Source organism: Daphnia pulex, chromosome 3, assembly GCF_021134715.1.
Source record: "Daphnia pulex isolate KAP4 chromosome 3, ASM2113471v1".
Taxonomy (NCBI): Eukaryota; Metazoa; Arthropoda; class Branchiopoda; order Diplostraca; family Daphniidae; genus Daphnia; species Daphnia pulex.
The window spans coordinates 12,182,511-12,426,303 of NC_060019.1; the positions used below are offsets into that span (position 1 = coordinate 12,182,511).

Genomic DNA, 243,793 nt, shown 5'->3' on the forward strand with positions numbered 1-243,793 from the left:
TTAAAATTAATGAATCTATTAAGACATTCATGATGGAAAAGAATGAATTTAATGAATTTAAAATGACGATTCTGATTGTTTTACAAATTTCAAGGGTTTCCCTGTTACAGGATATGTTAATCGATGTCCAATACACTATTTAAAGTCTTTAAAATCAATGAATTTATTAAGACATCCATGATGGAAAAGAAATAGAAATAAGAGTTGATAGAAAATCTTCCAGGAACTGAAAACACAACTTCAATGAATTTGAAATGACGATATAAATGGTTTTACAAGTTTAAACAAATTTCTTGTTAGATGATATGTTAATTCGATGTCCAATACACTATTTAAAGTCTTTAAAATTAATGAATCTATTAAGACATTCATGATGGAAAAGAATGAATTTAATGAATTTAAAATGACGATTCTGATTGTTTTACAAATTTCAAGGGTTTCCCTGTTACAGGATATGTTAATCGATGTCCAATACACTATTTAAAGTCTTTAAAATCAATGAATCTATTAAGACATCTATGATGGAAAAGAAATAGAAATAAGAGTTGATTGAAAATCTTCCAGGAACTGAAAACACAACTTCAATGAATTTGAAATGACGATATAAATGGTTTTACAAGTTTAAACAAATTTCTTGTTAGATGATATGTTAATTCGATGTCCAATACACTATTTAAAGTCTTTAAAATTAATGAATCTATTAAGACATTCATGATGGAAAAGAATGAATTTAATGAATTTAAAATGACGATTCTGATTGTTTTACAAATTTCAAGGGTTTCCCTGTTACAGGATATGTTAATCGATGTCCAATACACTATTTAAAGTCTTTAAAATCAATGAATCTATTAAGACATCTATGATGGAAAAGAAATAGAAATAAGAGTTGATAGAAAATCTTCCAGGAACTGAAAACACAACTTCAATTAATTTGAAATGACGATATAAATGGTTTTACAAGTTTAAACAAATTTCTTGTTAGATGATATGTTAATTCGATGTCCAATACACTATTTAAAGTCTTTAAAATTAATGAATCTATTAGGACATTCATGATGGAAAAGAATGAATTTAATGAATTTAAAATGACGATTCTGATTGTTTTACAAATTTCAAGGGTTTCCCTGTTACAGGATATGTTAATCGATGTCCAATACACTATTTAAAGTCTTTAAAATCAATGAATCTATTAAGACATGTATGATGGAAAAGAAATAGAAATAAGAGTTGATTGAAAATCTTCCAGGAACTGAAAACACAACTTCAATGAATTTGAAATGACGATATAAATGGTTTTACAAGTTTAAACAAATTTCTTGTTAGATGATATGTTAATTCGATGTCCAATACACTATTTAAAGTCTTTAAAATTAATGAATCTATTAGGACATTCATGATGGAAAAGAATGAATTTAATGAATTTAAAATGACGATTCTGATTGTTTTACAAATTTCAAGGGTTTCCCTGTTACAGGATATGTTAATCGATGTCCAATACACTATTTAAAATCTTTAAAATCAATGAATCTATTAAGACATCCATGATGGAAAAGAAATAGAAATAAGAGTTGATAGAAAATCTTCCAGGAACTGAAAACACAACTTCAATGAATTTGAAATGACGATATAAATGGTTTTACAAGTTTAAACAAATTTCTTGTTAGATGATATGTTAATTCGATGTCCAATACACTATTTAAAGTCTTTAAAATTAATGAATCTATTAAGACATTCATGATGGAAAAGAATGAATTTAATGAATTTAAAATGACGATTCTGATTGTTTTACAAATTTCAAGGGTTTCCCTGTTACAGGATATGTTAATCGATGTCCAATACACTATTTAAAGTCTTTAAAATCAATGAATCTATTAAGACATCTATGATGGAAAAGAAATAGAAATAAGAGTTGATTGAAAATCTTCCAGGAACTGAAAACACAACTTCAATGAATTTGAAATGACGATATAAATGGTTTTACAAGTTTAAACAAATTTCTTGTTAGATGATATGTTAATTCGATGTCCAATACACTATTTAAAGTCTTTAAAATTAATGAATCTATTAAGACATTCATGATGGAAAAGAATGAATTTAATGAATTTAAAATGACGATTCTGATTGTTTTACAAATTTCAAGGGTTTCCCTGTTACAGGATATGTTAATCGATGTCCAATACACTATTTAAAGTCTTTAAAATCAATGAATCTATTAAGACATCTATGATGGAAAAGAAATAGAAATAAGAGTTGATAGAAAATCTTCCAGGAACTGAAAACACAACTTCAATTAATTTGAAATGACGATATAAATGGTTTTACAAGTTTAAACAAATTTCTTGTTAGATGATATGTTAATTCGATGTCCAATACACTATTTAAAGTCTTTAAAATTAATGAATCTATTAGGACATTCATGATGGAAAAGAATGAATTTAATGAATTTAAAATGACGATTCTGATTGTTTTACAAATTTCAAGGGTTTCCCTGTTACAGGATATGTTAATCGATGTCCAATACACTATTTAAAGTCTTTAAAATCAATGAATCTATTAAGACATGTATGATGGAAAAGAAATAGAAATAAGAGTTGATTGAAAATCTTCCAGGAACTGAAAACACAACTTCAATGAATTTGAAATGACGATATAAATGGTTTTACAAGTTTAAACAAATTTCTTGTTAGATGATATGTTAATTCGATGTCCAATACACTATTTAAAGTCTTTAAAATTAATGAATCTATTAGGACATTCATGATGGAAAAGAATGAATTTAATGAATTTAAAATGACGATTCTGATTGTTTTACAAATTTCAAGGGTTTCCCTGTTACAGGATATGTTAATCGATGTCCGATACACTATTTAAAGTCTTTAAAATCAATGAAATGATGAAAATTTAAAATGACGATTCTGATTGTTTTACAAATTTCAAGGGTTTCCCTGTTACAGGATATGTTAATCGATGTCCGATACACTATTTAAAGTCTTTAAAATCAATGAATTTATTAAGACATCCATGATAAAAAAGAAATAGAAATAAGAGTTGATAGAAAATCTTCCAGGAAGTGAAAACACAACTTCAATGAATTTGAAATGACGATATAAATGGTTTTACAAGTTTAAACAAATTTCTTGTTAGATGATATGTTAATTCGATGTCCAATACACTATTTAAAGTCTTTAAAATTAATGAATCTATTAAGACATTCATGATGGAAAAGAATGAATTTAATGAATTTAAAATGACGATTCTGATTGTTTTACAAATTTCAAGGGTTTCCCTGTTACAGGATATGTTAATCGATGTCCAATACACTATTTAAAGTCTTTAAAATCAATGAATTTATTAAGACATCCATGATGGAAAAGAAATAGAAAGAAGAGTTGATAGAAAATCTTCCAGGAAGTGAAAACACAACTTCAATGAATTTGAAATGACGATATAAATGGTTTTACAAGTTTAAACAAATTTCTTGTTAGATGATATGTTAATTCGATGTCCAATACACTATTTAAAGTCTTTAAAATTAATGAATCTATTAAGACATTCATGATGGAAAAGAATGAATTTAATGAATTTAAAATGACGATTCTGATTGTTTTACAAATTTCAAGGGTTTCCCTGTTACAGGATATGTTAATCGATGTCCAATACACTATTTAAAGTCTTTAAAATCAATGAATCTATTAAGACATCTATGATGGAAAAGAAATAGAAATAAGAGTTGATTGAAAATCTTCCAGGAACTGAAAACACAACTTCAATGAATTTGAAATGACGATATAAATGGTTTTACAAGTTTAAACAAATTTCTTGTTAGATGATATGTTAATTCGATGTCCAATACACTATTTAAAGTCTTTAAAATTAATGAATCTTTTAAGATATTCATGATGGAAAAGAATGAATTTAATGAATTTAAAATGACGATTCTGATTGTTTTACAAATTTCAAGGGTTTCCCTGTTACAGGATATGTTAATCGATGTCCGATACACTATTTAAAGTCTTTAAAATCAATGAATTTATTAAGACATCCATGATAAAAAAGAAATAGAAATAAGAGTTGATAGAAAATCTTCCAGGAAGTGAAAACACAACTTCAATGAATTTGAAATGACGATATAAATGGTTTTACAAGTTTAAACAAATTTCTTGTTAGATGATATGTTAATTCGATGTCCAATACACTATTTAAAGTCTTTAAAATTAATGAATCTATTAAGACATTCATGATGGAAAAGAATGAATTTAATGAATTTAAAATGACGATTCTGATTGTTTTACAAATTTCAAGGGTTTCCCTGTTACAGGATATGTTAATCGATGTCCAATACACTATTTAAAGTCTTTAAAATCAATGAATCTATTAAGACATGTATGATGGAAAAGAAATAGAAATAAGAGTTGATTGAAAATCTTCCAGGAACTGAAAACACAACTTCAATGAATTTGAAATGACGATATAAATGGTTTTACAAGTTTAAACAAATTTCTTGTTAGATGATATGTTAATTCGATGTCCAATACACTATTTAAAGTCTTTAAAATTAATGAATCTATTAAGACATTCATGATGGAAAAGAATGAATTTAATGAATTTAAAATGACGATTCTGATTGTTTTACAAATTTCAAGGGTTTCCCTGTTACAGGATATGTTAATCGATGTCCAATACACTATTTAAAGTCTTTAAAATCAATGAATTTATTAAGACATCCATGATAAAAAAGAAATAGAAATAAGAGTTGATAGAAAATCTTCCAGGAAGTGAAAACACAACTTCAATGAATTTGAAATGACGATATAAATGGTTTTACAAGTTTAAACAAATTTCTTGTTAGATGATATGTTAATTCGATGTCCAATACACTATTTAAAGTCTTTAAAATTAATGAATCTATTAAGACATTCATGATGGAAAAGAATGAATTTAATGAATTTAAAATGACGATTCTGATTGTTTTACAAATTTCAAGGATTTCCCTGTTACAGGATATGTTAATCGATGTCCGATACACTATTTAAAGTCTTTAAAATCAATGAATTTATTAAGACATCCATGATAAAAAAGAAATAGAAATAAGAGTTGATAGAAAATCTTCCAGGAAGTGAAAACACAACTTCAATGAATTTGAAATGACGATATAAATGGTTTTACAAGTTTAAACAAATTTCTTGTTAGATGATATGTTAATTCGATGTCCAATACACTATTTAAAGTCTTTAAAATTAATGAATCTATTAAGACGTTCATGATGGAAAAGAATGAATTTAATGAATTTAAAATGACGATTCTGATTGTTTTACAAATTTCAAGGGTTTCCCTGTTACAGGATATGTTAATCGATGTCCAATACACTATTTAAAGTCTTTAAAATCAATGAATCTATTAAGACATCTATGATGGAAAAGAAATAGAAATAAGAGTTGATTGAAAATCTTCCAGGAACTGAAAACACAACTTCAATGAATTTGAAATGACGATATAAATGGTTTTACAAGTTTAAACAAATTTCTTGTTAGATGATATGTTAATTCGATGTCCAATACACTATTTAAAGTCTTTAAAATTAATGAATCTATTAAGACATTCATGATGGAAAAGAATGAATTTAATGAATTTAAAATGACGATTCTGATTGTTTTACAAATTTCAAAGGTTTCCCTGTTACAGGATATGTTAATCGATGTCCAATACACTATTTAAAATCTTTAAAATCAATGAATTTATTAAGACATCCATGATGGAAAAGAAATAGAAAGAAGAGTTGATAGAAAATCTTCCAGGAAGTGAAAACACAACTTCAATGAATTTGAAATGACGATATAAATGGTTTTACAAGTTTAAACAAATTTCTTGTTAGATGATATGTTAATTCGATGTCCAATACACTATTTAAAGCCTTTAAAATTAATGAATCTATTAAGACATTCATGATGGAAAAGAATGAATTTAATGAATTTAAAATGACGATTCTGATTGTTTTACAAATTTCAAGGGTTTCCCTGTTACAGGATATGTTAATCGATGTCCGATACACTATTTAAAGTCTTTAAAATCAATGAATTTATTAAGACATCCATGATAAAAAAGAAATAGAAATAAGAGTTGATAGAAAATCTTCCAGGAATCGAAAACACAACTTCAATGAATTTGAAATGACGATATAAATGGTTTTACAAGTTTAAACAAATTTCTTGTTAGATGATATGTTAATTCGATGTCCAATACACTATTTAAAGTCTTTAAAATTAATGAATCTATTAAGACGTTCATGATGGAAAAGAATGAATTTAATGAATTTAAAATGACGATTCTGATTGTTTTACAAATTTCAAGGGTTTCCCTGTTACAGGATATGTTAATCGATGTCCAATACACTATTTAAAGTCTTTAAAATCAATGAATCTATTAAGACATCTATGATGGAAAAGAAATAGAAATAAGAGTTGATTGAAAATCTTCCAGGAACTGAAAACACAACTTCAATGAATTTGAAATGACGATATAAATGGTTTTACAAGTTTAAACAAATTTCTTGTTAGATGATATGTTAATTCGATGTCCAATACACTATTTAAAGTCTTTAAAATTAATGAATCTATTAAGACATTCATGATGGAAAAGAATGAATTTAATGAATTTAAAATGACGATTCTGATTGTTTTACAAATTTCAAAGGTTTCCCTGTTACAGGATATGTTAATCGATGTCCAATACACTATTTAAAATCTTTAAAATCAATGAATTTATTAAGACATCCATGATGGAAAAGAAATAGAAAGAAGAGTTGATAGAAAATCTTCCAGGAAGTGAAAACACAACTTCAATGAATTTGAAATGACGATATAAATGGTTTTACAAGTTTAAACAAATTTCTTGTTAGATGATATGTTAATTCGATGTCCAATACACTATTTAAAGCCTTTAAAATTAATGAATCTATTAAGACATTCATGATGGAAAAGAATGAATTTAATGAATTTAAAATGACGATTCTGATTGTTTTACAAATTTCAAGGGTTTCCCTGTTACAGGATATGTTAATCGATGTCCGATACACTATTTAAAGTCTTTAAAATCAATGAATTTATTAAGACATCCATGATAAAAAAGAAATAGAAATAAGAGTTGATAGAAAATCTTCCAGGAAGTGAAAACACAACTTCAATGAATTTGAAATGACGATATAAATGGTTTTACAAGTTTAAACAAATTTCTTGTTAGATGATATGTTAATTCGATGTCCAATACACTATTTAAAGTCTTTAAAATTAATGAATCTATTAAGACGTTCATGATGGAAAAGAATGAATTTAATGAATTTAAAATGACGATTCTGATTGTTTTACAAATTTCAAGGGTTTCCCTGTTACAGGATATGTTAATCGATGTCCGATACACTATTTAAAGTCTTTAAAATCAATGAATTTATTAAGACATCCATGATAAAAAAGAAATAGAAATAAGAGTTGATAGAAAATCTTCCAGGAAGTGAAAACACAACTTCAATGAATTTGAAATGACGATATAAATGGTTTTACAAGTTTAAACAAATTTCTTGTTAGATGATATGTTAATTCGATGTCCAATACACTATTTAAAGTCTTTAAAATTAATGAATCTATTAAGACGTTCATGATGGAAAAGAATGAATTTAATGAATTTAAAATGACGATTCTGATTGTTTTACAAATTTCAAGGGTTTCCCTGTTACAGGATATGTTAATCGATGTCCAATACACTATTTAAAGTCTTTAAAATCAATGAATCTATTAAGACATCTATGATGGAAAAGAAATAGAAATAAGAGTTGATTGAAAATCTTCCAGGAACTGAAAACACAACTTCAATGAATTTGAAATGACGATATAAATGGTTTTACAAGTTTAAACAAATTTCTTGTTAGATGATATGTTAATTCGATGTCCAATACACTATTTAAAGTCTTTAAAATCAATGAATTTATTAAGACATCCATGATAAAAAAGAAATAGAAATAAGAGTTGATAGAAAATCTTCCAGGAAGTGAAAACACAACTTCAATGAATTTGAAATGACGATATAAATGGTTTTACAAGTTTAAACAAATTTCTTGTTAGATGATATGTTAATTCGATGTCCAATACACTATTTAAAGTCTTTAAAATTAATGAATCTATTAAGACATTCATGATGGAAAAGAATGAATTTAATGAATTTAAAATGACGATTCTGATTGTTTTACAAATTTCAAGGGTTTCCCTGTTACAGGATATGTTAATCGATGTCCAATACACTATTTAAAGTCTTTAAAATCAATGAATCTATTAAGACATGTATGATGGAAAAGAAATAGAAATAAGAGTTGATTGAAAATCTTCCAGGAACTGAAAACACAACTTCAATGAATTTGAAATGACGATATAAATGGTTTTACAAGTTTAAACAAATTTCTTGTTAGATGATATGTTAATTCGATGTCCAATACACTATTTAAAGTCTTTAAAATTAATGAATCTATTAAGACGTTCATGATGGAAAAGAATGAATTTAATGAATTTAAAATGACGATTCTGATTGTTTTACAAATTTCAAGGATTTCCCTGTTACAGGATATGTTAATCGATGTCCGATACACTATTTAAAGTCTTTAAAATCAATGAATTTATTAAGACATCCATGATAAAAAAGAAATAGAAATAAGAGTTGATAGAAAATCTTCCAGGAAGTGAAAACACAACTTCAATGAATTTGAAATGACGATATAAATGGTTTTACAAGTTTAAACAAATTTCTTGTTAGATGATATGTTAATTCGATGTCCAATACACTATTTAAAGTCTTTAAAATTAATGAATCTATTAAGACATTCATGATGGAAAAGAATGAATTTAATGAATTTAAAATGACGATTCTGATTGTTTTACAAATTTCAAAGGTTTCCCTGTTACAGGATATGTTAATCGATGTCCAATACACTATTTAAAATCTTTAAAATCAATGAATTTATTAAGACATCCATGATGGAAAAGAAATAGAAAGAAGAGTTGATAGAAAATCTTCCAGGAAGTGAAAACACAACTTCAATGAATTTGAAATGACGATATAAATGGTTTTACAAGTTTAAACAAATTTCTTGTTAGATGATATGTTAATTCGATGTCCAATACACTATTTAAAGCCTTTAAAATTAATGAATCTATTAAGACATTCATGATGGAAAAGAATGAATTTAATGAATTTAAAATGACGATTCTGATTGTTTTACAAATTTCAAGGGTTTCCCTGTTACAGGATATGTTAATCGATGTCCGATACACTATTTAAAGTCTTTAAAATCAATGAATTTATTAAGACATCCATGATAAAAAAGAAATAGAAATAAGAGTTGATAGAAAATCTTCCAGGAAGTGAAAACACAACTTCAATGAATTTGAAATGACGATATAAATGGTTTTACAAGTTTAAACAAATTTCTTGTTAGATGATATGTTAATTCGATGTCCAATACACTATTTAAAGTCTTTAAAATTAATGAATCTATTAAGACGTTCATGATGGAAAAGAATGAATTTAATGAATTTAAAATGACGATTCTGATTGTTTTACAAATTTCAAGGGTTTCCCTGTTACAGGATATGTTAATCGATGTCCAATACACTATTTAAAGTCTTTAAAATCAATGAATCTATTAAGACATCTATGATGGAAAAGAAATAGAAATAAGAGTTGATTGAAAATCTTCCAGGAACTGAAAACACAACTTCAATGAATTTGAAATGACGATATAAATGGTTTTACAAGTTTAAACAAATTTCTTGTTAGATGATATGTTAATTCGATGTCCAATACACTATTTAAAGTCTTTAAAATCAATGAATTTATTAAGACATCCATGATAAAAAAGAAATAGAAATAAGAGTTGATAGAAAATCTTCCAGGAAGTGAAAACACAACTTCAATGAATTTGAAATGACGATATAAATGGTTTTACAAGTTTAAACAAATTTCTTGTTAGATGATATGTTAATTCGATGTCCAATACACTATTTAAAGTCTTTAAAATTAATGAATCTATTAAGACATTCATGATGGAAAAGAATGAATTTAATGAATTTAAAATGACGATTCTGATTGTTTTACAAATTTCAAGGGTTTCCCTGTTACAGGATATGTTAATCGATGTCCAATACACTATTTAAAGTCTTTAAAATCAATGAATCTATTAAGACATGTATGATGGAAAAGAAATAGAAATAAGAGTTGATTGAAAATCTTCCAGGAACTGAAAACACAACTTCAATGAATTTGAAATGACGATATAAATGGTTTTACAAGTTTAAACAAATTTCTTGTTAGATGATATGTTAATTCGATGTCCAATACACTATTTAAAGTCTTTAAAATTAATGAATCTATTAAGACATTCATGATGGAAAAGAATGAATTTAATGAATTTAAAATGACGATTCTGATTGTTTTACAAATTTCAAGGGTTTCCCTGTTACAGGATATGTTAATCGATGTCCAATACACTATTTAAAGTCTTTAAAATCAATGAATTTATTAAGACATCCATGATAAAAAAGAAATAGAAATAAGAGTTGATAGAAAATCTTCCAGGAAGTGAAAACACAACTTCAATGAATTTGAAATGACGATATAAATGGTTTTACAAGTTTAAACAAATTTCTTGTTAGATGATATGTTAATTCGATGTCCAATACACTATTTAAAGTCTTTAAAATTAATGAATCTATTAAGACATTCATGATGGAAAAGAATGAATTTAATGAATTTAAAATGACGATTCTGATTGTTTTACAAATTTCAAGGATTTCCCTGTTACAGGATATGTTAATCGATGTCCGATACACTATTTAAAGTCTTTAAAATCAATGAATTTATTAAGACATCCATGATAAAAAAGAAATAGAAATAAGAGTTGATAGAAAATCTTCCAGGAAGTGAAAACACAACTTCAATGAATTTGAAATGACGATATAAATGGTTTTACAAGTTTAAACAAATTTCTTGTTAGATGATATGTTAATTCGATGTCCAATACACTATTTAAAGTCTTTAAAATTAATGAATCTATTAAGACGTTCATGATGGAAAAGAATGAATTTAATGAATTTAAAATGACGATTCTGATTGTTTTACAAATTTCAAGGGTTTCCCTGTTACAGGATATGTTAATCGATGTCCAATACACTATTTAAAGTCTTTAAAATCAATGAATCTATTAAGACATCTATGATGGAAAAGAAATAGAAATAAGAGTTGATTGAAAATCTTCCAGGAACTGAAAACACAACTTCAATGAATTTGAAATGACGATATAAATGGTTTTACAAGTTTAAACAAATTTCTTGTTAGATGATATGTTAATTCGATGTCCAATACACTATTTAAAGTCTTTAAAATTAATGAATCTATTAAGACATTCATGATGGAAAAGAATGAATTTAATGAATTTAAAATGACGATTCTGATTGTTTTACAAATTTCAAAGGTTTCCCTGTTACAGGATATGTTAATCGATGTCCAATACACTATTTAAAATCTTTAAAATCAATGAATTTATTAAGACATCCATGATGGAAAAGAAATAGAAAGAAGAGTTGATAGAAAATCTTCCAGGAAGTGAAAACACAACTTCAATGAATTTGAAATGACGATATAAATGGTTTTACAAGTTTAAACAAATTTCTTGTTAGATGATATGTTAATTCGATGTCCAATACACTATTTAAAGCCTTTAAAATTAATGAATCTATTAAGACATTCATGATGGAAAAGAATGAATTTAATGAATTTAAAATGACGATTCTGATTGTTTTACAAATTTCAAAGGTTTCCCTGTTACAGGATATGTTAATCGATGTCCAATACACTATTTAAAATCTTTAAAATCAATGAATTTATTAAGACATCCATGATGGAAAAGAAATAGAAATAAGAGTTGATAGAAAATCTTCCAGGAAGTGAAAACACAACTTCAATGAATTTGAAATGACGATATAAATGGTTTTACAAGTTTAAACAAATTTCTTGTTAGATGATATGTTAATTCGATGTCCAATACACTATTTAAAGCCTTTAAAATTAATGAATCTATTAAGACATTCATGATGGAAAAGAATGAATTTAATGAATTTAAAATGACGATTCTGATTGTTTTACAAATTTCAAGGGTTTCCCTGTTACAGGATATGTTAATCGATGTCCAATACACTATTTAAAGTCTTTAAAATCAATGAATCTATTAAGACATCTATGATGGAAAAGAAATAGAAATAAGAGTTGATTGAAAATCTTCCAGGAACTGAAAACACAACTTCAATGAATTTGAAATGACGATATAAATGGTTTTACAAGTTTAAACAAATTTCTTGTTAGATGATATGTTAATTCGATGTCCAATACACTATTTAAAGTCTTTAAAATTAATGAATCTATTAAGACATTCATGATGGAAAAGAATGAATTTAATGAATTTAAAATGACGATTCTGATTGTTTTACAAATTTCAAAGGTTTCCCTGTTACAGGATATGTTAATCGATGTCCAATACACTATTTAAAATCTTTAAAATCAATGAATTTATTAAGACATCCATGATGGAAAAGAAATAGAAAGAAGAGTTGATAGAAAATCTTCCAGGAAGTGAAAACACAACTTCAATGAATTTGAAATGACGATATAAATGGTTTTACAAGTTTAAACAAATTTCTTGTTAGATGATATGTTAATTCGATGTCCAATACACTATTTAAAGCCTTTAAAATTAATGAATCTATTAAGACATTCATGATGGAAAAGAATGAATTTAATGAATTTAAAATGACGATTCTGATTGTTTTACAAATTTCAAGGGTTTCCCTGTTACAGGATATGTTAATCGATGTCCGATACACTATTTAAAGTCTTTAAAATCAATGAATTTATTAAGACATCCATGATAAAAAAGAAATAGAAATAAGAGTTGATAGAAAATCTTCCAGGAAGTGAAAACACAACTTCAATGAATTTGAAATGACGATATAAATGGTTTTACAAGTTTAAACAAATTTCTTGTTAGATGATATGTTAATTCGATGTCCAATACACTATTTAAAGTCTTTAAAATTAATGAATCTATTAAGACATTCATGATGGAAAAGAATGAATTTAATGAATTTAAAATGACGATTCTGATTGTTTTACAAATTTCAAAGGTTTCCCTGTTACAGGATATGTTAATCGATGTCCAATACACTATTTAAAATCTTTAAAATCAATGAATTTATTAAGACATCCATGATGGAAAAGAAATAGAAAGAAGAGTTGATAGAAAATCTTCCAGGAAGTGAAAACACAACTTCAATGAATTTGAAATGACGATATAAATGGTTTTACAAGTTTAAACAAATTTCTTGTTAGATGATATGTTAATTCGATGTCCAATACACTATTTAAAGCCTTTAAAATTAATGAATCTATTAAGACATTCATGATGGAAAAGAATGAATTTAATGAATTTAAAATGACGATTCTGATTGTTTTACAAATTTCAAGGGTTTCCCTGTTACAGGATATGTTAATCGATGTCCGATACACTATTTAAAGTCTTTAAAATCAATGAATTTATTAAGACATCCATGATAAAAAAGAAATAGAAATAAGAGTTGATAGAAAATCTTCCAGGAAGTGAAAACACAACTTCAATGAATTTGAAATGACGATATAAATGGTTTTACAAGTTTAAACAAATTTCTTGTTAGATGATATGTTAATTCGATGTCCAATACACTATTTAAAGTCTTTAAAATTAATGAATCTATTTAGACATTCATGATGGAAAAGAATGAATTTAATGAATTTAAAATGACGATTCTGATTGTTTTACAAATTTCAAGGGTTTCCCTGTTACAGGATATGTTAATCGATGTCCAATACACTATTTAAAGTCTTTAAAATCAATGAATCTATTAAGACATCCATGATGGAAAAGAAATAGAAAGAAGAGTTGATAGAAAATCTTCCAGGAAGTGAAAACACAACTTCAATGAATTTGAAATGACGATATAAATGGTTTTACAAGTTTAAACAAATTTCTTGTTAGATGATATGTTAATTCGATGTCCAATACACTATTTAAAGTCTTTAAAATTAATGAATCTATTAAGACATTCATGATGGAAAAGAATGAATTTAATGAATTTAAAATGACGATTCTGATTGTTTTACAAATTTCAAGGGTTTCCCTGTTACAGGATATGTTAATCGATGTCCAATACACTATTTAAAGTCTTTAAAATCAATGAATCTATTAAGACATCTATGATGGAAAAGAAATAGAAATAAGAGTTGATTGAAAATCTTCCAGGAACTGAAAACACAACTTCAATGAATTTGAAATGACGATATAAATGGTTTTACAAGTTTAAACAAATTTCTTGTTAGATGATATGTTAATTCGATGTCCAATACACTATTTAAAGTCTTTAAAATTAATGAATCTTTTAAGACATTCATGATGGAAAAGAATGAATTTAATGAATTTAAAATGACGATTCTGATTGTTTTACAAATTTCAAGGGTTTCCCTGTTACAGGATATGTTAATCGATGTCCAATACACTATTTAAAGTCTTTAAAATCAATGAATCTATTAAGACATCCATGATGGAAAAGAAATAGAAAGAAGAGTTGATAGAAAATCTTCCAGGAAGTGAAAACACAACTTCAATGAATTTGAAATGACGATATAAATGGTTTTACAAGTTTAAACAAATTTCTTGTTAGATGATATGTTAATTCGATGTCCAATACACTATTTAAAGTCTTTAAAATTAATGAATCTATTAAGACATTCATGATGGAAAAGAATGAATTTAATGAATTTAAAATGACGATTCTGATTGTTTTACAAATTTCAAGGGTTTCCCTGTTACAGGATATGTTAATCGATGTCCAATACACTATTTAAAGTCTTTAAAATCAATGAATCTATTAAGACATCTATGATGGAAAAGAAATAGAAATAAGAGTTGATTGAAAATCTTCCAGGAACTGAAAACACAACTTCAATGAATTTGAAATGACGATATAAATGGTTTTACAAGTTTAAACAAATTTCTTGTTAGATGATATGTTAATTCGATGTCCAATACACTATTTAAAGTCTTTAAAATTAATGAATCTTTTAAGACATTCATGAAGGAAAAGAATGAATTTAATGAATTTAAAATGACGATTCTGATTGTTTTACAAATTTCAAGGGTTTCCCTGTTACAGGATATGTTAATCGATGTCCAATACACTATTTAAAGTCTTTAAAATCAATGAATTTATTAAGACATCCATGATAAAAAAGAAATAGAAATAAGAGTTGATAGAAAATCTTCCAGGAACTGAAAACACAACTTCAATGAATTTGAAATGACGATATAAATGGTTTTACAAGTTTAAACAAATTTCTTGTTAGATGATATGTTAATTCGATGTCCAATACACTATTTAAAGTCTTTAAAATTAATGAATCTTTTAAGACATTCATGATGGAAAAGAATGAATTTAATGAATTTAAAATGACGATTCTGATTGTTTTACAAATTTCAAGGGTTTCCCTGTTACAGGATATGTTAATCGATGTCCAATACACTATTTAAAGTCTTTAAAATCAATGAATTTATTAAGACATCCATGATAAAAAAGAAATAGAAATAAGAGTTGATAGAAAATCTTCCAGGAACTGAAAACACAACTTCAATGAATTTGAAATGACGATATAAATGGTTTTACAAGTTTAAACAAATTTCTTGTTAGATGATATGTTAATTCGATGTCCAATACACTATTTAAAGTCTTTAAAATCAATGAATTTATTAAGACATCCATGATAAAAAAGAAATAGAAATAAGAGTTGATAGAAAATCTTCCAGGAAGTGAAAACACAACTTCAATGAATTTGAAATGACGATATAAATGGTTTTACAAGTTTAAACAAATTTCTTGTTAGATGATATGTTAATTCGATGTCCAATACACTATTTAAAGCCTTTAAAATTAATGAATCTATTAAGACATTCATGATGGAAAAGAATGAATTTAATGAATTTAAAATGACGATTCTGATTGTTTTACAAATTTCAAGGGTTTCCCTGTTACAGGATATGTTAATCGATGTCCAATACACTATTTAAAGTCTTTAAAATCAATGAATCTATTAAGACATCTATGATGGAAAAGAAATAGAAATAAGAGTTGATTGAAAATCTTCCAGGAACTGAAAACACAACTTCAATGAATTTGAAATGACGATATAAATGGTTTTACAAGTTTAAACAAATTTCTTGTTAGATGATATGTTAATTCGATGTCCAATACACTATTTAAAGTCTTTAAAATTAATGAATCTATTAAGACATTCATGATGGAAAAGAATGAATTTAATGAATTTAAAATGACGATTCTGATTGTTTTACAAATTTCAAAGGTTTCCCTGTTACAGGATATGTTAATCGATGTCCAATACACTATTTAAAATCTTTAAAATCAATGAATTTATTAAGACATCCATGATGGAAAAGAAATAGAAAGAAGAGTTGATAGAAAATCTTCCAGGAAGTGAAAACACAACTTCAATGAATTTGAAATGACGATATAAATGGTTTTACAAGTTTAAACAAATTTCTTGTTAGATGATATGTTAATTCGATGTCCAATACACTATTTAAAGCCTTTAAAATTAATGAATCTATTAAGACATTCATGATGGAAAAGAATGAATTTAATGAATTTAAAATGACGATTCTGATTGTTTTACAAATTTCAAGGGTTTCCCTGTTACAGGATATGTTAATCGATGTCCGATACACTATTTAAAGTCTTTAAAATCAATGAATTTATTAAGACATCCATGATAAAAAAGAAATAGAAATAAGAGTTGATAGAAAATCTTCCAGGAAGTGAAAACACAACTTCAATGAATTTGAAATGACGATATAAATGGTTTTACAAGTTTAAACAAATTTCTTGTTAGATGATATGTTAATTCGATGTCCAATACACTATTTAAAGTCTTTAAAATTAATGAATCTATTAAGACGTTCATGATGGAAAAGAATGAATTTAATGAATTTAAAATGACGATTCTGATTGTTTTACAAATTTCAAGGGTTTCCCTGTTACAGGATATGTTAATCGATGTCCAATACACTATTTAAAGTCTTTAAAATCAATGAATCTATTAAGACATCCATGATGGAAAAGAAATAGAAAGAAGAGTTGATAGAAAATCTTCCAGGAACTGAAAACACAACTTCAATGAATTTGAAATGACGATATAAATGGTTTTACAAGTTTAAACAAATTTCTTGTTAGATGATATGTTAATTCGATGTCCAATACACTATTTAAAGTCTTTAAAATTAATGAATCTATTAAGACATTCATGATGGAAAAGAATGAATTTAATGAATTTAAAATGACGATTCTGATTGTTTTACAAATTTCAAGGGTTTCCCTGTTACAGGATATGTTAATCGATGTCCAATACACTATTTAAAGTCTTTAAAATCAATGAATCTATTAAGACATCTATGATGGAAAAGAAATAGAAATAAGAGTTGATTGAAAATCTTCCAGGAACTGAAAACACAACTTCAATGAATTTGAAATGACGATATAAATGGTTTTACAAGTTTAAACAAATTTCTTGTTAGATGATATGTTAATTCGATGTCCAATACACTATTTAAAGTCTTTAAAATTAATGAATCTTTTAAGACATTCATGATGGAAAAGAATGAATTTAATGAATTTAAAATGACGATTCTGATTGTTTTACAAATTTCAAGGGTTTCCCTGTTACAGGATATGTTAATCGATGTCCAATACACTATTTAAAGTCTTTAAAATCAATGAATCTATTAAGACATCCATGATGGAAAAGAAATAGAAAGAAGAGTTGATAGAAAATCTTCCAGGAAGTGAAAACACAACTTCAATGAATTTGAAATGACGATATAAATGGTTTTACAAGTTTAAACAAATTTCTTGTTAGATGATATGTTAATTCGATGTCCAATACACTATTTAAAGTCTTTAAAATTAATGAATCTATTAAGACATTCATGATGGAAAAGAATGAATTTAATGAATTTAAAATGACGATTCTGATTGTTTTACAAATTTCAAGGGTTTCCCTGTTACAGGATATGTTAATCGATGTCCAATACACTATTTAAAGTCTTTAAAATCAATGAATCTATTAAGACATCTATGATGGAAAAGAAATAGAAATAAGAGTTGATTGAAAATCTTCCAGGAACTGAAAACACAACTTCAATGAATTTGAAATGACGATATAAATGGTTTTACAAGTTTAAACAAATTTCTTGTTAGATGATATGTTAATTCGATGTCCAATACACTATTTAAAGTCTTTAAAATTAATGAATCTTTTAAGACATTCATGAAGGAAAAGAATGAATTTAATGAATTTAAAATGACGATTCTGATTGTTTTACAAATTTCAAGGGTTTCCCTGTTACAGGATATGTTAATCGATGTCCAATACACTATTTAAAGTCTTTAAAATCAATGAATTTATTAAGACATCCATGATAAAAAAGAAATAGAAATAAGAGTTGATAGAAAATCTTCCAGGAACTGAAAACACAACTTCAATGAATTTGAAATGACGATATAAATGGTTTTACAAGTTTAAACAAATTTCTTGTTAGATGATATGTTAATTCGATGTCCAATACACTATTTAAAGTCTTTAAAATTAATGAATCTTTTAAGACATTCATGATGGAAAAGAATGAATTTAATGAATTTAAAATGACGATTCTGATTGTTTTACAAATTTCAAGGGTTTCCCTGTTACAGGATATGTTAATCGATGTCCAATACACTATTTAAAGTCTTTAAAATCAATGAATTTATTAAGACATCCATGATAAAAAAGAAATAGAAATAAGAGTTGATAGAAAATCTTCCAGGAACTGAAAACACAACTTCAATGAATTTGAAATGACGATATAAATGGTTTTACAAGTTTAAACAAATTTCTTGTTAGATGATATGTTAATTCGATGTCCAATACACTATTTAAAGTCTTTAAAATCAATGAATTTATTAAGACATCCATGATAAAAAAGAAATAGAAATAAGAGTTGATAGAAAATCTTCCAGGAAGTGAAAACACAACTTCAATGAATTTGAAATGACGATATAAATGGTTTTACAAGTTTAAACAAATTTCTTGTTAGATGATATGTTAATTCGATGTCCAATACACTATTTAAAGTCTTTAAAATTAATGAATCTTTTAAGACATTCATGATGGAAAAGAATGAATTTAATGAATTTAAAATGACGATTCTGATTGTTTTACAAATTTCAAAGGTTTCCCTGTTACAGGATATGTTAATCGATGTCCGATACACTATTATAAGTCTTTAAAATCAATGAATTTATTAAGACATCTATGATAAAAAAGAAATAGAAATAAGAGTTGATAGAAAATCTTCCAGGAAGTGAAAACACAACTTCAATGAATTTGAAATGACGATATAAATGGTTTTACAAGTTTAAACAAATTTCTTGTTAGATGATATGTTAATTCGATGTCCAATACACTATTTAAAGTCTTTAAAATTAATGAATCTATTAAGACATTCATGATGGAAAAGAATGAATTTAATGAATTTAAAATGACGATTCTGATTGTTTTACAAATTTCAAGGGTTTCCCTGTTACAGGATATGTTAATCGATGTCCGATACACTATTTAAAGTCTTTAAAATCAATGAATTTATTAAGACATCCATGATAAAAAAGAAATAGAAATAAGAGTTGATAGAAAATCTTCCAGGAAGTGAAAACACAACTTCAATGAATTTGAAATGACGATATAAATGGTTTTACAAGTTTAAACAAATTTCTTGTTAGATGATATGTTAATTCGATGTCCAATACACTATTTAAAGTCTTTAAAATTAATGAATCTATTAAGACATTCATGATGGAAAAGAATGAATTTAATGAATTTAAAATGACGATTCTGATTGTTTTACAAATTTCAAGGGTTTCCCTGTTACAGGATATGTTAATCGATGTCCGATACACTATTTAAAGTCTTTAAAATCAATGAATTTATTAAGACATCCATGATAAAAAAGAAATAGAAATAAGAGTTGATAGAAAATCTTCCAGGAACTGAAAACACAACTTCAATGAATTTGAAATGACGATATAAATGGTTTTACAAGTTTAAACAAATTTCTTGTTAGATGATATGTTAATTCGATGTCCAATACACTATTTAAAGTCTTTAAAATTAATGAATCTTTTAAGACATTCATGATGGAAAAGAATGAATTTAATGAATTTAAAATGACGATTCTGATTGTTTTACAAATTTCAAGGGTTTCCCTGTTACAGGATATGTTAATCGATGTCCAATACACTATTTAAAGTCTTTAAAATCAATGAATTTATTAAGACATCCATGATAAAAAAGAAATAGAAATAAGAGTTGATAGAAAATCTTCCAGGAACTGAAAACACAACTTCAATGAATTTGAAATGACGATATAAATGGTTTTACAAGTTTAAACAAATTTCTTGTTAGATGATATGTTAATTCGATGTCCAATACACTATTTAAAGTCTTTAAAATCAATGAATTTATTAAGACATCCATGATAAAAAAGAAATAGAAATAAGAGTTGATAGAAAATCTTCCAGGAAGTGAAAACACAACTTCAATGAATTTGAAATGACGATATAAATGGTTTTACAAGTTTAAACAAATTTCTTGTTAGATGATATGTTAATTCGATGTCCAATACACTATTTAAAGTCTTTAAAATTAATGAATCTTTTAAGACATTCATGATGGAAAAGAATGAATTTAATGAATTTAAAATGACGATTCTGATTGTTTTACAAATTTCAAAGGTTTCCCTGTTACAGGATATGTTAATCGATGTCCGATACACTATTTAAAGTCTTTAAAATCAATGAATTTATTAAGACATCCATGATAAAAAAGAAATAGAAATAAGAGTTGATAGAAAATCTTCCAGGAAGTGAAAACACAACTTCAATGAATTTGAAATGACGATATAAATGGTTTTACAAGTTTAAACAAATTTCTTGTTAGATGATATGTTAATTCGATGTCCAATACACTATTTAAAGTCTTTAAAATTAATGAATCTATTAAGACATTCATGATGGAAAAGAATGAATTTAATGAATTTAAAATGACGATTCTGATTTTTTTACAAATTTCAAGGGTTTCCCTGTTACAGGATATGTTAATCGATGTCCGATACACTATTTAAAGTCTTTAAAATCAATGAATTTATTAAGACATCCATGATAAAAAAGAAATAGAAATAAGAGTTGATAGAAAATCTTCCAGGAAGTGAAAACACAACTTCAATGAATTTGAAATGACGATATAAATGGTTTTACAAGTTTAAACAAATTTCTTGTTAGATGATATGTTAATTCGATGTCCAATACACTATTTAAAGTCTTTAAAATTAATGAATCTATTAAGACATTCATGATGGAAAAGAATGAATTTAATGAATTTAAAATGACGATTCTGATTGTTTTACAAATTTCAAGGGTTTCCCTGTTACAGGATATGTTAATCGATGTCCAATACACTATTTAAAGTCTTTAAAATCAATGAATCTATTAAGACATCCATGATGGAAAAGAAATAGAAAGAAGAGTTGATAGAAAATCTTCCAGGAAGTGAAAACACAACTTCAATGAATTTGAAATGACGATATAAATGGTTTTACAAGTTTAAACAAATTTCTTGTTAGATGATATGTTAATTCGATGTCCAATACACTATTTAAAGTCTTTAAAATTAATGAATCTATTAAGACATTCATGATGGAAAAGAATGAATTTAATGAATTTAAAATGACGATTCTGATTGTTTTACAAATTTCAACGGTTTCCCTGTTACAGGATATGTTAATCGATGTCCAATACACTATTTAAAATCTTTAAAATCAATGAATTTATTAAGACATCCATGATAAAAAAGAAATAGAAATAAGAGTTGATAGAAAATCTTCCAGGAACTGAAAACACAACTTCAATGAATTTGAAATGACGATATAAATGGTTTTACAAGTTTAAACAAATTTCTTGTTAGATGATATGTTAATTCGATGTCCAATACACTATTTAAAGTCTTTAAAATCAATGAATTTATTAAGACATCCATGATAAAAAAGAAATAGAAATAAGAGTTGATAGAAAATCTTCCAGGAAGTGAAAACACAACTTCAATGAATTTGAAATGACGATATAAATGGTTTTACAAGTTTAAACAAATTTCTTGTTAGATGATATGTTAATTCGATGTCCAATACACTATTTAAAGTCTTTAAAATTAATGAATCTTTTAAGACATTCATGATGGAAAAGAATGAATTTAATGAATTTAAAATGACGATTCTGATTGTTTTACAAATTTCAAAGGTTTCCCTGTTACAGGATATGTTAATCGATGTCCGATACACTATTTAAAGTCTTTAAAATCAATGAATTTATTAAGACATCCATGATAAAAAAGAAATAGAAATAAGAGTTGATAGAAAATCTTCCAGGAAGTGAAAACACAACTTCAATGAATTTGAAATGACGATATAAATGGTTTTACAAGTTTAAACAAATTTCTTGTTAGATGATATGTTAATTCGATGTCCAATACACTATTTAAAGTCTTTAAAATTAATGAATCTATTAAGACATTCATGATGGAAAAGAATGAATTTAATGAATTTAAAATGACGATTCTGATTGTTTTACAAATTTCAAAGGTTTCCCTGTTACAGGATATGTTAATCGATGTCCGATACACTATTTAAAGTCTTTAAAATCAATGAATTTATTAAGACATCCATGATAAAAAAGAAATAGAAATAAGAGTTGATAGAAAATCTTCCAGGAAGTGAAAACACAACTTCAATGAATTTGAAATGACGATATAAATGGTTTTACAAGTTTAAACAAATTTCTTGTTAGATGATATGTTAATTCGATGTCCAATACACTATTTAAAGTCTTTAAAATTAATGAATCTATTAAGACATTCATGATGGAAAAGAATGAATTTAATGAATTTAAAATGACGATTCTGATTGTTTTACAAATTTCAAGGGTTTCCCTGTTACAGGATATGTTAATCGATGTCCAATACACTATTTAAAGTCTTTAAAATCAATGAATCTATTAAGACATCCATGATGGAAAAGAAATAGAAAGAAGAGTTGATAGAAAATCTTCCAGGAAGTGAAAACACAACTTCAATGAATTTGAAATGACGATATAAATGGTTTTACAAGTTTAAACAAATTTCTTGTTAGATGATATGTTAATTCGATGTCCAATACACTATTTAAAGTCTTTAAAATTAATGAATCTATTAAGACATTCATGATGGAAAAGAATGAATTTAATGAATTTAAAATGACGATTCTGATTGTTTTACAAATTTCAAGGGTTTCCCTGTTACAGGATATGTTAATCGATGTCCGATACACTATTTAAAGTCTTTAAAATCAATGAATTTATTAAGACATCCATGATAAAAAAGAAATAGAAATAAGAGTTGATAGAAAATCTTCCAGGAAGTGAAAACACAACTTCAATGAATTTGAAATGACGATATAAATGGTTTTACAAGTTTAAACAAATTTCTTGTTAGATGATATGTTAATTCGATGTCCAATACACTATTTAAAGTCTTTAAAATTAATGAATCTATTAAGACATTCATGATGGAAAAGAATGAATTTAATGAATTTAAAATGACGATTCTGATTGTTTTACAAATTTCAAGGGTTTCCCTGTTACAGGATATGTTAATCGATGTCCAATACACTATTTAAAGTCTTTAAAATCAATGAATCTATTAAGACATCCATGATGGAAAAGAAATAGAAAGAAGAGTTGATAGAAAATCTTCCAGGAAGTGAAAACACAACTTCAATGAATTTGAAATGACGATATAAATGGTTTTACAAGTTTAAACAAATTTCTTGTTAGATGATATGTTAATTCGATGTCCAATACACTATTTAAAGTCTTTAAAATTAATGAATCTATTAAGACATTCATGATGGAAAAGAATGAATTTAATGAATTTAAAATGACGATTCTGATTGTTTTACAAATTTCAAGGGTTTCCCTGTTACAGGATATGTTAATCGATGTCCAATACACTATTTAAAATCTTTAAAATCAATGAATCTATTAAGACATCCATGATGGAAAAGAAATAGAAAGAAGAGTTGATAGAAAATCTTCCAGGAAGTGAAAACACAACTTCAATGAATTTGAAATGACGATATAAATGGTTTTACAAGTTTAAACAAATTTCTTGTTAGATGATATGTTAATTCTATGTCCAATACACTATTTAAAGTCTTTAAAATTAATGAATCTATTAAGACATTCATGATGGAAAAGAAATAGAAAGAAGAGTTGATAGAAAATCTTCCAGGAAGTGAAAACACAACTTCAATGAATTTGAAATGACGATATAAATGGTTTTACAAGTTTAAACAAATTTCTTGTTAGATGATATGTTAATTCGATGTCCAATACACTATTTCAAGTCTTTAAAATCAATGAATCTATTAAGACATCCATGATGGAAAAGAAATAGAAATAAGAGTTGATAGAAAATCTTCCAGGAACTGAAAACACAACTTCAATGAATTTGAAGGAAAGGTAAGGTATATATCCAGCACGTTTTGAAAAAATTTTAGGTATATTAAAGGTTTATAGCCAGCACGTTTTGAAAAAATTTTAGGGTAAACTTTTGAGCAGTATTTTTGGTTTAACTTCAACCCCAATGCAACCTATGACTTATAAAGAGTTATCTTGTAGTTTTATATTAGAAGAGAGTATTTTACACCGATTCAGATTGATAATTTCCTTTATAAAAGATAGGAAAGGTATCCAGCACGATTCGATACATTTTTAGGGTAATTTTTTAGCAGTTTTTTTTTTGTTTTTGTTTTTTTTTGTTTTATTTTACGCCAATGCAATCTATGACTTATAAAGAGTTATCTTGTGGTTTTGTTGTAGAATAGAGTATTTTACACCAATTCAGAGTGATAATTACCTTTATAAAAGATAGGAAAGGTATCCAGCGGGATTCGATAAATTTTTAGTATTTTTGTTTTTGCTTCAACGCCAATGCAACCTATGACCATTTCAATGAATTTGAAATGACTTTATTGGTTGTTTTACAAGTTCAAATGGTTTCTTTCTTACAGGATATGTTAATCGATGTCCAATCTCCAATACACCCTTTCAAGTCTTTTGAATCAATGAATCTTTTGAGAAATTCATGAAGGAAAAGAAATAGAAAAAAGGATTGATGGAAACTCTTCAAGGAGTAAACTCTAAAAAACACCACTTCAATGAATTTAAAATTACTATATTGATTGTTTTACAAGTTCAAAACACTCGCATGTCTTCTCGATCATATAGAAACTGATCTTGCTAGAACTTGGATTCTCCCTAGAATCTTTCTAGAAATTTGGCAAAATAGACAAGAAGAACATAGAAATACAAATGAGCTTTGTTTCTATCTCTACCAGCTATCGTTTGAGCCAAAAAATAAGAATGAAGAACATACCGTTCATCTTTGGTATTGAGTATTATGGAATAATCAGAAATTGTTACAAAAAATGATGAAAGTAGATTTTCAAACATGAATTACTTTTGAAATACTATTGGGTAATTGAATATTCGCCTCTCTACGTATCATGGACACTCCCCTGAAGATTTTAACGTTGAATTTTTGCTTGGGTAACGCGGATTTCGACTTTGGCACACTCCGAAAGTATTGAAATCGTAATACGAAAATGTCAACAAAAATTGATGAAATTTGATCTTTCGACATGAATAACTTTTGAAATCCATTTTGGTAATTGAATATTTGCTACTCTACCTCTTCAGGTCAAGGTTCGAGTCCCATTCCATCACTTATTCCTTTTCATATTTTTTTCTATTAATTTTAAAATAATTAAAGCTGGAAAAATAATACTTAATTACTGTTATTGACTCTTTTTTACGATTTTATAGCTTTATAAGTACACAAGCAATGTGCAATCGGACTTAGAAAATTTTCAGACCGTTTATAGCTCATAGTTCACCCAATTGTCCACCAGGCAGCGCTGATCAGGTGCGACCACTGGCTTCAGCCGAGATAGCCGATTCCAACCCTAAGTTCCCCCACCAGACTAATACACCATGGTAATAGTAGGTCGCGATATTTGGATTCTGCTCTAGAAAGAATTTCTGAGAGGAGTTAACATGGAAGTAGTTCCACCAGTATTCTACAGCTTAATAATTTGCCAAGGGCAAATTTAAACCTTAACTTTGTTAGCAACCTAGAAAGGAATTACGCTTGAGTTCAAGGCTTATAACTGGCGTCAATATTTTCTAATATACTTTCCATAGAAAATAAAAGGTTATCAGTCACAAAATATGCGCAGAAGCAAAGAAGCAGCAGCACTAAACTGGGTCGAGTTCTTGTTATGCTTATAGGTCGAGGCACTAAGAAATCTTGCCCTATCAGAACGATATCCCAACGTTTCCGGTCATATGAATCTAATACACTTACTTATAGTCACTAATCGGGAAATTTTAGTCGATTATTTGCAGAATTTCTCTTTAAGATTATAAAAACACTGCATGTAATTACAGCAAAGTGCAAACTGCCAACCCCGTGAAAATCGTAGACTTATATTCAATCGTCTTTTCTCAGTTCTGTTCTAGGAAAATTTGCACATTTATCAGCATTTATTTTATTTGGTGCTGAAAATTTTATCAGAGTGTGTATTTCTATGTTATTTTATATGCGCGGGAAAACGGTATAATTGTTCAAACCTCGCTGCTTTAGCCACTGTTCATCATATAACTATAAAGGAAGACGTAATAAAGTAGGCTACTGTCTTAGATAAAATATGTTCCGTAGTCAGTCCGTAGTCCCCTGATGAATTTGTAGAAAAGACGATTTCAGTCTTAATATAAAAAATAAAAAAACAGAGCGCAGGAAACAGAAACGTAATAGAATAAGTCTAAGACATAACATGGGCATTGAGCAATGCGCAATCGGAACTCATTCTATGTCAGTGGAAAAGACGGCGGGTTTTTTTTTATCCTATGCAGTGATGAAAAAAATACTGGAACATCCTAATCAGCCCTAATAACTGATCCAGTTTCACAAATATAACAAACTCATAAAGTATTTTATAAGAATTTAGTAAAATTTTAAAAAATGCGTTCATGACCTTCATTTTTATGCATCGATTCTATTCAAGCCATCTTTGTAGAGGGACTAGTTGCTACTGTAGATTCCTACATGCCTAAAATTTATAAGATACAGAAGCTATTTTTCCGTTAAAATTTATTACGACTATGATTATGGGTCCATGTCCATCGAAAAATCCAATCTCGTGAGAACAGAACGTTTTGTTCTGTGTGAAAATCGTCATTCTCTATTTGATATTTGATCGACGCCCTCTTTCCGGATATAAAATCATACAATAAGCGCGTTCAAAAAAGAAAGCATATATATGATTATACAAGAGATTGTTATTTGTGAGGTCGTGTATTGTGTTCAGTGATTTTACTCCTGTATCAATAATTATATTAACTATGTTTCTATGGGGATGATATGCTACTTGTTGACGCGCTTCGTCAACCGCTGTCAGCGAAAAGTACGTTTTCTTTATTTGCTGATGCTATTAAGATATTCCATGTATTATTAAACTATGAACTTTAAAAGTCATTTTATAACCGACTTAAGTAGAAAACTTTATTGGTTAGCGACCAGAAAACAAATCATCACTGGACTTCTAACATACTACAATCGTAGTGAAAAAAGTAATGCTTAAAAATATTTAACTTTGATTATTTCGACTAGTCATAACATTTACTTGTCGATACGTCTACTATTACATAATATTGAGCTTATGCGGGTACTGGTCATGGTCATAGATGTGATGAATGATTTCTATGTGATTTGCAGTGCGGATGTCCCTAATATACTGAATGATAAACAGTTAAAACGGTTGAAACTCCTTAAAGCTGATTTGACCGCGCACTTTGATGGGGTTATTTATCTTGCAGTTAATAAAGTTGTACCTAGCTCTTCTATCATACAGTTTAACAGAAGATTTCTTGTTTAGAGTAGGTGGCTTCTAGCCTTCTACGCATGCTTGTATGGGACCAATGTTGGTAATATTCCGAGTGGCGTGATCCTTTTGCCCACTACGTGCAATACATTGATTCCGGCCAGGTAAAATTTCTTCTTTGCAACTCATTCCTGTCATTTCCATAAGATGACTCTGTATGCCAATCAGGAATCAGTAAAATTAATAGAACATCACTTTCTGGCAAACTGGCACACACAATCAAGAATTTCCATTTGAAACTGCGAACAGCCCAACAGCACCAGCATATGAGGAAGTATATATACGAATTTCCGAATAAACTACGCAGTAAAAATAAAAATTACTTTAAATTTGATAAAGTTAATGCGGTACAAACAACCGCAAACTACAGATTTTTTAATTATCAGGGAAAATCAAATAATGGTAACAAGCTTATAAAAACGCGAAGGTTACAGGATAAAATGTTAACAGCATGTCAGCAAGTTTTATTTTCTTCTTGCTTTGCAATGTACATGCAGGCGCACTGCACAGACACTGACCTTGTGATTGTGAGTTGTGACTAACGTAAAAACTAGCGTCATCTGACGAAGAATTTTTTTTTATCAGTGATACGTAGGATAACACCCAGTTTGGGCGGGCCTTAGATATATCTAGCTACCAGAATCTGTCAATTTAACATTGATTCTTCTGATGTTGGCGCGGGTCAGAAGGCCGATTTTCAACGCATTCCCATCGTTATACGTTTTTACTGCTTTTGAATAAAACTTCGAGAACGTTTTGACTTTGGGAATAGTCATCTTTTGTCTTTTGAGGATGACAAGGTAATCAGACTCATACCAGAGGTCTATCATTTTGTTTGTTTTGTGGTATTTTAATGATTCGTTTGGGGTTTTATGAGCTTGGGAATTCAAATTTTCATGTCTTTTTTTACATTTCTAATTTGTATAAAGAGTCAATTGGTTTCAGTCAAATTAAAATATGGGATGCATTTTTAGCAATAAAAAAGTGTTACATCATACAGGATATGTAACTGATGTAGTAATTTGGGCATACGGTAATTTGTTATTATTCAAAACTGTAATGTTTCCAAATATATTTTCAATTCGGATTTGTTTATTAGCCTTTCTCGTAAAACAATAACTTAATGAAATTTTTCTTACCAGCCTAAAGCCTATTGAAAAGGCAGTATTGTTCCTTATCCAGTGTATATTCCATTTATACACAATCATCACATGGCCAGTCTATTTTCTAGTCCAAAAGCCGTGGAAAGCTAAAGCTAATCACAACAAGTTAAAAGTAAATAAAATTTAAAAATGTCAAATTTTAATTAAACTACTATTCTAATATTTTGTCTACTTCAGTCAGTGGCGTTAATGCATGGAGATGATTTTGTTTTGCATAGAAGTGTGTCTGACATCAGTGATGTACATGTTAGATTTATACAAGATAAGATTGACACAATGGAAAAAGTCTTCAGGTTTGCTGTTCGTCAGCACGGTCAGAAAGCAGCAGTTGGTACAAGAGAAATTTTGGCTGAAGAAGATGAGATTCAACCCAATGGCAGAATTTTCAAAAAGGTATTTGTTGATTTATCGTATCAAATAAATTTCAGAATAATAATTCACATTATTTTTTTTTACACTTATAAGTTTGTGTTAGGAAGTTATCAGTGGAGAACTTTCACTCAAATGGATAATGAAGCAGAAAGCTTTGGCCGTGGTCTTAGAGAATTGGGTATCAATGCTAAAGAGAATGTTGTTTTATTCGCCGAAACTCGAGCCGAATGGCTTATAGCTTCAAACGGCTGTATGAAGCAAAATATGCCTCTTGTTACTTTGTATGCAACTCTTGGAGAAGATGCCTTGATCCATGGCATCAATGAAACTGAAGTTTCATGCGTCGTTACGTCTCAGGAATTATTGCCGAAATTCAGGAACATTCTACCCTGCACACCAAACGTCACCGTTCTGGTAATAAATATTTATTTTGCGTTAGTTATAGAATTGCACTGGAAGCTTAATATCATGATTTCTGGTAGGTTGTATTTGAGGACGCAATAAAACCGTTAGATTTATCTGGATACGGGGATGTCGTAAAAATCCTTCCCTATCGCGAAGTTATTAGGCTAGGAGAGATGTCAAGCAAAACAGGTTTATTGCCTAAACCTGAGGACACAGCTTTCGTCATGTACACCAGCGGCTCCACAGGTATAAATAACTTTGATTTTGGTAACTCTTATTTGCTTTTATTTAACATCAATATCTGATATCCAAGGTCCGCCGAAAGGAGTGCTAATGAGTCATGAAAATGTAATGAGCTCCATGTTAGCTTACACTAATGTTGCCGTTATTTTCGAAAGTGACGTTTACATGGCATATCTTCCACTGGCCCATGTTCTTGAACTAATTGGAGGTTAATTTCTTACTTATTTTGCATCGATATTTTTTTTCACGAAACTTTGATTTAGAGAGTATGTGTATGCTATATGGGATTCCAATTGGTTACTCCAACCCTTTAACAATGACCGATAACTCAAGTAAGATTAAACGAGGAAGCAAAGGTGATGCATCAGTGTTAAAACCGACTATAATTGCCTGCGTTCCACTCATCCTCGACCGTATTTACAAAAGCATTCAAGAAAAAGTAGAAAGTGGTTCTGCTGTGAAAAAATCCCTCTTCAATCTGGCTATGCAATACAAGCTTGATTGGTTTCAGCGTGGATACGACACACCTATTATCAATTCGTAAGTATTTTACTTAATTTACTCCTTACCGATTCCTACTTACCGTTCTACTTAAGCAGCTAAGCAAGTGTTTTCATCTACGCATTTGTTCTTAGCGTGTTGTTTCGGCCAGTTCGAGCCATTTTAGGAGGTCGAATACGATTTATTTTGGCTGGTGGTGCTCCACTTGCCCCTGAAACTCACAGATGCTTGCGAGCTGCTCTTTGCTGTCCTGTCCTGCAGGGATATGGACTGACGGAAACGTGCTCAGCAACTACTATGATGGATTTTTATGACCGATCGACTGGTATTTTTGTAATGAGTGCAAAGTGTTTACCAAAAAAATATTACTATTTTACTTGTAGGTATAACTGGAGGGCCGTTAAGTTGCTGTGATATAAAACTAGTGAACTGGGATGAAGGCAACTACAGAGTGACAGATCGCCCTTATCCTCGTGGTGAGATTCATGTTGGTGGACCCAATGTTGCGGTTGGATATTTCAAACAACCAGAAAAAACTAAAGAAGAGTTTTACGAAGAAAATGGAAGACGTTGGTTTCGTACTGGAGATATTGGTGAATTCAGACCAGAAGGAAACTTACAAGTACATTTTGAATATACCATTTGGCTATTCCTTTAATTTAAACTTTCTTTGCAAGATTGTTGATCGCAAAAAGGATTTGGTCAAACTGCAATATGGAGAGTATGTATCTTTGGGTAAGGTCGAGTCTGAACTGAAAACTTGTTCCTTAATAGACAATGTATGCGTCTATGCCGATCCTACTAAGCTGTTTGTTGTTGCATTAGGTAAAAATATTTTTGGTTATTTCAAATTCCTCAAATAATCCTGTTTTATTGTTTTGAAAAAGTTATGCCGAATCCAGACCACTTGAAGTCAATTTCCATGAAAAGTAAGTTCTATGTAGACTTAAAAAAAAGTGCATAAACAATGCGTTGTTTTTCGTTCTCTGCATTTTTTTTTTTTTTTTTTTTAATTTGACATGATTTGTATTTTTTTAATTTTAGGCGGCATTTCGTGGAACAATATTGAAGACATTTGCCTTAATAGTCAGATGGAAAAAGTGTATCTTACTGAAATTCAAAAGCATGGTTTGAAATGTCGACTAGAAAAGTTTGAAATACCACAAGCTATCAAACTAATCAGTGAAATTTGGACACCAGACATGGTTCATTTTTTGAATTTGTTCTTATAATAAGCAGGTCGGAAACTAACTATTTTTTTGTTTTGATTTTTGTTTTGTTTAGGGGCTTGTCACCGCCGCTTTTAAGTTAAAAAGAAAAAACATCCAAGACCGATATCAGTTGCTGATCGATCGAATGTATTCCTAAATATAGAGGCACCTTCTTCATTCCCAATCTCAAATTTTTTCGGAGTTTTGCGTCTCATGTAGTCAAAAGTTCTAATTCTTGTCTTGTTTGTGATTCTTGTTTTTTGCAGAAAGTTGCTATAGGAATGACACTTAAGTACGTAGACCACACCAGCAAGTGACGAGTCTAATTATACAAATGTAGTATTCATAGAGTTCTTTACAAGCTCTTCTACAGGTCATTGATGATAAATGCCAGGCATCATAAACTCTTCATTGATTTAGACCACACTTGTAATTGTGGATGTATACACCAAGTAGTTAGTTATGAGAGTTCATTTAAGTAATCTCACAGGATGAAATAGTTTGAATATGAATGGATGTCTGAATGCTGCAACACTTTTCTACTTATTAATTATTTAAGTAAATGAACTGTAGAAACAAACAGGAATGTTATTCAATTTCTTTAAATTAAACATGCAATCTCCTTCAAATCAATACATTTCTTGAAACACGCAAACAAAATTTTTGTCGATCAGTTAGATGTTGGACCTCTGCGAATGTGACTAGTTTTTGTTTCATTCAAGGCACTCTCCAGTACATTAGTAAAATGAAAGATGTTAGGAATGTCGGTAATAAAATGACGTTGTTCTTTATCGTCTCTGTTTTTCAACTGAATCTCCATTAAAAAATTTGTGTTTTCACAAGACTCCAGTGATTTTGATGCAATCTATAAACAAACAAATTTTACTGAATTATTTTAGCTCCAATAAATCAACTATGCTTACAGTGTTTTCAAGTCTCCAGTTCAAAGATGAGAAATGAGCATAATTAATTTCGGTTTTTGTCAGCATTTCTTTAAGCAAATTTCTCTTCAAACAAACTTGTTTCCATAACAAATGCACTTTATCAAACAGAATAGGTTGCAAATTGCTCACAAATTCTGCTTCAGTAATTGTAAGCTTAGCACTCTCCAATAGAAGCTCTGATAACTTTCCAATCAATTTTTCAATTGCAAAACATTCAACATTCAACTTCACTACAAAAAAACATGAACATTATACAGAACATGACTTTTCAGTTATCATGAAATAATTAGTTTATTACTTACATGCAGCATTTGAGTATGATTTATGTTTGTTTTTATTTACTAAATACTCGTAGGCAATTTCGATGAATTCACTCAGTACTGAAAAACCATTTACAAAGACTACAGTAATTTTGTAATGTATGATTGTGATAAACTTATTATGTTTTAATTTCCTGCGTTAATAGACTATTATACTTGTAGAAACAGTGTTAAAAGTTTCTTTCGTGCTTACCATTCTCATCGTAACGTTGAAAGAAAGTTAGTTCCTCATAATTGTTGGATAATTCCATCGTAATGTTTTACCAATGAAAGCAAATATGTTAAACTTTTGTAGAGTCCGCAAAGATGTAGAAGCTACGGTCGAACCGAAACTGAGTAGAAATTTTGAACTATTGTTGTAGGAAAAAAAAATAAAGAAAACTCAAAACTGCTCTGACGGTTTGACGAGTCGTCTGCTTGTTTTGAATTGAGTAATAATTTCAAGTTCAGAAACGCCTTCTCGATTGTCATTTTTTCGGCATGACAAATATTTTTACATTTTTACATTGTACTTGCATAAAACCAAGTTGGGCATATGAACTGAAGCCATTTATTATTGATATTTCAGCTTGTACATTTTATGTTGTATAATGAAGTGTAAACTTCACCCTAATTTTAATTCCCAATTTGTTTTAGAAGACCTAATAGGAGAATTGAAAGTCGCCGAAAATCCCAACAAAAATTTTTCCGAACACGAGTAAAGCTATACTGAAGGAAACCAATACACCATGCTTTTAGTTTTACATGCAAAATCTGTTAATTTATGAAACATAAAAATTTTTATTTTTTCTATTTTCATTTCAAAGCTGAAGGAACTGGCCTTTTTTATAATACAACTTGACGATATCGAAATAAATGAGTAAACACAGTTCAATATATCTTAATATCAATATATTTCCAGAAAAGTTTCTGACAAGCAATTCTTCAAGACAATCACTAGTAACTATCAGCATTTAAAAACATTTGAATATCACTAGGCAACTTTGAAACAATGTTAAAATAGAAATTCATGTAAATTGAAATATTACCATTGCATAGGGAAGAACACATCTAGTTGACAAAGAACTTGCCTGCAGACGTAAAAGCATTTTAGTAATAAATTCAAGAAAGGTTGCAAACAAGTTCATAAATTAAAATCTCAGGATTGTCAATGTTGTCTTCACAGTCACTCAGGTGAAGAAATTCAAAAATATTAGCATCATTGATAAGTAGTCACTAATTCAGCAGTTCGTATAACAACCTACCAGTAGTATTCATCCTAGATAACCAATGTCATTTGGTTGGATAACGGCCGTAGGTGCCACACATTTGATTTTGAAATGTGTAGGGAAGCGTGGCCATTCCGGATACGTATTAAGGTGCCGCCTATTAAGAACAATAGTTTAGATAGGAACTCTCAAATTTTAAGTAGTGCATCACACGTGCACGTTCAGTGGGTTTAAAATCAACAAGAAATCAATTTTCAGTATAGCGTATAATATAGCATCATTTCAACAAAACTTGAGATAGAGATCATTGAAAGAATACATACCATTTGTGAACACGTGGAACAGGAACCGTAGACTTACTTCACATTGCTCAACATGTGGATGACTAGAACAGGCAAAGCATTCTGAATTTCTGATGAAGGATGGATTTTTTGGCGACGATTTTAACTTTGTAACAGGGTGGCCAAACACTAAACAATCGTTAAATCCCTAAACACAAAAAAAGGGCTGAGTTGCCAAACTTCGAAATTCTGCCTGGAACAAGAAAGGAAACAAACAACACACAGTCACACACAGATAAAAAACACAGAATAAGAAGAGTGGTCTTTATCTGTGCAAACACGAATATAATTTCGATTAACTTAAAATAACTTCAAACTGAAATCTCTCGATCGTTTTACGTTTTTCCGTGAGTTACTCAAGGAGTTACTTGTCCTCAAGCATGATAATTTAGTTCAATGAGAATAATCTTCTTCTTTTCTTTTTACTGAAAAATTGCGAATGAATAAATAACAAAATTCAAACTGTATCAAAAATAACAAAATTCAAACTGTATCAAAAATAACAAAATTCAAACTTTATCAATTAAATTAAAACATTTTTTTACATTCTTTGCGTATACACTTTGCTTTTGAAATATAGATAAAATTTTCCAATGAAATGTCAGATTTGGTCGGGGTTGAGGCAAACAAAAGTTTTGAGAGTTTTATTTTAAGCCGCTATTAGCTATATTAGAAAAAATTAGCCTACACTGATACTGTCCTGATTTCATTTACTATACATGATATCTTGAAAATATTTCACTGCCCTCTCTTCCTCGACCCTTCCACCTCGACATAGGTGGAACTTTGAAGAGCAAGCCCAGAAAATGTGCAACGAATTGAAGTCACAATTCGCAAGAGGGAATCTCCCGCCGCACCTAATCATGAGTCTGGCCATACTTCAGTATTTTTTCAATATAATTATTCGAAATAGCAACATCTCTGCCGGCTCATAATCAGGGATCAACGATTTTCTACAGTCACAGTCCCTCAGTGGTAATTCAAATACCGCATACATTTTTCGAAATCTAGATAATTTTGATGACGATGAAATTATTTTTAAAATTGAATTACTTATTCTCAATGCCCTGCCAACATATTCAATGACTCTATAGCAAATGCCGGGCGGAAACCGGTGACTGCGCAAGTCAAGACTCGTTGGTTGCCTACTCGATGCCATCTTGACTTTCAATGAAATCAACAAAACAGAAGAGAAGGAGCAAAGCGACAGTCAGTTACCACTCACATAGTTCCCGCACTACCAACGTAACACGAAATTGCAACGGTTAAATTTCGAGAATCACGTTATTTGCCGTTTTTTGTCATTTGTCTTCAATAGAGCTGCCTTTAAAGGCATCATTCAAGCACCTGCTACAAAAATCAGGTAAGCCAATGTCAAAGTCGATTACAAATATTTTCACTTTTTTGCGCATCCAACAAATTACATATGGACATGGAGCTTTCTGGCCTTGGATGTTATAAGCATTATGTACATTCAACTTAATGGAATCCTTCGAATTTAGCAATTAACGTTTGTTCAGTCACCTGTTTGTTTGCTTTATATTTAAGTTTGCTATTTACGGAGTTCATGTGTCAGTCAATTTTGAAAACATATTTTGTGGAAAATGTGCGAATGTACCAAAAGTTCAATAATTACCAAAGTTTTTTGGCAACTTTTTTTTTTTCACAAACACATAACAGGAAAAACATCCTTGTAGTACTCCAGAACTTGCAATATGACAGGGTTTCTCACTTACGTGTGCATAATTCAGAAATCCCGTTAGTCTTTCTTATTGGATTTATCGTATTGTTTCTGTTTCACTCGTCTAATTGGATCAATGTGTGTATGATGTGCGTCAAAGACTTAACTTAGGTGCTCAATGATCGACTTTCTTGTCTCTCTATGTTATCATTGGTAATGTGCCAGAGGAAAGGTCAAGAAATGTATTTAGAAAACAACACTTACATAAGTCGACTTATATTTCTAAATGAAGCTTTACATTCATATGATTCGAGATTGAAATTGCGCAGTTGCTGGGAAATACTGTGTAGAGTGATTTCAGAAAAATATGATGGCGTCGATTGCGATGATTTCGTTTGAACAAAGCTTTTTCGAACCATAGCGACGACAGAAGATGAAAAAAACTCGGATGACAGAAGAAAACGTTGGCGTGAATCATGCGCCCCGAAAGCGATCGATATAGATCCATTGTTGCTGAAGCATTTCTAGTGGTTGTAAGAAATCTTTAGATTGCTGTATTGTTCATATAATCGCTTAGATGTATCTCGTGAATATTGTAGCAATGTGTCTAGTAAATTTCTAATGATTGCTGCAGCCGAAAATGGGTTAGTGTTTCAATGGCACAAAAGATTAACGTGAAACTTTTATTGCGAACTTTCCTATAGCAGTCTCTCTGCACGGATTTATGCGGCTATTTTCGTCCCGACAGGGAGCCAAGGCTACGATGCAGCATCGAGGAATGGTGATTTGCTCCATTTGGACAACAGTCTTCTTGCTGGCTTCGGTCGTTTCTGGCATTCCCGTCGAGGAAGGATTCCTGCAGATAAATAAAGGTGGAACTCCATTTTCGTATAATATTTAGTATAGAGTCTTAATGAAAACTTGGAGTCGGATTAAAGTCAGATTTACATGTGTTGAACATTTTGATTGGCGTCGGCTTTCTTCCGAACGTTAATTAGCCAGCTATTTACAATCTATACTGAAATGTGTGTTTATTAGTATTTATGGTTTGACACCATTGTCTATTCACAGTAGGATATGTAGATCCATGTTAAAGGCAGCTGATTAAAAATCTAATGTTTTATTTGCTTTGTGCGGTACAGAGGTACCAAATTCACCACAAGAATCTTCGCCCGAGGTAGATATTCTTGTTGAAATCAATAACGCACCATGTCTTGTCCATTGATAATTATTGAATTGTTATCTTGTTAATACAGAGGGACGTGGATGTTGAAGAGTTGCACAGCCTGGAGCACAGCCTGGACTCGAGCAACAAGAATTCCGAAATTATGAACCCGGCGACTGATTTCCCTGGCCAAGTGAATCGCCATGCGTCTCAGTTGAAAACGGCCGACGAAGAGAAGCGCTCGCCGGATAGCAAGAGTGATTTCGTTCTCAGTGATTTCACTTCCAGCAGTGATACCCCTCGTGATATGGCCGAGTACATTTTCTGGACGGGAGACGAAACCAGCGTGACTAACGCCATCAAAGATTTTATTAATCAAGGACTGGTGAGATATAGTCGCATTTAACTAATAGTTATTTTGGGGTGTAGAAACAATCAAATCATATTTACAATTACATTTTATTTAATGATGACGAGAAGATAAGTGTAGAAGACGGCCAGGAATTCATGGAACAAGTGCGATACGATTTGCAGCGAATCCAGTTTCGTTACGGCACCGACGACAATAAGGCCGCCAACTCCGAAGTTCTGTCTGAAACTACCAAATACATGACCAAGGAAGACGAGGAGGATACCGAGAGCCGCCAATTATCCGAGTTAGTGGCACCACCAGCAAATAAGGTTGCGGAAATCGAGAAGCCGCACGAAGGAGAGATCGTCGTGACCAGCTATCGTCTAAACCCTAAATCCGCAATCGAGCCGGTTCATCAAGCACCAACAACTGTAACCGTTCAAAAAGTAATGAAATGTGGCCAGCCGCCAAGCCTTATTTATTATAACATTGGTTGTTTTGGTAAAATGTCATTAGGATGAAGAGATTAATCAGCTAAAGGATGATATCAAAATGCGTGGAACATTAGCTACCGACGTCAAAGAAGAACATTTGAACGAAGCGAATATTGTTGATATCCTGAGTAACGAGTATTCCCTTGAAGAGATTCTTTATCAACTCGCTCGAATTCTTTTTTCGCAGAGCCTTAGTCAAGGTATTATAATTCATATTTGGTATTTACATATATTCAAATCATCAACTGTCATCTTTTCCATTGAAATGAACCAAGCTGGTCACCCAGAAGCGGAAGAAGCACTCAAGAAATTCGCTGATTTCCTTGAAAAAGAATCCAAGGAAGGAAAAATGTCACCACAGCTGCAGAAAAAGGTTCTGGACGTCTTACTGATGTCTCTCTTTGATTCAATGGCAGACCATCAACACATTGCCACTCAACCGCCGGCGAAACTTTCCACGATGGAACACGTCCTAATAGCTAATAAGGACAAACATTAGGCAACAATCATCTCGGATGACTACCATATACATGTTATCGATTGATTACTTTCTCTATATACTATTGTACACATTCCAAAATTTTAAGTATAGAAATGCCCACTGCTTAAAACACCGGGCAACTCAAAAATATTTATCCCTTCTATACCCTAGCTTCATGTTGTTCGATTCAAAATCTTTATAATCGGGACAAATCGAATACACAACGGCCATCTTTCCGCGAATTCCAATGTGCAACACTGACGTGCGCTTGAATTTTGAGCATTTATAAGACTTTTTAAAAAAATGTATTATCCTTTTGACACGAGGTCTTCGGACAAATTCGATGCAAGGACATGGAGAGACATTGACTCAGTAGTTATAGACTAAAGAACAAGGTTGTCGATATTTAGTTGACAACATTTTGTTACATTACGTTATACGCTCTTGACACTGTCCAGATTGAAAAACATGGAATATTTTCGTTAGTGATGTGGGTTCCAAGTAAACATGGCTACCTTTGAGCCAGTGACAGACTGCTTTGCATTTTCAAACTAAACCAGTAAACCTAGAACACCTTGAAAAATGAGCTATCACGTGGATTGATGAGAAATAACAGGAGAGCCTTTTCACTTATCGAGGACATTTTGATTAATTTAAATTTTACTTCAGCTCCACGTGATTTTAGGTCACTTTTTAGTACATAGTGAATTACATCTTTACAAGACATTTACAGCCCTTAGAAATTAAAATCAAAACTAAAATTTACTTGACAATCTTCCAATTTATTTCACGTTGTACAAGGTAATTCAGAAAGATAAAATCATTTCACATTGGGCTGACATGCACGTTGAAAGAACCCCACATAAGTTTGAGGAAGCCCCATTTCATGTTCACCGCAAGACACAAAAATCACAATTCCCTCGTTCACTGAACACACTTTGTAAAATTAACTACACCACTGGCTTCTGAATTAAGCAAAAACTTAAATAAATCGGAGCATTATGAGAGCAGAGAAGTAAGGGAATGTAAATTCTGCACACGTGAACTGAAACTATATGGGCTCTTTAGATAAAAAAACTCTTAAAATAAAATTTAACATCTAAATCAAAAGGGATAAAATTTTGCAATAGGCAAAGGGAACATTCTCAGTAATTCCTAAATTAAGGGAAGGGCCAGAACCGTGTTTTGTGCATTTACCAAGCTGATGAAGCTATGCAACACTGTAATATCGTTTTGCTAGATGTCATATTCGAAGTCTCATAGATAAAAACGACTCCCCCTTGCCCTGTGATTGCTTGATGTTTATGGCTGTATCCTTGATTTCCAATGAGCAATGAAGAATCCCCTACCACTTTTTCTTGTGCTCGTCCATAGAGACGCCGCCTGGTCCTAATGAAACGACCATCATCAATCCGCCGATGACTGAAAGAGTCTGTAGAAAAATAAAATCAGCAATACAATACTTTGAAATCGTAAAAAATGTTTGTTACCTGGAAGAAATCGTATTTTAAGAAGTCGCGCATGGCCTTGTAACCAGGGATAGTCCACCAGCAGTTCAAGTAGAAGTTTAGGGTGGTAAGCCACACAACCAAGATCAACGCAGACAACTTTGTCTTGTAACCCACAGTGACCAACAACATAAGAACAGAGCCAACAACATTTTGAAGGATCTGTAAAGATCGATAAGGATGATTTCAAAGACTAACAAAAGCATTTCAAACACTTTTACCTGCATGAATGAAAACTCCATTCGGAGAAGAGTGGCAAACATGAAGACCAACAAGATTCTGCCAGTGAGCTGGAGATAGCTCTTTGGTTTGTTATCACCCAGAGTGGGAACACCAGCAAAAAGTGACTTTCCCTCCTGCCTACTTTCAGCGAGGACAAGCAAGAGAGCTCCAATCAAAGCCAAATTTCGGAACAAAAATTGAAGATCCCATAGTATGCTGTATGCTACAGTCTACAGGAAAAAAGTTAGAATAATTTTCACAGTAATAAATTGAATTTAAAATACCTGCATGCAGACAATTCCAAAAAGTAGGGCGCAGGCAATGTCAACTTTCCAACGTAGCAGAACCATGAAACAACCACCAAGCTGTCCAAACAAGTTGATGATTACAAACATTGTGGCTAAAAACTTGCCACATCCCCAGGAGATGTCCATGTATTCCCTCTGTTCGTTCCATTGGAAGTACATACGAATTCCATCTTCGAGGAAAGTGGAAATCAGACACAACCTGGCCAAAGTGGGCAAAATTGTTTTGGTCCGTCTAAGCACCTGTTGTCGATTCCATCACATGTTCAAGATAAGAGGGGGGAAAAACAATAAACCATTTAGTTCGATATAACAAGGTTGTACACGTCACTGCTACGGGTTGAGAGATCGAGATCATGATATTTACCTCATCGGCGACTTCTTCAGCTCTGGAAACAAGCGGATGTTGGCTAAGACCTGCCATTTCTTCGATAAAATTGTAACACGTCGAAATGATTTAAAAGAAATAAATTAAAAATAGAACACAAATAGCAAAATTCTATGTGCTCTATGAAAATCGAACAGACGATTCTACATAAACTGAACTATGAAGACGTGGCTTATATACCAAACTTCCCGGAAGACTAGTAGACACGTTAAGCATCTATTAATAATGATTTTGAATTTTTCTGCAAGTAATTTCTAATAATTTCAAAGTATACTTCAAAAACTTTAATTTATGCTCAAATGAATTTTGAGAACTTTGGAATATTTTATAGAAAATAAAAATATATTATTTTTGGGTCAAATAAGCATCTTTTTGTTGCACTCGTAATAGGTAAAACACAGATTAGTCACCGGGTTATGGGGTTACGACTTTGGTTTTCGCCATCTATTGTCGAAGATTTATCGACATCATAGAGAAGAACCACAGAGATTAGTAAATTCAACCACTTTTTCTATAAATCGGTGTGTATTCATTTTAAGTTGAACATCGTTATTGAACTCTTATCCAATCATCCTAATATAAAATAATCACTAGCGATAAAATAAAACAAGGGATATTTTTTAAAATAGAAAAAAATCTATTTTTTTATCTATCTAAAAGTCTGACCTGGTCTGACTGTATGATTAGGGGAAGTAGCAGAGTCTCATAAATTAAAAATTAACTAAATTCAAATTCAATTCTAACAAAAAGTATAAGTACACAACATTATTTAAAAAAAATCAAATCAATTTCAGTATGATATGAAATAGCCTAGGTGAAATTCGCAGCTTTTTGTTCGCTCAGTCCGCCCACAGACATTAATGATGCAGAGGTGTCTTAAAATCATACATTTTCAATGTATGTAATGCGTGCGTTACGTACATCCCAAACATGAAAGAAATTCTTTGGAACTTACTCTGAAAGTTTGGATGCCACACGTGTAATCATGAAATAATCGACCCACAATATAACATGGTGACATTATGCAACATTCGCTGCAACGACTTTGTGATCACTTCACAGGACTCGGGGTGTAGAATGCCGGACGGCGGTGCGCAATAGCTAAATTTAATTCGTTTGATCTATTACCACTTCTCATGTGAATTATTCTCATGGACGTTTGATTATTTTTTTTTTACTTCACCATTTATTGCACGGGCCTTTAGAAAAAATTCGTTCACGCTTCCGCCTTTCAGGATTAGCAATCATGGAATTCGAGAGTTACTGAAACAAATGTAGTAAACAATTATTTAAAAAAATAATAATAATAAACAACTTGCGTGATTGTTTTCATTAATTTCTAAGCAAAACATTCGAGAAAAAGTTGTGTCTGGACTCTGGAGTGGTGACGACTGGTTACCCCCTTTGTTACGGCCAAAATTTGATTCGACTGATTATGACGTCATTTTTAAATTGTTCGATTCCGTTTCTCAAATTTACTTTTGAACATTTCATAAAAAATAATCGAACAAAAAAAGAACAAAAAAAAAATCTGCCAATCCTTTTGATTTATTAAAAAAGGTTGCATCTGAATGTGTGCGTCATCCAGTCCATAAGGGATCTCTGGATCTCATATAGTTTTCATTCCGCAAATCTGCAAATCTCAGTTTTTGTAGAACAGACAGGACATCAGACTAGAACTTTTTTTGTAGAACAGACTTGCTCGCGCAAGTTATTTAGGTAGTTATTATTTCTTCGAAAAAAGACAACCAACTTTTTTTAAAAAAGCAACCTTGACTAAAGAATCTAAATCATCCGCCTGAATTCAATTTGCTTTAAAAATAATGCTTATAACGCAATTTTTAAGAATCAAGCAACAACATCGTTGACCAAATATGTTCGTGCGTGCAACTAGCTAGAAGAATCTATTATTGTGCACAGCGCAATACATGTTTCAAAACTGAGTCGTTGACTTTGACTTTTCCATCGCATCGCTAGATGTCGTGAAAAATGGTTGGACAGATTATATAATCATAAAATGTGCAAGAGGACCGAGAGTTCGAGAGCAATGGGGTTGTTGTTTGGCATACATTTGGAGACTGAGGAAGACAAACACATTTATTAATGCTTAAACTATCTAGAAAAACAATCAATTTAATCCATCTAGTCTAGTCGTCGAAGATGTTATATGAAAATTACTTCCCCCCCGGCCCCCCCCCCCCATTGTAATGTGAACGAAAGATCCCGTACGAACTGGAAAGAAATGATTAGAAAAACGGTTTAGGAAACTGTCGAAAGGTCACATGCGGTTCATATGTATTTATCCACTGAAAATGAGTTATTACTATTGCACTGTTCTGCCGTTTTTCTTCGAAATTCTAACGTCAAACTCATTTTTTCACGTCTTCCAAATGTCAGACTAGTCAAAGGAAATGAAATGGGATTTGTAATGTGACAATGTCTTGAGGTTACTCTGACGAAACTACTGGAGCAATGCACCGGTTTTAAGAAGTTGACATTTACGACGTATATTTAATTTCATCTCCAAAATTTGTGACATTTGTGAGTTATTAGGCAGATAAACAAAAGCTGTCAATCTCAAAAAGTTCGAGATACACAGGAAACATTTGAGGCGCAGTAGATGGCAGAGCAAATTTACATGTAATGTTAACAACGATATTATTATTTGACTTTTTCAAAAGAATGACTTGCCTCGAACCAGATTTCCATGGTTTCGAAGCCTTTTTCATCCTTCGAGAAAGAGCCGTAAGTGTCCCTCAAGGCAGGTTCCATAACAGGTGCTGACTGCTACAACAGGTGGAATAGCTATCGATTATTTTCCCCAAACATTTTCCATCGATATCGAGTGGGCGATTCATAGGGATTTTGTTATTTTCTATTTCTTTTTCCGTACAATTCTTTTTTTTTTTTTTTACTTTCCAACTTTTGGCTGTGAAGGAGAGGATACCAAATAATCAAAGACCATTAGAGATAAAAGAATTAGACCGTGGCAAAGTATTAGGCGAGGCAGCTTTAAAACAATGTTGAACTTGTAGCGCCATCAAGTGTCCAAAACCCAAAATTCAGCTCAATTGTGTCATGTCAATTTGTCAAAGGCTCGAAATTTCGTCATCATCAGGGTACAACTGATGAATATAATAGTACACTCAATTCCATAAAAATGAGTCTTGATGCTATCTTTTCTTTCTTTCGTTTAGATCAAAAGATTTTGTTCAAATATTTAAAGTGGTGGCGCTGTTGAGAGAAGGGATTATTGTCGTGGGTCATCTCTAGTTTTCTCTGTTGGGACCACAACAGTGGCGGTACCTAGTGGCAGAGTCTAACGTCCTCAGTTGCAATAGACAGACTTGAGCGATCGGACGTGTGTGATATTTTTTCGCCCAGCCGAAGGGGGGGAAACGAAAAATTACATTCTTCTTGGGTTCTGGCGATAATTGTCGACGTTACGTCGGTGTTTTTGCTCAGTGTTGTGCAGTGTGTGCTTTTGTGCCGTGTGCACACACAACATACTCGATTGCCTGAATATTCTCATTCCGGCTGTTTTATCGGATAGTTTTTGCTCGTTGAAGAAACTGACGTTTCTTTCGTCTGTTTACTACACTGTACACGAACGGTGGGCCTATCAAGTGAGTGGTGCTGTGTCTTTCCTGAAGCCTGAAAAAAGCGGATTGGAATTCTAAACAAAATTTGTACCGACAACATTTGACATTACTTCACAGACAGGTGAGAGACATTTTGTCATTTTCTTTTGAGCGTTAATTTAAGAAAACTGGGGAAAAAAGCAAAAAGAGAATGGGGTGCCGATCTTTTTATTTTTTAAATACTTCAAAAGTCCCCAAATTGCTGAAATTTGGAATCAACAATAAAAAACAATAATAATAATAAAAACAAGAAGAAACAAAAATGTTTTTCTTTTTTAAAGAAGGCGAAGGGGGGTGGTGGGATGAATTTGAGACAGGCCACAGATGGCGCCCAAGAGCCGATAAGGGACTTGTTTTCTGTCTTTTCTTTATTCTTTTTATTATTATTATATTTCTGGAATAAAACAATATTTGTCGCATCCCCGTAGTTGAGTCGAAGTAAACACATTTTCTTAAGGTATTGTGGTGTAGAGCTAGGGATAGTAGTAGTAGCAGCAATATATAAAAAGTGTCTATATACACCACAGCAGTCGAGAGAGAATCCGCGGTTTGGAAAGTTGCTCTTGGACTTGAACAACTTTCGCTTCTTCACTCACACAGCCGACCGGGTGCGGCAATCGTGGCACCCCTCCCCCACCACCACCACCACCAAAAAAGAGCACCACCTCCCCTCCCGCTTGCGTGTTCACGGCCATTGCCAAATTGGTTCCCGATGTCTGACCGCAACGAATTTTCTACTTTTTATTTTTATTTTTCGATACGAGGGGGTGACTTGAACGAAGGTTTTTCTTCCCCCCGGTCTTTACTAAATGTTAAATTACGTACAAGATTGAATTTAAAAATGTTGATCTTGATTGGATCGTATTTGATTGGGTTGAAAAGAAAATTCTTGATTAAAAACAATTGGAATTTATGATGATAAATAATAATAGCGACTGGTGTACACAAGTTGGCACAAGTGCTGATCTGAGGCTTAAGGGCGATTGGTTTTACCGGCTGTGAAGGTTGTCGGTTGCGGTGGTGCGATGGCCGCTGGCTCGACCAGATCGGGTCCGGTGGTCATTGGAGCCGCACAGTTTTTTTATCTTTTATTATTTTCTTGTTGTTGTTGTTGTTGTGACTGGACCTTGTTGTTTGGATTTCGTCTGCAAATGAAATCACACGGGTCTCACTCGACTGTTATTACAACTCTGATACACACCTGCACAGTCTTTCGAGCGTTCAAGTCACTCTCGAATGTCGTGGAAAAAATCCATTAGGATCCAGTTGGATCCTAATTCCGTTTGGGTATACCGCGGGACCCGCAAAAGATCCCCGTCTAAGAAAAAAATAAAAGGGGCCGTCAACAACAAAGTCAGTTGGAGTTTGGTTGGAGTTTTGTGGGTGGAAGGAGAATGGTGGATGGGTGGAAGTTGGTTTGGTTGTGGCGCTAGCGGCGTGAACTGGCCTTGGCGGAGGCCGGCTGCTCTCAGCCGGAGAAAAAAGAGAAAAGGGAGAATATTGTCGAGTTCTTTTCTTATGTTTCGCCATTCTTCACGGAGCCCCAAAGAGTAAAGAAAGAAGAAGAAGGAGGAATAATAGTCATCATCATCATCATCATCATCATGGTAATAAAAGAAAAAGAAAAAAGACAGAGGGGCGCCGTGGGAGCCGGAGTATTACCAAGTTGGCTGCTGCTGCTGCTGCCACGGGGAAATGGATGGAAAGAACGGCAGGCCGGCAGATGGCACTGATATGCAACGAAATGGAAGCGAAAACAAATGTATTTAAAGTTCTTGGTAGTATACCTATTTGTGGAAATGTCCAGGAAAAGTCATCGAGTTTTTCGAGAGTGAAATAATCGAAACGACAAGTGACGCCACTCGCGTTTCTTTCCAATCAGTTGCTCGTTTCGTTTGCACGATGATGTGCATGGTCGACACCGATGTCGTTTTTTTACACAGTTTGATGCTTTCGATCAAAGGGAGAAATAAAAAGATGCCAGTCGCTTGGCCAAGTTTAGGCAAGCGTGAGACACCCTTGAATCTTGATTGGCTTTTAGATTTTACCGGTTGCGGATGACGAATTCTTTTTTTTTCAAATCCCCTTCCGACGAAAATTACAGCCGCAACCGGCCGACCAGAAAAGAAAACAAATTGCAGAGCCCCTCCAGGTTGATCGGGATCGGCTCACGGTGACAAGCCGATCCATTACGGTGAGAGACTTGGTCACGGTGACAAGCCGATCGTTGCGATGACGTCACCGTCAATGTATCGTCCACAGTCATCCGCACACATACAGTCGGCGGGATGAAATGACCAAAGTCCATTAGAGCCGAGCTGCGGCCCAGCAAACGACATCGTGGGACAACACTTATTGATCCCAGTTGATGTATGGCGTAATTTACTGGCCCTTTTTTCTTTAATTTTGGTTGCGGAGGGGCCTAACTTTTTACCTCCAGCCACTTTTTGAGCCAGGCCGTTATTTGTGTATACGTGCTTCCGACTCATCCACCCAAGTTAACGCCCACCACCGTCTCGTGTCACGCTTAATTTCGGTTCTTTTCTTTTTTCAAACCAAACAATTCGGTGGAGACAGCGATTAACACGATTTCATCATTTACTCGTGCGACTTTATGTTGATCAATATTTGGAAGGGGGGACCAAAAACCAACGTAATAGATGAAACTATGAGGCTTCCGGCTATGGAATTCCGGAGAGGGAGGGTGCATTAGCTCCGCCCTCCTCTCTCTCTCTTTCCTTTTTTTAAATAAAATAAAATAAAATAAAACTTGGGATATAACAAAAACCACAAACGGAAGTGATCATTTTGGCATTTTTATTTCCTTGAAACAAAAAATAAAGGGAGGAAAAAAGTTTATGACTTTTCCGATAGTTATTTCTTTCCCGTTTGCAGAAAGTTTAATTCTTTTTGACATTTTGGGTGGTCAATTAAACTTTTGTGTGTGATCGTGTAGTCTCTGTTGTTGGTCTATAACGACTGCGCGCTTCTTTCATTGTGTGTGTGTGTTTTATGTCCTGTTTCCGAACTATTTTTACACACGATAGTTTCGTGTTAATCGACTCTAATGAGATCGGCGATAAAAGTAGCGACACAATCGATCGGATTCAATCGGCAGAGTTGACGCACCTGGCTGTTTTTTTGTGGCTCTGCACACAGCATTTCACCTGTTTGCTTCCCCTATTTTTCGTTGGTGATTATAATGAGATTCACCAACAACGGGCTGCGCGTACGGGCTATAGTTACAGCTCCAGCTGGTGACGCAACGACGAATTGTAATATCGAACCGGTTGCGATGACGACACATTTGACGTAAATTTGAATTCAATGATTTTTCAAAGGAAAAAAAACGGAGGAAATTCGAAACGACGAACTTTGTCCGGGATGGGTCGTGACGAAAGGAAGGAACGAATCGATCTATGGTTTTTTTGGGTGGTGGTGGTGTTGATGGAGAGAGACTGCGGGATGTAATCAAGTGTGTCGTAAGACAATCTCTTTGGCTCTTGGCAGAGCGCCCAACTTATTGTGTGTCCGACTGCTACCACCACTCGATTGGATTCCGTGATGGAAGCCAAGGCATCCAATCAACTTTGAATATGAAACCACATCATTTGCCACCACCTATCATTTGAAAAATGGGCCAAAACAGAAAAAGATAAAGAAGGGGGGAATGAATGTTCGTCAAAATAAAAAAGAGGATCGATTGAACGATCATGTCACGTTGCCATGGAGATGGACATGAAATAAAAGCACGTGATGGATAGACGCATTTCCTTCAAGAATGTCGTCGTTGTTTTTTTCTTTTTCTCGGGGAGGAGGATGAAAGTGCTGCCGTTCATCTTGTCGCTCGTTTCCAGTCGCCTCACATCCCGGCCGAGACAATTTCGTCTTTTGCCCGGGCGAAGAATACGAGAGCGGAATGTCATCATCTGTGGGGGGGTAAAATGAGATGACAGACGAGCAGCGGCCGATTGGCTCAATCGAAACAGAACAAAATGGACTGACGTTGACGAATTCGATATCCAAGTTGCATCTCGGATGATTCGCCCCAGTTTTCTTCAGGTTCCGGTTATCCGGTCGAGTTCTCTCATCCTTTTTTTGATTCGATTATTAGTTTGACGATTATTTTTTTCTTTTTTTCTTTCTCGGTCGGCATTGGATTCTTTTTTTATTTTGTTTTTGTGGCTCCCGATGATTTCACAAAGCCACCAATGAAAAAACACTGCACGTCGTGAGAAATCCGACCGAAGCATCGGAAAGGCTTCGTCTCGTTCTCTGTTCCCGCCCGTCCGGCACAATCTCTCGTTTCCGTACGCTGGTGCTGCGGTGGCGCTGTCTGTCGTTCTCTCTCGCTCCGCACTCGGTTTGATTTTGTTCCAAATGTGGCAACGCTGCCACTCGCTCCTCCCACCGCCTTCTTCGTGTTGTCTCCAGGCAGCAGCAGCAGCCAGCCAGCTCGAGAGACGACTGGTGTGTGTGTGTGTGTAGGGATAGAGAAAGAAAAGAAAAGGAGAGATAGATAAATAAGATAGAAACGATAAATATAGTAAGGGAGAGACTAGGGAGAGAGAGGAAGGCTGGAAAAGGAGGTAAGAGAGAGAGGTGGAAGGAAAACGGGGAGAAAGAAAGAAAGATAGATAGAAAATGGAGGACGCGAGTTGCACAGGCGAGTCCCTTGCGTTATAGCCAAAAGTGCCACACACCAGAGCTAGTGGCTACGCTCCTTTTGCGATACATACACACGACGTGAAATCTTCCGACACGACAAGAAGAAGAAACAACACACTGTGAATGTTTTTGGATTTTTTGGTGCTCTGCAATTGATCGCCAAGTTTGTGACGACGACGAAAAAGTGCCTACCGACGTGTGTGTCGTTTTCCCAAAACATTGTCTCTCAGTTTGACCCATCGCCATTTTCCAAAGACGGTAAGGCCTTCTACACTTTGGTTGTTTCAAACAAAATGTCTTTTGTGTGTGTGTCTGGATACTCGTCAGTGCCAACTCATTTCCAATCGGATATAAACTCGAATCTTTTGTTGCCAAAGAAATCCGTTCAAAGTCAACTCGAAAACATCACACACAATTCCATGTGTTGTGTGGGCCTCGGGCTTTTGTGTGTTTGCATGTGTGTATTCTTTTCAATCAACTTTAAACTGCGATATGTTTTTGATGAATAGCTAGTAGACGAAAATGTTAATCATAATAAAGACGATTGTGTTTTATAAGTGGCGCCACCACTGTCCTCTGTCGAAACTAGAATTGTGTGCACCCGTTTGAACTGTTTGGGTCGCCATCATTCAATCCGATATTTGGGGTAGAAAAATATGTTGAGCCCATGTGACTTCTTCTTTGATGGATTGTCTAATTAAAAATTCGGGTCCGGCTAAACAGGAACACTGATATTTTTTCGTTTGCTTCCACAAGGCAAACGAGGGAAAGTGGTGGTCAAAGTCGGCCATGAAAAAATCCAAAAAATATTTTTTAAAAAATAACGCCAACTGGCCAAACAACAACACACGAGTCCCCCCTAAAATGGTCAAAAATGCAATACCGGCACTTACCTTTTTTTATCTTAAAAAATATACATCTGGTACGAAATAAATATTTCTTTCCGGTTGACGGTGTCTGATCCACTTTAGGATTGCAATGACGTCACATTTTTACAACAACAACCAAAAAAAGAAGTGTCCCTTGTGATGTGACACCAGGTGTTGATCTTTCAAACATTCCCGAAAATGTTATTTTCTTCTTCTTCGATCGTTTCCCACCAAAAAAAAAAATAACATCTGTTTCGTTCGTGAAAAAAAAAAGATGGCCGATTGTGTCCCATTCGAAGAAGAAATGCTAGAGGCTCTTTGCTGATTGTGTACTACCTGGAACAACTACCTGGACGGCCTAGGCCTCCCTTTTCCCTGTACCAGAGTTTTGTCTGTTACCTTCCCAATTGTTTCTTTTCTTTACCTGTGTGCTCTGGGCTACTTTATTTATTTTTGGTATTTTTGGTATTTTTACAGGAGAATGCTGCTGCTGTCCGGCTACCAACAGCTACCGGTATGACGACTTGATCCAGTCGGTTGTTGGAGGAACACACATAGTTTTTTCGAGTGTCTTTCGTTAGTGTGTGTGACAGTGAAGGAAAGTTTTGGTTTTCCAGTGGTGGACTAGGAGGAACGTCGTGTGTGTGTTATTATTTTACCCCTTCAAAAAGGCGTCGCTGTGATGTGCAGTGCTTGGTTATGCTGACGGATACCGCATTCCTGGATGATGCACAGTAAGTTGCTGTTTTGATTATTAAAATTTTGATTTTGCGTGCGGATGGAAGAGGTGGAAAGCGGATTGACGGAGATGATTCGAGTATGTCCTTGGGAAAAAATTGAGCAGGTGTCCAGTTCTTCTTCCGACGACCTACTTGGCTCCAGTCTCCCGTCTCCACATGTTGTTTATTATTTATATGTGTGGATTGGCTAGCCGAGAAGAGATTCATCCACAAAATGTGTTTTGGGAGAGATTTCACCGGAAGATGTTATCTATAAAACCCCGCTCAACTCGTTTTGATTATTAAAAGAACAAACGGCTGTCACGTGACTCACGAATTCGGCTTCATTACATCCGACATTTTAGTGAACGTTGAGGAGGCCATTTTTTCCCTCGGATAGCATTCTTAATGCCGTCATCACGAGAAGAAGAAGAAGAGCGTGAGTCTGATTATAATACAGAAAATCGATGAACTGTGGCGGCCATTTTGTCGCTCAAGGTATAGAGAGGGGGGAAGAAAAACAGGTGGCCGATGACTCTGAATTGCTGGTGATGTCGGGCCTCTCTCTGACGTCAGCCGGTACTTGAGAAGAAGAAGAAGAAGTTGGTACCGTTAAAACAGCAGCAACTTCTCTCTCTCTCTCTCTCTTGCCGGCAGTTTTTTTCCTTGCCAAGCTCTTCGTTCTTATTATTTGTCTAAAAATACCCGAGGAGATGAGAGAGACTTGGCAACGGTGAAACAAATGGAAAACCCCCCCTGCCGAGGCCACCATCGTTTCTTTTCTCCCGAATAAGTTACAAAGAACGTTTAGTTAAGTATATAGATGATCGATGAAAAGCCTATTTCTACTGGTAGGATTTTGGTCCCCCCCCTATTGGCATGATGCGGGTTGACTTTGTGTGTCTCACAACTTCCCTACAAAGTCAATAAAGACCCACCTGGCAACCGAGCAGACGTCATCTGGCCTGGGGAAAACAACAAAAAAAAGACAAAAATTCAATTTCAGGATTTCCGAAAAACTAAATTTTTTTTTCCAACCTTTTCGGTTCACATCCGCCGACCACACGCACACATGGAACTCTTTTACACCAGCCCATTCTCTCACATACATCGCACAGGCGGGGGGAAGAATATTACGTAAAGGAAGGAACGAAAAAAAGTATTAAAAAACCAAAAAAATATTTTTAGACGCAAGACTCTATAGAGATAGAGGCTTTTGAAACACAAGAGTTTTCTTGATTCTTTTTAACGATCCATTGTGAACGCGGCCATGTTTTGTGAGAGAGTAGTCGAAGAAAAAAGGAAGAAAATTTGTTCTCTTATGTTGCAGCTGGATGTATTTTTGATTGGATGTAGTATACTAGTATGATTGAATCGTCTTGGGTTGCTGGCAACCGGGGGTAGTAATCTGAAACGATGTTATATATCTCTATGTTTGTCTGGACCAATCAGCCCTTCATGTTGATATCCTGTGTGCGCCGTATCAGATACGCACAGACAAGATGGAGACGCGCTCCTTATTTTTTATTTTCTTCTTTTTGGATCGATTCCGGGCCCCGTCGAGATGGACAAATATCGACTTTTTTGTGCCAACCGTCCATTCATTTTCCCTGTTAACAGCCGCCCACATTTATTCTAGCGAGAAAGACGACCGGCCATATTTGATTACCTTTTATTGGTTTGGTGGTCAGAGTCTCCCGTTTCTACTCCTCCTCCTCCCTGCTCCTGCACTGCTGGATGAAGAGAAAATCTATTTCGAATAAGGCTTCCAATGTCCTCTTTCTGATTTTGTCGTTCGTGTGTCTGGGTTTTTCCCTATTCCTTACTGGCATGTGTGTATGGATATGTGGACGAGGGAGGTTCCCGGTGATACTTTATTGATCTGAGCAAGGGGGGGAGGGGAGGAATGACCACACCCCCTCGAGATTAGTCGAAACGTTTTGTTTTGTTTTGTTTGGGTTTGTTTTGTTAATAAATTTCTTTGTTATTTTGACAGGAGTTTGGGTGCAATTCCATGCGAGTCCCTATCGTCCGAGCCGTGCTGGGCCAACATGAACACGCTCAGCAGCGGCGGCGGAGGTGGTGGTGGTGGCAGCAGCAGCAACAGCAACAGCCCCGGTCTCGGCAACAACAACAACAACAATACGGCGTCGTCTTCACCAACGACGACCAACAACAACAACAGTACTAGCAGTGGTGGTGGTGGCGCTGGCGGCAGCAACGGCCTCCTCCACGGTCCCAGCGCCTCTGCGGGCGCCATCAAAAAGCGACGGAAATCCGACACGAAGCCGCTGTCGCAGATCAACAAGTGTCTCAACGAAAAAAGACGCCGGGAGCAGGTATATACCCAAAAATAAAATATATATCAATGAAGCTAGGAATTATATTAAAAAAAAAAAATGTCTGTCTGTGTGTTTGGTGTACACATCTGTCAAGGCCACTTTCTCTCTCTCAACCATTCCGGTTGTTGTGTTTTTTCTTCTTTGGAAAATATTAAAGAAATCCCACGTGCCCACCCCCGTGTCCTTTTAAAAAAACAACCATCTGGTTGCTACGCCTCGTCAAATATGGGATTTCCGACCATGTATATAAGCCACTCAAATCCGTCCCTCTCTCTTATATAAATGCACGGCTGGTGGTGGTAAGGGGTAGCACGAGTATTGATTCACGTATTGATTTTGTGTTTTCTCTCTGCCGGCGTCTGTCGACGTCGTCGTGAAAGATGTCGAGGCCAGGGAAATAAATGAAATTTTGTCGTAGAGTTTCCTTAGTAATAGACAATCTCGTTGGTGACTCAAGTCGATCACTTCCAATGTCTTTTCATTTAACACGGGCGCTGAAGTTTGACTGATGACATTGCGCGCGCGTCAAGCTGATGAAGTTGACGACAAAATATATGTTGCACGTACGCCAGAGCTGGATTAGCTTTTGCGTGCCAGCCGGCCACTTGATCCGGCAGCCGGATGAATTTATCACACGACAGCTCCCCCAAGAAAAATGACTTATCCGTTTTTATTATTATTATTTTTCCGTAGGAAAATGTTTACATTGAAGAGCTGGCGGAATTGATTTCCGTCAGTATAGCCGACGTCAACTCGCTGTCGGTGAAACCGGACAAGTGCGCCATTTTGCAGGAGACGGTCAACCAGATCCGGAAGATCCGCGAGCAGGAAGAAGATGGACGGAGTTCGAGCAGTAGCAGCAGCAGCAGTAGTAGTAGCAGTTCAAGTTCTAGCAGTTCCGGCACCAGTTCTGGGCACAACAACAACAACAACACGACATCGCCCAGCGCTGACGGAGGCGTTGGTGGCGGTCCGTTGCTCCAGCAAGGCGACGTCTCGTCGTCGAAACCGGCCCTGCTGGACACGCAACTCTTGGGGACGTTTCTGCTGGAAGCCCTCGACGGCTTCCTGTTTGTCGTCAACACGGAAGGCAAGACGGAATACGTTTCGGAAAATGTCGCCCATTTCCTACACTACCAGCCGCAAGATCTCGTGGGCAAATCCATCTACAATTTCATCCATCACGGAGATCACGCCCGATTTTCTTCGTCGCTTTTGCCCACGGCCATTGGTAAATTCTCGACATTCATTTAGTCTGATACTGAAATCAAATGAGACGATCATCATCAAATCATGTGACTTTGTCTATGAATGAATTATAACCGACTGGCTGGATGAATCCGCCATTAATGGGGTTCCGTTTTCTTATCATTATTATTTTTTCTTTTTTTTTAAAAAAATTCAATCAATAACTTAATTTGCTATTCATTTCTTTTGATCTTTTTCTTCACGCTCAGCTTGGCCGAGTGAAATGGCGCCGGCGTCGCAGAACCGATTGGGCCGCTGTTTCAACTGCCGACTGCTGATCCAGCCGCTGGGCGAGCAAGATGAGACGATGGAGGAAAAGCAGCAGCGAGTCGAGCATTACGAGAACATGCAGATTTCAGCCGTCCTCCAACCGTATCCAGGTGATCCAGGCGGTGGCGGCGGCCACCAGCCCAAGAGAAACAGCGGAGCAGCAGCTGCGGCGGCCGCTGTGGGTTTGGAGGCTTCCGACTTGGAAATGGCCCTGACCTCTGTGGCTAGCGGCTCCAGCGGAGCTGATCCACAACACTGCCTCGTCTGTGTCGCCAGGCGGATTCCGTCGACGGAGAAAATGGCGTCGTCGGCCATCGTCACGACCGGAGGACCCGTCGTCGAGCAGTTCACCACCAAACTGGACTCGACTGGCAAAATTGTGGCCGTCGACGTCACCGGAGTCTCTCCGCCCTACAGTTCCTACTTCAGCAAAGAATCCCTCCTCTCGTGTACCATCCAGGAATTGTGCCATCCGGACGACTTGTCGATTTTCCAGGCCCATTTCCAGGAAACGATCCAGTCCGGCTGCGGGCTCAGTTCCAGGTACCGTCTCCGATTGGCCGGCGTTGCAAGTTTCCTGGTCGTCCAGACAAAGTCGAAGCGCTTCGTCAACAGCGACACGCACGACACGGACTTTGTCATGGCTACCCATTCCATCATCGTGGACGACGAGGACGGCCAGGCTGACGGCGGTGGCGGTGGCCGGTTGATGTTGTCGAAAAGCGACACGCTCAAAGACGTCCATCAGCAGATAACGGACGCTGCCAACCAGATGAACCAGCAGCAGCAGCAGCAGCAGACGACTGTCAATCCGGTGCTGACGAGCGTCGTCCGCCACGATGTGATATCGGCGACCAGTTACGGCAACGGCCGCAGTGGCGCCACCACCACAACCACTTCCTCCTACTCCAGTACCTTCGCCGGATTAAGTTTGGGAACGAGCGGCGATCTTCTCAATGACTTTGTCGTGCCCGACCTCTTCATGGCTTCGCCTCCGTGGGGTGGCGATTTCAACACCAGCGAGTCCAGCCTGGACGGCAACGGACCGCCCGGCGCTTCGGCCGTCGCTTCTGCCGCCGCTTCTGCCGCTGCTCAAATGAACAACAGTCACCACCATCTGCCGGCCATCGCCACTTGCAATCAGCAACAACTCTCGGCTCCATCTCCTCACTCCCTCGTCCCGTCCGGCGGACCCCTCCTGGCCGGACACATTCCCCATTCCGTTGGCGGGGGAATGATCAACTGGGGAAGTCCTCCGCCTTCGGGCGGACAACAACAACAACGGCCCGGCTCGACTTGCTCGGCCCCTCCCGTCTCGTCGAGGCCCAGCTCGCGTCAGAGCGCTTCATCCACACCGCGACCGCCCAGCGTTTCGTCAGCCTTCAGTCCGGCTCCCAATTCCGTTTTGGGCGTCGTGCATCCCTCCCCCGTGCTCAGTCCAGTTGCCACTAGTTTGCATCCGGCCGGAATGATGAGCTCGGCCACGGCCACCACTTCGTCGTCGTCGTCGTCTTCGGCCGGCCAACAGCAACCCAGTCCGGCCAGCATGACGACGCCCTTTAGCAACAATTTCCCCTTCAGTCCGCTCCAAGATCCCATTCCTCAGCATCCGGCCACGGCTCCGCTTTCCCTCAACAATCCGGGCACGCCATTCCCGGATGACCCGGCACGAGATTCCAAGGAAGGAATTCTCTCGTCCGGCATGGCCACCGCCGCCGCCAATCACGGTCATTATCCGGCCAGCAGCGGTGGAGGATCTCACCACCACCACCACCCCAATCATCACGGGACGCCGGACAAGCAACTCAGCGCTCTCAGCAGTTTGTTGAACAGTAGCGACGCCTCAGCAGCAGCAGCAGCGTCGTCGTCTGTGACGGAATCGGGGAGGCTGCGCATTTTGCTCATGCAGAGACCGGGCAACGGGCCGCCAGCTCCACCGTCGGCTGGCCATCTTTCGACTAGCATCAACGGGAGCCATCTGTTGAGTAGTTTGGGCAGCGACAGCAGCGATGGCGTCAAACGTGAGAAGGAGGAGACTAGCAGCAGCAGCGTCGGTGGCGTCGCCTGTGGCTTACAGCTGGCCGGAAGCAAAGGCAACCACGACAACCGCATTCTCAAAGGCCTGCTGAATCAGGACGATGGCGACGAAACCGATCCGGCGGATGAGGGCGGCAGTCATCGCTTCTTGCTGGCGGGCAGAGGCAACTCGGGCGACAACAAGAGCAGCTCCGTCAACAACAATAACAACAACAACAACAACATGCTGCACAAGCTGCTGAACGTGCGGAGTGATGACGATGCCGAGCAGCGGATGGGTCTGCGCAAGCCCAACGAATTGCTGAAGAAACTCCTCAAGGATTCCGACGAGGATCATCAACAGGCCGGTGGTAGCGGCAGTGCTTGCGGTGGCGCCGGAAGCAGCAACAACGCGGCCAGCCAGCAACAACAACAACACCACCACCAACACCACCCCATCCAGCAGCAGCAACAACAACATCCCGATCAGGTGTCGTTCCAAGAAGAGCAATTACTCAAGTCGTTGGGCTTCCCATCGCCGACAACGTCATCAGGTTCGTCTACGACTCCAACGGTAACAACGGGATCGTTGGCCAACATGTTGAGTACCAGTCAGACCACTCACCTCAAGTCTCCACCGCCAGGTAATCATCACGACTAGACTAGACTAACCCGTTTTTTCTTTCTTTCTTTCTTTTGACTTGATAATTTTAATAACGGATGGATGTTGGGATGGATGTAGGCATGGCCAGCCATTGCGATGGATTGCTGGAATTTGGCGGAGTCGTTTGCAGCAGCACGACCAGCAGTGGGCTGCTCTTTGGCGGCGGGCCGGTGGGTGGTGGTGGCATGCGGGGCACCAAGAGACACAGCGAAGAAGCCCGTGACGAGGTGAAGGCCAGCAAGGAGCCCATGCTCAACGCCGACCACCTGATGATGTCCGCAGGCGGAGGTGGGGTCTTGCATCAACTGCTGGGTCCTCCAACGTCGTCATCCTCCTCTTCCTCATCTTCGACATCAACGAATCCGCACAGCAGCACAGTGGCAGCTCCTCTGTCCGTCGGCTCATTGCAACACCAACCGCTTTCATCGCCAGCAGCTGCCGTTGCGGCCGCCACGTCCGTCGTGGCTGCGGCGGCCGCCACGGCCAACATTGCTGCCGCTTCAGCCATCCAGTCAGCCGCTGCTGCTGCTGCTGCCGCTAATCTCCCGGCCAGCAGTAAATTGTGCGAGAAGAATAAGATGTTGGCTTCGTTGCTGGCCAAGACGCCCGTCATCCCGTCACACTCGCTGTCGACGAGTATCGCCTCGCCCAAACCCTCAGCGTTGCCTCAGGAGAAATTGCCCAAGGACTTGAAGGTGAGTCAATGGCGTCGCCACTTCTTTTTCTTACATTTTTCGTGCGACCGCTTTCGGCGCTCTTTTTCTGCCCTCCTCTTTCTCCTTCTTTTCCTTACCTCTCTTTTACGCACGGTCCGCCATCACACACACACACACTGTACATACACACACACACCATCGCCCGCCATTCACGCTGAAAAAAAAAAACCCGTTAACGTGACGACCTGGTTCTGGAATGTCCCTCCCTTTTTGCATTTTCCCCCCCACCGTCATCTAACCACCCACCAGCCATCCGCCCAGTACACACCGAGAGCCAACGGACTTTGCCGTTTCTTTTTCGACATTCGTCGTCTAGTACTTGACGTGTCTTGCCCGTTCACGGTGTTCAACGTTCTCTCTCTGTCTCTCTGTCTCTCTCTCTGGTGGCTTGTATCAGAATACTACCCACACACACACACACACACACACTACTCAGTACAAAATGGTGGCCTCTTTCCCGTCTCAATTCCTATTTCGTTGACGTCTAATCTCGATTGTGACTGAGCCTCGTTGGAACAACAGCAACAACAATCCAGTTTACTTATTTTGACTCAACGAGACGGGTCTGCTTGATATTTATTTTCTATATTTATTTTTTGTTATGCAACAACATTTTTGGGCTAATGAGAAATTTTTTTATTATTGGAAATTTTCTAGGAGAAAATCCTTCAGACGCCGCCAGTGAGTGGAACGTCGGCTCCGGGCGCCCATTGGGCCGGAGGCTCGGTGCAAACCCAGCCCTCGACGACTATGCAACTGCCCCCGCATCCGCCAATGCAACAACCCCAGCAACAGCAGCAGCAGCAACAACAACAACAACACCTTTTGAACCAACAGCAACAACAACGACATCCGGCCATGCAACAGTCACAGCAGCATCAGTTACACCCCCGATCTCAGCACCCACAACAGCAGCAGCAACAACAACAACATTTGAACCTCAGCCAGAAGCAGCAGCAACAACAACAACCAGCTCCTCAGACTGGAGGCTTTTTGAATTCTCTTTTGAATCGGCCCATTGATTCGGCTTCCGGTCCCAATCTGGGCGAATCGCAGCAGCAACAACAGTCTAATCAACAACAGCAACTTTATTTAGCAGCCCAACAACCCCCGCCCCAACTCCAACAACAACATCGACCCAATCAGAACCCCGTTCAGAAGTTGTCTCTCAACAATCAGCAACAACTTTCTGCCGCCATGAACTCCTCGGGTGGTTTCAACATTTCCCTTCATCCGCAACAGCACCAACCTCACCACCAGCAACAACAACCCCAACAACAACATCAACTGCAACATGCAATATCTGGCCCCATGGGCCCCGATCGAAGCCTGCAGCAAAGCGGAGGAGCAGGTCAGCGATCCGGAATGTCCATCCAGCCGCAACAACAACAACAACAACAGGCGTCGCATTCCAATCCCATGTTGGCGGCCACCAGTTTGGAGAGCAGCGACGGCACTTACAGCGTCCACGCCGATTTCATGACTCCGCTGGATGTGCAAATGGCGTCGGTGGCCGGATGGGGTGACACGCCTTCGATGGACCCCGAACTCTCTGACATCATCGAGCAAGTCATCGACATGGACGAGAGATACGAAAGCGATTCCATGATCTTTGGCGAGCTGACGTCCGCCACGCCACCGCCAGTGACTATCCAGCCGGTCATGTCCATCGTCCAGTCGTCGCAGAGCGTCACGTCGGTGACTCAGACGACTGCCGTTGTCGGCCCGTCGGGTCCCCTCCTGCAAATGGACATGTCGAAAGAGAAACTGGCCATCACAGCCATTCAAAAGTCGCTCATGTCCTACGAGAAAATCTCGCCAGTCGCTCAAAGTCCGCCGGCCTACAACCTGCCGGGCTACGCACAACAACAACAACAGGGTCAAGGAGCGCCGATGAGAATGTCCACTCCGTCGTACGGGATGAATTCGCCTTCAGCTTCGGCTGGGTCCATCAACATGGCCAATCAGCAGCAGCAGCAGCAGCAGCAGGCCAGTCTCACCATCCCCGGTGGCAGAAAGCAGAAATTGCCCGTCCAACAGCGACGACTCTTGAATCGACAACAACAACAACAGCAGCAACAATCACAAGATCAGCAGCAACAACAGCAGCAGCAGCACCCACCTCAACAGCAGCTCCTGGGCGTCTTGCTGAACGAATCGTCGGTACAACACACCCAAGGTCCCCAGCTCTCACCTGGAGCCCTGCAAATTATGGATGACCTACTTAACGCCATCCCACCCAACATGACTATATCCAGGTAATCAAAATGTTACACCATCGCGTCTGAGCTTCCGCCAAACGATCCACCCACACCTGATGTAGTCCCCCCCGCACCGACATCCGATACGCCGAAACATTTTACAGTTTTCTGTCGTTTTTTATTTCCCGTTTGGTTGTCGCCATGTCGTGCCGAATGGAACCCGTTTCAATTTTTTTGTTATATTTTTCGTGATTGCGTTTAGTGCGGAAGAGAAAACGAGAATTTGACTCTCTTTTTTATTAAACAAAAAATTTTTATTTTTATTTTGCATTTGAACGTCACAGGTCGGATTCACAAGTTTCACCCAACTACGGTTCGGTGATGTTGAGCAGTCCACTGGGTAGCGGTGGGCCGCTGGCGTCTCAAATCTCTCCCAGTCAGCGCCCGATGCAACCCCCTTTTTCGCCTCACGGCCCGATGAACACGGCCAACGGTGGCAACTACAATCAAAGCCCTCAGGCACAAATTGTCAATAACAACAGCGGCAACAACTTCGCCCCCGGCGGACCGTCTTCTCGGCTCTCGCCGTTCAATTCGGCTCAAGTGTCGCCCCGCATAGGGCCACCTCCGCAAAATTTTCAACAGCAACAACAACAGCAGCAGCAGCAGCAGCAACAACAACACGTATCCCAGCTTTCTCCGCAGCCAGGAGTGGGCGCCAGATCCAGTCCCGGAATCAGTTTGCAAGGGCAGCCAAGTCCTGGCGTTGGGGTAGGATCGTGGAACAACAACATGCCGAATCGTCCTAATCTGCAACCGCAACAACAGCGACAGCAGCAGCAGCAACAACCTCAACAACAACCTCAACAGCAGCATTTGCTCGGTTATGGACAAGGCATTCGCGGTGGCTACGCTCCTCGACCCGCTATGAGAGCATTGCCCAATTCCGGTCCGCCCAACTGCGTCGGCGGACCTGCTGGCCCGGGCAATAGTAGCAACAACAACAACAACATTCGACAAGGCTACGGTAACAACGGCATGACCGACAATCCAACCGGACCATCTTCCTCCAACGGGATGTTTGCTCGCCAGCAACAACAACAGCAGCAGCAGCAACAACAGCAGCAGCAACAACAGTTGAGATTACAGCGAACCGTGAGCGCACCTAGCGGGGTTATTCCAGGTGAGTGAAACTGTTGAAAAAACAGACGACGGCATGAATTTTTGGACAGGCATGTGGAAGAGAGAGACAGAGAGAGAGAGAGTAGAAGATTCCCAGTTGTTGTTGTTGTTGTTTTTCAACCTAACCACATTTCATGTAGACAATTTAGGATTTTGCAAGTGGCCATCTGCTGTTTGTTTCCCCCGTGTTATTTTTATTTTTTTCCCTTCTCTCTCTCGTCCATTTTGTTGTTGTTGTTGTTTTTTGTTACCTCCGAACCCCCAACATCAAAAATTGTTGTTATGATCCCCCCCCCTTACCTTCCTGGATTTTTGTTTCTGTTTGTCTCGTGCATCAATATGTCTCTTCTGATTGTGTTTTAGCCTTGTCTATTGGCGGTGGATTGAGTCACAATGCGAGCAGCTGCGGTGCCACCACGGGTTCTATCCGACAACAACCTTGCCGAGAGGACAACACAACCACCTCCTCCTTACACTCGACCGTTCCGTCTGCCCTCATCCACCACCATCCACCTCCTCCGTCGTCCAATCCTTCCACTCCGTCTTCATCCAATTCCTATCCTTCCTCGCACCCCAATTCTCCCGGCTACCATTTAGGAATGGGCAACGCTGGCCAACCATACCAACAACAACAGCAACAACAAGGTGGTGGGGCCGGTGGCAACCGTGGCAACGCTTCTTCGGCCGCAGCCGCTTCCGTCTACAGCGCCAAAGTATTAGCTTTCCAACAGGGTTCGAATCGACAAGCTCCGCCCGCCTCGATGGGCCTCTCGTCCGGCAACAGCAGTCAATCGAGTCGGCCGCCATCGGCCGATGATTCGGCCGATTCCTTCTTCCATTTCGATTCTATTTCTTCCCACCAACAACCATACCAGCATCCGCACCACCTCTCCTTTCCTCCGCCAGGCCCTTTGCATCCGTCTGAGCTGCAGCTGGCTGGTAAGCATATCTTGTCAGCCACCCAAAAAAAAATCCCCACCGTACATTTATATATTTTTTCTCAAACCCGTCCTGATTTATTTTATTTTAAAAAAAAATCCTTTTTTCCCGTCGTGTCGTCCGTTCCTTCCATTTTTCGTGTCTTCCCCTGTCGTGTCGTCGTCGTTTTTTTTTTCTCACTCCAATCCATCCCCTTTTGTGTATTGTCTTTTGTCCAGCATCGTGTCCGTACGTAGCTCGTGTTCGTCTTTTTTTTTTGAAATCCTCAAACATCCGCACATAACCTACACCACCCATTCAACGCTTGCACTGATTTTATTATTTTATTTTTTTTAGTTTAGTTATACGTCCGTCAGAGAATAATGTTAACGTTATTTATGTATCAAGTCATTAATTTGTTTCTGTTTGAATTTAATTCTCAGGTTCGGTCGGTGGTCCAGTTCAGGGTGGCGGAAGAAATGACGGCGGACCGCCTGGGATGGCCTCCGAGTACGTTCGCAAGGAGCTAAAAGCGGTGGTAGGAGCCCGAACAATCCAAAGAGGTTTGTCTGGTCCGGTTGTGAATGTGAACCACGGGTCGGGCCAGATGAACCACAGCTCACCTCCCATGATGGTACCGGGTGGTAAGCCACTCAATCAAGCCGATCTTGAAGCCCTCGGTCTCAGCTACGAATTGCCCCAGGGTATTTGTTTTGTTTTGAATTATTATTATTATTTATTCACATCATCTTCATTATTTCATTTTTGAATTGCAGGGAATGACGGATTACACGGAAGAGTTTGGGATAGTCCCAACATGGGCGAGTCGCCGTCGCAGACAATGCCGTCTACCAGGGTAACATCTACTATTTCCGTCCACACACACATTTTGTGCGTGCCAAATCTCTTATCGAGTGTTTGTTTTCTTTTGTGCTCTCAGAATACGATGGAAGAAGCTCCGCGGCCAGCTGATCCTCAAATGTCTCTTCTCAAGCAGCTACTCTCGGAGTGATTTGAGTGAATCCATCGAATCCAACCAAGACCTTGACTCTGGTGTCTTGGTTCCAGCCAGCTCGCACTCTTGCCCACACACAAAAAGTCCTCCTCCTGTTCTCTCAGACTCTCATCTCCCGCATTTCGTTGACGGACCGTGTGGCCTTACTTATTCAAATAACGGAGTCCTTTTGTCTCGGCATTTCCCCCACTCCCAGGGTATGGGACTCGGAAATTCTCCAGCAGAAACCATTGACGAAGAAGAAGAAGAAGGATAGTTTGTTGGTTACTTTGGAACAGAAAAGAAGATTACGTCAGGAACAGACGAGGGAATGAAACGGTACACGTGATATAGCCGATTTGTTTACATTTTGCGAACCACATAATTTATCCGTCCGCAGATTTTACGAAAAAAGAAACTTACAAAAAAACAAAAAAATAATTATCCAAACATGGGTCGAAACAAATGGGTGCCTAGTTCTTGGCTTCTTACCTTTTTTTAAAAAAAAATAAATTAATCTTTTTTTTTGTGTGTGTTCGTTTGGCCAGGAATAGCGTAGTTTCAACTCAATTGCTTCTGCTGCTCCAGTCAAATTTATATTTTTCTTTTCTTGGGTCGTCAGCCATTGTTATCATTTCTTCTTTAATTTTCCTACTTTAATTTTCCCTCCCGAGAACCAATACTCTTCCCCTTCATCAAGCAAAAAAAGGTAAAAAAAAAAACTGTGTGTAGTACAAACCGCCACCCGTTAACGACATGAGAACCGAATTCTGGGTTGATTGCAATAGCCTGTGTGTGTGGTTTTGGGGGGGTTCATTTCGTTCCTTATTATTATTTTTTTTTCATTATTATTTATCTATTATTTTTTTCCCGACCAGCCACAAGGATGTTTTTTTTAAATCTTTCCTGGTCTCCTTTGTCCGTGTCTCTTTTGTTTTTCAGGCAAAAAGATACAGAGGGAATGAGTTGAATGGTTGTGAAGCGAAATTTTGATGGAGGAAGATTCTATAAACTCCATGAGAAAAATTTAAAAAATAACAAAAAAAAAAAATTTATATCTATATAAATTGCTGCAGCAAAAATGTTGCGTGATTGTCGATATGTACATTGTCGACATTGGATGGCTGAACGAAGATTACGCCAGGTGTGTTTTTTTTTCCCCCTTTGATTGTGTTTGCTTGTTTGTTTGTTTTCTAGAGGTCCCCACCAGCCCATACTTTTTTTTTGTCCTTATTTAAGGGGGTTGTCACCTTTTTCATACCAAAGTTTATACATTATAATGTCGTTGTTTCAACCCACACACACATATAGTTATCGATGAGGAGTTTTTTCGTCACGTATAATTTTTTTTTTCACTGTATTTTCTCTCGCGTGTGTGTATCTCTTATGTTTGTAGCTATAGCCGCGCAGATGGTGGGGAACTAAGGGACTGGTTTATAGCACTGCTTTTTCGTTTGTATATTTTTCCTTGGTGGAGGAGGGAACGTGATAAAAAAAAATGGAAAGAAAGAAAAAAAAATATTGTGAGAATCCCACCCCTCTGATCCCGTGATCTGGAATGGGCCGCCCAGATTGTGTGTGACCTCCCCTCGACTGGAGACTCCTATACAACTCACGGCGAAAATTGTGTAACTTGTGTCCCTCAACTGTTTACCTGTTCTCTTTATCCTTCGAATCGAGTATCGAAATGTAAATATTTTCGGGTTACATGTTTCAATTATCTGTCAAAATACGATTGCCCGTTATTCAACAGTACCCAATCTTTACATAAACACACACACATATATATATATATGAATTAATATCGTTAGCTTCGTTTCTTAACATTGACAAGTGACTGAAATGAAACCGTGTAATTTTGTCGTGTACATTTCATTCGTCTGAAATGTAAGAGCATCTTGTTTCTTTTTCTTATTCAAGGACAAGACGATGTACATAGGGATGACCATAGGTAAACATTAGTCACTTGTATAACGACTATGTCCCTCGTTGATACACCAATACAGTTTATCATTCAGAAAAAAAAAATGTTATGGGAAAATTCATTCCATATTCTCATCGTCGGCAGATTCGTTTGCGTCATCTTCTTTCTCCAACATACGTCCGTTTCCGATATCTTCGAAAGCGCCATCTTCTTTTTCCCAAACGGCTTCAATGGTCACTCTGAATTCCGCCATGTGTTTGCAAAGCAGTTTCTTTAAAAGTAGAATTTAAAAAAAAAAGAAACATAAATGAGGTACTTCGCCGTAAAAAATCGAAATCTTAATTATATGACGCAATATGCCCTGCATGTAGCTGCTGTGCTTCTGTTAGAGCTTTGAAGCGCACGCGAGGTTGGTTATTAAATAAACGACCACTCTCCCTACTCCATTTATCCGAGTGGTCCTTAAAACAATTTCTTACTAAATTACATCAAATTTAATGAACTCACGCTCTTCGTCTTTAAGAACTATTAACGGACGGGTGCATTACTATACATAAAGCACTCTAGACATGACTTTTCACAAACAAAGGAGAAAATAAATATAATTTACCAAAAGTCTGGCTTCTTCAGGAGTAAGAATGCTTCCCTCTTTGCAAACTGTGTGTTCTTTCAGCAATGTCACAACACCTTGTCAACAAACAGAAGAGATATGCACATCATTAGATGATAATCTGGAATTTTTTTTAATTTTAAATTTGTGATGTGTAAATACCTCTTTGAAGAGATGTGGGGAGACCTAGTTGTCTCAGGTATGGCTCCATGTTGAAAGGGAACTGCTCTAAAGGACCGGGTTGGAGTGTGACAGTTTCGGTAGCAACATTACCAGACCTGGCATAATCTGATTCTACATGCTTTTGGAAGTATCTACATGAATATAACCACAATTTATTTCTAATTCCTTGTGTGTATGAAAACATTAAACTAAACTATCCAATGACAATATGGTTACCTGATGACTTCAGATTTTGGTTTATCTGTGAAGACAATTCCACACTGCCCTTTAAGTCTTTTAGAGACTTCATGAAGGTTCTCTCTGCTTTCAGACTCTTTAGTTCTACCTAATGCAATAGCAATCACTCTGTTTTTACCGAGGAAGAACCTGAATCCGACCAAGCAAATTATAATTGACATTTCATGATTCATCATAAAACCAAGTTTACCTGCTGTCTTTCCACTCATTACGAATAGATTTCAGTTTGTTACTCCTCATATTTTGAACTGAAAAGAGATACAAGTAAGAATATTTCTCAACACAAGATCTAATGTCCTCAACCAATTGCTGTTTTCCACCAAGACCCTTCTTCTTAGTTTGTGTCAATGAAACTGAAAAATAAAAACATTAAATTCAGTTTTTACAAAAGTTAAACAAACAGAGAAACTTACTTTTTTGGAATCGCTTAGTTTTAGGCATTTTAAATGTTGTTTAGGTTTAAATTAGCGGAAATAGCGTCTCGACTTCAAGTTTGGAAAAACCACGTGTTTCGTTTACTATCCTAAAGAAAGACTTTGAGACTGTGAGTCGTCTGCAAACAACTACAAAGTTGCCGATTATTTTTAAATGTATAAAAATTAACGATATTTTCTTATTTTCCCAGATTTTACATTATTCTGTAAATTGCATTTGAAACATTAAGTACGATAACAGTAGGATTATTTTAATATTATACATTCACATTCATGTCAACATTCAAATTACTCAAGTGACTCTCGCTCCAAGCATTTTACTTATCTGAAATCTATGATTCATTAATCATTATCTTTGCAGCTGTAGGCCTAAATTTATTGAATTTCAAAGAAACTGAGCTCGAAGCCCTATGTGTTTATTTCTTTTATTCAAAGGTAAAAGTAGTATTTGAGACCGGTATTCTTATGACTCGTTTGTTGTTCTTCAATGCGACGAGTGATGAGCGAGCAAGGACCTGGCAAAGACATAGCAACCAAAATAATTATCACTCAATCGCTGAGCGTTTGGGACTATTGGGTAGTTTTTCTAGATCTAAACTATAAAGTTTCATTGGAAACAAGTATCTTTCATCAATTGTCCATGTTTTTATTTCGAAAATGTTCATTTGGCCACAGGGACATACTGAAGCTCGAGAACATTCTATTTTTTTCCCTCCCATTTACTATTCTGGCACAGAGTAAGGTTCTTTTGGAGATAAAAAGACTGTTCAGAGACTCAACCGTCAGCGCCCCCTTTATTCCGATATTTAATCGAATAGAAAGTATAATTCGTATAAAGTGTACCGTACAAATATAAATATTTAAAAGTTATGAAACTTGTTTCACCGTAGCTGTGTGGTAAGATCTTGGGCAATTTGAGTCTAAAAATATCTTAAGAGAATTCTTTGCAAGTTTTCCTGTTGTCGCAGATGGCGCTAGCTCCGACAGCATTTCAGTGTCCAGTCTTTCATACTTGGCGACTTCATCCAAGAATTCGATCGTCGATTGTGTTGCCGACGCGCGTATATCGATTAATAAAGACTCGATTAACAAAGAATCGATTACATCGCATATCGATTTAAACTAGTGGGAAGGAAAGGACGACTTGCATTCGCCAAAGACAGTTCTCAGTTGGTAAAGCTCAGCCAGCGAGGCATTTTCCGCTACACTTCGGCACCCACTCACGTAAGTTTGAGAAACTTGAATATGGTAAATGTAAGCAAGGACGGCAAGGATTAAAGTGAGAAATCGTGAGATTGTTCTTTTTGCGAATAAATGTAATGGAAATTCGGTTGGGCAGCGTGAAGCTGTAGCCGGTGAGGAACAGGGCGTCTAGAGTAGAATGTTCTCTAGTGCAGCTAGTGAGAGGCGCCATCTTTGCTCCCTACGCGACAGCTCGCACCAACCCATCCCACATTCCTTTCCTTCAAAAGTCTGTACTGGTGTGTCTTTATGTGCAGCCATTTTCTCTTTTGTAAAGAAGTCGCGTGTGGCTAATTGTAAAGATTCCCATTGTTCGCCAATTCAACCGAGGTATTTTATTTCTAGTTTTTCAACATCTGTGTCCTGCCTGCTGACAGTAGGTAGGAAGTAAAAGTGTCGGTGTGGCTTCGTCTTTTCAAGGCCATAGTAAACTTGATTAATGCTAATATTTTAGCTTTTGGTGTGTGTGTGTCTCAGCACACGAGGCCTCTCTCAAACGGAGGGTGGGTTCTGACGCTCCCGCGTGATTCATGCTTAAGGTCAGGGAGGGTGTGGTGACTGGTCCAATGGTGGCCGCTGTTTTGCGTTTTTCAGTAGTTCCATCCGTCATTCATTTAGTTTTCAATTTAAATCGAAAGATTCGTACTACGTAGCAGTGGGTTCTGCACCTGCATATCTGGTGTCTGTAATTATATCTATGTGTATATTAATTTCATCTTTTTCTCTACGTGTTTCCAACAGATATATATTAACAGAAAATGAGCATGGACAAGGAAGAATTAGTACAGCGAGCCAAGTTGGCCGAACAGGCCGAGCGTTACGATGATATGGCGGCGGCCATGAAATCGGTAACAGAGACGGGCGTCGAGCTGTCCAACGAGGAACGGAACCTGTTGTCTGTGGCCTACAAGAATGTTGTGGGTGCCCGGCGGAGTTCTTGGCGTGTCATTTCGTCCATTGAACAAAAAACTGAGGGATCCGAGCGAAAGCAGCAAATGGCCAAAGAATACAGAGAAAAGGTCGAGAAGGAACTTCGCGAGATCTGCTACGATGTCTTGGTAAATAAAATTAATCCTTCAATCTCTTATTTGTATAACATGTTCAAATGGAACTTTGGTCTTCGTACATGATCAGTCGACTTTCGAAACTTTCCGATTACATGTATTCATCTTGGTCGCTGAAGGTTGCATAAGTCTAGACGGTTGGCATCATTGTCATAGCTTCAAGGTCTTGCTCAAAGATGGCCATGTGTTGATGTGTCTAGGGTTAAGCAAACCTGGTCGACGCATCATTTCCTATGTAGTCGTAATGGCAGAAACCTGCGCACATAGGAAGTAGTGCAGTCACCTCCCCCTTCTGTGTATGTATTGATCTTCCCAGTTTTGTACTTCTTGGGTCGATCTATCAACTCTCCCTTTTCCCACCATTTTCTTTTTTTCTCGGGCTTTATTTTTTGGCTCGACCTTATGCAGGGGTGTTACCTAGCAACCCATTTTCTTATTCCTAGTTGATGCTTTCTATTTTATTGTCCTTTAGCCCAGTACGTTTAATCAACTAGTCTTCGATCCAATTATCAACCGAGATATGACATAAGCTAATGAATTTTTTTTTTTACTCTTCTGTAGGGTCTGCTCGACAAATTCCTGATCCCTAAAGCCAGCAACCCTGAATCCAAAGTCTTCTATCTGAAGATGAAAGGAGATTATTACCGATATTTGGCCGAAGTCGCGACCGGAGATACCAGAAACGGTAAGGATTGTTGCGTGCCAATTTGGGATGGGCCATTCAGTGAGGACGCTGGCATACCGACGATTACCTAATGCGTGCATAGGCGATCGCAAATGAAATCGATACTTGGGTTAGCGTGGATGGTTTCACTTTTGTTTAATTATTTTCAATTGCAGTCGGAAATTGTGGTTACAACTCTGCCGTTCGGATTGCGCACACAGATTAGTTGAAACTTGCAACGTTGACTCATATTTGGAATAGTTCGATATCGGAAATACCGATTGGTTACTTGTCAATTAACAAATGTCAAGTTTGGCATTGGCTAGTTGCACGAACTTCCGTGATTGCTATACGCGGCTTGGCTTCTTGCCATCACGAATTGGGACGCCGGCTCCCGTAAGCGGTTTAAATTTGTCGTGCATCTTGGGAGATGTTAGCTAGCAAAGGCTTTATCGAACTGTGCAATCCGAACAGGCAGAGCCATCTGTGAAAGACGACGTGAAAGTTTGAAATGGGTGGAGGGGGACTACGCAGTGGGTTACGTTGATTCCTCGAGGGGTTGTAATCAAATTTTTTGAAAATTCAATTTGTTTATTGAATACTTGTAGCCGTTGTCGACGATTCTCAAAAGGCTTACCAAGATGCGTTCGAAATCAGCAAGGCCAAAATGCAGCCGACGCACCCAATCCGGCTGGGTTTGGCTCTCAACTTCTCGGTCTTCTATTATGAGATCCTGAATTCACCTGAGAAAGCCTGCCAACTCGCCAAACAGGTCCGTTTGTATAAGACTCGCTTACTAATTTTTTCTTTTTTGTTTTCTTTTTTTTTTCTCCCCGTTCTCCTTTGTTTTGTGTTCCCGATCCTTTGTTTTCTTTTCCACCTGAACCCGTGATTATTTGTCGCTTTCCTTTCCGTCATCAATGCGTTACCAAAATCCCTCCATCCCTCCTCAAAGGCGTAGTGGACGACTCGCAGCGTTCCTACCAAGAAGCTTTTGAAGTGGCGCGCTCCAAGATGCAACCAACCCATCCAATCCGGTTGGGTTTGGCCCTGAACTTTTCCGTGTTCTACTACGAGATCCTAAACTCGCCCGATCGGGCTTGTCATCTGGCCAAGCAGGTTTGCAAGTTGAAGCCAAAAACTCTTCCCTCCTTACCGTCAAGTTATGTGCATGGTCCTCGTCAGCAACTACAAAAAGATCATCTACTATCGAGTCGTTCGCCGCCTGTTCCCCCAATTATCCCAACCCACTTTTTGAAATCCCCGTTTGCCATTGGTTTTCAGTAGATCGTGTTTCTTTCTGATTCTTTTTTTACTGCACGTTTTGACAGCAATGCAGCAACATTAATTCGATTTCTCTCTCCCATTAGGCTTTCGATGACGCCATAGCTGAGCTGGATACTTTGAATGAAGACTCCTACAAAGACTCTACATTGATCATGCAGCTGCTTCGCGACAACTTAACCCTGTGGACATCCGATGCTCAGGGAGATGGTGATGAACAGCCCGAGGCTGAGAACAATTAAGAGACGAAAAATCCTTACCCCGCCTGTTTCTATAATCTTTATCTAGAAATCCTTTTCTTGGTCTACATTTTTTTCCCTCTCCCCCTCTTTCATCTACCCACATCAAATTCTTCTGCTTGCGCTACTACATTTTCCGCTACTTTTACAGTTAATTATTATTATTCGGTCATTTGAATCAAAAACACATACACAAGACGAGGAGTGTCTGCAAAGAGCATCCCAACCGAACAAGTCTGCGTCCCGTGGCGGACAAGTCCATGCAAACAAATTCTTTTGGGTTTTCAGTTTGGTTCCTCCCCAACTCTCATGCCCACTCTCCTCCGATTCGTCTGTAATTGCGAGAGTGTGTCGTAGTCAGAAGGACTTTGGAAGAGTTTCATCCTACATCAATACCAATTTTCCCTCCCTCTTATTCAACTTACTGCAGAGATCACATCTTGTGCCGCTGTGCGACTTGTGTGTTGTAATTTTGTTGATATGCACACTTTCTGTTGAACTTTCTTCCCATTTTTTTTTTATTTTTTCAGTGTTCCATTTTTTGTAAACGAAAAAAAAAGAAAGGTATTCCCAGTATCTCCCCACGCCCCTCAATCAAGTAACAGACTCACTCAACTTACCTTTATCTGTCTTCTTCCAATCCTTTTCCTTTTGCAAAGTGTATGTGTAATCACGTCTTTGAAAAAAAAATAATGAAAGGCGCGTATTAAATCGCTCCTTCCGATAATAGTCGAAGGCCAAATAATTGGAGGTATCGGTTGAGCTTTCATCACAACACTTGTGATTGCCGACATTTCAATGCACCACTTTCATCTGTTAGGGTTACGACATTTCGAAACACGCAAAAGAGTTAATGAGAAGAATTTTCCCCCTTTCACTATATTTGTTTTTCGCTTTTGTTTCATATTCAATTCATTTGTAATGATCTGAAAATTTTTAACGTCTGCAGAAAAACTATCGCCATAAAACGGGAAACACCTATGTTCACATGTCTCATCTATGATCAGTAAATTTCGTTGGGTTTAATTGGTGTTTGATGACGAAACCCTTTTTGGCTACATCCATCCAGTCAGCTAGTTTTCCGTAATTAAAATTTGATATGGGGTTTTCTTCTAATATTGTTACACATCTTGCTACATTGTAATGTAAAACAGAACATAGCAAAACTTAAAAGAAAAATACTCGAGGAATTTTATTCAAAAAATCAAAATCCCTTATAGAAACTTACAACGGAATTACTCATTACTACTCCACAAAGGAAAGACAGTTACATTATATGCCACTAACACCACGGGTGTAATTAATAATAAGTCATGAATTCGATCATGTATTTTAAGTTGAAAAATGTCTTTATTTAAGCAACAACTACGTCTGTCTTTGGAGTCCGGACCGCTAGAAATATGAAATCGTAATTCCCACAATTAATGATTTGAAGGTTTTCTATCCTGGGTAGTCATCACTTCTCATGTACTAACGGTTAGTGTTAGACCAGACCGTGTGACCAACATAGACGGCCGAAAATTTAATCTATTGTTATCAGCTAACAGCTATTGAAAATGTACGAATGAACACGTACACATGTCGAAATATCCGTTTGAGTGTGTCATGAGTTCAAAGATAACTAGATAAGTAACTCAATGCTTTTCGTTCCTACGTACTCAAATGTCTATGTCCTTATTCATAAACATTTTCGTAATTATCGTAAAAATAAAATACAAATTCTTTACGCTAAAGAACACATAATTACAAGACAGCCTGTCGTTAAGTGATACCTTCACACTAAGAAGTGCGAGTGAGAAGAAAATGGATTATGAGAATTCGTATTTGAACACAAGGTACTATTCAAATGAAGTTAAAAAGGATATCATTTGACGAAGATGCACGTAGGCTACTACCGGCAAAGAAAATAAATCCAACGAAGATCCGATTATGAGTAATTCAACCTAAGCAGAGCAAATGACGAATTAATATAGGTTAGCACTCGTTCTGCCAGTATCTAGAAGAATATTTTTATAAATGGAAGAGATATGCTTTTCGTCAAAGGCCCATTTGGAACGATTTCAAAGCCATCAACGCATCGTTGCTGCCTGCTGGATGCGTTTACTGTTGTGGTTTCCCTTCCTGTATCCGGTTTTTTTTATTGAAACATAACGTCAGAACGTCAGATCAGATATCGATATTATTTGCGACGGTTTCAATAAAACGTAGCGGCAAAAAAGGACAGGGCGGGGTATCGATAAATTTTGGGGGGATAAAGACGGAAAAGTGTTTTTGAAGCGATTTTGAAAGGGAAAATAGCGATCGGCAGCCAGCAGCCTAGTTGGAACTTGGAAGAGTAGGTCGATAACCAAAGAACTGAAAAAAGGAAAGAAGGTCTATAGGGTCCAAAGCTCGGCTGTATCTCTCATGTTTTATTTACATTTTTTCTTTGTTTCCCTATTTTCAATAAAATGGAAAATTCTATCAAGAAATATTTCTTATTTAGTTTTTACGGAATTACTACTCATTTAAAACAATTATTTCACTTTGACGTTAATCCCTATTTTGGCCTAGAGTGATTGTACTAACTATACAAGAATCGATTCCCCTCTTCGTGAGAAATTTCGTTGCTTACGTTTTTATAAGATTAGACGAATCTTGTTGCTCTAGGGATCTTGGTAAATTATTTAATAATTCACTTATGAAGAAACTGAACATTCAACAAAGTTTTCCACAAACTTCACATTTTTATTTCAAAGTACAATTGAGAAGAGAAAGTGGGATCAAACTGCTAAGGCAAATTTTCAAGAAACATGTCAATATCCAAAATTTCAGAGTTGTTTTCATTAGTTTCAGCTGTAGTTTCAGATATCACAGTATCCACTGTAGCATTTAACTCTGGCAATATTTTAGAGGTAAAGCTCTCATTTGAACAAGTATCATTTAAATTGGAAGTATTAAGCATCAATCTTGATTTCCGTTTTTCTTCAGCTTTTCTTTTGTTTTCAGCCATTCTACTCTGTTGATCTTCAGATATATGAGTCAGAGACTGCGAAGGTCGCGACATCACAGTACTAAACACATCTGTTCCTCTTTCAGTAATGTTGTCAAATTGTGCATCTGTGTTTTCCAAAGTTTCCTCGATTTCTTGTTCAGTATCTAACATTCCCATTCGAAATCGTTTCATATAGACCTATCATACATGTCATAACATCAATTAATGTAGGTTCAACCAAATACAGACAAATTAGATTAATAATACCTGCACAGATTTGTTATTCCCAAGTTTTGCAACACTTTCAATGCAATCATCAAATGGTAGTTTAGGAAACAATCGATGAGCCCAGTGTTCCATTTGAGAGAGAACCGTTTCAAGATCTGATTTCTCATGACCTTTCCCTTGCAATTTTACATTTTTAAAATTCTGTATGACAGCTGTGATTCCTCTTGGACCACATACTCTGTTATTCCAATAAAAATGTTGATTGTAATATAAAAAGTAATAAAATAAAGTGAATTAATAAAGGTGTAATACCTGTTTGGATCAAGCTTTAACTGCTGACTCCTTACTAATTTACGTGTTTTGGTTGTTTCTGACTTTTTGTCCCCTATAATGAAAATAATGTAGGCTTTAGATTGGAACTTATTTTTCATAAGACTAATTACACTTACGTTTTCCTTTATCAGCATCTACTTCCCCATTCTTTGAGTTTGAATCATTTTCTTCGGCACTGTATGAGGTTTTTTCGTATTCTCCAAATATATCATCAACTTCTTGATCACTCATGTTAAATTCAAATTGTTATTCGTTTGGGCCGGGAGTGGAGTGGAGTGGATAAAGTTTGGGGTTGAGAGAATGCGGGATGGATGTAGTAAACTGCGGGGTTGTGTGCGGTTTCTGATGAAATCGATTTATTATTAATCGATCCGATCGTGGCATGACGCAAACCCAAATTCTCGCGGGAAACGAAATAAACCATTTTGAAATTTCAATTCTTTTGAAACTTGATTCTTGAAAAAAAGACGCTTGATTTCTTAAAAATACAGCTATTTTGACAGCTATTCATTTAAAAATTCAAAATGCGTTTGAGTTTTAATTAAATGGACGAGATATGAAGCTTTTCGTCAAAGACCCATTTGTAACGAATTCAAAGCCATCTTCCTATCGTTGCTGGATGCGTTTACTGTTGTGGCCCCCCTTCCTATCCGCTTTGCTTTATTGAAACATAACGTCAGATCACTTATCGATATTATATTTGCGGCGGTTTCAATAAAACGTAGTGACAAAAAACTCTGTTCCAAAAAGATCCTCGCCGCCAACAGGGAGCTTCTCTGCTGCACGGGAAAGTAAGCCGATGTGGTTTGGGTGAGTCTGGGTGAGGATGTTGAGACGTCTGGAGTGGGTAATCTCACGGAAAAGATGGGCCCAGAGAAGTGACAGCGTCTTTAATGCTTTGGTGTCCTTGTCGCTTCTCTTACTTTTCCTCTCAAGGAGAAAAAGAAGAGGTTTGGCCATGTCCAGGACGACGTCCGTCTGTTTCCGGTACACTTTTTCCAGCTGATCAATGTTGGGCATCGATGCATTGGAATTCTTTGTAGATTTAAGGGCCGCGTAAAAAGTCTCGTCCAATTTTGGGTTCGTGAACAGCTCAGAGGCACTGATACTAGCCTTTTTGTCACGTTTGACGTCAGGCCTGTACGCCTCTCTAGCCGCCTTAAGGTTCTTCTCACCTATGCCCTTCACAATCCAATTGGCGAGGACCGACGACTTACGTTTGCTAACTTCAAACCTTTTCGACTTTAATTTAATAATGTCTGAAAAGGTGCTTGAAAAAGATTTAGATGATGATGCGGAACTCGAAGATGAGTCAGAGTCGGAACTTGAACTCGAACTCGACTTACGAGAACGCTTTGACTTACTATGCTTAGCCATGCTTGCTATGCTAGAGCAAAAAAAGATCTGAATAGTTTAAGCGCGTTTGGAACCTCATAGGCTTCACCCACACCCTCCTTTTTCTTTCTTTAGTATGGCACTGTTGCCATACTTCAAGTCAAGCTTGCTACAAATATGCTGAATATAAATGGTCACACACAGTTCTGTCGAACGAATTTTACTAAATAATCCTGTTCGTTACGCAAGTTTGGGTTTTGCCATTCCCTACAATTTGCTTATTAAATTTACATATGTGTATCGTGGGTTAGTTCAAATAACAAGCAAATGACAAGTAAATAATTCATTTGAATTCTGATGTGCCCATTGACAAAGAATGATTTTGGGAAGATAAATATTGTTTGCTGTTTTTAATATTCAAAACACATTTTGTTTGGATGTTGAGGTGTTAAGAATGGAAAGTGAGGACAGATGTGTGGTTACCGCGGACTAGGAGAAATGGTGGCATGCCGGCAGTCAGTGTTTCCAACCAGCACATGTAAAGCGGACCACTGACGATTCCTTTCTGTGATATTGGCAGTGTCCTAATAAGAAAATTTATTTGATTTTTATTGGTCTTCAAAAAAAATTAAGACATAGTATTATATACTTACATAACTACGAGGTTTGCATCGGAAGAATATTGCAACAGTAACTCTCTGAGTCTCATGAAGTTAAATGTTTTGTTCTTCTGGGCCAACAGTTCGGACTCCAAGATCAGTGGAACTAAATTATTACGTTGTTTAAAGAAATTGGCCATTCGATTGCAGCTTCAACAGTATAGCTTAACTCACCATGGGAATCCGAATTGCTTGGATCGTCATCTTTGCGTACAAATTCGTTCGTGAGGTTGTCGAACCAGGTTTTGGTTTGTTTGGAGGGTGAATGGGTTATATCATGAATCACGACCACATCCGAAACGGGGATGCGAAATTTCTCCAACAAAAGTCTCATACTGTATAGCGAAATATTAATCGTGATGATGTCAAAATTAATTGGATTTTAAGGATTGTACCTTTTCTGTTTGGTCAGTTGTTCTTCATTTTCGTCGGCCAGACAGAAAACGCGCAATTTGGAATTGGCCCAATTGGATCGCGTCGTCAATATGTACGGCAATAGCATGGAGAGTCCACCGTCATCGTATAGCCACCAAACGTCGATGGTGCCGCGCTTCTGTTTCATACGGAAGCGGCAAATGTTGTTCTGCACTTCCTGAGGCAATTTGTTGCCTTGTAGATCCCTTTGAATATTGAAGGTTCAGTGACGTTAATCGAAAAAGGAAAATATCATAATACTTAAAAACTATTCGCGATTTCTTCAGCCGTTTCTTCTTATCACCAGCGCTTTCCGTTGATGACGGGGATTTGGCTTCTCCTTTGATTTCCCCGCATCCAACGCTCTCGGCAGTAGCTAAAAAGGTCATGTTTTTTTTTTTTAATATTTTTAAATGACTGGTAATCAGAGAGAATAAGATGTAAAGGTAATAAGTAGTGCATACCAATCGTAGGGAAAGTTTCAATATCGGCACTTTCCCGTGAATTTGCGAATGTTGGGTTGTCAATTCCTTCATTGTTTTGTTTGTCCTTGAAGAGATCGTTTATGTCAAAATCTCTGATAATTCCAGTGTAATCAAGCCCTTCCTGGACGCGCAGAATCGTTACTGCGATATGCATCTCCAATGCGGTGCTACACTCATTGCAAATTTATCAATGAAAGAATTATTTTAAAATAGAAAATAACTCACTTAATTGCCGTAAAATATTCGTCAATTTCACTATTTCGGCTGGTTTTCCATTCGCTTTGGTAGCCAAGTAGAAGAATGTTGGGTTTCATTTTGCCAATTCCAGTGGCCTGCAACAGGGTTCCGACTCCATTGGAAAATGAGATATTATCCATTAGCGAATAAAAGGATTTTGTTTTGTGAGCTCGTAGCCAGTGCAAGGATTTTTGCGTCCGTTCGGTACGTTGTTTGTGACTCCGTCGCTCCTACAAGACCAGACAAAAATTTTAATTGATGTATAGGTTTCAACAGATAATAACGGTCCATATACCTTGACGATGTCACCACAAATCATTAACGAATTATTCTTACAGAAAAGGTAAGCAAAATCAACAAGAGATGGCCGCATGTATGGCAATCCGGTCATGACAAGAATTTGTGGCGTATATGTTTTAATGTGTTCGTCAATGGTACTGAACTGCTGGACACTGCTAAGTGCCGATTTGTAAACCTGCACCTGCGTCGATGAACCCCAGTTGACATCTGAAAAATATTACAATAATCACTAAATAATCAGCAATCAAAAGAGGTTAGTCAATATTACCTGGTTTGCGATACTTGACTATGAAAAAGAATGTAAAAACCAAGGCGGATGTCACAAGAGCCGTGGGCCAGCTGCACAAGAACATGGCAGCAACGGAAAGACCGAAACCTAAAAGGCTTAGCCATTTGTTGTAATAACGAAAGGTGGGACGCCATCCGACGGGTTTGAACAGGTCGACGTGAAAAGTAGATAAGTTAACCAAACTGTAAGACGCCAAGTAGCAGTTGGTAATCAAGGGAGCGATGGTGTTTAAATCAGCTGCACGATAAAACTAAAGGTGAGAAAGAGAAAACTTGTAGCCAAAATGTTTGACGATTACTTACCTATAAGAACACAGGCCAAGGCGATTGTGAAGGCTAGGGCGTAAGCTCGTAGAGGCTCTTGATTTTTGCCGTAACCTTTGCCGAAGAAATGTATGTAAGGAAAAATGTTATCGTTGCATAAAGCTTGAAAGATCTTGGGAGCAGAGACGAAGCAGGCAAGGGCCGAACTAAGAGTTGCGGCGAAGCATCCGGCGTAATTGAGTGGCCCGAAAGCTGAAACTAGCGTCATCACTTGGTAACTGTTTTGCAATCCCCATTCGCAGGTTTCATTTTCACAGATTTTCATGTAGTCGCTTACAGTTCCGTTGACTGTGTAATTAGCTGGGTCTCCGGTAGCATCACGGAGTACAGTCGCTCCCGCAATAACGGCGAACAAGATGTACGAGAATGATGTGGTAATGATAGCCAAAATGGTGCCTTTGGGAATAGCTTCTGAAGGATTCTATACTTGTTGTGTACTAGTGTTAAGTTTCTGAAAAAAAATTGTGATGCGAATAAAGAATGAATCACCTTTAAATCACCCGAGATGTTAGCGCCAGCCAAAATGCCAGTTGCGGCTGGGAAAAAGATGGCAAATACGGTAAAGAAGCTCTGCTGCAATCCGTTTGAGACGCGATAATCGGGTTGAAAGTTAGTGGATAAAATCTCAACTAGAAGAATACACATATGACAAATTCAGTTTGGTAAATAATAATGTTAAACATTATCGAGATTTTTATATAGAGATCTCTTACGATTGTAGCCGACGAAGCCTTTAGATAATTCGTCCACTGAAGTAGGTCCCAATCCACTTCCCACAATAAAATTGGCCAACGCAATGATCAAGATACCCATGAACAGTAATTGAGCCTTCAAGGAAAAACATTCAAATGTCGGTATAAAAGATTTTTAAAATTAGGCGTACATATTTAATTTGGACCACTTACCTTGGCTTCCCATTCCATTCCGATGGCAACTATTGCGCCTAATGCAACAAGTGTGATAGAACCAATGATTCGAATATCGTTGAGACCTCCATCAATGATCTGAACTTCGAAATATTCTTCGAGCATATCACTGAGCGCTTCACAAAAGCCAACAGTGTGAAGCGCGATTCCCATTGAATTAGCAAGCGCGAAGATGACTCCAATGGCCCCTCCAAATTCCGGACCAAGGGAGCGGGAAATCATATAATATGTTCCTCCTCCTTTAATCTGGCCGTTTGTGCTGATGGCTGACATTGATAATGCTGTAATAATGGTAACAGTTGTGGCTAGCAGGACAATCAAAATAGCTTGGAGAATTCCAGCTTGACCCACTACCCAAGACAGGCGAAGGAAAAGCATAACGCCCCAAATATTGAGTAAGCATCGGATTAAAACTCCTTGAATCCAACCAAATTTGAAACCAGCAGCAACGATTTCCACTTCAGAGTTTTCATCCTGTAACGATGGAGCCGCGATTTGATTGTATTAATTTTATTGCATGTCCAGATGGCGTTACAGACCGCTTTTATTGTTTTAGGCCGTTGGCCCTCTAATTGTTGCATAGAGGGCAGGCCTGTAGTCATTGAGTTTTAGGCCTGAAATTACGGCCGTTTAGTAATCGTCTGTAGCTGTCAGTTGACATATTGCGTCTTGACTTTTACTCTTCTTTGATGTGAATCTTTGTGCTTTTCCGTGGCTTTTAAAGGGTAACTTAATGTTTTAATTGTTTGTTGAATTCCCCTTTTATATTTTGTTAATTTTAAAGATAAGGATTGCCCGGAATTTCATGTTGCCTGTCTGTAGACTTGAATTGAGGTGCATGAGAAGCACATGTGGAATTGGTGAGACACGTTTTAGATTGTTGGTTACATTATGTTTTATCCCTGGCTTGACCTAATTGAATTTGTATGTTTAGACACTATTTGTCTTCCCCATTGAGTTGAAAAGGCCTGCGTTGCAGGATTGAGTATTGACTCACCCAAGCCTGGTCACTTCCAGGTATTCGTAAAGTGTTGTTCATGTGATTTGTGTCATTATCTTAATTGTATTTGTATCGTATAGGATTGGTGATAGCTTTTGAATTGTTGTTTTGACACAGTGTGCCTTACACACACACTTTGACGTGTTTTGAAGTGAAATACAGTCCACTTCCTACCACCGAGCTACCATCTGGTCCTTCGAACCGGAGCTTTGAATCAACATTGAATTGACCTTAGACTGACCTTGATTCGAAGCCTTGATTGAAAATGGCCAACCCTCCAGTATCAACATGGACATTGGATGTCTGCAAAGGACGACAAAAGGTTGTCCGTTCCCGCATCACTGGCTGTCACACTCGCATCAACCACATCGTGACAGCTGGATTATCTCGTCGTGATGCTGAGAAGCTTTTAGCTGACGGAAGAGTCCTTTTGGGCGAATTGGAAACGATTCACGATCGTATTATCGAGTTGGTAGACGAGAACGACGTCTTGACCCAACAAAATAATCAACATCTGCTGTATGCCCAAACCATCGACAGCTGCTCAGCTTTAGTGGAAAATTATCTGCTCCAACGTCAAGACGATGCTCCATCAGTCGTCATCGAGACCCCAGACCAGATTGCACGTCGACAGGAATTGGAGACCGCATATCAGCGTCTACGAGATCTCCGAGAGCAAGTCGCAGCTGCTGAACAGGCCATCATTGATCTAGGAGGAGATGTTTTGCCTACAGACGGATCGGAGTTGAACCCATCCGACTCCGCGTCGCAAGTCGGAGCCAAGCCGACCAAGAAGATTGAATTTTATCCAGCGGAAGCCCCTGATGCTTGGATTGATACGTATCTAGCCGGAAAGGAGAGACCGATTGTTCGTGAGAAGGGAGCCAAATCTTCGGTCAACGTTCAGCTGGAAGCTTATACGGGCCGTGCACTTGATTGGTTCTCTTGGATAAGTATGTGGTTCGCGCTGGTCCACATCACGAGCAAGACTCCGAGCGAGAAGCTGGCCATATTGAAAAATTATTTGAAGGGCGACCTAGCTGACATCGTACATGGCCATGGAGGAGGGGAAGCTGGATACAAGGAGGTTCTACAGCGATTGAAGAGCACGTGCGGGAGTCGGAAGGTGATTCGAGCGGCCCATCTGCGGGAATTGGATCGGATGGAGGCGCCGCGTAATGACCCGCAGTCTTTCAAACGCTTTTCTGAACGTGTGCGAACTCATCTCTTCAACCTGTCGGTGATTGGTGAGACGGGCCACGTTGACATCATCGAGAGACTGTCCCTCAAGCTGCAGCTTACCGATCGTTTGGCCTGGAACAATGGACGGGGAGGCGAAATCGATAATCGGAACATCAACGATTTTGGCCGCTGGTTGACGGCTAGAGCAACGGACTATCAGAATGCTTATGCAATTGCGGATGACCAGCAACGGCCGGCGAACGGAGGAAATAGGAACGACCGCCCACAATCATCCCAGGTGCCAAATAGATTCCAGCAACCACAGCAGCAGAGAAGAAGTGCACGCACTTATCATGGAGCATCAAGCTCCCAGAAGAATCATGGCTCGACTGAGCAGAAAGAGAAGAAACCGACTGAACCACACTGCTTTAAATGTGAAGGATCGCACCGCCTTGAAGACTGTACCTTTTTCAAGGACCTTCCCATCAGTGATAGACTGACCTTTACACAACGTCGAGGATTGTGTTATGGCTGCTTCGGCGTCCGGCATGGCTTCATGAATTGCACACTCAAGAAGGAGTGTGGCATCGACGGATGTAAGCTGTCACATCATAAACTTCTCCACAAGGAGAATGGTCCGGTAGAAAGAAATGCCCGGCCTCACACTCTACGTTCCGACCGACGACAAATTGCTTTCAAGATGCTCCGCCTGGACGCGCTCGACGCCGACGGGGAGATGGTGCCTGTGAACATTTTGATGGATGATGGAAGCGATTCAACTCTCATTCGCGAGGGGCTGACGCGTCGACTCCGGCTTACTGGCCAGCGGCAGACCTTATTTGTAGGTGGCGTCGGTGAAGAATCCTCCGTCCATGTAAATTCAGAGTACCTGGAGTTGCAGTTAAAGACGTCGGCGGGAGAGACAGTGTCGATCCAGGGATCTACTATCCCCTCCATCACCAAACCAGTACCGGTCATGGAGTGGGAGAAACTACGCGGACGATGGAGCCACATGGAAGACTTGCCGCCGCTTCGAGACTGTGGTGGACGTGTCGACATATTGATTGGCTTGGACCATGCCGCACTCATCACAGCGAGTGAATCTCGATTCGGAAAAGATGACGAGCCGACCGCTTCCAAGACTAGACTGGGATGGACACTGCAAGGAGCGGTAGCGACCAGTGGTGGACCCGATATTGTCCGGATTCATCATGTGCAGACCTCAGCTGATTCCACTCTTCAACTCGCCGAACAGGTCCGACGGTTTTGTGATACGGAGTCATTTGGCACCGAATTCCAATCGGAATGCATGACGGCTGAACATCGGAGGGCGGTGACCAAATTGGAAGCGGAGACTGAAAAGCTGGACGTAGGATATGCAGCCCCGGTGCTTTGGATTGACGACATTCCTCCTGAGATTCCCGATAGCCGCCGCACGGCGGAATCAAGAATGAAGAGTATGCGGAATAAATTTGCCCGCGAATCAGGAGACTACGAGACCTACTACCGTGCAGCCATGGAGAAAAACTTTAGCGAAGGCTACGCCAGACGGCTCACGCCGGAAGAAATCCAGCAGAGCCCGACGAAGTATTTTCTCCCGCACTTTGGAGTGCCAAAGAAGGCTGGGCAGCCTGAGTTACGTCTCGTATTCGATGCTGCTGCAAAGTCGAACGGCAAATGTTTAAATGACTTTGTCACCAGTGGTCCGGCGCTGCAGAACCCCCTGCCGGCCGTGTTGATCCGTTTCCGGGAAGGAGAGATTGGCTGGTCAGCCGATATTGGCGCAATGTTTAGCCGGATTCGTTTGAAAGATGCTGACCGTCCGTACCACCGATTCCTATGGCCCGAAGTGGATGGAACCATATCGACATGTGAGATGACCAGAGTGACTTTCGGTGTAACGTGCTCGCCCTACGTCGCCATACGAACCACTTGGCGCGCAGCAGACGATGCTGGACCGGAAATGAAGGAGGCGGCCGATGACGTGCGAGAAGACATCTACGTCGACGATTACCTGGCCTCGACTAGCAGACTCGAGGATGCCGTAAGGAGAGCCACCGGTGTAAATAAGGTCCTAGCAGACGGCGATTTCCACCTGGGGCACTGGGTGTCCAATAGCAGCCAGCTTTTATCAGCAGTCCAGCCGGATTCGGATAATGGGACCACTGTCAAGACCCAAGTGCGCAGCATTAGTGATGACCCAGAGTTGATCCTTGGAATTGTGTGGAATCCTTCTACTGATCATCTGGGATTCCGAGTGAAAGTGTCCCGTGTGAACTACACCAGAGTGGGGTTACTTGCCCAAGTGGCTGGTTTGTTCGACCCCTTGGGCACGGCCGCCCCGATGACTGTTAAAGCCAAGATTAAATTGCGAGAATTGGGCGTGAAAGGACTTCAGTGGGAGGATCCAGTGGTTGGTGACGAAAAGGAGTGGTGGGAAGAGTATTTCCAGAAGATCGGACGTTTGAAGGAGATCGAGCTGCCCCGCTGTCTCTTCCCAAAGGCGGAAGAAATAGTCCGGACCGAATTGCACACTTTCGCGGACGCGTCGGAAGAGGCGTGTGCCGCGTCCTGCTACACCCGTGTGGTTTATCAGGATGGCCGAGTGCTGGTCCGGCACATCAAGACAGCGACGAAGCTCGCTCCTTTAAAAACAGTTTCCGTTTGTAAACTAGAGCTCAACGCTGGGCTCATGGGTGCCCGTCTGGCTAAGTTTGTCCAAACGGCCCTGAAAAGAAAAATGGATTGCCGATACTTCTGGACCGACAGCAGCACGGTCCGGAATTGGGTCCGGGCCGTGTCCTCCCACTACCAAGTTTATGTCAGCCACCGGATCGGTGAAATTCAAACCCTCACTGAGCCTCACGAATGGCGCTTCGTTCCTGGACGTTTAAATCCGGCCGACGCTGCTACCCGATCGCAGATGGAAGAAGAAGAAATCCCAAGTTGGTGGTTAGATGGTCCGCCTTTCCTTTATGAAGAGGAGCCGGCCTGGCCAAAGGACTTGCCATGGATGGCCGCAAAGGAAGAACTCCGGTCTGTCCACGTCCATCTGAATTCCACAGCCGTGGAGCCGCCGACCGTGTTCAATTGGAAAGACGTCAAGATCTCAGCCCAAGATATTCCGGCCCTAATCCGGTTGGAAGGAGAATTTCTGAATCTCGTGAAACAGAGTCAACGAGAAGTGTATTCTGAAGAGCTGAAAAGATTGCAGCAGACGAAGCCGCTCCGCTCGACCTCGCCGTTGCTGCCGCTTACACCTTTTCTGGACGAATCTGGAGTATTGCGACTTGGAGGTCGGTTAAGCCGGGCCAAGTTGCCCTACGATGTCATGCACCCTCCATTACTGTCCGGAAAACATCCGCTTTCTCGTATGATCATCCGAGCGTTTCACGACAGCATGCATCACCTTGGCACGGATTTTGTATTATCTCACGTTCGACAACATTTTTGGGTGACGGGCGGACGAGAATTGGTTAAACGTGTCCGCAATGAATGTGTGCCGTGCCGTCGATTTCGTCCGAAAGCAGCTCTGCAAATGATGGCCGACGTCCATCGAGCTCGCTTGGGCGCCGGTCATCCTCCTTTCACCTACACGTCGGTGGACTATTTCGGACCAATAGACGTGACACACGGTCGTGGAACAGCAAAGAGATGGGGCGTACTTTTCACGTGCATGGTGACCAGAGCAGTTTATGTAGACATTGCAATTTCCCTCTCCGCCAGTGATTTTTTAATGGTGCTCCGACGTTTTATATCAGTGTATAGAAAGCCGGCGCATATGTTCTCGGACAATGGCACGAACTTGACTGGCGCTGAACGTTTATTACGTGTGGAGTTGGATCGGCTGAAAGATGACAGTGTGTTGACCACGGAGTTGAAAGCGCTCCGGATCGAATGGTTTTTCCAACCAGCGCAAACGCCACATTTTGGAGGCTCACATGAGTCATTAGTGCGATCAGTGAAAAACGCTTTCTACGCCGCGTTGGATCAAGAGAAGAGTGTATTGCGTACACCCAGTGACGAAGTTCTGCGCACTCTTCTTTTTGAAGTTTCCGGATTGTTAAACTCTCGGCCTTTGACTTATTGCAGCTCCGACCCAGACGACTTTCGTGCGTTAACCCCAAACGATTTCCTTAATCGAGCCCCTGTAGCTGATTTACCGGCCGGAGATTTTAACAAGGCCCTTCCGCGTGATCATTATGGATACGTCCAGAGAATAACTAATTTCTTCTGGGACGTGTGGCGCGGATCTTTCCTGCAGTCGATGACCAGCCGGAAGAAATGGAGAACACCCGCGCGGAACTTTGCCGTCGGTGATTTCATTTTGGATGATTGGAAGAATGCTCCACGCGGGCGTTGGAGAACCGGCAAAATCGTCAAGGTCTACCCCGGTGCCGACGGATTAGTCCGAGCAGCAGATGTGGAATTCTCCACCGGAATCCTGCGACGTGGGACAAATCAGCTGGCTCTGCTAGAAGCTTACTCGCCGGATCCAGCGACGGAGGCGACAGAATCCGGCTCGGGGGAGAATGGAGCCGCGATTTGATTGTATTAATTTTATTGCATGTCCAGATGGCGTTACAGACCGCTTTTATTGTTTTAGGCCGTTGGCCCTCTAATTGTTGCATAGAGGGCAGGCCTGTAGTCATTGAGTTTTAGGCCTGAAATTACGGCCGTTTAGTAATCGTCTGTAGCTGTCAGTTGACATATTGCGTCTTGACTTTTACTCTTCTTTGATGTGAATCTTTGTGCTTTTCCGTGGCTTTTAAAGGGTAACTTAATGTTTTAATTGTTTGTTGAATTCCCCTTTTATATTTTGTTAATTTTAAAGATAAGGATTGCCCGGAATTTCATGTTGCCTGTCTGTAGACTTGAATTGAGGTGCATGAGAAGCACATGTGGAATTGGTGAGACACGTTTTAGATTGTTGGTTACATTATGTTTTATCCCTGGCTTGACCTAATTGAATTTGTATGTTTAGACACTATTTGTCTTCCCCATTGAGTTGAAAAGGCCTGCGTTGCAGGATTGAGTATTGACTCACCCAAGCCTGGTCACTTCCAGGTATTCGTAAAGTGTTGTTCATGTGATTTGTGTCATTATCTTAATTGTATTTGTATCGTATAGGATTGGTGATAGCTTTTGAATTGTTGTTTTGACACAGTGTGCCTTACACACACACTTTGACGTGTTTTGAAGTGAAATACAGTCCACTTCCTACCACCGAGCTACCAAACGATAAGGAAGACTAGTAGAGAACTTTGTTTGCTTGAATATTTAGTAACGATGCACCCGGATGTACTCTAATATGTCCAGACAGTACACGAATATGCATACATAGACTCCGTGATAAAGATTGACACTAACTTCCCTACGCGCCTTTTGGATTTACCAATTTATTTGACAGTATTCTAATCTTAACTGTCATGCTAATAGCTTAACCGTAATGGATTCAGACGAAATAATTTTCATTTTATTACTCACTTTTTGGTCATCAACCTCGCCAAGATGTAGCTCGTCGAGGGTTGCTCGGGATCCAATGGTTAGAAGATGAGGATGGTAATTGTCTGGAGAAGGTAAAGTTTCTTTATTTAAATGGTCTTTCAAGCTCAGGGTCATCCGGAAGCTGTCACGCAAGTGAGCTTTCTCGCCAAGCTTGCTTGGATTAAGTTGCTCAGAGAATCGACTAAATAAGTGATGTACAAAATAGAATCATTCTCTTTTAAAATTTTTCCCGTTAGAAACAATACAGTTACCAAGATAACATACCCAGAAGAGTGATCCTGAAGGCCTCCCTCTTTTCCACCAGATGACAAAGATGATGAGTCCTGTTCATACATTGTGAAGGTGTAAATGAAATGACGAATTCAATCTAAGTATATTGTAGAGTATGTACTCTTCGATTAGTATTAGATATTAAGGACTGTTTACGAATTTTAAGACATTTCCGCCTTATATATGCGTAGTGGTCACATGCCATGCATAAAGCACATAACGCATTGTCACGAGGGCGGTGATAAAGTTGATTATCTTTTTTGACCATAACAGAAATATTCGATAAAAAATAAATAATGAAAAATGTATCCTGTTGGTCTGAAAAGTTTTCAGATCATTATAAATCCAACCATATTGCACAATTTTGAAAACGCCGACAAAATAAATAAAAACACCTTTATTTGTTGGGTAAAACCATTTCGATAATCTACCCCATTTTTTAAATATATCGATGAGTCTGACTTTGTATGTGTCAAAGGTCTACTTTTGTTTTTCTTTAGTAAACAATGCCAATTAGGAAACTTATGTACCAGTATGTTAGACTCTCAGTTAATTACTTTTTTTGTGATGTAGATAGATTTTCGCACTGTTTTAACCGTATATATACAGTTATTATAGGATCCAATTCATCCAAAGCACATTTTTTCTTTGCTTCCCTATTTTCAACCAGATGCTTAAATGAATAAATACTTTAGCGTCAAGGAATTTTGAAATTCGGTTCTTAAGATAAGAAATGACACTGTTCTCACGGTATTCCACAGCAGCGTTAGATGCATATGGAAGAATAAGGATATTTAATTGGGCAAGTACTACCTTCTGTGTAACTTAGGGAAAGTAAAAGAAAAAAAATCCTTGTCTGCTACCGACCCCACTCTTAACTTATGGGTGGAGCAATTTTGGTTAACTTTAATTGATTTTTCACATGAATCACGGTTTGATATTCTTGTTTATCATTTAATACGTTACTACTTTAAGCGCTGTAAGTTGGATCCCTTCTCAATTAAAATTGCAACAGAAACGGCTGGAATCTGAATTGTCAATGTATTATCATGTAATGTGAACAAAGTTATGAACAGTTGAAAATTTTCCTTGACATAATTGTAACTGAAAAGAAAATTGAGACAGAATTGTTCAGATAATAGACAGATTGACCCTACGGTTCATCAAGTACTCATTTTGAAGTGTACGTACAGCTAACTCAGCTTCGTCAGGTGTAAGAAAAGCGACACGAGCATCGCCAGTAGGTTCACCGTTGGGTCCAAATCGCCGAATAACACATTTTTCATTGACTTGAAAGCCACGGAAGAAATCCAATATGTCAGCAATAATGGCTTTGTGAGGTACATTGGAGAGCGCGATGACACAGCCAGGGGCTCCGAAACCAGGAGTTGGGGATCCATCGTCACTTCCGCCTCGACCACCACCTCCATTCTGAATTGGACCTCCGGGCATTCTTATTCGCATATTAATATTAGGACGAGTGCGAGGACCAGGCCCACCGCTGCCAGAAAAATTTCCTCGGTTGCTTCCACCAGGAGGGTAACGAGGACCGCCCCCGAATCGAGGACCACCGAAACGTGGGCCCATTTGCGGATTGTATCCATTTCCTCCGTCAGCGCCCATCGGCGGCCTGTTGTACGGATCACTAGGTCCCGGATGTCCATATCCTCTTGGTCCGTGATCTGACTGGTTCATATTTGTATCAAGATATGGACTGAAACGTCTTATCTTATTCTCTTCGGCGGCAGGATGTCTGCTAACAACAGGAGCGGCATCTGGATTCTCGACTAAAGTTACGCTGACAGTATGGCCTCCCATGAAACCGCCATTCTTATCCAAGGCTCTCTCTGCCTCCTGCATACTGGCAAATTGGCAATAAGCGTTTCCGACGGGCATACGTTCTTCATCGTAGACGATTTCAATGATCTGCGGAATGACGCCAACGTCTGAGAAGAAATCGCCAATATCGCGTTCCAGGGCAGATGGAGGCAAACCCGTAATGAAGACACGTTGTGGACCGACAAAAAGACGACCTCGCTGATTCGGTGGCGCATCGTAAGAACCATTGCCGCCGCTTTGGGAACGATCAACGAAAGGGGGACCTGGTCTGTTGCTTGCAGGAGGACGATGAGGAGCAGATTGACCAGGTGAAAGTGGACTGTCAGTTTGAGTTGGAGGGGTGGTCATCACAGCGCCGACAACGCCACGGAAGCGTTCAAGATTTTTGGAGCAGACATGTAATTCCTCCAAGGGAAGAAAGGCCACCTTGACTTGACGGCCGCAGATCATGACACCGTCTTTCAGGAGTTGGATGGCTTTGCGAGCATCGGCTTCACTCCGGAGTTCAACAAAGCAAAGTCCGGTGACGGTTCCGCTCTCGTTCCGCTCTGGCAGCACCTGACCAATCGAGATCGTACCAAAAGCTTCTTTGACATTTTGTGCTGTCGCAACCGGTGGGAAGTCTCTCAATGAAAGACAAGAATTCGATAAACTCTTGGCATCAAGACTAATTCCAGGTGAGAAAGAATCAATCGCCTGGTTAAATGTCGAATCCTTAACATTGAATATTTGAACAGGATAGCCACGAATCGTACCTAAAACAAAAAAAAAAAAAAAAAAATACACAACAAATTAATTCCATTTTAATTCACGAATAAAATTGACTTAAGTTTTCTTTACCATTGTGGCGGGTAAGCGCTTTTAATTTGTCTTCATTGGAAGTGAATCGAATATACGCCAGACCGAATCGATAGCCATCCAATGCGTTGATCATTTTGATGCATGTGTTTGGGACATTAATTCCACTAAGATAATCTCTAATGTCTCGGTAAGTCAAGTCTCCAGTCAGCAAACGTAACTGAACAGAAGTATCCGGCACATTTTCATTTTGTTGATTGGCTTCCAGTTCCTCGGCCGGAGTAGGAAGAAGTCCTGATTTGCTGAGTTTCCGATCACGGTCACGATCCCGTGAGTTTCTAGCCCTCTCGCGACTATCCGAGCGACTTCGACGGCGGCGATCTCGGCCACGACCGCGACTTCCGCTACGACTGCGACTCCTCCTTCCACGTCTACTCATGTCTGAACCTCTTTCTTTGTCGCGATCTTGTCTGTCTCTTCGACTGCGCTCTTTACTTCTGTAACCAGCACGACCCATATCGCGATTCCTATCCTGGACGTCTGGGGGAGTGTCACGAGAATTGCGGCGATTCTGGTCAAAACGTTGCGGCCCTCCGTGAGCATACACATCTTGCATGTCCCCACCGGTTCCATGCAACATTTGCTGGCCACCGCCATACGGTAATAAGGGAGGCTCCTCAATAACTTCTCTCATACGCGGACCGAAATGCTGTGGAATATGAGGTCCTCCTTGCGGCAAGTGGGGAGCGTAAGTCTGTGAAGGGTTCATGTGAGGCGGGAAACCACCGGCATGAACAGGATTTTGCCCACCACCTGCCAACATGTTTTGACTTGGGTTATATGGTTGATGACTTTGTGGTTGTGGATACATTTGATGATCATAGCCCCCTGGATGGCCCTGACTAGGATCCATGTGCATATGGAAATTGCTGCCACTGGTGCTGGATGTTGCTCGTAGTCCAGGTGGTCCGCTGATAGGGGGATTGCTATGGGCGGCAGGAGCGGCACTAGGAGCAAAGGGGCCTCCTGTAAAAGGGCGCTGAACTGCTGACGTAGGAGCCATGTTGCTTCCTCCGCTAGCAGCGCCTTGCATAGCCAAGTGCTGCTGTCGTGTCTCTTCAATGATCTTTTGCATTTCCGTTCGAGAACTCAAGTACAGCTTGACTCGCGAGTCCTTCAACATACCACCGTCCGATGCCATTCCTTGTCGCGCATCCTCGTCAGTACTAAATTTAAATTGAAAGATAGACATTAATGTTTCGTTTTCAGAAAAAACAACAACACTGGTAACGCATGTGCGATCAATATTTTGAAAGCGTCGTGTTGCTTCACCGTTATACTTTATCAATGTTGGTTATTAAGATATTGGGGTCGTTGAATTGTTACCTGAATGCGATAAACGCGTCGCCTAGTTGCCCCCCGACTATATGCACGCCCCCTTCTGGTATGGATAGACCATGGAAGAATTGTCGAATATCTGCAGCGTTGGCCGACCAAGGCAAGTTCTGTAGTCGAATAATGACACTCATCTTCACTCTTGATTTCTTCTTCTTTTTCTTCGACGGTCACTTCTGAATTTAACGCCGACTCAGTTGCATGCGGCCTATTTCGTAATCAGCTATAACTGGTGCGATGCCTCTGTGTTGCCCTTTATTCGAATGGAGTGGAAGGTAAAATGATCAGTAATCACCCAGTGATAACAACATATCTCAAGATTATAACATCAAAATAAATCAATCCACTTCTTTCGACGAAATCCATTTCCAACAAAAACAAACAATGTTAGTGCGTCACGTGTGTTGTTTGTATCGAGTGCCATGATGGATTATCGCATTGACTTTCTCACCGGGACAAACGTTTCTTAAAAAAACCCTCAAAACCTCAAAATTTTTCAAAATATGGACATGGCTTGATTCAGACGCCTCTTTCCAACCCAGTTAAGCCGTGACGTCAAATGTGTCGCACACCTTCAGACTTACATCAATCGCTAATCAAGTTACATTTTGATTTCGTTTTTTTTTCTTTACTCAGAAGAACCCGCCTCACAAACAGCCTATTTGTTTTCGACGCAACTGCGATTCTTTATTCCTTCCCGGCCAAGCAAACTTTAGAAACTTGCGACGTCTCCAATGGTAGAAAAAAAAAAGAAAATTAAGGCTTTGGCTTTTTTTCAGCCAGGCAAGAAACCTAGCACACACTCTGGATTTTAATGATGCAAAATAGGAAAAAAAAAAAAAAAATCCAACAGTTCATTGGAGGAAAAAGCTGTAGATTACTGAACTTTCTAGAGAATCTCTGGTACTTTGAAAACAGGTCGACCCCATGAGCAAATAAATAAAAGTTAACACTGAAATTATCTTTGCTATATAAAAGAAAACGCTACTGCTTTGTCGAAAGCTCCCACTTCGAAAATGGTTTGTACACTGCAGCTCGCATTTCTTTTCTTTAACCTCAACAAAATCCTCTGAAAATTGAAGGGTAACCCAACATACACAACATACAATATAGGAAAAACTGCATGAGGGGGTTCCAGAGTAGGTTCCTTTGAACAGGTTCAGATTTAAAAAATGAAGCATGATGTCATGTCATGGGATTTTAAGAACTGAGATTCCAGCACCACACATCATGTTTCAAAGAAACTATACAGCTTGTGGAAACTGAGATTGAATGGACAAAGGGCAGCTTCATGCATTGAATAATCAAGAATGAAGATGACGAAGTATTAACACTAACTTTAAAAATGCATTAATTCTAAGTTGGTACTGTGTTCCGTTGACACTTGCACAACATTTCACTTCTTGAATCACATCCTATTTGTCTGTTTATCGCAGACTACAAAAGCATCACCACAGCATTTTTCTCCTTCGATGTTTTGATTCTGCAGAATTCCAACCCATGCCTTTAGAAGAATTTCATGATTAAGTTCTTCTTCGACAATAGCCTCTTTCAAAATACACACATGGCTGCAGTGACATGTTTTGAGCATTGTCAAATGTTCCAATCAGTCTATGTTCCAATGAAGAACACATGTAGCCAATAACACCCCTGTTTGTAGCAACTAATCGAATAAAAAAAAAACCGTTTTCGAACTTAGTATGAGCCTCGTCGCAAAAGAAATGGAAGTGACCTGTTTTGTTTGTGGTAGTAATTTAACCTTACCAAAATTCAGTCTAATTTTCCTGAAATCCTTGCGAATTTAGAGTTTAAAATAACCCTTCTTGAACGCAAAAAATTAGAATTGTTGCTGTTGTAAACAGCCCTGACGATGGTTTTCTTGAAGACAGTAGAGCCCTAGTAGTTAATAAATTTTTTCAGTTGGAACGGCGGGAGATTTTGGAGGGCTGCGATGAAGGAAGCCAAGCTTTAATATGGCGCAGTTTAGTTTTCTTTTTTGTTCACAATAAGTCAGGCTTGGTGTTTGTACTCGTAAACTTTTTGGTGACCACACTGGAAAACCTTTCCGGACGCCATCTATACATTACATTAAAATTTTTAAAAAGCGCTAGCTATTAAAATGAAAAATCACTGTAAATATATTATGGAATGTATTAATGTTTTCATATTTTAAATTTTATTATTGAAATATAAAAATTTCAGAAAATAAGACGTCGGTCGCAAAGAATGAGTGTATAAAGTGTACTACTGCCAGCGCATGAGTTACATTGACATTGAGTCATCCCTTCATTTTGCATAGTAGATATAATTTCTGACGGAAAAATTTATGTAAAATATATTCAAAACAAATAATGAGCCTAACAAATTCTGTATTTTATACTTACTTTATTTTTGTCAACCTTTTTTGAGTTTTTCCGAAAGAAAGCTAAAAATTCTCTTCTCTACCGCTAGAGGCGTTGACGAAATAGGCTGAATTTGTTCGGCTTCATCTTCATTCCAAATTTCTTGTGGCCAGCTGATTTTTTTGTTCAGGTTCAGGTTGATCGTGCAGCCATATTGGTTTGAATTTGTTTGATTATTTCGTTTGAACATTTCAAGCTGAAATTTATAAATCATTTTAAGAAAAAAAGTAAAAATCACTGGTATGTTGTATTTTAATTAAATCCGAATTTCCCCATTTCAATCGGCCAATGTTAACTTGTCCAATCGCAATGACCTCTTGAACAATTTCTTTGTTTAGGCAAGAAGCCAAAGCTTGATCGTGCGGTAAACAATGGCCATTTACCAAATAATAGACAAAGTTTTTAGTTTAAGTTTTTAATGTTATTGTCAATTCCTGTTATTATTTTTATGATACTCTTGATGTCAAAATATTTCAACATGTATCTTTAGTCAATCAATGAGTTTCTTCCAACATTTTTTTCTTTTCAGGTTTCGACAGTTGCTGACCTAAAGTGTTTCGTGAGTGGTTGCTAATGTCAGTGTCGGCCACAGAGGGAAGCTTCAAAGGCCATTTTCCTGGGCTTTGAAGCTTTCACCTGCCAGCCCTCTGTCTTTCATGGAACTATGAGCCTAGACTCACTGTCACTGGCGCTGACACAGATCCAATACCTGGTCAACAGCCTCAACAAAAAGAACTATCTTCAATCTAGAAATAGGTTAGAAAATTCAATTTTATTGAAAAACATCATGTTAATTTTGATATTTATTAAAGCATTGAAGAATTAGTTACCATTTATGGTATTGAAGCTGAAAGACATCTTCTTTGTTGCTGTCTTGCTGGAGTTGACTTTGTGGGGTTAGGAAACGGTGAAAGTTCATCATCTGTCAAGTCAAATAACCCAGGCAAGGAGAAGGAAAGAGAGCAGCTTCTGGCTGATTTTTTTGGACATTGCATCACCCAGCCAGCATTCCCTAGTCTTCTGAATAGTGCCCTTGAACAGCCATTGAGAAGCAACTTTACTAGAAGTGTTCAACAACAATTCAAAAGCAATTCGGCAGTTATCAGCAATTTCTGTCGGTTTTTGCGACTGTCACGAAGCCAAGAGGTGGTTCTTAGGATTGCTCTTTTAGAAACATTCAACCCTGAAGCGCGTTCACAGTCTATACTAATTATTCGCCAGAAACTTAGTGAACTATTGAAAAATTTTGCTGATCAAGATAGGAATACTGCCCCGTTGGAAGGAGGACTACAGGTAAAGCGTAAGCAAGTTTAATGTGTTCGTGTATAATTTCTAATGTATTTGTATAGGAATCGTCTCCTGAAGTCATTCACTACATTCTTAGTCGATTGATCAACGAGCCGGATACATTTGGAATAAGCAAAGACCTTTTAGAGGACGTATTGAGCTGCTTGCGCCGTGACTATCCTCGTGAATTGGTCCCTGTGATTTTAGCCCCAATCCTTTACAAGGAGCAAGGGGTAGACTACACTTGTCATAAGATGGCACACGAAACTAACAGTTTGACCAAGAATATGGTCGAAACATCATTGGCCGATTTGATCCTTGAAACTGGATACCCATTCACATCAAGTCTCGAAGAATGCCGTGCAAATATCACGACCTTCGGTTTTCGCGAATTGTCTCCCACATCGGTAGCTCGTGCAATAATCTACATGGTTCGCACGCACAGCGGATTGGACGAACATTCATTAAGACACTTGAGAAATGGTACATCACAATCATGGCCTGAGCAAGAAAGCTCAGGAGATAAAAGCGACGAAGGCCTTCCTACCTCATGGAACATGGAAATATTTGTCCAGGTAGTGGAAATGTTTGTTACTTCTTTATTTTGTATGTTCTTATCCAAAATTGCTCATTTTCAGGTTGTTACGGAGCTGGTGCCAAGTTTAAACTGGAAAGAAATTGTTTCAGAATTGGACCACCCTAGTTTCCTCATAAGAGATAGAGCAGGATTGCGCCTTCTCCTGACGGCCCTACAATTGGGCCTGCAAACACAGGGCGCAACTTTCCCAGCCGAGTTGCTGTATCAATCATGGAACAACGCTGAAGCTCAGCTATCGCTGCTTTCGCAATTAATGAGGAATACGGATCTCTTTTGCATTGCCGACTATCCACACCACGCCATTAATGTCGAAATTCTGAAATCACCCCCTGAACCTGATAACAAGAAGCTTGCCAGTTGGAAATGCCTGGGATTGCTTGAAACTCTTCTCAACTTATTGGAAAACGGCGGGCTTTACAGCCAGGTGCAAGAATTGCTTAAGGAGCCTGTTCAACACTGTCCCGATGTTTTAGTCCTTGGGCTTCTTCAGCTGACACAACCAATGACTAAACTCAGACAAGAATTGCTCAGCAGTCTTATTCCTGTTTTTTTGGGCAATCATCCAAACTCTGCCATCATTCTACACCATGTCTGGCATGCACAGTCACCTCTGGTCAAACCTCTGGTTATGCACGCTATGGCTGAGTGGTACATGAGAGCTGAACACGATCAAGCGCGGTTATCAAGAATTCTCGATGTAGCCCAGGACCTAAAGGCTCTATCTATGCTACTAAATGTGCAGCGCTTCCCTTTTGTCATCGATCTCTCGTGTCTAGCATCGCGCCGTGAATATCTCAAACTCGACAAATGGCTGACAGACAAAATGCGTGAACATGGGGAAACCTTCGTTGCAGCATGCGTTAACTTTCTACACCAGAGATGTCCTCAAATCTCCGGGAAAGTTAAAGAAGAAGCTGGTCTAAAGCCCACTCAACTTCCCTCGGACACACTAGCAATCATGTTGTCCTGCCTGCAGGTATGTTTCTTTGTTGTAAATCAGATTTTTTAAATTGATCAAACTAAAATTCTATTTGCATCTTCATAAGGTTTGGACTGGAAATGTGTCTCAAGAACTATCTGATACTATAAATACAATGGTTGCGAATTGCAACGTCCTGAATCGTGCCCGAGCGCAACCCCCACCTGGCGTCTTGAAACCTATCCGTCCTGGCAGTGGAGTTGGAGTTGACGTTTCATTTCCACCAGGAACCTTAAGCAGCCAACTATTTCCGCCTCCTGGAGTTGACTCAACTGGTCTTTCGCCCAGCCTTAGTAGCATGGGCTTAGGTCCACCAACTTCATCTGGATTTGCTGTTAATATTGGGTCCAATACACTCGGAGGAAATACTCCAGCCCCCGGATCGCCTGGAAAATTGTTCTCTAGCATGTCTTTGCTAGAAACTGGTAATGAATTACACCATTCGAAATCGACTCATCCAATTCTTATAACTAATATTTATTTACTTGTTTTGCTTTTCAGGAGTCAATCAGCCAACGGTTGTGGGGATGCCAAACAATTCCAACTCGAGTCAGAACCAAAGTACTTTCTCCATTTTTTCTTCATTAACTGGAACTGGAGCAATGCCTGGATCATCCAGTACAAATCCACTGGGCATAGGTATTCCATCTTCTATGGCGAGTGGAAGCGGGAACGGTCAATCAAGTATGGGTACGAGCAATATTGGATCTGGTACGGCTGGTTCTCCTGGATCGATTGTCAATGGCCCTGTTCGAGTAGGAATGAATCCTCACCTAGGCCAAGAACGAAGAACCGGCGATGTATCTAGTGCTTTTGCTGACATGCCACAAGCTGTTTCAAAAGTAAGCTAATATTTTTTTTATTTTTATTTTCCCCACACCTAATGGACGCATTCGTGTTTGTGTAACAAAGGATATCGAAGACGAGACAAATAGTTATTTCCAGCGGATTTACAACCAATCGCCTTCAACGCCTACCTTGACAGTCGATGAAGTTCTTGAACTTTTGAAGAAGTTTCAACATTCGACTAACCGCCGTGAACGGGAGATATTTGACTGCATGTTGAGGAATCTATTCGAAGAGTATCGTTTCTTCCCTCAGTATCCAGATCGCGAGCTGCACATAACGGCTCAGTTGTTTGGTGGAATCATGGAGCATGGTCTCGTCACCTACATGGCTCTGGGAGTGGCACTACGTTACGTACTTGAAGCTGTCCGGAAACCACACGGGACGAAGATGTACTATTTTGGGATCACTGCCTTAGATCGGTTCAGACATAGATTGAAGGAATATCCGCAATATTGTCAACATTTGGCCAGCATTCCGCATTTTCGGGAGTTCCCGCCGCATCTAATCGAGTATATCGATAATGGCTCCCGTGGCGTCGAGCCACCCAATCGTCCTCATGGTCCAGTCTTACCTCAAGTGACGACAGCTGCCAAAACCACTACTCCGACTACGCCAACTACAACGGTTGCTGGTAAAACGACCTCTACTGCTGCACCTATGAGTGGTCGACCGTCAATAGCAAACGCGACCAACATCGACACATTGCTGGTTGCTTCGGAGAAAGACGTCTTAATTGTAGACCCACCAGAGAGCGTCCAAGACAAAGTCAGCTTCATATTTAATAATCTGAGTCAATTAAACCTGACGCAAAAGTGCGAAGAATTGCGTGACATTGTGGGTGAAGAACATTGGTCTTGGGTAGCCCAGTATCTGGTGATGAAAAGAGCTTCAATTGAACCAAATTTTCACACACTCTATTCAAACTTCCTTGACACACTGAAGCTATCCGAGCTCAGTCGACTTGTCATTGGTGAGACGTTCCGCAATATCAAGGTACTCCTTCGTAGTGACAAGGGAATAGCAAATTTCTCAGATCGCACACTGTTGAAAAATCTTGGTCATTGGCTTGGACTTTTGATGCTATCTAAAAACCGGCCGATTCTACAGGTAATTCATTATTTTATTTTTAAATTGTGTACCAATTTTGCTAAACTGCAACTTCATTTAATATTCAGGGAGATATTGATTTAAAATCAATTCTAGTCGAAGCGTATCACAAAGGGCAACAAGAACTTCTGTACGTCGTACCATTCGTGGCGAAAGTCTTAGAGTCATGTGCTAAGAGCAAAGTGTTCAAACCACCCAATCCATGGACCCTAGGAATCATGAATGTTTTGGCAGAACTACATCAGGAGCCTGACTTGAAACTTAATCTTAAATTTGAAGTCGAAGTTCTTTGCAAAACTCTAGCCATTGATATTCACGATCTTAAGCCGGGAGTAGTCTTCAAGGATCACAATCGTCTGTCACGTTTGGAACCGCAGTTGTCCCAGCCGCAATTACAGCAAATGTATCAACCAGCACCACAATTGCAAATCATTCAGCAGCAGCAGCAGCAACTTCAACAGCAGCAGCAGCAACAACAACAACAACAGCAGCAGCAGCAGCAACAACAACAACAACAGCAGCAACAACAACAACAACAGCAGCAGCAGCAGCCACCACCACCGCCACAACTTGCTGGCTCACCTGCACAACAAATGCAATCCCAGCCTGGCACAACTACTCCAACACCAGCCCACGCAATTCAAGGCCCTCCTGATCCGAGGTTTTCTTATTTGGACATCAATGTCACTTCGTTGGCCGGACTAGCTCAGCATCTAGTAGTTAATAATAACATACCGCTGTTGACGGCGCATCCGAATTTAAGGATCCTTATCCGACCAGCTGTTGAACGAGCTGTTCAAGAGTGTATTCATCCAGTTGTTGATTGGTCTATGAAAATAGCCTTGACCACTTGTGAGCAAATCATAAAGAAAGACTTTTCACTCGACGCGGATGACACCCGCATGCGCGCTGCTGCTCATCACATGGTTCGCAGTCTCAGTGCAGGTATGTCTCGTTTAAATTTGTTGATGTATATAGAATTTATATTAAAATTGTGTATATTTAGGCACGGCATTGATTCGCTGCCGAGATCATTTGCTATTGACGATTGCAAACAATCTCAAGACAGCATTTTCTGCTGCCTTGCAGAGGAGCACCAGCCCTCAACAGAAGGAGTTGGTTGAACAAGCAGCCACTTTGACCGCTCAAGATAACGTTGAACCAGCGTGTGCGTTTATCCAAAAGACAGCCGTAGAGAAATCCATTTCGGAAATCGATAAACGCCTTGCCACGGAGTTCGATTTACGCAAGCACGCTCGAAACGAAGGCAGGAGATACTACGACCCCGCTGTTTTCGCCTATCAGGTACACACGTCTCTTATTTTACGTCTGGCAAACTAAACGTTACAAAAATATATCTTTTATTATTCAGGCCGATCGAATGCCGGAACCCATTCGTTTGAAAATGAGTGGCGTTACACCCCAACAAGCTGCCGTATATGAGGAGTTTGCCCGATACATCCCTGGATTCTTACCTGTCACCGAACGAGATGCAGCCATGCTTGTGCCTAAGATGATCCCCACGTTTACCAACGATGAAATTGGGGTCATTTTGGAAAAAGTCGCCATGGAATTGGAGCGTTTCTTGCAATCACTGTTGCCATTGGGCAGCTCAACGCAAGCAGTTGCGATTGGCTCTCTATTGGAAGCTGTCATTTTGGCTCGTTCTTCACGTGAACACGGAGCACATATTACTTTACTTCAAAAAGCTTTCGAAGGACTGGTGGAGAGCTTAACCAGTTTCGCTACGACCGGAAATGATCCGGAAGCCGTCGTCCGTTTCCGCGACGCACATTTGCTGGTTTTGAAAGCCTTGCAAGATCCCCAGGCTTATGGTCAGTAAATCTAAATGATTATTTTTAATGATTATTATTTGATTGATGTTGTTTATGTTATATTTTTTAAACCCATTTTTCCTGTTTTTAGGACCTCAATGGACTAATCGTCAGGTGACGCGATGCTGGGCCGAATGTCGAGAAGAGTTTCGATACAATCTCGATATTCTTGACTGCCTTGTGCGAGCTCATCTCATAAACTTGCAGCAATTTGACATGCAACTAGCTTCTGTGTTAGAGCAAGCCCTTAATGCTGGCATTGGATCTTCTATATTAGCACTTGGCTTTGCTATGCAATTGGTGCATGTCTATCTTCTCGAGGGACCCGCGTCTGGCGCTCCCGTGGTCATCACTGAAAACGACTTGGCGAACACCATTGAAATTTTGACACGTATCGCTGCTCACGCTAGGTATTTTTTAACCGTGTGCATTTTCTATTCGATCGATTGAGATTTTATGTTATTTTTCTGTCATAGGCAACCCCCTGATGGTCTAGCAACTATTTTGGAATTGCTTCGAGCTGGCCATGAAACCGGTTTAATGGATCGTGCCACTGGCGGTCCAGGCGGACCAACGGCTTTAATTCATTCTGGAATTGCTCAGGCACGCGATTATGACGATCCCCATGGATTGCCCGAAAAGACCGAATACCTTCTGCAAGAGTGGGTAGCTATGTATCATCTACCTAACGCTGGACGGGATTCGTCTAAAGCTTTCGGTCACTTCGTCACCCAAATGAGTCTACATGGAGTGTTGAAAACCGATGATTTGATCACACGCTTTTTCCGACTGTGCACTCAATTTTGCGTTGATATCTCCTATCGAGCATTGGCTTCCGAACCGACTGCCGACCTGATCCGCAGTAAAGCGTTTCACACTCTGGATGCTTATGTCCGATTAATTGCTTTACTCATTAAGCATTCTGGTGACGCAAACAACGGCGTTACAAAAGTAAATCTCCTCAACAAAGTACGTAAATGATTTGTCTTTCGACTTTCAACTACTAATGGCCGAATTGTCAAACTGCTTAGGTTTTAGGAATCGTTGCAGGAGTTCTGCTACAAGATCAAGAAGTTCGCGGTGCGGAATTCCAGCAATTGGCTTATCATCGTATCCTCATAATGTTGTTTCTTGAGTTAAATGCGCCCGAACAAGTACTTGATTCCATCAATTTCCAAGTAAATCTTTAAATTATATAATAGTCACTTGAATTATTTGCTAATTTTTTGTTTCTTTGTTGACAAAGGTTTTGACAGCTTTCTGTCATACACTGCACATTCTGAGACCAGCGAAGGCCCCAGGCTTTGCGTATGCCTGGCTAGAAATTGTTTCGCATAGGGTTTTCATCGGGCGATTGCTGTCGATTACTCCCCAACAGAAAGGATGGGGGATGTATGCTCAACTGTTGATCGACTTATTCAAGTTTTTGGCCCCATTTCTACGGAACGCCGAACTGAGCAAGCCCGTCTCAATGTTGTACAAAGGAACACTGCGCGTCCTGCTGGTTTTGTTGCATGACTTTCCCGAATTCCTTTGCGACTATCATTATGGATTCTGTGATGTGATTCCTCCCAATTGCATTCAAATGAGAAATTTGATTTTGTCGGCGTTCCCACGCAATATGCGTCTGCCTGATCCATTCACGCCCAATCTCAAAGTGGACATGTTACCGGAAATCAGTCACGCTCCACGTGTACTGACTCATTTCGCAGCAATGATCCAACCGCCTACGCTCAAAAAGGATTTGGACTCGTACCTGAAAACCCGCGGACCAGTTACGTTTCTTTCGGAGTTACGAAGTGTGGTTCAGGTTCACGTTTCTTCGATTAATCTTCACGTAAGAAATAATTTTTCTGTTAGCAATACTATTCTTTTTACTAACGTCGCTGACAACACTTGATTTAGGTTTCACCTGAACCTGGAATGCACTATAATTTGCCCTTGCTGAACGCATTGGTCTTGTACGTTGGCACCCAGGCCATACAATCGATACAGACCAAAGGATTATCTCCGTCAATGGCGACTATTGGCCACTCTTCTTACATGGATATCTTCCAGAGTTTAGCCGTCAACCTTGACACGGAAGGGCGTTACTTGTTCATCAACGCCATTGCTAATCAATTGCGCTATCCTAATAGCCACACGCACTACTTCAGCTGCGTTCTGCTTTGCCTTTTCGCAGAAGCAAATTCTGAGGCGATTCAAGAACAAATCACTAGGTACGTGACTGGGTCTTGTGTTTCAATATACAACCATTTTGTGATTGACGTGAAATAATTTTTCTCTTTTATCTTGACTCCTAAATAGGGTCCTGCTGGAGAGGCTCATTGTCAATCGACCGCACCCATGGGGATTACTCATTACATTCATTGAATTGATAAAGAACCCTGTTTTCAAATTTTGGAATCACGAATTCGTCCACTGCGCCCCGGAAATCGAAAAACTATTTGAATCGGTGGCTCGATCATGCATGGTGGTCCAAAAACAAACTCCTCGGGATGCAGAAAACCACGATTGATTAATTGAGTTCACCGACTACTTATGTACAGTTTGTGCGTGTGCTCATCTTCTCAACCAATGTTTGTTTGGATTTTTCCTACACCCTTTGGCGGTGCGTGGTGAATTGTGTCAGAACATGTCCATTTAGTTTTTTTGAACGAATGTATTATTCTTTTCTCTTTATTTGAACCCCCAGTTTTCGCTCATTTTCTCCTTCTTTCTTTGGTATCGAGTTCATCTTTCTCGCTTTCCCCCCTCGGGTCTGCATTCACTGTGGGTTTTCCATGTAGTAATGTTCACTTTTAATAATACACACGAAGCAAATGGACGTATTCAAGACTTGAACAGAGTTTCGTGTATTATCGAAGGGAAAATCCGGCCTGTGCTTCTACATATTGTCGCAATGTACAAAGTATATATAGTACAAAACAAAATTTGAATTGGAAATTGGGAAAAGACGGCTTCTAACATTGGAATTTCCGAAGGTATATTTATATTGTTAGGGTGATTTAAAGGTATGACATCTTTTAATTTTTAACAGCACGGTAACTATACATGGTCAAATGGTCTTAACTGTACGAGTGTAAGAAGGACTATAGAGACAAATCAAAGTTGACAGACTTGCGTTGATTTGGCGTAGCACAGTCCAAATTATGAACCTCCTTACAGGTGACACTGTAGATCGGCATTATCTTGTTCTACATACGGTGGTGGTGGTTCGTCTGGATATTGTTCTTCAATCCCTGGTGTATTGGCAAGCTCAGTGTCTTTTGTTGGAGGTGGAAATTCCCAAGCCGTAATCTAAATCAATAGAACTAACGTTAAGTACTAAGCCTTGATGGATAAATTTTTAACTTTTACCGGTCTTCCACCTGTTGGCAAGTTGTCACCACCCACTACAAAGATAGACGACAATCGCGGGCGGATTCCTGCAGTTTCTCTATTTGGCCGACTGCACGCCAGGGTCGACAAAACAAAGCTTGTGGTCGCTCCGATTACTTATAAGTTACACGTTAGTTAATGAATTAGCACAAATGAATAATGTGAAATTATGATTTTAAACTAACCTCCGGAAACCAGTAGCAACAGATGTAGCGTACGTCCTAATTGAATATCGTAACCTACACGTTGATACGTTGATTTTTATAAGTATTAAAGCGCACTCGAAAGAATAAGTGATCATATTTTTCCAACTACCGCAGTATCCGTGTCTAATATTTTCGCAAGAAGGGCCGTTTTCAATAGGTCCATAACACGAATTGGAAGTGTTCGCCGTCGAGGAAGTCAGTTGAACAAATGGCGTAGTAGTTTGAAATTCGCTGGCTGTCGTCATCGTTGATGTAGTCTTTGTATTATTAAATGTAGGTAGACCGTTGATGTAATCATCTTCGCAGTTGTATTCCCAAAAATCTTCACAACAAAGAGCAGCTTGGGATCCCAACCAACTCAATGAAGCCAGAGTCAATGCCATGAATAGGGACACAAGGCAAAAGCACAGCATGGTCACCGTACTAATACCAAAAGGGCAAAATTAAACGTCAATATAATCAGATCATTCTAAAAGGTTGAAAGTAACATATAGCTATAGTTTAAACTAACCAGAGCTCTCTTAATATATGTACCTGTATAGTCCTTTTGTTTTTGCCAAGCCGAGACACACCGAACCCGTAATGACAAAGAAGGTACCACACCATAAACCTGTTACGATCAGTTTCAAACTGGATTAATATTTTCAAGTTAATATATGTAATCCATCCAGATTTAACGCTTACCTGGTTGAGCTTCCGACAAAATCGAGTGATTTGTAAATTGCACCATCTAGCATCAACCACATAAATATAAATGTATTGTAATATAATTTAAAAAATTGTTAGTGTTATTCGCTTAATTTTAAGACCTGGAGGAGGACGCAGACTATGCCAAGCAAAATGTGGGCTGCACTGAAGTGAAGTAACGTTTTTTCAAATCTGAGGTCCCCAGATCGGACACCATGTCGTCGTCGACGGTGATGAGGATGTCGGTGTCGGCGATGTCGATGTTGCCGACTGTTTCGACTTGGGCTTGAATGAATGGGGGGAGCATCAGACACGCGCCTTGTAGTGCTTCCTTCCTGATTGTTGTTTGTTTCGCTGGAATTTGGCAAATCGACATTAACTGCTAGCTCTTCTTGTGGACCGTCCATGATTTTGTTCTGATAGAACTCGACTATAAAAATTTAATTTAATTTGATATTCCTGAAATTAAGTAATCTAAAATTCACGTTACCCAAAGCGCGAGCCAAAGCTTATAAGTGAAGTTTCCTTACAAAATATTTTAGCCTATGGTTGAATTTTCTACTTTTGAGGTAAATGCCAACTAGATCGACTCTTGGGTAATCACGAAGGATCAAATGTGAACTGGTTTGACGATAAGGATCTATATAAGATAAGAAGTATAGTGACGATAATGGTTCGCGATTTGACTGCGCGAGCACGCTATCTGATAATATATTTTGTGTCAATAAATGTTCAAGGCAGGTCTGTATTGCTTAAGTTTCACTATCTTCTTGAAATACAGCGTGCACGCAAATTAAAACTATCCAGAAAAATGTAGCATGATGGGGAAAAAATAGGGCAAAGAGCAAAGTTTCCCAGCACTTGCTCTACAATTTACGAAGAATATAAAATAAAGGCATCATAATAAGAAATTAAAAAAAAAAAAATTGAGAAAAAACAAACAGAATTTACGTATTATCAACATCAAGAACAAAATCGTCCAAAGAGAGCAAGGGCATAGTGATGGCACGTTTTGCGATGATGTGAGTCGGCTTATCGGCTCCAGGCAAAGTTGAACTTGGTGTGCTGTTAAGAGCCTTTTCCTTCGCTATTGCCAGGTAACGACTCATGGTTGGCGATAGAAGAGGACGCTTCGGGAACATTTGAGATGCATTAGTCGGTCTGGTCACAGTCACACGACTGACGTTAGTCACGTTGAGACGAAACCGGCTGTTCACTCCATGCTTGATGGATACATTTGTGACGTTTGCGGTCTTGTTGATCCGAATAACCGGAGTTGAATCGATAATCGGAACGGCCGTGATTGGTACTTTGGTCGAATTAAAATGTGTGCTCAATGTCTTGTTGGGGAATGTAGAATTGAGAGGATGAGCAATAACAATCGCTGGAATCACTTTGACGGAGGCAGGAGTAGCACTTTGAGTGACCGGTGGAGTAAGCAACCCGTCATTGCTCTTCTCGGTGGCAACAGTTGATAAACTAGGAGGAGTAGTCGTGGAAAATTGTTGCTGTGATGTCTCCTCTGTCGGCGGTGAAATTGTTGTGGATGGGCGGTTACGATAAAGATTGTTCACCGAAGGACTTCGACACTCCACTCCAATAAAATCAGCGATAAAGTTAGCAATACACCAGTAAATAAGGAGCTTCATTATTCAAGTTGAATGAGTTACACGCTTTTACCGATCTGTTAAATAACTGTAAGGATGTTATTGTAACCGGAGAACTGTGTAAGTGTAATTATTTGAGTTAACACTTGGAATGAAGTTGACTCGAACATTCGATCTCAAGGAATGTGACTACTCCACAGAAAATGTGTTGATTTATAGGAATCTATGATGGGCAATACTGGTCGAAGAGCGGAAAGAGAAGTAGGTCAATGGAAAAAAGAGGGACGCAATAGCTAAGATTTTTCGAGGCCCCTTATTCCGGATAAGCAATGGATGCAATGAATTATGTATCACCTGATCTGATCTGCTAGACATTATAAGACAAATCTTTACGTACTCCGTTTCATTGACAAGGTCAATAAATATTGAAAAGATGGGATGACCTCGAAAATGTGACCATGACTACGATGACTGATGTCCTTAAAGGTCGAAAGAATTTACCACGAGATCGTCTGGGGATTTAAAGCTAGCTAATAATCATTTCTCATCACATTCACATAAAAAAAAACATATTTTATATCATTCGACAAAATAAAACCCTCATTACTTGCAAACGCTAGAGCGGGAACAGATTATTTCTTTCTTGCACAGAGAAAGCGGAGGCAAATGCATTTAGTCAGCCAACAGCCAAGTCAAGTGAGACAGCATACTATAAGACAGCTCACAGCTTTGAAAATACAACACCAATCTGTTGATCTCAATCTCAGTAAACATGAAGAAGAGTTGTATGGTTAGAACTGAATATCGAAGTCACATATTCATGGACATTGAACTGCAGTCCTTTGAGGCGACCTCAAGTGACCCTTACTGAGATCATTTTTCTTTCACGCCTTTACTGGAGCTGGCATTCTCTTCAAAGTTGACAATAGAGAAAAAAGGGGAAGCGATTCGACCAGGTATATGTAGTATACTATATACCTCCCCAATGTTATAGGACTTAACAAAAGGAAGATTTGGCATATTGTGGGTCCCATGTTCACTATCTCTGCGACGGGCTCGCCTTACTGCCTTAGACGATGAGAAAACATCCATCGTGTTTACTTGGCATAAACATGTTTTCAAAGAATGATTTGAGTTTTAAGATTGTACCGATTAAGCTAGGTTAAGAAGCTTTGGAGTGCATGTAGCATTTACTCTGGTCAACCGTAAAACGCTCGAGTAAACGAAATAGAACTAAAGTGTTCAAAGTCTACACAAAATTGGATTGGAGATTTTTGAAGTAAATTTACCCAAGATTAACACAAAAGAAAACATCGAATTAACTCAGCAAAACCCAAAATAAGTCACTCGACTTTAAACAGTTTTATCCTTAGTTATTGCTGATTGGTAATATTACGGATATGACCTAAAATGGATAAGTAGTATATTTCTTTCTACTTCCGTTGAAGTAACATTAAATAATAATGCGACTGAGAAGTAAACACAAGTAAACATCAATTCGCCTTCAATGGCTTATTGTCTTATGTAAATTTGCACTAAGTGATTTTTTCAAATGTTCCATCCATTCTGATACCAAATTTTCGCTCCGTTTCCTAGCACAAATAAAATTGCAGAACGAATTCAAATAAAATTTAATATTTGAAAAATGCTGCAGATGCTGTTGTGGCATTCTAACTTGTTCTTTGGTGACGGCATAAAGACTTTGATGTGTACCTGTGCCGCACGTTGGTACTGTTACACTGCTTGTTCACTAAAATACGGCCATTCAACTCATGTATAAAAATCACCTTCAACTCAATCGTCCACTAAAAATGTTTTAAGCATCTGGTGTCTCCATAAGACTGTAAGGTCGCTATCGACTTTGGTACACTTAACAAGAAAAAAGTAATTTTTATATATTAATAAATGATAATATTATTAAATAAATGTGACGAAAAAAATTATTTTCCGTTTACAATAGCTTTTTCCCTTTAGGCTTACGGGTAGATAAGTCTTAAAAAATAATTATGAACATTTGATGATTAAATTATTCTGTTGCAATACAAATTTGCATAATCGCAAACGTTTCGAATACAAATAGTAATAATAAATAACGTGACAGACTCGACAGACTTCGTCAGGAACTTTAGATTTTTGCATTTTCGTTAGGTTAATTTTTACTGATAGTTGGCATTGCTGTTGAGGTTCATGGACGAGAATGAGAAATTGTTAGTTTGCTCACTTCTACGCTAGGAGCGCTGAAGATATGACCTGTGAGAAAAGTCCTTGGGTCCGTTGCTGAACGTCCGGATGAAAGACCTGGCCATGTTGGTGTAGTTGGCTTTGGAAGTTTGGACTCTATCTTTTTGTGAAAAAACGCTCCGGTCCACAAAAGTCGTCCTTTATTTGTCAACGAAATGGGCTCAGCAGAAGTTGATAAGCATACCCCTCCATCAGTAAGTTTATATTCATTCTTAGCAATCAAATCGTGCAATTTTAAAGTGTGTCGGTAAGACGTCGGGCAAATACTGGAATGGAGAATCTATGGATTTCCCTCGGAGTCGGCCGAAATTTTTCTAAGTTCAAAATGGCCGTCAGCGGCTAAGTCCCTTCGTCAAAAACCTCTTTCTTTGGAACGGTTGACAAGCCTTATTTTGAGGGCGGCTAACAAATAACTTTTGGTTTCAAGATCGCATGTTCGAGTTCAATTCCTCTTTCAATTTTCGTGAAAATCTGTTGAACATTTGACGTGGAATTAAATTTAAAAAGTTGAATTTCTAACCCGAAAACGCGCTGACATGGCGTCAGATTTTCAGAGTCCAAAAGATGTAGCTCAACAGATATTTTCCTACCTTTTAGTTAGAATGATGACAAATTCGTCGTAACCGAACGCTCTTGTTTACAGTACATTTCGGTAGCGACTTACAAATAATATCATTCATGAGCTTGTGTTTCATAAAAAAATTACTGTCATGGAAATCAATGACTTCCAATTCATTGGCTAATTTTATTATTTAATGATTTGATAGGGTGATGGTGCTGGAAAAGATATGTTGACTGGGTTGTCAAATGGCATGGATCGCCATAAATCCAAGGATAAGGTACAAGCAAAATACTTTTTGAACATGAGTAAGTTTAATATGGTTGAACTAACTGATATCTTATTGTTTAGGACCATCATTCTCACAAGCACAAACATAAAGATAAAGATCGTGAGAAATCTAAAGACAAAAGCCGTGATAAACACAAGGACAAGCACAAGGATAAGCATAGGGATAAGGTAGTAAAAGTTCTAAACTATTTAATTAAATATTCAATTAATTTGTTGTGATATTATTTTTAAGGATAAGCATAAAGACAAATCTAAGGACAAAGATAGAAAGCATGACAAAGAAGAACGCAGCAAGGACCGGAAGCATAGTAAAGAGGATAGAAAGGTGGAAAAAGAAGAAAAGAAGAAAGGGAAGGACAAATCCAAAGACAAAGCTGAAAAATCCCAATATGTTGAAGTTAAAAATGAACCTTTGTCTGAAGATGATGATGTACCATTGGTAAGTGTTGATAAACCTTTCCATGTTTTGACTAGTTTTAAAATTATTTGATTTTTTTTCTGCTTAAGGCTTCTCGCTCATTCAGCCAGACTTCACAGGATTCTGAGGATGATGATCAACCCTTAGCTTTTCGCCAAAAGGTTAAACCTGAGGTTAAAGCTGAAGTTAAAGCTGAAAAACCGGTGAAGAGAAAGGCCGAAGATTTGGATGATGATGATTTTTCAGCTTCTAAGAAGAAAGCTAAAAAAGTAAAAGAGGAAAAGAAGGACAAGAAAGAAAAGCCAAACAAGAAACCAGCCACTCCAAATGGTTCGCCCACCAAACGAGCCAAAAAAGAAAAAGAAGAGGAAGAAACGTGGAAATGGTATGTCTATTGTTTAAAGTAACGATTTCAAACAAAAAATGTCAAAACGGGTCCATATCGATATTTTGTGATCGATAGTTAATCGTAAGCATGGCGGCTTGTGTTTTAAGATGCCGTTTTTTTATTAGTGCAACACTTTCGAGAAATGCATTTGTTTCATCATATGTTTTAGTTAAAAATCATTTTACGTCAAATTTAGTTTTACGTTATGTATCCTTGGATATAAGATATTTACCGTGGTATTTTAACTCTTACAAATAATTCGTTATCCCATGTTATTTTTCTTTGCAACCTTCTAAAGTAACCTGTGTTCTAAAATAACGTTTGTTTTTGTTCTTTAGGTGGGAAGAAGAGAAGCATGAAGATGGAGTTAAATGGAAATCCTTAGAGCATAAGGGTCCAGTGTTTGCTACACAATATGAACCCCTGCCAGGAAATGTCAAGTTTAAGTATAATGGTCAAGAAATGAAATTGAGTACAGCTGCTGAAGAAGTTGGATCATTCTATGCTGCTATGCTGGATCATGACTATGTGACTAAAGATGTATTTAATAAGAATTTTTTCAAAGATTGGCGTAAATTTATGACTCATTCTGAGAAAGAGATTATTACTGATCTCAAAAAGTGTGATTTCACCTACATGCTTACCTATTTTAAAGGTTTGTCAAAATTTTCTGCTAGTTTCTAATTAATTTTGATGGTTGTTAATCCCATGTTTCCTTCTTTAGCTAAATCTGAAGAGAGAAAGAACAGGACCAAAGAAGAAAAACTTCAGCTGAAAACAGAAAATGAAGAAATGGTTAAGGAATATGGATGGTGTATTATTGATGGACACAAACAACGTATTGGCAATTTCAAAATTGAACCGCCGGGTAATTTATTATTTAAAGTTTTTCTCTTTTTAAAATGCTAATTCTATTGTTTGAAGGTCTCTTTCGTGGTCGTGGTGATCATCCTAAAATGGGGATGGTAAAGCGGAGGGTAATGCCAGAAGATGTCATCATTAACTGTACTAAAGGAACTGCACCTAAACCTCCTCCTGGCCATAAATGGAAAGAAGTTCGTAGTGACAATACCGTCACCTGGCTAGCTTCGTGGACAGAAAACGTCCAAGGGCAAGTGAAATACATCATGTTGAATTCAGCATCTCGGTTGAAAGGAGAGAAGGATTGGCAAAAATATGAAATTGCCCGTCAATTGAAAGGTGTGTTAGTCAACTGTTATAAAATATCCCATGAAATGATATGTTAATATATTTTTTACATAGATTCTGTCGATAAAATTCGTGAGACCTACAAAGAAGATTGGAAATCAAAAGAGATGAAAATCCGTCAAAGATCCGTTGCATTATATTTTATTGACAAGGTAGGTCAATTTGTATTCTAATTATTTTCGTCGTGCATATTTATTCTCTATGTTGCATTGCAGTTGGCGCTCAGGGCAGGTAACGAAAAAGATGAAGATCAGGCCGATACTGTTGGTGCTTGTTCTTTGCGAGTTGAACATATATCACTTCACGAACAGAAGGAAGGAAAACAGTGTGTTGTAGTCTTCGATTTTCTCGGTAATTAATATCTATGTGTACGTTAACGCTCACCATAACATAATTTCTACATTTTTCTGAAATTTAGGTAAGGATTCTATTCGATACTACAATGAAGTTCCAGTGGAGAAGCGAGTCTTCAAAAACCTACAGATATTTATGGAAAATAAAAAACCAGGAGACGATCTCTTTGATCGACTGAATGTAAGGCGTAAGCTTGTTATAATCGGGTGGGTTTTGTAATTGACCTTTTTTTTTTCTCCATGAAGACCACCATCATGAACAAACATCTGAACGATCTAATGGAAGGGCTTACGGCTAAAGTGTTCCGTACTTTTAACGCTTCCAATACGCTGCAAGAACAGCTGGACGAACTAACCGATCCGAAATCTTCGGTTACTGAAAAAGTAGCTATGATAATCTTTGCAATTATTCGTTGCTTGTACTAATATCAATTGTTTTTAGATTTTGGCATACAACCGGGCTAATCGTGCTGTAGCTATCCTTTGTAACCATCAACGTGCTGTGCCGAAGACGTTCGCTAAATCGATGGAAAATCTCCAAGTAAAAATAACTACAAAACGAGAAGCTATTGAAGACGCAGAGAAAAGTTTTAAAGATCTGAAAAAAGAAGCCAAGAAAACGGGATCCGCTGCTGCAAAGTAATTTTTTTTTTAACCATTTCACAATTGAACTTGTTTAACCATAGACTTCTCTTCTGTTTATAGAATTGCAGCAGGCAAAAAAGAGAAGCAAGTCGAGAAACTCAAGGAGCAATTAATGAAGTTGGAAGTTCAAGCTACAGACAGGGAAGAAAACAAGGAGATTGCGTTGGGTACCTCCAAGTTGAATTACTTAGATCCACGTATTTCCGTTGCATGGTAACATTGAATGACTGTCAATGTCTGAATGTGTTTATAAATTATTGATTTCTCTTTTGTCTAACCAGGTGCAAGAAAAATGATGTACCTATTGAGAAGATTTACAATAAGACCCAGAGAGAGAAATTCCAATGGGCGATTGACATGGCGGGACCCGAATTTGTATTTTGACGGACAATTTTGGGACACTTAACTAGACATTACAATGAGTTGATAGCCTTTGTCTTCATACCTTAATTTATGGCAATTGAAGTGCAAAGGTATACGGTCGTTTGCTAAGGAAAATGTGACTGCCTCCCTCTTTAAGAACCCTCTATTGAGGGTCAATTTTTTTATCATTATAAAACTTCTCATGTGTTTGTACCATGTTTCATGGAATGTGTGGGTCCGCCTGTCGGATTCTTGCCAACCAATTGTTCCATCTCTTTCTCGTCTCGCAACAACTTCTCGGCGGTTTTCTGTGTAGCGGTGTGAAAAGTAAAGCTGCGTAGGCTTGAAAAATAAAATTCTTATAGCCTTTAATTTTGCCTCTTTTATAAGAGCACGCGAAACAAGACGTGCGTCTTTGAAGTCTTGGTTAGTTTACGGGAGGTTCTGCGGTATTTATTGGCGTGATAAATACATGTATAGCTAAGTTAATTGTAAGATTGAAACAAACCAGAGTTTTTGCGTAATTTACGTACGTATTTGTCGTCGGTACATTTTTAAATTTTTCGAAAGCAATTTCAAGTTCTTAATACACTTGCAGTATTGCTGACTCTTAAATTTATTTAAAGGAAGTTGTTCTAAAATCTAAGCCACTACACAACTACAGGTAAAGTAACTATTTTGTCACAGTTCTTTGGGTGAACACTCAGCCGTAGAAATGTGTAGAATCATTCGTAAGGGTTTTCCTGCATGTTGTAAGAAGCAGTAACGCAATTGATGCATGGCGCAGTTGGAGCAGTAGGTTTTAAAGTTGTAGTTGAAACAGTGGTCGGAGTAATAGGCTGTAAACCAGCATTCGCTTGAAACCAAGCATAATAAGCTGATAATCTTGTAAAAATTGAAGGTGGACCGTTTGTTTCGCATCCACGGTTCTTTGACATGATCCCAACAACAACATCTTCATTGGAAATTTTCTGGACCAATGGGGATCCTTCGTCGTACGCGCACGGACTGGAACTCGCTGATGAAATGACCAAATGTTAAACGATCCACCCAAAATTGACTCAAAATTCATTGTATTCTCACCAGAGCCAGCGCAAATCATATAATTCCGATTAAATTCATCAGCTGTATAATGAGGTACACAATCAGCAGTAACAGTCAAACTTGTTTTGCGCAGTTTCATAGACGGTAGGCCATCGGTCTATTATTATATTAGAATCAAGTATTTTTCTCAGAGAATTTTATGCTCTTTATTGAACTCACTTGAGTGGCTCCCCATCCCATGAAAGTTCCAAGTGAAATGGATTCATCCACTTCCTCATACTTGATCAATGCTGCATATGGGCCAAAAGTAATCGAAGTTGCTAGCTACGTAATCAGTAAAATGAACACGTAGTCAGAGCAAGTAGACGCGGTCATTCGCCTATCTCGTCTTAAAACATTTTTCTATTTCACTTATTTATTATCTAACCTCAATGAGCGCAATATCATTGGTTTTGAATGCGCTGTTGTATCCATCGTAGATTATGATTGAAAACACAGATAACTCCTGTTCACCAGGATCAACGTTATTCAATGACAAATCTCCAGCAGTCACCTTGAGTTGACTTGGATACAAGCTAATAATTACACGAAAAAATTATGTAAAAAAACGCCGAATTTTCTTGATTAATTGAGTAATTTTTAAATATCTTATTATTATTTTAATCAAGGTCAAATGTTTTCTAGCCTACCCGTAAACGCAGGATGCAGCGGTTACAACCCATTTGGGACTATAAATAAATCCACCACAAATATGTTGCCCGTCGTCGACACGACTGATTGAAACAACATAAGGAAATTCTCCAGCGACTGCTTGGGTTCCACCCATTACACGCTCACTACCGAATTTGTTCGGTAGCCCTATTTATAAGAGTAAGGAAGAGTTTTTATGTAAATGTAACATAGACATGATTAATTCATTTTTTTTACCTAGAACTCCAAGTGAAAGACAAAACAATAGCAACAGCACAGTTTCCATGACGGCGTTTTACAGGTGATTACTAAAGTGACAGTTTAAAGCGCATCCTTTTATACCTGATAAGGCATTAATCCAAGGGAATGTCCCTGGGAAATAAAGTTCATTGAATACTTTGGAAAATCCAACAATTTGAATCTTATGAAACAATATGTATTTAAACGATAGATCACATACCCGTCAAAATATTCGTCATCAGATAACAGCGTGTCCGATTTCTAGATTTATAAAAATATTTTCCAATAGACGTGGACAAAGGAAAACAGAAACACAAAGTAGAATTCTTTAAAAAGAAGTCAGTGTGACCAACCAAAGATATTGGGCGAGCCCATTTGATTGGAAACCACCTACAGATAGATAAGATTGCATGATAAAAGCCGAATAAAACAAAACAGACACCCTATCTAAAAAATAAATAATAAAAAAACTCTAGCGTTCAGTCACTGTAAATTTGGTTTAAGAATATAGAGTATATGGACTATGGATAAGCGTTTTTAGAAAGGAATCTGGAAAGGGAAGTAAAAAATCCGGAAAAGATCTCGAACTGGAAGGTCGTTACTTACTGCATAGACCGGAATTAAATTCTTTTCGGTTTTCAGTATAATCGGAAAATAATATCTAAGTAAAAGTAGAAATCCACAATGAAATCTATAAGGAATATTTTAAATATTAATTAACCGAGATATAGACGTTGGCAATGAAAAAGACAGCATACTACTGCTTTTGACAGCAATCGAAATCTCGTTTTTTTGAAGGAGCGTCCGCCCATGTATTATTAAAATGCCGAAATTGAAGTTAAGTACATGTAAGCTATATAAAATTATACCAAAAAGAAAAATCAATCTTTTTGTACAGGATCATTGAATAAGCCCTATATACAAATGCAAAAATGAAAGTCACCAATACGTTTTATAAAGTAAGCATGTTGCACGTTGTGTAGAATTGCGCATTAAACATTTAAAAAATTTTAATACATTTCAATACCGAAAGATGGTCATATAATAGGTTAAAATGAATCCTATCTTAATAAGGACATACTCAGAAACAAAAACAAAACGACCACCAAAATAAAAGGAAGACAACGTAGTCAATCGCGATGGGTCCTCTGTGGACAATAAAAAGTTAATTCCTTTACCCATCAAGACGGCGAACTCTAATTCTTTGTTTATAATGATATTCTTTTAAATAAAGTTTTAGAGCTCTGGGTAGATTGAGTTCATTAACTCCGTCGTAAGTGATATTGCTGCATATAACTGCTCTGCTAAGATGTTGCAGCGTAAACGGCGAGTTCCGGTGTAGAGGTAAGGTCAGTGTCGGTTCGAAAAACATGCACAACTCGGGATTCTTGTAATGATCGATTAAACCCAGTATCGTGGGAGAACTATATACTCCGGGATCGTGGGAATCAAAACTAAATCTATGATTCCATTGTTCAATACGCGCGTGAAGTGATCGGTTATATCGGCGGAAACTGACACTGAACAGATATTCCTCTTGTGCTGAATCTCTTAGTAGAAATGTTCCATCAGGTCGGTTTTCAAGTAACCTCTCAGCTTCGTAACGGTCCATTTTCCCCCAATAAAAAGAGCACTTGGTTATATTGAGTAAATCAGGGACTAAACAATGAAGATAATCCACTTGGGTATGAGCCTGCCGCAAGAATTCCGTTCCTTGGGCATCAACTTCCAATTCAACAGTAGTGATGTTTGAAGATGCGGTATCTCCATTTCTTGGAGTTAATGTAAACATGCCCTGAATGAAGAATACAGTTAACAAACAGTTATTCCTCACAACTATAAGTCCTTTGTTTACCTGAGGTCCATGTTGGTGTTGATGCCAGTGAAAATGTTGCACCAGGAAATGTAAATCTCCGTGTGTCAAAACATTCCATGCTCGTTGAGAATCCATACTAATCGCAAGAGATAGATGAAGCAAAACTGTTAATCCTTCTATCAATGAAGCACTTAAATTAGGCTGAGCAGCAACTACGACCCTGTCTTCTAACTGAGATTCCTCAACAGCTGCTTCAATAGGTGCCATCTCAACTTGAGGTTTTGCTGCTGTGTTTTCTTCAGCTTCATCACTCTGTAGGCGATAGCAAGATGGGAGAGACTCAATCTCCATTTCTATTCCTTCTGCTATTTCTCTAGCTCTGGCTATTCTGGCAACTTCATCTTTATCTGGAATTTTAAAAGGGAAATAACATTTGTTAATGATATTTTAAAAACAAGATATGGATTGTAAGAATCACCTTCAACAGGATAGTCTGATGGGTTGAATCTTGCAAGATCAATCATAGGTTCACGTGGGGCACTGGCTTCCACTTTAAGGGAATTTGGAGACTTTAGTCTCCAGCTTAGAGTCCAAGAGAGTTTGGATTTACCAGACTTTTCTGCTTTCTCTTTTGACTTTGATGATTTACGGCAACCAAGAGAAAGATTACGAAATGTTCTTCTTGGTACACTTTCACGAGGAACAGCTCCTTTGCACAACGAAATATCAGAGGTTGGGGTATCTGTGCTGAGTAGTGGTTGGCAAATCACACAAACTGTTGAAGATGATGAAGGCTTGGTTGCACAATTGCATCCTACTGTAGTGTTTGCCTCTGCCATATTTGTGAATTCACGAGTTGATAATTGCCGACATAAACAGACCCCCATTACAAATGTCCCATACTATTGGCTAACTTGGTTCGTGAATAGTGATAGTCCTTAATGAAAGCAATCAGTTTTCGCTTAATTTTCGGCAAAGAAATTGACGGTTGTTCTACTGCACCACACCCTTCCTTTTAATTGTTGGATTTATTTTAACGGCACCATATGACACTTTCTTAATAGATATTAATCACGGTTTTGTGCGTCCGCATAATAACATCTAAACATATTACTGGGTTCGTCAAAACAAATTATTGGGGAGAACAAGTTGACCTTACAGAACGCATTAACTTCACGGTAACATAGCCTTCTGTATTAACAAGACACACGAACAGCGAGCCATCTGTAGGATTTCACGTCTGAGAGACAGAGACACCTAGTGTATAACTGTTTTTCTTCTTTTTCCTTTTGTAATCAATCAGCGGTTAACTCAATTAAAAGTAGGTAAGTAGAACTAATGAATATTGTTCAAAATTAATGAGACTACATAAAAATAATTATCTGTTTGAAGTCGTTTAGTCAAGAATACAAGAATTGAAATCAATGGGTTCCAATGACTGATGAGTGATGGCTCTGGTGTTCTGTTCAGAACTAGAATAATGGAAGTAAAAATAGAACACATATCTTCAAAATATTCTTGCGTTTTCCATTATATTTTTACTCACTAAAATACATCATAAATATGATATGATAAGATTATTGACTATGGTTAATTTTGATCAATTTCTGATGGAAATTCTAGTTATTTTTGTAAAACTGGCAACATGCATCTCATTCAGCTTTTCTTCCTTGCCTATCTTCCACATTTCACTTCAGTACCGGTTTGACCCTTGGTAAGTTTCTCTTGCATTTTGTATCTAAATTCATCTCATGAAATCTCTGACATCTTGCCTATTTCCCATTATTTTCGCACTGTTTTGTTCATTGTACATTCTCTGGTCTATGTTATTCAGAAATTTCTTAAAACTTTTCTACTATAATACTTCGAAACATTTTCGACAGCATCGCGATGTGGACTCATAGCAAGTCTTTTTTTTTCATTTCTATAGTCCTTAAATCACCTTAGGAGTTCCTTGTAACCCACAATCAAGATGGGCAGGGAGGACAAGACATCATGGAAAGCTAGCTATTTCGTTAAACTAGTTGTAAGTTTCATTCTGTAGACTGTATTTTCATGTTCAAGTTGGCTTGTTTTGACTGTTTTCTTCTCTTTAGCAACTTCTGGATGAATATCCCAAGTGCTTCATTGTCGGAGCAGACAATGTCGGATCTAAGCAATTGCAGCAGATCCGTCGCTCATTGAGAGATCATGCCGTCGTTCTCATGGGCAAAAACACCATGATCCGCAAAGCCATTCGCGGACATCTGGAGAACAACCCAGCATTGGAGAAGTATTGACTTGTTTTTATTATTAGGGAATTAATTTTACAAATGTAATGATGAAAATTAGATATGATCTTTTGGTCAAACTTGGATCCAGAAATGGAAGAACCCTCCAAGTCAAGGGATTGGGGATTACAAATGCAAAGTTGCTGTCTGAATGAACTTTGCTTTTGACAATTACAGATTGTGTTGCTCTAGTTTTAATTGAAGTTTGATTTTGTTTTAGGCTTCTTCCTCACATCAGGGGAAATGTTGGCTTCGTCTTCACCAAGAACGATCTGGTGGACGTAAGGGACAGGTTGACTGAGAACCGAGTTCGAGCTCCCGCTCGTGCTGGTGCTTTGGCTCCTATGCCTGTTGACATCGAGCCCCAGAACACAGGTCTCGGACCTGAGAAGACTTCTTTCTTCCAGGCTTTGTCCATCCCAACCAAGATTTCCAAGGGTACAATTGAAATTATCGTAAGTGAATCACTAAATTCTCAACTAACAGATTGCGATGATGTTATTTTAAACTTTCGTTCTCCTGAATCGCCATAGAGTGGCGTGTTGAAATTTGTTTAACTGAGCTCTTTTTTACTAATGCTAGTTTATCTTAGGATTTCTGGAGATTAAATTTTATCTTTCTTTTATAGACGACCGTTAACGTCATCAAGGAGGGTGAGCGTGTTGATGCTTCAGCTGCAACCCTCTTGAATATGCTGAACATCTCTCCGTTTACCTACGGATTGGTGGTTCAACAAGTTTATGACTCTGGAACTGTATTCGAGCCGAAAATCTTGGATATCAAGCCTGAATCTCTTCGTACTCGATTCTTGGAGGTTAGTTGTGTTCTAAAATCTTACTTCACTGTTAAAATGATGAAAAACTTCGATTGACCCCGGAACAACCTTTAGACCCAGAAATGGGAGAACCCTCTAAAGGCCGGGGACAGTGATATAAAATGCCTTTACCGGCAGTCTGATTTAATTAAGACTCAATTATGAATAAGTTCGTAATAGAATAGTTGACTAATCGGTTACATGTTCATAGGGTGTTCGTAACGTGGCTAGCGTTTCTCTTCGCATTGGTTACCCAACTTTGGCCTCTGCCCCTCACTCGTTGATCAATGGATTCAAGAACTTGTTGGCTGTTGCTGCCGCAACCAACATCGAGTTCAAAGAAGCCATGACGGTTAAGGAGTTCTTGAAGGATCCCAGCAAGTTCGTTGCTGCCGCCGCTGCTGCTGCTCCTGCTGCTTCCGCCGCCCCGGCCGCCGCTGCTGCTGCTGCTCCCAAGAAGGAGGAAAAGAAAGAAGAATCCGAAGAAGAGGATGATGATATGGGTTTCGGTCTCTTCGACTAGACGCTCTTGTCAGATTTTGATCCAGTTCTGTTTACAGTTGATGAAATGTTATTACATGGTGAGCTTTGACTCATGTACCGCGGATACTTTTATGAACTGTAATAAACTGACGATTAACGGAATGATTCGTGCTTAACTTATTCTTTTGATATCCCAGTTTGTCTTGAACGATTCTTTCATTAATAAGGTTCAAGTTTCCTCTGCATTAATTGACATAATTTCTTGAAGCGGGTACGCGGCGTTTGGGTGGATGTAATAAATGAAAAGTAATTCGGACGCATACTCAATTGCACTTTGCATTAATTTATTCAAACCGCAAAATATAAGAATTTACAATATGTATTAAATATCTCATTCAATGTTATCATGAATTTTAACAACATCGGGCTCTTCTTCCAACTTACTATAGAGCTTAGAAACTAATGCTAAGTCTTCTTCGGATTCAATCTGAACTCTATTTCGTGGGATATAGAGCAAGTCAGATTCTATTATGCAATAGCCAAGCTGACTAACAGATCTCTTGACATTCAAAAAATCCCTTGGGCTGCATGTGAAGACAAACTTGCCATCTTCATCAGCTAGAAATTACCACAGAATTTCGGATAATTGCATAATGTATATATTTCACTTGAATGATACCTGTTACATCTTCCGCCCCGACGTTAATAGCATCGTCAAGTACTTGCTCAATAGTTTGGCCAATAGATAATGGTGACACCTTGATTAATCCTTGATGGTTAAACAGATTGTTTGAAACTCCTTCTGCCCATGATGCACTGACAAGAAAGGATTATTATTACTTATAAGTCAATTCATACACTACATTTACCAGTAATTTTAAACTTACTTGAATTTCCTGTTGATTGTATTGATGCCTTGTCTTGCTTTCAAATAACTAGGAGTGAGAACTTCTACCACGAAAAAGGTTCCCACTGGTCCTCTTACTTCCATAACATAAGGTTTTAAATCCTCAGTAGACTGATCAGCATTCTTTAGAATATGTTTCAACTTTTCAGAGGGCACATTATGATGCCTTGCTTGATCTACAAGATGACTAAGTTTTATATTTTGTTTTGGATCTGCCGAGCCATGTTCTGCAACAAAGAATTGTATGTTAATGCTAAACTTTGTTTCAACCAAAAATTAATACTCAGTATACAAACCTTTAATAGCTGCCTGATTGTTGTGATTGAAATTCAAGAAAATGTTATAGTTACACTAATAATGAGAACACAAATTCAAAATACCCTAATTTGACGAAAAATTCTTAGATGTAAAGTTGCTCTTTCAGCATCCTTTGCACCCTTCACATGTTTGATGTTGGCCCATTTACTATGCCCAGCCATGTTTCTTGAGAGCGGAATCAAAATACCCAAACGAATCTTTTGAAACATGATAAATTATTGTTAATATTTTTTGAATTATTATAAAAAGAAAACAAAATGCAGTTCCGGTAAATATCTTTTCGTCTGCTGTTTTAGTCTCGCTACAACGTCGACTGCTACGCTTTCAACTTCTTCTTTTCAAACGCAGATCACTTCCTGATATTCGATTTTCTTGAATAAAACAATGGAGACTGAAGAGAATAATCAGAATGTTAACCATGTAATGGCTTCATCGGGGGCGACAGGAAGTATATCAGTTTTATTGCATCCCTTGGTTGTGATGAATATATCTGAACATTGGACTCGAGTGAGAGCCCAGGAAGGGAAAGCACAGCAAGGTAATGTTTATGTGATGTACATTTTAACTCTTTATTTATTTTGTATACACAATTTCATAGTGATTGGTGCACTCATTGGAAAGCAGAAAGGAAGAAGCCTAGAAATCATGAATTCCTTTGAACTGGTTTTCACTGTTATTGAGAATGTGGTAATTGACCGAGATTACTACAACACAAAAGAGGAGCAATGTATGAAATTTCCCATTCTTTACTTATTAAATGTTCTTCATAATTTCTTTTTATCTTTAGTCAAGCAAGTGTTTAGTGATATGGATTTCCTTGGCTGGTATACCACTGGAGATGCTCCCAATGAATCTGACATTCATGTCCACAAACAAATATGTGAGATTAACGAAAGTCCTGTAATTTTGAAGCTTAATCCTTTTACACGAAATGCTGACCTCCCTGTAACAATGTATGAATCTGTAATTGATCTTGTCAATGGAGAGGCAACTATGCTCTTTGTTGAATTGACTTATACTTTGGCCACAGAAGAGGCAGAAAGAATTGGAGTTGATCATGTTGCTAGAATGGCTTCTGGTGATTCAGCTGAAAGTTCTCAAGGTAATTTTAATTCATTAACATTATCCTTATGAAACTGTCATGGACATACTTTTCTTTTTTAAACAGTGGCGGAACAATTGCAAGCCCAACACAACGCAGTAAAAATGCTTGCCAACCGAGTGCGATTGATATTAGAATACATTCGAGCCATGGAGAGAGGAGAGGTTCCAAAGTCTCACGAAGTCTTACGCGAAGCTAAATCTCTGACCCACAGGTTACCTGTCCTCAACTCTGAAATTTTCCAGGAGGAATATTACACCGTAATTATATCTTAACTCTTTGTTAATTGGGTTGATTTTTCTAATCTTGTTTTCTTTTGTCTTGTAGCAATACAATGATGTCTTGCTGCAAACCTATTTGGCATCCATTACCAAAGCATGTCACGACCTTCACCAGTTTGTCACCAAATTCAACATACTTTGCGACCGTCAAGGCATAATGGGTCGCCGAATGCGTGGTCTCTTTTTCTGAATTGTGAGCATTGTATAACATATTTAAGGAAACATGCTTTGTGCCCTACCTAATACATATTGGTTTTGATCAAGATTCCCATTTCAGCTACATTTCCATCCAAGGTGTGTATTGAAAATGTCAGCTTAATCATGGCAGTGTAATATCAAGTCCATATGGATTATTTTTCTTAAGTTTATTGGCCTCGTAATTTAAGGCGTCCTTTGTTAATACAGAGTGTTAGTATGAGATTAGCAGTCTGTTGGATTTGACAAATCCGGCAAATCCGATACACTGGAGATTAGCTTACATCGAAACTATGGGTCCTAGCCAAGATGTTGGTTATTTAAAGATTTACTCGACTTAACAATATCGTTCGTTGTTTGGCAGTTTTTTTGTAATTTTTAAAATTATTTAATGAATTCGTGATCCAATATAACTTAAATTAATTGTAGTTGAGCTCACAGAAAAAAGGAAATTTTGGCATCTAAAATTATTTGATTCAGATTCCAATCTTTTTTTCCAATTCATTTTGACAACACTGGAAAAATGTGTTATAATATTATGCCAAAATGTGTAGGTACAGATTTACAACGCCGATCATAATCGCAACGACATCTTTATTTAACAGCTTTTCAGTAAGCTTCTGGTTTTTTTGGCTATTCTGGTTGAATTTTCCTATTTGGCAGCAGCCTTTTTCGACAGTGTAATCACAACATTGCAGAAAAAGGTAAAAAAATAAAAGATCATGGCTCTAGTTTAATCAACTAAATTCATCAGCATCCGTTTGTGAAACCAATTTAATTTGTAGCCCGTCATTGAAGCATAGATTCAAATGAGAAATGTGTGTTAACTCCGTGAGCTGCTGCAGACGAGGACCGACGAAAGTGGGAGGAAGCTCTTATTGCCGCCATCATGTGGGGCTGCACAGAGTATAGAAATGGTAGAGAATAAAAGGAAAGCTGGATGAAACGAAGAAAATGAAAGAAAGAAAAAGAGCCTGTGGGCGGTTTAAAATAGAGAAGGAAGGAGGGGGGGGGGGGAAGGGAAGGGCTTGAATGTCGAGGGGACCTGGTGGTGGAGCGCCATCAGAGTTCCGTGGAATCCCAAGGAGTAAAGACGCACATATCAACAAGCTTTTTCTTTTCTTTTTCGCTACGTTTTTCAACCGTGTTGTGTGTGTGTATGGATATTTTTCGTGTGCATTGAATTTTTTTACTTATTTGCTAGTTGGAGTTTTGCTTCAAGTGTTGGCACCCTCAGGCGATCGTTTTTAGTGTGTCGTCTGTTTTTTTCGAGTCCACACAAGTTCATCACCGGCAATTTTCGTTTCGGGTAAGTGTGTCTTCATTTCTACGATTATTTTGTCCATCTTCCACTTTTATTATGCGAAGCTTTGGGCGAGGCTACTAGTCGTTTTTGTGGGTGCTGCTTGACGAGTCCCTCCAGGGCCTCTCTGTTTTTGTAATTCTTCCAGCAGCTCTAGCCAGTTGAAAAGAAGTAAATAAGCAAGAAAGAGGATTGATGTGTGTGTGTGTGTGTGAGCAACATGATGGAATAAAGAATGAAGGGGAACACCTTGATGACCTTGCTTCGGTAACTTATTCAAGTACAAACCTCGAGGCTTTTGTCAAAGTCTGAAAGATAATTTTTGGCTTTTTCGTCTGCTGACCCTTTTTGTTTCTTACGGAAGTGTAGAGCAAACGTTATATAGGTAGCACCGACGTGCCTGTACACTGATATCGGTTCACCGTGATCGGAGAGAGAAGCACAGCGCTGCTGCCTGTCCATATATGTTCAAAACGTGAGCGGCCGAACCAAGGGAGAGAGAGGCGGTGCTTAGAGAGGCTGTTCACCGCCCGAGTCTTTTTGGCTTCGACCGATCGTAGGCGTTGGACGCATCGTGTGTCGACGGGTTTGTGTTGTTGTATGTGCGCGCAAAAATTGGCGATTTCTCTTCCATCCGTCATTGCACCTGCTGTCGGACCCTATCTTTAAATAATAGAGAGAAAATGCATGTCGTCGAAACCGCCATTGCGGGTTCCCGAGTAAAAGTCTATACATGGTAGCAATATGGGCGGTGTAGTGTATAAATAAAAAGCTGAACATTTTCCTTTTCCCAAAAGCGGCAGCCAGCCCTGCAAGGGAAGAAGAAGAAGAAGCTGTGGGAAACATTCTATGACGTCATGAAAAAAAATCGTTCATTCACCTCGACAAGTTTTCTCTCCTCGTTCACGCCCTTCGACGAAATTGACAACCGGCCGAAATATCGGGGAGAAATTACAAGGAGAAAATAAGCAAAAAACAAAAAAACCTCATTTCCTACTTTCCAATCGTCCATTCATGTTTTAAATTTCATTTTGTTTTATTATTTTTTCCCTGTGGGCAGGGCGAATGTGGGAGCAATAGGGAACCGCAACGAAGAAAGTCTGACCAACTGTTTTCAAGAGTTGCAGGAAGATTTGTATCGTGCCAGGCGGCCAATCACGTATCCGGCGTTAGTTCTAGTTACTTGCAAACTGTGGGTGACCGAGAAAACAGAAAGAAAAAGATTTGGTCAGATAAAGAGAAAGGCGTTGGGCCATCCGCCTGCTTTTTGGAATTCTCTTATCTTCCCATCATCATTTTAGCCAAGAATATTGAAATTAAGAGAATTGCGAGAGTATTGTTCATATTTTTGTAATTTGATGGCCAGATCGTTCTTGTGGAGCTGACAGCCCCCGGGAGACGTATCGCTCCTCTGCCGAGACAACCAACACATCCATCAGAATACTACTACGCAAAGTTAGTTTTTACACGGCTCTCTCAGACCCCTTCTGGTCTTGTTTTGTTTTTTTCCACAGTGTCATCGATCGTCGTTCATCTCTCGTGGCTCGTTGTCGTCCGGATCTTGATATCCTGGCGCATTTTCTAGTTTGTTGATCTGTCAGTTTGACTTTGCCACATCTGGTCCGCCCCTCTCTCTCTGACGTCTGGTCTCGCTATGTTGGCTCCGGCGGAGACACACACTCTCACATATAATTAGCCTGCCGGAGCAGAAAGCCCCATGCTGCATGCGAGCAGCAGAGCTTGTGTGAGACAGAGAGAGGAGGCGCTTTTTTTTCTTTTTTGCTCGCCTTCTTGCTGCCTTGGAGATTCAGAAATAGAACCATCCGCACAACCGCCGAAAAATCTTGGGGTTCTGCCCTAGAAGGCTTGCAGGCGTCCCTGCAGTCATTTTTCACCCGTCAGGCCGGAAGAAACTGATTTGAGAAGATGGGCGCTTCCTCGAGATAGTATTGGCTTCCACCGTTTGTGAACTGCTGTTGGCTTTAGTGGAAAAAAAAACTACTATCCTCATTGCAGTTGCCGATCGACCAGGTGCTGCGCAAGCAATATTCCAATTTTAGATTTTAATCTGTGCTCCTTCGTTTCGGGTTGTGTGTAGAGCTGGCTCCTGTTTTCCCTCTTGCAACATTCTGCCAAACCAAACCGATCAGCTCAACCCGAGTGTAGAGTTGATCTTTGCGATAAGATAACGGTTGGTCTGGCCCGGCCGCCATCAGCCAATCCTTGTTGTATAGTCTCTTAATCCAATCAATAAAAATTCCAATTGCTTCTCTACTCGTTTTTTACAGGAGAATGCGGTGATTTGGTGAGCCGCCTGATATTGTCACGGCAGCCGAAAACAACGGCCACGTAGTTAGCACCCCACCCTCGACGGCCAGCCGAGACGACGGAGTGCCTTGCGTACGGCTGGCCAGCCGCCTCACTACCTATCTCAGTTGCTCGGCCCACGTGGGCGCTTCACGTCACGTCCACTACCCCAGTCTCAACGCCTGTCTCATCCACCAGGGCCGGCCCTCAACTTTCCAGTGTCGCACGGTCCACTTTGGTTACGCAATTCCCGTCGTCGTTCACAGACACAGTCGGGCTCCCGGTGAAATCGTCTTGGATAGTCATGCCCATCTCGATCCGGCCACTGCCTCCTATCTGTTAGAGCAGCATCCGGATTTAGTTGCCATCGCTACCACCCTCCGCAGCAGCCCAGTCAAACCCACCAGCGGACCATCGTCCGTCATTCAAGCCGCCAAACTGGCCGCTTTCAAGTCGGTCGAGGTGCGGACTCATCACCGCTCCGGCTCGCAGACGCCGCTCATCCAGACGGACGTGCCGTCGCCCAGTAAAATGGCGGTAGATCCCAACGAACTCTACGACCAGCTCATGCGGCAGAACTCTGCCGAGCAGGACATCCAGGCCATCGCCAAACAAATTTCCGATCACGCTGAAGCCATTTATCAAACGTGGAAATCCAAAGGATTGACTCCCAATGAACTGCTCCATTTGCATTCGGCGGAGACGGCGGGAGAGACTCCGGGCGGCGACGTGCCGGCTGCTCCATCCTTCCGGCAAATGAGAACATCGGTGGAGAGACGCAGCCATTCGACTCCGCATGCAGAGAGACCGAAATCCGGATCGTCTCTCTCTCCTGTCGAACTGCTGGCCAGCCCGCAGCTGGATGCTACCCTCGAACAACTTGTCAACAGCTTTGTGCACGAAGATAAGGCCCGGTTAGCCGCCAGAGCGCGCACTGTATCTCCATCACCGGTCGGCATCCATGTTGTCCAGCAGCAACCGACGTCGGCGGCGGCTTCGACCATCCAGTCGGCCCTTAAACGTTTTGAAATGAAGGGCCTGAATTACGAATCGGCTCGCAGCCGACAAAACCAGCCGGAACCACCAGTTGTATCCGAGTTGAGCAGCGCAGTCAGAACGTCGCCTTCTTTCCAGGAAGCCGTACAATCGACTCATTTGAACCGGACATCGCCTGGGCAGTCGCCAGTGGCAGAGCCATCCGGGACGGTGAAAAGCCGAGCTCAAAGATTCGCCACCCGCATAGAACTGGCGAACGCGTCTCACATTTCGCCCAGTTGGCCGGTCAAGCGAGCCGTTTCGCCCGGCCCAGTTCAATATCACAAGGTAACTGTCGTGGCCGAAGTGGCAGCTCACTCGCCAGCAGCAACAACAGCTACCGCGACGACTAAATCGTCGTCCAGCAGCACGAGCGAAGTTGACAAGGAAGAGGAGAAATTAATCAACGCCCTCAAAACCGGTCAGGTTATTGACGAAATCGCAGTTCCTACATCTCCTACACCTAGCGATAATTTCCACCAGTCGATGATCAAAAAGACGAGAGAGCGACACCAACGGAACGCTCCGGCTGCTGCCCGAGTCGCTAGCAGCAGCGGCAACGCCGAGGAAGAACTGGAATCGCTGGTGGGCCGGTTGAAGATTATCGAACCGCCAGTGAAATCCTTGCCAGTCAGTCGAGAGAGCAGCCCTGGTCCCGCCATCATGTTGGGCGTTCGTGACGGTTCGCCGTCGCGTTCCACCTCTCCGCGTTCGGTCAAACTCTCTGAAACCGTGCCCATTGCCGGCGTGTCGACCGTCGACTACGCCAAAGTGCGCTTCCAGGCCGCTCAGGCCAATCCGCTCACCCAGCAGAGACTGGAGGATTCCAGGACGATTGGCAAAGCCCAGAATTCGCCTCAACCGAATGTCGTCTCGGAAACCCGCAGCCGTTTCGAAGGATCGACTCATTCAACCCGTCCAGCCGTCAACACTTGTGCCGTACCCTGGCGATCCGGCGTCCAGTCCAACGAATGGTCACCCGTTCGTCCACCGGGCCCTGTCAACCTGGGCGATGAATTGCAATCTGCCTTGCAGCAATCGCAGTCGGCCGCCGGCTCTTCCGGCTTGAGTCTGGAAGCTCTTCGGCGCATGAAGACGCGTAAAATGCGCAAATCGCCGGAACCGCAGCCGACGGGATCCGGATCTAATACGGGCAGTCCAACTTCCTCTCCGCTGCCTCATCCGGAATTGACCGTCCAGCAAAAGCAGCACCTCCGCGAACGCAATCTCCAGCAGCAAGGATCCAGTGGTCATCACGTTGGATCGGTTGGATTGGCCGTCCAGTACACTTCAACGGGCATACCGATCCGGCCGTTTTTGACTCGAGGTTCCGTCGCCGAAAGGGTCCTGATTTTTGAGAAATGTCCGACGACCATCACGGCAACGGATTCGTCCAGTAAATCGGAGAAGGTGACCTCTGCCGCCAGCGCTACGACCACCGAGAAATCGAAACGGGCCGGCAGCCCAGCTCCGCAACCTTGGCGACACTCCAATGATGTCCAAACTCGAGTCCAGGTCAGTCTCTTTTTATCTTCTTTTCTTCTTTCGATGACATTTAATTCAACTCGGGTGAAACAAAAAAGAGTCAGATGAGATGACGTGGTCCCCCCCCCCCCTTTATAATAACGAGCGACGCATTCGGGATTGGCCAACAACGCCCAGTCACACACAAGTCATTATGAAGTAGATCGCACATCTCCGCAAGGTGTCCCACCTTTTTTTTATTTATTCTTTTTCAGCAGTCGAGTGTCTAATGGCGTGTCAGGTTTTTTTTTGTTTGGTTTTAGAGAGTTCGCGTGTCCGTCTAAATGGGCGGAGGTGTCACATTTTTAAATTGTCACCCCGTAGTTTTCGGAATAGCTTTGGGATCTCATAACTAAACCTTCAGCAGTCGCCCATTGTCCGCTAATATTTGATACGTTATTCGAAGGCTGGGTTACACAAGAATGGGGAGTTTTTTTTCTTCTGCCCAGGTATCTGTTTATGACACTGTACACCTGCCCTTAGAATTGTGAACGCCAAGGCGGTAGCAGCGGGAAGATAGAATTTCAATGGAAACGGGAGAATCCGTTTCGCCGGATGCGCTGTCTAGTAGTAAAAACATATACATGGCCTCTCACTTTCCTCAAGTCTTGGAAGAACGAGTTTAGTTGAATGCGAGCCAGATCAGATCAGTTGGCTGGTGTACTGCCCGTACGTAATGCCTCCCAAAATAGCATCTTTTTTTCTTGTAAAAATTCTCAAGTGCCACCAACCCTAGTCTGCCCCCAAATTGAATTGAATATTACGGTCGGTACTTTTGCCTGACGACCTGGAAAAAAAAACAACCGAATCAAATAGCTATTGATTTTGGAAAGCCATTGAACAACACCGTTAGGTGTGCTCAGGTTATTAACCTCCAGCTGAAAACTGATCCGATTTATCTATCTGGCGTAACGTTTTCTAGCTTATTTTTGTTACTGGGGAGCATTCCAATTTGAGGGTTCCACAGGCCAATCACGATTAGCCGCAAGGTCGAGTGCCGTAGTTCGTTACAATCATCTTCCCAAGTACACCGAAAGCTGGTAATTGTTTGTATGGCAATAAGAAGAGCAGCGGAAAATACAAAACAAAAGAAGGCACACGAAACCCCCTATCATTTGGAATAATTTGCTCAAAATGAATTCGACCTCGGTACACCTCCGTTACTTCTATTTTTTTCCATCAAATGTTTAAAAAAAAAATGGAATAAAATAGAATGGAATAAAATGATATAGTGAAATGTAAAACGAAGAAGTCAAGAGCCGAGTCGGTGATCATTATAGAACGAGTCACGCGAAACGGTCGTTTACACTGTCCACGACCGTTTTGCATGTAAAAATACCTGACCGTGGCCTCACATAGTCTTCTACCTTTATTTCCGTACATCTGATTAGTTTATTCTCCTCTGACGGTGCGTAGCGTACGTAGTTTTTTCCTTTTATTTTTATTATTATCGGGAACTCTTTTTCGCTTTGCTACTTTGCGCTCGAACGCACCGGCTGACCGCAAACCGTGCCTGCTGCTGGGGCTCGTTAAAAAAGAAATTGACGGAAATAACATCGAACTTTGCACTAGCGAAATTCCCCAATCGCGGGTAGTGTGCCACTCGTCGTATTAACTTCCGTTGAAACAAAAACATGTATTTTTTTGAAATTTTTTTCGTTCCTTTGTTTGTGTTTTTTAAATTTTTTCCCGACATGAACGCCATCTGCTAGCGAAAATTCAAATTTCCGGAATATCCCGCTAGGTGGCGCGGATGCAAAAATGTCCCGACTTTTCGAGAAAAAATAAACTCGGAAACGAAATTCTTTTTCACATTTTCGCGATAAAAAAGTCAAAGAACAGCACAGACCAAGGCGAAGTATAGGGAAAGACAAAATTGCACCGAAAGTGACATTTTTCGTGGATTAAAAAAAAAAAAGGGGGGGGGATTTTAGATTGATTAAACTCAGGTTATGCAGCAGCAGCAGCCCCGAACCTCCTCCTACTCTTTTTCGTCCTACATCACTTTGAGTCGCTGAAAAAAAGATGCCAAGGCTGTTGCTGGCTGGCGCACACACCGTGCTTGGCATTCATCCCTTTTGTGGGCATCCGATGTATGCAAAGTATGTGTGTCTGTGTCTCCTGGGTCCGAGTCGGAACACACACAAGACAAACAACAAACAAAAAAAAAAGCCAGTTTAAACCAAACGTGAATGAAAAATAAGGCGAAAGATGAAAGTAAAAAAACTAAAATAAAAAGGACATGTTGTGCAATTTTGTTTTTTTAACGTTTTTAAAAAAAAAAATTTTAACAGTCAAAAAATAAAAATTCAGTTTGGGGTCCGTCCTCCAATCCCGAAGGAAATATTATGGAATTCTTGCGTTAAGATTTTTTGGAGGGGGGCAAGCTTTGGCAATCTTGTGAAATTTTGTCGAGTCGTCGCTCTGTGATTTGAAAGAATTTTGCAATCCTTGTATTTCTTTCAGAAATAAAAAAAGTAGCATCACGAACGCACGCTAATCCACTCAAGGTTGAACGCAAGGACGCTTAGCAAACAAACGAGACCAAAGTAAAAGACCTTTTTGGCACATCATCAGCTCTACAATGTTATTTTTTTTTTCACCCGTGCTGTAGAGGCGGAGGTTGTTGTTTTTTGGCTTGGCAGGAAGAAGCTTAAAGCTTCAAACTTTTTTTGTGCGGCCCCATGGATTTCAGTGATTTCCATCTCGCCCTGCCCCAGAGGACCAGAGTGATCTACATGCGAGCCTCATTGCAACTTACCTTTCCTATAGATTTTTGCGTTACGTGCTATTTATTTTGGGTTGAAACCACTGGGCCAAGGACGCCAGTTGTGTATTTGCCAGCATCCCACCACCATCGCCAGATAGAGTCCCAGGCATGTCCACCAGAAATGATAAGCCCCCAGTCGGGGTTTACTAGATTTCACCTGTCCATCTACATCATGTCGTCATCCTGTTTGTGCCGATTATTTTAGCCTAAATATTTCGATTTCCATCACATTCCGTCGGATCAAATCCAGTCGGTCGGCAGCTGAGTTTTTTTTCTATATAACGTCTCGATAACAGCGTCGTACGTCGTGATGTCGCGTTATTATTATTATTTTTTCTTTCTTCGTGTGTTTCAATTCTTTTTATCTCGTTTTTTCCTCCCCTCACTCGCCAACCCGTCAGTAGGTGAAGGTTAATATCGGATCGCTTTCTCTCAGTCACGCTTTTTGTCGAGAGCCTCGACGCGCCGCAGGGCCGTCTTCCATCGATAAACTATCTACCTGGAAACCTTTTGTCTTCGTTATTGTTTCAATGTCAGTCATCCATGCACGCTGTCGATGTTTGTTAACTCTCACACGACGCTTAACCCTCACCGGCAGACGGGAGAAAAAAATGCCACACAATCGTTGGATTCAAACGGCCAAAAAAGATGATGTGGATGCTGGAAATTTTATTTTTATTTTATTTTATTTTTTTAGATTTTTCTTATCGTGACATTGAATTGCTCGTGTAATGGACTTGCACAATCTTTAAAAAAAAAAAATTCCTTCAGTGGAATTTTCCAAATGCGGTTTGAGACCTCGACTTGTTGCACAAAATGGCCAGCGTTTGAAATGGGACCGGATGGTGGCGTTGGAGAGAGAGAGAGAGAGAAAGATCCAGGTGATTGCTACAGCCCAGCAGCAGCAGCAGCAGCAGCTTTATAGTCTTTGGAGAACCAAAGGCCATTCACGTTAATCCTGTCCACACAAAAAAGGCGACACCGCCCTTGAGAATGAGAAATCAAAAGCCAGAAGAAAAAGAATTCTTTCGATATTCTCTGACGAACAAGAAAACCCCCCAAAAAAAACCAAAAGTCTTACTCTTTGACGTCCCTCGTTTGGGGCGAAGACTTGTCCACTTTCGGCCCAATTTCACCCTTCTCTCCACACACGCACACACACCCGTAGACTGATTGGTATTCATGTCGTATCTTTGGCGCAGAATAGTCCTCCAGACCAACCCATTGGTTTCATGTCTCCTTTTTTTTTCCTTTGTTTTAAACTCAACATCTGGCACAGCAGTTTACTTAAAGCAGATAACGAAGGGGGGAGAGTTAAAGCGCTAATGACTAGTTGAACACCGAAATCTGGGAAAAACAGTAGCTCTGCTTTTATCGTCGACTTTTGTGTGACTTTTTTTTTTCGACAATGTTTTGCTCGTTTGAAAATTCGGGATGAACCGAGACTGACATTGAAGACTTATCGTTCGATCAAACAGTTTTATTGTTCTAGCGAGTCGTCGCGGCAAGTGACAAGGCGTCATTTTCCGCAGTCGTGTCGTGATTCTCTCAACACATGACCTTCTTCTCTTCACCCGAGATTTTCATCTAAAACAAATACGATATCCGTGCGTGTATAATTTGAACGCGCGACGAAGGTGAAGAATCCGATTTATTTTCCTCCTTTTCGAAATTTCATTTCTCGGAATGATTGGATTCTTAATTCGACAGTCACTTTTTTTAATTTTTCAGATGTGATTATAGTTTTGTTTTTTTAAAATAGAATTAATTTTCTAACTCGATGTGAAGGAGGCGGCGGTCCGATGGCGTGCGGACGAGTGCCAATGAAGTTAAGAAACGGCCAGAGAAAATGTCTGTTGTCTTCATTTCATTGATGAAAATTATTTCTTCCTTTTTTAAGTTGTTTTTTTCTTTTTCTTTCCCGGGTTTTTGTGTGTTTTTCCCATTTTGGGTTGGTCTTGGTCGGCGGGAACTTTGGAAAGATATTTCAGGACGTGACCGAACGAAAGAGGACATCAAAAATCCGTCTCACGTACGGGCAGCAACAAACGGCCGAGGGTCCCTAGCAGAAAAAAAAAACGAGACAAAGTGGAGTGTTATTCAAATTCGATTCGGCTGGTTGCCCCGACGAGAAAATCCGCTCAACTCGAAAAAAAGTGATGTGGGCACTAGTCGACGTGCCGAGAATGTAGTCGGCCGGTCCGTCTCACCTGCCGAGGAGCTCAAGGTTAGGAGCCGAGAGATGGTCCGCGCGTCATTTAACATCCATCTCTCTCCTCCTCCTTCTCTCTTATGTGTGTCCGAGAGACAAGAAATTGACCATTTCAAGTCTTGAGGATAAATATAGAAATTACACATGTACGAAATGTGAGCCGCAGCACAGAAATCCGATTGATAAATATCAGATGGACAATTGAACAAAAAAAAAAGGGAAGAATCTCTAGGAGCTATTATTCGAAAGAGTTCATTGTCGTGTGTGTTGGTGGTTTTACGTATGCGTGTGATGAGGGCCAAGGTTCTCCAGTCCACAGTTTGGGCGATCCGATGCAAATTGAAGAAAGGAAACGAACGGCAGTAGAGCGCCTCCCCCTTCGGACGCAAACGCCGAGCTGCTGCTGATGCTGATGCCGCCGGGAAAAAAAAAACATATGGTCTTATGGTGATGGTGGACGTGTGACGTCACTTGTACCTTTTCTTCGTGAACCCCTCCTACTTTTTTGTGTGTAGAAGTGTGCCTGGCTTTTTCTTTTGGGTCTTTTTTCGAATGCTTTTCGGGGCTAAGAGGGCGCTCTAACACACACCGTGGAGTGCCTGAACGATTGCGAGAGAGAGAGAGAGAGACCCCGCCGAAGGGTCGGGAAAAATAAGCCTCCGCTTTCGCTTTAGTCGAGTCTGCGGTGTCTGGTGAGCAGCATGTTGACGCCGTTCATTCCCGCGCCCACGCTCTTTCCCCCATTTCTAATCGTGTCGAAACTTCATCCACAATTGTTTGTCTAAAGAAAACACTGCGGAATTTCGGTGAAATCTTTTTTTCTCAGCTCGTGATCCTTGTGTGGCATGGCCGATTACGCCATCTGAAAAAAAGAAAATCAAAGAACTCTCGGGTGTTGGGATTTGAACGCAAGTGAGCGCACTCGCCGCGAGTTACCCAGTGCTGGTTTCGATCTGTCGCTTGGGGAAAAAAGAATAAAAGAATTAACCATGGTGAACGTGCGATGCCAAGCCTGTCAGGTCAAGTATCGGTTATTGGCGGCCAAGAGGCTCAACTTACTGGGCCTGGCTCTCGAAGCTCGGCCCCAGAAGCCCACACCTCGTTTCCCTTATCGGCCACCCATTCAACGCCGTCCGCGATCTTACATTATCCAGCCCGCTTCTCTGGTATATAACCAAAACACACACAAGTCTCAGCTTTCCATTTTTTCTACTATTTGTTTAACGATCCTACTAACGAAAAAACACACACACACACACTGTAGACAAAAGATCTTTTCTTTTTCTTCGAACGCGTGAACCGTGTGTGTGTGTGTGCCCTATACCAGCCAACCATAACAAACACGAAAAAATAAAAAAACTTTCGTGCTGGGCCCCAAGCCAAAAAAGAAGAATAAAGAGAATTAAAAAGATGGCTAGATCTCTATACGTCAGAAATTGTTCTTGTGTAGCTGCTGGGCTAGCTGGCTGGCTGGCTGGCGCAGACGGCCTGTGAATTATTGTACGATCGCGGATAGGGTTCAACTATTTTTTTCTTCTTGTTTTCTTCTAAGGTCGTTGAATAGCATCTCATCAGTTGGGCGTGCGTGTGTCCCGGAGTGCCCGTTGGCTCTCCGTTTATGTGTGTGTGTGTGTGTGTGTGGTGGATGTAACCTTGAAAAGCGGAGGAGAAGAAGAAGAAAATATCGAAGTAGAGGCAAGAAAAGAGACTATTTAACTATGCAGGGCCCGTCGAAGAAGTGGCAGCAGCCGTGTGTGTGGAGGAGGAGGAGCGGACCTCGCCCCAAAAAGGGCTGAAGGAAGATGTTGTTGTAGTTCCTCCAACTCATCAGATAAAAATAACGAACGGCCGTCTGTGTGTGTGAGAGTGCCGGATGGGGCTTTGCAAGTTGGTTTTCCAACTGACGTCTCAAATGGCCTTTTATTTTTCCTTATTCAATTAGCGCAGGGTTTTTTGAACGCAGCGTCACTTTTTTGGCCAACCTTTTTTCTTTCTCCACACTTTGTTATTTGCTCTTGACGAAAAGGATGTTGGACCATCTACCTGTTGTTATCTCATCCTGGCAATGAGATTTCATTGTGTGGGGTTTGTGTGTACTCGAGCGCTGACTGCAATGTTTGCCCTATCTGTTTTAACACCGAGCCCGAGCTGTGCAAATGCCCGAGACTCGGTTGTCGTCATCCCCCAGTCGTCTTTCGTTAATGGAGACGCGATCCTTTCATGGGGATCGGGAATCCGTCACTGTCAACTCGCCCGCCCTCTCCCGAGCTGACCAAATAAATACGGGCCCGCGTAACCGGCCAATGAGAATGTGAATGAAAAACACAAACAAAACAAAAAACAACCAAGAAAACCAGTCCGTTCCGCTTCTTCTCGTCTGATGATTTATGAAGAGACGAGAGACAGAGACGTGAATAAATGACTCGACTATATCAACATATACAAATATAGACTATATTATATGCTATACTCTCTTGCATCTCCCATTCAACTTTAACTTTACATGTTAATGTGCTCTTGTGTGGCTTCTACGCAGGGCTACACCAAGGATAACAACAAGGAGAATCGATCTACATCGACGACGATTTCATCGCCCAGATCGACTCTACGCCGCCAGGCTAAAGCCAACAACAATCTCCTTTTGCCCAGGTGTGTGTGTTTTCTTGTTTTTGCTCTGTCTGGTTGTCTGTCTGTCCGACATTCTTTTCGTGATTTTTTCGCCGACTGTTTTTCTCGTCTTGACTTGTCTTTGTTGGAATGTCTTTTTTTTCTCTCTCTCTCCCCCATATGGTACGGTATAGATTTTACTACCCAACGGGACGACCCATCAGCAAAGAACAGCTGGACGCCTCCCTGCTAAGGCTGGCCGCAACGTTTCAACAGCTGCCCAACTGCCAGGCCAGTCGCGAACATTTCGGAACCATAGCCAAGGTAATCGCCCCGTCTCTTCAGTTTTCTTTTTTTTTTCTTTTTTTCAAATTTCGGTTTCTTGTTCTAATGACACGTTGATTCATGTTGCTCGGGTCAATCTTTCAGGCTTGTGGTTGTCCTTACTACTGGAAAGCCATTCTGTTTATCGCCAGCGGCGGCGAAAAGCTTGGACATGTTACGCTGGAAACCTTCACCGACTTCTGGGGAAAGTAATAATGGACGAATTATTTTTTTCTTTTTCTTTTCTTGATTCATTTACTCAATTTTTTTCATTATTCATGTCTAATTTATTCTGATTATTAATTTTTTTTTTTTCGTTATTCAATTTTTTGTTTGTTTGTTTGCGTGTGTGTATTTGATGACTGACAGAATCATTAACAACTATCATGACGAAGCTTCGCGATTCGTTCAACTCTTGACCATGATCAACCTGAATGTGAGCGTCGGCAGGACGGACAACAATCTAAACGGTTCGATGAATAACAGCGCCGGTTCAGGCCGGTTCTATCTGATACCGGAGGATTTCGTGCCGCTCGTTCAAGACGTGGTCGACACTCACCCAGGATTGACCTTCCTGAAAGAGGCGGCTGAATTTCATTCGCGCTACGTTCACACGGTAAATATAATCAAAACCTTGTCGATAATTTTGGATCGTTGAAATCAGTTCCGCAATGATTAGCAAATGTTGTCCTTGTTGCGTCTTGAATAGGTGATCGCCAGGATTTATTACAATGTCAACCGATCCTGGTCAGGGCAGATCACTCTCACCGAATTGCGTCATTCGAATTTGTTGGCCACGATTCGCTTGCTGGAAGACGAGGAGGACATCAACCAAATCACCGACTATTTCAGCTACGAGCACTTTTACGTCATCTACTGCAAGTTCTGGGAGTTGGATAAAGATCACGATCTCTTTATCGACAAGAAAGATCTGGCCCGTCACAATGACCACGGTATATATTAAATAGACCAACCGATTTCATCCAGTCGCGTTTTGATTTCTTCCTTGGCAAGTCGGAGAAATTGAGTCATATCTTCTTATGTTTTTTGTTCCACGTGCCACAGCGCTGTCCTCCAAGATGATCGATCGGATATTCTCTGGAGCGGTCACCCGCGGCGCCCCTCACAATAATCGACTGGCCAAATTTGGCAACACCAACACCAACATGAACAATCAGCCGCGTATGAGTTACACCGAGTTTGTCTGGTTCCTCATCTCCGAGGAAGACAAGCGACACCCCACCGCCATCGAATACTGGTTCAGGTAGTAGTAGTTGGAGGCTGTCCATATTTGTCTTTGTGGCTAGACACATTTTGACCGACTGCATCCGATTGGCAGGTGTATGGATTTGGACGGTGACGGCTATCTTTCGATGTACGAGCTCGAGTACTTCTACGAGGAACAGCTGCAGCGGATGGAATCGCTGGGCATCGAAACGTTGCCGTTTGAAGATTGCCTGTGTCAGGTTGGTGGTGTTGTTTCATCCCAATTGCGACACACAGTCCTTGGATCATCTAAACTTTTCTCTTTTCTTTTCTTTGGCGAGCAGATGCTAGACATGATTCACCCGGCCGTGCCCGGTAAAGTCTCGCTGAACGACCTCAAGCGCTGCCAGATGACACCCATCTTTTTCGACACTTTCTTCAACCTGGAAAAGTACCTGGATCACGAGCAGCGCGACCCGTTCGCCTCGCAACGCGACCCCGATTCAGAGAACGGCGACGAAATACTCAAAGTAATTTCATCTCTTTCATTCATGTCGAAATTATGATTCCTTAGACAATATTAACACATTTTTCGCTGATTGTGTTTGGCACAGATATCCGACTGGGATCGCTACGCAGCCGAAGAATACGAATTGCTGGTGGCCGAAGAAGGCGGACCGGATCACGGCGATGACATGTAAGTAGTCGGAAGAGAAATGATTGTGTCAATTTGGATGTTGTCGTCTTCGATGGCAGCCAACAAGATAAGAAAGGGTCGAAGGAAATAACGCTATTACAGTCGACTTGATGATTGACAATATTTTAAAAATCCCTTGGTTCCGTTGTGTGTATATGTGGCGACGATGAATTCCAGGCTCCACGATACAACCGTGTGAGATACGGGATGAGGCACACGATGATTCGAGTACTTGCTAGTGTTGGTCGTGATCAGGTCGCGAGAGCGGTAAGCCATTGGCACGTACTCGTGTGTGTGTGTTTGTTTTGTGCGTGTGTTTCTTGTCTCTTGTTCTGATCCGTCCGTTTTGCCAAACTAACAGTCTCCGATCATTCGCCGTTTGCATGGCCAGGCGCAATGGCCCAGCTAAGCGAATCCGTTTTATTTCTTCTTAAAATATCCGAGATGATGGCATGCCGATTGAGCGCTTCGCTTAACTCGTGTTTGACTTGATCGTTTCAATTTACACGCGCAGGTTCATGCGGGAGGAAATGACCGCCAGCGAGGAGGATAGCGGTGATCATTCTTCTTTGCCCTTATCGATGGAACGTGACGTCATCATGGCCGAATCGGATGTGAACGACGACCATGACGACTACTCGCCGTTGTCGGTCCATTCGAGCCTGGGACTGGGCAACGCCGGCCATCGCTCGCTCTTCTCCGTCACACCTTGCTCGATCGAATACCAATATTGATCGCGCTCCCCACCCCCCCCCCAACCCCCCTCGGCCATCCATGCGGCCCATCGCTGACGGCTACCAATCGTGCGTGAGCCAGTCTGTTCACGATCGACTAACGGCCAATTACGGATTGAAAGCAGTCAATACCATTGCAGAGCCTTAGCTCTGGTGTATATCCCTCTAATTGTGCAATATATATGCAAAATATATTTAGTGTATTTCGGGGAAGGGGGAGGGAGGGTAATTATTATTATTATTTTTACTGTTCAATTGACAACTGATTACCGTGAAATCTTTTTTTTTTTTTTTTGTTTTGGCCTCCCTTTCCTCGCACACCCCTCAGTAATAACCTCACCTGAAAATATTTTGTGAATCACATTGTCCGTCTAGTCTCATCGAATTGCACATTTTTTTTTAACCCTTTCTGATCTTGGAGCCACCGAGCTGTTTTGCTCTTATTGAATAGGAACGAAAGGAAAACAAATCAATAATTTGGATTCACGTTTTTTTTTATCGTTTATGATGTGTGTCCACCATTAATTTCTCTATTTTTTATTTTCACATTCTTTCATCACCTCTTATACATAGTTTCCACTAGAGATGATTTGAATAATTCGGTCGGGGTTTTTTTAACTATTATTATTAAATGTCTTCTCAAAACGATGTTCATGATTTTTGAAAACCCAGCCGTTGACACATAATTTAAAATTAATGATGATATGCTTTTCTAGTTTTTTTTTTTTTGATTCTCTCGATTCGTTTTCAAAAAGTGTGTTGGCAGTAGGGTGCGAAAGATGATATACATAATAATTAAAAACAATCCACACCAATGGGTGGAATGGAATCCCTTATTGTTGCGTTTGTGCATTGTATTCAAAAAGTGACTCCTTATTCAAGTGAATGTGTTTATAACGTGCGGATGTGTCTCCTTGTCCCTGTGTGTACGTGGGGAGGTAAAACAAAAAATGAAATTCTTTCAAGAATAGAAGGGTTCCCTTAATAACTGCTGCCATAAAAAAATAAACACGAATTTGTTTCATTACGCGGTATTATGTCATTTTTTTTATTATTATATGTCGAAACCTTTTCTTTTTTTCCCATTCATTTTTTAATCGATTCAACCGAAATTTTTGCATTCCACATTCCATTTTTGCGAAGGCAATGCACAAGAAGCTGATCGCTTTGCTAGACGAACCGCTTTCATATTCTTACAGGACGGCAGCCATACAATCAACCACTTGTTATCATTGCCATAGCAACGTGATGGCCTTGCGTTTGGGAATTCAAAACAATAGAGAAAAATCGAAAGTAGGGCACGGTAAGTGGAGTAATAGAGGAATTATGTTTGGTGTGAAGTGCGCATACATTGTAAAAGAATAAAGGCTTCATCGAGAGAGCCGCTCGAGCGATTCATATCTATTACGTTCAAATTTTCGACTCAATTTTCGGCTTTAAGATAGAAAGCATTTTCGTCGAGTGCGTGTTATATAAAGCTACCGAGTGCGGTGGTTAGAATACGGAACTTTCAATTACGTCTGGATTAAACAAAAAATAGATAACAAAAAAAAGCGGCTAAACAGTCACGCTAGACAGTTACGCTACAGTTGAAACCGGTTGCAACACATCAATAAAATTAAAAATTCCAAGTTACATATACTTTTATCGGAAGGAAAAACGTAGTAAAACATCGGCTTTTTATGCTGACGTACGTACGGCAATAAGTAACGTTTTTTTTTTTTAGAAACTTTCATTTTACTCGTTCCAGAACTGTCCTCCGGTGTATACGGTTGGGAGAGTTGAATAATGCAACATCTATCGCTATTGTAGGTATGTGAATAAAATTTAAATGTCATCAAAAACACAAGGTCAAAGTAAGTTTAAGAGATTTTTTCCAGATTAAGGGAAACCATAAAAGTAATAAACAAGAGAGAGAAGAAATTCCGAACAAGAAAGAGGATGAAGCAATAAAATAAATCCAATTTTGCAAACGATAAACGTTTTGACCAGATTTGGATTTAGAGATTTGAGAAAGATATAGGCTGTTATATAGCCTTGTCAAGGTATACACGTACAGCGTAGCTAGCTATACACGGCAATCAAACTTGTCTAGATCATATAAGATGCTATAAGATGGGCTATTGCTCTCTTCAACGAACCCATAATAAACCACCAAGTCCTAAACGAAAAAAGATCCAAACCGATCGAAAACAAGGAATGCTACCGGTAACAAATGATGGTTTTTGTTTTTAAATTAATTTTAACTCTATCGGTAAAAATGGTGCTGCCCCTTTTTGTTTTTATAAAAAAGCGCAGTATAAAATGGATGATCAGATCACATCGGGTTCATCTCTTCGTCGCACTATCTCCAGACTGGCTTTGAGATTTTCAGACCTAAAAAAGGTATGCGGAGTCACGTAATGCGGAGCGATAACCTAATACGTCAGACATTCCTTGAATTTAAATGACGGACAACACCACCTATAGGCCTTAACTTAGATAAATAAACCACTCTGATAAAAGTTCATTTGCACTACTCTGTTTAATTATTCGCCGTACAAGTCTAGCCACTGGATGTCACTATGTTATATTTCTCTTTTATTGATTAAATCCTACTCCGTCGTAGAAAAAATGGGATGGACATTTTTCCAGAAAAAACGATTACCGATAACAGAAGTCCAGACTCTATTTAAGCTATTATGTTGTAAACTGCGTGATAAATGGTGAATAAATTGATAGATTTATAACATTTTTCTATCAAGAGTGAAGCCCCCCTTTTTGTGTAGAATAAATATAGGGTCTGTCGCTGTATCAAGCTATTGATTTCAGCAAGCTACATGTACCCAAAAGTATCGATTCAACAAGAGAAGAGACGGAAATAGAAATCAGACGAATGCGAGGAAGTATATAGTAGGATGAAGGTAAAATGTATATTTTCCATATGCTCATCTCGCTCCAATCAATTCACTACGACTTCGATTTTCTTCGAATTTTAGCTATATATTTTGTTTGGTATTTTTTCCGTTGATGTCGTTCGCTGTGGCTGAATGTTTTAGTTTGAATTTCTGTTTTGGCAGAAGTTAGGCAGGGCGGTCAAAAAGAGAGGGAAATACAATTATGCCTATTTATTATTTTTTTGTGCAAACCACCGCAGATGGGAAACTTTTAAGAAGTGAACATATTAGCTTAGATATTTATGCGTTGGACAGGATCTCCAGATTAGTCATGCCCAAACGGCGTTGCTTGTCAACGACGATGTTTTTGGCCCACAGACGGCAGCTGATTTTAACTGTAGTGCCCACTGTTGGAATTGAAGTAGAGAAGAGTTTATTATTCATTATTCAACGTGAAAACATCAGCGAAAAAAAATGTTGAATCGTACCTGGTAAATTGTCGACTTGCATAGCTACGAATGGCGACAGGTAGCCTTTTTGGTTGGCGTACGGAAAGTAGTAAGACGGGAACCCGATGTGCGTATCGTATTCCAAAGTGACGTTGAAATTCTCCACTTCCAAACACGAGACCCAAATGTTCTTTTCAATCTATTATAGATTATTAAGCGTATTATTTTAGTCGAGAAAGTCGAGAGTTTTCCTATATCTTTTTCATTCGACATAATTATACCACATCAGTTGGTAGTTTGAGAATGGCTGTCTTCAAATTGGCTGGCATTTGAAGTTCTTCTGATTCGATTTCTTCCTTTGTGTAGGGAATTGGAGTCCAACCGAAGATCTTTTCATCAAACGACACAATAACAGAGTATTGATTTTGATGATTAGTTGCGGCCGAGATGTTGGGAAAATCCCAAGTTTTGTTCTTGCGTGATGATGCAATTTATATCGTACCTTGTTTGGTTTCAGGAAAAGACACGGTTTGTTGACGGCGAAACCGTAATCGTTCTGAGCGCATTTGTTCAAGTCGACTTTGAAGCTGCACGGAGTTACTGGGTCGGCGCTGGCAGTTCCGTAGTTGCACTCGGCGTAGCTGTCGGACATGGGCGCTATTGTGTAGTAGGCTAGTCGAAACAATCAGACATTATAGCATACACATATGTCTAGTCATCTAAAACAAATAATAAGATTCAAATAACTTACGGCCTAGGAAATCATCAACTCGATCCGACCAGTATTTGGGTTCCTTTGCATTGAATGAGATAACTGTGACGTCCGGATCGGCGTGAGTGGGCCTGTATCCCATACCTAATCATTTGTCATAATTAAAAAAAAAAAATCCCGAATATTATAATAACCGAATTGAGTTGTCTTGCGGCGTCACCAGATGTCGACGCGGGTTCGGCGCTCACGAGCAATTATAAAACTTGATAGACTCACCAGGACTGTTGCCGATCAAGCTCGAACCCATTGTCCATTTTGGCTCGTGATCGTTCAACGTCTGATAGAAAACGGTGAGAAGAGCGATGAAGAATCCGGCCAGGAAGGCGTAGAGCACAATGTAAAACACCGTGATCTGGACTACAGATATCCATAAGAAGAGACGAGAAAAAGAAAAGAATTCAAACACAATGGAAAGGTCTTGGTGTCTAAAGATAATGGTAATACAAATTTAAATTATCAACTGCGGGGAATAAAATTAATACAAGCCAGCCAGGCCAGCTCAATTTCGTCACTCCACAACTACAACCTAGATAATTCTTATCTTCTCGTTTTTAAAAAAACCAAGGTTCTCACATGCTAGTGGTGAAATCAAGTCTGTGTAGAGATCACACGCCTAGGGTGTGAAAATTAAAATAAATTCAACTTACACCAACTCTTTGCCGTACGGCCGAGCACTTCATGAGTATCTTTGTTGTAAAGAAATCTGGTGATCTCCTGACAACGCGTCAATGTCTGGGGTCGTTTGTAGGGCTCGTCAGTTTTTTTGTCAGACATGGTGAAGATGAATGTGTTCCTGAGACGACGGCGACTTCAGAAACTGAGTTGGGTTTCACCTGAAGAAGAGCAACAAAAAAATATTGTAATCAAAGATGATATCTAAACTGATAATCTTGAGGGGGGTTTATTTTGGAGAACTTTCCACCAGCAACAAAGAAGGAATCGTCACACAACAAAAGATGGAGAGAAAAAAATCGATCCACCAACTCACAGTGTAGAGAAACTGCAACGGGAGCTCACGACGTCTCGTCTCGGAAAAGATCAGCTCTCGGCAGCCAACTGCCCAGCGCGCGCTGTGGTTTCTGCCTCCTCCTCCTCCTATTCTCTGGCGGCGCACGCGTGAGTTGGCGACTTGCGGGCGGACGGACCGGCGGTCTTATTTCGCGGCGGCGCACAACGTCTCCTCGGTCCACACCCTTGTGTGCTGTGCTCGCTATTGTAAGCGATAAACTAGATACGTGCAGCCCGGCGCACTTGATTCGTGCACTAGCATGCGCTCGTCTTTTAAACGGACCTATATCTCTACGCCTCTCAGGGAATTTCTGCAGAGGAAATTTCGATCACATTTTAAATGTTTTTTTTTTTTCTGGCAGTGAAATATAGGAGAGGAGCAGGTGTGCTAATATTTTTTTAAATTATTATTTGAATCAAAGAAAAATATTGAATCCAAAGGATTGGGGAAAACATAATACGCCAAAGGAAATTCTTCCAAATGTACCCAACACTCTAGTCTTTTTGAAAAGGCTAGAAATCTCTGACTAAAAATAGTCGATTCAAGCTGCCTTTACTAGATCTATGAATAACCATCTTGCCACACACTATTTTGTGTGTGTGTGTGTGTGTGTCACGCGCAGAGTTCATTTTGGCGAGAGGAAAATCAGCCGACATATGATTTGAATTTCTGAAATTTTTACAAAATCATGGATGGATAAATGATCACATTTTCCTCTTTTGCTTTTAGATTGGGGTCAGTTATCATTAATGCGATGTTGCGTACGCCGCGTGAGCGATAAACAGGTTAATCTAAAACATCCCGATTTTATCGCCACAAACAACGGACTCTATATGCATAGTGTTGCTTACATCATATATCTCGGTGGGTTGTACAAAACAAAAAAAAGGCTGCAACAAAACGAACTGCAGAGGGAATTGGGCTCGTTTCTTTTATCTCTGCTATCGTTCGGCGACACATGAACACATGACCCATTTGAGAAATAAATAAAAGGAGATGGCGCAACGACCTGCTTATTGCCATGATGTATAATAATTTATATGGCATAGCGCGCAGCATATACTTAACTCTCAGTCTAGTTTTCCAATGTAGACTAGAATTGAAAAGAATGCAGGTATAGAGATATAAAAGCAAAGTTTTCATCAGTCAACTTTTTTAAATAATCCGGACGAATGCAGATGGTAAGCCGAGGTAAGCCGATAGAGTAGGACACAAAAATTAAAGATTTGGACATTGACAGGAGTCCCTTGGTACAAAAAGATATGCATTCATATTGTTTAGAATGTAATCAAAATGAGATCAAATTGCGTCCAAAGATAACAGTATATAGTCGAAACCAATTCCAAAGCAATGATTTTCGGTAGATAGTCGTCTTATAGTCTATTAGTCGAGCTTATGGAATTATCTTTTGTGTGTATGTATATAGATGATTTAGGATTTATTGTTCTGTGTCTAGTGGTTTCCAGTCTCGCATACAAGAGTGCCCATCTGGGTTGGCGAATGTTTTTCTTCGGAAGTTGCGAATTGTGTTACAAAACCAATTTTTGAAATTGCCTCTATTTATGATACTAATGTAACTGTTTACAATTAACAAAAACCCAACAATTCACTACTATATATAGCACGTGAACAATATGAAGTAGGGTGAGTTACACAGCATTTTCATTAGTATTCGCGGATTTTTAATTAAAAAAAAGTGGATGATGTAACGGAAGTGTCATATGTTACTTCCGCGGTAACGAGTTACATGTGATTCAATTTCCAACTAATATTTCCACTCTTGTGGTGACAGCTATTTGATATTGGATGGCGCAATCTCATTCCCTGAAGTATTCGTCGTCTTTGCGACTTTACTTCGCTGTGAAATTAGATTTGGGTCGTGAAGGGGACTGAAAGGGAAGCCTAGGATCCTAGAACGCTTCGGCGTACCGTGAAGACTTGATTTGTATTATAAATAGATCAGGCAGTAGCGCTAACGTCACAGACGCGGCTGGCGGACACAAGGAATAGATTGAAGAATGGGAGAAACAGATGAAAAAGGAGAAAAAGACTGGTAAAATGGAAAACGAAGGATATACAGTATATTACGCTTCAATCCATAAGGCACAACACGCCATGGGCGAAACCCTTTTTATACAAGAATATCTTTCTACTTTTACCGACTTTTACTTCAGGAAAACAACCAAGATGGCCATATGGGTTTTCTTCATCGATTAATTGAATCAAATGAAGATTGTCACAGATGGTTCATTAAAGACATAATGAAATTGGTAGGTCTATGTTTAATTAAATAGCTAGTAAATAATGTTGCATATTTTTGGGATAATTATTTGAACAACAGCCAATTGATTTGATACTGAATTACAATATGCTGATCTTCACGACGTGCAGTGATGCATGGCCAGAGCCGCTGTCTGGAGTTGCGTGTTGCGTCTAGAGTCCAAGGATCGAGCATCACTCTTTTTGATTCAACTCTCTCTTGTCACAAAACAAAACGTGGTCTTAAGTCATTTCCAGAAACTGCTGTTCAAATATTCAACTAGTTTGAATACCTGTTCTTGGTGTCTGATGACAGTGAGAAATGGTGTTGTATGAGCATGATTAAATATGGAAAGGTCGCACAATAGGCGGACCAAAACAGAATGGACAAAGAAAATATAATTTTAGTTGATTAATCAATGACTTAAGAAGATATTTTTTTAAAAATACACGTTGAATTGCAACTCGGTATAATTTACAGCTTTTATTTCTTGGCGGAAAACCCACATTTGTCAATTATTTTTATTGCCTTTTCACGAGTTTTCTGTTTTTTTAAGTTGCGTAAAACCGCGTTAAACCATCAATGGTTAAGGTTTCTCTTACAACGTGTAGTTTTTGGGGAAATCATTTCTAGAAATAAGCGCAAGATAGAATAATTAATTATGTTTTTCTTGAACTTTGGCTGTGGCGGATGACCAGTTGACCAACTTGCTTTCACTGGAATAAATTTTCAAACAGGAATTTTTAAAAATAAATAAAAAATCGAGAAAATTCAATGAATGAATGTTTAATTTCTACTACTTTACATGCAATGCAACGTGTGTAGAAGATAACTTGTTTGTCAAGATGTACCCAAAGCCTAAGCTGACCAAACAAATACATCGCTGGGTGGGTTTATTATACTGGTAGGCAATCTCTCCGGAGCGCTTGAAAGAGAAACAAACATTTATGGTCAAGAGTCATTCGTCCAGCTTTTCAAAAATATACAATGGTTTGAACCCCATATTGAACTTTTTTTTCTTTTTCCTGAAGCGAGGAGAAATATAGTTGAATCACTACACGCAACTCACTACTCGTAACTTGTCGGGCACTGGAGTTCTACTGTCGCATACAGAAATTTTTAAAAATTATTTAAAATATTGGGGTTCTATTGTCGGTGGAGTTCTTCTGTCTTTGGAGTTCTACTGTCGAACGAGGTAACAAAGTGTCACAGGTTGGGCTACAGGTCTGTACATTTGTTTCCTTATTTTCCTTGAAGAATTAAAAAAAAAATTAAAATTCACAACATATCCTGGAAAATAAAATGATTAGTCACCATAATTCTGTTGTTTATTCCTTTCCCCAACAACTTACTATTTATTGCTGTTATTGTAGAATCGAAGGCTGGATGAATATTGATTGTTGAATCAAATAATCGTTCAATACTCGGATCACAGCTATCGATAAGTATCATAATTGACATTGATCGGGACTAATAGAACGCAAATAAAAAAAGGTGCTTCTTATCTTGAGGTATCTGTCAAGGCAATGCCGCAAACCGACGTTGAGTTGTGCCACTGGGGGAAATTTTATATGGTGAAAGGTTCGTGCATAGTCTTCCTATTCCAATTGCGCAATAGGAAGACGACAAGTGTCACTGTCTGTACTGCCTCTTTGACGTGAACACATGATTGCACTCACCCTTCTACGTTGAAAATGAACAGGCAACGGTGACGAATGATTGACACGTTGATCTCGTCCATAATCGATAACTATGCGAAGGTTGCGTCGTAGTGACATTCAAACATTTGTAAGTTTTTGAAAAAATAAAACATGACAGTAAAAGGCTCCATTAAAGCAAGTGCCGGTACCTTTGATTCCATAGTAATAACCATCTTTCGTAACCACCGTTAAGTGAGTTCAGTCAAACCTGTCTAGTCATGAGTAGGATGTTGGAATCGCTTTTGCAATTCGGAATTAAACTAACGGTCTTGGCAGAGTCTTGGAATTACAACTATACCAGGAGCCCCTCTTATTCCATCAAATAATAATTAAGAAGATATTGCTGCTGGTTGGTCGCATTTGTTATTTACTTTACGAACGCAGCTTTGCCTACATACCACTTTCGGAATTCGTGAACTTTTCCAAGGAACACTTGTCGATTGTCATTTGATGTGTTCATAATTTTTGGCTTATCGAAAGAAAAGGAGGAGGGTGGCAGTAAAACGATAGTCTTTCATTTCAAAATCACTATCCGCCTGTTTTATCACACGAAAATCTAAGATGTGCAGCAATACTCTACAATATGTCGAATAAGGGAAATAGTCAGTTGTCCTTCATCAGCAGAACCAAACACGCCAAGTCCAATAATGAAACATCTTCTCATCATTTCTGTCCTTGTCGCTATCGGGGCAGGTAAGAAATCTCTTTAATTGATTAACGACTTCGATATTAAATTATTTTGTATTGCATCAATTTAAAAAAAAAAAAAATCGAAGGAGCGCCCCGAGATCTTTCCGAGCGCATTGCGGGCGGAAGCCTAGCGACCGAAGGAGAGTTTCCGTACATCGCTTCCGTTCAACTTGAACATCGCCACTATTGCAGTGGTATGATCTACAATGACCGGTGGATTTTGACGGCAGCTTTTTGTGTTTCTGGGTGAGTATTTTGAAGTGTTTGACGTTTTACTTCTAATTTAAGTCTAAAATTTCATTTTTAACTTGCACGGATATAGGTTTCTACCGAGTCAGCTACAAGTCGTTGTTGGCATTGTAAGCTTTATATCGCCGTCTGCTCAACAGCAAACTATTGCTGTGTCTTCAGTTGTCACCCACCCTCAATACGACAATGTCACAAAATTGAACGACATCGCACTGATATCCGTGAGACCTTTAAATAATTAATCACATATTATTTCATCTGAAATATGGATCTTTATTCATAGCTGAACCGCCCGATACTTTTTGGCTCTGCTGTTCAAGTACGTAAATAACTAAACACTAAACAAATACATTATTTGATAACTTAATTTGCAATAAAATAATTGATGTCGTTTGCTACACAAGCAGAGAATCCTATAAGAGGAGGTTGACGAAACAATTATTAACAATTTATCGACAAATAACTGATAGTCTTTGTTATCTACAAATAATTCATATTCTTTATTATGTTACACGAGCAGGAGATCCGATACGACGAGGTTGACGAAGCAATTCCTACGGCTATTACAATGGGATGGGGCGCATCAATGGTTTGATTTTCTAAATATTCAACAAGATAAAACAATATAACAATAGCAAAAGTATGAGTCAATATAACTATGTTCTTTAATTTAGGAGGGTGGTGTAGAGGTGACGAAACTTCGTAAAACAGTTCTGACATTACCCCTAGATTGTTCAAGTTACGGTGCGACAGAATTCAACTTTAACTACATGATTTGTGCTGGCAGTGGTATGACTTAATAAGAACGCCCAAAACAAGAATTAATTTTACCCATTTTGACATTTCTCACTCATCAATTTTAGATGTTTCGAGCCCGTGTCACTACGACGAAGGATCTCCGTTAGTACAAAATGGTATTGCGGTCGGAATAATGTCTAAGAACAAGGGCTGTACAGCTCCTTACATCCCAAGCATTTTCACTCGGTTGTCTGTATATTATTACTGGATAAATGCTGTCGGAGGCCAGCAAGCAATTACAACATCTTCTACTCCTGCAACAACATTATCTACAGTGAAACCTACAGTGCCAACCGCCCCGTGTATTAATTGCGAGACTCCAACCACCACTATTCAGCCAACAATTCCAACAGCACCTTGTATTAATTGCGAGACGCCAGCCCCCACTACGACTATTGTGACAACAGTTCCAACAGCTCCGACAGCACCTTGCATCAATTGTGAGACACCAACCACCACTACTACTATTAAGACAACAATTACTGCTCCGACAGCTCCTTGTTTAAATTGTGAGACCCCAACAAGCACCACTCCTAAGCCAATTATTCCGACAGCTCCCTGCTTTAATTGCGTTCCCTAGTATTTTCGGAAGGGCATTCGTTTTTTAAGGCTTAAAAATATATGTAGACTAAATCACGCCTTGATGCCAATATTCATTCTATTTAGCAAAACTGGGGGATCATAAAAGGTTTTTAGATTAGTAAAACATTATTGCAAATTGGAAATATAAGTTAACCTTCATTATACTCTGATACTGATTAGGTATTAACGGTAAAATACACTACCTGCAGCAAGTATTAAGAAAAAATACTCAATTTATAAAATGGATTCAGCATGGCAGAAATAAAATGTAAAAAAAAAAATGTTTTGCTGCTAAAAATCGAATTACTAAGTACTTACCAATACAGTACAAGTTGACAGACATCACAATCCACGAGTTGGTGTCCATTATGGTTGTACTCGATGTTTTTTTCTTTGCGATTATCCATACCTAATTATCACTTGTAATACTTCAACATCCGCCTTCCGGGAATACTTCAAATGCCATTGTTCAAGCATTTAGCCAATGCGATTCACTAAAAACCGTGTGGATACGAAAAATTCATTCAAAAGTAAAATCACGAAACAAAAGTAATCCCAATAAACCATGTAATGAACTTCACAAATAAATCACTCGATATTAAGTACTCAATCTACTCATACTTGATCGAAGGAGGATGTAGGTTTCCAATATCTGAGCTTTAAAAATGAATGTTTAAGTTCCACTAGTCTCTGTAATAATTCATATTCGTTCCTTCTTCCCAGCTTAATTCAGCCGCATTTTCTTCCTTTCGTTTTCATTTCGATCATCAGCCGACTCCTCCAAGACTGGACCAATATTTTGAAGCAATGCGCTGTTGCTATACTGACCAAAAAGGGATACCAACAGAGCTACACCATAGCCCGTTGCTCTCTCTCCACAATGAACCGGTGCGGCCATATCTACGTGCATCCATACTCCAGGATAATCAAATCCAAGATGGGCTAAAATAAACAGTCCAGCACATGATGACAACGCATTGCTGCGATCCTGAGTAAACACAATATGCAATTAGTTACACTGACTAATATCTTCCCAGTAAAACACATACAGCGACGGAATTTTTCATGTCTGCCACAGCTGAGTTGAACTCAGAGAAATGGAACTCCGGACAGAAGGGAATGGGAAACGTCAAATCACCAGAAACCAGTCCGGCATCGACCAACGCATTTTCCCAGTGCTCGTTGTTGGTTAGGACAGCAGCGTGATGCTTGCCAGTTGCAACACTCTGTGAAACATGTCAGCTCGGTTGAAATACTAAAAATTGAATTCTATATTCTTCAAATACCTGTCCACCAGTCAAAGTTGCCATATCTAAAATAACGTCTGCCTTCAAGTCTTTGTGAGCGTAGAAAACACCATCAGCAAGAACCTAAAATGAAAATTAAGCCCACACTTCATTCCAATATGATGAAATGAAAATAAAAACAAACCAATCGGCCTTCTGCATCCGTGTTATTGATCTCAACAGTTCGACCCGAATAAAGAGTGTGGATATCGTCGGGTCTCGTCGAAAGCGGGCCAACAGAATTTTCTGCCAAGCAAAATACAGCGTGCAAATTTTCCTTAAATCCAGTGAGCACAGCCTACGAATTGCAGTTTCAATATCAGTTAATGAATCAAACAAATTTATAGAATTTGTAGTAAGAAATTTTAACCAGTCGAAAAGCGCCTAAAATCTATAAGAAAGAAAAAGAATGCGATATAATAATATTACATACATACTGAATTGTATTTTAAAAATAATTACCCCACTGGCTCCGCCACAGTCGCGCTTCATTCCTTCAATACCAACCGAATAATAAATGAATCTAATTTAACGAGTTATACATTCCATTTAACTACATACCCGGCATCGCTGTCTATTATACAATTAAAACACTTGTGTTACTACAATAGTTAAACTTAAAATTTAAAATTTTGAGTTACCTTGCCCTTGATGGATAATCCACCTGTGTCGTACATGATTCCCTTACCGACCCACGCAATAGTTTTCGTTGCTCCCTTTGAAAGAAGCACAGAAACCGTGATCATTTCTACATAATTATAATTAGACATAATGTTATTAAATAATACCTTAGGCAAATGGCTTAAAACGACAAGAGCTGGTGGGTTGGGTGCAGCCTGAAACAAAAAGGTTAGGCCACATTAAAATAATAAGATTGTAGATAAACTAAACTAACCTTTCCGACTCCATAAATACCACCAAATCCTTTACGCTCAAGTTCTTTATCACGGATGATGAACGGCTCAATCCCTAACTCTTTGGCAACTATTCCGATTTCCTAAATAATACAATTAAATAATAAAATCATGAAATTACCTGAAGCAATCAAACATTTATTTACCTCGAGGAAATGGTCAGTGTTCATTTCATTGCATGGAGTATCAACGATACGAGCGGTAAGCCGTACAGATTCTGCAGCTCTTTCCAACATTATGCATTCATCCTCTGTCAAAGGAATGGCATTGTCAAGCAAAAAGTATTCCACTGATACTGTGATGGGCACTTTTTCTGCACTAGTAGCTCCCAATTTGCTTGATAAGTTTGTCTTTCTTGAATAAAGTGGGTAAGCTCGAGCAACTGCTGTTGCAGAGGGAAAAACATCTTGCTTTTCACAAATTATCTGTTGAATACAATGAATGATATTCAGTGAAAAAATGTGGAACATCATACATTAATACTTACAACAATGAAGTTGTCCTTTCCTGATGTAGCTGCTGAGCGCACACACTTTGTGATTGCATGTGATCTTGATGGTGCATTGTGCCTGCTACATTTCCCTGGAAGAGGAGATATGGTAGCAGAATTCAAGTATAATGGGCACACATCTGGACTTGACTGTACTGAATTCAAGGCTGAAGAGAAAACCTGAAGAAAACATACAGCATTTTAATTAAGATTATCTTAGCCACTTAGGGTATGCTGTAAGCTTTACTGACATCTTCTGTCACCCTTCCTCCAAACTTTGTAGACATATCATTGTAGCTGATTTTGGCAAGATTTTTTGGTGTACCTAAATACAAATTAAGCTTTGCTAACATCCAAAGTTTGAAAATTTAAGATATTTACCAATTATAACAACAGGATTAGTGATTGGATCTGATGGAGAAAGAATGGACGAAAACTTAAGTTTGACACCCGCCATTGCTTCTATTGTTATCTTATCAGAATATCTATTAAGCTTCTGAGTTCTGACCGATAGTGTAAGAGAAAACCGTTCAAAAAAATCCAACGCTCACTACGGATGACTTTTCTCTGAGCTATGATTGAAAAAAGTTCGGCTGCTCAGGAAATGACAAATGCGAAACGTTTTAGAGGTGCAACTAAAACTGTGTATTCCAACGCATAATTCCATAAATTCAAATAAGCAGATCAGCCTCAGAATTAAGTGGAATGTTAATCAATCATACTTTTTAATGACACATTTAACCAATCTTGGTGTATATCATCCAAATGATCATCAAAGTCCACAAACTTTTTGTAAAGCTTCTTAGAAAGAAGAGTTGAAACAGAATTCAAAGCTGCTTCATTGTTGGGAAGGATCTTCAAGCTAGGAATATTCAAGTTGCTTTAGTTCAACAAGATAGATAAAAATATTTTTTAAATGCTACTTACTTTTCTTTGTCTTTTACTTTCCATTTTCCATCTGAATACTGAATAACACTGAGTGAAGTTTGGGTCATTTGCATTGAGAGTTGGCGATTATTAATCAGGACTAGACATGCATTGGGGAAATACTCAGCTATTTTCTCACAAATTTTTTGGCTCACAGGGTCAGGGCTGGAAAATAAAATTATAATCAAACTGATTATTAAATAGAAATTAATTGAAAAACCCATACTTCATTTCTGCAACTGCTTCACTGGCATGATAATATCCAGCAATGACTAATCCAGCAGTACGGCAGTAACTGTCAATCTGCATATTGGATACAAGTAAACAAATTAGTACAAACATTCATAATAAGAAGTGAAGAATTGGATATTTATAATGTATACTATTCACGACCTGCATTAAGGCCACTTCTAACATCGGAGCCAATCCCAAGTTATGGTGGAAAAGAGGAATTGCATCTACATATTTTACGGATTGGCTATTAGAACCTTCGTTTGCCAGCAATACACCATTAATTGCGGTGTGTGGATATTTAAAAGCATGCAAAATTATCTTTGAATAAGCCAATTTTGACAGTTCACAAGTAGACGCCATGTTGTATGTATTAAATAGCACTGACACCTAGTGATAATGAATGCAACGAAATCTGACATCCACTTTTATGTTTTCCTTTTGTTCCTTTGCGGAAAAAATTAGCACATTTGCGTGCGGCTCATTCAGTTATTCCTAACAAAAACGGTTCCATTTTTGCTACTTTTCTTTGCAGTAGTATGGGATATCAATATTTAATAATTAATATTCATATTATATCGTTTTGGTTGCGCATCATAACAAAACCTTCCTGGTGTTTTAGCTTAGCCTTGATACCTTGCGTTCATAGCGTCTCATCTTTACCAATCTTTGTCAACTCTTTTCAGAGTTTGGTCAACAGTTAATTTCTGATCAAGAATAGAATTGAATCGAGGATATAACGTAACAGTGTAATGTAATCCCTCTTGAATATATTCATAGACAACACCTACAACATAGATTCACAATAAATGCTAATACACAAGACACACTGGAGGCCGCACATCCATTAATTGATCAAAGTCACCTAAGGGACGGGATAAAAAGCGGCTTCACGTCAATGATATTTTTCTGTACGCGCACGTTGTTGCGGATGGGTATGCGTGTGCAAGTGTAGGACGAGTCTGCTGGACAAAGTGTTTCATCATACAGCCCGGAGAAGTCAAGAATTTGTGTCAAATGGGTAGGGAGTATCGGGAAAGGAGAAGGATCAAAAGACAAGCTGGTTAAGTTAGTTCAAATCTATTAATTCCGAAGGCTCAAGCCACATATAGAAAAGAAAAGAAAAAAAAAAAAAAAAACATCGTGTAGATTGGATAATCATTGTATAGTACACACTACTGACCTAATGCTCTTGGAACACACGACGGATTGGCTTCATATTTCCACAGGAGACTACGAGCAAATCCGAAATGGGTTGGAACAAAAGCAAAAACCGCCAGCAACGATCATTCACTTATTTTTCATAAAGGAGCATAAAGATTGGTGGAGGTATGAAAAGACAAAAAAAAAAAAAGAGTGGATGAATGTGTAACGAATTGTCTATCATCAAACAAAAAAAAACAAAAAAAAAAGGAAAGAAATTGCGAAATGGGAATAAAAATAGATGAAAGGATGAAAGCAACGTAACTCTCGGCGCTGTTCTGTTGTCTTATTATCTTTTTTTTTACGGTTTCATAAAAAAACAAAAAAAAAAACAATGGCTCTGATTTTCTAAATATGTTCAATCAGTGTAGACTTTGAATTCCTGCCCAGTGTTGCTTTTCTTCCCGACGGTAGGTGAGTCCTTCTTCAGGATGTAGCCGGCTGTCAAGTTGCGAGGAGCGCGACCAGTGCGACGCAAACGATCTGCGAAAGAAATCGGGCAAATCAAGAATTAGAACCTTGGAATAAAATTTAAAAAAAAATGAAAAGAGTTATATTACAAAACGTAATAATAAAAGCGTAGAAATGAAATAGAATAATATCAGGCACAGAACCAAAAGTGGATTATTCAGTGAGTTGATATTTTAACGGTGCTGACACTGCACACATTCATGAACGAATAACATTCATGATTTTTTTTTAAACACTATATGCTCGTAAATTAAACAGTTTATATGAAATGTACTGAATGGAAAATGCCTAAAAAAAAATTGTGTTAGCTGTTTGAGAATCGCTTCAAGTTTGTTTGATGAAAACGGTAAAATCTAATCCCTCTTATTTGATCAAGTTTCTTCATCACTGGTTTACCGCTCTATGCCACGAGAAACGTGCACATCTGAGAACATGCCTTTTCCACCGTACACGGTCACAATTGAAAATGTCATTAGGAGGTGTAACGAACAACAACGACGTTCAACAAACTATCGACAAAAGTGAGTTCAATTCCATTAAAAAAAAGTGATGTTAAAATAACACAAAACAACGTTAAACAACCAGTCAAGTATACGAGGCAGGAAAAGAAAGCGGTGGGTGGTGGCAACGGCCAAAAAAGTCACAAATAAAAATTTGATTGAAAAGTAAATGCCAAGGAACTTTGTCACACGAGAACAAGCGAATACCTGACGCGGTGAAAATGGGGGGAGGTGGATACATAGAGAATCATCTTTACGCGGTGCTTTTTCGTGATTGTTCACTCTGTTTCTTTGCCATTCTTTCCTTCCTCAACAGTTCACTCTCTGGGTCCGCACGCTTCGAAAGACACGCACTCCGACGCTGACCTTAACCATTCTCCGGGCTTTTTTTTTTTGTAACAATTCAGTTTTCGTTTTTTATAATTTGGATTTTTTGTTTTTTTAAATCATCGGACACGCACACAAAGAGTAGGCCGCCGGGGAGAGCGGAACGCGGTAGAAGAGAAGAGCGGGATATTTGTTTTGTGTTTTGTTTGTTTACAAGAAACAAAATGAGAAAAACATAAAAGATACTGAATGATTATCAACGTCGATTTGAATTTGTTTTAGACTTTGCAAGAAGGAAAAAAAAATCAATAATAATAACAAAAAAAAATAAATAAAAAGCCGAATGAAATCTGTACAAATGTTGTGCGCTAAGTGCAGTTATATCGGCAGCACAAACACATCGTTAACGAGCAATAAGTGTAACGATAGAAAACAAAATAAAAATTTTAAAAAAAGAAAGATATCGGTGTTAACATATTAGTTTTTTTTTAGATTAATCCAATCAAATAAAGTTTTTTTTTGGACCTGAACTCGAAAGACCTGACTTTTTCCCTGACTAAGGACGAAGTAAAATAAAAATCTAGAACGAATGGTAGTTCAACGACCTGAGAGATTTAGGGGGGGAGCATTCTGTGTTTAAATAACTCTTGCCTTTTGAAATTTATAAACACGCCGGAAATACAATTTGATTTTCAGCCAGCCGTTAGCAAACACAAAAATAGTAGGCAGGGCCATAGAGGGGAGAAGAAAAAAAAAAAAAGGTGGTGGACTTCGGAAGAAAGGGATAGCCCCAGACGAATAGCTGCCATGTCTTTTTATAATTTCGATGCGGAAGAATCTAGCGGAATTTGATGTTGGCACGAGAAACTCAAAGGGAGACAAGAAAAAAAAAAGAAAAAAAAAAGAGGAAAGAGGGGAGAGAAAAAGAACAGGAAAAAAGCACACTTGACTCAACTACATCTATGCTGGTATTCATGGCTTTTTCGGTTAATACGATAACGCTTTCCACTACCGAACACGATTTTCATTTCTTGGGTCGGTTTGATGTGGGAGGAGGGGGAGTTCAATCAACCCGAAAACACACTACGAAAAACTTCTTAATGGACGAAAGAAACCAAAAGATTTTAGGTTAGTTGGATAATAGCCGATGAATAGGGATTGAGGTTAATGAATCCGAACATGGGACTGCGACCCGCATGCGATGAGAATGGGATTACGTGCTCAGTAATTGAGGACTGCGATTCGATCAGGCGGGAAATGAGAACGAGAGCCAACTGGACAAAAATGATTCAATCGAAAAAAAAAAAGGAGAAAATCTTACTGCGGTCAATGTTTTTCTGCAAGTGGTTCGCCACTCGACTTCGTGCGTCGTTGAACTCAAAAAAGAGTCCGACTCGCATCAGCGTAGTGTTTTGCTCGATGTATTGGGTGATGTCCATCTCCGCTTTGTTTCCCAGCACATGGGCAGTCAACTAAAGAAAGCGAAAAGCGTCAATAACGCGACAAATTGAAAACAAAACAAAAAAAGATAACCAGCAAATAGGTATAAAAATGAAACCTCATTTTTATGGATTTTGATTAAATGAAAAGTCAAGGAAACGTCAAGTCGAGGTGAGCGAATGATTTTTTACCTGGTTAGAGGCACGGAATTCTTCAACATTCTTCTGTACCAGCATGCTTTTCACAAGCCGAACAATACCGTTGGCGCTAACTTGATTGGTTTCGATGCTATCAAAATTTACAAAAATTGATTTAGAAATCAGTGTCAAACTTGTGCGTGGTTGGCTTGTTAATTCTTGAATACTTGATGACGCGTAAGGTGGCGTTCTTTTCGAGGGCTTCGGCTAATTTCTCGGCCGTGCGATCTGTAAGGCCGGTGTTACTGAGGCTGAGGACTTCCAGGCGCGTGTTAATTTCTAGGGCTTTAAACAACCTGTCGTGTACAATCAATTTCTCCCGTTAAAAAAAAATTATGCTTTAAGAAAAATTTGGCATCAAACAGAGTTGGATCTAACCGGTCGAACTGGTCATCCGTCAAGTTGACATTGTTGAAGCAGAGTTCGATCGTTTTGGAATCATCATCATAGACTTTGAGAATAGACTGTTCCGGATCGGTGGCATTGGGAGGTTCGTAAGGTAGGGCTTTGGGCTGCGAGGCTTTGGTGACACCATCCCAGCCGAGACCCACTTTGCCTTTGTTGAGGAGTGAAGCGTGGTACTGGTCCTGATTCATCATCGAGTGAAATCCCAGAATAGCTGCAAAATAAATAAGACAAGAAACGAGGCGTTTGCTGATTAGTTTGACCTGTCAAATAAAAAAGGTCCTGAACTCGACTGAAAGCGGACACGCAAAATGTGAACCATCTTTCGGATTTGTTGGATTCGTTTACCTGCCAAATCGACGAGCTCTTCTTCGGTGGCAGTCCCAAGAGCTTGCTCGTACTCGTCCTCCAGGTTAAATGAAACGCCATCGTCCTCGCGGCTAACAATAACCGGCGCTTCGGGAGGAATCCACTAGACAAGAAACAGTCACAACAAACCAGATAAATAAATAAACAAACGAGGACTCGATCCATCATCAAACGATTTCAGAGGCTCTCGGACGACTACTGTTTTAGTCATCTAAATCCTTCACCGAATTTTTCCCCCAGTACTTTTTTTTACAAGGCCGGCCGGTAACGAGACTGGGCAGACGGCGGCCTTGAAAAAAATCCCGGCAAACCGTTTGAATGAGCCGTTGGGAGCGACTGGGGGGACGCACACGAGGAATTGGCCGAAAAAGGCAAATGATGCAGGACGACGTTTTGCGTCGGGTCCCCGACGACTTTTGTACAGTACGGGCCAGCGCAGGTTTGAAAATAAACACAACGTCGTCTATTTATAGGGTGTAAAGGGATAAGGACCGGAGGCGGGCAGCGAATCTCTACCCAGCTCCTCGCCAGACACCATCCTTCCGCCCCCTCTCGGCAATGGATTTCAGATGGTCGCAGGATATCAAGACGGATGGTCGAGGGATGGTGGTGGTGATGGTGGTGGCTGGGGGTTAGGACGATTGAAAGTGTCACTACGCCAACCCCACAGATTGATGAATCACTTTTATATAAAGAAGTGACTATTATAGATCCCCCCGAGCGATGCGATTCGCATACCAGAGCCACCGGAGGACATCAGCCACCAAGCACACACTCGCCAGATGCTACATCCATTGAGTCTTCTGACGTCGATCTAACCTGACGTCTGTTATGTAATTCACATGCCTGAGAACTCGTTGGAATTAAACAACCTGCCGATTTTTCGAGGAACAAACCGGGAAAAACCCCACCCACCCCCTTAAAAAAAACCCGATTTTGGATGATAATGCAATCGTTATTACCTTTTTACCACGAACCACTCCGGCAACAAATGGCACACTTTCGGGCTGATCGGGTGTTTCCAGGGCAATCTTGTTAATGTGGTCGATTAGTTGCTTACGGTCGACTGGACCGGTGGCTTCCCGTTCGCAGTGATAGTTGGTGCGCTGATCAGGAGGCATAAACCGGTCCTATTTAATGATTTCGTGGGAATGATTGTTAAACCAAACAAAAAAACAAATACAGGTTAGATTTTTATGGGCTTCCAACTAAATGATACTGCTTTAGAAGTAAATAAAAAAATAAAAATAAAATAAATAAATTCATTGATACGCACATCAGGATCGACTTCTTTGGAGAGAATTTCCAATTCCTCCGCCGAGAGTTGGGTGAGAAGATCGTCGACATCGACATCGTCGAATTCCTTGAGCTCTTTGCCGTAGAGCTTCTTGGACGTCATGGCGTTGGAAACTTGGTAGGAGACCTGGGAATAGCCAGCAGAAAGACAATCACATTATAGCGGCTTGCTCTCGCAGTAGAAGCGTCGAGGGGAGGAAAAATAAAATTTAAAAACAAAAAAAAAAAAAAAAAAAGTGCCGTTGGAAATAGTTGGGCAACAATCAGCTGACTGTGGTCTTTTCCTGCTCTCCCTGACATCCAAAGGCATGCTGCGGGCGTCCAGCCAAAAAAGCCCATCCTGGAACCAACGTTCCCGCAGGTCCTTGCCTCCCACCCCTCTGAGCGAGCCGGATCCCGTCCCCGACTCCCCGGTTGCCCGTTTGAAAAAAAAAATTAAAAAAAAAAAATAAAAATATGAACGCGACAAAAACAAATTCCCGGCTCGTGTGAAACATACCGTGCAGTCACTTTGCAATCTGCACACACGGTCCATTGTTCCGCCTATCTTTTCCTTCTTCTTTTCCTTCTGCTTCTCCTATCGGACCGTAACCAAGACGTGGATAGTTGTCGCGTCATTTACCTTTTACGACTTGACCTTGTGCGTGTGTTGCTAGATAACTATAGCCACTGCACTCAACAACTTTTGAAATAGCTTGCGCGTTTACTAAGGGACCACGGACCGCGTATTTCCATTGGCGCCTTTTGTTGACGCGATTTCTTTTCCCACCCATGTCTTCAGCTTATTTGGATAAGATTGAAAAACAACAAAAAAGAAAACCGGGAGAAAACAGCCGAAAAAAACGCTTAGCCATTCGGGATAGCGAATAGAAGCTCTAGTTCGCGACTGCAATGCTAGGTGGTGTCTACTCGGACTAGCGCAGAAAACCAACCAAAACAACGAGAGAAATGTGTGTATGTGTGTGTGTGCAAAGTCCAGGCAAATTGCCAGATCGACGAGTTGACTGAACTGCCTATCCTGACCAAACAAAACATGACAACGGATGACTGGAAGAAAAAAAGAAGAAAATAAAAGCGGGGGCTGCTGGTTGCGCAGTGCCGGACGACGCGGAATAAGTTACTACTCGCTTCCTGGCAGTGCCGGGTGGACGGAACGGACAAGCTGGGTGGAGGGGGAGTAGGAGGTGACATTATTCTTCCCTTCTGGTAGTAGGTCGCAGTCATTTGAGTGGTGGAGAACAACTTCTTTTTTGGCCTGACGGGAAGACAAGAGAGAGAGAGAGAGATTCTGCGTTTGTTTTGCTGTCGATTGTCGTAAATATAAGGGGGCAAGGCGGAAGAAGTAGAAGACACCAGAGTCTCTCGACGCAGCAACTCTATCAGCGTCGATGCTGCTCTTGCGTATTCTTGGGCACCGTCCAACCTGCACTTTTTTTTTCTTCTTCGTTTCAGACGTGGAAGAAGTTTGGACGGAGGGGGGGGGGGGGGAGGGTGTAAAAAAAGAGGGGGGAACACGCCACCCAAAAGGACCGGGACCCTCCTAATTTTAGACTAGTGAGTTCCAACGATAGACTACGGAAACTTATCCACAACCCCCCCACCACCACCACCACCACCAATCCATATCACATCCAAAGCAGCAGCTTCCTTTGGCTTGCTCAGATTCCCCTACCTGATTGGCAAACGTTAACAGCAAATTTCTGGCGTTTTCCAGCTTTTTTCATGTTTCAAGGTCGCCGAACGATCCGGACGCAAAAGAAAAATAATAGCGGCGAGCCAAATAAATATGCCTCGCACAGTCAGCCAATGGCTTATCCATGTTTTAACTAAGCTGCAGAGATGATGGACTAATGTTTCTTGCGAACAAAAAAAAAGGCATAGCAACCGTCTCCACCCTTGAAATTGTGGTAAAGACTTTGTGCTCTACCAACAAATAGTTGAATTTAGCAGTGAGTCTTTTTTTAAGATTCCTGGGGGATCTAGAGGCACCTGCAGGAAAACCTTCACACAATCTACTTTCTCCGAAGATGATGCCAGCATTACAAGTAAACAGCCTATGAGATTTGAGGTGAGGCATTGTGATTTTAGAAAGTGGTTTCCATGCTAATAGAAAGTTCTGCGATGCAAATCCATAGCTAGGGGCAAGGGTACTCGAAGAAGATGGTCTTCACTAACATCAGAACTGAATAATTGTCTTAAAACGTTAAATAACAACTACAAGATTTAGTAAAACAGAGGAGATAAAACTTTAAAAAAAACTGAGAAGTCTCACCACGGTCAGAGAAATATGACTTCCAACTGCCTATCCAAGAGGTGTGTCTGGTACTGCTGGAGATATCTTTCTTTTCGCAAATAACAGTCACGAACGCCCAGCCGACGTGCCCGAGAGCTGAAACAATTTACACAACAGACAACTCCCACAACAACGCTGACCGAACAACTCAGCAAAATGTCGAAATGATTCCGTATGACAGGCAAGAAAGATCCGATCCGACAATATAACCCAGCCCTAGAAGACTGACTAAGGCTGATTCGTTAGTTAGTAGACTACTACTGGGGTCGGCAATCGATGCAAATACAGCAGGCTTCCATGTCAGTTTTTGGAATGGTTCGACGGACCCCTCCCTAGTCTGCTGCCCGCAACCAAAGGTCTACTGCACTGTCATGGCCGACTATCTCTCACGCTTATCTGTCTGGCTGCTAAAATAATTTTGAGCCCTCTTAGTTGCGCCTCTAGCGATCAAAAAAGTTACTACTAATGCATATTTATTTGTTCCCCTAGTGCTCAACATTGTAACCTCGTGTCTCAAACTCGTAACGTTCTGCTGGACGACTCGCCTAACACATTTTATGTGACGAATCATTGTCGAAGGCCGCGTTAAAGACATTAATTATTATTCACAGCCGTGTAGGCTCCATTTCCGGTTTATTAATAGTTCAAGCTGTATGATCTTGTGAATCATCGACTGGATGACGTCAAACTTGGAAGTTCTCGAAAGATTTCAGGAAAGAGTGAAAGAAATTGTGTCTACGCCCATTTTTGCTGAGCCCACCCGTCAACGTCTTCAAATTCTTTTTGGGTTGTTTTTTTCTAAACTCTAAACCAAACGAGCCGTCAAGTGCCATTCAATCGTCTCCGTAATGAGCTTAGTGGTTGTGTGTAGGCTTTGCAAAAATACAAATGGCTTACGTCACGCGAGACGTAGGCTAGCCAAAATCGGCTGACGGAAGCCCCCTAACGTCTTTAGCCATTTTCTTTTGTTTTTATAAAAACAACGAACGTTTCTCGAAAATTTGCTGAGGACACGTAACTTTATATATATTTTCAAGATAGATATATGTAAGTCTTCACCAATTAAACACCAGTTCGAATGTTAAAATAAGTGCAACATATTTTTAGAAAAATAATAAGGAAACATGACTAAAGTTATAGATTGTCAATATCCGGAGACGTGTTGATTTTAAAGCAGATGTCCATCACGTTTCCGCCCTTGCCGCTTGTTGCCACCGCGTTGCCGTAGGGTCCGGTCCATTCTTCGGTTGGATTTTGGACGCTCCAATTGGCTTTGCTTATTAGCGCGGGAGCCATTCGCTTACCGTATCTGTGTTTGGATGGTAGACAAACTATTATTAGTTTGGAAAAAAGAAATATTTCACAGCAAGAATAGTTATAATGTAAGACAATGCTAAGAATTTTTGCCTGGCGTGAGTCTGTGTCATTAAGTAATTTGTTAACGTCGATCGCAAATGATTTCTGAAATCCTCCAGGTTCTTGGAGGACGCGTTGCTGGTTTCGGCCGGCGGGTTGGCCACCACCGTCACGGTCGACCAGCATATTAGCATCAATTGGAAGACGAGGAACGTGGTTGTGGCTGCGTTCACTATATACGATTTGGCAAGATCACAGCGCAACATTATGAAAAAAAAAAGCAAAAAGTGAAAGAAATTATGAAACATAACAAACAGCAGCCAACATCTTGAATTGAATCCAAATTTCAATTGCAATATTAGAACTAGAAAATATTTTTGGCCGTTTTTACTATTTGAATTTTAGAATATTTACAGGTATTTTAACTTACTTTTGATGGTTGAAAGCAAGTTAGAATAGTTCGCGCTGTCACTTGGTGAGCTGGAACAGTTGGCTTCTAATCAGATTGACTGGGCCTTTTATATATCTGTCGGACATTTCATTCAATGACAAGCTGAAATGCGCACGCGGCAGATTTTAGTATTTTTTTTTTTAGTTATTTTAATTATACCTTTTCTTTTTTAAATGTAGCGCTACATTTATGGCTCGGGAGATCGTAAAACTCGTATCGCGAAAAAGTGCGCAGCGTAATTTTTCCCCCCTTTTTTTTTATTTTAGAATGAAGCTTCGCATTCTATGAACGCCAGCAGTTGAAACTGAGAACTGACGGCCGTTTGACGTCAAGAACTGTCCCGGATATATCAAGAAGCAGAGGACGCGGAGGTATTATTATTGAAATGCTGAATAACGGACGCTTCACAACGGATATTTCACGCGGTAAATTCAGATGGTTTGCCAAATCATCACATCACGCGCGTTTTGGCGCCAATTCAAAAATCTATCAATATCTGTCATTGTTGTTTTATTATTCACTGTTGTATTATTACATTCATTTGGAAATTACGTGTGCAACATACACAAGCCTGAACCGCTGTACGCTGACAAATAGAAAATTAAATATTTTCATTACATAATTTTTTTTTTTCAATAGAAGCCTATTCATCTTCGGTTTCTAAATAACTATAGATCATCAGTCAACGTATGACTGAACGTCAGCCTTAAAAAAAAATTACATACTAAGCAAATTATACGAAATTTTCACTATATGGGTAATCGCCGAATTAGCCAGAATAAAAAAAAAAAATCTGAGAAATCAAGAGCGATGGCGAAACAAACAAAACAAAACAAAAATTAATTTTTGGCTCCTCGTATACTTTTTGACAAAATCTTCCACGATTTAAAATCTTGCAAAACTAGATTGGCAGCATATGTAGTTGCTGATCACTTTTACCGTGTGTCTGTTTCACTGGATAGTAACGTGGAGAGCTCTTTTCACGGTGATTCACATCTTTACAAATCATTGGCTAACGGAACACGCATGACGAATCACAGTGAAATCTAATTATAGAGTCATGTATGAAATCACGAATAAATAATAACGGCCAGCAACTGACGGTATTTTTATTTGATTTGATTTTATTTTTTAAAATGAAAATTTGTTGTCGACACAGGTTGACCTTGTTGCCTGGTTGCAGGAAAGGATCGAGACACCGCCCGACGGCGGGAGACCGTCAACGCATCGCGCACCAACGAAGCGAAAGTTAAAAATAGAATTATATACTTCTCATCATATATCTCCCGATTTGGTTGCGTTAATGGCCTATCTTGAATAGAGAGAGAGGGAGAAAAAAGGAACAACTGCGAACGAGCGGTACATTTCGGAAATGATAGGTATTTGGCATAAAAGAGCATCAGTAAAAAAAAGCCATATGCTGACTGTGGCACTTAGCAAATTGCGTGGGATGAAAATTGTCAATGAAACAAGTCATGAGAGTATGGGATAGTATGCATCGCGAAGGACGCCAAAGACAAACGATCCACGTGTAATAAAAGCGTTACATTATACCGAGCCAAAGGACTCGGCTTTATGGATTTTGATAGAACTATATACAATCAAAGAAATTAAATCTGATTTTATTTCTCAAATGATTTTCTCCGCTATAACATTTTCGTTTCATTCATTTTTAAAAGAGACTTTATTTCAAATGGCTCATAAGTAATAACTTGCATTCATATGGTAGCATTCATTGAATAAAATCAATCATTGGCATTATTATGAGCTGCTGTTGCTGTTGTCATTAACGGTCATCGTTCTCTTACGTCCTATAAATTTGATTGTCAATCTCTGGACAACGTTGGGCGCAAAAAAGTACAAGACTTCAGTCCAGTACAGCTAAACGGAACGAGTTAAAAAGTGAATAATTGGCTTTGAATAATAACAAAATTAACAACCGTATGTCAACCTTTAACGACTATGTGTTTTAATTTTTTCAACGTGCGACTTTCAACTTATATACGTAACTTAACTAACCAGTATTTTGTGAAACCAGTGAGCCGCTGTTCTAGTTTCCACTCCGATGGAGTTGATCGAAGCCAGCACGTACGCTTCGGCCGTTGGGACGTCGAAACTGGATTTGCCACTCAATCCGGGCAATTTGGTTGCCACGTAACCCGGCAGTATGGACTGGACCACGATCCCGTCCGAACGACATTCGGCAGCCAAATCGCACGAGAATTTGTCGACAAAAGCCTGCGAAAAAAATATCAAATGTTTAGCTGCGATTATATTACATAGAAACGATCGATATTATAATGTGCTGTGAATGACTTTCGAGGCTCCGTAGGCCGCTCTCATTGGCGCAAATCCTGTTCCGGCAACGGACCCAATATTGATAATCAATCCCCGCTTTTGTTTCCTCATTGCTGGGAGAAGTAGATTGGTTAGACGGGCCATCGACATGATGTTGCAGTTGATTATATCGGCGAATTGTTGGCCGGAAGGGACGTCGGCAACGTTGCAGGTCGGCAGTTTCATCCCTTGATATTAATTTTGATTTGAATTGCCATTTGTCATTGAATATGTCTATAAAGTGAAATCAGTATAATATACCAACGTTATTAACAAGTATGCCTATCTCTCTGGATATTTGAAATAGCTCTTTCCGCAGGATGGAGTAAATAGAATCGCCATTCGTGAAATCAACAGCCACCGTTTTGATCTGGATAGTCTTACTTTCTCGCTCTGTGAAAAGCAAAGTAGCCAATTATGAATTATTTAATTAAACATTTGATTTTTTTTGTTAACACATTATTTACTTATCTCGTCAGAAACCTGCTGAAGTTTACTTGGAGATCGACTAATCAGAACAATATTTAATCCCAAGGCAGCCAGCTGTTTGTGACGTTGGTTTAAAATTCAATAAAATAATTATTTAAGCAGCATTCCAAACATCCATTCAGCCAAATTTTCAACAAATGATGATTTCATACTTGCCGAGCGTAAGCTTTTCCTATTCCGTCCGTTGCTCCCGTCACCACTGCAATACACGGTACAATGCGCACGCTATTTTGTATTCAAAATGAATCAACAGAATAAATAAGTAAGATCGCGCGAACGACTTGCCGACTTGCCTGCCCAAGGGCCGTAGTGTTTAATGTTGGCGATGACGTTGTGTCCCAGGGCGTTAGCCAAATAAACAGCGTAAACGAAATGCCAGACATTGTGTAATAATTTGGCTCCCAACACCGCCGTGATTACCCATCCCAGCACTTCAACGCAAAAAACCATTCTATATGTAACATAATATTCGTTTATTTCAATATGATTTTTTGAAATGCGATACTAAAATCAACTAAAATTTTCAAACGTTATTTAAAATTCATTTTTTTACTAGTTCATCATACCTTTTTATAAGAAGGGGTTACAAACGTTTCAATCAAAAAATGTAACAGAAATGGACTTTTCAGTTTATCGCCGTCTCCATTAATTGCACTACACGGTCAGAAGTCAAATGTGATAACAAAATTGAGACGCCTGGTTTGTTGTTGTTGCTCGGTAAACTGAGCATTTGTATAGCGCCTACCTGATAAGATACTGAATCTTATCTTTAAAAAATCATTAAGTTACGGTCTGTTTTGTTAGAAAATAATAATGAAAAAAAAAATAATAGGTAGGATGGGCAGCACACACAAAAATTTTGAAAAGCAAAATACCAACAAGCGGTGACGATTATCAGCAACCCTTGAAAAAAAAAATTGTGAATTCACTTGACAGGTTTGACAGCTCTCATTATTTTTGGATGAGAGACGTTTTTTTGTTTTTTTTAACCCAACCAAACCAATAATACAAAAAGAAAAAAAACTAAACGGTTGAAAGAAGCGCAGCGTGTCATCTCTAGAGTTTCGTTAGACCTCTTGAACGCGTCCAAAACTTTGTGGTTTTCTTCCCGACTTTCGGGTTGTCACTTGAGTGTGACGACAGAGCGTCGACAAAACATTCCAACAGACGTGAATTTCTGTCGAGCAATTATTTGACTTGAGCTCATTAGGAAGGGTTCTGTTGCATTTCACAGCATTCAGAAAATGAACTCGAGTCTTCATCCTTTTCAACGGCTTGTCTCGACCTCTCGTATTCTCATTAAAGCTAAGGTGATTTGACATCAGCTGTACGGTTTCACTCACATTCTTAATTAGCTCCTATGATTTCGTTCTTGTCTTTTTAAAATTCGACTTTTGCGTTGTCACCTTTGAAACCTTTGGTTTCATTAAGCGCCAGGAAAATGATTTCGGTAAGTGATGAATCAAAATTTAAATTCATTCCACCATGACTGCATATTGCTTTGCTCGAACTGTATAGTTTAATGAACTGTAAAGTCTTACATCAACTGAACGCTGTTCAACTCTAGCGCAATAACACGGAACACGAATTAAAACTTAAGAAGAAAAAAAAAACAAAGGTAAATACTATAACTACCTATTATACTGATGAATATGATAACGTATATATTTTTTTAAAAATTTAGCTGCCTTATTTTTATTAGGTAAACTGCGTTTGAATTAAACAGAATAGAAGAGCGTTGCATATTTAGGTCATTTGCTGGTGACAATTTGGGACACCTTTTTCACTTTCTACCAAGTCAAACAACGACACACACAAAAAAAAAGATACTTTGAATCGCACAAGGTGAACTGGTGAAGATACTTTCCCCTGTGACTGTTTAAACTATATAGCTCTAACGAAAATGAAAAGGGAAAACAAAAACCATTAAGGGGGCTCTTGAGAGTTGTTTTTGTTTTCTTTAGGGTGTTGTCTGGTCGCGCTTTTGACCCAGCTCTTTTAAAATAATCGGCTGCAAAGAATGCTGTCTACTCACAAAGCTAGCTACAACATGTGAACTATTGAGAATTCGGAATAGCATCATATAGGCGTATTTTGAAATTTTACTAGTACGAAGAAAATTCTTAAAATTGACTTTGTGTATAGTAGGTAATCAACTAATTAATAAGTTGCATGATTTGTATGCTGCATGAGCTGTGACCTTTATTTTTAAAAATATTGGAAAAAACGTTTACGAGCTATAATAAACCATAACCAACTGACCTGTATATATTCCTTTCTATATCTAACTGAAAACGGTTTATATACAGCAACTAGTTTTCAAAATCCAGAAACCCTCCTTTTCAGGAATGCTTATTGCCTTGGTGCTGACTTTCTTGTAAATTCTGTTGCGTCATTTTGTTCCCAATGTTCCCACCCTTCACTTTTCGAAGATGTAAAGATTTTTTAAATATCAGTAGAGTTATTCATCAATGTTTTTCTCATTTTCGATGACCTTTACTGTGTTATTAACCAGTTTTTTTTTCTAGGGCTTATTCTAGATCTTTGGAATTTTTCTTCTGTTTTATTTAAAATTTTTTCTTTTTTGCGCGCCTGTACCGGTATCCCACGCCCAAAAGTGTCAACCGATTTTCTAAGAAGGGATCTAAATGGTCTCCGCTAGGTGTAAAAAAAAGCGAGAATGTATGGGCGTCTGCGGCACCAGAGTGTATATGGACTTTTTCTTCTTTACCTAGAAGGTCGACCGACCGATCAATATTTTCTATAGGGATAACACTGATTTTTTTTGCTGCGCAACGACATATTTAGAAAAACAGAAGCAAAAGAGAACTAAATTTAGAATCACCACGTTCGTCCAACAGGCGAAAGCGCGCTAAATAGTCATAAATGGAGATGAATGAAGTTGTATCGCTGTTGCGACCACCTTATACGTTAACGCTGCTGTATACCTTAAACCACTCTAAAAGTAAGCTAATAAACACATTTACACAAACAAAATTAAAATTTATTTATGCTTTGGTTTTTTTTTAATCACCTTAAACACTGGCAATTTTCCTCAAAAATCTGTCTTAAAAAATAATTTATACACACATTCAATTAACTGGAAAGAATGATGAATAATGCAATACACTCCTACTACTAAAAAATAGAAAATCCAGTATTAGACCATCGTTATCGAGTCTGTCAATCAAACGTCAACCCGAGTGGAGCTACGTATTTCAAGGTTTCTGGCTTCTCAGCCGGCAGAGCATAACATAGGGGGGGGGGGGGGGGGTAAAAAGCAGCACTGTGTGCACTTCCGGTTACGATGCGCATGATTTAAAATCCACAAGGACGACCAGGACCTGGTGCATAAGTTACAGGGCGATAGTTTACAATCTGAAAGCTGGGCCGAGCTGAGCCATATTTTGTGACAGCCGAGAAAAATGGGGACATGGAAATTTGGAACGCACAATCTGATTAAACAGGAGCTGCACGCAACGTACGACGACGAAAGAATTCAGAAAAACAGTTTAAAATTATTTATAATTGTTTTTCAATTTTCCACAGCTAATCAAGAATTAATCGTGCTTGATGTTAAATCGTTAATTTAGACATTTGAATGGGACATTGCATTGGGCTATATTTTGGAGATGGCTGGATTTAAACATAATTTTAGATCCTATACCACGAATGTTCACTGATCACGCCTGTTCATGGTTATTCATGCTTTAAACGAAATCCAAATGTGGAAGGACGCCTTATTGAAATTCTAATTTCGGCTCTAAAAATATGACAAATAACCTGCATATGTTTGCACAGGTACAGCGTAAAACTGGTTTCTTTATTTAAATATGTAAACTTATACGGCACATAACCGTCCACGTGTATAGCGTATATAGCGTAGCGCCCATTTCAATATATACCGTACACTAGATTAACTATAACACAATAGATAGCTACAAAAACCGCCAGGCCAGTAATTGATTTCTCACGCAAATTCCATGTGATATGCCGTCACTTCATTAGCAATCTTGATTTCCACGTGAATCCTCCTAACATATTGAAACTTAAGGATCTTCATGCACGTGAAAAAATTTCCGCCCTCCACATTTCTTGCCAAAATACGCACGACTTTAATCACAGAAGCTTATATTACATAAGCTCCCATTCGGTTGTTGTTGACGTGGCTAATTTAAAAAAAAGACGTATGAATCAGATATATAATAGTAAGCTGGTAACACCTGAATGCTAAGATGCCATGATAAGTGAAGTAAGAGTCGACCTTCACCGCTGTTGTCTTTGGGTCCACTAATAGTACGTACGACTGCCAATATAAACTGGCGTATACCAGCCAAAAACTTTCACCCACGACCTTATTTTAGTCATTTTAGTGTTGGGGGGGGGGGGGGAAGACTCCTAAATAATCTTGACAAACCACTTTACCAACGTTAACAGGCCAACCTTTTTATATTGATAAACGCTCAACATTCTTCCGTTCAATTCGTTCGAAAAGTGGTTATCCGAAAATTACTGTAACTATATTATTTTGGTCGATGTATAGCGAAGAAATATTCGAATCTAGATCACTCTTATATTACTAGTTATGGTCGCCCGAGACTCGTCCGAGTTGACAAATAATGTCTTTGACTCGTGCGATTAATTTTAGACTTTCTGTTTTTTGTTTTTTGTTTTTTTCATGTCAGAGGATTTATTAGAACTGCCAAGTGCCAAGTCCCAACCTCGTGTTTCAACCTCCAAATAAAATACAAATTCATCTACCTGCTACCGAATCGTTTTAGGATAAAATCAAACTAATTGACAAAGAATGTTGCGCTTATTTCGGGGAATAAAAAAAAATTAGGCGGTTACGTTAGCGCAATAAAAAATTCATTGTCATTGGCAACTCTCACGGATCACACCACATTACTTGGCGCTTCATTAACTGTACCAAATCATGTATGAATGCGTAACTGTTGTGTAATGACAGACGCGATAATCTGATTATGCCGAGATTATGCTGCAAAATCCATCTTGCGTGTCGTTGATCACGGTTGATCATCAAGCCTTTTCCAAAATCTTCTTGTTTGGCTAGTTGCTAGTTCAAGACGAGGGAGAGAGGATAGCGTGTATATTATTATACCCCTAATAGCCTGTAAAGTGTAAAATTTACACATACAACCATTTATTTTCACTAATTATTATGCAATATTAAAGCAAAGTTTTTTTTTTGTTTCATAACGCAACTTATATAATACGACGACGATCTTTAATATCAGAAAATCCCGTCAGAGTTGACGTGGGCTGGAATGTATTTCCATCATTTTTATCACGTTTAATATGGCCATTTTCGTGTACAGATATGGCAATTAATTGTCAACCTTTCTTACGGCCTTGTATTAACAGGTTTGTGTTGAGCTTATTCTGGGTTTTGTTACTCGACGTGTTTTCATTTTCTACACCTTCACTAGCGCTCCTGAGGGTTTAAAAGGACAGTATCGAGTCGTTTTTGATCAGCGTTCATTTGGTGGTGAATTAGAGAACACCATTAAAAAAAGGTAAAATATTTTCCATCATTTAAATTTAAAAAAAAAAGTCAAGAGATATTGCTTTTGTCAGGAATACAGGAAATGTAGTTTCTTTGTTTTGGGTACATTAAGTTGATGTTTTACTATTGTTTTTATGTACTATATTTAAACAGTTGTCATTTATTATGTTCACACTGAATTGTGAATAGCAGTTTGGTCGTGTTCGGTTCGTGTTTCATTTAGAATTTTGGGTAGGTCGGGATATACGGTTGGGCTTCCACATGTAGCCTAAAAAGTAGAATTCTTTCTAGAGTGCTCTCTTTTAAAATTAGAAATTATTAACACTATAAATTTGCCATTACCTTGCATTGGCATAAACGAATTAAAGAATAAGTAACGTGTTGGCTTTATTGCCTTTATATACACTCTGTGCCGCACTACAAAATACTTTTTTTCTTTTCATTCCCTGTCTAGTTGGTGTGACTTCTGTGTTGCGCGGGATTAAGGGACTAGAGGAATCTGTATCAAACAACAACAAAATTAACCAATCAGCCATGAATTCTGTGGTAAGTTATTGAGAATTTAATATAAAATTTATTTTAAGCCACTACCGGTATGTATACAGAAATTTGTTGTGTCATATTAGTTGTAAAATAATATTGCAGTTTAATCATTCATTTAAACTTTACGCACTATAAATCCAACGTTGGTTATAGCTTCTTACAATCAGAATTTTGTCCTCCGCGGATGTGATTAAATGGAAAATTTTACATGGTTAAACATTTGCTTTTCAACTATTGAAACGAATTATAACGTTATTGCAAAAACCACATTGTTCGATTTTACATAAAAAATAATAGGTTGATTATCATTGCATTAAATATAGGTTGTTTTAGCGCTTCTGGTCGCAGTGACTTTAGCTGCTCCTTCACAGCCTGGTAAACGTGCTCCAGCAGCAGTTTCTAAATATCCAGCAGGACCCTCCAAATATAATTTTAATCCGTACACATCCGATGGCTCCGAAGAAGAAGAAGACTCAAACATCCATAAACAGTTGAACGCTTTCCTAATCGAGTAAGTAAAATTGCTGCCATAAAAAAATAGTGAGTAATTAATTGGAATTTACTTCCTCTAAGAATTTAAATGATTATTTTAAAGGCTAATTGACCCAGTACGATCCTTATAATACCTAAATGGCCAATTTTACTTTAATAAAAATACGATTGACTATATACAGATATCTTCCCAGGCTGACACAATCAGCTGTTGCCCCTGGAGCCTATGCTGGTACATATAATTCTCCACCAACATTTATTGCTGGGCCACCTGGACCGGCTGGACCTCAAGGAGAAAAGGGAGACAAAGGAGAAACAGGCTCTCCAGGTTCACAAGGCATTCAAGGACTACCTGGTTCGGATGGAACTCCAGGATCTCAAGGAGAAAAAGGTGCCGATGGAGCCACTGGGCCGACTGGTGAAAAAGGTGACAAAGGCGAAAAAGGAGATTCAGGATCGAATGGCGCAGATGGCAAAGACGGATCGCCAGGAAAAGACGGGCAAACTGGAGCAGTCGGACCTCAAGGGCCAAAGGGTGAAACAGGCGAACCAGGCACATCTTACTCATTCCCTGGACCTGCTGGAGAGCCTGGAGTTCCTGGGAAAGATGGAGTCCCTGGTGCTAAAGGAGAAACAGGGCCTCAAGGACCATCTGGCAAAGACGGATCTAATGGCGAAAAAGGTGAAAAAGGCGAATCTGGTCCTCAAGGAGGAAAAGGAGAAAAGGGAGACCAAGGAGAAAAAGGCAGTGATGGACTTCCAGGTGCGCCCAGCTATGTGCCTGGTCCGGTTGGGCCTGTCGGCGCACCTGGAAAAGATGGTCAGAATGGCAATGATGGCGGTTCCGGTAAAGATGGAAAAGACGGTGCTCCAGGCTCACCAGGTATAGGATTTTTTAAAAAAGTTATAAAATGTCCATCATTATTATTTAATTAACGCGAGGGTTTTTGCAATCAGGCCCCAAGGGAGAGAAAGGAAGCGATGGAGAAAAAGGTTCGACTGGTGAAAAAGGAGAAACAGGATCTCAAGGACCGCAAGGCGAACCCGGAGTTGCCGGCCCACAAGGAGTTCCTGGCCCGTCTGGAGAAGTAGGCCCAGTTGGGCCAAAAGGAGAAACTGGCGCGACTGGACCGAAAGGACCTAAAGGAAACCCAGGCGTTCCAGGCCCTAAAGGAAAAACTGGGCCCAAAGGAAAAACGGGACCGGCTGGACCTGTTGCTTACGGAGAAAGAAGTTATCCCGCTTCAACAGGCATGTATATCCCTGTGGTAGCGGCGGCATATGGACCAGCAGCCAGCAGTTCCAGTTATGGACAAGCTGTACCTCAGAACTGGTATCAGTCTCCAGCTTACAAGAAGACCAACAAGTATTCTTCAAACAACTCTGAAGAAGAAAGGGCCTAAAAGTGGACTGCATCGTATCCCAATGAATGATTTTTTTTTATTCGTCGTATATATTCTCAAATCACAATTTCAAAAACAAGATAATATTTATAATTATGTGAAGACAAATTTATCATTTCAAATAATTGCGCTATTAATTTAAAAAAAAAGAGCTGCTGTGCATATTCAAACGCATCTTATAACTTTTCAGAGTAAAATCCTTTCTTATTCAAATATCTTTCTTATACAAAATGTATGGTATAATCTATAAGTCCATGCCCTATCGTAATCATTATTGACATGGCAAATAAATTTATTGACTCTTTAAACAGTGGTTTCATATAATTCAATCTTTTGTATGATTCTCATATTCCTGAAATTAATCATCTTATTGGTGTTGTAAAGAAAAACCCAAAAACAGTGATAGGAAAGACAAGGAAAAGTATCCAGCACGATTTTTAAAAAAAATTGGCACATAATTATAGGTGAAACATAAAAAGATGGGATGATAAATTTTTACATATTAAACCCGAACACGTTATACACTATCACCAACGAATCAAAATCGTGTGTATCAATATTATACATGCATAAATAACATGAGGTAACACAATTCAACGTGTTTTTCCGATTATGAAATAGTTCACCTTTTGCCTTCAAACTTACTGCTAATAAAATTGTTTCAGACTGCGTCTTTCAACGGAATCTTAAATAGTAATCTCATTATTATATGACACAAATGCGTGCCATGTTACTTGACAGTATTCATTTTTTCAGTCCATAGCTTTTGCACTTTGATTCCAACATAAATTTTCCTAGAAAACCACTGGGCCATAGAACCTGGTAGAGTAAAATGCAAAACCTCTCGCCAGTACAGCTGTTCAATTAAAAAAAAAGTGGAATGAATAATAATATTGAAAATCCAATTTCTTCCATATTCTATTATAGTTAATAAACTAACCAATATTTTGTGAAGCCAGTACGCTGCAGTTCTTGATTCGATACCAAGTGTTGAAAAATTGGCGTCCACAAACGTCTCAGGTTTGGGTACAAACATCGACGACATGTCTTGTAATCCGTGCATTTTCGTTGCCAGCACTGTTGGCATTACGGATTGAACAATTATTCCGTCCTGACGGCACTCGACTGCCAAGTCATGAGAAAATTTGTCCACGAAAGCCTATGGTGGAATGATAAAACAAGATTATGTATTATAAGTAAATAAATTTTTAAATACTGAAATAAAAGGTTATAGACTTTTGTCGCCCCATAAATGATAGAACAGGGTTCGAATTGGTCCGTCGAACACCAAGTGCCCGTGCCCCATATGGATCCCACGTTGATAATGATTCCGCGTTGTCTACTCCTCATTCCGGGTAGCAATAAATTCGTCAATCTCGCCATGGCCATAATGTTGCAGTTGATTATTTTCTGGATTTCTTCTTCTGGCGACAGTACGTCAAATTGACTCGTTGTCACGTCCATTCCCACATTGTTTATCAGCATTCCCACTCCTGACGGTAGGTTGACTAGCTCAAATTTCAGCAGCGGGTAAATGGAATCTCCTTCGGTGAAATCGGCAGCGATCGTTCTTATCTGGATTGTGTGATGCTCTCGCTCTGTCCAACGCAATAAATAAATTTAAAAGAATATCATTTAATATTTTTAAAGTGTATAATATGATTTAATCACTGATATCGTATGCCACTTCTTGAAGCTTGCTGTGCGATCGGCTGATGAGCACGATGTTCATTCCTAAGGAAGCAAGCTTCTCCAAACATGTAATTTTTTCATTGATAAATGTACATCATGTTTAACGTTAAAAATTCTATTAATGCAAAAAAGAAGAACCTTCCAAGCGTAAGCTTCACCCAACCCATCTGTTGCTCCAGTCACCACTGTGTTATTATATACAAATTAGTGTCAGTCTCGGTTAGAGTTGAAAATAACTTCAATTAGACTGTAGATAGGACTATAAGTTAGTTCAAATTTACCCGCCCAGGGTCCATATCGTCGTAAATCCAGACTGTGGCCAAGCGCAGCACTCAGTTTAACACAGTAAATAAAATTGCACAAACTGTACAACACCTTTAAGCCCATCAGTCCCAACACAATCCATCCAACTACTAAAACAACGAATGCCATAATCGCTTTTAAGGTTCTCTTTTTACTCCAAAAATCTTGCAAATTCAAGCTGTAAAAATAAATTTTGTTTTTAAAAGGCTTGATTAAGCCATAACTGAAACGATCAGGTTTTTTCTTTCAATAAAAAACTTGGTTACGATATCGAGAGGCACCTATAGAAGCAATTCATATAGCGAATCCAGATAAGACCCCCCCCCACCCGTTATCATCATCAGAGCGTACAGCCACTCAAATATAGGAAAGTATGTTATGAATGATAACGTATATCAGCAGGTCATGTGAGACGCAGTTCCTGCTGCTGCTGTGTTGTAGAATAAATTGTATAGATTTTTACCGTCTTCAGTTTGAAAGTGAGAGCTATACTGAAAAAATTATATGAAATCTGGATAGTCTCGTATAATGTAATACGAAAATGGAAACGCTGGAACAATTCCATAAAGCTGCTTGTATATATTGTATATTTAATTAGAAATTTAATACACGCCATAAGAAAGCATTTCGTATATTTAGCGAGACTTGCTGGCTTTTTTAATGGATTTCCCTAATTCTTCCATGTGCTTGAGCACCCCACGTTCCAACAGCGGGCGAGGAATGAAGAAATTGGCAAGGTCCGTGAAATGCAACTGTCAATCAAGGTAAGTAATTAATGGGTAAGTTTGCGTACGTATAATATAGCCTACGAATATGCGAAAAGGGGCCAATACTTGAATTTTATGCGTCCAATATCCTGCGGTTCGCTGTTCTAGTCCAAGAGTACGTAAAGTTGCTGCTGCAAACGTATTGGGATCAGGGCTCAATAACGAGGGTTTCATATGGCTTGCCATATTCGTGGCAACGTATCCCGGATGGACAGTTTGAACTGTAACGCCCAACGATTTCACTTCGGCAGCTAAATCTCGGGAGAATTTCTCAACAAATGCCTGTGAATTTATTTTTGGGCAAAAACATTTTTTAATTATTTATAAATTATTTATTTATTGTAATGGAGAGAGAAATAATTTTATACTTTCGTTGCACCATAAATGGTGAGGAGAGGCGTTGGCATTGCGCTCGAGAGCGATCCGATATTCACGATGACGCCGTTTTGGCGTTTGATCATTTGGGGTAAAACCATGTGACACATCCGCGCCATGCTCAAAATGTTACAGTTGATAATGTCGTGAATACTTTTGTCATCTTCGACATTTCCGAAACGCCGACCGAAACCATTCAGCATGCCAACGTTATTGATCAGAATACCAATCTGCAACTTGCTCAGTTCCTCTTTGAGAGTGACGTAGATTTTTTGGCCATCGGTAAAGTCTACAGCGATCGTTTTCACCTGGATCGAACTGTATTCGTTCTCTAAATGAACGCATTGTTAAATTAATAATTTCTTATACATCAGGTAATTTAAAAAAAAAATGTTAACTTGCTGATTTCATCGGCAACTGCCTTGAGTTTTGCGGACGTTCGACTAACTAGAACGACGTTCAATCCAGCAGCAGCAAGCTGTAATATGGAAGGAAAGAAAAGTTAAAGTGGAAGATGATTTAATTTAAATCAACTAAAGGAAAATTTTTTACTTCTTTTGCAAAAGATTTTCCAATGCCATCCGTAGCACCGGTAACAACTATAATAAAAATGAATTTGATGACTCAGTAACTGCAAGCGTATGTACAGCATGAAAATATTTTAAATTAAATATAAATATACCTGCCCATGGCCCGCAAGATTTAAGGTCGATTCCACGTCCTAGCAAACGGCCTAAAAACGTTGTGTAAGCAAAATGAATAAGATTGTATACGGTTTTTGCTGTGAAGATGACCAAAACTGCCCAGCCAACGACTTCTGCAATGCAGGAACACGACATTTTGATTTCCTTTTTTGGCGAGGAAACTCCAAACTTGACACGGTAGTTTTTATATGGCAACTGCCCAAACGTATGGCTATTCAATTTAGTAGTCAGTTTCAGGGCAGTTCATAGGGTGAAGTGCTAAGTGATAAGAATGGAAGAGATATCTCTCGCGAGTAAACGTTGTGTCTACATTTAAAATTTGAACAAAGCATCAATACAATAGGACAACCTATACTGATGTATTGTAAATGCGCTGACGATTTGAATTAAAACTGTGGGCCGGCCTTAATAAGTTTAATGTAACGCATTCCATGAAACTTACGTTAATAGTAGTTTATAAGACCAGTTAAACGCGTTATTGGCTTTTGTCGTTATTTTTTATTTTGTCAAATACACAAGCTTATCAATCACATGCATCATGATAACGTAGGAAACTATTTGTTTGAACGTGCACCTGGTTAGCAGACACTTATATTAAGAGCAACTATAGTGGATTGATGAAAATAATTTCAATGGTGATTAAAAAATTCAACCACTCTAAAAAAAAATCCTCTATAAATTTTTCCAGCGAATGGAACCTGAACTAAAAAGTCATGATAAAAAAAGCTCATTAAAAAAATGGCGTGTTCAAGGATTTGAACCACTGACCGCCACTGACAAGGAACCTTGATGGGTCATGGGTATACTTTCATAAATTATCGAATAAATCCCATATTCTTGAGGAAATTTAAATAATAGGATAGTATAATAGATAATAATTTAGATAATAGGATAATAAACATTTAAAAAATAGAATCTTATAGATGAGAATTTCATTTTCAATAATGCACTAGATGATGGATTCGAAGACAAGCTCTGTCCACCACTTCCATTTCCCCTTTATCAAAACTTGTGGTTGTAAATGACTTCCGAACTCTCAAGTTTTTCTATAGTTTTCCAGCAAAACTCCCGTGTTATCATTTTACCAGCAATATGTACACTTAATAAACATTTTCATTTTCAGTGTATGGGAAACATCGAAATTGAAACAATAGCTGCAGTAGTAGGCAATGAAAGAGGGAACCACTTAAACCTACCAAGACGTAACTTTTTATGAAATGAAGCGACAAACAAACAATATTTGAACCATAATCAGAGTAACAAGGAATTAGAGCAGTGATAAATAATAGTGATACAACTGGTAAGAAAATTGGGTTTCCTTTTCCATTCGTACGTACAGAAGCATACGGTGCACGTTTGCAACCGGCAACAGGTAGGTATATACTACTTTGGGAAGGCAAGCGACTTCAACGGGCCATTGACCGACTTCAAGGCTTCGAAGTGTTTCCGTGCAAAGAAAGTAAAGATGTCAGGGAAAAGGAAGCATGTCGTCTCGCAAAAGGAAAGCTATATAGAGAAACGAAATGGAAAGAATTTGATTGTTGAAAACAGGGAAAAGAATATCTAATTAAAGCAAAGATAATAAACAAAATAATACCATTAGTTTGTGGTACCAAAATGAAGCAGTGCGTGACTCTAACCCAAGTGTTCGGAAATTGGCTTCAACGAAGTCTTGCGGATTAGGAACTGTCCAAGATGATTTACTAAACGAAGTGACACTAAGCATATTTGTCATCACGTAACCGGGCAATACCGTCTGTGATTTAAAATTAGTATAAATTTGAACGCGCAATTTTTTTAGATATAAATTTTTAAAAATGAGAAAAAGTAATTTTGCAATTACTTGAACTAAAACTCCAGTGCCGGAAAGTTCAGCCGTAAGATCACGTGAGAATTTGTCGACAAATGCCTATTCATCCAATTTGAAAAAAACAAAAACAATTTAAATCAAAATTTAAAAAAAGGCATCAATGAGCGTTATGCAGTACGTACTTTGGTGGCGGCATAAACCGTAGCCAGAGGCGCTGTAAATAAAAATTTTGATTAAAAATTTTAAATAAAAGTAAATTACTGTAACTGTTTTTATTTTTTTGTTATTACTAGCAAAAGCCCCGGAAATTGATCCAATATTAATGATAACACCTCGACTTTTACGAATCATCCGCGGTAAGATCATGTGGGTCATACGTGCCATCGATGATACGTTGCTGTCATTTATGTAAAATAGTTGGTCTGAATTGTTTGAATATCTACATTTTAAATCTATTTTGAATCTTGAATGTTACCAATGAATAAGATCGTCCAAAATATTTGCATCTTCTAAATCAGTGAATGGTTGGCAAAAGCCATTATTCATGCCGACATTGTTGATTAAAATACCAATGTCCACGTCCGCCAGTTCCAAGTCAATGGCCTTATATATCGAACGGTCTCCCGTAAAGTCAATGGCCACTGTTTTAATATGGACGAATGGGTAGAGAGTTTCTACAGTGAACAAAGGAGAACGGTGTTACTAGCACGGAGAAAATCAACAAATTTCGCTTCCGCGGGAGCAAGAAGAATCATTTTGGCATACTTATTTCTTTGGCTGTTGCCTGAAGCTTAGACGGTGAACGACTTATGAGGACAACATCAAGTCCTATTGAGGCCAACTAACAGAAAAGGAAAATGATTAAGTTAAACACAATGTTGGTAGTACAAATACTGTATAATGTATATAAATTTACTTCATTCATTTGTTGCAAAGCTATAAATTGTTAAGTCATACCTTGTGTGCATATGCTTTGCCGATTCCGTCTGTGGCTCCCGTGACAACTGAAATGTCAACAAAAATTCTGACTTTAAGTACGTTCAAATACATTTACTAACTAGTTTGTAAAAATGACGCGTAGCAATCATAGCATCACTATTTGATGAATATATTTTGCACGCGTCCTTCTACCCTTTCCTTATGCTAACACGCTCAACACAAACACGCTTCATGCATATCCTTTCCACGATATATATGGAATAACGTTTACCAAGGACAAGGCCCCTGCTTTACATGTTCAAAATTGCCTTAGGCAGGATCAGCGAAAATTATGTATAGCTTGCGACCAACTCTAAACAAAAGCTAATTAATAAAGGAATTCCTATACAAAATAAATTTTGATAAGGAACAACACGGAAATAGTTCGAAGCAAAAAAAAAAAAAAAAAAATGTTTTTTCTAACCTGCCCAGGGTCCGTAATCCATCAGATTTAAATTCAATTTGAGCCAGGAACCAAGAAACGTAGTAAAAACAAAGTGGCAAACATTCCAGGTAAATTTTAATGCAATCAGTGATAACATTACAGTGGCAATCCATTCGAGCACGGAAAATGTCATCTTGGCGATTCTAAAGTTGCGTGGTGTTTGAAGGTAGACTCCAGTCCACCGGTCGGTTTTTTCTTTTCAAACACAGCTGGAAGGAAAGAGCAAGCAAAGGGGCGGTTACTCAAGAGGTGCTGTCTAATTTAAGGCTTGGGAGACTCCCATCTCATTTTCAGTCTTTTTATATTTGGCTTTATTTCATAGATGCTTATAAAAGACACTTTTACATGGCATTGTGGGCGAATTCAAGGTTACGTCAGACTTCTGTTGAAGCAAAACATTCTTGCCGGATCCGCGAATGGTTTCCAAGCGAAGCTGTGTGCATTTTTCTGCTGATGAAACTGAGTTATACAACTAAACTCACAATCATAGAAATCAGTTTATAGATGTTATTTGTGGGTTGATACATCTCTATATTAATTCTTTATCTTCTATTCTACATTTCTACTTCAATTCTCATTTATCCGAATCTGCTCTTCCGTCCATTTATCCGGCTGCGTCCGAGTTCTGCTCTCTTATATATAACTATTAAATTTTGTTTATTAAGTTTTTTGAGCTATCTTTTGTCATTTTATGTTTTATATTTAAAATTACTTCTCCTGGAAGTGTCTAAAGAGAGAAATATAAGCTATCTAAATTTCACTTTCTAAAATTTCATGTTTTACGTGATTACGGAAGTAACCTGCAGTATTTGTTGCTAAGGTAGTGCACGGTAGACTGCAGCGCCTGTACAGGTGGTTTTAAGAATTTAAATTTGAAATTCTAAAAAGGGAACCGCGAAGTCTTATACTAACACAACTTGTAGTCGAAATTTTCAGTCGTTGAACCTCAACACATTCGCTTTCGTTGCGTTTTCCTCGAAAATATAAAACCCGCCGGCACTCGGCAGCACTACTACATTAAAATAAGCTTTTGTAATTTACCTTAAAAAATGCTATAGGCTAGTACAGCTTATGATTTTAGTTAAATTTTTATTTTCATTTTCGAAATCGTTCACAAAATTAATATATACTAGTCCGAGAATCTGCTACAGTTGGGATAATTTCTTTAATGAAACACACACATATTTGATCGAAATCAGGAACCAGAATTTTTCTTTTGGTCTGCGTGATCTAAGTATATACCTTTTCACGTTCTTCTTTTATGGTGTAAATCTTATTCAGATAAACATTTTTTGTCATTTATGGGCCATTTCCCGCCGACTTCAGGCGTCTACGATACCTCCCGCAGGAGAACCCTCCTCTGTGGCTCTTCCCCACGGCAGACTTGCATTTTCGCCGTTCAAAATTGTAATGCTAAAATATTTTCAAGGTATCCTGTGTTACCGTCTCAGGCTCTATAGTCTCACGCTAGTTGTTGTCTTTATTGACGGGGAAAAATCCCCGAAAATCCCTTAAGGCAAAATTATTTTGTGATGGCCATGATAATTTCAATGAACGGACAGCTTTTTGGGGCATTCATTCCCAATTTTAGCTGCCAAAATCACATCAGCGAAACTTAAATTGCTATCTCAGTTAATTCAATAGGGCAAAGCCCGATTTCAATGCATGAAGCTGACGTTATGCTGCAGTATAGCGACCACCTTAGCGGTCACTCGTTCGGACTCTTTCCCCCAAATCAACCTTGTTCCCGTCAATAAAGTTCCCTGATTACGTCTTGTGAACAATTGTAAACAAAGAAATGGCCTCTAAAACCAACAGCTGTACCATCATATTATTATGGCCTTGTGCGGATGTGGCCGGCAGACTTGCCGGATTCGAAATTTGAAAAATAATCGCGGTTGAAAATTCTAATAAAAATTTTTTTAAATTATTTGTTAGCGCTAGAAATAATCGCCTGACAAGTCTCACGAAGTGCACCAGGGGTGCATCTGTTTTTAATCACGTGGCAGTTCTCAAATAACACCATTCTTGAATAAGTTCTAAAGTATTAAGTTTAAACTCCTATTAGAGTTTGGAGCTACTGTATGCGTGTCGTTATCTCGTCACATATGACGTTCCTTTAAAACCACTTATTCTTATAAGGCTTGACTCTTGAGCGCCATTCACGGATACACGGGGATTTATGAACTTGACAAAACTATCGGTAGATGAGAAAGCAATTTCTAGACATTTCTCGATTGACTATGCAAGCTGATACAAGGATAAAGAAAAAAGGTGGCAAGCTGGCAGAAGAAAGATGGCTGTTTTTAAAACACTTCAATTTTGTAAGAGTTATTACACTATTAACTCTGAGCGCTACCTTAGACAGACTACACCGTCGTTAATTTCATTGAATACTATCACCCCATAAGCACATGTAAAAACCGGTTATTTCAAAAACCATTAAAAAAATTTTTGAATTGAATTGAATTTTGCGATATAGTCCATGCTCAATTTTCACATCGATTTTGTCTTAGTGTTCGCTGTTCTTCGGTATTCCGACCAATTTTTTCAATTGTTGTGACTCCTTTTAAACCAAGAAGGACCAGCAGGGCACGGTTGCTTCATAAATTTGATTGTGTTTGATTTGATATTTTATCGTTTCCGAGAGACTCGTTTGGAATGCGCCGCCCACATACAAAACCAAATTTTCTCTGATCCTCGTTTCAATTTTCTCTTCATAGATGGCGTTATCGACCAATAACAAAAGCAAGTGACAGTTTTGGTTACTATTAGTTACTGCATATGCATGGCTAGTCTACTGAATTTAGAAAGCAAATGTAAGAACACGATTGACACGAACAAATTTGGTATCTGATAAACCTGCGTGGAACTTAGTTAAGGGATGAAAAGCCACGAAATCCAGGCGTGTTCTTTTTCTGAATGGTATCCACTGTTCAAGAAGGTGACGTTTCCTAGCAAAATTATTCCGTTAACTCAAGAGTTTGTCGACTACCTGCTCGCCGATAACTTGGTGTTGCGCAGCGATCAAGCGTTGCTTACATATTCCCGTGATGACTCCAGTGATTCTGAAGATGATGAAGAAGGTTGGGCTAAGGCAGAAAGCGAGACACCTACACTTGAGGTTTTAATTATTAGCATTTTGGTTTTTCTGTATTTTATAATTCTCGCTTTTCTAGGCCCCACATTTTGAAGACATTGACAAAGAGATTACCACAGCAATAGCTGAATTTGGTGGTAAAGCCTTTATAAAATTAAACTGGAGTTCTCCCAAGGTTGTGTTAATATTTTTTATTTCTAACTTAAATTTTCATATTATCATCGAGGTATTATGAATTCTGCAGGATGCTGCTTGGATTGCATTAAATAATTCTCTTCAGTGTCACATGTCTGCTGATGTACATCTACTGCTGAAAAGCTCTGATTTTATTCTTCATGATCTGACTGAGCCATTCAAAGTAATATTGTTCAACATCAATTAATCAGCGACTTTATACAACAAACTCATCAGCCACTTTATTACAGGAATGTGAAGATCAAAATGTCAATCAAACTCCTGTGAAGTATAATCTTGTTTTGAGAAAGTGGGTTGAAATAAACCCTGTGAATGAATTCCGTTGTTTTGTCCAGAATAAAAATCTAATAGGTAACGTTAGTGGTTTTACATCATGTTTCAAATTTAAAACATTGATTCTAATTGTGTCAATTAGGAATTTCACAGAGAGATGATACTCAGTTTTCTCCCTTCATTGAAAAAGAAAAAGAAGACATAGTTCGTGACATTGTCAGTTTTTTCAAAGAACAGATCCGTCCTAAATTTCACCTCGACAACTATGTGATGGACGTATTTCGACAACGAAAGGATAAAATTGTTTTGATCGATTTTAATCCTTATGGAGTTATCACAGACTCTTTGTTGTTCGACTGGAATGAAGATTTGCTACAGATAAGCGAGGCTTCAAAGACAACATCGCCTTCCGATTGGTAATTACTTCAGCTTGATTTTAAAATCGTCACAACTTATAATTAATTCAATTTGTTCTTATTCTCAGCGCTAGCGCTACGCCCGATTTTCGCTTCATTCCCGAAGAATCAGGGATCCGTAGCAATCCACTCCGTCGTTATTGCGTTCCGGAAGATATAGCCCATTTAACGTCGGGTGAAGATCCTTTCAAACTGATGGACCTTCTGAAATTGCGATCAGGGACCCAAGAAGATAATGCCGATAGTGACTGACAATTTTTGGTTGTATAAATCTTGTGGTTTCACGTATTCATGGGAATACAACTCATACAATATATGCACACTATAAATTCAACGATTCAATTCAATTCGGAATTTGTTCTAAGGTCTATAAATACATATATAAGAATTTTCTCACTAAGTTTGATTGAGTACTAAGTAACGACGAAAGTGTCTGTGTTATCTCGGATTGTGATCGATTTCGATGATTTAGAGAAGATTCTCAACCAAAACAAAAGTGAATGTGCGATACAAAGGCGCATGCCGCCCAAGTTTCATGGGTGAATGAAAGTCAGGATAGGCAACACTAACTTTCACCTTTTCGTTTTCCTACGTGCTAGTAACCCTTTCAAGGACGAACAGTGCCTAGAACATCCGAAGCGATTTGTGTGGCGCAAACTGCGGTCCACCGCAAACAGCAGAAACAGATGATGAGAGCGACAGATGGTCTCGGCGTCCTCCCTCCTACTGTCATACGCACCGAATGGGAGGCGTGTACATGCTCCTGCATGATTGGGTGTCGATAAATAATTTTCTATTTCACTCAAAATTTTTCGAGGGTCGTCAACTTTCGATCGCGGCGTATATAATAGGTTACAGTGGCCTAGCATTATGCAACTCCTGGGTTTCTCTATGGTGTCATTTTCCCTTTTTTTTGTTTCACTGGTACTCACATATAATTGTTTACTCTCCATTGTTTTGCGAGCATGTGAACTGGAACAGTTCTCATCTAGCTATGAGTAGAAATGATTGGATAGCTTATCAAATTCGCTACAACAAATGGCCGAAATGATTTTACTCTCGAGGGCGTCCAGTACGTTTAGTGTATGTATACAAATCTCGCGTTAAATCTCAAACGAATAATTCGAGTTATTCAACCGTGATGCGATGGAAATAGGTGTAGGTATACATGTCTATGTGTTTGTGGGTAAAAGAATGAACCGACTCTAGCCGCGGTACGCAGACCAAATAAAGACGACGCGTCAGCACCACTTGATTTAATCGTGAGAATACACCGACCAACTTGATGAAGTTCTCTTTGTTACTTCTCGGTTTTATTTTATTTTATTTTTTCAAAGAAGACTAAGAGCATTGCTGACACGAGAAGAGGAGCAGGACAGCTGCCGTCGAGCACTATAGGTTTTTTTCGTCCTTGAGAAATGTGTGAAAGACCCCAAAGTGTGTAGTATGTGTGCCTGTTTGTGTCGTGCTCTACCAATAGTTTTGCCGCTGTTTCTTTTCCCTTTTTTCTCTCTTGTGGCTTGGTCGTACAATAGCAGATTTTTTTTTATCGATGGAAAATAAAAAGGAGTTGGGAATGGAAGACAACCAGCCGAAGTAAAGTTGCTCCTCACAGTTGGGTGGCAATCGTCAAGAAGAGCGGACGTTTTAACAAGATTCCCTTTGATAATTCACGCTGGGACAACAGTCCTGCTTTGAAGAAAGGCTACGTTTACTGGGATTTTATTAATACAGGTAAGAACGAATTTGACTTGAATTAAATCTTATTAAATTATTTGGATTGCTTATAAAACCGTTTAATTAAAATGTCGAGGGTTTGGTGATCTGATTCAAATATTACCATTTAGTTTAGATTATAAATTTCGAATCTCGTTACAATTTGTATTAGAGTTATCGACCACAAAATCCAGCGGATAGTTTTTTTTTTTGTTTATTTGATTAAGTTAAAAATATCCTTTTAAGATATTACAAAATTCATTGGTGAGGTTCTGGTCTGAAACCACGACACACGATTCCTTTCCATTTTACCGGTGATTCTAATGAAAGAATACTTCTCCAAAACATGTTGTACTACGGTCCACAAAAACTACAGATTGTATAGGCTGTAAACAAACCGTGTGGATTTTTATAGCGGATGATCATTGAAAGCGTGCGCCGCTAGTTCCCTTGGGAAATTCGTTCGTTAGAATACCTGTGTTCCGCTGAATGGTGTCCTCCTAATTTTTTACCGTTCCCTCTCTACCTCTGCTCCGTGATTGGCATCATTTGTAAAAAAATTGCTCAGCACAATGGATGTGAAAACACGCGTCCATTCTGTCATTTCATAACGGAGCCCAAATCTTGCCGAATACGCCAGAAAAATAAAAAAATAGAAAGGGAATTTCAAACTTCCTCGAATCGGTCCCTGAACCTCATTGCTCCAAAATTGCACTGTGATGCGTGCACTGCCATGACGGAATGACTATACGTGCCATTGTCTATTATGCCTTTTTTTTTCCTCCTCAATTCAAACAACAGCGGGAAGGAAATCAAATAATAGAGGAAGAGATAATTAAAACAGGTGGCCGAGCATCATTTGCATTGCGTAGCGCTCTGTAATCATTGCACGGTCGCTAAGTTCTGAGGCTGCACTTGACCGGATGACGGGCCTTGATGTCCTCTATACTATACCTTTCGTGTCATTACACCTGGCGCTACTAAACACACGCACAAAAGAAAAAACACTTTATTATTTTATTGTATACTTATATGTGTCTACTCTCGTTGCTTATTTTACCATGTTAATTTTAAGTTAATTTCATTTGACTTGAAGGCTAGTAATTGATTACCCCGTATCACGATGGGTTCAAAGGGTCACACTGTAGTCGCAAAAGTTACCTAACGGTATATTCCAAGCACGAGTTGAACAAAAGCGTTTCTAAAAGCTTTTGAATTCGCTGCAGTCAGTTATCTCGCAATCCTCAGCAACAAAGGACCAAAGAAAACAGCCCGAAAGGTAACGCGCGTCTCTATATGGGATAGATATACTGCTGCGTATTGTCTCTATGGGAGATATGGTAAATGTATTGTGATGTGTGCTTTGGTGTTCACGTTTTGTTGAATTTCAATGGTTACCGCAAAACACATTTGCTTGGACAGAAATCACCATAATGGAATACGTGATGTTTTGTGCATGCAACTATTTGCTATGAACGAACAAGAGATGGGACATGTAGTAAGCCATGTAAGCCATTAAACTGACTATAGACTATCTATTCTCAGTTTCGGTAAGGAACTAAAAGAAAATAATGTCTATCTCATTGTGTATAATTTTATTTTCTACCAAATATTTTGCGATTATGACTCGTTATGTTTGATCTTTTCTGGAGACCAGCCCATTTTTCTATATAAATGTTTATTATAAGAAGTTATCATTAAGAATGCGAAGTACTGTATCCAGCGATAAGATATTAATTATGTACCACAAATAGTTCTCCGATTGTTGTGATGGCCCATTGGGACTTTACGCGCAACCACAAATGACCGCATTTCTATAGAACTTTTCCTCTTATAAAATGGTTCTATCAAGGTATTGACTGAAAATAATCTGTTTTTTTTTTTGTTTTTCTTTGCAGATTATCATTAAACAGAAGAGAAAAGATGGGTCCAATTTTTCTGATAACAACAACGCTGCTGGTGATATTAGGATTCCGGCCAGTTTCCGGTGACATGTTTTCCGCTTCGGCCGATTTGGCAAACACCTTTCGCCTTGAACAAAAAGTAGTCAATGTGTTGGGAGAATTGGTGGCACAGACGGAAGCTAAATTATCAATCATTCGACAGTAAGTCCATCATCACCTATCATTATTTACGGACATTTTCGCGTAGAAATACAACCGAATCTGATAGTCAAATTACATCACGCTCGTATTATTATTAGCTATCTGGAGGATTACCAGAGCGTGGTCGAGGAAAAAGCGGCTAGCGAAGAGGAATTCATCGAACGGGTGGCAGGGAATCCCATTCACGCTTACCGATTGATGAAACGTCTTTACTTCGATTGGCAGACGGTAGAAAAAGAAATCAAAGCTGACAACTGGCGAAGTATATTTGCGTTTTACAATAGCACTCATCGTGAAATAAAGAAAACATACTATACTGAAATATTAAAGCTTATTGCGTTCTTGTGAACAACGACAGACGCTCTGCGACAGTTGGAACGCGTTCGCATGGGGGCGAAATTTCCAAAAGAAGAGGATTTCTTCGGTGCTGCTCAAGCGTTAGTTCGTCTACAAGACACTTACGAGCTGAACATGACTCAATTGGCTCGAGGAAACCTCTGGGGTAGACAAACGCGTGCAGGTACTGTATAATGTGTGTTTTCATCTTTCAAAGCACTCGTCGTTGATGCGGCACTATTTTACCGCTATCGCTATATGTATTGTGTTCACTTTCCTCCGTACAGAACTGACCGCCCAAGATTGCTTGTTCATGGGCAAACACGCCTTCAATGCCGGCGCATACGCACGAGCGGTCGAGTGGTTCGAAGAGTCTTACATTCTAGCCGGACTGGAAAATAACAAAACCATTAGGCAGGATCAGGTGATGGATTTCATTCAGCACGCCATCAACATGGTATGTATTGATTTCTAGCGCTCGATTTTGCATGTATTTTTGATCGCGTCATTTTCATTTGATTTTTAGCACGACGACACCTTGCAGCAAACGAAACAACGGAAACCGATGGCCGTGCTATCGCACACCAATTCATTCGAATTACCTCTGAGGGAGAGACCGGCTGTTGTCCAACGGAATGAGATTATTCGCAGTCGGAAGTACAATCTCGGGAAACACATCAGCGATCAGGACGACGCTTCCAACTTTAACGCATTGTGTAGGGGCGAAAGACTACTGGTATGTTGTACAGCAATATGGGATATAGCCTAATTATTGAATAACAATTTAATTATAGTAATTTCGGTAGTTTTGGTATAGGATAACATAAATTAATGAATTCGTTTTTATTTTTTGAAGAATGACAAACTGCTGGCGGAGCTGAAATGCTGGTACGATACTCGCCATCAGTTTTATTTTCTCCTGATGCCCATCAAAATCGAACAACATTCATTCGAGCCTGCCATTTACACATTTCACGATGTGCTGAGTGACGAAGAAATCGAAACAATCAAGGAATTAGCCAAACCACTGGTAACTTTTAATTTGAAAAAAATTATCGCTTTGTGCTAAAAACGTGTATCGCGGGTGTAAATGCAGTTGGCTCGATCTATGGTGCAAGGGAAACTTGGCGTAGGACACGAAGTTTCAAATGTTAGGACCTCGAAAACGGCTTGGCTTCCAGAGGGTTTACACCCATTACTAAATCGTCTTTCCCGGCGGATTGGACTAATCACTGGCTTGAAAACCGATCCTATTCGCGACGAAGCAGAACTCCTTCAGGTTTGAATCAAAATTGAATTGTTATGGTAGCCTACAGAGTTTATCTCATTTTAATTATTTTATTTGTTTTTAATAACTGACGACGACTAGGTTGCTAACTACGGGATTGGCGGACATTACTCACCTCATCATGACTATCTAATGAAAGACAAAGCGGATTTCGAGGTAATACAAATTTGTTTTATTTTATGTCGGTATAGTGATGCGCCAGTAGCAAGTTATTTTTTAAAGTTAATTTTCTCCTCGATAACATGTATTTTCATTTTGATAATAATGTTGCAAGCGACCAATAAGTCTCTAAGTCACTATAGAACACGCCCAAAAGTTGCTTCTTTTCCAGAGTCCAATGATCACGTACAATTTTATACTGACACGATTCTAAAAATTAACGGTCACCTTCAAACGACCGCCTTAACTATGGCAGTGGTAAAAGACGATTGAATACGGTTGGATGCATTTTCTCCGTTTACTACTCTTCGATCGCGAAGTTTCTTATTTGATCAAAACCATCCAAAGAACTGTGTTCCTCTTACTCTCATCTCAGGATGCCCATTTTTATTTGGAATTTGTGAACTATTTTTATTCGCCAGATAGTAAAATGTGGTCAATTTTTACGATATCGTTTTATTCAACTAGTCAACCATGAAAGTCAAGCTACAATTTGCCACAGACCAGTATCTATAGCTTCTCACCATATACAAACTATTTGTTTTCAGTTCGCTGGCGTTCGAATCATTTTTAGTTTCGTGGTTATAAATTAGACATATAATACTTATACTACTGGCGCATCACACATTTCATGCCTGCTCAATTTATTTTTCCTATACCTTAAACTGTCGACACTGACTATTACAATTGACATTTGACTGTATACGACCCAATGGACCTAATATACTTTACAGTTGGAAAAGATGCCTCCTCGCGAACTTGCAATGGGCGACAGAATTGCCACTTACATGTTTTACGTAAGTTAACTCTCGTGATTGCTGAAGAAATATAGCCTACAGCATAAATCATGCATAGAACAATTCAATTGGGAAAAAGCCCACTGGTGTAGCCACTGGCACGGAAAGTAGTTAGACGGACAGACCCTTTCTCACGCTTTTAACACGCTGGCTTTGGAAAAAACCAAATCTTAAATCTAGTTGATTTTCTCGTAGTTTTGCCATGTATATAGCATAGCTAACTCTTAGTCGGTTAAACGGCGGGCATTGTTTGGCTTTTTTCTTAGGCGAAAAAAAAGTACATGCACCATCGAGAGCTCCAAGCTGGAGATCGGATAGCGACATTTATGTTTTACGTGAGTATATTGCTGTGCTGTTCACTTGATTCCTCGGCGGCCGACTTCCCATGATGATGCCACAGCACGTTTCTCTTTCGCATGTCTATTCTTTGTAGGCGGGAATTTTTTTTTTACTTGGTGTAATTGCGCAGCCTGCTGTTCCTGATGTTATTTAATCTGTCTGGGCTGGTCTGGTTTTCCAAAATTGAACAGTAGCCATCGTTTTTCTTGTAATTATTTGAAGGTTGAATTTGTTGGAGCTTATAGCTTATCCTAACAAATAGTTTGCACATGTTTCATTACTATTATGGGAACTTTATCTCTATACTTTTGGGGGATGTATATATACTTAATTCCGGTGAAAACAACAAAACACAAACAGGGGGGAAAAAACAACACTATCTGTCGAAAAATTGCCCAGGAAAAAGTTATGGGATTTGCGGTTTTACGTCCATCCAAGACAGTTTAGTCATGCTGAATTATTTTCACCCGCAAAAGAGTCTGCGTGTCTGCCTTTTTTTTTTCTTTTTTGTGATGCTATAAATTCCCAATTCTTTTTATCTTTTACCGGTTTGTGGCTAAGTCAGTCTGTGTGTAATCAGACGGGAGATGGGTATTGGGTAAACATTTGGCACCGGTGATAAAACACTGTATTTTATTGGAACGATCATCAATGCCATTACAGCTTAATGATGTGGAGCGCGGCGGGTCGACGGCTTTCCCGCGGGCTGGCGTCGCGGTCAAGCCGGTGAAAGCGGGAGCCGCATTTTGGTATAACCTGAAGCGCAGCGGGAAACCGGATCCTCTAACTCTTCACGGTGCATGTCCCGTCTTGCTGGGACATAAATGGGGTGAGTTACCCACCGAACGTCCGTTCATTTTTTCTCGGCTAGTCAATTTGTAGCCTAGTAAATATTCATTCATATTTAATTCGTCGTATTTAAAATGTAAAACAGTCAGCAACAAATGGATTCGGGAAACTGCTCAGACTTTCAACAGACGCTGCCTACTCGATGCCAATCAATAAAAACAAGAAAGTCGCCATCAAAAATCGAAATTTTTTTAAAACGATATCATTTTTATACCAATAACGGTTGTGGTGTATGACGTATATGTGTAACTGTCTAACAGTTGTGTATTCCTTCAAGTACTCTGTCGTAACGTCATTTCAAATTTTTCTGTACGTATTTTAATACTTCGACATTTCTTTTTCTAAATTTGGCCCTAGTCAAGAATTTGAGCCTTATTTTCCGTGGTATAAAAAGGCATTTCATTGCTTTACTTGAGCGTTTCTACGATACTTTCGTAATGAAATCTGTTTATTGGCAACCAAACACAGACCGTATTTATTATTAACTGTCTGGACTGACGTGGATGATTGCGAATTGTGATTCCCTCCTTTTATATTTTATTATGATTTCTCCGGATTGTAGTTGTGAGAATAAACATGGATTTTACCAATGTCGTCTCCAACGAGAAGTGCCTGTATTTTATTATAATTTATTATTATTAACGAAATTATTTCCCCTTTTTTTAACGAATTCACCTTGGAATGAGCGACGAAACACACAGTCGTGAGTCGTGAAGTTTTGCAAGCTGGGTCCGGCATTCGGCGAGCGCTTATTAAAAACATGGCTGCCGGGAATATTTTCCACAGCTCGATCGAATCGGGTTTTAAGATGGCCATCAGCTCGGGACAGTCGGGATTACACGTGAAATTGATGATGGATCCCTGCTCGATAATATTAAATGTTATTGAATTTGCGCTACAAGATTTTATGAAAAACTCGCCAATGGCTCTGGGAAAAGTGGTGTAACTTGGCTTTTCTGTCCTGGCAGCAACATTTCCACATAAATCATATTGTCGTTGCCGAGAGTAATGATGTACTCCTTGTCTTCGTAGTCGATTCCTAAAGATAACAACAACAACCATGTTTAAGTCAAAAGATTTACGGAAAGAAAGAAAGAAAATTATTCATACGTACTTTCCATATGGACTAACGCTCCGACGTGTCTTTGAGTCGTCATTAGTGGGACATAATTTTGTAGGAAAGAAAACTATAAAACAAAATAAGAAAAATTTATTTATTTTTAGACTGTAAAAAAAAAAGAAAAACGGCCTGAAAATACAAATATATTACGTACGGTATGGAGAGAACCATCTTCCGAGCCGATGATGAATCGATCCGGGTCGCTTTTGAGCGGAGCCACGCAACATCGCGCGGCCGGAGTGGGCAAGCAGTCCGGCTGCGAGAGTAGAGTGAGTTCGATCAATCTCGGCAATTCCAGATGGTAATAAGACGGCTCCAATTCTGCAATAACTAAACAACACAAAATCACCATTTTCTTATTGTTAGCAAATGCAATTGCATAGCACAGATAATGTATATAGTCTCGGGTGTTGTATATTATACCTTGAGATTCGAGTGCGAGTTCCGCCGTCACAGTCGTCCACATGAGAACTCGCCCGTCACTTCCGCTGCTCAGCACTTTGCAGCCAACCCAGCACAAGTCAAGCACGCTTCCTTTATGGCCGCTGTCTAGAAGAAAAGGAACCGAAATGGCCGTTATCTTCGCTGGCATTCCATATTAATGGCATTTGGAATTGTACTATATACTTTGAACTCGATTCTCAGCAATGTGTCCTGACGAGGCCGAGATGCTAATGAAGCGAACCATGCCGCTTTCGTCACCGACTGCTATGAGACGTGGATTGTCGATCGAGAATTTCACGGTGGTCGGGTTGGTGCTGGTCGAAATGACGAGCTCCGGATAAGTGACGTTCTGCACGTTCCAACAGGTGATAAAGCCTTTGTGGGTGTTCAGGTTCTGATACGCTACGGCGAACAGCATCTTCAAAATGTTGCGCAAAAACCAAAGATAAATTATACATACATTTCTCTTGGGTTGATAGCGGTCTGTGGTATAAATAATATGTACCCGATCCTGTGGATTGCAGGCCACGCAATTCACTTTGGTAAATTGATTGTCATCGCTCCAGATCATTTTCCACTCCAATTTGAATCTTAATCCATCTTCGACTTCCACTCGCTGTAGAGGATCTCGGGGCCAAATCACGCCGACCATTTCGGCCCAAAGAGGTGCAATTTCGATGGAGGATAGAGACCTTCCCAGTGAGGTCAATTTGGAAACTGTCGATTCCATCTTTTCTTCAAAACTCGGCTCTTCTCCTTCTTCTCGCTCTTCTTCTTCCTCTTCTGTAAAGCGGTAAGAATCTGAAAAATAAAGAAATACAGTTTTATACCTTTAAGGCCGTCGGGTAATCAATTAATCAAAGATGGTACCATACAAGTCCCAGACGGTTGCTTGCGCGTCTTGATCCTGATAAATGTCCAATCAAGTGTCCAATAATTCGGTTTTTTAAAGGAGATTTAATTGTTTATGGCAAATATACGTACATTCATGATAAAAGGAAATGTTTGTTCCTTTTCCGAGATTTGCAAAGCCGTGATTGTTTGGGTGCTTTTAGCGCAACACTTGACATTTGGAGTCAAGTCTGTCAATTCTAATTGATTTTCTTTTGAAATTTCGACTGACTCTGTAATGAAACAATCGCTGTCTATTTTCAATAACCAAATTGTGGGACTTTCGACGAGCTTCACTTTAACACTCATTTTGTGGCTGTTTGTATTTGGCGTCCGCGTTGCTATGACAACGATACACGACTCGTTGAATCAAATTTCGTTTGTATGTAAAATAGTCTAAGTTCAAAAGCATTTAAAGTAAAGTAATATTCACACTTTTTAGTTGGTCTCAACCTATGCGGTAGACATGAATAAATTCAATGCGTGACGACACAAATTTTGAGCAATACGCTCTAAACGTCGGTCTTAAGGAAAAGGAATCGCAGTTTTAGAATAATTCTTCCAAATATTAATATAAGCACAACTTGAATCAAAGTAAAACGGTCGATCCAACCATTTATTCTTTATTATTATACTATTAGCTAAAACTTAAAAAAGAAAAGTGAAAAGAAATTGTTTTTCCAATCAATACATTTTTTTTTCTCATAGCAGGTTCAAAATCGGCCGATTTGAAAAATAGCTTACATTCCGCGCCTTTTAGAATACTAGGCGCGTTCCCAAAGCCCTATGATCCGCGCAGTATAGTGATACAATGGCGGACTCGGTAAGTGGCTTTTTTCGATTCTTGCTTTTTTAACACTAATTATTAAGTAACTTTCAGTAAAAATTGTTTGATTAGCGACAGCTAATTAAAATTAAAGTTCTTATTACCCTTGAAAAAATATATTTCTAAATTAAAATGCCATTAGTGTTTGAAAGCGCCAAATCTTAACTCTACGTGTTGTTGTTTTCAGCTTTTGAAAGACGGGGAGCAAAGCCCCGAAAAACCAGGTATGTTAGTTTGATTATGTAAGTGAATTTGTGATTCGAGATTTTGACATTCTCTTTATTTGGTTGATAAGGTGATGGGGACCAAGAGTTTGAACCTACAGCTGAAATGCTTGTGCATGACTTCGATGACGAGCAAACACTAGCAGAAGAAGAAGCCATTGCAAGTGCTGGTGGAGAAGATCCTCAAAACGAATTGAATAATTTACAAAAAGTAATTATTTCCTTTTAAATTGTTGTGTGGGATTGTTTTGTTAAATTTCAAACCTGTTGACACCATGGTTGTTGGTGGTTAACCACTAACCGTTTTATCACACTAAACAGCTACATATCCATACTCGGCCAAATTTAGCCTTGACTAAATTGTCTTCTACACAGGAGTCAGACATGCCAATCGAACAGCTACTAGCCCTCTACGGTTATGGAGACAGAGGGAGTGGTGCTGTTGGCGGAAATGGGGAAGTGGCTGCACCCACGGATGCAAGGCTTCCTGAAGAAGAATTGGAAGAGGACATGGAGGAAGATGAAGAAGAAGACGATGACGAGAGTCTAGAATCTGAAAGCAGTTCTTCTGGGAATGCAATTTCTAGTAAAAAAGACTTGCCTGCTGAAGATCCAAATGCACTTCCGGAAGAAGCGGCACTTCCTGTCAAAGCCAGTGCTGAAATCAAACCCCGATCCGACCTTCACCTCCTCTATCCAAATGAAGAGGGTAATGTTCCAGAAGCAAGATTGCTTCGCTCATCTGGAACGGCCGGGGCCGCTCCATCCGACGAAGAAGCTGACGAAGAAGACGACGTTGACTACGCACCGGGTGAAGACGAATGGCGAAAGGTAATTAACACAGTCCAAGTTTCAGCCCAAATGTCATTTACTCATGCTATTTGAAATTGTATTTTTTAAGACAATCATGATCGGTTCAGAATATCAATCCAGTGTTCCTTCCGGATTGAGTCCTTATGACAACATCCAGACGGTGCCTTATGAAAACGAAGACAAACTGCTGTGGACTCCTTGGGTCCTCGACGACGCCACCACTGACGACTACCTGCGTTGCTGCGCTCAAATCCAAATAGAACTCATGAAAAGCAAACTCCCCACGTCTGCCAACAAAACCCAGCAGACTCTTTATTCGTTGGGCAGCCTACCCATGGGCGCGCACACGAGAGATGACGAACAGGTCAGTTGACGATCGTTTGACACAAGACAATTGCAACAACGCGAAAAAACTGTATTGACTTTTCTGCTCATTTCCAAACGTGAATTGTTTCTTTGTTTTTTTTTTCTTTTTGACATGGTTGCAGGCATTGCATCAGCTGTTGCAGTGTGGGCACAACGTCGAAGAAGCGGTGCGGAGGCGGAAGATGAGCAACGTGACGCCGTGCGACAACGTTTCCCTCTGGTCGGAAGAGGAGTGCCGGAATTTCGAGTCGGGTTTGCGCGTTTTCGGCAAGGACTTTCACCACATCCAGCAGCAGAAGGTGCGGACGCGCTCGGTCGGCGAGTTGGTCCAGTTCTACTATTTGTGGAAGAAAACGGAGCGTCACGACGTGCTGGCCAATCGGGCCCGACTCGAAAAGAAAAAGTACGCCCTCCACCCGGGCACCACCGACTACATGGATCGCTTCCTGGACGAGCAGGAGTTGCAAGGCACAAACGCCACCGCCGCCACCACCCATCACATCACCCGCGAGCGGAGCAATTCGCGCAGCAGCTCTCCCAACGTCCACTCGTTGATTTATGGCGACCCCAAGCGATTACGAGTGGCCGTCACACCTCCTGCCGGTAATGAGATTTGCAATTGGAAAAATGAATTCACGCACCATCGTAACGTTTGAAATGAAATTTTATACCTCAGCAGGTGGCGAAGACGGGGCTCCGAATGGATTGCCCGTGGCCGGCGACGAGGCCGGACTTTTGGACGGCGCCGACGAGAGCAACGGACAAGTGTTGAGCGCGGCGGCGGCAGCGGCTGCCGCCGCCGCCACCGTGCTCCCGCCTCCGTCGGATGCCATGACTTCTTCCAGTCGAGACCTGATGAGCTGATTTCCAATCGTTTGTGTCCACTTTTTACACAAACCACATTTTTTTTAAATTATTCCCGTCGCGCACTTTTTTGATTCCACGTATATCTCGGCAGTGTCTCCTGTTACTGGTAACGTAACACACACGGAAAAAAAAAAAAAAACAAAGAAAATAAGAAATAAAGAAAACAAAAAGGGGAGAGGAAAGGAGCCTTTCAATTGTGTTAAATGAAAGAAGAAGAAGAAACAAAATAACTGAAGTGGTCGGACCCAACCTGCTGCTGGTTTTTTTTTTTTCACCAGCAGGTTCACTTTGAATTACAAATCTGGGCTCTCGTGATTTTCGCTTTTCTTTTATCATTTCTGGGACGGTATCGGATGTGATCCGTCATCATTTGGCCTTTTGTGGCCGTTTTATTGTTTCTCTGCTGCCCACTGGTTCGGCTTGTGACTGTGCCAGCCGGGTGGGGTATGACCGAGTATGATCAGCGTTTTGTTGTGTGTGTGTCTGTGATTGTGTGAGTGTGTGTGCGTGCGTGCGTGCGTGTGGCCGAAAAACTTCTTCTCATTCCCACCTTCAATCTCCGCTGGCTCCTTTTTGACTTTGATTTTATTCCATTTCATTATTATTTTTCTGATATGATATATTTGTGCGAGAGCGAGAGAGGAGGGATTGTAGGAGGAGGAGTTAGGATACTGGGCGGGAGGGCGGGGGCATTACCATGTAAATTGGTAATAATGATCGGATTGTGTCGGTGGTGTGTGGCAATCTTCGAGTGTTGTACAGCCGACATCTTTTTTTGTTTTTTTTTTGTTTCTTTTTTTTCCAGCAGCATGCAGCAAACTCTTAAAAATACAATCGGAAATTTGTTTTCCTTTACACATGACAAATCTTCACCCAAATGATTTTTGTTTTAAATTAATTTTTTTTTCCCTTTTACTTACATTTCTTTGGGGGGGTCAGGCCTCCGTCAAATATTGAAATTTGTGGTTTTCTTTGGTATTTTGGTTAGTCATGATTCGCAGACTTCCAACTGTAACTCGGTCCGGGCTGTGTGTGACGACAATAAATCGCCACGTCATCTAGTACTTATTTTTAATTTTTTTTTTTCAAGGAAGCCGAACCGAATCGAGGGGTGTGTGTGATGGGCAAGGTGCAAATGAGTTTTCGTTATCACGGCCACTGTTGAGGTAAATACGTAAAGTTGTGGCGATGGCAGTTACATGTGGACAAAATAGTCATTCATCTTTTTGTTTTCTATCAGCTCCCTTCTAGCACGTTGCTGGCCGGCTGTTGCTGCTGCTGCTGCTGTTGCTGCTGTTCCAGATCGCGGACACGACCCCAACACCTCATCAGAAGGCCTCTGGTAGTCTGCAGCTCTTGCATGAGCCTCTGCCTATTGATTGGACGGTAGGTTGAAATGAGAGAAATCAAATGATAATCAAAAGGGCGTGAGAGGAGATCCATCTCTGGCCGCCCGGTGTCGGTCGTATCAAAGAGAAAAGACAAAAAATTCAAAAGGGGTGTGACTGTCTCTCTCTCTCTTACTTGCTAATGGAGGCTTGGAGTAGACCTTGGCGGGCCAGGTCCAGCTCGTCTTCGGCGTACAAGAGCCGCTGGTCGAGCCGCTGGAGACAGCGGCGCACCTGGTCCAGCTCCACCTGCGTGAACAACAGTTCCGTCTGCGTCTGCTGGAGCTCGGCCGTTAACCGCCGCAATTCCAGTTGTCGCTGCTGGAGAATTCGGCCGAGGTCGCGCATGTTCCGACGGTGGACAAACTTTTTTTTTTTTTCAAAGAAACAAAATTCCGGATGAAAATTCCGACATGTTGTTTTTTTTTGGCGCCCCCATAAGATTTGAGATAAAATTTTTGGGGGGAATCAAAACTGACCGGCGATGAGAACGGCGATGTGGGTTGTGATGAGGCGATGTCGCGCAGGTCCTCGATCAACCGGTCCAGTTTGGCCGTTTGGCTGCCGCCCAGGACGAGTTCCTCCTGTTGCTCGGCCATCAGGCCCCACTCGTCCAACGTTTGGAGTTTGGCTGGTCATATAATCAAAAAAACAAAACCAAAACGTTATTGCATCAGAGAGAAAGAAGAAAACAAGAAAACATTTCAGATTATCGGGAGGGCATTTCGAATGGCTATGACCCAACACAAATATTTTATTCGACGATAAATCAAGCTGCGCTGGATCAGCCAGCGTCTATACTTTTTGAGGACCCACAGGCACTTGTCTCTCTCTGCATCTATTGTTTGAACGGAACCCAAAAGAGAGAAGAGAGAAGAGGACGCCGAGAGAAAATGAAAACGATCGGCGTCCCCGTCCATATACGGCAGACTTTGAAGTTGTATTATCAGACGGACTGATCGGCGCGGTCAGCGGCGGCTTGAATTTATGACAAACCAAGGCCGCGAAACCAATGCGCCGAAACCCGCGTCTATACAGGCTGCATGGTTCGATCTAGACTCCCAAAAAAATCTCTTCTTTTGTTTTATCCCGCAGATTTATACGCGTCGAAAAAAGCTAACCCGACACCGCGAGGATCCAGCCGGCAGGAATGCTGCGCCTCTATAGAAACGTTCGTGTTTCAACGTGTGTATGCGCTGTGTGACCTCTGCCGTCGTCCACATAATGAGGCTGCAGTATTTTGTCAAGAGTCAGTTATATAGGTGCCGTGGGTTGGGCGGATGGAATAGAGGAGGAGACTAAATGGGCACATCCACAACACACAAGGGTCGCCTATATATGCCCCGTTCCAAATAAGGCGAAACACGCCGTGCATATCTGCGCGCTAACGGCCCAACAATCGGCCAGCTTCTTCTTCTTCTACTCGACTCTCATTTTAAAAGAAATAACGCTAGAGAGAGAGAATAAGGAGAAAAGAATAAGATGTGGCAAAAGAAAGAAAAAATGATTGTGCATGACTCGCCCCTTTTTCTCTCTCTCTATTCCTTTTAGAATCAAAGTCTGCACTACTGCACACGCCTAGTTTTGATTTGTCTTCTTCTTCTTCTATTTCGGATTGAAATTTTTTTTTAAATCTTTGGCACGCAACGAATCATCTGATCTCTTAAGAGGGCACGCTCATCCTTCACCGCAACTCTTTCGTCAGCTTCTCTGCTGTTATCTGATTTCGGGATTTCTCTTTCTATTCCTTCTTCTTTATTTTTTTACTTGATTAATTATGCAGCGGAGGATATTCTAATTTTTTTTCCCTTCGTCTGGCGACTTATAATACGGACCTCATTTCATATCCAGTTGCAGTTTTTTTTTAAGAGAAGTTAGAAGAATTTAGCCTGTTGACTGGGATAGGTTGGGCCATAGGCCAGCGGGCGCCTCCAGCGGATGTCTGTAAATGTACGTATAATCTCTAGAGTCGGGCGCAAGTGAAAGATCTCGCATCTGTTCCCAGCACCGACAGCATCAGAGATGACCGTGACGATTCAAAAAAACGAAAGCGCCAAGAGCCAACAACATAACACAGTTAACACACGGGCCCCCGTCATCTCCATTTTTTTGGGGGTTTGAAACGACATGAAAACGATGACTGAAGCGGCATCATTACCAGATTTATGGCCGGCTATTTCCACATGCTAAACGGCCATATTTACTATCTAGAGAAAATTGTAATTGAAGCCTGGAGATTTTTCGTGATTAAACCCGCAAGTTACCCGCCGAACAAACAAACAAACGTGCGGAGCCTCAGATTCAAGCTTTTTTTTGCTGAAGGTTTATACCACATTTTTAACAGCTGATTGTATAGCAATTGAATTGCTTTAGATTATGTACTTTCATCTCTGCACAAAAGAGAAAAAATCGTGACGTCTCACATTTTTCTTCGTGAGGGGCTCGACTGCGCTGACGCCATTTTGGAAAAAATGCCAGTCGATCTTATTGACGTTAGTTAATAAATTCACGCCAATCTCATAAATATTACGCTGATACGAACTCGAAATGAATTGAAATCATTTAAAGCCGATAGGAAATAATCGAATGACCTTTGAGTAGAAGATTTTCCTCTTCGGAGAGTCGCAGTGCGGCGTTCAATTCGCTGGCCAAATGACGTAAGGCGCTCATCTCTTCGTGATCGATGTTTTCGGGAGTCGGCGGGCGGTGGTGACGTTGAGCCGACGGTGGGCCGGCCGACGTCATCCGGAAGCCCGTCGTGCCAGCAGCAACATCCTTTTGGCGTTGTTGCTGCTGCTGCTGCTGCGTTCGCCGAAGATGGGCCGGCGACGAGATGATCATGGCCGGCACGTCGGCTTCGACCAGGACGTCGGGAAAGCGCGGAATGGGCAGTGATGAAGACGGGATGACTAGTGCGGACGGCGGGCCGGCGGCCATCATGGGCAAAGATTCGCCGCCCAGATTCAAATCGACGGGCGACGTGCGTCGCACGCTGCTCGTGCTGCTGCCGGAAAACAATTGACTGGGCGTCTCCTTGTGATGATGGCCCATCATCCGGCTCCCGCTGCTCGACCTCTGACCCGACCGCCACGGGAAGAGCCGGTTCAGAAATCTCGACCGCTTCGTCCCGCCGCCACTGCCGCCGCCTTTAACCAAATTGAAAGAATTAAAATCAAAGAAAATCAATTCGTCTAGATCTATTCATTTAGCCGAAGGAGAGAGACGCTCAAAAGAATGCTGTCGCCGTCCAAAAATGGAGAAAAGTATGAGCCGGATTTTTTGAAATGCCTGGCACGCGGGATTCTTTTTTTTTTCATTAGTCGAAAAATTTCCCCAAAAGACAAACAGTTGTATAGAGGAAAGACTATGTGGTACAATTGACGAAAAAATCTCAAAAAGAATCACACAATTCCGGTCTGCTGCTGCTGCTGAAAGACGAGTTTGACAAGATCTAGACGGAGATAAACACACACCCGTATAGCAAAGTCCGCCGTGTTGACAATGTTTACAAAACAAGACGGAAGAGAACGAGAAAAACCAACAACGGGTATATATACACAGCACACGTATATAGTATATTTATATATAGTATACAAACCGGAAGAATGTTGATGGGCAGCAGCCATTCGTGTCGAGCCGGGGTCCTGCTCGCCGATGAAGAAAACGGGAAATGGAACAAACACTTTTTTTTTTCTATTTCAATTTCACGCTCACCCCCAACACACACGAAAACAACCGCGTCAATCGTCGTCGTCTCTCTTTTGTTTTTGTTTTTTGGGGTTTGTTTATTCTCCTCCCTATCTACGGATCACTATCTCAAGTCACACTTTATTTTTCCTTTTTTGGTTTCTTTTTTGTTTCTTTCTGAATTTTGACAAACGCGTGTTTTCCCGTTCTTCTCCTATTTGTTTTCACGTTTGTCAACGTTGTTCGGCTATCGCTCTAGTTGTTGTTGTTGTTGTTGTTGTTGTGTGTGGATCGTGTTGTACGAGGTCTGCTGGATTGCCCCTCCGCCAACTCGGCATCGCGTCGACGCCGAAAGAAATGGGCCGCGTGCGAGCGGGGGAAATTCGACCGATGACAGTCGATCAGCACATTCTCACGCCAATGTCTGTCGTCGTCAGATTTCAGTTAAGCCCAAAAAAATCTGAAAAGAAAAGAAGACGAGAATATCAATAAACATTTAAGAGCAGCCACACACACAACTTTTGGGACTCCCTATTTTTCTTGTGTACATCGCCCCATCCATAAAAGATTTTTTTTTTTTTTTTTAAGTTTTCGAAAAAATAAAAGGGGAAGATACATTTGAAAAAAAAAAAAGACGGAGTCGTAAAGCTTTTCGTTGCGGGTGCGTGCCGGAATGAAGAAGAGTCGAGTGCGCGCGCGCTCGTCAGCCCAAACGCCGAACGGGCTGGAGGGGCTGCGCTGCTGCTGCTGTTCAGTGTAACAAGTCGACAGCAGGAGCAGCAACAACCGAGAAAAAAAAAGGATAGTATAACTCCTAACCTCCCTTTAGAAAAATCACGTAAAAAAGAAGAAGGAGGAGGAGGAAGACGGGGAGTCACTTTGAAGTGGGGTCCATTGAGACTCTCGGCTTCAGAAATAATAATAATAATAAAAATAAAAAAAGAAGGAGAAGAAGGAAAGCGCCTTTCTGTGAGAGATGTATTGAGCCTGACTGCTGCTGGTCTCTCTCTCTACAACTCCAAACCCATCCCAAATAACGATGCGCTGCTGGTAACAGATTCTCGAAAGTCGTCAATGACGCCATAGCAAAACCCAAAAGGGTTCGCCCCAGAAGAAGAAGAAGAAGAAGTTGTGAGTGGGAACTCTCCAATCCGCTGTCATCTCTTTCCTTCAAACACACAAGTGATGCTGTTACTTTTTTCCTGTCTTGTGGGTCTCCCCCCCGTTTTTCTTGGTCGCCGGATATATATACGGGACGCCCATAATAAACTCGATTCCGTTACGAGCTGTTGTGTCAAATCGCAGAGAGAAAGTATCGAACGAAAAATAGAAAGTCCTTACAAAAAAACAAAGAAGAACTTTTGCAGATCGTATTTTTCCCCCAAGAAATATTGCAGAAGTTAAATTTGATTAAATATTTTGACTAAAAGAAGAAGAAGCGTCTGCCTTCATCATCAGGTCGGGAGATGAATGAATGAATGATGCAACACACGACGACGGCGACAGATGCTGGGCGCCACCAGGAACCGGCGATTATTTTATACAACCAGCGGAAGTGTGTCATTAGTTATAGGGCGTCTATAAAAGGATTGACTGCGACCAGAAATCATAAATCGTGTGGGCAACTTGAACAGTTTGACCGCAGTTTGACGAAGAGAGGCTGATAAGGAACGACACAGACGCGTCGAGATCAATACTATACATCCATAAGACCGTCGTTTGTTGTGTGTGTACATAATACCATATGCTATATTTTGCTATCCGTATATATACCAGTGGGGAATTGAGCGCCTCTGGCCGTAGTAGAATTTCCGATTGTTTTCTCCTTTTTGAATGGCGTGTTGTGTGTTATATGTTTTTTTTTTGGGGGGGGGGATCGAATGTCGAACTTTCACAAATGCTGACCGCCGAAATTCTTATTATTCTCTCCGGTCCGATAACACAAACAGACGCACACGCAAGGTGCGCGCTTCCTTACCGTTGGGCCAAACTAATAACCGCGCGTACAACGAGGGACGGATAAATAACCCGACACGCACGCACACGCACACACACACACACACAACAATTACGGCGCCGCCGAGTGTAGTAGACGCACACACACACACACACTTTCCCTCGTGACAATATCACGCCCGAAGGCGAACGTTGGCAACCGCCAGCACGCACAACTTTGTCGATTTGTTTTTCTCCTTTTTCTCACCTTGGATGAAAATAAAAAATGTTACAGGAATTTCGCCAGCACTAACACAATTACTACAATTGGCGAGAAAATGGCGACCAGACTCTCATCACGGCCACATGATGATGATGATGGGTCGGGATTTGGCGTTGCACACAGTTTCGTCCGCTCTCTCTCATTTTCGCTGCTGCTGCTGGTTCCCTCTTCGGAATAAAACAAAACAAGAGATATGTTTTAATACGCAAATGAGCAGCTCCTCCCGAAAAAAAAAAACAAAAAAATCAAAAAGGAGGTAGAAGATGAGAAGAGAGAGCGTGATTCAAAGCGGCCCGGCGGGAGGCAGCTCGGCTCCTCGACTGAAATGCCGAAACAGCCAACCGAACGCACGGAGGTGATGGCGCCGTGTGTTTCTCTCCCGTTTCTCTCTCTCTCTCTCTCTATGTCGAGGCTCCGTCCTATTGACTTTGAATGGATTTTCTCTCTCTCTCTACGTCTCTCCTTTTTTTTTCTTCCCAACGGACCGCCCAGTTTCAAGTCCGTCTCTTTTTCCCTCTCTCTCTCTTTCCTATTCCACACGAGAGATATTCCGCCCGCTATAAAAGTTCAACGCAGTGGAAACAGCGCACACACACACACGTCTACTACACCGGGGGGGTTATATGCTGCGGTAGAGAGCCTATAGGAATAAGGAGGACTCTCTCGCATTTTGAACCATCCGACACACGGCGGGACCGCGGCCGCTTTCACGCACATTTTTTCGCCAGTATGTTACTAATGCTAAAATAAGGTAATATAGGCTGCTGCTGGCCAACCGACGTCGAGGGGGAGCGACGGGCCGCAAGTCGTCGTTCAGACACACACACAGTACAAGAAGAGAGAGAGAGTGGGTCGTGCTGGGAAGATGTTATGTACTCAAGGCCGCAACCGTGAGCGTCTCTAACTGAATCCGAAATCCTTGGCGTGACGCCCGTCTCTTTCGCACCCGTGTGAAATCGCGACCGACCTCTTTTTCTTTCTTTTTTGACAGAAAAATCTAAATTAGACGCATAGAGAAGAAAAACAAGTTTCTGTATAGGAGGAATATATATCTGGACGACGTGTCAACACAGCTGTTTTGAGACTCATCCCGCGTGTGGCCAGCCGCACCAACCAATTACACACACAATGAAAAAGGGGGTTTTCACGTCGACACACGAAAAAACGGTTGCTCTACTTTAAACAGTTGGAAATATAACAACACAGCAGGTTGATTCGACTGCTGTGTATAAAATAACGTATTCCATCAACTTTCAACAGGTGCTGAAAAAAAAATACGTACGAAATCTGCTGGGCACTTTATTATTACGGCATTTATCTGCCTGGCGGCTAGACATTCAAATTGAGTAGCGTTGGGCGCGCGTGTTTGTTTCCCGATTAACTAAAATAAAAATAAAATTCCTTTTTGTAAATGTGATATAACCAAGGACAGAACCACCTTCCTAATTCGCTCCATCAAGTCGTTTGCGGTGGTTAAAAAAAATTAATTCAAAATAAAAAAAATAAAAAATATTGAAAAAGAACCAGCAAACTTGTTCGACATATGGAAGAAAAGTGACTTTTCTTCTTTCGAAATGGTTTGAGTTTCTGGCTTTGATTGAATATATCGGTCTATATATATATATATATATTCCGAATGAGAAGAAAAAAAGGGATTGTGTGTGTATGTTCAAAAGAGGTCACTTTCTCAATTTCAAAGGCCGAAATAGAATATTTTTTAAGGAGAGAGAGAGACCGCGCGTTTAAAAAAAAAACGTTCGGGGCGCTAGTTCGATTAGTTCTGACAGTCAGTCAAGCAAATGACATTCCGTTCATCTTGTATACGTATTATGATTATATAAAAAAGCTGACGTCATCTCGACTCTCGGCTCTCACAACACACTAATACCACGGCACGCGGTACCCCATCCAAAGTGATTTTCAGAACCCTACGTATATTGATGTCGATGATGATTGACTTGTTTATACAGTGGAGAGAAATATTTATTTTGACAATGCCGTCAGATCAGACCACCCCGCGCGGGCGGCCGATTTTCAAATTGTTGCCCCCATTTGGACACAATAAAGGCCGTGACATCACAGTTCGTGCCTAGTATAAAGTGTCGGAAAAAAAAAGATTATCAGAGGTGCCGCTTTGAATTGTTTCTGACCCAGTTCAAATGCAAGTGAACCGCGCTCGGCCATTTTATTCGTTTAGGCGCCGCCGACTTCAACCGGTTTTATTTTTTCAAATTTCCTTAGGGGGGGAGTCTGTCAGTGGTGCACTTGCAGACGTCAGCTCGTTGAACGATTACACCTGATTGTAGTTTTGACGTTAAGGGCTTGATTGACTGTTCAGTGTATATCTCTTAACCAACTACTATCTTTTCAATCATTAAAAGTCTGGCGTTTTTCGATCCTTGTTTTTCCCCCCTACCGATCGATCGTTGTTTGGATTAAAAAAAAAAAACATACACTAATAAAATAGCGACGTAATAGATTGACACGTAACACAAGAAAAAAAAAACAGAAAATAAAAAAGATTAGGAAGAAGAATTTGGGACCTTTGTCCTTTTTTAGGCCCAACCGAAAAAAGCCATTGTGAAATTTCCCTTAACATTATCACCGATTTGTATAAGGGCCTAACAGTGCCTAATAGAAAAGGTCCAGCAGTGCGAGACGAGGTTTTATTTAAATGTCAATATATAATCAAGAGTAAAATACACGATTGTATTTGGCGGTAGTATAAGGTCCTTCCTTGTTTCGTTATCCAAGTTCCCAATCAGTGAGGTGAAAAAGTCTAAGCGTGATCGTGGGGGTGATGGTGGAATAACACACACACCAGGGCGTGACCTTAATAATGTCGTGGTTGCCGATGCGAGACGGACATTAAGACCTGGGAAAAAAGAATTACAAGAAAAAGGAAAAAAAAGAAAACATTAATATAGAGGTTCCCGTTTCTTCGGGGGGTCGATACAGCATTCCGCGATAATGTATTTAAAGGAAAGAAGAAGAAGAATCAAGAAGAGGAGGAAAAAAGAAAAGAAATACACGCGGGAGAGTGAGGTAGGGTTTCTTTGGCCCGTTCACGCGTTCATCGACTCATCGGCAACCCCTGAGGGGGTCATTCTTTTTTTGGGCTCCCCATCTTTTTGGCCTCGGTCTTTATTATGTACTACACGGCACGTGATTTGCATAGCGACTTGGTAGTGGGTAGCCCTTAAACATAATATTTCTCTCTCCCCATATGATTGTTATTGCTCCGGCGACGCGGAGGCCGCTTTGAATTTCGATTGACCGCCACGACGCCGTCTGACCTTTCATGGCAACCAGTTACATTTTCGTCTCCGGTATCTTCTTCGCTCTCTCTTTAGAAATTACGTCTCTTCTTCTTCTTCAACAGTTTTCCTTGTCCTATAACAGGCCAGTCTCTCCATCGTCAAAACGATGAATGCCAACAACAACAACAGTAAATTCCTTTTCTATTTTTTGTTTTTAAAAATCCTTGGCGTTTGAAGCCTGGCCGCTTTTGTTTCTAAAAATTTTTTTAAGTGTAAAATGGTCAAGACACGAAACAAATTTCGCGCGCAATTTAGGTTAATGTTTTTTTTGGGGGTTTTTGTTGGTGGTTCTTGTGTTCCGTTTATTTATACATTTGATTGAGATGCGTCAAACAGCGGCATTTAAATGTCAGTGTGGCACGGCAGACAAAAAACAAGGGAAAATGCCGGGGATAAACATACGGTACCAAGACAAAATAATTGGGGCTGCGTGATGGTGAGCCCAATCAATTAATATAAATCACTGACTCGACTATCGCGTTCTATGGCGTGCGAGCACTACCGACGAGGAATTTGAGGATGAATAGAATCAAGTCTGGGAGGGAGAAAAAAAGGGAACAACTCAAGAAAATGTCTAGCTAAATTGTGATCTTTAATTGGCTATTGGTATTGCTGGTTTCCGAACGGAGGCGAAGAATTCATGGGTTCTTCTGTTGGAGGTCCCATTGGTCGGAACTGATCAGCTGTCATGCGCGTAAACATAATTCCCATGCCTTCAATCAAGGCCAAAATCAAACCGCCAACAACTGCACTGCCAATCATGGCACCTGCACCATCTGCGAAACACAAAATTTAATTGACAAAGGTTCATTAGTTTGTTGGTTGAAAAGTTGTTAAAAACAGAATCTTGATTTTACTTCTAGCGGCAAGGATACCACCAGTGGCAAATCCACTGATGATTGAGTTCCAGGGATCCTCTTTTTGACGGAAGTACACTAGTGTGCAATCAATGGTGGAAAACATTCCACCCCAAACTGCGAAATTTCCACCAATAATTGGTGCTCGTTCTTTGATGGCAATTATACTGCCAAATGCTCGCCTCTGGAAACCCTGTACATTTGCAATTCAAAATGAAGATGAGTAAGACAAATACTTTTACAAATGAAACAAACATGTCAACTCACACTTGGGGCATTTCTGAAACCTTTGATGCTTTGGAAGACAGATCCGCCAATAGCTCCCATAGTGAAGGCTCCACCACAGTCATCAACAATTCGCCAAGGGCTGAAAAATTTGGTAAAAAAACAAATAAAAACACAGTTAAGAACAAAATTCAAAAGTAAATATTCGTGGTCAGAGTATGACAACACAATGGGACGAATTGCACTACAACGTAAGATTCACACGCTGCTTCAACTTCGTCTCACTACCGGCAACGAAATGCTTAGATTAACCAAAAACTGTCATATTTTCACAGGATTTTTTCACTAATCTACTTCAAAGTAAACACAAAACTTATATTCACCAAGGTTCTCTTTGGTACTCCATGGTTTAATTTAATTGATTTCTGCGACTTGAAAAATTTCAGCACAGAAAATGAGGAAGAACGACTGAAAAGGAAGAACGTCGTCTGCTAGATTTCCATTCTAATGCACACGTGCTGTTGCCTGATCACTGGCTTCAATCGATTGCGTCATTTCCCATTTGTTTTCTCCCTTAGTCCCTTTGAGACTTGATGTATTCTTACTGCTTTAATTATGTCTAGATAAATCTATGTTCTTTCAAGACCCTTCAAGAACCGAATTCTTAATTTTCAGATTTGATTGTCTAGTCATAGAAGTTAGGTATGGTTATGGTTACGTCAGAGTTTTAAAGTTGGGATGGTCGAACCTACTCCATCTAGCGACTGCTAGTAATAGATGAATATATTACATCTGCATCCCCTCAACATAATCCGATTCTGCAATTTGTATATTCAATTATGCTGTTTCGAAAAAAACTTCTATCGGATATTCGACTTTCGGTTACGGACCCACTGATGTATTATTCCACAAAAACACACAAAGAATTGCAAATAAGCATCAAGTCAAATCAAGTTTTAAATAAACAAAAAGTTTTGTATTGCACTTATAATCAGGGGAGTTACTTCTTGACTTTAAGGGATCCACATTGAAACTGTTCGCATTTTTGTACTTTGGTGAGGACGTGGTAGGAATCTTTGAGCTTTTCAGGAACATAATCCTCGACAGCTTTGGTTACCGTTTGAATTGTTTTGGAGAAGGAGCGGGACAAGGATCCAACTTCACACAGGAGACGCTGGATGCATTCCTGCGAGTTGATTGCGGCGTAAACAACTTGGGTCAGTCGTTCGACTTGGGCGATGCTCATCGCTGGAACAGCGGTGGAAATGTTCTTGTTCTTCTCCACTTGACGACGCTTGCGATCCTGGCTGTCTTGATTTAATTTGTTGTATTCGTTTTCATCTTGGTAGTCGTTTCCGTAGGCGCTGTCGTCGTAGTAAGGAGTTGTTTCGTAGATGTCAGTGTCGTTTGAAGCTAAAGGAAGCGGTCGTCTGCCTCCACCACCTCCTCCGCCACCTCCTCCCAGTACAACAACAACCACTGCAATGATGGGAAGTAAAACGGGAAGAACGAATATGAGTGGCAACGCCAAGAACTTGGTGACCAGACCACCGCCACCTCCTCCACCGGCGGAAGGAGGATCGCCGGGGATGACCAACGGAGTCAAAGGGATCGGAGCATATTCGTCACCATAAGACGGAGTTGTGTAATAAGATGGGGGAGCGTAAGATGGGGGAGGGACTGCATAAGGCATCGGGGCGTAGGAAGCCATCTATTACAAAAAGAGAAATAAAAAATAATGATATCATCTTATCTGTTTTTAACTTTGGTACTTTACAAATTAAATTAAATGCTATTGAATAAAATCTTAGTATCTTACTATTGAGTTTGCTGATGAGTGGATATCTTTTCTGTGGAAGATGAACTGATTGTGGTGTCGATTGGACATTCGCCGTCGTCTTATATAGCGCGGCTCCACGAATTTGCGAACGCTATTAGACAATTTCGTCATTAACCTTAACGTCTACCTGGAAAGAAGCTATTAGGAGGAGCAGGCGATTAAGTAAGGAGGGGGAGCGAGACTATTAACATATCTTTTTACACTTTTTCCGTTTTTTCTCAAAATCAATCGAGTTAATGACCAAATCGAGTCTGTGACCAGAGTGGCAGATTCACTAAAATCCATCATTCATTACACAAAAATTTCGTTATTTTTTATAATTAATCTTTTATTTAAGATTTGTTGAAATTGCTGGTGAAACATTGTTATTCAAGGGGTTTGTCGACTAACGTCCAAACCTCTAGGGTCCAATCGACAAAATCCGCCGCTGCAGAAGATTGCCTACTCAAAAGCGCCAGGTGTCCGCGGCGGATTTTGTCGGTAACTAATAACTAAGAGGGTGTCACGGTCAGATTTCTCGGATAGTCCGTCTTGCTAAATTCATTTCTTAGAATACAGTTAGTCATAATTTAGTCTAGTCATCAGTTAGTCTTTGAGGTCATAAATTATTCTTTAATCCACTACTCTGCTCTGGACCTCTGGTATTGCATTGGCATTTAGTTGAGCAGGGTAGGGATACGAGCGCTAGTTACCAGTCTCTGGATGGAGTCGGTTGGCCTTAAACTTATGAGGACGGTGCTTAACCGTCCGTGTTCGCCTGCTAAAATATTTTCGCCAATCATCACGGTAGTCGTATTACATATCCTAAGTGAAAGGAACACGAACGAAAAAACTCGACACGTGTGTCAACATTTTACTGGTCCTGTCACTTTTATTCCGTCGATTTGCTAAAGGTATTGCCAAGTGTCAATACTCCTGTGAAGAATCAAAATCTAAAGGTATCAGTTTTGATCCAAACATCTTTCAGAATGTCCTCTGTAAAGCGGCTAGCTCTGGCGATCGTGCAATTTCTAGCTGAGCAAAAACAATACGGAAACTTGTCACCTGACGCTCAGGTAGATTTAACACCAAATTTTCATGTTCTTATATTTTTAAATGTTTGACTATTGTACAATCTATATGCAGGAAAGTTTAGAGGTTGCTGTGCAGTGTTTAGAAACTGCTTTTGAACTGACACCTGAAGACGCAACATCTCTAAGTGTCTCCAAATCTTTGCTCGATATTTTTCATGATGCTGTTGCTTCTGAAGTGAGTTTTATATTTTAAATACTCCAATCTAACATGATTTATTATCAAGTCTCTTGTTTGACTTCAGATACCAACCTTTCCTGCTGAAGTACCCGAAGACATCAAACTTCAAGCTGAAAAACTAAAAAATGAAGGAAACAATCTGATGAAATCTGAGCAATTTACTGAAGCTCTGGTGTGCTATTCAAAGTAAGCTCTCAATATCTGTAATGTATTTTGATGTTAAATTAATGCTTTGTTTTTAGGGCCATTGAGTTGGATGGGAGAAATGCAGTCTATTTCTGCAACAGAGCTGCAGCACATAGTAAGCTCAATCAGCATCAGTCTGCCATTGATGATTGTAAAAAAGCAATTACTATTGATCCTCTCTACAGCAAAGCTTATGGCCGAATGGGGTAATCCACTTTTCTGTTTCACTCAACATTGACTAATTTTTACTAATTGTGCTCAATCTATTAACATTTAAACATTCTTCTTTATGTTTAGCTTGGCTCATGCAAGTCTCAATCAACATGGTGATGCTGTTAGGTGCTATGAACGTGCTGTTCAACTGGAGCCAGAGAATGAAAGCTACCAAAGTAATCTTCAAATCGCCGAAGAAAAGCTTAAACAGACTGGCGGAGCTGAACGTCTTCCCGGCATGGGTCCTGGTATGGGTATCCCAGGGCTTGATGTGGGAGCTATGCTCAACAATCCAGGTAGATTGTGTGTTAAATGTTTTAAACTTTGTAGCTCATTGAGCTAAATTTTTAATATTTTTTTTTTTTTAGGTTTGATGTCTATGGCCCAGCAAATGTTAAGCAATCCAAATATGCAGCAACTGTAAGTTTCTCTTTTGCCGTGATTTTTTTTAAGAAAATATATCTTGACGTGACTTCAACTGATATTTTAAATTAAATACTACGTATTCATATTTATGTCAAAAATTGCATTGTTTATTATTTTATTTTATTTCATTTATTTTTAGGATGAATCAAATGATGACTGGGTCTGCACAAGGAGGTGGTGGGCTGGAATCGCTGCTTCAAGTGTAAGATACACATTTAGACAAATTGAGATGAATGTATTCTGATCGGCCGACATATTTTTCCTTCTTCTTGGCAGTGGACAGCAGTTGGCTCATCAGATGCAGGCAACCAATCCCGAATTGGTCGAGCAACTGAGGAGGCAGATGGGCGGACCTGGAGGTGGACCCAATCCGTTTGACCCGTCCTCTGAACCGGAGGCCAAGGATCCTCAGTAAAATTCAGTACCTCAGTTCTAACAACTGGATGGCCCAGTTTATTGCTAGGATATCCCCCCCCCCCTAACTCAACCCTTCTTCACTATGTTTCATCTCCATTTTTCATTGTTTTTTTTTATATCACTGCAACCTGTCGGTAGTATCATACAGTGAAGCACGTAATAGTAATATGTATTCAACGATTCCTGCTTCAAATGCATACGAATGTGTACGAATTGATGAGAAACGCAGGCGGTAATGAGTAAAAAGAAAAAATGGAGCATCACATATTCTGCGTTTCATACCAATATTTGCTCGAAATCGAGATTAAAATTACCATTACATTAGTCGACGGCAATTCAGCGGGAATAGATTAAAGCATTTGAATTCTGACAATAATCGGTCGAAACATTCTTAATCGGTTTCACACTGCAGGGCCGTTAGTTTTTTTACAGTTCAAGAAAACAATTTTTCCACTGATTCAACTTTTTGCCAGAGATGGAAAGAGCAAATAAATTGTTTTTTATTGTGCATGTTATAAACTATGTAGTGGCCGAAGCAATTAAGTATCATAGATTTTTAGAAATGCCTTAATTCAAGTTCAAAACTTCCAACTATTCAGGTAATTGATATTCTTTCTTGTTAATATCATGTTAATATCAGATTAAGATTTTGTTTATAGGGCGAATGAACAGGTTCTGACTGTTTCAACTTGTTACAAAGGTAAAAATTCTTAAAAAAAAAACCCAAAAACGGGTTGGTTGTTAGTTTGACAAGTTTTTTTTTTCTTTTTTAAATTAGATAACATTAAAGATAGTGTGTATTGTTTTCCTTCATCCGCGTACAAAGAGATGAATACGTGCAACATGGAAACGTGACGAAAATGAAGTGAAACACGTTCAAACATTGACGATATCAAGATGGTGATATCTGACATGAAATAACGAGATTTTTTGGTTTCAGGTTTACCAGTAATGAGTATTAGTGGGGAGGTGGGGTTAGGGGGGGGGGAGGGATGAATATCGTGTTATCGAAACGGGGGCTCTTTATTTTCGTCAAAAATAAATCCTCCCTATATATATATATAACGTTGAGATCATACATCGAAAATGTGTAATTCTATTTCTCTCAAATGTCTTCCGTACTAAACAGCCCCGGCCGTTCTTGGTAGAGAGAGTTGCGCGGAATGGCCGTCGCTAAAGTCGCTTCGGTCGTGGCTATCGAGACGCAGTACGCCGACGTGTGACCAAGTGTCCCGTGTCTCCGAAGTCCCGTTCCATTGCTCATTTCAAACATGACTAAAAAATAAATAAATAAATAAAAAGAAACATTTAATTATAAAAAAAATGTCGTTGAACAATCAAGACATTTTAGTCTTAACTCTTATCTACAAAATACGAACCCGAGTTTGGACGAGTGTTGTGGGCGTCGTCGTCTTCACAGCAGCGGACGAGACAGCCACACATTTGAGAGAATCTTCGTCTCCGGGTGCAACACCGAACCATCATTCGTCGGAAATTTGTCGACATGAAACTATTTGAAAAAATAAAACAGGCCGATGATAATTAACAATTTGCCTTTAATTACTTGATTTAAAATTCAAAAATAAGAAATAGCTTGCCCGTAGATGACAGGATTGATGCAACTGTGAACGAACGGCAGTAGATAGAAAACGAAACGCAGTTGATAGACGGTGTGATCGTAGCTGGGCAAGCCCCACTTGATGATGACGTTCAACAAGAGTCTCGGTCCCCAGCAAACCAGGAAAAGTAAAACCACCAAAATCAACATCTTGATGACCTAATATATAACGAAATGAAAAATGACATCGTTGATCCCCCTTAATGGCTCTGCTAGAAATAGGACTAAAAGAAACAATAATAATAATTATAATGACGCACCTGTTTACGAGCTTGTTTGGCGCCGTCGCCGCTGCGCGAGTGTCCGTATTTGTTGGCCGGTTTGCGACAGTGATGATGCGGTTGGTGCTGCTGCGGATGTGGTTGCGTGTGGCTCAGCCGGCCGGCGACGGTGTTGAGCGAAGTGCCGTGATGATCGGAGCCCCATCCGGTCTGGGCGTCGTGAACTTCCAGACGTCGGGGCGAGCTGCTGTTGTACTCGCGAGTCATGGCCGTGATCTGCTTGGTGGAGAGCCAGAGCTCTTGGATGACTCGCGAGTAGCAGATGATCATCAAGAGCAGCGGGAAAACCAGCATAATGAGCAGCTGGTACAATGCGATGACGAACCCACTGTAAGCTCCTAGACCTTGTTCCTGGCCGATATCCCCCGTATCCATGCAATCTATTCGATATAGAAATCAAATGAGAATACATTAATCATGCTTGCATAATTAAAATTAATTATAGATTTCAAATTCCGACTCACAATGGACGGCAACCGAAGTCTTGTTGTTGTAGTAGATGTACGTCACGCTGTCCTGTATTAATGACCAATCATTAGATATTGGGATAACAAAAATGATTCAGCAACTTTGTGCTGAGCATTTTGAATCGAATCGAGGAAGGAAACAAGAACGTGATGTATCTATACACAGATGTAACGATATAGAGCCGAACTCGTCGGTCGACAAAGACCTACTCTGGCCCAAACGGATGGAGCTGTGAGCAGGAGAGCGAAAATCCAGACGGCGATCAGAGCTCTTCGGCAGTTGTGCAGCGTGCAGAAGGAGCGCGACTTCATCGGGTACACAATGACCAGATATCTATCGAGAGACAAATCAAATGAAAATGTCCACACAACAAAAATGCCAAAAATTAAAATTCAAAAAAAGGAAAAAGTCGCTAATACAAATATTTTCTGCCATGTATTCAGTTTGATTGCTCAACAAATCAACCAGTTTTACTGCTTTCAAAGCTGTCAATAATATCGATCGATATAATAGTCGGAAGTATATAAAATCCGATGCGCTACTGCTGGGCACTCATCCAACCCATATAACTGACGTCGAAGAATAAATCTTTTGCGCGTTATGTTATAGCTATATACCCGCGAAATTGGCCGAAATTCAATCAACCGGAAGCCGAACATAATCAAGGCCAATCAAACCATTATTCCTGTATACCCGGATGCGCTTTCCCGTTGTGCGCTATAGATCGAATTGTTCTGCCCAAATAATCAGGACGCCTAAACCTATACACAAAGAAAAAGATGATTGCACAGTCGTACTGTACATATAGCATAGCCTACAGTATAGACCTTGACGACGACTCGAACCTTCCATCCATCGGTAAAGGATGACGCAAAGAGTCAAACGTGACTCGGATTAAGTGCTGCCGTCGATCATCCAACCGAATGATTGGCGTTATATTCCCCTACACTTCACTTCACTTTCTAACAATGCCTTTTGGCCTTTTCTTTCATTCCGGCAAACACACTCCGCTCGCATCCAGTGTGTCAACATAAAAAAAAGAAGCAGAAAAATAAATGCGGGCAAGTGAGCATCAGTATAACAGCACAGTCGCCCCTGTGAGCCCATGACAAATAATGTGACGCACGAATTTCTCCCGAAAAAAAAAAAAGTTGACTCCTCCATCTATCTGTGAGCTTGACTCTGTTTAAGGCGGACGTCTTACCAGGGGATATGTCGACCCAAAAAAAAAATCCTTTCTGGCATCGAAAAAAGAAGAGGATGTTTACCTGATGTAGTCGCTCTCTCTCTCTCTCTCGGTTAAGTGCATCGATACATCTTCCCCATCAGGACACAGGAAATTCTTTTATTAACGTGTAGAACGGGGGAAAATAAAAGCGAAGACGAATTGCCCGATTCTATACTGGAAAGAACCTTGCGACAACGTCGCATTAACTCCCGCGTGTATATAGGTTTAAACAATGGATGATTTCGAAATGTTTTTACTAGGAACTCGTGTAGAAATAGAAATATATAGAGTTATAGAGTAGACGACGAATGAATTGGAAATGATGGAATCGGAGTGAAATATTATTTTGGGAGAGGGGCTTACCTTTCTAGGCTAACGGCTGTGAGATTGAGGACGGAAGCGACGGCCGACAGCATTTCGACGTAATACTGAAGCTGACACAGTCGACCGCCTTTAGTCCACGGATTGAGGAAGTATCCCATCGTCTCGAGTGGGGCGCTCACAGCCACCAGCAGCAAATCGGCCACTGCCAAACTCACCAGGAACATGCTTTTATTTGAAAAAAAAAAAGAAAAACACGAATCAAATTACGCATACGATATATAAATTCATTATATATGATTAAATTCTATAGTCTATGGATTATTTTCAAATACTCCACGTCAAATTACATTTTTCATCCCATATACAGACTGTATAAAATAACTATCACAGAAATGAAAAATTTCTGATTATTGCGAATTTGATGTCGTTAAATTCCGTTCGAGATTTTACAGCCGGATAAAAGAAAAACCCGCGCGGTCGTGAAAATGTCAACGACCGAGTTGGAAAAGAAAAAGCGTTGAGTTATACGCGCCGATGAAAGGAAAACACGAGCCGATGGATATACGCAGCACAGCGAAGGAATCTCCCGCGTTCAGCGACGCTTCGATGGCGCGTGTAACGAATTCAAAAATGGCGGATTAAAAATAAGAAAAAAAGGAAAACTCTTGCACAACCATGGATATAGACGCTCGCACCACCTGCTGCCAAGCAGCAACTATATAAGCGAAAATCAGAGATCGCGCATACGCATCCAGCGAGAACCATTTCGGTTGGAATAAATTGTCATTTTGAGCTAGTAGCTGTTTCTTTATTACGCAAGGTTTTACGTCAAACGTATATTTTTAAGGCTAATAAAGAAAAACCGGGGTTATCAAACCAAAAGTGCATTTGCGATGGGAAATTACCTTGGAAATTACGAAAATATCGCCAGATCTGAGATGCGCATTTCTATAAAAGTCAGCGACATTTAATCGGTTCTTCCCGTCAGTTATTTTCTCCCTCCTGTATGTATAAGGTATTATTATATAGGCCATATCTATATTTTTTTGAGGGGGGGGGGGGGGGGTTTGCTCGTGTTTCCAAAACGCGTGGCCGACAATCTCCAATCGGACGGGATACATACCCTGACAGCTGTCTCCGCTAATATAAAAGTCCAAGAGCGAAATAAGATAAGGAACTTTGACATTGCCAATGAAAGCTCTCTCTCTCTCTATACGATATCCTATAGAGCATATTTCTGAAAATGTCGACACCGTGAGACACTAAGACTGCGGTGAAATGTGTGACCCAGTCGCGGGAAAACGGAGAAAGTTTGTTGTTTATTCCCTTAATCCAGCATGCATGCACGCCAGCCAACAGCAGTTGATGCATAAAAGAGTAGAAGAGAAGACGAGGCAAGGATATGCATAATTCATTCTTTTTTCAAAAACAAAAAAATTGAAACTGGGTTTTCTTTAATGGCTTATGGTGGCAGCAGCACTTTCCCCTTCGGAATTCCCTACATTTCGAAAAGTCAAAATGGAACATTTGTTAGGCGAAATATTATCGCTTGCCTTTTGGGGGGGGGGGGGGGGTAGTAGCCTATAGATGTCGTCATAAAATATTTGCTCTATATGATCGTAGAAAAAAAAGAAGTTTGTTCTTGTTATGTAATGGGAACGCCCGCAGTGCAGCTGTGGAATTCAAATTCTTAGACGTCGTCTTTTAAATATCACTTAAAATATTTTCTTTCAGACTGTCGCTGCATATTTAAATTTTTGCTCAGTTCCATTCCGTTACATGAAAAGGGAATAAGGTTCTCGTAGAAAAATTCGCATTCGCTACGAATAGAATTTAGAATAATTTTCTCACGTCGTTCAATTTTTCCAAGTTGTTACATCATCACTCGATTTGTCTTTTTTGTTTGAACTATTTTTCAAGTTGGGCTATACAATAATAGTTCTAGTCGCAATACGCTATATAGCTATAGCTTCATTACATTTCTAAAGAAAATAAATATCATCTTTTTTCGTCATGTCCATCTTTTCTTTATTGGTCAAATTCTTTTTGTTTTTTCGATTGGTTTCATCACTGTTATGTACCGTAGCACCAAATCTTTTGTATACGACACAGTAGTCCGTTAGACGTCGTTGTGTCACAGCAAACTCAACATGTACAAGGCGAGAGATAGAGAGAGAAAGGGCAAGGATGTGAGAATTAACAAAATCGGAAGAAAGGACCGGAACCATCGGACCGGCTGATTCGTCACGTAGTGCACGTACGCAGGCGGGGGTTTCCGATTGCGACACATAACGCGAGTCAGTCAGTCCTGTTATATGAACACCTAATGAACTAACACGGATATATATAAAAAAATGAGAATCCACCCACATTTGCTGTGTGTTCGCCTGTGCTGTTGTACAACGGCAAACGCCCAAAAAACACGTTCAGCGGAATTACATCACCTTACAACTTATTGTATTTCCGCATTTTCTGTTAGCTTTTTATCAGTGCCATTGTGGACTTGTGCATCAAAGATGACGGGACTACACATTTATGAAACTAAGAATTTCGTCAACAATGTGCACTCAGACAAAACAAGGCCTATAGAACTTTTTCCCCAAAGTTAAACATCTTTCGTGATTGATCATTGCGCAGTGCATGCACCAGCAGCAGCACAGCAGAGTGTGTCAACACATCAAAGTAATCTTTTCCTTGATGATGACGACGGGTATACTACTATATAGTATAATAGTGCGTAGCCTATACACCAGCAAGTCCGGATAAGAAAGTCATGGGCAATTTCTGCGTGCTCCTATTTACTTTTTTTTCTCTTTTTTTCTCTTGTTGATATCCTCGCGTGACTGGCACGATATATATATATAGGCTACTCGTCAGTCGTTATTATACCGTTGGACTATTAAGTTGCACACTTGGCTGACCACGCCATGAATGAGATTGCATTTCCTTTTCTTTCTTATATACAGACTTTTTATTTCTTCCCTTTTTCTTTCATTCTTTTTTTTTATATATTCTAACCATTATATAGACGTTTCTTTTCTTTCTTATAATGTCAACGAAAACAAAGCAAAAAAACAAAAATAAATGCCATTAGGACATTTTGACATTTTGGCCATCTCCTGCGCGACGCCTGAAATAAATGGCCGGCTCAACTAATAATCAAAGCAACGACACGTCAAACCGATTTCTCGTGCGTTATGTATTCTTACCTCCGCCTACACACAAAATGCCGGCCAATTCAGAAAGCGTCTAAAATATTAGCGTCGCTCGCGTCGTCTCTATTAGAGCAATAAAGTAGTGTACACACGTGTACAGCACAGAACGCATTAAGCAATGATGAAAGGAATTTATTAAAAACCAATAAACGAATCACATCGCGAGCGCCAGCAGCAGCAGCAGCCGACAAATAGAAATAGTAATTCAATTAGCAGCTTTGTTGCTGGGGCGTCTGGCATATGTTTTCGGACCAACATTAATCTATACATTCTGGAGCGCACATCGTCAGACATATATCGAAGAAGGAATTGACGCTGTGACGTAGGCCAGCGGATATATAATAACCTGCTGGTAAGATTTCTTATATAGGCTGGAAAAGACGTACGACGTCTTTGCTGGGAGACGCTCGATATGTCGATAATAAGGTCCTATATTTATATGATGTCCGCGTATACATGTACGCACTCTCATCTCAATATGTATACTGCCCAGCCCAGCAGCTACTTTTCTACAAGTTGATGTAGTAGTATACGTAGAGTAGAGTATATAGGCTATATACATGTACTATATACACTCGCCAGCACACGGCATGAATAGCGTCTCATAAGAGATGGCGAATTGTTGCGTTATTGATCGCGGTGCTGGCATGGCGCGCGTCGCGACCACCAGCAACTTTTGTTCAATTTTGGCTTCAGTGTTCCGCTGCTGTGCCCTTAAGATATGTAATACCGCGGCTGAAAGATTTTGTGCAATTTCTTTCTCTCATATTTTTATCTTTTTAATCAATGTTTTATTCGTGATGTCGCATTATATTATCGATTGCTGCGGCCAGGAATCTTTGACATTCACAACGCTCAAAATTAATAAGCGTGTATAAATATAGTCCGACGACTTATCCCCAAATTGTCTTTTAAATTTCTTACTGTTGAGTATAGAAAATAAATTTAGAATCAATTATTATTCATTAAAAAAAAAAATTAAAAGAGATTGCCGATTTAGAACGCTCCCATTCAAATGATTTTTCTGTTGGAATAGAATAAAGAGCATCATCACAGTTCCGATGATTTATAGTTTCCCAAAACAACTGGTGAAATATATGGCTATATATACGATATGTATGGAATAGTAGTTCACATGCAGGCTTTTATTGTCAAAGATGAGAAGTCGACTGGAAATAAAATAAATTCGCTGGCGTTATGGATTGAGCCTTTAACGAACAGCAACAAAGGCAGACGTCAAGTGTTGTTTGGCTGCTGCGTGCTGCACACCCCCAATTCTACAAAGAGTGTTGGGTTCGGGCCAATCAAACGAACGCGCGCGTACGCCAGTTGATTAATACATTTTCGACTATATAGCCTATATTATATGCGCAGTGTTGTTGTATGTAGGACTAATTATACGTTCATAATAGACGTATATATTAAATGTTCCGTATATATCTGTAGAGGTTACACATAACGTTTTGAAAGGACGATGGCAGCGCCTATAATGCGTCTACCTCGTTTATCTCTTGTCAATCAAACCTGCTGGCCGCGATATTTAGCCCATCACATATGACCATGTATAATTGGGTTTAGATTTGTGATTCTTTTCATTCGTGTGTGATGTTTGCCGCTGTAGATGTCTCCCCCAACTATTTGATTCAAAGAAAACAGTGATCCGTACATCATCATCAATCTTTACGAAATCGACTTGCGTGCGTATATAACCGTGGACGCGGTAGCACGCACTATATTTCATTGCTGCCGAACATTGATCGGCCTGCTGTCCAAATCTGGTTCATGTTGTGGTAATAGTGGTACTGTGAATTTGTGACGCTTCAACTGCTGTTCTTACATTTAAAACAAAATAAAGAATAAGATATATGGAAACCTGAAGGTAATATACTATAGGATATTGCGGGGGAGATTATAATGAAAATATTTCCCCAAGCAGCGCTGTATAGGAATTGTATATATACACTGTGGGTACACACATGATAAGGTTGCAGTCCGCCCATGGTTTCTTGATGATAATGCCAAGGCATCCTTGTATAGATTAGGATTACATCTAGGCTTTTATTATATGAATAATAATACCCTGCTGGCGGAATAAGTTATTAGAGTCTCTTACACAACAGCACGCGCAGGCTAATATAGCCTACCTCCTACACACGTCTGTAGTATATAACATCGTGTAATCCAACACTTAAATTGAAATCAAATAGCAGCAGCAGCAGCAGCAGCAAAGGGCTCAATTAATGACCGGAACTGATCTCGTGACGCAAATTCCGAAACTACGTGCGCCATTCGTGATTCGTTCATCACGCTCGGCTGGCATCACTGATATGATGATGCTGCTGGTTCGCAAGTTTCAATCAAGTTAGACGCACCAATTCGAACATCACATCATGCGTGCTGCTGCACCGATTGCATTTGCGTCTATAACATTTGGATCTGCATATGATAGATAGGTTATTTATAGGCCTATTATTGACAGTTTTTTCAACTGCCCCCCCCCCCCCCTGTTGAATTTCCATCTGATTTGAAGAGTTTTGAATCATGCCCACTCCGGAGAGAAAACCAAACGAAAACGTTGATATTTTAATATATACATATATCCCTCCAGAGAGTTGGGAATCCATATATATTTAGGTTTTTAGTGATGTATTACGCAACATAGTCAAATAACAAAAGAAAAACACTGCTGCCGGCGCTGCATGGGGTCTTTGCGAATTCAATGGTCATTCGTGGAAGAGAAAGACCAATATAAGATGAGCACCGTCACTTGTCGGCATAGCGCTATATATACATAGAGAAAGAGAGACCTGTGTGCTGGACGATAGTCAATATTGACGCAACGCATCTATATAGTTTGAAAGTTAGCCAACCGACTTAGATATATTCTTGTTGTTTTTCTCGGGATCTAACACAATGCTATATAGCCTATATAGACGCGACAAGAAACTTGACGAGTTCAAAGAATAACGCGCCGAAATGGATCGGACATAACACAGCACACACAGCCCCAAATACAAATATCACAAGTCTAGGCTATATTTTGGCTAGCGCACATGTAGGCTATAGTACCTATATAGGCCTATGTCTATATTGGCACATTGAAGAAAGTCAATCATTTCATTACAGAATGCAATTTCTGTTATTGAATTTGCAAAGTATACCCAAGGCTCCTCTCGTTGTTCGATTGATGAAATATCCAAGTCAAACATTATAATACAGCAAAACTTTATATACTAACTATGGGAGACAAGATGTCGCTATACAATTTGGAAGAAAAAAAAAGGAAAGCAAAGAATAAATAATGGACCATAATTTCCCAGAAAAAATGAATCGATAAAGCCAAAAGTTTTAGTAACTAATACGTGGGCGCGTGCTGTGATGTTAAATGAATTCCCCGGCACACTATAGATTATTAAGCCCCCACGCGCATTGCGTTAGTAGTATGCGACACCCAAGTTACAACCCATTTTATGCGTTCATGAAACAAAGTTTTCTTTAATAAAGTTGGTGCGTGATTACATTTGTGATCCACCTTTTGTACTAATAATGTACTGTTTTTCCATATCATACACGCGCGTGGAGGATGGATAAAAGTATTGGATTTACAGTTTAGGAACAAATTCGATTAGATTTAAAATTTTGGCGCGTTCGCCAACATATATGTATACATCTATCCGCGCTTATACATATGTGTACAATAGGACCAGTATTAAAATGCCTATCTCTGTGTTTGACAGCTTTTTTCCCCTGTGACGCCTTAGGCAGATGTTCTCATTTCGCATTCGTTTCGGCATGTCAAGTCAAGGGCCTCGGTAAACCCAGCAGCAAAGGTATGCGGCAGCGCAGTATTAAGTCCTCCCACGATATAATACAGCACAGGATATTCGACATAGAAACGCTGCTGCTGCTACTGGAAATGGCGCGCTGCTGCTGCTATATGCAGCAATCATTACCGCGGCAAGTTTCAACAATCCTCGGTGGGATCTTTGCAACGGAGCAGCAGCTGAAGGAAAAGTATTTTAACGGCGCGGTTTTCGTGAATAGTATAAGATCTATTGAGAAATGCCAAACCGTCTCGAGCTGCTGGGGTTTTTCTTCTTTTTTCTCTGTTGCGCTGAATAACCCGCAAGCCCGGGTCCCGTCGCTGCTGGATATGTGCTGCTGCTGATGTTGCTGCCCGCGCGATTCAACTGATGTTTCTGTCTGCTGTGATGCCGCTCGTAAGATAAGACGATCCAATTTTGTTTAACTGGTACTTGCACCGCGCAGACCCAATTCTGCTGCTGCCGTCTATAGTTTATTTCCTTTTTTTCCCCCTTTGCCTCTATACACATTTATTCTTTTGGGTTGCTGCGCTGCTGCTGCGCTGTATATATAGACTGAGATGTGAACCGCACACGACAAATCGTCAATGCTCTACTTCTTTTCTTTGTGTTGGATTCTTTTTCTCTCTCTCTTTTTTCGTGTTTTTCTTATTCTTCTTATTTTGTCTGAGGAGGGAGCTTTACAATGCACGAGTTCGTTTCAATCCCATCGGCAAATTGCTGCCCTTACACCTCCAGCATCATATATATATTTCTCTCCGGCACGTACCTATACATATATAAATGTATAGTATAATATAGGGCCATCATTCAACCACGTCTTTCGATTATTGAATTCCTTGATTTGGTTATATGAAAAAAAGGGGGGAAACCCTGTTGTTGGAACCCTATTCTTTATATATTTATTCCAACAGTTTAGAGAAAGAAATGCTCTTATTGCTTATACACAGACAATCCTTATTTCTTTTATCATTGGGGGCGAGCGATCCTTCAATTCCGCCTCCCCGGCGTGATGCAGCAGCAGCAGCATGCAGCCCTTTGCTTTTCTATATATCGTCGTCTAGTTTATTTAATGGAATCCGCTCTTCTGTGATGCACGTTCTCTCTGTTTGCGCGCCTACAAGTTTCATTACACAAGCCTTTTGCTTGTAGAGTTGTAGACTACAGCTCCCCCCTTCAGTGTACATATTCGGAGGCGCAGCATATATATACTACGTACACACAAAAGAATAAATTTTTTTTTTTTTTTTAAATGAGGTGTGTATTCGCCGAAGGCGAATGTTACCAATTTATTGTCATAGGCATGGTAAAATACAAGAGTCACACTATTATGAAGTAGAGATAAAATAAGGATAAGAGAGGGGGATGGGAGAAGAGAGAGGGAACCGAGAGGAAAGATTAGGCAGAAGATCGAAAGTAGAACTGGAATTCTGGAAAGTGAAGCGGAGCGGCACGCGATTGAAAAACTGAGTAAAAAAGAATAAGAAGACTAAAACGAATAAAAAGACGCCGCTGCCGACCCCCCAGATAGACCGGTGCGACGAGATGCTGATTTGGATGTCACCAGCACCGCGAAGCAACGGACGACTCTTACGGCCACGGTCCGGTTAAGGCGCCCGCTAGAGCCTGAGGATGAGAGCAGGGTTAAAAGCGCCAGAAATTAGGGCACGAGGGACTCATGCGAAACAAAAGAGCGGCCAAAATGCATCAACTAAGAGCACGAGTAAAGAGAATAGGAAGACTAAAAAGAATAAAAAGACGCCGCTGCCGACCCCCCAGATAGTCCGGAGCGACGAGATGCTGATTTGGATGTCACCAGCACCGCGAAGCACCGGACGACTCTTACGGCCACGGTCCGGTTAAGGCGCCCGCTAGAGCCTGAGGATGAAAGCAGGGTTAAAGCGCCAGAAATTAGGGCACGATGGACCCATGCAAAAATGTACAGAGTACCAAGACGCAACTAAGAGAAGAAGTAAAATATAAAGAACTGGGAAAAGGTGGTGGTGGTTAAAGTCTTTTGATAGAACATAGGAATTTAACAAGCGAAGACCAAAGAATTTTGGATTGGGAGAAAGCGTCTAATGGGACTGGCCACGACAGCTTTAACTCAACCGCAGAATTAATAAGGCTGACTCTGTGTACGGCGTGGCTGGTACAGACAAACAAAATATGAGCCACATCTTCCACTTCCCCTGAAAGGCAGGGACAGAGCGGTGACGGAGACTTTTTTATTTTAAAGAGAAAGTTGTTTAAGCCGCAGTGGCCCGAGAGAAAGCTGCAGAGAAAGAAGGGTAATTTAGAGGAGGACAAAATCGAGGCGGATTCCACTGAGGGAAAGAACAAGCGGGTCTGGGCACCAGTATTTGCATTTTGCCAGGCTTCATTCCAAAGGGAAAGCATTTCTGACCGCAACAGTCTTTTCCTGTGCAGACCAAGGGGTATGCCTGCTGGAGCTTCAGACGCCAGAATTTTGGCAGAGATAACGCCAGCAACTTGTAACGACGAGGGTGGCAGAAGCGCAGCTAGGGTAGAGATGGATCTCTTTAGCACCGTTTCGATTATTTTGAGGTGCAGAGGGAGGGTGTTGGCGAGAATGAGGGCCGCGTCAGTAGACGTGGATTTGAACAGACGGCCAATTGTCAGCGCAAAAGGGCGTTGGGCGGATTTCAGGGCTGCAATTACACGCTTCCTGCGGATGGCCGAGGCCCAAACAGAGCAGTTGTATAGTATAGTGGGAATCACGGTTGTTTTATAAAGAAGAGAAATTGCATTACGCGAGAGGCCCCACGAAAGCCGACAGCATTTTAGAATAAGAAACAAAAGTTTTTTTACCGCAGCGCATTTGTTAGATATGTGGGTGTTCCAGCTGAGTTTGTCATCGATGGTTAGACCAAGGTACAGGCATGAGTGGGAACGAGCAACACATACGTTGTCAACCTTCAAGGGCAGAGACGGCATGGTTCGTTTCGAGGAGAAGACCATGAAGACGGATTTTAAACCGTTGAAAGTAAGTTTGACCGAACGACCCCATGCTACAGAGGAATCGCACATTGCTTGAAGGTTGGCAAAAGCAGTATCATAGTTTTTGTCCATTGCACAGAGAACAATGTCATCTGCATACGCCAAAATAAGGAAGGGGAAGGGGAAACTAAGGCTTAGCAGTTCCTCTATAAGAATGTTCCAAAGAAACGGCGAGAGGGCACTGCCTTGAGGACAACCGAGCTCAGTGTTGGCAGTGAAGGTGTCCGAAGCGTTTTTCAAAATGCTTGAGCGAGAGCTGAGGAAGTCACCCAGAATTTTTACTAAAAACTGGGGGCAGCCTTTTTTGATCAGGCTGTTCAGAATGGCTGGGTGCCAGGTCGCGTCAAAAGCTGACTTAATGTCTAAAAAAGCACAACAAGTGACCATCTTCTTTTTTTTGTTGCCTTCGATTAACTTAATAAGAGAGAGGGAGGCCGTTTCTGTGGATAAACCTGCCCTGAAACCATGCTGACTGGGGCTGAACCAAGAGTGCGTAGCAGCCAAAGCTTTGAGTTTAGCAAGAATGATTTTCTCAAACAGTTTAGAGAGGCTGTTGATAATACTGATTGGTCTGAAACAGTTTGGGTGAAGGTAATTCGGCTTATTGTTTTTTTTAAGGATGACGATAGAGGCGGTTTTCCAGCAATTAGGAAAGTAGCCGAGGTTAAAGCAAACCGAGAAGAGGGCCGCTAAATGGGATTTTATTAAATCGAAGGAATGGCTTAGCCAGATGGACGAGATTCCGTCCGAGCCGGCGGACTTAGAGAGGCGTACACTATCGAAGGCCTGCTTAACTTCGGAAGGGAGGACCAGAAATTCCGTAGAGGAGAGAGGTGCTTCGCAGAAGGTAGTTGAGGAGAGCAGAGCGGATTTGTGAAATGAGTCATCTGGAGGGTTAGTCGGGAAGAAGTGCGAGCTGAAGGCAGAAAGGATGTCCTTTGGGTCGGTAATGGAAACTCCATCAATTAGTAGTTCTGAAGGATGATTGTTTACTGGGGTGGATAACGTCAACTTTTTTAACTCTCCAAAAATATCTCCGTTTAGGTTATTGGAGCAGAAGGATTTCCAGCTTTCTTTTTTACCTGCTCTTAGGGTCCTTTGGTATTCGGCTTTGAGGTGACTGTACGCGTCTCTATTCCCTTGAGAGGGAGACTCACGGCTGAGTTTGTAGGCGACTTTCAGCTTTTTACGCAGAGACCACATCATATCGGACCACCAGGGCATCCTAGCAGGAGCTCGGGAGGGATGAAATGGGAGTTTACTTTTCAGAGCAGCCGACTTGATAGAGTCAGTCAAATTTGCAATGAATGCTTCGATATCCTGAGGAGAAGTAAACGTCTGTACAGTACTGGGGCTGGCCATGGAACCGAGGGAGGCTTCAAGGTTTGAGAGAAAAAGAGGCATGTTGCAGTTGGGAGGAGACGGAAGTCGGAACTCAGTACGTGCAGGCAGGGCAACACGACAACCAAAGGGCACACGGAAAGAGATAAAAGGGTGGTCCGAAAGAGACGGATAGGCCGGGTACAGCCAACCATTGAGGGAGACGGAGTCCCCAGCCAGGGTGACGTCAACAAAGGACGTGTTGGACGGCTTGTGTGAGAGTAGTTTGAGATTCACATTTGAAACAGAGAGAGCGTTATTTAGGAAGCAGAGCTCTAGGTCAACGCCGATGTGGTCAGTGCGAACGCTGTTCCAGGCCTGACTTTTGGCGTTGCAATCAATGCCGAAAAAGGCGTGTTTTTTTACGGCCGGCGGAATAGAATTAAAAATTGACTCGAGGTGTAGAGGAATCGATACCAGAGATGGTCTGCAGTAAATAGAAAAGCAGAACAGATCGTTGGACAGCTTGATGCCACAACAATTATTTGATAGACCAAAAATGCAGAGCGAAGCGTTCAAAGAACTTTTGGCAATAATCAGGGCGCCGAAAGCATGCTCGGAAGATAGATTGTGGAAAGAAGAGTAGCCAAGAGGAACGAATTTAGGCTCAAACGAAGAAGACAGGGGGGACATAGCTGCATACGGCTCTTGAATTAAAATTACATCAATGTCAAGATCGAGTATCAATTGAGAGAGATTAAGCGCAGCGCAGCGCGAGTGCCTTAGATTGATCTGAAAGCACTTGAGTGGGGCAGACGCTTTACTGATGTTGTGATGGGCGACTGGCATATTCACTCGGTGGAAATGTAGTCGAGGTATTGAGCTACGGCTTTGGCCAGAGCAGGACAAGCGATAGATCCAACTTGGTGGTTTTGCTGACAATTCGCACATTTGAAGTCTTTAGGGAATGATGTACAGGAATGAGTCGCGTGGTTCTGTGAGCATTTCCCACAGACTAAGATAGGGGAATTACAAAAATGATGGATATGTCCATACTTTTGGCACTTTGAGCAGTGCCGCACCTCTTTTCTTGGGTCAGACTCGACAACCGCATGAGTAACGCCATCCAGGAGGATTCTACCACTTTTGATCAGATGCTCACAGAAGGGCTTGGAGGAGAAAGCAATTCGGACAAGGAAAGAGTTACTGTTTGGGCGTTGGTGTAGAACCCGCACAGACTGTAAGTGACCCCTTAGGCCAGGATTTTGTTCAACAAGCCTACGATTAAGAGCGTTCTCTTGCGCAACTCGAGCAGCCTTATTTTCAGTGCCTTTTAGATGGGAGATTCCCTGTAACTCTCGAAACCTGACCAGAGCAGGAAACTGTTTTTGAGGGACCGATACAGAACGAAACACATTTTGGGCTGAGTTATTGTTGAAGAGATCTTGGGCTTTGTCACGAGAGGCCACGTCTAAAAAAGACAAAATTACTCGTCCATCGATTTTCTTTATGTTTTGGACAACTGGACCGTCACCATCAAGGTCAAATAACTTGTCGATTTTGTCGTTCGAAATTTCGCTCATCGGCAGGCGGTCGCTACCTCCTACATGAGCGATCAAAACGGGTTTTTTAGGTACCTCCGCATACAGGCGGGTATTTTTCGGAGCCGAGGGATTGCTAGTTGGAGGGTTTGAAGCTGGATGGGGTTTGATCAAAGACGGAGTCCTAGCTGATTTGACAGACGATTGCAGCTCAAAAAGCCGGATGTCTTTGTCAGCAAGAGATAGTTTGGCCGTTAAAAGATCTTTTTTTGCTAGGTTAAGTTCGCTTTGGAGGGAGGCTCTATTTTCGATTGCTTTCTCCAGCTTCTCGATTTTTTTTGTCATTAGAGACTTTTCTGATTTGACACCGACTGCTTCTTCTTCCAATTTGGCAAACAAGGATTTCAATTTTAGCGTCTGCTCTGCTGCGTCGAGATCAAGGAATGAATCAACGTCCATTCCGAACGCTTTATCAAATAGGAAAGGAAAATTATCATCCTTATCATCTTTCTGCTGTTTGGACAAATTTGTCTCTTGGAGGGAAAACTGAGCTGCAGAGCTATCCCTCTTTGTCCCGGCCGCTTTCGGTTTTAACAACATTGCGGCTTTACAATCCACGCAATATTTGTATCTCGAGTCAATCGGGGCAAACGGAAGAGCGCAAGATTTGCAAGAGATAGTTTGACTTTGAGACGGGGTGTTGATACTGAGAGCAAGGGAAGTATGGCCCCAGACGGAGGTATCTCCGCCTGGATCATCATCGTCATCTCCCATCACTCTTAGGGAAGTGGATAAAGTTAGTGGCTAGCAATTAAGATCAGGGCCCTTATAAAAAAAAAGGGAAACAAAAAACGAGAAAGAAGAGAACGAAAGAGATGGACGATCCTCTTCGACACTGGGAGGGACAGGCAAGACGAGTACGGCGTCGAAGAGAATTAAAACTACCCCCAGTTCCCTCACCCCTCAAACCAAGCGTGAGCAGAGTGCCCAGTACTCAATCCCCCCAAGGTCTCCACCAGAAGGTTTCCGGCGCTCCCTCAGAAGCCCACGACACGAGAACGGATTGAGAAGCTGGCCTTGCCACTCGCTCAGGGAGGAGGAGCAAGATCACCGGGGATCTTAGCTCTATAGAGCAATAAACTAGGGGACCAAGCCTTTTCCAGTTATGCTTAGAACCAGACCGGACGGGGTGGAATTTCACCACACACTTCCTGTTTTAAAAAATTTGAAAATAGAACTTCGCAACTTACGATTGACACAGGGTTATAACCCTGTTTGATTTCCTTTATAACTGATGAACGAGCACAAGAGAGTCTACTAATTGGGAGAGAAAAAAAAAACACAATTAAGCCAACTGATATAAGTAGAAGAAATAATAAGACGTAGAAAAAAATATGAAGGCAGCAGAAAGGTGTGATACAAAGAGAGAAGAAAAGAAAAGAAAAGAAAACAAAAACTGAAAAGAGAAACTGATCCGTCAGGCCACTGACAGATCAGCTGGAAGGGGGGGGGGAATTTTATACACAGACAGTAGATCGAAGAAACAAACGCGAAAAGGATAGAAAAAGAAGATGAGAAATATAGAAAAAAGATAATCTGCAGAGTCCAGATTCACTCGCAAACGAGATAAATCCAAAACTACTGTTGAAAACAAACCAGAAAAAGCACAAATATCCAAAAAATCGGGAGCACAAAATCACAACACGTCGAGGCTGTAGCAGACGACGGACGATCGAAAAGAATAAATAGAACAGAAGAAATAAGGAAAGAAAAAGAATTGGGGGGAAATATAGAAGAGAAAGAGGGTCTCTGCGCATCACTTTGATGATCAACGGGATCTATATATTCTCGTCAATCAAAAAGATGAAGGCACATCACTTTTTGATCCGTCTCAATATATTTTTCTTCGAAAATTCTCCAAATGAAGCAATCGATATCTTATTAATATCTACTACCCTATACTGGTGCCGTATTATTATTGGTTCTTTATACTGCATGCAAGTGCATATAGGGCGGGATAATACTATATGTGATGTGTGAATTGTGTGGTATGGTATCTTTTTTTTTGTTCTTGTCTACTTAACTGACATGGCACAAGTAGCGAATAAACAACCAATCAACGATGACTTCGATATTAGCTTTTATATCCGGCTGTGATGCTGTGTGTTATTTGCCTTATTCGTTGGCTTTGCTGTTTTCAATCGAAACGCAGCTCTAGCATAGATATAACGAGTTTACAAGAACAAATGAAAAGGGCCTTATAACGAGTATATGACATATGGCGTATAGGGGGATTTGTAATTTGCAGCGTCTGTCTTGTTCGTGTCTGTCAAATTTCTATAGCCTAATAGAGGGTTCGAGCAACAATAAGACGATCAGAAGAAGATGAAACAATTTACTGTCGCACATCATTTCGCGATTCATCTGAAATTAGAAATGCTATATTCTGTAATAAAGAATTCAAGCTGATGTTGTACCTTTAGGCCTATTCACCAGCAGTGAAAACGCTTCTGGTGTGATTAACTATACTGATCTGCCTATATAAACACGCCCTTGCTGGAAGATTGCTGTGATATCGCTTGTCCTTGAGCTTGTCTTATACAGTGACTGATCTCCAATTTCAGACTATTCCTTCCGAAAGGAGAGAAACAAAGGTTGATACAACAGGCCTACTGGTTATAACGCTGAAGATTCAATCTATGTAGACTTTCGATAAACAACCATACTGGCTGCTTGTTCATTTTCTCCATTCCAAGCACGAAATCGGCGCTTGCTATAAATCACCATCGACAATAAACTATACTATATCTAGGGCGGTTTCAGTGGGAGGAACTTTTAGCTATGTATCTAGACTATACGAAAACGTGCAGGCTTATATTTTTAGACTTTGAGCACGTCTAGCTCTATAATCTTTAACGTTATGTTACTACTATGCTATAAATTGTACGTAAAGCTGCTGGTGGAAAAAGAAGATGAAAATCGGCCAAGCATGAGAAAATGAATCCGAAACTATATAGAAAAGAGAAAGAAAAAATAACGGGGTTGGAACATCGATTCGAAAGGCATCACTCTACAGCGTTTAGAGTTAGCCCCGTTTTTTGGTTTGGCTTTAATATAGAAAAGGGTGGGGAGTCCTGCTTTTATATGATGTATGTACTATATACGGAGAGGCAGAGGAAGAGAAATGATGATGTCCATTATGGCGTTTCTTTTCAATAGCCTATTCTTTTCTGGCGCTTTTGTGTCTATACTAGATGGTGGTGGAACGCCAATCTTTTCCAGGCGTCCTGTGAGAAAGACGTCAGCCGTCTGAACGTATATTACAGACTATAGGCCTACTCACCCTATCTATATGAACGGGAATATAAGCCATCGCCAATAAGCCAACTGCCCCCGTTATTATATATATTATTAGAGGCTGCCTTGGCAATCTTTTGGGCTTAAACGGGTTGCATTCCGCCATGTAGTCACAACGAAAAGATTTCGCCCTCGAATATCTCGTTCTTATCTATTATTATATATACAGCCACTCGCTCCTCCTCACCCCCACCCCCACACCCTTCGCATTGAACATATACCAGCGCAGAAGATGGAAATAGATATAAAAGTCTGAATATAAAATATTGGCCTAGTTTATCCTCTATCGTATATAGTAGATTTAATTTAAAGAACAACAAACAGCCCCCTGCTGCATTGGGGTCAGTGCGAATAAAACGTCTAACCATTTGTCTTTATATTTGGGCGGAGTTTCAATCGAAATCAAAAGAAAAGGCAAAGAAAGAAAAGATGAGAGAGCTGCTGATATAAAAGACATGTAAGACAAGGAAGATGTCAGCCGCTCGCTGCTTGCCCTATAATAATCCAATTTCGGAATCCCCCAATGCCCGCCGCCGCGCCTGAATCTGTATGCGATGCACATCATAAACTTATTACACACACATTGATAGATGCGAATGGCACAGGATGGCCGGCGTATATACTAGCTAATATGTGCTGCTGCTGCTGCTCCTGCCGTCTCTCATCTCTATATTTGCTGCTCGTCGGTTATTGAGGTAATCGAAATCGACTGAATTACCTTGTAGAAGAATATTACAGCTAGGGAACCGACTATATAGCTCAAAAGAAAGGGGGGAGGCCTTTTCCGTGTCGAGATGGAATAGATGATGGTGAAGAGTTTCTGCTGGGAGGGAGACAGACAACAGAAGCCGATTAGATTCTCTGCTGCTGCTGCTGTTGCTTTCGCCCTTTTTTCTTCTATTTCTCCGCCCTCGTTCGTCTAATCGACTATATAACATAGATAGAGCCAAAACGAGATGATGACGCGGCAGCAGTCATCTTTATGATGATGGTGATTGCTTTGAGACACGGCGATGATGGAGTTGTATCTATCTATACATGCGACCGCAGCCACCGCGCGCATACATATAGGCCAGCAGCAATAAAGCAGCAGCTCAAAAGACGATATAAAGAAACGACATATAGCCCTTTTCTTGTTGCTGGCATCGATCCGAAACATAATGGCGTTCATTAGCGACAAGTCTCCAACAATCATGATCCAAGGCAAAATACGCGCGGCCTCAATTGTCTTCGTTACAGAATAGGCAGTGTGCTGGCCATCATGACGGAATTGTATCAAACTCAAACTAAACGCTATAGTGTGATTATTCGAGTCGATGTATAATGATTTTTAGATTTAAGCTTAATCATCTCTGATTGATTAATGTGTGCTCTAATAGGACCGTTGGTTCGACAAATCAGGGCTGCCTATATTCTAATACGTTCTAAGAATTACAGTTGATAATAAAATAAATGTGCTTTTCGCATTTTAATTGGCATCAATTTCAGTTTGAAGATTTTCAAGGTCGCCCACGTGTGCAAATGATTATTCGGTAATGAATATGCCTGTATAATATATGTATTATGACTTTCTCGCTTGAAAACTGAGGTATTCATTATTATAGGAGCTGATGCCTTATCTGATAATATCTATTGATTATCAGGTTTACAGAAGAAAAAATCTATTGTGAATAGCCATTGAATTCAGAGATGGATTCAAATGAATAATAGGGATTATATGGTCTACGTTCTAATAGGCCTATAGGTAATTCGGCAGCAATTCCCCGAAATGTTATCATTTTTCGTTGTACTTCTCAGAAGCCTGAAAGCTATAGCCTACCAAGTATATGAACGGATCAGTAGGCCTATATAAAAGTCAATAATGAAAATAATAAGTATAGTAGCCTAATTGAAGTTCGATATCTTATAAAGGATAATAATTACATATTTAATATAACCCATAATATAAATACACTCCTGTGTGACAGTGCATTTATACTGATGTATAAAGTCTGCGTGCTTTTTGACTGAATAAATAAATCGCAAAAGCTCTATATATTCCATGCAGAGGAGGTATTATATTGCAAAATAAAATCCGTTCCATCAAAGCTGATTCCGGACGCTTTTTGTTTTCATTTCCGCCGAAAAATTCAATGCATTCTCCATCGAGTCCAGCAGCAAGTGTATTTATATAATATGTTGCTATGCTAGCCTGTATATCGGTCGGCTGTTGCGGAATTGGCTTTTTCTTCCGTGAAACGAAATCGCCTTCACTGTTTTTATATTTATTTTGCTGTGATTGATATACGATATATCTTGCTTTTCCTATATATTATTCTAATGGAAGACAAACAATCAAATCGATCTTCCAAATATCTCAACATAGCCTATATATATAGGCCTATATAAATAATAAAGATTATTATAATATCTGTATCGAAACGGGATTATCCAAATTTCCTACGTGACAAAATCCATATACGTCGAACTATAGGCGGAAGATCTTTGAATGCATGCTGATGGTTATTCAAATCTAAAAAAAAAGGAAACGCAAATAATCTCTATCCTAAGCCAATTTAGGAAAATAACGAGCGAAACAAAAAGTTGCGCACAAAAAGTGATGGCCTGATATTACAACTCCGAATCATGTGTGAATTCTTAAAATTCAAGGCTGCTGATAGACATCACGTGCGACATTTCTTCTGAAAAAAGGTCACGACAAAACTTTTCAAATTTTGAAATAGACGGCGCTATAGACTTGTCTAAAATATATTGGTATCGTTGTGTATTATCTATAAGGAGTACGAGACGAGAGCGAAGTGACTTTTGTGACACGTTTCAATATTACATATATTCGCGGATATATATATACCAGCTACATTTACATATCTATTCATCTGTCTTCAGCAGCATTGATTTTGTGATTTGGAAAGGGTTGGAATAAAGTGAGATGATGGAATATATTTGAAAAAAAAAAGAAACTGATATCTAGATACTGAAACGAATCCGATGCCTCAGCAGCAGCAGATGCAATACAACATGCACGCTCGGTTGCGTTCAAATCAAATGTCAGTTTGCTGAAATAGACGGTCAGTTCACGACGTCTTGATTCATTCGAAACCCAACCTATTGAGAAGTGGCTTTTGGGCTTGGCCAGCGTCGCATATGCTACCGAAATCTCTGGCTCTCGCCAGTATATATATACATAATAGTCCCCGGCACTCCCACACACGCATCAGTAATCGATCTTTTTGATTTGGCTGTCATGTAAAGCAATAATATATAGCAATGCTCTATATATAATACTATATATACTGATGCGCGCGGGTATGTATTTATAAAAAATACGCAAACCGAGAGACGCATAATATTTTTATGTTGACTTTAAGTTTGAATGTTGTTCTAGAGGATTTCGCAGAGTCGAGCCACTTTTGTGCAAGTGCATAATAGCCTATAGAGATTTAGTGGCAAAGTTATTTTTTTTAAACGAGTTTTGGCTATAGATATTTCAACTGCTGATATACTCTTGCACTGTTAGAAAGTAGGCTATTACAACAAATCGCAACTATATAAATCAGACTTTTCGCCGAATCCCTCTGCTGCGCAACTTTTCTTTATGTGCAGCATAGATAAGGCTGCTGATATGTAAGCTGCATCAGCGAATTTTAAATTAAAAATTGTCGTTTTGATTTTCTTTAGCAGCATCAGTGAATCACTTCCAATCGCAAAAAGGAAAACATCGTGCTGCAGTGTAGTACACCTTCGCGTAGACTCTTAATCGATCTTTTCTCATTCAATTTAAGGATTATACCTCTATATAGAATGATAGGTGGAAAAGAGAGAAAGGGAACACAAAAAAAAGGTCAATTCCCGCGTAGTATAGTAGATTGATTTGCAATCCGATTAGGAGTCGCACATCCTCTGCTGCTGTCCCTCTTCATCTTCTCCTTCCTCCTTTCACTCCTATATATATTTTCCCTTTCCATGACGATGGCCGTCGTTTTTATTAACTAGCCTGCAATCCAATTTTCTCCCCTTTTTTCCCCCCTGCTCCATTTTGGTGTTAACTTTCGACCTTTAGATGGATTTTAGTTCAATAAGTTATACACGCCAGTTGACAGGATAAATATCCTACCCAGCGGCGGAAAACCAAGGCCTATGTAGTCTCGCAGAAAAAGAACTGCGCCAGCAACAATTTCCGTAAAATGTACATGCAAATGAAGAGACGACCGCGTTAATGAACGCGCGCTATAGGGTTGCGCAAATACATTTAGCGGTGGCGCGATTGCAGTCGAATAAACAGAGCGGGGCGGCAGCTCTAAAGAAAATCGTGCGCGCCCAATAACAAAAATGTGAAAAGTTGTTCGAAATCAGTGAAGCGATTGGTGATTTGATTATTTGTTTTCATCCTGATGCTGGGCTCTATAATATTATAGGGTAACTCGCGCGTGTATTACTCGATTACGCCTCTTAATTTTTTTTCCTGATGCACCAAGTTTTCTCATTACGACGAATTTGTCATTTTCCAGGAACAGGTGCGCGTCGTCGCAGAGAGAATAACTTTTGTAGAGAGCGCTAATGTTTAAATCCAACATGTTTTCCAAGGTGTCAATCAATATGTATAATAGTCAAATCTCTTCATTTGATCCCAATTTAAATGTCATATACTTTCCGTGCGCGCGGCGCAGTCGATTTACTCGATTATAATATACCAGGCCTCATTCACAATTTAGACCTTAATTTCAAATTAAATATTGAGAATTATATAGCGATTATTTCGCTTTAATACGACAGCTTGAAAAGTAACACTATAACGGGGTGAAATTCCGCATAAAATTAATTTCTAATAAGATATTGTTGAACAATAAAATTGAATGGAATGATAATAGATATTATTATATAAAGATATGCTGACCTTGTAACGGAGCGCTCGCCGTGACCACGGCTCATGGTGCTGATGACGACAATATTACCGGCCAGTCCAATCACGAAAGTAACAACGTGCGTCAGAACAATCGGCAAGAAGTTGGGATTATTTTTCCACGGCAGCAGCATTTCCTCGGCATTCTCCATGAAAATGAGCGAGTGAGAACCTGATAGTTCGCCTGCAATTGAATATCATTTCCCCCAAAATCCAAAATTAACCGCGAGTCTCAATTTATACTATAGGCTATTATCGTTTATGTATACTTTCAAACGTTTCCATAGCGCCCGCGTTTTAAAATAGATGTATAGCCCGATATATTATATTATTAGAGACTCTGTCACGTTGATTTGCAAGGTGATGATTTGGGCCCCCTCTCATACACGGACACTTTCGCATTATATATAGATTTGTTGCTCTTGTACATGCTATGGTCACCATAGGAAAAGATGCGGGGAGAAAAATATAAGATGATATTGCGGACTTACCTAACAACGATTCGATCGGACTAGGCGGCCGGTTGCTGCTGCTGGTGTTGATGCTCAGCAGCAAATCGTCCTCCGTGGAAACATCCAAGGGATAAATCTCCAGCCCGTGCCAGTTGCTGCTAATGTCGGACATGTTGACGTGTGATGAATCATCCGACATCATCTCCATCATCTCGCCAGCCGCGATCTGCTCCTGCTGGTGCTGCTGTTGATGCTGGTCACGCAACCAAAACTCGCTCGTCCTTTATGATAGGCTACCAACGCGAATATAATTGCTGTCGAATCAAATAATAACTGCCGTTGCTGTGTTGCTGTTCTTGGGCTTTTTGCACTGGTTGATTCTATGATCTCTTTTTTTGTTTCTTTCCTCGGCGCGTGCTGGATGTTGTGGCTATGTGCTGGTGTACAGGATAAACACGTCTGATGGAAGCTGCTGGGTGAAAACCCGGACGACGCACAAGTGTCGACAAGTTTCGTTGCCACGGTCAAAGTGAATGACTCCAAGAAAAACGCGCCGATCCCGCGCCAGTATATCACCAGCAGCAGCACCTCCTTTTTTGACGCTGCCGCTTCTTTGTTTGCGCGCCTTGTGCGTCTCACGACGCGACACCAAACTTTCTCCGTCTATCGGGATCTACTCCCACCAACGGCGCCAGCATCAGTATATAGTATTATAGGATCCAGCGCGTCTTTCAAGCACATGCGCTTGCTCCAGCACACAGCAACAGCAGGGCGGTGCTCGTGTGGGTGATTTTCGCTTATGGGCTGCGCGCACAGCACCGGTTCCGTACGCTCGTCGTTTTTTTATTTCATTTTCGAATTATAGGTTAACCGCATCTCTATTAGAGAGAGACTCTAAAACAATATGTATATGACGAGACGAACCCAGCAGACAAAATAAGGAAAACAGGATAGGAATCTGTTGACTTTTGACAACGGGTGAACTGGTTATTGGTTATCCGCTTGTTCTATACCTTTGTTGCTAG

The 243,793-nt window shown here is 39.6% G+C and overlaps 40 protein-coding genes and 1 long non-coding RNA gene across 70 annotated transcripts; 16 read left to right on the top strand and 25 right to left on the bottom strand.

Annotated features, from left to right (window-relative positions):
* The first annotated feature begins 28,736 nt into the window (after positions 1–28,736).
* Positions 28,737–32,799, top strand: LOC124189768 (long-chain-fatty-acid--CoA ligase 4-like). Its single transcript, XM_046582237.1, has 13 exons — positions 28,737–29,049; positions 29,392–29,524; positions 29,590–29,805; positions 29,878–30,198; positions 30,267–30,435; positions 30,503–30,640; positions 30,696–30,972; positions 31,068–31,258; positions 31,317–31,555; positions 31,611–31,758; positions 31,821–31,862; positions 31,978–32,138; positions 32,218–32,799. Exons 1-13 carry the CDS (start codon positions 29,042–29,044, stop codon positions 32,299–32,301), a joined length of 2,127 nt encoding a protein of 708 aa, XP_046438193.1. The 5' UTR covers positions 28,737–29,041; the 3' UTR covers positions 32,302–32,799.
* LOC124189769 lies at positions 32,713–33,836 on the bottom strand. Its single transcript, XM_046582238.1, has 4 exons — positions 33,602–33,836; positions 33,391–33,468; positions 33,068–33,318; positions 32,713–33,009 (listed from the first exon to the last, which is right to left on the bottom strand). The coding sequence occupies exons 1-4, from the start codon at positions 33,657–33,659 to the stop codon at positions 32,815–32,817; spliced, it is 582 nt and encodes a 193-aa protein (XP_046438194.1). The 5' UTR covers positions 33,660–33,836; the 3' UTR covers positions 32,713–32,814.
* A 446-nt stretch (positions 33,837–34,282) lies between these two features.
* On the bottom strand, positions 34,283–35,068 carry LOC124189770. Its single transcript, XR_006872651.1, has 3 exons — positions 34,940–35,068; positions 34,653–34,773; positions 34,283–34,478 (listed from the first exon to the last, which is right to left on the bottom strand). It is a non-coding gene; the product is annotated as an uncharacterized LOC124189770 (long non-coding RNA).
* Positions 35,069–36,109: 1,041 nt separating this feature from the next.
* On the top strand, positions 36,110–39,372 carry LOC124189720. 2 transcript variants are annotated; one of them, XM_046582170.1, is made up of 7 exons: positions 36,110–36,320; positions 37,343–37,510; positions 37,781–37,815; positions 37,895–38,188; positions 38,284–38,601; positions 38,672–38,849; positions 38,925–39,372. In XM_046582170.1, the coding sequence occupies exons 2-7, from the start codon at positions 37,363–37,365 to the stop codon at positions 39,146–39,148; spliced, it is 1,197 nt and encodes a 398-aa protein (XP_046438126.1). In that variant the 5' UTR covers positions 36,110–36,320; positions 37,343–37,362; the 3' UTR covers positions 39,149–39,372. The 2 variants fall into 2 exon arrangements, with proteins under 2 accessions (XP_046438126.1, XP_046438125.1); XM_046582169.1 differs by having other exon boundaries at positions 36,128–36,320; positions 37,346–37,510.
* Positions 39,373–39,891: 519 nt separating this feature from the next.
* Positions 39,892–41,746, bottom strand: LOC124189721 (surfeit locus protein 4 homolog). Its single transcript, XM_046582171.1, has 5 exons — positions 41,533–41,746; positions 41,145–41,408; positions 40,860–41,090; positions 40,621–40,800; positions 39,892–40,562 (listed from the first exon to the last, which is right to left on the bottom strand). The coding sequence occupies exons 1-5, from the start codon at positions 41,587–41,589 to the stop codon at positions 40,476–40,478; spliced, it is 819 nt and encodes a 272-aa protein (XP_046438127.1). The 5' UTR covers positions 41,590–41,746; the 3' UTR covers positions 39,892–40,475.
* Positions 41,747–44,878: 3,132 nt separating this feature from the next.
* Positions 44,879–65,756, top strand: LOC124190233 (AF4/FMR2 family member lilli-like). Of its 3 annotated transcripts, none has more exons than XM_046582814.1 (12): positions 44,879–45,276; positions 51,209–51,465; positions 53,447–53,789; positions 54,486–55,023; positions 55,250–57,970; positions 58,069–58,685; positions 59,364–60,964; positions 61,252–62,090; positions 62,453–63,028; positions 63,451–63,711; positions 63,784–63,863; positions 63,948–65,756. In XM_046582814.1, exons 2-12 carry the CDS (start codon positions 51,431–51,433, stop codon positions 64,017–64,019), a joined length of 7,683 nt encoding a protein of 2,560 aa, XP_046438770.1. In that variant the 5' UTR covers positions 44,879–45,276; positions 51,209–51,430; the 3' UTR covers positions 64,020–65,756. The 3 variants fall into 3 exon arrangements, with proteins under 3 accessions (XP_046438770.1, XP_046438771.1, XP_046438768.1); XM_046582812.1 differs by lacking the exon at positions 44,879–45,276 and adding an exon at positions 48,974–50,120; XM_046582815.1 differs by lacking the exon at positions 62,453–63,028.
* An 83-nt stretch (positions 65,757–65,839) lies between these two features.
* On the bottom strand, positions 65,840–67,529 carry LOC124190234 (mRNA turnover protein 4 homolog). The gene is made up of 6 exons (XM_046582816.1): positions 67,369–67,529; positions 67,146–67,308; positions 66,935–67,084; positions 66,698–66,849; positions 66,536–66,612; positions 65,840–66,196 (listed from the first exon to the last, which is right to left on the bottom strand). Exons 1-6 carry the CDS (start codon positions 67,394–67,396, stop codon positions 66,044–66,046), a joined length of 723 nt encoding a protein of 240 aa, XP_046438772.1. The 5' UTR covers positions 67,397–67,529; the 3' UTR covers positions 65,840–66,043.
* An 829-nt stretch (positions 67,530–68,358) lies between these two features.
* LOC124190237 (14-3-3 protein zeta) lies at positions 68,359–72,611 on the top strand. Of its 5 annotated transcripts, none has more exons than XM_046582819.1 (5): positions 68,359–68,613; positions 69,373–69,689; positions 70,257–70,380; positions 70,968–71,131; positions 71,730–72,611. In XM_046582819.1, the coding sequence occupies exons 2-5, from the start codon at positions 69,390–69,392 to the stop codon at positions 71,883–71,885; spliced, it is 744 nt and encodes a 247-aa protein (XP_046438775.1). In that variant the 5' UTR covers positions 68,359–68,613; positions 69,373–69,389; the 3' UTR covers positions 71,886–72,611. The 5 variants fall into 5 exon arrangements, with proteins under 5 accessions (XP_046438775.1, XP_046438774.1, XP_046438776.1 ...); XM_046582818.1 differs by lacking the exon at positions 70,968–71,131 and adding an exon at positions 71,315–71,478 and having other exon boundaries at positions 68,461–68,613; XM_046582820.1 differs by lacking the exon at positions 68,359–68,613 and adding an exon at positions 68,797–68,961.
* A 1,977-nt stretch (positions 72,612–74,588) lies between these two features.
* Positions 74,589–75,733, bottom strand: LOC124190235 (TIMELESS-interacting protein-like). Its single transcript, XM_046582817.1, has 4 exons — positions 75,534–75,733; positions 75,397–75,469; positions 75,124–75,322; positions 74,589–75,054 (listed from the first exon to the last, which is right to left on the bottom strand). The coding sequence occupies exons 1-4, from the start codon at positions 75,646–75,648 to the stop codon at positions 74,653–74,655; spliced, it is 789 nt and encodes a 262-aa protein (XP_046438773.1). The 5' UTR covers positions 75,649–75,733; the 3' UTR covers positions 74,589–74,652.
* Positions 75,734–77,080: 1,347 nt separating this feature from the next.
* Positions 77,081–88,510, bottom strand: LOC124191352 (bumetanide-sensitive sodium-(potassium)-chloride cotransporter-like). The gene is made up of 15 exons (XM_046584531.1): positions 88,340–88,510; positions 88,055–88,256; positions 80,365–80,859; positions 80,173–80,287; positions 79,949–80,088; positions 79,439–79,880; positions 79,116–79,373; positions 78,843–79,054; positions 78,536–78,777; positions 78,290–78,477; positions 78,087–78,201; positions 77,807–78,031; positions 77,586–77,746; positions 77,406–77,517; positions 77,081–77,336 (listed from the first exon to the last, which is right to left on the bottom strand). The coding sequence occupies exons 1-15, from the start codon at positions 88,408–88,410 to the stop codon at positions 77,201–77,203; spliced, it is 3,114 nt and encodes a 1,037-aa protein (XP_046440487.1). The 5' UTR covers positions 88,411–88,510; the 3' UTR covers positions 77,081–77,200.
* Positions 80,873–87,797, top strand: LOC124191350. Of its 7 annotated transcripts, XR_006873385.1 has the most exons (5): positions 80,873–81,402; positions 81,466–87,342; positions 87,402–87,477; positions 87,552–87,634; positions 87,698–87,797. XR_006873385.1 is itself a non-coding variant. In XM_046584530.1 (4 exons), the coding sequence occupies exon 4, from the start codon at positions 81,651–81,653 to the stop codon at positions 87,114–87,116; it is 5,466 nt and encodes a 1,821-aa protein (XP_046440486.1). In that variant the 5' UTR covers positions 80,873–81,110; positions 81,170–81,245; positions 81,320–81,402; positions 81,466–81,650; the 3' UTR covers positions 87,117–87,797. The 7 variants fall into 7 exon arrangements, 1 of the variants encoding a protein (XP_046440486.1); XR_006873389.1 differs by having other exon boundaries at positions 80,873–81,245; positions 81,320–81,402; positions 81,466–87,634; XR_006873387.1 differs by having other exon boundaries at positions 80,873–81,110; positions 81,170–81,402; positions 81,466–87,634.
* An 857-nt stretch (positions 88,511–89,367) lies between the features above and the next one.
* Positions 89,368–94,427, bottom strand: LOC124191353 (RNA-binding protein 12-like). The gene is made up of 4 exons (XM_046584532.1): positions 94,142–94,427; positions 92,369–92,630; positions 91,025–92,208; positions 89,368–90,939 (listed from the first exon to the last, which is right to left on the bottom strand). The coding sequence occupies exons 2-4, from the start codon at positions 92,509–92,511 to the stop codon at positions 89,477–89,479; spliced, it is 2,790 nt and encodes a 929-aa protein (XP_046440488.1). The 5' UTR covers positions 92,512–92,630; positions 94,142–94,427; the 3' UTR covers positions 89,368–89,476.
* A 431-nt stretch (positions 94,428–94,858) lies between these two features.
* On the top strand, positions 94,859–104,261 carry LOC124191152 (CCR4-NOT transcription complex subunit 1-like). Its single transcript, XM_046584176.1, has 17 exons — positions 94,859–95,019; positions 95,309–95,535; positions 95,592–96,072; positions 96,129–96,641; positions 96,705–97,640; positions 97,711–98,068; positions 98,145–98,485; positions 98,556–99,599; positions 99,668–100,544; positions 100,606–100,904; positions 100,972–101,434; positions 101,526–101,844; positions 101,911–102,403; positions 102,466–102,612; positions 102,681–103,271; positions 103,340–103,653; positions 103,742–104,261. The coding sequence occupies exons 2-17, from the start codon at positions 95,444–95,446 to the stop codon at positions 103,950–103,952; spliced, it is 7,479 nt and encodes a 2,492-aa protein (XP_046440132.1). The 5' UTR covers positions 94,859–95,019; positions 95,309–95,443; the 3' UTR covers positions 103,953–104,261.
* Positions 104,262–104,265: 4 nt separating this feature from the next.
* Positions 104,266–106,378, bottom strand: LOC124191153. 3 transcript variants are annotated; one of them, XM_046584179.1, is made up of 8 exons: positions 106,239–106,378; positions 105,831–106,138; positions 105,706–105,751; positions 105,556–105,631; positions 105,131–105,444; positions 105,001–105,054; positions 104,795–104,931; positions 104,266–104,734 (listed from the first exon to the last, which is right to left on the bottom strand). In XM_046584179.1, the coding sequence occupies exons 2-8, from the start codon at positions 106,113–106,115 to the stop codon at positions 104,597–104,599; spliced, it is 1,050 nt and encodes a 349-aa protein (XP_046440135.1). In that variant the 5' UTR covers positions 106,116–106,138; positions 106,239–106,378; the 3' UTR covers positions 104,266–104,596. The 3 variants fall into 3 exon arrangements, with proteins under 3 accessions (XP_046440135.1, XP_046440133.1, XP_046440134.1); XM_046584177.1 differs by having other exon boundaries at positions 106,199–106,333; XM_046584178.1 differs by having other exon boundaries at positions 106,212–106,324.
* Positions 106,379–109,532: 3,154 nt separating this feature from the next.
* Positions 109,533–114,154, top strand: LOC124190145 (DNA topoisomerase I, mitochondrial-like). Its single transcript, XM_046582706.1, has 15 exons — positions 109,533–109,750; positions 110,324–110,395; positions 110,467–110,574; positions 110,639–110,845; positions 110,914–111,209; positions 111,551–111,867; positions 111,937–112,080; positions 112,137–112,412; positions 112,476–112,573; positions 112,637–112,772; positions 112,840–112,955; positions 113,021–113,158; positions 113,217–113,413; positions 113,480–113,632; positions 113,701–114,154. The coding sequence occupies exons 1-15, from the start codon at positions 109,712–109,714 to the stop codon at positions 113,801–113,803; spliced, it is 2,400 nt and encodes a 799-aa protein (XP_046438662.1). The 5' UTR covers positions 109,533–109,711; the 3' UTR covers positions 113,804–114,154.
* A 191-nt stretch (positions 114,155–114,345) lies between these two features.
* On the bottom strand, positions 114,346–116,142 carry LOC124190149 (trypsin-1-like). Its single transcript, XM_046582711.1, has 7 exons — positions 115,977–116,142; positions 115,754–115,888; positions 115,516–115,684; positions 115,254–115,401; positions 115,046–115,150; positions 114,866–114,983; positions 114,346–114,800 (listed from the first exon to the last, which is right to left on the bottom strand). The coding sequence occupies exons 2-7, from the start codon at positions 115,800–115,802 to the stop codon at positions 114,508–114,510; spliced, it is 882 nt and encodes a 293-aa protein (XP_046438667.1). The 5' UTR covers positions 115,803–115,888; positions 115,977–116,142; the 3' UTR covers positions 114,346–114,507.
* Positions 116,143–116,689: 547 nt separating this feature from the next.
* LOC124190146 (suppressor of cytokine signaling 6-like) lies at positions 116,690–118,814 on the bottom strand. Its single transcript, XM_046582708.1, has 3 exons — positions 118,051–118,814; positions 117,612–117,979; positions 116,690–117,551 (listed from the first exon to the last, which is right to left on the bottom strand). The coding sequence occupies exons 1-3, from the start codon at positions 118,457–118,459 to the stop codon at positions 116,931–116,933; spliced, it is 1,398 nt and encodes a 465-aa protein (XP_046438664.1). The 5' UTR covers positions 118,460–118,814; the 3' UTR covers positions 116,690–116,930.
* Positions 118,815–119,141: 327 nt separating this feature from the next.
* LOC124190147 (60S acidic ribosomal protein P0-like) lies at positions 119,142–121,301 on the top strand. The gene is made up of 6 exons (XM_046582709.1): positions 119,142–119,286; positions 119,503–119,598; positions 119,669–119,844; positions 120,063–120,297; positions 120,471–120,656; positions 120,868–121,301. Exons 2-6 carry the CDS (start codon positions 119,545–119,547, stop codon positions 121,177–121,179), a joined length of 963 nt encoding a protein of 320 aa, XP_046438665.1. The 5' UTR covers positions 119,142–119,286; positions 119,503–119,544; the 3' UTR covers positions 121,180–121,301.
* Positions 121,302–121,502: 201 nt separating this feature from the next.
* On the bottom strand, positions 121,503–122,582 carry LOC124190150 (probable transcriptional regulatory protein FMG_0893). The gene is made up of 5 exons (XM_046582712.1): positions 122,427–122,582; positions 122,343–122,355; positions 122,027–122,273; positions 121,819–121,955; positions 121,503–121,757 (listed from the first exon to the last, which is right to left on the bottom strand). Exons 1-5 carry the CDS (start codon positions 122,571–122,573, stop codon positions 121,531–121,533), a joined length of 771 nt encoding a protein of 256 aa, XP_046438668.1. The 5' UTR covers positions 122,574–122,582; the 3' UTR covers positions 121,503–121,530.
* Positions 122,583–122,660: 78 nt separating this feature from the next.
* On the top strand, positions 122,661–124,012 carry LOC124190148 (COP9 signalosome complex subunit 6-like). The gene is made up of 5 exons (XM_046582710.1): positions 122,661–122,902; positions 122,963–123,091; positions 123,152–123,466; positions 123,533–123,726; positions 123,794–124,012. Exons 1-5 carry the CDS (start codon positions 122,749–122,751, stop codon positions 123,935–123,937), a joined length of 936 nt encoding a protein of 311 aa, XP_046438666.1. The 5' UTR covers positions 122,661–122,748; the 3' UTR covers positions 123,938–124,012.
* A 494-nt stretch (positions 124,013–124,506) lies between these two features.
* Positions 124,507–141,688, top strand: LOC124190144. Of its 3 annotated transcripts, none has more exons than XM_046582705.1 (13): positions 124,507–124,646; positions 125,147–125,251; positions 127,534–130,102; positions 137,630–137,742; positions 137,895–138,024; positions 138,130–138,233; positions 138,394–138,640; positions 138,734–138,977; positions 139,090–139,288; positions 139,364–139,490; positions 139,575–139,760; positions 139,845–139,927; positions 140,442–141,688. In XM_046582705.1, exons 3-13 carry the CDS (start codon positions 128,084–128,086, stop codon positions 140,659–140,661), a joined length of 3,672 nt encoding a protein of 1,223 aa, XP_046438661.1. In that variant the 5' UTR covers positions 124,507–124,646; positions 125,147–125,251; positions 127,534–128,083; the 3' UTR covers positions 140,662–141,688. The 3 variants fall into 3 exon arrangements, 2 of the variants coding, with proteins under 2 accessions (XP_046438661.1, XP_046438660.1); XR_006872858.1 differs by lacking the exon at positions 124,507–124,646 and adding an exon at positions 140,105–140,194 and having other exon boundaries at positions 124,998–125,251; positions 140,442–140,581; XM_046582704.1 differs by lacking the exon at positions 124,507–124,646 and having other exon boundaries at positions 124,998–125,251.
* A 1,866-nt stretch (positions 141,689–143,554) lies between these two features.
* Positions 143,555–146,079, bottom strand: LOC124189854 (sodium/potassium-transporting ATPase subunit beta-like). Its single transcript, XM_046582332.1, has 8 exons — positions 145,747–146,079; positions 145,406–145,591; positions 144,975–145,115; positions 144,738–144,842; positions 144,489–144,658; positions 144,268–144,375; positions 144,026–144,185; positions 143,555–143,944 (listed from the first exon to the last, which is right to left on the bottom strand). The coding sequence occupies exons 2-8, from the start codon at positions 145,530–145,532 to the stop codon at positions 143,838–143,840; spliced, it is 918 nt and encodes a 305-aa protein (XP_046438288.1). The 5' UTR covers positions 145,533–145,591; positions 145,747–146,079; the 3' UTR covers positions 143,555–143,837.
* Positions 146,080–150,262: 4,183 nt separating this feature from the next.
* On the top strand, positions 150,263–152,261 carry LOC124191148 (trypsin-1-like). The gene is made up of 7 exons (XM_046584171.1): positions 150,263–150,420; positions 150,504–150,663; positions 150,740–150,887; positions 150,950–150,985; positions 151,187–151,255; positions 151,341–151,455; positions 151,530–152,261. Exons 1-7 carry the CDS (start codon positions 150,375–150,377, stop codon positions 152,042–152,044), a joined length of 1,089 nt encoding a protein of 362 aa, XP_046440127.1. The 5' UTR covers positions 150,263–150,374; the 3' UTR covers positions 152,045–152,261.
* Positions 152,262–152,598: 337 nt separating this feature from the next.
* Positions 152,599–155,315, bottom strand: LOC124191146 (probable aminopeptidase NPEPL1). The gene is made up of 14 exons (XM_046584168.1): positions 155,118–155,315; positions 154,988–155,061; positions 154,734–154,916; positions 154,393–154,671; positions 154,228–154,329; positions 154,121–154,168; positions 153,974–154,048; positions 153,894–153,906; positions 153,795–153,826; positions 153,703–153,723; positions 153,478–153,630; positions 153,333–153,416; positions 153,096–153,272; positions 152,599–153,034 (listed from the first exon to the last, which is right to left on the bottom strand). The coding sequence occupies exons 1-14, from the start codon at positions 155,191–155,193 to the stop codon at positions 152,771–152,773; spliced, it is 1,581 nt and encodes a 526-aa protein (XP_046440124.1). The 5' UTR covers positions 155,194–155,315; the 3' UTR covers positions 152,599–152,770.
* A 42-nt stretch (positions 155,316–155,357) lies between these two features.
* On the bottom strand, positions 155,358–156,291 carry LOC124191150 (ER membrane protein complex subunit 9-like). The gene is made up of 4 exons (XM_046584174.1): positions 156,057–156,291; positions 155,890–155,966; positions 155,664–155,828; positions 155,358–155,598 (listed from the first exon to the last, which is right to left on the bottom strand). Exons 1-4 carry the CDS (start codon positions 156,255–156,257, stop codon positions 155,445–155,447), a joined length of 597 nt encoding a protein of 198 aa, XP_046440130.1. The 5' UTR covers positions 156,258–156,291; the 3' UTR covers positions 155,358–155,444.
* Positions 156,292–156,629: 338 nt separating this feature from the next.
* On the bottom strand, positions 156,630–164,804 carry LOC124191147 (tropomodulin-like). 2 transcript variants are annotated; one of them, XM_046584169.1, is made up of 9 exons: positions 164,375–164,804; positions 162,083–162,229; positions 161,769–161,936; positions 160,786–160,909; positions 160,411–160,651; positions 160,200–160,328; positions 160,027–160,123; positions 159,717–159,867; positions 156,630–157,580 (listed from the first exon to the last, which is right to left on the bottom strand). In XM_046584169.1, exons 2-9 carry the CDS (start codon positions 162,203–162,205, stop codon positions 157,456–157,458), a joined length of 1,158 nt encoding a protein of 385 aa, XP_046440125.1. In that variant the 5' UTR covers positions 162,206–162,229; positions 164,375–164,804; the 3' UTR covers positions 156,630–157,455. The 2 variants fall into 2 exon arrangements, with proteins under 2 accessions (XP_046440125.1, XP_046440126.1); XM_046584170.1 differs by lacking the exon at positions 156,630–157,580 and adding an exon at positions 158,359–158,451 and having other exon boundaries at positions 164,375–164,755.
* Positions 164,805–165,397: 593 nt separating this feature from the next.
* LOC124191151 lies at positions 165,398–166,250 on the bottom strand. The gene is made up of 3 exons (XM_046584175.1): positions 166,182–166,250; positions 165,803–165,983; positions 165,398–165,704 (listed from the first exon to the last, which is right to left on the bottom strand). Coding segments are annotated over exons 1-3 (357 nt in total). The 5' UTR covers positions 166,183–166,250; the 3' UTR covers positions 165,398–165,529.
* Positions 166,251–167,873: 1,623 nt separating this feature from the next.
* LOC124191149 (very-long-chain 3-oxoacyl-CoA reductase-like) lies at positions 167,874–169,753 on the bottom strand. The gene is made up of 8 exons (XM_046584173.1): positions 169,595–169,753; positions 169,322–169,479; positions 169,181–169,227; positions 169,007–169,082; positions 168,801–168,932; positions 168,519–168,727; positions 168,222–168,440; positions 167,874–168,083 (listed from the first exon to the last, which is right to left on the bottom strand). The coding sequence occupies exons 2-8, from the start codon at positions 169,476–169,478 to the stop codon at positions 167,964–167,966; spliced, it is 960 nt and encodes a 319-aa protein (XP_046440129.1). The 5' UTR covers position 169,479; positions 169,595–169,753; the 3' UTR covers positions 167,874–167,963.
* A 4,720-nt stretch (positions 169,754–174,473) lies between these two features.
* Positions 174,474–177,301, top strand: LOC124189757 (collagen alpha-1(I) chain-like). Its single transcript, XM_046582228.1, has 5 exons — positions 174,474–174,565; positions 175,010–175,101; positions 175,422–175,609; positions 175,773–176,473; positions 176,548–177,301. The coding sequence occupies exons 2-5, from the start codon at positions 175,090–175,092 to the stop codon at positions 176,991–176,993; spliced, it is 1,347 nt and encodes a 448-aa protein (XP_046438184.1). The 5' UTR covers positions 174,474–174,565; positions 175,010–175,089; the 3' UTR covers positions 176,994–177,301.
* Positions 177,302–177,359: 58 nt separating this feature from the next.
* Positions 177,360–179,255, bottom strand: LOC124189758 (very-long-chain 3-oxoacyl-CoA reductase-like). The gene is made up of 6 exons (XM_046582229.1): positions 178,967–179,255; positions 178,824–178,870; positions 178,665–178,740; positions 178,230–178,591; positions 177,934–178,152; positions 177,360–177,849 (listed from the first exon to the last, which is right to left on the bottom strand). Exons 1-6 carry the CDS (start codon positions 179,115–179,117, stop codon positions 177,724–177,726), a joined length of 981 nt encoding a protein of 326 aa, XP_046438185.1. The 5' UTR covers positions 179,118–179,255; the 3' UTR covers positions 177,360–177,723.
* A 302-nt stretch (positions 179,256–179,557) lies between these two features.
* Positions 179,558–181,046, bottom strand: LOC124190001 (very-long-chain 3-oxoacyl-CoA reductase-like). Its single transcript, XM_046582515.1, has 6 exons — positions 180,813–181,046; positions 180,683–180,729; positions 180,533–180,608; positions 180,124–180,461; positions 179,822–180,037; positions 179,558–179,740 (listed from the first exon to the last, which is right to left on the bottom strand). Exons 1-6 carry the CDS (start codon positions 180,967–180,969, stop codon positions 179,624–179,626), a joined length of 951 nt encoding a protein of 316 aa, XP_046438471.1. The 5' UTR covers positions 180,970–181,046; the 3' UTR covers positions 179,558–179,623.
* Positions 181,047–181,940: 894 nt separating this feature from the next.
* LOC124190000 (very-long-chain 3-oxoacyl-CoA reductase-B-like) lies at positions 181,941–184,246 on the bottom strand. Its single transcript, XM_046582514.1, has 9 exons — positions 184,047–184,246; positions 183,602–183,648; positions 183,410–183,485; positions 183,120–183,318; positions 182,935–183,041; positions 182,827–182,858; positions 182,678–182,743; positions 182,432–182,590; positions 181,941–182,340 (listed from the first exon to the last, which is right to left on the bottom strand). Exons 1-9 carry the CDS (start codon positions 184,198–184,200, stop codon positions 182,218–182,220), a joined length of 963 nt encoding a protein of 320 aa, XP_046438470.1. The 5' UTR covers positions 184,201–184,246; the 3' UTR covers positions 181,941–182,217.
* Positions 184,247–185,225: 979 nt separating this feature from the next.
* On the top strand, positions 185,226–188,385 carry LOC124190078 (cell division cycle protein 123 homolog). 2 transcript variants are annotated; one of them, XM_046582625.1, is made up of 6 exons: positions 185,226–187,191; positions 187,247–187,342; positions 187,412–187,525; positions 187,593–187,713; positions 187,778–188,051; positions 188,120–188,385. In XM_046582625.1, exons 1-6 carry the CDS (start codon positions 186,952–186,954, stop codon positions 188,301–188,303), a joined length of 1,029 nt encoding a protein of 342 aa, XP_046438581.1. In that variant the 5' UTR covers positions 185,226–186,951; the 3' UTR covers positions 188,304–188,385. The 2 variants fall into 2 exon arrangements, with proteins under 2 accessions (XP_046438581.1, XP_046438582.1); XM_046582626.1 differs by having other exon boundaries at positions 186,819–187,191; positions 188,126–188,385.
* A 1,242-nt stretch (positions 188,386–189,627) lies between these two features.
* Positions 189,628–196,248, top strand: LOC124190072 (prolyl 4-hydroxylase subunit alpha-2-like). Of its 5 annotated transcripts, XM_046582616.1 has the most exons (13): positions 189,628–189,785; positions 191,666–191,872; positions 191,971–192,134; positions 192,231–192,392; positions 192,496–192,665; positions 192,735–192,944; positions 193,065–193,238; positions 193,305–193,487; positions 193,578–193,652; positions 194,390–194,452; positions 194,719–194,787; positions 195,455–195,620; positions 195,726–196,237. In XM_046582616.1, the coding sequence occupies exons 2-13, from the start codon at positions 191,691–191,693 to the stop codon at positions 195,794–195,796; spliced, it is 1,689 nt and encodes a 562-aa protein (XP_046438572.1). In that variant the 5' UTR covers positions 189,628–189,785; positions 191,666–191,690; the 3' UTR covers positions 195,797–196,237. The 5 variants fall into 5 exon arrangements, with proteins under 5 accessions (XP_046438572.1, XP_046438574.1, XP_046438573.1 ...); XM_046582618.1 differs by lacking the exon at positions 194,719–194,787 and having other exon boundaries at positions 195,726–196,248; XM_046582617.1 differs by lacking the exon at positions 194,390–194,452 and having other exon boundaries at positions 195,726–196,245.
* Positions 196,193–197,999, bottom strand: LOC124190073 (dynein axonemal intermediate chain 4-like). The gene is made up of 7 exons (XM_046582621.1): positions 197,710–197,999; positions 197,388–197,622; positions 197,184–197,309; positions 196,915–197,090; positions 196,755–196,827; positions 196,316–196,679; positions 196,193–196,252 (listed from the first exon to the last, which is right to left on the bottom strand). Exons 1-6 carry the CDS (start codon positions 197,932–197,934, stop codon positions 196,546–196,548), a joined length of 969 nt encoding a protein of 322 aa, XP_046438577.1. The 5' UTR covers positions 197,935–197,999; the 3' UTR covers positions 196,193–196,252; positions 196,316–196,545.
* An 836-nt stretch (positions 198,000–198,835) lies between these two features.
* Positions 198,836–202,057, top strand: LOC124189732 (mesoderm induction early response protein 1-like). 4 transcript variants are annotated; one of them, XM_046582183.1, is made up of 7 exons: positions 198,836–198,918; positions 199,109–199,145; positions 199,217–199,356; positions 199,467–199,976; positions 200,047–200,322; positions 200,447–200,927; positions 201,001–202,057. In XM_046582183.1, the coding sequence occupies exons 1-7, from the start codon at positions 198,907–198,909 to the stop codon at positions 201,186–201,188; spliced, it is 1,644 nt and encodes a 547-aa protein (XP_046438139.1). In that variant the 5' UTR covers positions 198,836–198,906; the 3' UTR covers positions 201,189–202,057. The 4 variants fall into 4 exon arrangements, with proteins under 4 accessions (XP_046438139.1, XP_046438140.1, XP_046438141.1 ...); XM_046582184.1 differs by having other exon boundaries at positions 201,004–202,057; XM_046582185.1 differs by having other exon boundaries at positions 199,521–199,976.
* On the bottom strand, positions 200,347–209,154 carry LOC124189734. 3 transcript variants are annotated; one of them, XM_046582188.1, is made up of 9 exons: positions 208,040–209,154; positions 206,178–206,726; positions 205,171–205,725; positions 203,059–203,210; positions 202,716–202,945; positions 202,112–202,563; positions 201,888–202,012; positions 200,996–201,294; positions 200,347–200,921 (listed from the first exon to the last, which is right to left on the bottom strand). In XM_046582188.1, exons 2-6 carry the CDS (start codon positions 206,203–206,205, stop codon positions 202,428–202,430), a joined length of 1,101 nt encoding a protein of 366 aa, XP_046438144.1. In that variant the 5' UTR covers positions 206,206–206,726; positions 208,040–209,154; the 3' UTR covers positions 200,347–200,921; positions 200,996–201,294; positions 201,888–202,012; positions 202,112–202,427. The 3 variants fall into 3 exon arrangements, with proteins under 3 accessions (XP_046438144.1, XP_046438145.1, XP_046438143.1); XM_046582189.1 differs by having other exon boundaries at positions 208,470–208,862; XM_046582187.1 differs by lacking the exon at positions 201,888–202,012.
* A 2,925-nt stretch (positions 209,155–212,079) lies between these two features.
* LOC124190024 (mitochondrial import inner membrane translocase subunit Tim17-B-like) lies at positions 212,080–213,432 on the bottom strand. The gene is made up of 4 exons (XM_046582537.1): positions 213,270–213,432; positions 212,929–213,028; positions 212,662–212,854; positions 212,080–212,580 (listed from the first exon to the last, which is right to left on the bottom strand). Exons 1-4 carry the CDS (start codon positions 213,290–213,292, stop codon positions 212,405–212,407), a joined length of 492 nt encoding a protein of 163 aa, XP_046438493.1. The 5' UTR covers positions 213,293–213,432; the 3' UTR covers positions 212,080–212,404.
* A 320-nt stretch (positions 213,433–213,752) lies between these two features.
* On the bottom strand, positions 213,753–215,113 carry LOC124190023. The gene is made up of 2 exons (XM_046582536.1): positions 214,706–215,113; positions 213,753–214,597 (listed from the first exon to the last, which is right to left on the bottom strand). Exons 1-2 carry the CDS (start codon positions 214,835–214,837, stop codon positions 213,887–213,889), a joined length of 843 nt encoding a protein of 280 aa, XP_046438492.1. The 5' UTR covers positions 214,838–215,113; the 3' UTR covers positions 213,753–213,886.
* Positions 215,114–215,457: 344 nt separating this feature from the next.
* Positions 215,458–217,482, top strand: LOC124189994 (small glutamine-rich tetratricopeptide repeat-containing protein beta-like). Of its 2 annotated transcripts, none has more exons than XM_046582510.1 (9): positions 215,458–215,619; positions 215,694–215,781; positions 215,852–215,974; positions 216,042–216,163; positions 216,220–216,369; positions 216,461–216,672; positions 216,745–216,796; positions 216,942–217,004; positions 217,079–217,482. In XM_046582510.1, exons 2-9 carry the CDS (start codon positions 215,695–215,697, stop codon positions 217,215–217,217), a joined length of 948 nt encoding a protein of 315 aa, XP_046438466.1. In that variant the 5' UTR covers positions 215,458–215,619; position 215,694; the 3' UTR covers positions 217,218–217,482. The 2 variants fall into 2 exon arrangements, with proteins under 2 accessions (XP_046438466.1, XP_046438467.1); XM_046582511.1 differs by having other exon boundaries at positions 215,463–215,619; positions 215,672–215,781.
* A 516-nt stretch (positions 217,483–217,998) lies between these two features.
* LOC124190091 (galanin receptor type 2-like) lies at positions 217,999–243,440 on the bottom strand. Its single transcript, XM_046582640.1, has 9 exons — positions 242,808–243,440; positions 242,311–242,500; positions 221,178–221,363; positions 219,796–219,919; positions 219,583–219,634; positions 219,098–219,498; positions 218,818–218,996; positions 218,599–218,729; positions 217,999–218,494 (listed from the first exon to the last, which is right to left on the bottom strand). Exons 1-9 carry the CDS (start codon positions 242,977–242,979, stop codon positions 218,325–218,327), a joined length of 1,605 nt encoding a protein of 534 aa, XP_046438596.1. The 5' UTR covers positions 242,980–243,440; the 3' UTR covers positions 217,999–218,324.
* Positions 243,441–243,793: the final 353 nt, after the last annotated feature.

Bases quoted from the DNA above. Each gene is read 5' to 3' on its own strand.
- LOC124189768 (XM_046582237.1), top strand. The intron at 29,525-29,589 runs GTAAATAAAATT...TGTCTACTTCAG, and splicing joins CTAATCACAACAAGTTAAAA to TCAGTGGCGTTAATGCATGG. The intron at 31,259-31,316 runs GTATTTTTGTAA...TTTTACTTGTAG, and splicing joins TTTTTATGACCGATCGACTG to GTATAACTGGAGGGCCGTTA.
- LOC124189769 (XM_046582238.1), bottom strand. From the start codon at position 33,659: ATGGAATTATCCAACAATTATGAGGAACTAACTTTCTTTCAACGTTAC. The intron at 33,469-33,601 runs GTAAGCACGAAA...ATGGTTTTTCAG, and splicing joins TCAACGTTACGATGAGAATG to TACTGAGTGAATTCATCGAA. The intron at 33,319-33,390 runs GTAAGTAATAAA...GTTTTTTTGTAG, and splicing joins ATCATACTCAAATGCTGCAT to TGAAGTTGAATGTTGAATGT.
- LOC124189720 (XM_046582170.1), top strand. From the start codon at position 37,363: ATGCGGCTATTTTCGTCCCGACAGGGAGCCAAGGCTACGATGCAGCAT. The intron at 37,511-37,780 runs GTGGAACTCCAT...TGTGCGGTACAG, and splicing joins ATTCCTGCAGATAAATAAAG to AGGTACCAAATTCACCACAA. The intron at 38,850-38,924 runs GTATTATAATTC...AAATGAACCAAG, and splicing joins TTCGCAGAGCCTTAGTCAAG to CTGGTCACCCAGAAGCGGAA.
- LOC124189721 (XM_046582171.1), bottom strand. From the start codon at position 41,589: ATGGCAGGTCTTAGCCAACATCCGCTTGTTTCCAGAGCTGAAGAAGTC. The intron at 40,801-40,859 runs GTAAAAGTGTTT...CGATCTTTACAG, and splicing joins TGGAGTTTTCATTCATGCAG to ATCCTTCAAAATGTTGTTGG. The intron at 40,563-40,620 runs GTAACAAACATT...ATTTTTCTACAG, and splicing joins TAAAATACGATTTCTTCCAG to ACTCTTTCAGTCATCGGCGG.
- LOC124190233 (XM_046582814.1), top strand. From the start codon at position 51,431: ATGCTGACGGATACCGCATTCCTGGATGATGCACA. The intron at 62,091-62,452 runs GTGAGTGAAACT...ATTGTGTTTTAG, and splicing joins ACCTAGCGGGGTTATTCCAG to CCTTGTCTATTGGCGGTGGA. The intron at 63,864-63,947 runs GTAACATCTACT...TTGTGCTCTCAG, and splicing joins AGACAATGCCGTCTACCAGG to AATACGATGGAAGAAGCTCC.
- LOC124190234 (XM_046582816.1), bottom strand. From the start codon at position 67,396: ATGCCTAAAACTAAGCGATTCCAAAAAA. The intron at 67,085-67,145 runs GTAAACTTGGTT...GGTCGGATTCAG, and splicing joins AATGAGTGGAAAGACAGCAG to GTTCTTCCTCGGTAAAAACA. The intron at 66,850-66,934 runs GTAACCATATTG...ATATTCATGTAG, and splicing joins CCAAAATCTGAAGTCATCAG to ATACTTCCAAAAGCATGTAG.
- LOC124190237 (XM_046582819.1), top strand. From the start codon at position 69,390: ATGAGCATGGACAAGGAAGAATTAGTACAGCGAGCCAAGTTGGCCGAA. The intron at 69,690-70,256 runs GTAAATAAAATT...ACTCTTCTGTAG, and splicing joins AGATCTGCTACGATGTCTTG to GGTCTGCTCGACAAATTCCT. The intron at 71,132-71,729 runs GTCCGTTTGTAT...CTCTCCCATTAG, and splicing joins CCTGCCAACTCGCCAAACAG to GCTTTCGATGACGCCATAGC.
- LOC124190235 (XM_046582817.1), bottom strand. From the start codon at position 75,648: ATGAGTGATCAAGAAGTTGATGATATATTTGGAGAATACGAAAAAACC. The intron at 75,323-75,396 runs GTATTACACCTT...TTGGAATAACAG, and splicing joins TTAAAGCTTGATCCAAACAG to AGTATGTGGTCCAAGAGGAA. The intron at 75,055-75,123 runs GTATTATTAATC...CATGTATGATAG, and splicing joins GGAATAACAAATCTGTGCAG to GTCTATATGAAACGATTTCG.
- LOC124191350 (XM_046584530.1), top strand. From the start codon at position 81,651: ATGGCCAACCCTCCAGTATCAACATGGACATTGGATGTCTGCAAAGGA.
- LOC124191352 (XM_046584531.1), bottom strand. From the start codon at position 88,410: ATGTATGAACAGGACTCATCATCTTTGTCATCTGGTGGAAAAGAGGGA. The intron at 80,860-88,054 runs GTGAGTAATAAA...CCATCGTTACAG, and splicing joins GCGAGGTTGATGACCAAAAA to GATGAAAACTCTGAAGTGGA. The intron at 78,778-78,842 runs GTATATGGACCG...CTGGTCTTGTAG, and splicing joins TTTGTGGTGACATCGTCAAG to GAGCGACGGAGTCACAAACA.
- LOC124191353 (XM_046584532.1), bottom strand. From the start codon at position 92,511: ATGAGTGTCATTATTCGACTACAGAACTTGCCTTGGTCGGCCAACGCT. The intron at 92,209-92,368 runs GTAACAATTCAA...ATTTAAATTTAG, and splicing joins GACGCGTTTATCGCATTCAG to TACTGACGAGGATGCGCGAC. The intron at 90,940-91,024 runs GTAAAGAAAACT...TTTTTGTTTTAG, and splicing joins AGCGCTTACCCGCCACAATG to GTACGATTCGTGGCTATCCT.
- LOC124191152 (XM_046584176.1), top strand. From the start codon at position 95,444: ATGAGCCTAGACTCACTGTCACTGGCGCTGACACAGATCCAATACCTG. The intron at 99,600-99,667 runs GTAATTCATTAT...TTTAATATTCAG, and splicing joins AAAACCGGCCGATTCTACAG to GGAGATATTGATTTAAAATC. The intron at 100,905-100,971 runs GTACACACGTCT...TTTATTATTCAG, and splicing joins CCGCTGTTTTCGCCTATCAG to GCCGATCGAATGCCGGAACC.
- LOC124191153 (XM_046584179.1), bottom strand. From the start codon at position 106,115: ATGGACGGTCCACAAGAAGAGCTAGCAGTTAATGTCGATTTGCCAAAT. The intron at 105,632-105,705 runs GTAAGCGTTAAA...TGATCGTAACAG, and splicing joins TTTGTCGGAAGCTCAACCAG to GTTTATGGTGTGGTACCTTC. The intron at 105,055-105,130 runs GTAGTTGGAAAA...ATCAACGTGTAG, and splicing joins TATTAGACACGGATACTGCG to GTTACGATATTCAATTAGGA.
- LOC124190145 (XM_046582706.1), top strand. From the start codon at position 109,712: ATGGGCTCAGCAGAAGTTGATAAGCATACCCCTCCATCA. The intron at 110,396-110,466 runs GTACAAGCAAAA...CTTATTGTTTAG, and splicing joins GCCATAAATCCAAGGATAAG to GACCATCATTCTCACAAGCA. The intron at 110,575-110,638 runs GTAGTAAAAGTT...ATTATTTTTAAG, and splicing joins AGGATAAGCATAGGGATAAG to GATAAGCATAAAGACAAATC.
- LOC124190149 (XM_046582711.1), bottom strand. From the start codon at position 115,802: ATGGAAACTGTGCTGTTGCTATTGTTTTGTCTTTCACTTGGAGTTCTA. The intron at 115,402-115,515 runs GTAGGCTAGAAA...TGTAATTATTAG, and splicing joins GCTGCATCCTGCGTTTACGG to CTTGTATCCAAGTCAACTCA. The intron at 115,151-115,253 runs GTTAGATAATAA...CTGATTACGTAG, and splicing joins ATGATATTGCGCTCATTGAG to CTAGCAACTTCGATTACTTT.
- LOC124190146 (XM_046582708.1), bottom strand. From the start codon at position 118,459: ATGGGGGTCTGTTTATGTCGGCAATTATCAACTCGTGAATTCACAAAT. The intron at 117,980-118,050 runs GTGATTCTTACA...TTAAAATTCCAG, and splicing joins ATCAGACTATCCTGTTGAAG to ATAAAGATGAAGTTGCCAGA. The intron at 117,552-117,611 runs GTAAACAAAGGA...TTCTTCATTCAG, and splicing joins AACACCAACATGGACCTCAG to GGCATGTTTACATTAACTCC.
- LOC124190147 (XM_046582709.1), top strand. From the start codon at position 119,545: ATGGGCAGGGAGGACAAGACATCATGGAAAGCTAGCTATTTCGTTAAA. The intron at 119,599-119,668 runs GTAAGTTTCATT...TCTTCTCTTTAG, and splicing joins GCTATTTCGTTAAACTAGTT to CAACTTCTGGATGAATATCC. The intron at 120,657-120,867 runs GTTAGTTGTGTT...ACATGTTCATAG, and splicing joins TTCGTACTCGATTCTTGGAG to GGTGTTCGTAACGTGGCTAG.
- LOC124190150 (XM_046582712.1), bottom strand. From the start codon at position 122,573: ATGTTTCAAAAGATTCGTTTGGGTATTTTGATTCCGCTCTCAAGAAAC. The intron at 121,956-122,026 runs GTAAGTTTAAAA...CTTTCTTGTCAG, and splicing joins ACAATCAACAGGAAATTCAA to TGCATCATGGGCAGAAGGAG. The intron at 121,758-121,818 runs GTATCATTCAAG...GGTAATTTCTAG, and splicing joins CGGGGCGGAAGATGTAACAG to CTGATGAAGATGGCAAGTTT.
- LOC124190148 (XM_046582710.1), top strand. From the start codon at position 122,749: ATGGAGACTGAAGAGAATAATCAGAATGTTAACCATGTAATGGCTTCA. The intron at 123,092-123,151 runs GTATGAAATTTC...TTTTATCTTTAG, and splicing joins CAACACAAAAGAGGAGCAAT to TCAAGCAAGTGTTTAGTGAT. The intron at 123,727-123,793 runs GTAATTATATCT...TTTGTCTTGTAG, and splicing joins TCCAGGAGGAATATTACACC to CAATACAATGATGTCTTGCT.
- LOC124190144 (XM_046582705.1), top strand. From the start codon at position 128,084: ATGGCGGTAGATCCCAACGAACTCTACGACCAGCTCATGCGGCAGAAC. The intron at 137,743-137,894 runs GTGTGTGTGTTT...GGTACGGTATAG, and splicing joins AACAATCTCCTTTTGCCCAG to ATTTTACTACCCAACGGGAC. The intron at 138,641-138,733 runs GTAAATATAATC...CGTCTTGAATAG, and splicing joins ATTCGCGCTACGTTCACACG to GTGATCGCCAGGATTTATTA.
- LOC124189854 (XM_046582332.1), bottom strand. From the start codon at position 145,532: ATGTCTGACAAAAAAACTGACGAGCCCTACAAACGACCCCAGACATTG. The intron at 144,843-144,974 runs GTGAGTCTATCA...ACAAATGATTAG, and splicing joins CTTGATCGGCAACAGTCCTG to GTATGGGATACAGGCCCACT. The intron at 143,945-144,025 runs GTACGATTCAAC...CAATTCCAACAG, and splicing joins GCAAGTCGACAATTTACCAG to TGGGCACTACAGTTAAAATC.
- LOC124191148 (XM_046584171.1), top strand. From the start codon at position 150,375: ATGAAACATCTTCTCATCATTTCTGTCCTTGTCGCTATCGGGGCAG. The intron at 150,664-150,739 runs GTGAGTATTTTG...GCACGGATATAG, and splicing joins GCAGCTTTTTGTGTTTCTGG to GTTTCTACCGAGTCAGCTAC. The intron at 150,986-151,186 runs GTACGTAAATAA...TTACACGAGCAG, and splicing joins TTTTTGGCTCTGCTGTTCAA to GAGATCCGATACGACGAGGT.
- LOC124191146 (XM_046584168.1), bottom strand. From the start codon at position 155,193: ATGGCGGGTGTCAAACTTAAGTTTTCGTCCATTCTTTCTCCATCAGAT. The intron at 154,917-154,987 runs GTCAGTAAAGCT...TGTTTTCTTCAG, and splicing joins GAGGAAGGGTGACAGAAGAT to GTTTTCTCTTCAGCCTTGAA. The intron at 154,169-154,227 runs GTTAGTTTAGTT...TTTTTGTTTCAG, and splicing joins GTATTTATGGAGTCGGAAAG to GCTGCACCCAACCCACCAGC.
- LOC124191150 (XM_046584174.1), bottom strand. From the start codon at position 156,257: ATGGCGTCTACTTGTGAACTGTCAAAATTGGCTTATTCAAAGATAATT. The intron at 155,967-156,056 runs GTCGTGAATAGT...TCCAATATGCAG, and splicing joins TAGAAGTGGCCTTAATGCAG to ATTGACAGTTACTGCCGTAC. The intron at 155,599-155,663 runs GTAAGTAGCATT...GAATATTCCTAG, and splicing joins AAAGTAAAAGACAAAGAAAA to CTTGAAGATCCTTCCCAACA.
- LOC124191147 (XM_046584169.1), bottom strand. From the start codon at position 162,205: ATGACGTCCAAGAAGCTCTACGGCAAAGAGCTCAAGGAATTCGACGAT. The intron at 160,124-160,199 runs GTATTCAAGAAT...AAATTTTGATAG, and splicing joins GCCACCTTACGCGTCATCAA to CATCGAAACCAATCAAGTTA. The intron at 157,581-159,716 runs GTAAGATTTTCT...TTTCTTTCGCAG, and splicing joins GCAGAAAAACATTGACCGCA to ATCGTTTGCGTCGCACTGGT.
- LOC124191151 (XM_046584175.1), bottom strand. The intron at 165,705-165,802 runs GCAAAAATTCTT...ATCCAAACACAG, and splicing joins ATGACACAGACTCACGCCAG to ATACGGTAAGCGAATGGCTC.
- LOC124191149 (XM_046584173.1), bottom strand. From the start codon at position 169,478: ATGGTTTTTTGCGTTGAAGTGCTGGGATGGGTAATCACGGCGGTGTTG. The intron at 169,228-169,321 runs GCAAGTCGGCAA...CGTGTATTGCAG, and splicing joins ACACTACGGCCCTTGGGCAG to TGGTGACGGGAGCAACGGAC. The intron at 169,083-169,180 runs GTATGAAATCAT...CGTCACAAACAG, and splicing joins GAAAAGCTTACGCTCGGCAA to CTGGCTGCCTTGGGATTAAA.
- LOC124189757 (XM_046582228.1), top strand. The intron at 175,610-175,772 runs GTAAGTAAAATT...GACTATATACAG, and splicing joins TTGAACGCTTTCCTAATCGA to ATATCTTCCCAGGCTGACAC. The intron at 176,474-176,547 runs GTATAGGATTTT...TTTTGCAATCAG, and splicing joins CGGTGCTCCAGGCTCACCAG to GCCCCAAGGGAGAGAAAGGA.
- LOC124189758 (XM_046582229.1), bottom strand. From the start codon at position 179,117: ATGGCATTCGTTGTTTTAGTAGTTGGATGGATTGTGTTGGGACTGATG. The intron at 178,592-178,664 runs GTGATTAAATCA...TGCGTTGGACAG, and splicing joins AGAAGTGGCATACGATATCA to AGCGAGAGCATCACACAATC. The intron at 178,153-178,229 runs GTCTATAACCTT...ATTCCACCATAG, and splicing joins TCATTTATGGGGCGACAAAA to GCTTTCGTGGACAAATTTTC.
- LOC124190001 (XM_046582515.1), bottom strand. From the start codon at position 180,969: ATGTCGTGTTCCTGCATTGCAGAAGTCGTTGGCTGGGCAGTTTTGGTC. The intron at 180,038-180,123 runs GTATAAAATTAT...ATAAATTCACAG, and splicing joins CCATTTATGGTGCAACGAAA to GCATTTGTTGAGAAATTCTC. The intron at 179,741-179,821 runs GTATTGGCCCCT...CTTGATTGACAG, and splicing joins ATTGGACGCATAAAATTCAA to TTGCATTTCACGGACCTTGC.
- LOC124190000 (XM_046582514.1), bottom strand. From the start codon at position 184,200: ATGACATTTTCCGTGCTCGAATGGATTGCCACTGTAATGTTATCACTG. The intron at 183,486-183,601 runs GTATGACTTAAC...CTTTTCTGTTAG, and splicing joins GCAAAGCATATGCACACAAG to TTGGCCTCAATAGGACTTGA. The intron at 182,591-182,677 runs GTAATTGCAAAA...TTTAAATCACAG, and splicing joins GCACTGGAGTTTTAGTTCAA to ACGGTATTGCCCGGTTACGT.
- LOC124190078 (XM_046582625.1), top strand. From the start codon at position 186,952: ATGAAAAGCCACGAAATCCAGGCGTGTTCTTTTTCTGAATGGTATCCA. The intron at 187,192-187,246 runs GTTTTAATTATT...TCGCTTTTCTAG, and splicing joins GCGAGACACCTACACTTGAG to GCCCCACATTTTGAAGACAT. The intron at 188,052-188,119 runs GTAATTACTTCA...TCTTATTCTCAG, and splicing joins ACAACATCGCCTTCCGATTG to CGCTAGCGCTACGCCCGATT.
- LOC124190072 (XM_046582616.1), top strand. From the start codon at position 191,691: ATGGGTCCAATTTTTCTGATAACAACAACGCTGCTGGTGATATTAGGA. The intron at 192,393-192,495 runs GTACTGTATAAT...TCCTCCGTACAG, and splicing joins GGGTAGACAAACGCGTGCAG to AACTGACCGCCCAAGATTGC. The intron at 193,653-194,389 runs GTAATACAAATT...TATACTTTACAG, and splicing joins AAGACAAAGCGGATTTCGAG to TTGGAAAAGATGCCTCCTCG.
- LOC124190073 (XM_046582621.1), bottom strand. From the start codon at position 197,934: ATGGAATCGACAGTTTCCAAATTGACCTCACTGGGAAGGTCTCTATCC. The intron at 196,828-196,914 runs GTACGTAATATA...TTTGTTTTATAG, and splicing joins AAGATGGTTCTCTCCATACC to TTTTCTTTCCTACAAAATTA. The intron at 196,680-196,754 runs GTACGTATGAAT...TGTTATCTTTAG, and splicing joins AGCGTTAGTCCATATGGAAA to GAATCGACTACGAAGACAAG.
- LOC124189732 (XM_046582183.1), top strand. The intron at 199,357-199,466 runs GTAATTATTTCC...CACACTAAACAG, and splicing joins AATTGAATAATTTACAAAAA to CTACATATCCATACTCGGCC. The intron at 199,977-200,046 runs GTAATTAACACA...GTATTTTTTAAG, and splicing joins GTGAAGACGAATGGCGAAAG to ACAATCATGATCGGTTCAGA.
- LOC124189734 (XM_046582187.1), bottom strand. From the start codon at position 206,205: ATGGCTGCTGCCCATCAACATTCTTCCG. The intron at 205,726-206,177 runs GTTTGTATACTA...ATTTGGTTAAAG, and splicing joins TGCCCATCAACATTCTTCCG to GCGGCGGCAGTGGCGGCGGG. The intron at 203,211-205,170 runs GTCATTCGATTA...TTATATGACCAG, and splicing joins GGAAAATCTTCTACTCAAAG to CCAAACTCCAAACGTTGGAC.
- LOC124190024 (XM_046582537.1), bottom strand. From the start codon at position 213,292: ATGGAGTACCAAAGAGAACCTTG. The intron at 213,029-213,269 runs GTGAATATAAGT...CAAATTTTTCAG, and splicing joins GAGTACCAAAGAGAACCTTG to CCCTTGGCGAATTGTTGATG. The intron at 212,855-212,928 runs GTGAGTTGACAT...GCAAATGTACAG, and splicing joins GTTTCAGAAATGCCCCAAGT to GGTTTCCAGAGGCGAGCATT.
- LOC124190023 (XM_046582536.1), bottom strand. From the start codon at position 214,837: ATGACGAAATTGTCTAATAGCGTTCGCAAATTCGTGGAGCCGCGCTAT. The intron at 214,598-214,705 runs GTAAGATACTAA...TTTTTGTAATAG, and splicing joins ACTCATCAGCAAACTCAATA to ATGGCTTCCTACGCCCCGAT.
- LOC124189994 (XM_046582510.1), top strand. From the start codon at position 215,695: ATGTCCTCTGTAAAGCGGCTAGCTCTGGCGATCGTGCAATTTCTAGCT. The intron at 216,164-216,219 runs GTAAGCTCTCAA...CTTTGTTTTTAG, and splicing joins GCTCTGGTGTGCTATTCAAA to GGCCATTGAGTTGGATGGGA. The intron at 216,673-216,744 runs GTAGATTGTGTG...TTTTTTTTTTAG, and splicing joins AGCTATGCTCAACAATCCAG to GTTTGATGTCTATGGCCCAG.
- LOC124190091 (XM_046582640.1), bottom strand. From the start codon at position 242,979: ATGATGGAGATGATGTCGGATGATTCATCACACGTCAACATGTCCGAC. The intron at 219,635-219,795 runs GTAGGTCTTTGT...TCATTAATACAG, and splicing joins CTCCATCCGTTTGGGCCAGA to GACAGCGTGACGTACATCTA. The intron at 218,730-218,817 runs GCAAGCTATTTC...TTTTTCAAATAG, and splicing joins ATCAATCCTGTCATCTACGG to TTTCATGTCGACAAATTTCC.